The sequence below is a fragment of the Colias croceus genome, chromosome 5 (assembly GCF_905220415.1).
Source record: "Colias croceus chromosome 5, ilColCroc2.1".
Lineage (NCBI taxonomy): Eukaryota > Metazoa > Arthropoda > Insecta > Lepidoptera > Pieridae > Colias > Colias croceus.
The window spans coordinates 2,995,967-3,284,324 of record NC_059541.1 but is presented as its reverse complement, the minus strand read 5'-3'; the positions used below and the strand labels follow the sequence as shown (position 1 = coordinate 3,284,324).

General features: G+C 33.9%; 19 protein-coding genes, 2 long non-coding RNA genes and 1 other non-coding gene across 34 annotated transcripts in view; 12 read left to right on the top strand and 10 right to left on the bottom strand.

Moving 5' to 3' along the window:
* Window positions 1-113,680, top strand: part of LOC123691566 (CD151 antigen-like) — a 139,632-nt gene extending 25,952 nt beyond the window's left edge. Inside the window, exons 2-8 of one of the 3 annotated variants that reach the window (XM_045635999.1) lie at window positions 35,980-35,994; window positions 91,520-91,564; window positions 108,866-109,106; window positions 110,582-110,773; window positions 111,338-111,511; window positions 112,282-112,431; window positions 113,066-113,680. In XM_045635999.1, coding sequence (XP_045491955.1) covers window positions 108,969-109,106; window positions 110,582-110,773; window positions 111,338-111,511; window positions 112,282-112,431; window positions 113,066-113,209 — 798 coding nt within the window. In that variant the 5' untranslated portion in view covers window positions 35,980-35,994; window positions 91,520-91,564; window positions 108,866-108,968 and the 3' untranslated portion in view covers window positions 113,210-113,680. Of the gene's footprint in view, window positions 1-35,979; window positions 35,995-44,235; window positions 44,258-91,519; window positions 91,565-108,865; window positions 109,107-110,581; window positions 110,774-111,337; window positions 111,512-112,281; window positions 112,432-113,065 lie in introns of those variants that run through there. The other 2 variants (XM_045636001.1, XM_045635998.1) reach the window with 2 other exon arrangements.
* Window positions 105,898-108,718, top strand: LOC123691565 (sorting nexin lst-4). 2 transcript variants are annotated; one of them, XM_045635996.1, is made up of 2 exons: window positions 105,898-105,958; window positions 106,619-108,718. In XM_045635996.1, exon 2 carries the CDS (start codon window positions 106,633-106,635, stop codon window positions 108,301-108,303), a length of 1,671 nt encoding a protein of 556 aa, XP_045491952.1. In that variant the 5' UTR covers window positions 105,898-105,958; window positions 106,619-106,632; the 3' UTR covers window positions 108,304-108,718. The 2 variants fall into 2 exon arrangements, with proteins under 2 accessions (XP_045491952.1, XP_045491953.1); XM_045635997.1 differs by lacking the exon at window positions 105,898-105,958 and adding an exon at window positions 105,987-106,097.
* An 8,356-nt stretch (window positions 113,681-122,036) lies between the features above and the next one.
* On the top strand, window positions 122,037-125,021 carry LOC123692155 (GATA zinc finger domain-containing protein 14-like). The gene has a single exon (XM_045636844.1). The coding sequence runs from the start codon at window positions 122,277-122,279 to the stop codon at window positions 123,360-123,362; it is 1,086 nt and encodes a 361-aa protein (XP_045492800.1). The 5' UTR covers window positions 122,037-122,276; the 3' UTR covers window positions 123,363-125,021.
* Window positions 125,022-129,609: 4,588 nt separating this feature from the next.
* LOC123692154 (inosine-5'-monophosphate dehydrogenase) lies at window positions 129,610-131,775 on the top strand. Its single transcript, XM_045636843.1, has one exon. The coding sequence runs from the start codon at window positions 129,940-129,942 to the stop codon at window positions 131,473-131,475; it is 1,536 nt and encodes a 511-aa protein (XP_045492799.1). The 5' UTR covers window positions 129,610-129,939; the 3' UTR covers window positions 131,476-131,775.
* Window positions 131,776-133,231: 1,456 nt separating this feature from the next.
* LOC123692153 (rab proteins geranylgeranyltransferase component A 1) lies at window positions 133,232-156,530 on the bottom strand. Its single transcript, XM_045636842.1, has 10 exons — window positions 156,369-156,530; window positions 154,819-155,017; window positions 154,175-154,298; window positions 150,586-150,829; window positions 149,947-150,169; window positions 148,550-148,754; window positions 147,687-147,831; window positions 140,633-140,751; window positions 138,760-138,882; window positions 133,232-134,300 (listed from the first exon to the last, which is right to left on the bottom strand). Exons 1-10 carry the CDS (start codon window positions 156,415-156,417, stop codon window positions 134,142-134,144), a joined length of 1,590 nt encoding a protein of 529 aa, XP_045492798.1. The 5' UTR covers window positions 156,418-156,530; the 3' UTR covers window positions 133,232-134,141.
* LOC123692156 lies at window positions 145,981-146,397 on the top strand. The gene is made up of 2 exons (XR_006751496.1): window positions 145,981-146,133; window positions 146,244-146,397. It is a non-coding gene; the product is annotated as an uncharacterized LOC123692156 (long non-coding RNA).
* Window positions 156,531-162,686: 6,156 nt separating the features above from the next.
* On the bottom strand, window positions 162,687-167,861 carry LOC123691661. 2 transcript variants are annotated; one of them, XM_045636170.1, is made up of 2 exons: window positions 167,471-167,861; window positions 162,687-163,890 (listed from the first exon to the last, which is right to left on the bottom strand). In XM_045636170.1, the coding sequence occupies exon 2, from the start codon at window positions 163,866-163,868 to the stop codon at window positions 162,990-162,992; it is 879 nt and encodes a 292-aa protein (XP_045492126.1). In that variant the 5' UTR covers window positions 163,869-163,890; window positions 167,471-167,861; the 3' UTR covers window positions 162,687-162,989. The 2 variants fall into 2 exon arrangements, with proteins under 2 accessions (XP_045492126.1, XP_045492127.1); XM_045636171.1 differs by lacking the exon at window positions 167,471-167,861 and adding an exon at window positions 166,630-167,459.
* LOC123691660 (histone PARylation factor 1) lies at window positions 165,428-171,170 on the top strand. 3 transcript variants are annotated; one of them, XM_045636168.1, is made up of 6 exons: window positions 165,428-165,717; window positions 168,543-169,137; window positions 169,355-169,503; window positions 169,587-169,816; window positions 169,898-170,151; window positions 170,388-171,170. In XM_045636168.1, the coding sequence occupies exons 2-6, from the start codon at window positions 168,553-168,555 to the stop codon at window positions 170,445-170,447; spliced, it is 1,278 nt and encodes a 425-aa protein (XP_045492124.1). In that variant the 5' UTR covers window positions 165,428-165,717; window positions 168,543-168,552; the 3' UTR covers window positions 170,448-171,170. The 3 variants fall into 3 exon arrangements, with proteins under 3 accessions (XP_045492124.1, XP_045492125.1, XP_045492123.1); XM_045636169.1 differs by lacking the exon at window positions 165,428-165,717 and adding an exon at window positions 167,443-167,462; XM_045636167.1 differs by lacking the exon at window positions 165,428-165,717 and adding an exon at window positions 168,302-168,458.
* A 2,037-nt stretch (window positions 171,171-173,207) lies between these two features.
* On the bottom strand, window positions 173,208-178,605 carry LOC123691816 (DNA-(apurinic or apyrimidinic site) endonuclease-like). Its single transcript, XM_045636385.1, has 6 exons — window positions 178,454-178,605; window positions 177,094-177,955; window positions 176,654-176,818; window positions 175,496-176,059; window positions 175,167-175,347; window positions 173,208-173,633 (listed from the first exon to the last, which is right to left on the bottom strand). The coding sequence occupies exons 1-6, from the start codon at window positions 178,478-178,480 to the stop codon at window positions 173,492-173,494; spliced, it is 1,941 nt and encodes a 646-aa protein (XP_045492341.1). The 5' UTR covers window positions 178,481-178,605; the 3' UTR covers window positions 173,208-173,491.
* Window positions 173,850-173,921, top strand: Trnap-agg. The gene has a single exon. It is a non-coding gene; the product is annotated as a tRNA-Pro (tRNA).
* Window positions 178,606-181,889: 3,284 nt separating the features above from the next.
* Window positions 181,890-190,963, top strand: LOC123691740 (leucine--tRNA ligase, cytoplasmic). 3 transcript variants are annotated; one of them, XM_045636278.1, is made up of 14 exons: window positions 181,890-182,029; window positions 183,391-183,597; window positions 183,730-184,098; window positions 184,336-184,580; window positions 184,815-185,713; window positions 185,813-186,071; window positions 186,151-186,515; window positions 186,599-186,743; window positions 187,559-187,682; window positions 188,259-188,513; window positions 188,745-188,874; window positions 189,000-189,079; window positions 189,752-189,986; window positions 190,723-190,963. In XM_045636278.1, exons 1-14 carry the CDS (start codon window positions 182,027-182,029, stop codon window positions 190,926-190,928), a joined length of 3,522 nt encoding a protein of 1,173 aa, XP_045492234.1. In that variant the 5' UTR covers window positions 181,890-182,026; the 3' UTR covers window positions 190,929-190,963. The 3 variants fall into 3 exon arrangements, with proteins under 3 accessions (XP_045492234.1, XP_045492236.1, XP_045492233.1); XM_045636280.1 differs by having other exon boundaries at window positions 188,745-188,906; window positions 189,032-189,079; XM_045636277.1 differs by lacking the exon at window positions 189,000-189,079 and having other exon boundaries at window positions 188,745-188,954.
* Window positions 190,964-192,139: 1,176 nt separating this feature from the next.
* On the bottom strand, window positions 192,140-211,681 carry LOC123692183 (exportin-5). 2 transcript variants are annotated; one of them, XM_045636897.1, is made up of 21 exons: window positions 211,608-211,681; window positions 211,327-211,394; window positions 211,015-211,169; window positions 210,709-210,868; window positions 210,407-210,625; window positions 210,012-210,182; window positions 209,643-209,807; window positions 209,433-209,561; window positions 208,984-209,226; window positions 208,516-208,646; window positions 208,150-208,291; window positions 201,956-202,139; window positions 199,855-200,018; window positions 199,216-199,383; window positions 198,046-198,561; window positions 197,409-197,637; window positions 196,911-197,059; window positions 196,463-196,639; window positions 195,818-196,021; window positions 194,800-194,973; window positions 192,140-194,423 (listed from the first exon to the last, which is right to left on the bottom strand). In XM_045636897.1, the coding sequence occupies exons 3-21, from the start codon at window positions 211,152-211,154 to the stop codon at window positions 194,280-194,282; spliced, it is 3,609 nt and encodes a 1,202-aa protein (XP_045492853.1). In that variant the 5' UTR covers window positions 211,155-211,169; window positions 211,327-211,394; window positions 211,608-211,681; the 3' UTR covers window positions 192,140-194,279. The 2 variants fall into 2 exon arrangements, with proteins under 2 accessions (XP_045492853.1, XP_045492852.1); XM_045636896.1 differs by lacking the exons at window positions 192,140-194,423; window positions 194,800-194,973 and having other exon boundaries at window positions 195,325-196,021; window positions 211,498-211,614.
* Window positions 202,299-207,775, bottom strand: LOC123692186. Its single transcript, XR_006751500.1, has 2 exons — window positions 207,635-207,775; window positions 202,299-202,426 (listed from the first exon to the last, which is right to left on the bottom strand). It is a non-coding gene; the product is annotated as an uncharacterized LOC123692186 (long non-coding RNA).
* Window positions 211,682-211,788: 107 nt separating the features above from the next.
* LOC123692185 (POC1 centriolar protein homolog A) lies at window positions 211,789-214,646 on the top strand. The gene is made up of 6 exons (XM_045636900.1): window positions 211,789-212,292; window positions 212,365-212,586; window positions 212,743-213,068; window positions 213,203-213,287; window positions 213,371-213,490; window positions 213,937-214,646. The coding sequence occupies exons 1-6, from the start codon at window positions 212,155-212,157 to the stop codon at window positions 214,606-214,608; spliced, it is 1,563 nt and encodes a 520-aa protein (XP_045492856.1). The 5' UTR covers window positions 211,789-212,154; the 3' UTR covers window positions 214,609-214,646.
* On the bottom strand, window positions 214,641-215,534 carry LOC123692184 (copper transport protein ATOX1). The gene is made up of 2 exons (XM_045636898.1): window positions 215,272-215,534; window positions 214,641-215,179 (listed from the first exon to the last, which is right to left on the bottom strand). Exons 1-2 carry the CDS (start codon window positions 215,278-215,280, stop codon window positions 214,970-214,972), a joined length of 219 nt encoding a protein of 72 aa, XP_045492854.1. The 5' UTR covers window positions 215,281-215,534; the 3' UTR covers window positions 214,641-214,969.
* A 3,354-nt stretch (window positions 215,535-218,888) lies between these two features.
* Window positions 218,889-224,767, top strand: LOC123691702 (tudor domain-containing protein 3). The gene is made up of 7 exons (XM_045636226.1): window positions 218,889-219,231; window positions 219,314-219,398; window positions 219,487-219,877; window positions 219,963-220,138; window positions 220,228-221,454; window positions 221,548-221,662; window positions 222,142-224,767. Exons 1-7 carry the CDS (start codon window positions 219,197-219,199, stop codon window positions 222,192-222,194), a joined length of 2,082 nt encoding a protein of 693 aa, XP_045492182.1. The 5' UTR covers window positions 218,889-219,196; the 3' UTR covers window positions 222,195-224,767.
* A 489-nt stretch (window positions 224,768-225,256) lies between these two features.
* Window positions 225,257-234,353, top strand: LOC123691658 (leukocyte surface antigen CD53-like). 3 transcript variants are annotated; one of them, XM_045636166.1, is made up of 6 exons: window positions 225,257-225,425; window positions 227,316-227,400; window positions 232,742-232,933; window positions 233,266-233,520; window positions 233,835-233,966; window positions 234,163-234,353. In XM_045636166.1, exons 2-6 carry the CDS (start codon window positions 227,323-227,325, stop codon window positions 234,208-234,210), a joined length of 705 nt encoding a protein of 234 aa, XP_045492122.1. In that variant the 5' UTR covers window positions 225,257-225,425; window positions 227,316-227,322; the 3' UTR covers window positions 234,211-234,353. The 3 variants fall into 3 exon arrangements, with proteins under 3 accessions (XP_045492122.1, XP_045492119.1, XP_045492121.1); XM_045636163.1 differs by lacking the exon at window positions 225,257-225,425 and adding an exon at window positions 226,740-226,949; XM_045636165.1 differs by lacking the exon at window positions 225,257-225,425 and adding an exon at window positions 226,957-227,079.
* Window positions 234,354-234,409: 56 nt separating this feature from the next.
* On the bottom strand, window positions 234,410-237,206 carry LOC123691814. Its single transcript, XM_045636381.1, has 10 exons — window positions 236,975-237,206; window positions 236,523-236,585; window positions 236,201-236,362; window positions 235,982-236,113; window positions 235,813-235,889; window positions 235,642-235,731; window positions 235,401-235,556; window positions 235,026-235,153; window positions 234,712-234,818; window positions 234,410-234,634 (listed from the first exon to the last, which is right to left on the bottom strand). Exons 1-10 carry the CDS (start codon window positions 237,095-237,097, stop codon window positions 234,458-234,460), a joined length of 1,215 nt encoding a protein of 404 aa, XP_045492337.1. The 5' UTR covers window positions 237,098-237,206; the 3' UTR covers window positions 234,410-234,457.
* Window positions 237,207-237,844: 638 nt separating this feature from the next.
* On the bottom strand, window positions 237,845-238,952 carry LOC123691823. The gene is made up of 3 exons (XM_045636396.1): window positions 238,751-238,952; window positions 238,316-238,395; window positions 237,845-238,045 (listed from the first exon to the last, which is right to left on the bottom strand). Exons 1-3 carry the CDS (start codon window positions 238,836-238,838, stop codon window positions 237,848-237,850), a joined length of 366 nt encoding a protein of 121 aa, XP_045492352.1. The 5' UTR covers window positions 238,839-238,952; the 3' UTR covers window positions 237,845-237,847.
* Window positions 238,953-239,437: 485 nt separating this feature from the next.
* On the bottom strand, window positions 239,438-241,410 carry LOC123691960. The gene is made up of 3 exons (XM_045636556.1): window positions 241,288-241,410; window positions 240,419-240,498; window positions 239,438-239,755 (listed from the first exon to the last, which is right to left on the bottom strand). Exons 1-3 carry the CDS (start codon window positions 241,376-241,378, stop codon window positions 239,567-239,569), a joined length of 360 nt encoding a protein of 119 aa, XP_045492512.1. The 5' UTR covers window positions 241,379-241,410; the 3' UTR covers window positions 239,438-239,566.
* Window positions 241,411-242,644: 1,234 nt separating this feature from the next.
* LOC123691798 (tetraspanin-9-like) lies at window positions 242,645-244,964 on the top strand. Its single transcript, XM_045636357.1, has 6 exons — window positions 242,645-242,789; window positions 242,941-243,135; window positions 243,364-243,540; window positions 243,833-243,925; window positions 244,089-244,208; window positions 244,582-244,964. The coding sequence occupies exons 1-6, from the start codon at window positions 242,742-242,744 to the stop codon at window positions 244,810-244,812; spliced, it is 864 nt and encodes a 287-aa protein (XP_045492313.1). The 5' UTR covers window positions 242,645-242,741; the 3' UTR covers window positions 244,813-244,964.
* Window positions 244,965-245,286: 322 nt separating this feature from the next.
* Window positions 245,287-284,061, bottom strand: LOC123691821 (protein kinase C-binding protein NELL1-like). Of its 2 annotated transcripts, none has more exons than XM_045636390.1 (18): window positions 283,949-284,061; window positions 265,944-266,051; window positions 258,034-258,184; window positions 256,678-256,954; window positions 256,445-256,600; window positions 256,239-256,367; window positions 256,062-256,155; window positions 255,080-255,271; window positions 254,433-254,552; window positions 253,793-253,932; window positions 253,322-253,442; window positions 252,747-252,980; window positions 252,105-252,212; window positions 251,471-251,613; window positions 249,356-249,505; window positions 248,941-249,111; window positions 247,489-247,538; window positions 245,287-245,777 (listed from the first exon to the last, which is right to left on the bottom strand). In XM_045636390.1, exons 1-18 carry the CDS (start codon window positions 284,010-284,012, stop codon window positions 245,681-245,683), a joined length of 2,505 nt encoding a protein of 834 aa, XP_045492346.1. In that variant the 5' UTR covers window positions 284,013-284,061; the 3' UTR covers window positions 245,287-245,680. The 2 variants fall into 2 exon arrangements, with proteins under 2 accessions (XP_045492346.1, XP_045492347.1); XM_045636391.1 differs by having other exon boundaries at window positions 247,518-247,538.
* Window positions 284,062-288,358: the final 4,297 nt, after the last annotated feature.

Here is a 288,358-nt window from a genome sequence, read left to right as displayed (position 1 = left end):
CCAATTTGAATTACCGAAACTTCATTTGCAGAAGTATTTAAACCGGCGATACAATCAGTTTGAAATTGCTTATAGCACGTGTTGCCAGTAATGGCATATTATTTACTGGTAAGTTTTGTCCACAATTGGCTACAAATTGTCTCTACGGTTCCGTACTTGCCAGTTGCCAGTTGCCTAATAATCCGTTACTTGCCAGTTGCCTAATTATTTGCGCCTGGCCCCTTAATGATTTTGAAATACAGTTAATATTTTCCATTTCACTCTTATACTTTATCATTTATTAATATACTTATTCATTATAAGTTAATTATTATAAATACTACTCTATCGTACTAAGATTAGAACTTAATAATATGTTGTAATATCCCTTTAAAAACTTCAGCAACGCTTATTCGCGAAACAATCTTCGACACTTAATTTTTTTATCGCTCTTTTAAATCGTAGGTACCATTCTTTTGTAACAAAATAAAAGATTGTCGAGCCTACTTTTAACAAGCTGTTAAATATGATTTACGTAAAGTTAGAAATGTAAGCGACGGAAAGACTTAAAGTATTTATTTCCGCGTTTCGTTAAAATTATTTCGCGCCGTGTAATTTCACCAAAGTGCCGAGCTCTACTTTAAAATGGGCCATTTTGAAAAATTAAATAAGTTTCCCGTATTATAGCTTTATGAAAATGTTACGTGATTTATGAAAAGTGTGAATTATTCGCGATATCTGATTTTTGTTCGCGTTTCAATTATTCGTCCGTGCGGTTATGATCGCTCGTAGTGTGACGATTAAACCCTCTCGTTTTATGTTTATTAATGCATAATGATCTTTATTTCCTTTCATAAAATGCTGTGTGAGGTTTTTTAATTTGCTATAAAATTCAGAGTTCAATTTTTATGGATTACTTAATTGTGGGCAGAATACGTCGAGCTTATAAAGCCTGAAAAAATATTGTGGGGTAAACAAATAATTTATTTTTTGTCTCCGATATATCGTTAACTTATAAAGATTTTTTTACACAACATAGAGACCGAATTGAAAACCGAAACGAATTGAATAATGACATTTAAAAAAAATTCATCGCGTGATTCTTCTTTTTTTTCCATTCCTCATACTACAATACACTCAAAACGTTCACTAAGCGAAAACGATATAACGATTGAGACAAAACAAAGTTGGCAGTGTTGACACGTTTTCTCAGTTAATTAGAACTAATTAATTAAGCTGGAGGTCGCAGATTCTTGTTACAACTCTCACGAGGATTCCGATTCTCTCTAATGATCTCGCACCATTTGTCTCAGTTTTCCTACAAGCCGATTAACACAAATGTAGGCAATTATGGCCAGACTACTTGTACTTTTTGCTATCACAATAGTAACTAGATAGTTGGATACGTTGCTTTGTTCGCCACATGTCCTTTCAGATTACGAAAGGCGGCAAAGCTTTATTACATTTATGTATTTTGCTTGAAACGATCTTCTTATAACAAATGTTTATAACGCAGGTCACTTTATGTGGTGTTTAATCGTTTTGGTCGCTGGAGTATTTTCAAATACAAATCGAATATCATCAATATTTAAAATGCAATATAACTTACTATCCCTACTGTAATTGAAATATTTTCACGGTCAAGTTTACGTCGTGCGTTTACTAGCCTTGCGGTAAGTCTGATAGACAGACAGAACATAACAATGTCATTGCGATGCCTGCCTTGGAACCGCGATAACCGCAAGCGTGTTAGCTAATTAGCGAATTGTAATAGGTAATCCATTACATGCTATTTTACTATTGCTTACAATAAAATAAATATCTTTTAAGTACGTGTAATATTCTTTTTGTATTATATTTAATAAAAATAGCACAAGATGTTATGACTTATGAAACCTTATTAAATTTTTCGGACATCAATTTATAGTAGATGCTGCGTAGGATGTTAGTTTCAAAAAAGATTCTTATGAATGTGAGTCTGTATTTGAAATAGCATTACATTATCTGTAGTTTAAGTAAACACAAGCTGAAATCTGTATTAATATTATAAAGCTGAAGAGTTTCTTTGTTTGTTTGTTTGAACGCGCTAATCTCAAGTACTTAATTCGCACCGTTTAATATTAGAAGCTATCATTTCTGATTAGAACCAGAAATTATTCTAATCATAAATGATAGAATCGGATCTAATGAGTTTCCGATTTGAAAAATTCTTTCGGTGTTGGATAGCCCATTTATCAAGGAAGGCTATATACGTATATATATCATCACGCTGAGACCTACAGAAGCGGAGCCACGCGGGTGAAACTGCGGAACGCAGCTAGTTTATGATATACGTCAACGTTTTGAGTTGTACTTTGGTCGTACGTGATCGTACGCCGTAGTTTCGTTCCATAATCAAGTAACATATTCATGTTGAATACTTCTGAATTACTGTATTTGTTAATAATTTGTCGTCTTTATCTTATGCAAAACTTATAACGTTTATCATAGCTATATCGACCTCGACATCCTCAATTTAACTCCGTAAAATATACGTGAATTCGTTACAAAATTGTACACAGTAATTTACTACAAATTTCCCGACAAAGGATATATTTCACGGGAACAGTTTTCAGATCCTTCTTATCTTCGTCTAAAAGCGGTTAATGCTCGAAGAAAACTTAAAGCGGTTTCTATTTGCTGTTTGTCGAACTTACTGAAGTCTAAAATTGCATTTGGAGTGTACATTTTGTGATGAATTAATTTTATTTTGCTTGTACTGCGAATGTAATGAATTTAAACTATGTTCATCTGGTTGAAATAAATATTATCGTAACATGAAAGGTTTGTTTGGATTGCCGCTGACAAAAAGAAACAGGTTTCCTTTATTCTGTATGTAGGTAAAGTTATAAACTAAAATTGGTTTTTGCCAATTAACTATTTTAATGTTCTGTTGTAGTATATAGATATTGTCTATTGATTGCTTTTATATTACGTTTTATACCATTCAAATCTATACTCTATACATATAATAAAATCGTAGGAAAGTCAAAACTGTACATTGAATATTTTTTTAAAAGAATACATAATCCATGATCTATAATCGATATAGAAGCCAAAAACATAGTTTTTAGAATTTTTGTCTGTTTGTCTGTTTGTCGGTTTGTCTGTTTGTCTGTTTGTCTGTATATTTGTCCGAGCTAATCTCGAAAAGTACCGCATAGATTGACTTCAAATTTTGCATGAATATTACTAACAGGTCGGGTGAGGCTTTTTTATACACATTATCATGCTATCACCTCCGGGGGAGGAGCTGTGAACCTTTATTTTTCTAACGTATTCCGTGTATTACACAGCGTACAATCTAAAGACTCATGTTTAAATGTTGTTTTTGGGTAAGCCACGCTATTATCTAGCTTTACACTATAAAAACTACGTCATTTACGTAATTTTGGCAGAGAAACAGTTTAATGAATCTTAGTAGTATAAAGACAAATTTGAAACAGCGCCATCTATGAGACTTCATTAAAATCAAATCAATTTACATGTTTAACGCTTCTTGCAAATTTATAATTAAAAATTAAATAATATGACGTTGGTGGGGTTTTTAATTGTACTTATTTATTTAACTTTTTAACCCATGTCTTCCCAGAGTCCACTTCAGGTGCTTATATTTTATGTGAATATACTAAATAAAATTTTACAAGTGAGGGTAGATGTTTATTATATTTTGATGTCAAACAAGACACTATTAACAGTTAATTGTGACATTTTAAAAAATCCTTCTTGCGTTCCCACAAAAGGTAAGTTGTCGCTTTTATATTTATTCCTTATTAATTAATTATATAGTTAGACTCATGTTTTTAATTAGAATTGAAGTTACAACAAAATAAGAAAATGATGAAATTTTATTTTTATGTATAACTTTTACAAGACTATATTAAACGCCCAAAGAAGGTCACTTTAGTTCTTGATAGAATATTATTTGTTAGTAGCTTTTTAATAAAATTAGGTAAAGTAATCTTTTCATTTTTTTTATTTACAGATTCAATGTTCATAAAAATTAACGATTTGCATGAGGATGTAGTAGAAATAAGTATCCTGGCGCGTGATCAATTGTTGACTAAAGTTAACTTCCAACGTATGGTACAATCATTGGAAGAATCTTGGGTAATTTTAGAGGATATTTTTCGGGAATGAGAAAATGGGCAGCCAACCACGTATCAGCGTGCGTGCGTGAGAATCTACCTACGTTTTAGTACCAAAAAAATGTTATTTTGAAACGTAAATATTGCACTCACAACTACTGTACAAGTATGATTTTTAATCGTGCTTTACTGTCATCTGATTGTTTTATTATCATTATGGCTATCGCGGTACAGATCGTACTGGGATCAGAGTACATATTATTTATCAATTGGTGTGGTAATATACGTACCACACCAAGTAAAATATATACAATCATACCAAATGGATTAACACGGTATGTACATAAGGCGGTCTTATCGCTTACTAGCGATCTCTTCCAGACTGCCCAAGGTAAGAGATAAAGAATTATACTCATGATCCAGCAATTTTCAACCGAAAAAGAAGTTTTTCTGTAATGAATATCCCATAAACATTTAATATGAAAGATTTTAGCTTTCTTTTTCTTTTTTTGGTTGTCTGCTTTAATTACTTCGCAAATTTGAAGTGGCATTTTCCACGCTTTTTCCGGACATTTTCACGCATTTTCCGGATATTTTCCGGGCATTTTCCGGGCAATTCCTCACGCATTTTCCGGGGATTTTCCAGGCATTTTCCACGCCTTTTCCGGACCATTTCACGCATTTTCCGGATATTTTCCAGATATTTTCCAGGCATTTCCCAGGAATTTTCCTGACATTTCCCTGACATTTTCCGGAGATTATCCAGGCATTTTCCACGCGTTTCCGGACATTTTCACGCGTTTTCCAGATATTTTCCGGGAATTTTCTGGGTAATTCCCAGGAAATTTCCGGGGATTTTCCAGGCATTTTCCACGCTTTTTCCGGATATTTTCCAGATATTTCCCAGGCATTTTCCAGGCATTTCCCAAGCATTTTCTGGACATTCCCTGACATTTTTCCGGGGATTTCCAGGCATTTTCCACGCTTTTTCCGGACATTTTCACGCATTTTCCGGATATTTTCTAGATATTTTCCTGGCATTTTCTGAACATTTCCCTGACATTTTCCGGAGATTTTCCAGGCATTTTCCACGCTTTTCCCGGATATTTTCCAGACATTTCCCTGGCATTTTCCGGAGATTTTTCAAGCATTTTCCACGCTTTTCCCGAACACGCATTTTCCGGATATTTTCCGGGTATTTCCCGGACATTTTCACACATTTTTCCGGGGGATTTTCCAGATATTTTACAGCATTTTCCGGATATCCCCGGAAAATGCCCCGGATTTCCGGAAAGTACGTAAGTTTTTTAGCTTAGATTAGTCATAAATTCTATTAACAATTCTATGAATTGTTTATGGTAGTACGTGTTTACTAAATAATTGTATGTAAAGTAGTAACTACTATGCAGTCGCTATTCCACGCGGACGAAGTCGCGGGCACAGCTAGTGCTTTATAAATGATAAATATTTATAGAATAGACCTTTGCTTAAACTTTGTTTAAAACTAAACTTTCTATGAAATGGTCGGAAAAATATTTATATTTAATCCCCACTATTATATGTAAAAATGAATATTTTGTAAGAGAGATGCTCTGATTAATGGTTAGCATGCTTTAGCACGATGTGCGTCACGTCGAGGTTACCTTTACAAAATACCAACGTTAACTTTAATAAACGTGTATTAACATGATGCAAATAACTTTGAAAACCTCATAATATTAATTCTATATCGTGTGAATGTTGCTTTCGCTGGTGAACTGATGAAGTGATTTTGATGACATTCGACATAGAGATAATTGTAGAGTGTGATAAAATGTGTCTCCTTCAAATTAGATCTATTGACATCTATCTTTTATTTTCCAGAATATAGTTTTATGTGAAAAATATCTATGAGAAATATCTATGTATGTGTATTGCGCGTAAATGTGCAAGGAGACGAGACGAGGGAGAGATAAATTACTACATGGTTTAAAACATAGTCACTTTCTCTGTCCCTATGTCCCTTTGTATGCTTAAATCTTTCAAAGTACGCAACGGATTTTGATGCGGTTTTTTTAATAGATAGAGTGATTCAAGAGGAAGGTTTTAGTATATAATTTATTAGGTTTAAGTCAAAGCGGGCGAAGCCGCGGACGGTAAGCTAAAGCTACTTATTAAATACTAGCTGTGCCCGCGACTTCGTCCGCGTGGAATAGCGACTGCATAGTAGTTACTACTTTACATACAATTATTTAGTGAACACGTACTACCATAAACAATTCATAGAATTGTTAATAGAATTTATGACTAATCTAAGCTAAAAAACTTACGTACTTTCCGGAAATCCGGGGCATTTTCCGGGGATATCCGGAAAATGCTGTAAAATATCTGGAAAATCCCCCGGAAAAATGTGTGAAAATGTCCGGGAAATACCCGGAAAATATCCGGAAAATGCGTGTTCGGGAAAAGCGTGGAAAATGCTTGAAAAATCTCCGGAAAATGCCAGGGAAATGTCTGGAAAATATCCGGGAAAAGCGTGGAAAATGCCTGGAAAATCTCCGGAAAATGTCAGGGAAATGTCAGGGAAATGTTCAGAAAATGCCAGGAAAATATCTAGAAAATATCCGGAAAATGCGTGAAAATGTCCGGAAAAAGCGTGGAAAATGCCTGGAAATCCCCGGAAAAATGTCAGGGAATGTCCAGAAAATGCTTGGGAAATGCCTGGAAAATGCCTGGGAAATATCTGGAAAATATCCGGAAAAAGCGTGGAAAATGCCTGGAAAATCCCCGGAAATTTCCTGGGAATTACCCAGAAAATTCCCGGAAAATATCTGGAAAACGCGTGAAAATGTCCGGAAACGCGTGGAAAATGCCTGGATAATCTCCGGAAAATGTCAGGGAAATGTCAGGAAAATTCCTGGGAAATGCCTGGAAAATATCTGGAAAATATCCGGAAAATGCGTGAAATGGTCCGGAAAAGGCGTGGAAAATGCCTGGAAAATCCCCGGAAAATGCGTGAGGAATTGCCCGGAAAATGCCCGGAAAATATCCGGAAAATGCGTGAAAATGTCCGGAAAAAGCGTGGAAAATGCCACTTCAAATTTGCGAAGTAATTAAAGCAGACAACCAAAAAAAGAAAAAGAAAGCTAAAATCTTTCATATTAAATGTTTATGGGATATTCATTACAGAAAAACTTCTTTTTCGGTTGAAAATTGCTGGATCATGAGTATAATTCTTTATCTCTTACCTTGGGCAGTCTGGAAGAGATCGCTAGTAAGCGATAAGACCGCCTTATGTACATACCGTGTTAATCCATTTGGTATGATTGTATATATTTTACTTGGTGTGGTACGTATATTACCACACCAATTGATAAATAATATGTACTCTGATCCCAGTACGATCTGTACCGCGATAGCCATAATGATAATAAAACAATCAGATGACAGTAAAGCACGATTAAAAATCATACTTGTACAGTAGTTGTGAGTGCAATATTTACGTTTCAAAATAACATTTTTTTGGTACTAAAACGTAGGTAGATTCTCACGCACGCACGCTGATACGTGGTTGGCTGCCCATTTTCTCATTCCCGAAAAATATCCTCTAAAATTACCCAAGATTCTTCCAATGATTGTACCATACGTTGGAAGTTAACTTTAGTCAACAATTGATCACGCGCCAGGATACTTATTTCTACTACATCCTCATGCAAATCGTTAATTTTTATGAACATTGAATCTGTAAATAAAAAAAATGAAAAGATTACTTTACCTAATTTTATTAAAAAGCTACTAACAAATAATATTCTATCAAGAACTAAAGTGACCTTCTTTGGGCGTTTAATATAGTCTTGTAAAAGTTATACATAAAAATAAAATTTCATCATTTTCTTATTTTGTTGTAACTTCAATTCTAATTAAAAACATGAGTCTAACTATATAATTAATTAATAAGGAATAAATATAAAAGCGACAACTTACCTTTTGTGGGAACGCAAGAAGGATTTTTTAAAATGTCACAATTAACTGTTAATAGTGTCTTGTTTGACATCAAAATATAATAAACATCTACCCTCACTTGTAAAATTTTATTTAGTATATTCACATAAAATATAAGCACCTGAAGTGGACTCTGGGAAGACATGGGTTAAAAAGTTAAATAAATAAGTACAATTAAAAACCCCACCAACGTCATATTATTTAATTTTTAATTATAAATTTGCAAGAAGCGTTAAACATGTAAATTGATTTGATTTTAATGAAGTCTCATAGATGGCGCTGTTTCAAATTTGTCTTTATACTACTAAGATTCATTAAACTGTTTCTCTGCCAAAATTACGTAAATGACGTAGTTTTTATAGTGTAAAGCTAGATAATAGCGTGGCTTACCCAAAAACAACATTTAAACATGAGTCTTTAGATTGTACGCTGTGTAATACACGGAATACGTTAGAAAAATAAAGGTTCACAGCTCCTCCCCCGGAGGTGATAGCATGATAATGTGTATAAAAAAGCCTCACCCGACCTGTTAGTAATATTCATGCAAAATTTGAAGTCAATCTATGCGGTACTTTTCGAGATTAGCTCGGACAAATATACAGACAAACAGACAAACAGACAAACCGACAAACAGACAAACAGACAAAAATTCTAAAAACTATGTTTTTGGCTTCTATATCGATTATAGATCATGGATTATGTATTCTTTTAAAAAAATATTCAATGTACAGTTTTGACTTTCCTACGATTTTATTATATGTATAGATGAACTACTTACAGCGATGTGTAAATTAGTCTCCGTTTTAATTATTCGCGCGTACATAAACTTTTATTCGTAATGTATATTTTGCTTGTATCAATTTCATTTTACAGTATGGATTATTTTTCTTCATACTCTATCATTTCATTACGCCTTTCGCCTCATTGATAATATAAGGGATTTAGTATCAAAAATTATATATTGCAAAAATGTAATACATATTCATAACAAATCTTTATTTATTCACTTGTTTTTAGCACAAATTAAATAATAAATTAAAGCACAAATTAAATCCCTTTATGTTTATCTCAAAAAACTACCTAATTGTAATAGTTCAAACGTTTTATCGATATATTTCATTTTATTGCTTTGTGGATATTTATGAAGACTAATTAACGAAAATAATTGATAGCGTTGTTTACAATGATCGCAGTATGTAGTAATGAGAACGTTTGTTACAATATCAACGTATCATATAATTGTAGGTAATTTCTCCAGTTTTTCCTCATCCTTAATAATAAAGGAACACAACGTCCAGAATCAACCTTTTATATAAAAATATGTAACATTGATATTAAGCACATAAATAACGAATATTATGTTTAGTAGTATTCTGTGTTAGTTATGGTTGTACACGTGTAATAAATATATAATTAAGTGATGAACATTATCCATACTTATATTATAAATGCGAAAGTAACTCTGTCTGTCTGTCTGTTACTCAATCACGCCTTAACTACTGAACCAATTTGCATGAAATTTATACCAAATTATGAGAATTTTCAAATTTTGAATTAGAGATATTTTGATACCCGAGAAAGGACATAGGATAGGTTTTATACCCGAAATCCTACGGAAACTGGTTTTTCTTTGAAAACGCGGGCGAAGCCGTGGGCGGAAAACTAGTATCAAATAAATGTACGCAGAAATTTCAGTTGTAATTAGCGACATACATATCACATCATAATAAGGCACTATACCTTCTGACTCCTATCTCTACTTCTTACTTCATGTTTCAAATCCTTCTTCAATCTAGTCGTTTTTAGTCATATCTGCATATTCCAATTTTCTTCGTTCGGTTTCTAATAAAACCTTAGTGACCTTATGTAACAGATTCATGTCATAGCTTCGCAATACTGTCAACTTGACTAACGACTCTTTAATCCGGTGCCACATATGGCACGCATTATGAAACACTAGCATTTTGCCCCACTATAGTGATTAAGTGTTTGTTCTTGTAGTGATATTGTTTATTTTGCGTTGCCTAAAATGTAGGTATGTAATGTAATGTATGATGTCTCTTGGTAGATTCCATAAATTGTGTGATAAGAAAAGTTTGGATGGAGGAAAGAGAACATTTGTTATTTCAATTGTTTACTATAGTAAATACGACTATTCACTAATACAAGGAACTTTTTAGGCTGTTAGAAATATGTAGCGCATAATACATCGCTGATTAATAAATGAAATGGTGTTAAAATAATAAAAACAGTATTTTTTATTAAATACTTTATAAATCACACGTTATTATTTTTTGTTTCTCGTCGTTTAAACCTTCATTAGGAATGATTTTTAAATGTTTACTATGGTCTGGACCATGGACCCAAAAATTAAGTAAATATAGTATAGATGATAAATGATAACCATCAATGCAAATAATATATAATTATCACAACACACAAATCAAATAAACAATTTTTTAGCTTAATAAACAATGGGCTCGAGTACAAGACAAAATAATTCCGTCGACATTTGGTCAGGAGGTCTTAATTATTTCCTTTGTTCAAACTATCTCTTGAGACGGTGCTGTTAATGAACTTTCTACAGACATACACACCCACGAGCTATTTCCTTATGCTTTTATTTTATATGAATATTTCCTTTTACAAATAAAATAATATACGTCTTAATAATTATATATATAAAATAAGGAAACTTGACGTGTTTTTATTAAATGGCTTTATTCAATTCCTACGTAACCATTAATATAACTATTCAGAAAGGTGCGACGATATTGAAGTCATAATATTTTTACGCAATAATTATTTAGATATAGGTATTTTTTGCCATTCTTGGAAAATATCATCCGTTTCGTCACGTCACACTGATTTCGATATGACGCCCTTCAGAGAGCCTAATTTCAAACTTTTTGCGCAAATTCTTTATAGTCGCTTTTTAGGCATTTGGCCTTATTTATCTTGTCATCTATTATAACACAATGAGGCATTAACATTCCGAACTTGCGAATATAAAGCTCTCATAAATCAAAGTGTCGTGTCTGCCCTTGTTTTTCATAATTTCAGCTAGATAGCCGCAAATTTTCTTTGTAAGTTATACCGAAATAGTTTTGGAAGCTTTGTGGATTATTTTAAGATATGCATAGGTAATATCTATAGACAGATTTATACTTTCATAGTTTATTTAAAGCCGTAGACCAATTTACGTGAACTTTTCTTTGGTGCCAACATTGCCGAGAAATAGCCATCGCCACCACCACAAAACTATAAGGGCACAAATTCAAACTTATTGCTAAGAATTTATCAACACAAGGCAACACAACATACCGAACCCAATCTGAACATCACACTACCATATTACATATATTTGTGACGATACAATTTCTATAATAATTGTTATAATAATCAAATTATTTCTAACAATCAATTTCGAAGCATACGTCTTTCGGGACTGGATTGCTCTCAAATTATGCAAGAGTTTAGGAAATGCGATGTGGAATTTTTCGATTAAGCTCGCCACTTCAGCCATCTTCAATCTATCTCGATGACTCAACACATCTCAGATATTTACGTTCTTATTCGGATATATTCGATTGTATATTGGAGAAATTTATTTTATTTTTCTTATTAATAAAGTTTTTTTTTCGTTTAATTTAGGAGCTGTGGTTTACTTGATATTTCGACGACATTCGGCCCTCAAAAAAAGAGCTTATTAATTGTCCATAAAAGGCCGGCAAAGTGTTACTAGTGTTTATGGGCGGTGGTGACCACTTAACATTAGGTGGCCCATCTGCCCCTTTGCTTGCTGTGACATAAAAAAAAAATTCTTTAAGACGTCAAATATGTAACGTTCAATACGATAAACATGGTAACATTTATATTTTTTGGTTTTTATGGCATTCAAATGCTTTATAAATATAAATTTATAAAGAATAGAAAAAATTCGATCACGAGGCGGGACTTGAACCCGCATCCTTCGCGCCATTCCGGGGCGGATGCCTAACCAACTCAGCCACTCGTGACCCGCCTGAGCAATCGAATTTATTCTATCCTTTCAGTTTTATGTGTCATAAGCACGTCTTAAGGGACACACCGCGCGCCATCTATTGAGATGATTTAACAACCATTTCAACCAATATGAAGCACTTTTCAGTGAATACAATATTGTAACGATGGAACACGACCTTTTCTTGAATTTATATTTTTTGGTTTTTATGGCATTCAAATGCTTTATAAATATAAATTTATAAAGAATAGAAAAAGTGCAGAAAAAGAATAGATTAAGTGCTTCATATTGGTTGAAATGGTTGTTAAATCATCTCAATAGATGGCGCGCGGTGTGTCCCTTAAGACGTGCTTATGACACATAAAACTGAAAGGATAGAATAAATTCGATTGCTCAGGCGGGTCACGAGTGGCTGAGTTGGTTAGGCATCCGCCCCGGAATGGCGCGAAGGATGCGGGTTCAAGTCCCGCCTCGTGATCGAATTTTTTCTATTCTTTATAAATTTATATGGTAACATTTCTTAAAGATTCACTCAATTTTATAAGCTCATAGGCACATACAGCCTACAGGTATTGATATTAAAATTGTCAGACTGGAAAGATATCTTTTTATTCCGTGAGTAATACAAAATAGTAAGCGTTCCCGTAGTAAGCCCTTTATCTGCCTTTAGGTTGGCTGCATGCCAAACAAATGCTTTTTTATGTTGGTACACCAGTAGTTGGTTAAAAGCTGCGTGTTCGGCAAAAAAAGATTAAAACACTTTTATACAAATTCGAGGTTTTCGTGCGAACATCACTGATTAAAAGTTGAGAATGTTTTACTGTCATAGCTCTGTATGTTTATTATATTGTAAAAATATATATTTTTATAGACCGAAAATTATGAGGCACATTTTTAATGCATTTTTAAGATTGATTTGTTATAACGAATGTTAACATTTAACAACATAGGTATCTTTTGATATTTTCTTTCATTAGAATATTAATTGCTCTTTACCATCTTTACTAAGTTACGTAGTTCTATAGTTAAATTTTAAAACGAGTACCTACGTCATTATAAACGATATTTCTGTATCGTAAATATTGGAGAGAAACTACCAAATATTTAGGTATTGAATTTTACTAACAAAGACTAATCTTATAAGCTTACTCATACAACGTATAGTATAATCCTATTATTGTTAGAGTAAAATTAATTTGTTATGGTTATAATAAAGATCAACAACTCTCGATAGTTTGTCACCAAACTGGCTATGCTCCGCGGTTTTACCCGCAGTGCTCCGTTCCTGTTGTTCTTAGCGAGATTATATAATTATAGCCTATAGCCTTCCTCGATAAATGGGCTATCTAATTTTTCAAATCGAAGTAGTTGTTCCCGAGATTAGTGCGTTCAAACAAACAAACTCTTCAGCTTTATAATATTAGTATTAATAGACTTAATAGTATACCTACTTCCATATAAATTAATAGAAATGTCTACTTCAAAATAATAATTATCGTATAGGTAAGTAACCTACTAAATTTTATGTTTGTTTTTCCAGGTACTTACCACAAATGCCATACAATCAGGTTTGATGAAAAGACTTATTTTGAAAAACATCTGAAAGGCCCGTAACATTAAAATGCAATTTATACTCTAATAATAGCCTTTTCTTTTGTTATTTATATATATTTAACATTTCTCTGTATATCTGAGACCAGATAGTATTGTAGGAGACTCATTAGTAAAATATGAAACTGCTTCAAAATAGCTACATGAGTGCCGCTAATGAGTTTCAGTTTATTCAATGAAAAATTAACAAACGAGTCGAGCGACTGAAAGAGCGATGAGAGAAAGTTTGGTGACTATTACGGTAATGCCTAGAAACCTTCAGAACGACTCTGAATGAAGAAATATTGCTCTAAAGCTCTGAAGAGTAATGTATTGTTTTACAAAATATAGAGCACTAATGTGTCAAATTTCGTTTGAGTTGAAAAGTGGGTATAAACGATGAACAATGGGGTCATGAAAAAAACGATTAAATAAAATTATTATATTTTACTTATAAAGATATTCTTTTGAACAAATTTAATGTTTTACCTTCGACTTATCTTTAATAGTGACTCTTAAAATAATTAAGTCTAAAAATATAAATACATAAATTGTGACTTGAATTTTAAACATTCGATGTGAAATCTTCCTGAATAAGTTACCAAGATAAGGAACAACACGGAGCAATAAAGGCTTATATATTTTTAGAACTTCCAAAGTCACGTCTTATCATTGAATTCTCAAAGTATTTTAATAATAATTTCTGAAATTTCCACTTCCTTTTAATTAAAGTAAACAAAAACATTAATGATCATTTGATTGCCTTTAAACTTTCATCACGATCGATCTTATATTACAAACTAAACAATTTGTTTCATTAGACACGCACATTTATTTCCAGTTTTCTTCTTTATATGGAAAACATAGGCAAGAGTGAAAAGCCTTATCCGTTGAACTTGTTCGCAATGTATTCCCTTTTTCGCAAATCGGTCTGGTGTGAAATCGGAGTCCGCTTTCTACATGATTTCATTAACAAAATGAAACACGCATCTCTAGTGAATACGTCAGAAAAGTACGGAATGATAGTGGAATGATGTTGATTTTTTAAATTACGTTTTTATCCTGAGCCATCGCGTCATGCTATGGTTAACATTCTTCTGATTATTATTATCGTGCTAAAAGTTTCATCATATAGAAAGACCATAGACATAATTTCTTGGGACCCAGCCAAAATTCAGCATTTTTCTGTTCTTTTAATTTTATTTAGTTTACAAATAGTATCATATTATTATAACGCCGTTAGTACACCGAAGCATTCGCGTGCGGCAGCACTTTCATACTCGCCATTTCTTCAGACTTTCTCGGGTTACGCTGTGAAAAAAAACAATCAAGCCTATCCTACTGCGATTTAAATCAAATCTTTAAAACAGATTTGGATATTAGTTAAGATTTAGGACGAAATACATCAGTTTCTTACCATTCTTTTAATAATATTCCACATAATATACTGCGATATTGTATCTATAAGTTATTACTTACAACTACACCCTTGACTCTACAGCAACAAGGAATTTACGATCTCCATTCCATTTTGAATAGCCATAAATGAAGCGTTCATCTTAAAAGCCAATCTTGCGGTGTAACGATGAAACTCAAGTTTGGTATAGAAAAGGGTTAGTCATATATTTTAATGGTTTCAATCTAGTGAAAAATATTCTGGGAAAAATAAGTGTACTCATAAATATCTCGGAGAAAATACTTCCGTAAAGATAGTGTTCAGAATTAGTAGCTATTGAAAAATGAATAAAACTTTCTGTTAAATTAGAGGCCATTGGTTTATTTAACTGTATTTATTTTAAATACCTAATATTAAGATATAGAAACGTCGGTTAATAATGTCGGTATAATATTCTCTAGATTTTATAGATCACGTATCTTATTTCTTATTCTTAAAATCTGATAATTGGTATAAAAGTAAATAAATCATGTTATTGTCATCAAATATATTGCCGAATTTAGAGTGTTATATAACGACCCCAGGTGGCACAAAGAACATTTCCTAGAAGTGTAAAAGGTCTCGTTGCTTTGGGAAAATGAAAAAACAGTGTTCATGAAAATTGAAACATTTTTTGCGTACTTTAATTTAAATCAAGGTAGAAATGTTTAAAATTTATCCAAATAAAGGTACAGAGTCAAATATTTCACACAAATTTTGAATAGAATCTAATATCAAAGAGAATATAACTAGTAACGTATTATTATGGACAATGTTCGCCGCCCACGATATCAGTAACCATAATTTTAGGCATACAAAGGTCTAACTGAACATTGTTCATAACATGACCTAATTAAATATTGATATATATACGTTTAAAATTATACGTATACTAGCTTTTCGCCCCGGCTTCGCCCGTGGTACCTACATGTTTACGTTTTTTTCATAAAAACTATCCTATCTCTCAAGTTGGATCGAACTGCACATGGTGTGCGAATTTTATTATAATCGGTTAAGTGGTTTAGGAGTCCATTGAGGACAAACATTGTGACACGAGATTTATATATATTAAAGAATAGAAAGAAAGTAAATTATAAATCGAAAATAATTACAAAGTGAAATACACACAATATAACGATGAATATGCAATTATAATAATAATTGGAAAATATTGAAAATGTTAAATGCACCTGCTTGCCATGAGGAAATGACTACGTGGAACGGAGTTAATTTAGCGACTTAATTCTCATGGACTCCCATTGCAATTAAAATATGGAAAATTCAATTTACTCTCCTTATTACTTCATATATACATATTCACAAAAATATGAAGGAACATGCCAACTCCAATAATATATTTTGTTCATTTGCGGTTTTTATTTAATAAATATAAGCCTATACTAATAATGGTGAAGAGTTGTTTGAGTGCACGCGCTAATCTCAGTAACTACTGGTTCGTATGTAAAAAAAAAACCATTTTACTTCCTACTGCGCTACGACCAATATCAGTGGAGAAGCAATGAAAAATGATGCAATAACGGAAAAATATCCCTTTTTACGCATGGGTCAGCTAGTCATTATAAATAAACTTTTATAAGAAACTAGCGGTCCCCCCCGGCTTCGGCCGTGGTACATTTTTACGTTTTCTCTCCATAAGAACCATCCTCGTACTTCAAGAAATGTAATAAAAAAAGAATTAACGAAATCGGTTCAGTTGTTCTCGAGTAATATGCGCTTACCAACACATTTTGCGATTCATTTTTATATTATAGATTACACGCGAGGTTGGTTTAAATAATAGTTTGAATTTAATAAGATTGTACTGCGATTCTACACAGCTACCTAATTGATGTAGGTAGTTGATAACAAATCGCAGCAAGTCAACGACTTCGACAACGAGCAAAGTGAGGGTAGTTGGGTCGAACGTCGTATAAACAATGTCCGAGCCCCTAGGCACGATTCGTACGAATGCGCCACGAGTCAAAGGAAAGCGGCAATTTATAGTATAGACAGTGACAGCTACATTGACAACTATTCATCCACAAAAATATTAAATCAAAAGTTACGTCTACTATAATATTAACTTTCATGCAATATCCCATCTAAGTTCGTAGTATGGAAACTCTAATCTGCTGCAAACTGAGCCCGAAAGGCGAAATGTATACTAACCACAGATTATCACAGTTATTACTTTGCCGTTATTATGAGCAAAGATTAAGACATGTAATTAGGTTTGGCGTTCATGTTATAATAAATGTTTTTATTCTAAAAGTGTGATTAGGATAATATTATGTAGATGGAAAAAATCTATAAATATTATTAATGACTAAGTAAATCTATTATTATAATATTTTTGTAGCGAAACTTCTTGCTTTTCGAGCCGCCAACGAAATGCATACTTGATGTATGTATCTCATTAATTTTGGAATATGAATACTTACCTTAATAAGTCGACCGCCTACTGTAATATGCATTATAAAATATTCAAAAATGATTCCAGATTTCCAAAGAAAATTGTAACTTATATGCATTAGCACTAGGTTGAAAACAGGTGCATGAAACAAACACATAAATATTTATCACGAATATATTTCTTATTAATGAGGAAGGCCCGTCTTGTATAAAAGAAAAATGTTATGGTCACAAAACACCGCAAGGCTTTATTCATAAAGAAAATATATTATGCCTCGGGAAAATGTTTCCGTACCGAATATGTTACATTTCCGTGTATTATTTTCATAAGTTTCTACGATTAAAATATACAAATACGCAGAGGATCATAATATGTACATTAGGTACAAAAAAGCTTCAATATTAAACTCAGTTTTTTTGCTATGTACCTATTAGTTTCTTAATTAATATACCCATGTTAGAAATAAGAGCGTGAGCATAAACCTCGAAAAGGAATAGAATAGCATTACAAGAACAAAATAATATCAAAACAAGAAATCGCTATAATCACCTGTTTTATTTATAGCAATCTTAATTTCATACTCACATTGATTTGTCAATCAACGTTTGTCTCACTTATAAATTACTATGTTTTCGTCCGCGGCTTCGCCCGCGCAGCCGAAGAAAAACCCGCATAGTTCCCGTTCCCGTGGGATTTCCGGGATTGCATCATTTTCCCGGGATAAAAAATAGCCTATGTCCTTTCTCGGGTATCAAAATATCTCCATACTAATTTTCATGAAAATTGGTTCAGTAGTTTAGGCGTGATTGAGTAACAGACAGACAGAGTTACTTTCGCATTTATAATATAAGTATGGATAGTATGGATAATTATTGTACAGTAATCATTGTACGCAAGTTCAATGATTTTATAGTATGTATTAGATCATAACCTAGTATATGTATTACTCTAACAGAGAATAGTCGTGTACTTAGTAATAAATGTATCGAATAAGTTTGTGTGTGTTTTGATTTTTAAATAGGATCGTGAATTTTTTATGAAAGTGCTTGATGATAGTTTAATATTGGAATTGACTACCTATATGACGTAAGTAAATCAAGTTCCTTATGTAGAATATTTCAATTGAATACTACTTTATTAATCTGATAATTATGAATCTTCCTCACCAAACTCCGTTTATTATTGTTTAAATCTCAAATTAAAGACTTTTAAAACAAATCTTGTGTTTATAAATTAACGCGGTGTAGCGGCATTACCGATAACACACATCTGCGAAAACTAACCATTAGCAATTACCATAGAGTAGAAATTTAACTAATCCTCGAAGGAACATGTGCCTTGTGCAGTAAGCCGATAGTGCCAATAGTTATAAACATTGACCTTGTTTATACTATGGTATAATATGCGTGTGATAATCGACACTATTGGTTTATGTGTGTAAAATTATACTTTAGATATCGACTACTTGGTTATGAAATATTATTGTATAAATATAATTATATTTGTTCGTGAAAATACGCTCAGCATCTTAATATCACGTTTTACACGACTGGAGAAAGATTATTCGGTACTTTTTTAATAATGGATGTAGAGTCCCTTAGAAATGGCCTATAATTTCTGTGTTTCTGCGGAGCAAAAATATTAGGGTCCAAGGTAGGGTCCAGCTCATAATTCATGCAATTAAATTTAATGTTCGCAGGCATTTTTCGCGAGTTGCGTACTTGGTATAAAGTATGAAAAATAAATTGGAGAGGCGGTGAACGGTGTAGTCCTTAATTTCTTAACTTTGGTAGAGACTTGAGTTATGTCATACAATTGGTACTTAAGAAATTATTTTCATGACGTGCCTTCTTTGAATAAATTTCTGTCGTGACTTTTATTCTATCTGCTATGAATTTTGTGTTTTTTATAGGTACTAACATGTTTTTCTTTAATTTAAAATAATTAAAAAGAACTATTTGACCATTATGTAGAGACCTCAATAACCTTAGAATAAGGGCAGCCGAGCATTATCTCGTGAATGCGAAGGAATTCCACACAAACCCTTGAGGTCCCCATGTCCCCAACATACCTTAGCTTTGAATTAATTAAGGTCTCAACTTTACCTACACTTCACCATTATGTGTATGACTGGCTTTTGTAACTTCAACGATGGATTGAAGTGAAGTTTTAACTTTATACTTACTTAGATTTTGTACCAAGTACTAATTTTAAGAATTATTTTGAGTCTGTTACATCGTTCAGTAGGTATGTCAATTGAGTTTCTCTATAAAAGGTATTTTTTTTTTAAACAGAACTATGGTGTATATTTAACTAGCTTACCGCCCGCGACTTCGCCAGCTTTGTCTAAAACCTAATAAATTATAAACTAAAACCTTCCTCTTGATATCTATCTATTAAAAAAACCGCATCAAAATCCGTTCCGTAGTTTTAAAGATTTAAGCATACAAAGGGACATAGGGACAGAGAAAGCGACTTTGTTTTATACTATGTAGTGACGAATGTATTGGTCATTAAAATGAGTGGCTTTCGTAAAGGGAAAGGATACACCAATCGCTTAAATTCAACTTAAATTTATCTGAAGATTTATGCTAAAAATCGCTTTTCAAATTTTTTAACAAAGCATAAATCATCATAAAATCCAGATTCAGGATTTTTAACAGTTGAAAGTTTGAAACGGAAAGCTGCCGGAAAAGTCTTTTGTGCATAAAAGAACAAGCCTTCAAAAACTAACCTAAAGGATTTATCCAACGCTATGATTCATTTTAAAATAACACAAATCCGTTTATGAACAATCATTTAATTGCATCTGGCTGAACACGTGTGTTCCTGAAATAGCTGATCAAGGCGGAACTATATTTGACGTTACTTTAAATAATTATGTTTGAATCGGATTAATTCTTTAATGTACCATGACGGTTTAGACATGGTTTAGACGTATTATTGTTTATTCAATTGCTATAACGCTTGCCTAGTAACAAATATGAATTCATGTGGGTATTCATATCTAGCAAAATTGGGAGTAAAACTTTATAACTTCTTATTATGAAAATAACAAAGGCAGAAATAAAAATCGCTCGTTAAAATTTCTTTGATCTGACTCCTGCTAGCGAGCCTATTCAATTTCACGCACAATTGAAATTACGCATATTTACCAATTCATTAATAACATGTCTTGCACAACGGTTTAATTATCATCATTAAGAGCCAATTTCGTGCTATAAATAAAGCTCCTGTTCCAAATAATGAATCGAAACAGAACACTCGTTTATTACCGTATTTTCATTTCGACGCTGTCTCACGAATTATGTGCATTGCTCACTCAAAACGCGGATAGTCATTACGTTGGCTATACGAACTCGACATGAATGCTTCGTAATTTAAAAATACATCAGACATGATAAATGGCATTTGATATTTGCTGTCTTTTTGCTGTATATCTGCTCTTGTTATTTTACAATGTCCAGCGCGCCGTAAAATTTGGTAAACTTGTTTTATTTATGTGGGAAAAATTACTATGAATATAATGCTTCAAAAAAGAGGCGATCACAAAAACCGGATTTGTTTGTATATTTATTTTGTATTATTAGTATAACATCTAAAAATTATAACAGACTAAATATTTCTAACGAGTCAAATCTTGAGATTCATTGGACACAAAACATATTTATGTAATTTAACAATACTTTATTTATTTTATAAACAATAACCAATTATGATACTGTATGTATTTCATAGATATTAATCTGACCTTCCAGGTGAACGAATTTACTGCTAGGAGGCTGGTATAATTCGGCTAACAATATTACGTCGCCGGAGCAGCATGTAATGACATTGAATGTCTATTACAATGTCAATTCAAGCCCATCACGTACCTACATGAGAATTATAAGCACTGTACATTATAACGTTTTGATCTCGTAAACTTTGTACTATCATAATTACTTAGATATCGAGAAAAGCTCGAGATTTTACCCCCTTTTAGTGGTTTTCACAATTTTTCTTATGTTGAAGACTGTTTTACATTGATATTTTACTACGTTACATTTTGTGTCGAAATTCACGCAAAAGCCTTCTTAGCCTCTTCATTAAAACTGATGTATCAACTTAAAATTTCTTGTCTATATAATTTTAACATATGAAATAGTTCTTTCTGTATTTAAATTGCAAAAAATAATAATAGGAGAGGTAGGTAGAATAGGTAGTATCTAGGTAGGAATAAAATTATATTTGCTAAACATAACCAGATCACTCATCACATGCATCACATTTCTTACATGAATGAGTACCAGTTGAAAAAGAATATCATCTACAAATCACGACACAAAGATACCTTGATTATTTAAAAATACACATTTAATCAGAACATTAAAAATATTCTATTTTGGGAAATTCCGTAAATTGGCAGCACTCAACACCCGGAAAGTTGCGTGTATTTCACTTCATTCATTACATTCCGTGATTCGAGCTCGCCTCTTTGAGCAATCTACATCGGCCTTAATTTCCGGAGAAAAAATCTTCGAGAATCTTCTTTGAAAATTAGGTGAGATATTTTGCAGAGTAAAAGTTCCTAAGGCAGAACAATGGGAGATAAATACCTATATTGCGATGAAAAGTTCTTGAATTGATTTTAATTTTATTATAAGTTCAAGATTTTAACATAGATTGTGGGGAAAAAAACAAATAAATTAGAAAAAAATACTAAGAAAATGTTTAGGTATAATGGCTTGAAACCTTTACTTGAAACAACTGTAGTATTAGGATTATTATAGTATATTAACATTATGTATAGGTACGTTATAGCCGAGTGTGTTTTATTCTATATTCATGGTTATAGGCGCATAATAGCAGCATAGAAGCAATCGCTTTGAGAAGCTGCTCGCTCTATGGGGACCAACTTATGGCATTTTATTATGAACAGTGTGCAAAGAGAAACGCCCATATTAAACAGACATAAAAAAAAATCATTTAATAAAGCTAAAAATATTATTTTACAAAATTAGACGGTCAAAGAAAAATATCGACATTCAAATAAAATTTACAACTTCGTATAAAATACATAGAAAATTGTGTTTCCATTGTTATTTGAACACTTAAAGGCCGTCTATCTAGCCCATTATTTTCAAGATAACACTTTTGCGTTGCAAAAACACTTAAAATAATTGCAGCGTGGAATATTTTATTTCTGAATGCGTTCGCTGTTTTTAATATTATTTTTATTTTCACTTTTATCATGTTCATAAATTTCAATAAACAACATCAGACTTTTAAGTGTAATCGCATAGATTTTAATGAGCTCTTACTTTATGGTACCCAATTGGGTAAACGAGCTTTAATATTTTTGATTTATTTTCTTATACGTCGAAGTCATAAACAAGTTGACACTAAATTATGTGAACACGGGTCTCAATTTTCCAAGTGCCTCTCAAGGATCTATCGCTCGATTCAGTTATTATTGTAATAAAAGTATTCGTAAATAAATTTACTATGTTTACGAAGTCTCCAAGAGTACAGTAGGAGACGCTCGTAAATTGTTATTTTATTAGACATGTTTACTTTATATTGTGTATTCGCTTGATAAAGCGTTGTCCAGGGTATTTCCAAGGTCTACATGTTTATTGTTTACAATTGAAATAGAATAAGTATTACGTAAATACAGGGTGTCTCAAAAGAAAGTTTATATTTTGTGGATGAATAAAAAAAAGTAAGCGGTGTATTGAAAAAATGTTTATTAATTATTAAAGTGTATAAACGCAATGTAAATTATTAAAGTGAACGCAATGGACTGCATTTGGACGATATTATTTTTAAGAAATAAATTCCCATATTATGCACTTTAATAATTAATAAACATTTTTTCAATACACCGCTTACTTTTTTTTTATTCATCCACAAAATATAAACTTTCTTTTGAGACACCCTGTATAATGTGCGACCGCCCCTTTGGAACAGTGGTTTACGCGTGATCGTAGAACCGAGAGGTCTTGGGTTTGATACCCGGTGGAGAACAAGAAGGCTGATCACCTACTTGTCCCTAAAGAAAATCGATCAGTGAAACAGATGTATGCATAATGCATCTGCTCCCTACCCCACTAGGCGACATGGGACTGCACTAATATAATTTTATATTTTCTCTCCTATAGTAAATACTGTTCTCTACATGGATAGGTACTTATTATGATCGAAATGATTCACAAGCAATAATCAACAACTGAAAATTAGTGGTGTCAAATATTCATTGAATATTGCGAATTTAATGAATCATTGGAATATTTATCGTATCCATTTCAATAGGAAAATACGAGGAAATATTAATGGAAAATATAATTCGAGGATCAGTTTGATATATTATATACCTAGTACATACAGTACCTACTCGCAAAAGATATGATGTTCTTTATATGTTGCTTTGATGAAATCGATCATCCACACCTCTTGAACAGCAGATGTTCTAACAAAATCGTTTGATATTTATATATCACGCTACATCATACGAGTATAAAGAAGTCAATACAAAATGTACATGAAATAGAAAATTACGATGATACATCGCCCCCGCTAAGCTCATAAGAACGTCTTCCAAAGAATAAATCACATCCAAGGGTTACAATAAATAGTCTTAATAAGCCAAACTCTGAATTCGGGGAAGGCTATAAAAAGGTCATAGCTTCTTCACACTGCCTTGAGTTCATCAAATCTCCCGGATAAAGGTTCAACTAATATATATCTCGAAAGGGATTGGTTAATGTCGTGTATGACAAAGTTTATGGTTAAGCCCGTGTTTATAGGCATCACTAGATAAACGAACAAGGAATTTTCGTGTGCTAAATGGATCTTAAATTTGTGGATGACGTCCATGAAATCTCTGGCGTCTATCTTTACCGAAAATGGTTTGAACAAATTTAAAAAGAAAGACATTATATACGTAATTTAAACAAAAAAAAAACATTTTTAGAACTGTATAGGTATATTTTATAGCGGTATCTGTTATAAATTGGATTCCAAAACAGTCAAGATATAAGATTAAAAAGGATATCATTCAATTGAAAAACGGAAACTTTTTAAATTAAAAATATATTACGAAAAAAGCAAGAAAGGTTCAGCGTACATTGTAATATTTAATAAAATCCAGAGGGTGGAAATCAAATAATGTTTCATATTTGATTGCCAAATATTTACAATGTCATTTTATTAAATAGGGATAGGTATTACGGGTTCTGAAAGCTAAAATTCATCGGACTGTAAAACATCGAGTTAACTATAATATCCATTATTGTATACCTTGAAATGTGTATTCAAAATACGCCAAAATCCATCTTACACCAACGCCACGTTAACAATTCGAAAAACTTTCATTAAAAACTACTTTACTCGAACTGTCCAAAATACTTGGAGTGTGAATTGAAAACGAGATTTATAGAAGACTAGTATTTCTTTCGGCTTACTTTGTAACATACTATGAAATTGCAATGTGAGTGATTTAGTACCACTTTGTTTTAAAATAGAATCTTCTCTCTTTGGTCAGATTTTATTATAATTGGCTGGACAAGGGCTGGACAGATTTTATTATGAACTTTAATATTATTTTCAGGAGTGGATAAACCTTGATAAATTTTAATATTATATTTGCTAGAATATATCTGGTATTTAGAGGTGCCTCAGGAATTTTTAATGTGTAGTGAGATATCCAAAATAATCACACTTTAATAAACTTTAATAATTCACTATAGCTGCTAAATCTTAGATGTAAGTTTTATTCCATTTATGCTTCAATAGCTTTGGATACTTTCTATCTCTGCTTATACAGCTCCCAAAGTTATAGGAAGGATTTGGATTTCCAGTCTCCAACTTTCACCTTCAAACAAAACGCTGCTTTCACAAAACTATTTCAAATTATACGGTTCTTGATTCTCATTTAATAATTGTACAATCTAATGTATTGAATCTAATATATATTATAAAGGCGAAAGTTTGTAAGTATGGATGTATGGATGTATGGATGTTTGTTACTCTTTCACGTAAAAACTACTGAACCGATTATAATGAAATTTAGCACACATATAGAGGGTAACTTGGATTAACACATAGGATAGTTTTTATCCCGGAAATCCCACGGGAACGGGAACTATGCGGGTTTTCCTTTGCAAACGCGGGCGAAGCCGCGGACGGAAATCTAGTACTATATAACTTTGTAACGGAACATGTAGTTTATATAATTTATTAAATGATATACCTATATTAAAAACAGTTAACAATTAATTGTGTGAATAAATAGTAATAATTGGACTCATTTGATGGTATTAAAATGAAACATTACAATAGATCTAACAAAAAACAATTTAAAAATAAACAAATATGTACATAATTCGAAAACATGAATTACAACGAGTTCAATTGATGCTTGAATGGATATCAATAATTGACTGACTACTGTCACTACTGTGAACTGAAATTGGAATGATTTGAATAATTATTAAACGAAACTGAGAACTAAATAACACAGTTGACAGACATATACGTACCGTTCTAAACCCTTTTAGAACAAAATTGGTTGTCATTTGAGTTGATCCAAGCTTATAAAATAAGTATTAAAAAAAGATTAGTATATAATTTTCAAAGTATCCGGGAACATGAAATCCTACAGTGAAAACTATTCTCTCTCTTGAACATAGTTGAGTCCATGTTGAGTCAATGGGAAATTCTCCACAAAGAATGATTTTCGTTTATAACAAAGATTATTTCCAAGAAAGTTCTTCAAACGCTCGCAACATAGTTTTTCAACTGTAAAACCAACTATCAGGTGTTTCCTTCAGCAAGATCTCTTAAAACTAATTGAGACTGCAGCTTGAGAGTTCTTGCACTAAACTAACTGACCCAGATGTATATCTTTATAATGGGAAACATTTATCAACTGTTTTATAATTGGGTATGAAAAACAAACGATAAGTGACTTTTACTTTAAACATTTACATTCTTATATACGTATACTAGCTTACTGCCTGCGGCTTCGCCCGCTTTGTCTAAAACCTAATAAATTATATACTTAAACCTTTCTCTTGAATCACTCTATCTATTAAAAAAAACCGCATCAAAATCCGTTCCGTAGTTTTAAAGATTTAAGCATACAAAGGGACATAGGGACAGAGAAAGCGACTTTGTTTTATATTATGTAGTGATATTCTTTTGAGAAGCTCCTAGCAGTACCTACATACGAATTACAATACGAATGATACGTCCTTTTAGTTTTTTTATTTAATCTCAACAAAAACATTTTAATTGCTAGCAATTGAACCCAACTATGTCTACAGTGCAATTATTCCATCTCTCATAAACCCTAACCATTTACGAGGTCCTTCTGATTAATATACAACATACGTATAGGCTAAAGCACTTCCGTCCGCCATTAACGGAAGTCGAACATTAATTGAGGGTGTAACGAGGTTCCGCTCAAATGAGACCAAATTTAATTAAAATGACCAGAAGCACATGTTGCTTGAAATATCATGTTTAAGTGTACCGCTTTCTAATTAGTATAGAGTAGAGTGTTTCGCTCTTTGTAGGCTGTTTACAGTTTCAAAACGGCGTAATTCATTATCCAGGGTTTGTTATTGGTTAAATTAATGTAAATACTTCATTTTACAGGAATGGTATAAACAATAGTAATAAAAAGATTGCAGGAAATGTAATTTATCTTTTTCCTACTTTTTTAGACACGTTATCGTTACACATTAAATTGTTATTTTGAAGTCGGTTAAAAACACGCTAGTTAATGATTAAAACATCGCAAATACGTGCGTATGATTTTTATTATATTTTTGGTTTATATTTGAAAGTTATACAACATTATATACACGCAACATCAAGTTTTACTTACACAGCAAAATAAAATTATGAAACAGTAACTTCATTTAGAAGAGATTCGCTATACTCCCAATCTGATATCGTCTGTAAGATCTCAAAAGTTGTATGACAAACGCAGTTAAGGTAAAAGCATACATTAGCGGGTAACCGTTTCCAAACTGCTCGGAATATGGAAAAGTTTGTTGCCAAAGTACGTACCATTTGAACAGCATTCACCTGCAAATGCTATTGCTTTGCGCTAATGTAAATTTCGTTGGAAAATTTCATCTATTTACTCGCACAACTCCGGTCTAACTGTAGTCTGTGTAAGTAAATTATGAATATGATATGAAAGTATTTTAAACTAGCTTTTACTTGCAGATAGAGATGTCTATGTATCCAATAGAATGTTTTTTTTTTTTTAATTCTAGATAGGGAAGCGCTTGACCACAATCTCGCCTGATGGAAAGCTAAGATGTGGTCTAAGATGGTACGCGCTTCTCTAGCAGGTACCGGTTCACTCTTCACTCGAAGACCCCCATATTGTACTCGTTGGGGAACACAGATTCAGGAAGCGCGTTCCAGTCCCTTGCGGTTCGAATGAAAAATTTGGAATCGAACTGCTTAGTCCGGGTACATGGTTCGTCCACCATATGCGATGCCTAGAATCTGTTCACCTCGACGATCGATGGAAGAACGGGGATGGCGGAACAAGTTCGTGTAGTTCCGCTGCGCACGAGTTTGAGTTGCATTTGAACTCTACATAATAACAAATATAAGTTTATCGTAAGCATACATAATGCTCGGAAGAAATTCAACATCACATCGCCCATAAACATACAATATATAACACATAGTACTAGCTTTTATTTTATTACAACCATAGGCGAATGCAGATATTTGACACAGGCAACTAATTAAATTAAACCATTAAACATTTTCTGTATTATATAGTAGAGATCGTTTTGTATTGCATATTTGCTGTTTAGTTATCTTAATAATAAACGAATTGTACAAGGTACCAAACACAACAGAAAATAAAGAAAAAATATCGACTAAAGACTGAGAATTGATTACAATTAGGGCATATAACAGACGTCTGTGCCGCCGCAGCGAACAGTGAAGAGCGGTCAACTGCACCAATGCTAATTGCTTGCACTTGCGTTAAACTAAATCTTATTAAGTTGCGAAGATCTTCGTAAATGCAATTAAATTATAGTATAAACGTTGTATGAAATATATATTTGATAAGTATTAAGAAGTGATATTGTTCTAGTCATTATAAAGAGATATTTTGGTTTCTACGCGAATTTAGTATCATGTTATACGATGAAATTTAAGATATCATAGTTTAGTTAAATTTTTCCTTTAGGTATTATTTTATTATTCAGAATGTGATAAATCCAATAAATTAGTAATATACTAAAAATTTATTAGTATTCCGATTATAGAGTTATAAACACATCGAGCGTTGTTTATGTTCAGAGTACTACTATTTTATCGCACCAATTTGTAAACTAGAATAACGGTTCCAGTGATTATTTTCCTAAAAAAAAAAAACAAAAATATCTACATGTCTTTAAAAACGTAGGTAAAAGCCCTAATTTTTTATTTAGTAGGAGATGCATCCGTTTTTCCACCCGAAGATATTAAAATTAAAGAGATAAATAAAAAAATACGATACCTACTGATGTTCGAACTAAATGCTTGCGTTTAAATATTATGGAAAAATTTCCGAGACTGAAATACTGGATACTGGATAATATCATAACTCGGCATTTCTCGGTACCTAAAGTATAAACTGGTTGGATTTAAATTCTAGATCTTATGCTTGACATTTACATTCCTCCAATTATAGGATGTAGATTTTTAATAAACATTTGAACCAATTTTTGTATCTAGTGTATTTAGTAAAGAAGAATGTCAAAGATTCGCACTAATATCCACTGAGAGGATAGGGAATTTACAAAATAAAAATATTTTATAGTTAGCTCATATAAATATAAAATTTTAAGTCACTTTCCATTATTAATGCGATGCTATGAAATTCAAATGATAATTTTCGAAATTATGCCCCGCCTCGTACTTGTACCCCACATACAATTTAAATTACACGTGCTTTAAGTATCATCCACCACGGAAATTAATTTAAATAAATTGTCTAACCGGAGATTCCACAAATATTTGTGTTTAACCTAACCCTAATTGCAAATTTACTCGCGGTTCAACCTATAAGCGTGTCCACACAAAGCGAAAAGCCTCGCGAAGCATTTTCCGCGTGAAGCAGTTCAGTCCAAATATTATATTATACTAGCTGTTTCCCGCGGTTTCACCCGCGTTGCTCCGCTCCTGTTGGTCTTAGCGTGATGATATTATAGCCTATAGCCTTCCTCAATAAATGGGCTATCTAACATCGAAATAATTTTTAAATCGGACCCGTAGTTTCTGAGATTAGCTGTTCAAACAAACAAACAAACTCTTCAGCTTTATAGTATTAGTATAGATTAGTCTACCTATGATGCAGTCTGTGTGGACGTGCCTTCACAGCACACGCGTTTTCATCGCCGAGTCACGGCACGCGAACAATTTCTTCGCGAGGCTGCTCGCTTTATGTGGACCCGCTTATTTCAGATTAATTTTGTAACATAGCACATTACGCTCTCAACTCGCATTTGTTTCGGGAAACAAAATTGTATTTAATCATGAATATTTCTACTGACAGGTTTAAGGCTAAAGGCGCGTCAAACCAAATTATCCCCTAAATAAATTTGCCAGCTAGCTCCGGGCTACCAATTTGTCATGGAATAAGAAAATTAATTTTGTTTATTCTCTTTTTGAATATAATTCAAACAATAGCTTATTTTAGCAATCAGTGCCTATATGTTACATTTTCCTATACCTAAAGAAAATAATGTTAAAACGTAAACGCATTCTCGTCTCCATAGTTTGCTTCAGGAATTTTGGCTTGGTGAAATACAAAACGTAATATCCAAGTACCAAAGCGCTCTCAATTAGATACATACTAGTAGTTGAAATTATCCATTTTAAATAGATATCCATTACATTCGAATCAGTGATAGCGTAAGTGGAAATTAGTGTTCAAAATCCAATACTATTTAATCGTTACGTAACATTTGATTACATTTGTTATTAGGATATTCTGTGGTTTTAAACATATTTATTTAAATAGTGTAATACAAAATAATAAAAACTGATTCTTAATAGAATTTGCTGACGTTACAATGTGCGTAATTTGACTCCGTCTTTCATTTTATCTCACTGATTATCATAATACATTATTAAAGGAAAGATCGTAGTACCTAGAGATATTAGGCTTGCGGCAAACTCGCCAAACTTCTGTGAAATTTCTTATCATCAATTTTCTTGTCTTATTGTTCTTTTAAAGTATCGTAACTTTTTGAATAACTCCAGCGCAAAAAGAACTTTTATCATTAATATTAAGAATGGAAATCAATATTATGCATTCGGACGAGAATTTTAATAAGTTTGCTTCAAGAATTTGTGCATTCAGTTCAGTTCTCGAGTTATTAGGGATTGTTTCAGTTCATTGAATTTACAGAAAATAGTTCTTGTTGGACTGAGCAATTTGTACAGTTTATTGGATTTCATAATTTGTTAATTTCGTTAGTTAGCTTTGAAAATTTAATGGAAAGTTACAGTACAGTCTAGATTGTACAACATCAACTTCAATGTTATATTTTGAAAATTCTAGAAGTGTTATTTCATTTTCAGTTAAAGGTTGCTAGTTTAAAACTTATTTCCTTTCGAATATAAGATTTAGTTTCGAATTGATTTAAAGTTTATGTTATGAATAAACGAATAAAATCAACCATAGCGTGTGTTGTATGCGTTCAAAAGAACAATATATCACATAAATTAAGTAAACTTAAACTTGGGAACCTCATCATACCGAGCAATTGAATCGATAATTGTATTTACTATTAACTTTGATGAACTTCCGAGAATTTCTTCATTTTAGATATTGAGCCATTTCGGCTTAACTTAAAATTAGCAATTTATTGGCGGTACGAAACGTGTACACAAGAATTTCGCGTATCGTTTTAGTGATAACTAGCTGCGCCCCACGGTTTTACCCGCATTGCTCCGCTCCTGTTGGTCTTAGCGTGATGATATTATATAGCCTGTTGCCTTCCTCGATAAATGGGCTATATAACACCGAAATAATTTTTCAAATCGGACCTGTCGTTCCTGAGCTTAGCGCGTTCAAACAAACAAACAAACAAACAAACTCTTCAGCTTTATAATATTATATAATATAAAAATAATAGTATATAGTATCCCACCAAAAACATTTTCATGTAAAATGTTGCCAAGACGAGCCCATATGACTCGCACTGTCAAAAAGTTATCAGATCTCATGTAGAGCCAAGCTTCTAAACACTACACGCCCTAACTCTACAAGGCCTAACTTCACAAACTCTACACCTTAGTCAAAATATGTGGCTTATGACGCGCACGGGCGCTTCGCTTGGCTCGTCTTGGCGGCACGTCTTGTTGCTCGTGCGAATACTGGATTCAAAATAAAAATTCACGTCGATAATAAAGAATAAGTAGTCAATGGACAATTTACCATATAGATCTTGTGCGATTGTTACTTTAACCCTACATAGAAATCCACCTTTTAATGTAACCGTAATATTATATGTTTATAAATATTTCATTAAAGTAAAAAAAAAATATGTAGTACTTATTAGAATGGTATATTTTTTAAACAATTATATAAATATTAAATATACATTTCTCATTTTATGAAATACAGTTTTATTCTCAGTACGCCACCGAGTTTTTGTATTAAATTTCTACAAAAACATCGTATAAACCAACAAATACCTTATGCAAATGTATTCAAACTCAAAATTCAAAAAACTTAAATCAGTACGTAGCAATATTTAATATTCTTTGCCCGATTCCCGCTCCAGTTTTATAGAAATTTATTTTTCAGAATCGTAAATCGGATGAAAAAACAAAGCTACGAAGCGAAAACATGAACCAATAATAGTTTGATATGAAGAGATAATTTAAAATCACATCCATTTAACATTATCCGATTTGGTCCGAACATGAAAACTCTTTTAAAAGCTCAAGCTTTTAATGTGATGAATTCGTTTTACGAAAAGCCTTTTACGAATTTATCCCAAAGTCAGAGCATTAGGAATTTGAAATCGAACCGAAGCGTGTTAAGTGCTAAAACCACAATTCAAGAACATTAAAATAATTAATATCTTTATTCAAAGAAACATATTTTGCCTTAAAAAGTTTCCGCCGAAAACGAATACCTTCGTTCTTAGCGATAGTAAATATGTCCGAAGTTGGGAAGGAATCTAATTTAAATCGTCCCTTATTTTACAAAGGAAACTAATTAAAGTCCAACCTTTGTGGAAATTTGAAGTAAGAGGGAGATGCCTGAATGGTATTCAGAACGAGTACTCAAGGGATCGGGAAAGGTTAAAAATATTATTTTCGAAAGATGTTTAAAGGGTTAACTTAGAAATAAATTTATTCTGTAATATTATAATTTTAAAATTAATGTTAATACTGAAAATCAGAGTTTATTTATTATTTTGTCCTGAGTATTTACCAATTTAAGGTTAGATAATGTTATTTTCCTGGTAATAATTATATTATAAATCTCATAGAACAGTCCCTTAGTCATCTATTAGATGACTTCGAGCTGTGCCTCGAGTGATTCATAATTTTAATTCTTAGAAATCGACACATAGTTTATTATACGAAATAGATTTTTATCTATTTCCTCGTAGTGTAATACATATAAATATCTATTTAATCGTCTTTAACCTATTTATGTAGTCGTTAATTTAGATGGATCGTTAGCTTTACATATAACTTTGACTAGGTACTCAAAAACTCATTCCACAACTTAAATTTTTTTTTAATACGTAGCAAAAAGTATTGTAGTCAATTTTATTTGATTTATCTAATATCCCTATTTATTTTTTCCTATTTCGCAAATACAAAGACGACTTGATCAAAACGTTTCGATTGGCGATTGATCAATTATATCTCTATCAATCAGAAGCCTAACGAACAGAGGAAAACCGATATAATACGTCGAGAAAACGTTCATACATTCGTTTTCCAACTAAACGTTTATCGTGCCATTGACACGTGCATTACCCAAACAAATGAGGCCTTAAAGCCGACGCCGTCGATCGTAAACCACATGTTGAATGCCAATACTATAATAAATAGCCTCCGTATCGGACGCAAAAGCCGAATTGCGTCTCGCTAATCCATATATGGGTTCACTGCGGTATAATTGTATACTTGGTTTGCATGTTAATTATTTGGCAATCATAGATCGAACTTTAACAATAATGGTCTTACCACGAAACAATTAAAACACAGTTTAACTTTAAACCAGGGATCTGTCACTTTAATAGTTGTGTATGCAAAATACGCCCAAGAGAACCCGCGCTTAAAATTAAACCCTGTAAATCTAAAGTTTTTTGTGGTAAGACAGTAAAACTTCCTACAAAAATAACTGCTTATTTACGTAGAAATTGCCTTTGGAAGCAAAACATCTAAAAATTTATCCGTTTTATGCCCAGTAAAAGTGAACGCACTGACCCAGCAAGTTTTTCCATAAAACTAGGCATTATTGAAGTCATTTAAGACGAAAGTTGTATAATCGTATAAGGCAAGTAGTTTGTGAACTTTCGATGCGAGTTTGTTTGTAAATAGTCGCTTTCGGTGGCTGGTCCAGTATTATCCACCGCCATCATACATATAAGTGTACTTTCTTTGATTTTCTCCGAGTTTTATTATCATATAAACTTTTTTATTTGCAAACTCTTAAAAGGTTTTGCAGAATATATTGCGGACGCAACACTTATGCTGAGTTTAACTATAATACATATTCAATACCTACATGATATACTTCCATATTTTTTTTGCTATTTTTCCTGTTATCCCTTGTCACTCTTTCGTTATAGGTAGTAGGTAACAAAGGTAATAAATAATCTGTATACTTTTATATCCATATCAGATTGTCCATATTATGTCATCATTATCAGCCAAGTTTTGTCGCCACTAAAGGGTAAATAATTTTACTCTACATATTATAATTTAGTTACTTTTCTGAAAATGTTATTTAAATCACTACATACCTAGTATAAAACAAAGTCGCTTTCTCTGTCCCTATCTATGTCCCTTTGTACGCTTAAATCTTTAAAACTACGCATCGGATTTTGATGTGGTTTTTTTTAATCGATAGAGTGATTCAAGAGAAAAGTTTTAGTATATTGTTTATTAGGTTTTAGACAAAGCGGGTGAAGCCGCGGGTGGTAAGCTAGTATTACATAAAATAAATAAAATATTGTGCTATTCTTATATCGTAAAGACAAAGCAAAAAATACAATCTAAATCTAAATTTATTCGAAAATAAATGAAAATTTAAAAGGCGATAGCGAGTACTGATAATTTAAATTAAACTCAGTAAAGATAATAAAGAGTTTCATTTATTCGCTCGTCATCGTTTCCTTTTGGTTTATTGAAAAATAAAAAGTTTTGTCAAACATAAATGAAAGTGTATACTTAAATCTTACTTAAATATACATTTACTTATTTGATTGTAAATTTTAAACTCTGTAGTCAAGAACGTTTTTTTTATATTTCTAATAAACAAAGAAGTATTTATATGCCCCAGAATTTGAATTAAGTATCCTAAGTACTTACTATAAAAAAAAATGTTTCTAACATAAACAAACATTTGTAGAGAGATCGTGAAAGCTGATAGCGTCGATTCGATTCAGAAAAGAAAATTAAAACACTCCATTTACAAAGCTCGAAAAACAAAATTCATTGCCCTTTCGACATTTAACCTACAAAAACGATTGTTCCGCTCGAAACTCGGACAGAAATCAATCTGAGGTCGAATTTCTATATATCTGTATATTTTTGTTGACAAACACCAATTTATTTAAAAATTTAAAAGTATGTTTATAGAATATCAAGAGTAGTTTAGAAACTTAATACGTATTTATATTTGTTTCCTAAGAACTAAAACAATGTTATATAAATATAAACGTAATTATATTCCTTTCTAATATGTTATAATTTATTTACATAACACGTTATCAACTGTTATTTAATGAACATGTGACGCCAGGATCAACCGTTAAAATCAGCCCGCCGAAAAGCGGTTCATTACCCGCTTTCCAATACACAAAGCCATAAAAACATAATTAACAAAAGAATTCAAAAACAACAAAGGCGCATAAATTATTAACGTACGTAATCTACAAAGCGTACGCGAACAGACTGCGGAAGGTTTTACCTACAAATGTGCAGGATTTCCCCTTTGATAGAGCGTTGTTCCGCGAGGCTGCCGCGTTTTAACAGCACTCGAATTTCTGTTGTTTTGGGCCTCGAATATTTGCTGCACAACTATTTAGTACACGCGTGGGGAATGAGAAAAATCGAACTGGTTACAGTGTTTTTTGCGGGGAATGCATAGACTTCCTAAAGCGACCATTTAAATGTTGAAATGTAGAAAAAATTATAATGTAAGAAAAAAACTATATTAAATACTTGTTTTTTTTGGTTCCAGATTAACGACGAATAGGTACGTTTATTTTATATACATGTATATGTATCATAAATATAAAATGTAAATATTTTGATGAATAATAGTTGGTTAGTGGTTACATATCTTGTAAACTAATAAGTAAGTCAAATCTTTATGACTTCTACTTCACAATTGTAAACACAGCTCTCAATAAACTTGCAATAAACACAAAAATTATACTAATTGTAAGTAGGAAGCTTCTACAAATTTACAACGTTACTACAGTTCTGTAGAACCTAATTGTTAATGCTTCGAAACAAGTCTTTAACGAATAAATGTTTGAGTTTGAGCTTTAATAAAGTATGTAAGTGTAGGTGTATTTCGGAGCGTTATTACCTACAAGTATTGTATTAAATTATATGTGGTTATATGTAACAACAAGTTCATCTTTAAACATTGTACAACGAATGTTCGAAATAACCACTACCATTTAGTTTTATGATAAGCTTAGTTTCTTAAGAGCCCGGCTTTAAAACTATCTGCTTTAACAAACATTTCTACAGCTTGCTTAAAATGTAACTTTAATGCTTTACATTATTTTATCACATTTAATTTGTTTGTAATGAAATGTTAAAATTATGATATCTATAGTTTTATTTTACTCTCCTGTTCAGTGTTGTCTCTATTAAGACGAAATTTCTGCTTCATATTAATCATCAAACAAAATTTTGCACAAATAATTTTGAAGCAAATTTTGAAACATGATATTGCCGAAAATTTCATAAAAATGAAAATATGTTTACGGAAATACAGCCGGCTCACGGGCAATATTTATTATTAACTTACAAATAGAAACAGGAATAATATTGTCAACAGAGACGGCTATTGAAATTTTATTAAAAATCAGATAAAATAATGATTTTCTTATATTTATTGAAAACAACTTTATTAATTTGCTGGAGTGATAGCACATTTAATTTCGAGTGTGAACGTACCTATATGAGAATGAAAGAGACTAAAAACCGCAGCTTTCCTCCCGCGGCTTCGCTGTCGTAATCAAAGGAAAACTTTCTAAGAAATTTCCGAAACAACCTATCCTCAGTCCTTTCAGTTCTTAAATTATCTTTGTTTCATCCGATTAGGTTCGGTTGCTGGTATTAAGAAGAGTCAGAAAGACAGACAGATGGACCGACAAATATACAAACATTTCGCATCTACAATATAAGTATTGTATTACATTTTTCAATTACCACGTAAAATGTACGCCGAAACATCATACAAAATTAAACATTAAATGCGATACAATCGTCTCTCAGACGTTGCAGATTACATGCAATAATCCTATGCGGTGAATATTTTAGTTTCGCCTGTACGTTAACCTCACATAAAGAATCTGTTTTTACAGAAATGATTAACGAGCTCACTTTGTGGTACCTTTGTAGCAATGAAATTTCAAATTATGTCCTTTTTCTGATTTCAGTGTTTAACTCATTTATTCTATTATAAAGTATAGAATATTAAAATGCTCTCTCTATTATTTGCATGTTCTATGTTAATTTTACATTATACTATCGTATTTAAGGTCTTTTGGAGAACCTATCAAAACATTTACGTAGGAGCAAAAATAAATATGTAGATATCTACCTATATCATATTCATGAAACGTTTAATTAAATAGAGAAGACGTTTTTGTTGTAGGTTTTCGTGATATTATTGTATTTGATATGCATAGAGTTTATTAATTAGTACGAAAACTGTTCTAGAAAGCTTTTTATACATAGTATTTTTATATATATACATGTATAACACCTTCGATATAATATTATATTCAATAACCCATTGATGTTTATTTCTCAACAAAATAACAATCATTTTATTGGTTCCAATTGACTATCTGTAACAATAATAATGTTAATGACTGATGTTTGAACGTTTACTCAGGTGATATTGAGTACATGAGAATAATAATGACTGTTAGTACAAAGCCAGAAATAATTTAAGCTTTTGCATAGCAAATTGAAGCCACATCAAATATTCTAGTATATTTTTAACGGCTCTATCATATTAAAAAAAAAATCACATAATAAATCAGTGCACTTATTTCCCTCTATACATAAGTATTAAATAGGTAATTTTATCAATCTTGAAACTTGAAAATCGTTGTTCTGAAATTCATTAATTTTATCAAAGAGACCTATTCGTACACAGGCCGAAAATATATTTATTATACATTTTATTACACAAATTTTACAAAATTGAGATTTTTTTTTGTTTTAAAACAATTATTTTGGAAATCATAAAATCTGACTACCTACTTCGGTAGAAACACGGTTTTACCCTTCCAAAAAATTAAACGAGGTGCTAAAGATGTTGCTAAGCAACGATCAGGTCCTCAGGTTCCGTAAACCACACCGTAAACAAATCCCAAGTTTGCATATAAACAGATTTACAAAGGTACACAATAAAGTTGAAGACCTATGCATCCTTAAAAGACCCTTTTAAAAGTAAATAAAGCCTGAAAGAAATTCGCTCGGAAGTTTATTCGTGAAAGAGCCTTTGCAAATAGTTAAGCTACTTAGATGGTCTTAACAGAACGCTGATTTACCTTTTTTCTTGCGAAGTTGGAGGTTAAAAACAAGTTCCATAAACCGTATAAGTAGGACATACACTTCGTAAAGTAGATTGTTTATTTATATGTTATGTGCTATCTATTGATTGTATGATGATATCTAATAAATATATAATTAAAAAGAACTTTACAGTAAAAGTGTATTTATTCGGATGGTATTAAAATTCATATAAGGAGAAGGCTTATAAATTGTTGTTGAATGTTGTTTTTTTTTGTATATTTATATTAAAATTGTTTAAATATTGGTTTCATTATAAATGTAAATAACATAGACAAAAAAACTTATGTAAAAAAAATAACGAAAAACATTTCAAAAAAAAATAAAAGCACAAAAATTTTATTCAACGCTACAGAATGTACAAAGGGTAGTAATTAATGAGAGAAAGCATACAATAATTTCATTTATAATATCATGCACTGCGGTGTATTCGCGAATTTGACGATCAAGCAACCAAAAATAATAGTTCAAATAGATACTAACAAAATATTGTACTATATTCAACTAATGACTTGTCGCTGACTTGTGGCTGCCATTAGTAAGCCAAGATAATATTTTTAAGGAACGATTCTGAATGTATTTATAACAACGAAATGTTTAATCTTCATAAATAAGGACGTATGATATTATTCTTTAATATTAACGGTACAAGAAAAGCAAATAAAACAACATGAATTAAAAAAAATAAATAAAGTATTTGAATTCATATTTATGTTAGCAACGCTATTTTCTGAACTTTAGTTGATTACCCAAGTCTTGAGATAGACATTTATTAGTATTCCCTGCTTCATCTTCGATATTTTTTCCTAGGTTTAATTCAATATTACGGTTCCTTTCTATAACATAATGAAATTATACTGATAATAAACAATTTCAAAGCAGCGGAGAAAAGTTTTCTTTAAGATAACGCTGCTAGCCCTCTATCTTGACAAACAATCTGTTTTTCCTTCCTTACTTTAAAGAAATAACCTTCCTTATTTAACACTTTTAAATATAGGAATGAATTCAATTAAAATATAAAACATATTTGAATGTTTTAAATTGAGAATAAGTTGAAATTAAACCTTCAGGAACAAGGCTATTTATTAATATTATCTATGAAAATCTAATCTTAAAAACATGGGATATCAATAATGTTTTATTAGTTCCATTATTATAATATATCATTGCGACTTAGAACAGATGTTGATAAAATTGATTATAAAAAAAATATAATTTAATCACATTTTGTCTGTGTGCTGATTCATCTTTTCATACGTAATGCTGATTAATGATGTTTGTCTAGCTAAGTACAATACCCAATTTGACCTAAACCGTAACGACGCAGCCTAAACCCTACTAAAAAGAAGAGATTATCTACACCTCACTTTTTCTAGATATTCTCGCTCCAAGAACAGCTAATATTTGTTACGGGAAAGGGGTAAAATTTGTTTGGGCATCACTTTTTCACTCAAAGGTTTAATGAGTGTGACCCAGGCCCTTTCCCGGCTTCAACAAAAGCTTCAGTGACAAATAACGACGTTCGTAAAAGGCGGTAAACTAGCGACCCTGTCCACAAAGAATGTGCGGAAATATATTAAAATATAAGGTTGAGGTAATCGATTTAAGTTGGTTTTGTTATTATAATGTAGGACTGTGCAACGGAGAGTTAAAATCACATCCTTTATGAAGTAGGTATGCCATTCGTTTAAATATCCGATTTGTATTGTGTTTATTTAAACCTTATAGAATTGTGGAAAGTTTAAAGTTCACTGCAAGTAGTGGTTTCAATTGCAATTACAATAAATATTGACGGTTCGAGTAGAGAAACTGCAGAGTACCCGTCCCCTTACAGAAATAGATTCACTTGAAAAAAGATAAAGTTCATTTGACTATTTCCTCAATTGTACTAGAAACTAAAGCATACCTTTCTATTGAATTCTTTATTAAGATAATTTGGATTAGTTATTCCTTGAACACTGCTTTCCTTTGTCTGAATAAAATTTGCTGCTTCGGAAAAAATGGAATCGATCGTGGATAAAATTTACAAGTTCGATAATAGTTGAAGACTAATTATTGAATTTGTTTCTTTTTAAGATCATCATTATCAATACAATCGTAGTTTTTAAACCCTGTTTGCAGAAGAGTAGAAATTGCAATCTTATTTCCAACCCAACTTGGCAGTTTGGTTTGGAAACAAGGCAGAACTCTACGAATAACTTAACAACTATTTGCTTCGTCTCTCCGTACCTCCGGAATAAACGTAAACTTTAATCATAATTAATTTCGATTGACACTGCACGTTTCCAATAAAGTGAAGTGCCGACAAGAAACTAGCTTTCAACTGTATCCCCTATGTGGCTCCTACACTCACGGTTTGTGCACTAAGTTCGATCCACATTCGAGCCGTTGACTGTAAACAGCGTTGCATTTTATTGGACGGTCTCAATACTGCACTTGGAATCTCCTTTGAACAGTTCGTGTTGAGTGGAATTCAATTTTGACGTAAGGCGCTACATGCTAGCGGATTACGATAAAACACGAGTGTGAACTTAGCATTTGTTGTAAGTAATAAATTTAGAGACATATCACAAAGTATAAGAAGGAATAAATCACAGGAATAAATAAAACTACAAAATATCTACACTTAATAATATTATAAAGAGGAAAACTTTGTTTGTTTGATTGTAATGAATTGGCTCATAAACTACTGGACCGATTTTAAAAATTCTTTCACCATTCGAAAGCTACATTATCCACGAGTAATATAGGATAGGTTTTATCCCGAAAATTCCACGGGAACGGGAACTATGCGAGTTTTTCTTTGAAACCGCGGGCGGAGCCGCCGGCGGAAAGCTAGCAGTTTATGAGCCTATTCATTGCAATCAAACAAACAAACAAAGTTTTCCTCTTTATAATATTAGTGTAGATTTAGTAGGTACCAAACGAAACAAAACACACATCGTACTTCATAGAGCATTTAATCAAAAAAAAAAATACCAAGATGGTTTACTCATAACTATTTATTGATACCAAACTGAATACATAGGTTTCTCCTGAAAAGAACATTTACTTCAATATATCAAGATAGTTGTACAACTGATGAGTGATGCTATGTGACGTGACGTGATGCACCCTTGGCAGCCAGCCGTCATCTGTAAATTAAAAAAAATATGAGTAAGTTGTTCATTTGTAAACATTATACTGGACAACAAAGAGAAATAAAACACGAAATTCTAAGCTACATTATAAAATCGATCAAAACTTAATAATATCTGGCATGTACCTATATTAATATAATATAAAACATAAGAGATTTCTTAAATATCAACATTTTTTTTTTATATGACAATAAATAAAACCCAAAAAGATATACTCAACGTTTTTCATCTTTTCACGATAAAAAATGCTGCCTCCCCGGTATGGATAGTAAAAATTTATCCAAAGACAAATAACATATCTTAATATATTCTGACAAAAATAAATTTCAGCTGAGTCGCAAGACAGTCTGTACCCGTGAGTTCTTTTATGGGTAAAGACAAATTCAGATTACATAATTTATCTTTTACGCAAATGGCTATGATATATAAAAGTGAGCGAAATTGTTAGGTCGATGCCAAGGTAAAGATAACTTAGGAAACGTTACAATTTTTCTCTATTTTCAACATATTATGAATTAATGTTAGTATAATATTCGGTTTGCTAAATTCGAAGTCCTGATTCTGTTAAATAGGTTAGCGAAAGTAACTCTGTCTGTCTGTCTGTTACTCAATCACGCCTTAACTACTGAACCATTTTGCATGAAATTTGGTATAGAGATATTTTGATACCTGAGAAAGGACATAGGATAGGTTTTATCCCGGAAATCCCAGGAGAGCGGGAACTATGCGGGTTTTTCTTTGACTGCACGGGCCATGCCGCGGGTGGAAAGCTAGTTCATAATAATTATTTAGTCTATGTAATAAAAGTTCGACCATTATAAAATAGAGCGTTGAATCGATCGCAGTCAATTATCCTAAAACCGTTATTATCGTATTAAAACACAATAAAGACAGCAAGTGTGTTAAAACTTTGTAAAAATTAATTCAACAAGTTTAAAATATAGATACTGTGCAATATTACTACATCTGTTTCATTTCTATGTTACATTTGGAATAAAAACATGAAGTGTTGAATGTATGTTTAAAGTACAGGGCCATGCGGTTTATTTAAAATTTCGAATAAAACTAACCATTTAATGGAAAAAGAAATAGATTAGTTTTTTTTTCTAAACTATAAGAGCTTTCTGTAACGATATAGAACGTAAATATTTTATAAGATCTTGAGTAATGATGAAAACTTTTTATAAATAGTTACAATATAAATTCGCCTACATATTGGTTTTGGACCTGTCGTCATCGCTCAATTAAATTTTGTTAGAAGTAGACAATAATATGTTACTACTTAAATTGTATCTTGTATCCCATCACAAGGCACACAGTTCAAATACGTTACATAAAATAAATTAAGACGACGGTTCTTTACTCCCACTGTTTGAAAAAAGTGTAAGATCCACAATCTTAATAAAAAATATATATCGAAATATTCCACAAAAAAAATATATCAAAATATTCTTCATCAACTGCTTGACTATCGTGAAGTTAGTGAAAAGCAATAAGAACGAATTTCAGGTCACGCGTCCGTTGTACCTATCGTACAAATATAAATTACCTGTACTCCTCGAGGACTCAAATTTAATATATCTTTCACGGTACCAAAATAGAAGATTATTTGCAGAAAAGCTTAATATCTGTACTCGAAGTTTTTTTTCTATTTACGTGTTGTAAATATAAAGAAATTAAGCTAATAGTAAATGATCCATTGTTTTCATAATCTTGTTTTTATACATCATTTAGGCCATCTATCAATTGAGAATCCTTTTACAAGCTATCAGAAATCGAACTCTTCGTTCTGGAATCATAAATCCGTTTTTTTATCACTTGCGCATCCGGTTATAAAAATTCACGTTTTAATTTTTATTTTCAGGTAGATAACATAATTTCAATGACGAACGCCAGAAATTAAAGCCATATTTTTAATTTCATAATATTGTATAGTATATATATATACAACATCTTACATATTCAATGAATATTAGTAAAAAATACAAATACATTTACGTCCTATTCACTTGGAAGGCTTACCTACATGAACTTTTAAACATTTATCCCACGTCGCGATGATACATTTTCTGAGAAAAAACAAAGGACGAAATAAACATTTTTGCGTTCTAATAATGACAATGTCAAATACAGCAATATGCTGTGGCAATATGTTAACAAAACAAATAAAGCCTCTTCGAACGTGTACTAAAAGCCTTGTACATAATGCCTCGGAGTCTCGCGTATTATTTCAGAAAATTTGGAAATAAACGTAATATAATGACGAGATTGTCTTACGTTACTTTGTTGTTTTACAAAACTTTGTAATTATTATACGTATTTGGCATGAATTCAATTAGGAAATTTCTGCGAGATTTAAATTATATTACTTTGAATTTCTAAAGACGCAATTTTTAATAATGAGTGAAGTGATAACAGGTGGTTTTTGAAACCAAGGTGTTGTTTATGTCCCAAAGAGCTTAACTGAAGTAACATATTGAAGTGATTTAAAATATGTTTTTTTTTTGTATTTTCAGGTACTTTCACAAATCATACTACTAGCACAAGAAAAAGGTTTGTAAAATGGGTACTTAATGACTACATGAAGCGTCTTCTCGGCAGCTCTTCTGTCTAATAACTTTATCACTCAACACCTAAAAAATGAATGAACCTTTGAAGACCAAAGAACTGTAAATTTATCCATTATTATAGAAATGTGTAAATGATCATATAACTTTTATCACGGTCACCCATAGCCCATAGACAGCAGATGCTGAATCCATAAAGTATAGTCCGAGACACCAGAATATAGATTAAGTAGCCGTTCCGAATTCCGGAAAGCATAACTCATCTTTATGGCCTACCAATCTGCTGCTTCTAAACGCATAGTGACATCGTTAGCTGAATACGATAGGTTATCATACGACTCACTATTTTTGAAGGGACATTTATCATGAAGCTCTCGTGGATTTGGATTACGTAGGGAAATTTGATACACTCTCTAAGGTTGCGTAGTAAATGTTTGGTATGTATAATGCTTATGATAAAATATACTTTATTTCATGAATGAACTTAAAATGAAAACGTTTTAAATAACCAATTTGATAATCACATTTTATCAAGCTCTACATTTTTAGATACAGTTTTTCAAAATATATTCTTTCAAGTCACTATAATAAAACTTTTAATATACAATTTCTGAACAACGCTCTTCTAATTGCACACACAACAAGAAATAATAATAAAACACATTCTAAGATAAAGAGCATATTTTTAATCATAACGTTATACCTTCGGGGCATGAGCACGCCACGATTAAAATACAGAATACCTGACTGTTTCTTTTTATCAATTAAATTGCGTCTCTTCTTTAATTACCTGCAATAATCATACTTTGAAAATATATAGTCGCACGTTGTATATTTTTGTCTGTAATGTTAAATGAATTTGAAATTTACTAATATAAATCTACCATTACCAAGAGAGACTATCTGCGAAATCAAAATTTACGAAACAATACTACGCAGTTAATTGTTAAGCCAATTCAAAAATTTTATAAACGAGGCTTAACTATACTGAAACAGACGCAGTCGTTTCGATCACGTCAAATTCTTCCATTATATAAATACACAATTAATAATAATTAAAGGCGGTAATAACTGCCCATAACAGGTTAAAGGCGGCAATAACTGCCCATTACAGGTGTTGCCCTATAACAAAGAAAATACGGTAATATCATTACCTTTATGAGATCGTAAAGTTCAAACCAAGCGGGCTTACTTTTGATGGATGCTAGCTGTACGCGATATTATCTCATTTCAGACGTACATGGCAGCGAGCCAACTGAAACTTGAAAAATAACCGAACCCTTACCGTTGTAAGTTTTGAAACACATTAGTGTTGCTATCCTTGAAAATCTTGTAGAAATGTTTATGAAATATGGCCTAATTTATAGAGTGAAAGCTCTGTGCGAATCAGACAATCTAATTTAAATAAATGATGAAGTGATAATTTTATTAAGAAGTCTAGAACAAGCGAATACTCATTGTATTTCATATCACTTAAAGCAACTATTTTCCATAAACCTAAATCTTCTCTAATAATGTAAGTTCAAATATAGCTCTACTGATAACAACGACAGCTTAGTAGAAGTATGTATAATATACATTAGGTATAGAAGGAACCCCCAGAAAGAAGGAAAATTTACATTGCACTAACATGAGAAATATCATATACAATGATTATTTTAAAAAGTGTACTAAAACCGTAATTACACACAAATTAAACATAATTTATTATATTGATAAAACCAGCATGTTCATACATTGAAATAAATTGATATAACGAGGCGTGGGAAATCCTTTTAAGGTCACGAAAGTCTCTGCGGGAAATACAAGATCTGTTACTGTCGTCGCGATGTTTACTATTTTATAGTGATACAAGGCTTCAGAGATTTTCTTTTTAATGTTTATTAGGCGTAGAATTGTGTGATAAGATTTACTTTATTATAAAAATGATGTGAATTGAAACAAAGCACACAAATATTACTGAATTTCGTTATTATTTATATATAACATAAATAAAAGCTTAATAAATTTAAATCTTTTTTTTCTTTAAAACGATTTTCTAAGGTCTTGATAAGTAACGGACGTTACAGGAGGACGTTCCTGATTTTATCATTATTGTTATTATGCCATTTTACGGAAGAAAATCTAGGTGTGTAACAGCTGCGGAATGCATTCTCTCGATATCCAGAAAGGAACGGGACTTTACAAAAGATTTTCTTGATGAACACTGACTACGAGTTAATATTATTGTTATTATGGAGTGATGGAGACTTTACATTCTCCGTTACTTTATTTGTTATAAACGGTATCAAAATTGTCCACAATAAAACAACTTTGTATGAGTTTAATTAAACATTACACGTTGTATGTGTTTTTTTTCTTGTTTTTTTAAGGATATAATGTGGTGCAGTGGTTACTTCCATTATTACATAATCTATATTATATTCTCACGTATTGTCTTTTAATTCGAGGAATTAAAAACATTGCACAAATCAGTTTACGAACATTCCAACAGTGAATGAACCGAATTAGTTACGTCAAGTTCTTTCTATTGAGTTAGGATTGAAAGCTGGCAAAATAAATAACGCTCGCTGAGTTTTATTCGCTGGAAGTTTCACCAAAGAGGTTCGAAACTCGGAACTCACTCGATGTGGAATAAAAAATTAAGTTGGACCCCTTGGGCGAACGTGTATAAATTGCTTAAACGCTGGACGAACTTTACGGCGCATTGATGTAATGATATATTATTGAATTTTTTATACTTTCACACGACCTGCCCTGAAATTAAACACTGTTGCACTTCAAACTAAATATTACTAAATATCACCTGCATTGGAAAATATTTTGATGAAACACATTCCTTTGAAAGAAAACACACACACAAATCTACAAGAAAACCTTTGGAAACAATTGCAATATTTTTTGAATTAAATTACACTTCTACAAAATAAAAATTTAATGCTAAAAATAAGCAATGACCTACATAAACTTTATTCCATTTAACCCTTGGCCAATTAAAAATTTAATTAAAACTTCCTAAACGCGAATAAAAAAGGTCTAAATCACAAAAAGTTTTATCCCAAAGGGTACTAAAATTTTACATTTCCTTATCCTTAAACGACTATTAATTTATTATATTTACGAGTTTCATTATTAGGTACGAAGTTTCATATAATATTTGGAAAATACAAACAAATACTTAAAAGTGAAATCCCATGTCCTCTAGTGGGGTAAGGGGCAGATGCATTATACATCTGTTTCACTGATCGATTTTCTTTAGGGACAAGTAGGTGATCAGCCTTCTGTGTCCTGCCAGACCGAGACTTTTTTTTTCTTTGTCTCCACCGGGAATCGAACCCAGGACTCCTCGGTTCTAAGCTCACGCGCCAACCACTGTACAAAGGAGGCGGTCCATGACAAACAAATACATGAACTAATACAATATAATATAAATTTTATCTTAAACAGGATTTCCCGTGTTATTGAGACATATTACTTATCGAAACTGACCAATATAATAGCTATTTCCTGACCAACGACCCACCTGTGTCCGTAAATCTCGTACAAACTGCTAATAATTTATAGCTCACAATAATAGCCTGGCTTAATTGTGATATCGAAGCTTGATACGCATAATAACATTCATATTTAATACACTGTAATGAATATTTGCCTGTTTTACGATTGTGTGAGTCCCACAATATTGTAACGATATGAATTTGGAAACAGTGTTCAGAATTAATTATTAATTTTATTTTCTAGATTTTCGCCCGCGGCTTCGCCACTTTGTCTAAAACCTAATAAATTATATACCTACTCAAACCTTCCTCTAGAATCACGAAATCTCTTAAAATAACCGCATCATTTTTATTTGGATAGGGACAGAGAAAGCGACTTTGTTTTATGCTATGTAGTATGTAGTGATTGTGTAACGGTAAGGGCAATTCGTTCATTATCATGTTAGATATACCTAGGTTAAAGTAGTGTTGGTTAGATAAATAACGTGCGAATTTTTTTTTTTTTACTTCAAATGAGGATCATATTTGTCTTACTTTTTTTACGTAAATTATTACAAATCGCTGGCCATGTTTTGCCTCGGCTTGGACGATGATAAAAAAATAAAGTAAAGCTTATCTCACTGGAAACTAATGTAACAGGTAAAATACCAATTAAAAATTAAATGTGTCCTCGTATAGGTAATATTAATGTTAGAATGACTCTTTTCTTAGAATGACTGTCATTATAGAAAGATAGTTCGGTATAAATAAAAATCCTTTTCCAAGAAAATATTTACCTACAACGCTCACTCGACGTCAACCAATATCTCCGGAACTTCTGATAAAAGTTACGGTCATATAGTATGTCCAGATTTAGAAATGTCCCATAAAACGAGCGTCATGAATAATAAGTTCGATTTATCATCTATACCTAAATGACTATAAAGCACTGGCTATATTAAAGCATTGGATATAATAAAGCAGTGGGCGTTTATCGAATTTCATATCGTGTTCAATAGATAGAGTTTGTTTTAGAACTCAATTAACCTCTTGGCCTTTACGCCTACTATTTGACATGATACTTATCTATGAATAAATCAGTATTGTTTTAATTGCTGACGTGACCTTTGATTTGTAAGAATTTGACTTATGAGAACACATCTTTATTTTCATATTGCTCTTGTGAACGTTGATTTAAGCATACTCGTTCATATTTTAGTCTTTTTAAAAGCCAGTTTTAACATAATTGATTATTTATTAAATAAGAATGCAATGTTCATTGCGATAAACATAAATAGCCAACATACATAATATCCCTCATCATCTAGTTTTTCATATACCTAATAGATATTGTGCAAAATATTTCTTCTATCTCATTTTAATATACCGTTGTTTTTCCACATTGCTTACATAAAAGTAGGTACTGCTGGCGACCAAATTTTCATCAATACTTTCACACATCTTTGAAATAATAAAAATTTCATTAATTCTTATATGTACAAATAATAATCAGTCCATGCAGAGAAACTCATCATACTGAATCACTCAATGAAAAATAACTATTTGGTGAGAAAACATTTCAAAGTTTTGTAGAACTAACAAACAATTAATTCGAAGAAATGATGGACTTTTCAGACGTCAAAAAACAAAAATTCTATTGAAAAAAGTACCTATTGTTTCAAGAATATTCTAGAACTCGGTCAACTTTTTCCATTAACAAAAAAGCCGATTCGGCCTTGTCCTATCTATTACTACCAAAAGACTTTATTTTAAAGCCTTCTAATGATATATTAAAAGACGTAATTAAGGGGCCATCTTAGCTTGTTTGCACCTGGGACTTGATCTGGCACATAATTAAAATAAAGTGGTATTAAATTTAGTATTTTCTTGTTTGATTTTACGCTAATATTAAATATCGATTTATTCATTAACTAGCTTTCCACCCGCAGCTTCGCCTTCTTTGTCTCCAACCTAATAAAATATATAATAAAACCACTCTATTAAAAAAACCTCCTCAAGTAATTTTAAAGAAAGCATATAGACAGACAGCGTAAAGCGACTTTGTATTATACTCTGTAGTGATATTACCCCATGTTATAAATTCAATTATTATCATACATTTCTCTAACATAGCCCTAAAGTAAGGAATGTGAGTACAACTCAACTACGTTATCATAATCAGACGCGAACTTTGTTTTACTTTGCTCCTTCCGGGACTGCGAGAAGATAGATAGTGCGAAACTAGAAAGGTAAATAATATCTTGTAAGAACGTCACATAATCACGTTCCTATATTATTTAGTTGCTAAGAATACGATGAGAGAAATTTTACTTTAATTTGTAATTTTAATTCGAACATTATTTAATGTATTTTTTTTCAAAAAAAAGTGTAAAGAAAATATAGTTTCAGGTTAATATTAGACGGTTTGGAATTTCACGTCACCTTTATATAGTGTTACTGAGACACAATTATGTATGATACAAAACTTTAATAAACTACATCATATGAAAAGTAATTCAAAATTTCATCTTTACCAACAAAAACGATTGGCAAAGGCGAACAATCAACCTTTTATCATTCACTTAGTCGAAATGTAATTGGGACTGAAAGGAGAATGCCCATTTTTGGTACTGGTTTTTCTCATGCATCAAGACAACAATATATTAAAAAAAATCTCGGCAATTTAGAGGCCTTCTTACCATCGGAAAATATATTTTGAACAGGGAATGTTTTGTAAAATCTAATAAGACATGTAATTGTTTAGATCCGTTATTAAAGATTTAGTGTCCATTACCGTTTACATTTTTTCTTCAGGTTTTTTCTCATGCATCAAGATAAAAATACTATTAAAAAAAATCTCGGCAATTTAGAGGCCTTCTTACTATCGGAAAATTTATTTTGACCAGGGAATGTTTTGTAAAATCTAATAAGACATGTAATTGTTTAGATCCGTTACCATAGATTTAGTATCCATTACAAGCGGTAACTATTATGACATTTACTATGGTAAATAGCTAATATTATTTTCATTGAATTACAAAAAATCAATTAACATAAAATCACTCTGTAAGGTATTGTTTTAAATACACTGTAGGTTGTTTTAACATAATATATAGTGAAGTAAAATAATATAAATATATATAAGAAAATATTATTATGACATAGCTTGTAAGATAGCTTGGAAGGTAACCAGTTATTTATTATTTGTTTCTTTCTTCGAATAATGATTCAAACAACAACAACAATATGCAAACCGAATAAAAACTCTATTGGCATATTTTAAATATATATTTAGGTTTTCTTGAAATCCGTCCCGGAAGATTTCTGGTGCCTACCTACACTAGCCGATGAACAGATATACTTTGTCTGAAAGCATAAGCTCTACGCATAGATTAAATATTATGTTAAACGAAAAATAGCTTTCAGACAATAAAATTCTACCTAAATCACACATAAACCTAACTAAATCGGGTTTATTTAAGTTTTGTGGTTAATTCACATTTTTCTCAATATCTTGAAAACCCCTGTTTTTATCACAAAAAAATGTATTGGTAAAAATCTTTTGAATATCGAAGAACCCCCCAAAACCACTCTGGCATTGACGCAACACTATACTGTGGTCCATACTTTCATGGGCATTCTCCTTTGATCGCATCAATTATCAGTTAATTAATTATTGACTTCATCGTCGCATTTTCAGTAATGAAATACGCTATTAATGGTAATTAATTGATGGTTTGTAATGCGATGCTTCTTATCGCGCCTTCGCACTGGTCAATTATCATGCCATGATGAAATAAACTATAGAACAATATACTGAAGGCATTATATTAATGTTGCTATAAAAATTAATTTGTAATATTAGAATATTTTTTGGAATATTATATGAATGCATTAGGAATACCGTTACTAAGTTTGGTATTTTTCTTTACTTTACTAAAATAGCGTTTGTTATAGGATTTTGAAAGCGATGGGAAATACCCGCACGTCCACGTACTTAGAATATCCACCATAACAGGGAAAACCTGTATATGTGGTGACATAAATATGTATACGTACGTTAATGTCCCAAAATGCTTTACTAAATGCCTACATAAATCTTCCTCTCGACAATCTTCAAAAGCCCAATGTTTCATTTTTGTGTTAGTTTTCGTAACTTCATTAAAACTCTGCAAATCTTGTTATCTCCAAGTAACAACTATTCGGACGAAGTTTTAGTGGACAGACGAAGTTTGCTAATTGCTGCCAACTGAGAATAAACCACTTGTATGTCCGACAGAATCTTGGCCGCCCATTAAATATTATGCAGAACAAAACCCTTAAAAATAAATTGCATGCAAAACTTTCTGCTTCCTACGCCTCTGTTTGTTAACTTTTTCTCGTCCCGCTCTACGTTCTTCAGGTAATGTGAGTTGTTATGCGGAACTATAGATATTCAGTGGAAATTTAAATTAATGTATTGAATCGTTTAATTTGAGTATATTGGAAAGATTAATGATTATCAATACATTGGTATGACATTAATAACCACAAATACGACGGATATAAATTCATTCATTTAAATGATACTTAGGTACTTTAATTAAGTAGATCAAAATCTTGTAAATCTTTTTAATTTGAATATAAGCAATACCTCATACCGACATGCCAACAGTTAAACGTTTGTATCGACGAACTGTAAATAAATATGTACAGTTCGTTGATACAAACTAAAATAAAAATCTAAATCACATTCGACACAAATCATTGCATTTGAGTAAAATCAGCTTATTCTGAAAGAAATAATTTTGCAATTAAAACGAACGGCACTCAACACAAGTCAACGAATTTATTGGAGAGTACCTGAATTCGGTTCATGCTATTTTCAATCAACAATTTCATACCACAGTTTCATTAAATTGACACCGCAAAACCGAATTTCCTCCATGAATGAAATAATGTGTTTCTATGTGTAAATTGTACATTGATATTGGAACGAGCTATCACCTCATCTCATATCGTATACTAAAATTGTGAATCAAATTTTAAATCGGTACATATGAGCAAACAACTAAAAATATAAATATGCTTTTAAATAAATATATCACGAAAGAATTAATCAAATCCACTAAAAGTTCGTCAGTGGAAGTAAATTATCCGGCGTCCTAATGATTTTTCAAAGTATAATTCCTTTATTTTTCATCGTTATAAATTATTATATTCCGTTATTTTAAGCGTCTCGCTTTGACTATGAAGATCATATATATATTTTAATAATTGTGAATACGTAAACAATACCTTTACTTTGGAATTACATTGTTTGTATTTTACTCCTCTACTAAAATCAGCCACGGAAAAAGCTCTATCATAATTATTATGTTGCTCAATTGAGTAAGATTTAAAATATGCATATTTTTAATAACATTTTCTATACACAAAACAATTATACAGGAATAAAGCGTGTTCCGTATAAATCAAAGTGTTAAATTAACATTATACAATAGAGAAGCCATAGTGCTAATTGGAACTTAATTCTTGATTAACGCAGTTTGCTCTTTAGGATCATTTATACTTGCTGTTAGCAATACATTTTTAATTATGCGCCGGAATCTGCGTAATTTTAATGACTTTTTATTTAAGATAAGACACCTACAAAGCTTAGCATTCATAGGAATCTTTTTAAAAATCTTTTATAATTATAGAATATGGTTCTAGAAAAAATCAACTGTCATAATAAATACAACAACTAGACGTGACAAAAAGGTTTTTCAAATAAAAATAATATATAAAACTTAAGGATATAAAATTATTAATCCTGAAATGGCAATTCATTCTGCCAGATCTAATCACAATTCGTGTTATTGGATTGCTCGTTCAATAGCAAAGGCCTTTAATCTTAATAAAGCATTAATGCATATTCCAAAGTCATTCTTTTCTTTGGTACGTATATTGTATACGTATATTGAACGGCTCCACTAACGAGATCTTCCGCAGAAGTTATTAATAAAATATCCATATTTATAAAACAAATAGGTAGCTTTGTAGAGATTTCTGCGTAATTTATTTCATAAAATGCCTATTAAGCGGGCGAACGTGCATCCCATACTCAATGCCTTTGATGTAAATCTGATTAACTCGAGCAGGTAGACTCGAATGCTGCTTACTTAAATGGCTGGTGCAAATTGACTTAAAATTCTAAGTGAATGTGAATAAGTGGCATGAATTATAATCAATGTAGGTACTTGTCTGGAAATTCAACACTGAATTTATCATAAAACTTCCGCATATTTTTGATTCAAGAAATTCAAAAAATTCAGTTCCACACAGAGATTTAATTATGACACCCACGCTTTTGCCGCCTGAAGGCACTTTAAACGAATGATGGTGAATAATGACTTATCATTTCTTCCTTATAGATATTCTTCGCTTACATATTATGTGGTAATCATTGTGATGGATACATTATTTAAGAAGTTCTTAATTTAATACCAGGTGTGCAAAATCTGTATCGAGTGGAAGCCGAACAAAAAAGCAAAAGGCCATAAGCAAAATAGACATAAAATAAATCAGCCCCAAACCTCTCAAGGGACAAAAGACCTTCCTTTTTACTAAGTGTGATTAATTCCTACCAAAAATCAATGAAGATTAATTAGTCTCCGTTAAAAGCATTGCTTTCAGGAGGGCTGATGCAATCTAAAACGATGCACGCGTGCTCGGCACAGCCTATTCACTCCTCTCTCGATAATTGGCCCTGCATTAGAACCGTGAATGCTAGTTGTAATCGGAACGATCGATTTAGATTTTAACCAAGTTGTGAGTCTATTCAGTTAACGAAATTTCGAGAAACTCAATAGATGAACGCGACGTTTGGGTTACCAAACTAGTCACAAGCGGTCCATTTTGCCTACAACTTTTCGCAGTATAGACCGTTGTTATAAAGTTTTACAGATTGTCGTAGTTCGGTAGACCGACACTTTCGTAGATCGATACACGTCTGAATACAAAGTTATGTGCCTTATAAATATACCTCATGCTTTTAGTAAATCTCGATGGTAATTTGGAACAAAAATGTGTTCACTTTATAGCGATTAATGTGTTAATCTTGCCTTACCTGGCATTTCTTCATACTTCACATTCTAAACTGCACTAATCTGTAAGCTTTACAACCGCTCATGTTTGCCGATATCACACCCTAATTGCTCTCAATGGGTTTTATCTCGGCGCGTCTACGCAAATGACTCTCATCGCGGAATAATGGATTCATGAGCGTCTTAACTGATTTCTCTGAACGACTTTAATACATCCGTACCTATGTTAATATATCCGAATAATATAAAATGATATTAACATTTCAATTTATGTGTCTATATTTCAGTCTTGGTTCATTAGAACCAACTCCTATTAACTTTTATGACGTCATTTCATTTTAATATTCGTATTCTTTAGAAGTATAATTACAACTGTCTATGTATCTTTTATTTTATAACGTGCACCCTAAACAGTTTGCATTCTCCAATTTATTTGAATGCGCTATTGTTTCATAGAAATATCTTCTCTCGTAATTTCTTAAGTTTATGTCTCAAAATCAGATAATATTTACGACTGAAAGTTTTCCCACTCCGTTATCGCTATCAAGTATTAAAGTTGGAAACTAAATTACAAAAGAGACGCGTTTTGTGTATCAAAGAACCCTTTGAAATTATTTAAATGCTCTTCGTGCAGACGCCATAAATATGATTTTAAACAAAATAAACATAAAATTATAAGACTCTATTCGAATATATTATTACGTTATTCAAGATATTTTGAAGCAAGACTTTTTAAATTTTATTGAATAGAATTATCTGGAAGGAAAGTCGATATTAAGTGAAACCGCCATTTACGCCAACGATATAAAAAAGCCATTCAGGCAGCATTTCGACGATTATAATATATTAGCTTCCGCCCACGACTTTGTACGTGCATCTCCGTTTTTCCCCGTTCCCGCAAGAATTTCGGGAAATCCTTTCTTAGCGGATGCCTACGTCCTAACATCTACCTGCATGCCAAATTTCAGCCCGATACGTCCAGTGGTTTGGGCTGTGCGTTGATAGATCACTATATCAGTTACCTTTGAGTTTTATATATATATAGATTGTATAGTCAATTGAAGATTCATATCGTTAATAATATAATGTTCTATACAGGTAAATTATCTAAAACAGTGCAGGCGATGGCTGCACATTTATACCACTAACTTCACTCACAACACCGGTGACCGTAGCAATTATTTTAGCGTTGCCGTGGTTACGTGGAAGACAGACCGATACATTGTCAAATATAACGTTGAATACGACTATAATAATGCTATAATCTGGGGGCACGGTAGTGCCCCCGCCAAGACGAGCCAAGCGAACAAGCGAAGCGCACGGGCACTACCTACCTTTTCTCGAAGCGCTTCGACGTTTTTTTGAACCCTCATAACTTGGGTTTGGATTATGCTAGATCAACAAAATTTTCGGGATATATTGTCAATAGCGGACTTATTGAAAATATTAAGTTTTAATTACATTAGCTTTTATACTTCAGATTTTATTTATATCTAAAAATCGCTAATTTCGTCACTGACTCACTGATGATCATCAAAATTCTTAAGGTATTTCCTAATGTCCTAGAGAGCTGAAATTTTGTATGTAAGCTAGTATTAGCACACAAACAACAAAAAAATTATAAAACTTGTAACTTTCATCCCCCAACCCCTTAAACTAGGAGATGGGAGTTTGTATGAGACCTGTAATTTTAAATTAAATTTTGATGACGCTAGAGGTCTAAATTCTAATCTAATAATCTAAAACTTGGTTCTCTTAGATATATATATGTATATTATGTACTCCTTGTTAAAAAAAAATCGACATATAAAATTTTGTTACAAACAACTTACAAAAAGAAATGAAATCCCACCAAAAACATTTTCATGTAAAATTGTTGCCAAGACGAGCCCATATGACTCGCACTGTCAAAAAGTTATCAGATCTCGTGTAGAGCCAAGCTTCTAACACTACACGCCCTAACTCTACAAGGTCTAACTTCACAAACTGTACACCTTAGTCAAAATATGTGGCTTGGCCATTCGTTACTACAAGAACTATTGTATAACACAAAAGTAATGAACAGTGAATTAATTTTTCACCTTACGCCGATGTGAATGTAGCGAAATGGCCAAGCCACATATTTTGCTTAAGGTGTAGAGTTTGTGAAGTTAGGCCTTGTAGAGTTAGGGCGTGTAGTGTTAGAAGCTTGGCTCTACACGAGATCTGATAACTTTTTGACAGTGCGAGTCATATGGGCTCGTCTTGGCAACAATTTTACATGAAAATGTTTTTGGTGGGATATTCTTTTATTGAGCCCCTTTTGAGCCCAAATATATATTATTTAATCGATATTTTAGGTGTTACTGTGTTACTGTTAAAAAATAAGAAAACTTTATTGAGTTTACAACAGATTTGTTTTCTTGTACATAATATCTAAGCTTGGTGTTATTAGTATATAAATATAGTCACTATTAATGAAATCGTCATTAATTACGTAATACTAATATTTTAGTATGCTAGTATATCTCTGATCCATTGTATCCACAATTATTGTTGTTTACCATTAATATATTAAGATTATCTTATTTCCAATCAAATTTATATAACGTAATTAAACCTATTTAATTTCCAACTTCAATTGATATTGGAACGGTGATAGGAAATTCATTAAGCATAATTTAATTTGAACAGAATCAATTAGGATTTGATTTAAATGAAAACCAAAATCTCAATATCTATTTTAAAGCGGGCTGTTATTTTTACTGCTCATTGCTAATTAGGTACCTATACTGTTTTTGTTTCGAATGATAATGTAAGAATTTTTAAATATAAGGGTTTTGAGTGACTTTTAATATTTATCTATACAGAAAACGAACAAATTAAATTTTCAAACTTAAACAAATTATTATTATTATTGCATATAGGTAGGTAACTCTTACTACGTAGATTTACTTAAATTTCAAAACATAATAAAATGATTAATTCCCCATTAACATTACGTTCATTTGAAGGAAGTAGAGCCTTTGGAATTAATCGAGCATGTTTTTATTCAGCTTAATCCCTATAAAACGACTAATTGATCTGGCCACAAGTTTCATCTCATTGCAATTTGGAAACGAGCCAAATAATAATGCCTACTTAAATCGCCAACTTACTTTATTGGACTAAAGTATCGTAGATAAACTATTTGACTACAAAAATATATATAAAATAAAACCAATATCGCAGAAAAATGTATCCCTACTAATTTACTAAATGTGAAAATAACTCTGTCTCTTCTTCACGACTAAATAATTGAATTGATTAAGATGCAATTTGGTAAAAAGGAATGAAGGATGATATAGGATTTTATATTATGATAGGTTTCATCCTGGAAATGCTGAAATTTCCACGAATTCTTCTGTGACTACGCCGGCGAAGCCACGGGCGGAAAGCTAGTTTTGTATAAATGGTTCTGATGAAAGGGTTACTAAAAGTTTTCTATTATTTTAAGCTTGTGACTAATACCCAACATTTGTGAACTTCTTCAGTCGTTATTTAATTCTGTTTTGCAAGAGTTAATTTGCGACGAAATTTCTACTTGAATTTCCTACAAATATAAGACAGGAAATGAAGGAATTAGAGAAATGTTTGTCAAACTTGATAACAATGAGACTGTAAAATAACATTTAAGAAAGTATCGCTTTGACTAATTAAAAAGTTGATGAAATATTGAACTTTCCACTCCACTTGTTCTCAACTGGTTCAATTAAGTCAATTTTCGTAATCGTTTTCTAATAAGTTATAATATTATAATATCTGTAACCACAATATAACGGCTATTAAAATAATTTTCTATTTAACTTCATGTTACACCTACTCAATGCAATGTACACTGTACAGTGCAATAACAAATTCGAAACTGTAGTTCAATTCAAACAAATTCGACTGTTCCATAAATGTAACAAACACCAAAATAACCCTAAAAACTTTATAGATATACATTATAAGCAGTATATTTCATCGTTAAACATGAATCGTGTAATTATGAATAAGTGAAAGTACTAACTGAAACACGAAACAGTTAGCGGAGTTTTATAAATAAAGTGCTTTGGACATAAAATTTCAGTGCAGTTTCGGATTTCACGAAACTTTCTCCGTTTCATAAACTGCGACAACGATTTTGCACTTTGCGCTTGTTTAAACCTGAACTTATTAAATTGTAGGTTGTTGACTAAGAACAAATATAATGTTAAGGTCTAATAGGTGTTTAAGGCCATAACAGTTAGAGAAGTTAAATAAGAAACAAAATAATAGGTATCTAAAGTTTCACGGCTATTATAACTATTGATAGTTGATAATAAAGAAAACTGATTCAGAATGTTCAAAGTAAAAAAAAAATATCAGTAGAAAAACATCGATTTTTTTTTCATTTATAAATTTAATATCATGTGTATGTACCACATTCCCCTACAACATAGAACCTACCATAACACTCGTAGTCACTACAAAATAAATACGCACAGTATAAAATCTTACAGTTACATAAAATTCAATAAAAAGCGTGCTATGCTAATGCCCACTGAGTGATAGCACTCATAAGTACAAGTCGAGCGGCCAATAAATTGCACTTTTTCCGAGACTCATCTTGTAGAACTTAAAGTCTGAGTGTTACATTTAGTTGGAGTAAGTACTCTGGCTACACTTGCTTTAATTTAAATGGAAAATCTTAGGTATTCGTAAGGTTTATGCTTCATAAAATTGTTCAGGTTCACGGAGAAATCTACCGTGTTCAAATTTCAAATTACATTAAAGTAACGGATAATAGATATTTGAAATTATGTAAATTCAAATAAACAAATACATAATAAAAAATCGGAAACAATAGAACAAAACGTTTATAAAATTATACTTTGTGATAATGGCGTTATTTAATCCTTTATGGGTATAAATTAAATCCATGAAAACCAAAACAAAACGTGTTAATGTTCATCTGTTGTTTATGTATTCTGTGGTATAATTTTTGGCGGCTGGACAGGGTGATACAGATAAAATGCGTGTGGAATACAGATTAATAATTTTATAAAAATAATTTAAAATAATAAACATATTATTTTTATTTGACAGATACATTAGTTAAAATAAGTAAAGTCAGAAATAATGAAATATTTTTCAAAATCTGTAAAACGAACGTTTTTGCTGAAAATAAATTGCTTCTTCTACATAGTTTCTTCAATAGATAGATTCGAAAATAACATTTTTAAACAGCAGTTCTTCTCAATATTTTACTCATCACTTTCAGTATTATAATATCGCCAAGAATATCGCATTTGAAGTGTCAAAAATTTCCAATCAATTGCGTCGATTCATTCCGATTCACGGTTAACTCCCCAAGAAATTAAATCAGCTCTTGAGATTATTTTACCTTTAAATATAGTATTTTTCAGTAAAATCCAAGTATTGTATTTATTTAAAGTATTATAAATTACATAAATTGTAGAATTGAAACGTATTTCAAAGAATAATAATAACATTGCCAATAGTTAAGCGCAGACTTTAGCTTAAGAGGATTCCATTGTCATACCAAGGCTTGTTCGTCTAAGCGAAAAGCATTACTGGATCCCACTAAAATTATACGCCAGTTGCAGAAAGATTACGTTTCGCTTTTATGGCCTTCTTCACAGACATAAAAGGTTTCATTGGCGTGAACCCAGTGTATAAATCTATAAACTAGATGACTTTTGTGTGTGATTCGTCGATATTATGTAAGACTTAATCAAGTCTATCAAAAACTTTTAAAATACGGCTTACATCGTAATAATATTCATACTTAGGGCGTAGGGATGTGACGACCCCATCGCCCACGGTTGGAATATCTATTGTCTATGTGACAATAGATATTCCACCCGTGCAGTCAGTCAACCCGCAGGACACCTTGTGGCGGGGTGTCGGGGAGTAGCGACCCCGCGGGAACCGAGTGCTCCCGGGGGAGACCCCTGTCTTCATCTCCGGCTTGCCTTCACCGGCCGGTCGGAGTGAAGCCTGACGAGGACAGGACCCCCACCTCTGGCTTGCCTTAACCGGCCGGCCAGAGTGGAGTCGCGAGAGCTTTTAGCTCGAAGGGTGGATGCGAAGCGTAAGTGGCGAGTGGGCACGTGATGCTGGACCCTCAGGGAGCGCGTGATCGGAGTTTAAAGTCCAGGGACGCCTCTCCACCCTTAGCTGCTCACGACATGTTGCCCTCTTGTTGCTAAGTTACAGCGACTTTTTAGAGGGCCCATCTGTGAGAGGGCGAGTCACCGTCTGCCAATATATTTTTACAAACTTTGTTGTAGAAAGGCAGACGCCATAGTTCCTATAGATCCAGTAACCTGTCCACATAGCACCCCTTCCATAGTCCAGTCATTTATTTCCATTTTCTGTAATAGTCCTACATCGGCCGCGGACTGCCCAGGGCTGTATCTCTATATAGTGCAGTCATGGGCAGGCTGCGGCTGGTGTCCCATAACACATTAAAACTCTCAAAAGGGCCTCTGCGTGTTGGATCCGTGTCCCCACGTAAGCCTTCCAAAAGACCGGGTACCGTCCTTCTGGTGGTACCCGAGTATTATGGAGATGAGATTCATACTTAAACTTTATAACCCAAAATGGTACATTTAATTTGTACCGAAATTCACATAAGTAAATGAAGTAAAAAAGGTAAAGTAAGGTACGGGTTTCTTACCCTACACATAAACATCATTTTTAAAAACAAAATAAAATTCAATACCAAACACTATCCACTTAACAAACCATGACCACGAGACAGCGCCAACAAAAACTTGGATATTCAAAAAGCCATCCTTTCTGCCGGCTTTAAAAAGGGCGCGTAAAATATTCGCCAAACCATAACCCTATAATGCTCTCCTTCTTTATTTACGCCAACACATGGTCCCGTCGCGTCGTGTCACGTACATCTGTGTGACTTAAGAGACATTGTCCTCGGTCACGTATATGCCAGAATCGCCACGAAAATACTATAAATTCAAAGTTACGGGCAATAAATTAACGTAAAAAGCGTTGAGGGTTAGCATTCGAGGCAGAACGGTATTTGTATTTGATAATGTTACGCGAAAATGACGGTATATCATAGGCTTTTTTCGATCGTTTACGGTCTTTGGGTCGAATGTTTTCTTATTAATATTTCTTTCATATGGCATCGTAGATTCGTATTTTAATATTTTCTCGAATCTCGTAAATTCTTCCCTCTTAGCATACTGTTATGTATGATTTCTGAATAACTTATAACAGTAATTGTTGAATTTATTATTTTTAATTATTTGACGTTAACACGTGTATCAACAAGCGACGCAATTATAAAACTCGGGGTAAAGGTAAATATGCCATGTACCTTAATAATGTTTAAACCTCTTTCATATATGTTTCTTTTTGTATAATATTATATCGTAATATGAAGCTTAGTACTTATCGTAGTCTTTATTAATTTGATTTAACTGATATGGGTATCTATGAATACGCTTTCATTAATAAAAAAATGACTATTCCTAGACAACCATAAAATTAAACATATTTTTTAATACGGTTATTCAGAGACTCTCTGGAAATGTAACAGCACATTTTATATCATCAAGTATATTCATAATTAATTTAATATATCTGAAACGCCAACAAGTGTAACTTTAAAAGTAGGCCAACATCTGACCGTGCCTGACTTCAAGTGTGACACGATCTTGAAGCACCCTTGTTTTAAAGAAGCCTACTCACTGTTATTCGACTCACATAGAAATAATTTAGCTCTGTATTTGATAAATGACTACTTGTCCCTACTTAATTTTCTCAAGAATGTGCTATATTTTGCCCTATTGAAATGACAAAGATATTTAAATTATTATTTGTTTTACCGGTATATAGGTAGTAAATTACTTCTTTTATTTTTTAAAACACACAAAAATTGTACTTTCCAAAATATTTTCAATTAAGCTGATGAGCCCCCGATTTTGTTTTGTTGCATATTTTATCCAAAATTAATATTTTACCCAAAACCACCGCAAAGGCGAATCCTAATGGATTTTTAAAATTCGTTAGCGTTTATTATAACATTATGGGTTTAACATCGAAAATCTGAATTTAATTTCCTTTCCATTTTTAGTAGACAAGTATTTGTAATATTTAATATTGACATTACTTTGCAGTGGTTTGTTCGGTGGAATTTACAATATAAGTTCCCGATTCAAAATAGTCTACAACTATTCAAGTCACCAATGGAACTCGGATGCCTTGGCTACCGATTTCAATTACGAATTTTCAGACAGAAAATGTATAATTTGACCTGCTTCTTAATGGAAGTAAAAATGGAGATGTAAATTGGATCAAGGGACCAGGGTGCAGTACAAAAACCCATCTGAAAATTCAGCTATTCAGCGTTTATTATAGTACCTACATCAAGCTATGCAATGAACTGAAAATTTAATCCTGGGAAAACAAAGCAAGATTTCTGAATCAAGATGAAACATCTGATATAAAAGTTGGCATTCACAAAAACTACAAACCTACACAAAAGTTAGATGCCTGTCGAAAGGTTTGCTCCGAAAAGCATGATATTTTGTGCGTTTATTTTTCGGATTCACTTTTATCTTTGCGCATCTGAAATGTCCTAAAAGCTTTGGTATATCGTAAGTTCTCTCGGAAAATGGACCTTTGTAAACGTTTACTAACAATATCGTAAAGCGTTATTGACAATTCAACGTATTGGTTTATTGTGCTTTTACCCATAAAATAGTATAAACGTCATTCGTCAAACGGTGTATAAATGTCAAACGGTACGAAATAGGGCATTATGACTATTGTACTTCTACATTAATCGTCTAGAACTCTAGAAACATTGGTACAGATAAGGGTCCGAATATTCGAATATTTCAGGTTACAGGAACGAAAGTGAAATGATGCATGAAGTAATGTTATACGAATAACATTCAGTATTTATACTTTGAAAATATGAATACTATAAGTTCATTTATAATAGGTGTAAAGTGAATAACCAGGTCATTTCACCAACAAGACCTGGTATATTCGGCCGTTGCCTGATACTTTTTACCACAAATTAAAGACGTTTACACCAGCAATTAGAAGATTAATTCAGTTGGAGGTCGCACAGATTCTTGTTAACATTCTCCCGGGGATTCCAATTGCCTCTAACGAGCTTGCACAATTTGTCTCAGTTTTCCTACGAGACTATTAACGGAAATGTAAGCAATTTAACCCCTAAGAATGTGCAAATAGCAAAAGTGCTAGTAGAACGATGTCGTTACTTCTGTACAAAACTTTTAGTTTTAACTGCTTATAATAAGAATCATACAGTCAGTTAAGCGCAAATTTATCCATTTGCACATACGTATAATTGTAGTCGTATATACTAACTATAGCTGAAGCAAATCTTGACGGAGATAACATTCCTAACTGCGCAAGAGATATTATAATACAAGCGAACACGGGTGTATTCCCCATTCAATCATTTTCATTGTCCGGTCCGATGGAAGATCCGAGTTCGACACAACGGTGGGGTCATCGGACGGAGAGCCGACAACTTTACATGCCCTGAAATCTCTGTCTCAACGTTTATAATATAGTACATAGGAGTTGACATAAGTTACAATAAGGTAGTTATTTAATACAAGCCGCTCGTCCCGGCTTTGCTCAGGTTGACCTGGTATAAAAAAAATATAGCCTATGAGATAACGAGGATAAAATAATTTTTGAAATCGGCTCTGTTAATCCAGAGATTATCCCCTACAACGTCACCGTATCACAAACTCTATCCTTATATTATATTACTACAATGGGTACTATTAATTCCACTGGTTTAATTTACATGTTTGTCTCTTAAAAGTTGTTCGAATCTGATCGTGCGTAAAATAGATTTTACAATAAAGGGACGGAACATAAAGCACTATTTAACCAATTCTCATCAAGCTTGTTTACCATGAACAAATAGGCCCTTAAACTTTATATTAGATTGGGTGAATAGGGGTTGATAACTGCTTCATATAAGTCTGCGATTAAATTAATAGCTCATAACTTTCTTTTTATATCGACATTAATTTGGCGATTCCCGAGAAATATTGTTGACGGCGTATAGTTGTGTGTTTTGTTATGTGATATTGTAATTGGTTTGACTATCAGATACCAGAGAAATTGATATTGACTTTGTGACATATGTAAAGGATAAAATACGCTGAAAAAAATATATTTTGTTTGAAATAAATCTGTTTTTATATCCATGGCACGCTTTTGCCTAGTTACTACCAAAAATGTGAATACAATGTTGATAAAACAATAGTATTCATAAAATATACATCAATATGAGAAGTTAATTTAAAATAACAAATACGAAGCGATATCTTTAATATCTTATTTTAAGATTGAAAGGCAATTTTCTATACTTACCTCTGTCAAATAAAGATATCTCTAATATGAAATGTTTGAACATTGAAATGAAAACCAAATAATAATCTCGTACTCGTTGTTCAAGCCAACGCTCATACGAATGGGGATTTTAACTTGTAGATCGTTCATTTCTATATGAAAATATAATAATAATTACTTTTGTATTAAAAACCTTGAAATAAATTACATTTTTCTCCCCAACATTCTCTTTGTGATTTATCTCAACTTATACATACAGAATAATATTACCGGATGGACCAATATTACAAACTTCTTTTTAAACAGGCGCCGTATGTTCAATATCCTGCAAGATTCAGTAGGTTTTTTATGTTGCTTTTACTCCATTCTAGCACATTCTAGTGAATTCTGTCTTTCGCCACTGTTTCTCGTTGTGATAGCAGATGAAAATCTTTGCATTGTGTATGTAAAATGCAAATTAATGTAGGCGTAACGGTTGGTATAGACCTTTATCGGGTTGTTAGCCTGGCAGCTTGCCAAATATATTCCGCCTTTATGCGGTTGTATTGGGAATAAAATCCTGTTAAATTGAAACTTTAAATATTGGAAATAAATAGAGTACGGACGTGTGTTTTAGGAGTATATTTACATGAATTAATTTCACTAAATGCCTTGAAAATAGAATATTTTATTGAAATAGTGTGACAAAAACGATGACATGTTTAGTTAAGTTTTCCAAAATATGTTTTCACTAATTAATATTCCTTTAATTCAAATAAACGAGTATAAAGAACGTGTAATTAATTCTAAATGAGGACTAGGTGGCTCAGTGGTGAGACCTCGGACTTTGAATCGATAAGTCCGTGGTTCGAGACCAGGCGAGCGCGCAGGAAATAAATTGATTTTTCAATTTATCTGCGCATGTTGTAACATCACCACTGCTCGAACGGTGAAGGAAAACATCGTGAGGAAACCGACATGTCGAAGAATTAAAAAGTTCGACGACATGTGTCATCCGCCAACCCGCACTTGGCCAGCGTGGTGGATTATGGCCTGTACCCTCATAGGAGGCCCGTGTCCCAGCAGTGGGAACGTATATGGGCTGATGATGATGATGATGATGATGAGGACTAACCAATTCAAAAAAATATCAGCGGAGAATGAATACCATCATTTCTCAGAAGATTACAATCTAAAGAAGCATTTCATGTTTCATCATTCACCTCATAGCGTATGAAAAGAAGAAAAGGATGCCTGATAAAGCACGTTCTAATAATGAACAAATGTTACTTGGATATTATAAGCTATCAGTAAATAGAAGATGTGTGTACTACGAGTGTTATTTGGATTTAACGCGCTACTATACCTAAAACAATGTTTTATACACAAAAGTGAAAAATTGTAACTATAAATAATATTTAAATTTAAAACAATAGTTACATAATATATACACAGCAACATCTCGAAGGTATACATACAATATCTTATTGAACTCTTTGATTCTTTTCCAATTTCGTTCAGACAAATATCACAGATTATGCTCTGCTATACGAAACTCTGTTCAAGTTGCTTCTGACAGCTTTGAGCAAGATTTCCGTTGAACCAAGACTAACCCGATCCTCAGACAATACCTATTTCCTCAATAATATTGAATCCCTTTACAATATGGGTTAGTGCATTATGCAGGATCCTCTTTTGCATTGACATAATTATAAGATAATGCCTTCTATTGTTAACGGATTATTCTATCGACAGTGTATATTTAAGTTAATATTTTTTCATCCCACACTTTCTCTTTTCTTATCGAGCTCGACATGATTCTTTTGATAGGGAAATGATATGGTGATAGTGTTTCTTAATAAATAGAAGATAAAACATTACTTTTGCATATATTGGGGAATTATTATGGTTTTTAGTTACACAACCTTTTCGTCGTCGACATAAATTCTTGTAATAAATACGGACACTTAGGTATTTGTGGCCATCTTGCTACAAATCAATCATTATAGGTAGCTAAAAACCATTTTAACTTCATAGAAATTAACATATTCGTATAACGCGGTTAGTAAGTGCATCAAGGCCAAATCATGCAGAATATCGATGAGAGAGTGTTGGTTTGATGAATATTGTATTAAGCATACTTATTGGTTCTTGTTCATGCATACTAAACCGCTGAATAAATGAGCTGACAATCTGAAATTATATAAAGGATTTTATTTATCACATTATGAAATAAAATGCGTTAAATTAACATAGGAATAAACACATTATGTTACTGTGTTTTTTTTTTGTATATTTGTACTCTGAGATAAAACTTTAAAAGTTCCTTCCTTTGCCAAGTCTACTTAAATTCGCGTACTTAATTAAGGTGGCTTGTGTAAATAAGTCATAGTAAAAGTTACATGAATTTGATTTTTACTTCCAAAACTAAGACAACTATAAGTGTATGTTACGAGAATCGATAAATCATTAATGCGGCACACGTTCTGAAAATATAATTTTGAAGAATGCCTCTTTCTTTATTTTTCATTTAGCTTTATACATAAAAGAAACACCAAAAACATCTTAATGTAGCTCGATTTCTAGGAAGAGACTTAATTCTCAAAAATAAAATAAGCTCCTAAGATATTTTTATGCCAAAGGTTGATTTTAGCTTGATTTTAGCATTTCCTTCGAAGTCTGCCGTTGACACGGATGTCTGTAGGTGTAGTTGACAATTCTTATCACCATGTTTGACCCTTGTCATTTTGTCTTTGAGGTAAATCGTTTCTGTAATTGTATGCTTAGATTATCTTGTTATAATTGTTAAATTAATGCGTATTTCTTAGAATAGTATTCAGGCTTACATTTACCATCTTCTTCTTCAAATATCCTCCTCCTGCCAGCTTACAATGTGTATATTCAATCGATTTATTCAAGATACTAGCTTCCGCCCGCGACTCCGTCCGCGCGGATGTCGGTATTTGCGTGGATGGTTTATTTCTCCATTTTGAGTAACTCGGACAATGACATCTTATAAATATCTATTGGACCCAAATACGGCTAGGTCTATAATAATACGCAACGTGTGTTCGCGGTACCTACTACAGAACAACGTCTATGGATAACTGAAAAATTGAGATTAATTTTTTTTCTACGTATTTTTCCAGGATAAAAAGTATCCTATTTTACGCCCAGGATAATAAGGTATAATTATACCAAGTTTCATCGAAATTGAACCGGTAGTTTTCACGTGATGTCTTCACATACAGACAGACAGACAGACAGACAGACAGACAGACAGACAGACAAAATTTTTTTTAATCACATATTTGGGTTTGGTATCGATCCAATAACACCCCCTGCTAGTTATTTTTTCAATATTTTCAATGTACAGAATCGACCCTTCTACAGATTTATTATGTGTATAGATAATATGTATCTTGTAATATAAGGAGTCTCTTATAAAAAGATATCTATAGATAAAGAAATAACTTTTTAATAAGCAGAACCACTTCCTTTCAAAGACTTCAACAGTTCAACACAATCTACAAACGATGAATATGTTTCATTCCTATATTTTTGTTATTCGCTTCCTTGCCATTTTTATTAACTCTCTATTTACAAAAATAGCATCATTTTGTTTATTGTTTACGCGTTGAATGAAAGCCCGGAAGTATTTATTTATGTTATTTCTAAGTTTGTTATGATCGCAAAAAAAATATTCGACATTATTTCTCCAAACTTCGGCAATGTTAATGCCAAAGGAAAAAACTTTCTATTTCGTCTCAATGTTTGTAAATTGGCAACACTCAAAGCCCACAGGACGTCGTGTTTCCAAACTTTGCGTGTATTTCCAACTTGATTCATTTCATTTCGCGATTTCACTTGGTTCTTTGAGCAATCTACATCGACCCTAATTTCCTTTAAAATATCCTTCTGTGGGAATTTTATTTTTTGTACTTTTACTAGCGGCTTGTCCTTTTCGAATAGAGATGATGAATTTCGTATCATCACCAAACTTTTTTTACCTTTTACGGGTGGGTGTATTTAGAGAGATTAATACGGTATAAAAAAATTAAGTAACAATATTACAAAATATTGATTATATATAGTATTTTAATTAATCAATATAGATACATTAAACATTCATTTGATAATACTGTACTAATTTCTGAACTGTGTCAGCTTGGTAATCAGCAATATAGCTGTGTTTTACCTGAAATAAAACACATATTAAATACTTACCTATATTTGAAGCTTACTTATTGGAGAAGGTACCTAGCTTTTTCCGCCTATTTTCCCTCTCTTTCTCGTTGTATATATGCTATCTCTCTCGCACACGGCACACCTCTCACCAGGTGGCGCGGCCGGCGCACGATAATGTGCAGGCGCTAGATCTTCTTCATTGAGTCGAAATACTCAACAGGTGGACGTTAAGTGTAAGCTTCAAATATAGGTAAGTATTTAATATGTGTTTTATTTCAGGTAAAACACAGCTATTAAACACTTGACCGTAATTTGAAGCTTACTTATTGAGACCTGTTTGTTACCCACCTGGTGTACAATATATGGACGCCAATGTGAATTTGAATAGGTACATAAGTAATTACTTATTTCTTTATTTGAAAGAGTAAGGTGTGCAGATAGTATACCAATAAATCACACAAATTTTTAAATTTTTATATTATTTATATTAACAATAAAAAGTTAATCAAATAAGAACCAAAAAGTAAATCATAATGATTAAAAGTATTAGAACTTATGAGATTGGTTCAAGCGTACCTTAGTTAACCTTTTGGGCTTGAAAAGTTAAAGTTACTACAATTTCCACTATCTTTAGCGTAAATCTGCGAAAGAGCAAGTAACGACTTTTAATTACGCATTTAGATGTTACTTACAAAATTAAGCAACAGCTCATCACCGACGAGGCAAGAATACCTCAAACTCAAACCTTTATTTATTCAATTAGACTTCTGTAGAAGCACCATTGAATCCTCATAACATAGATTTACCAGCTGTCTCAACTCACACAGTTCTAACCCAACCTGCTACTAGCGGACAAGTAGAGACCTTGGTCTTTACTTTTAGGGTCAAATAAATTAAAAGGTCATCCCTTGGATAAGGTAATAAAATAAACCAGGTAAGCGGTTTAAATTATAATACAGATAATATGTAACATCCAACCAAAGCGTGTGGTGTCTATTAATGTTTAGAGCCAACGCCACCGATCATAATATAAACATGGCTGGTACTTTCAGTGCAATGCATGAATTATTTATTTAAAACTGATAGGTTTTAAACTCTGTACTGGAAACATATAATGAACTCAAGAAGTTAGAGACTAAAATGATAAGAGCTTATCTGTGTCCCAAACCTGCAATTACTACAGCTAAGTACGTTAAGTTTTAATCAAATTAATTTTAAGGTATAGTTATGGTTTACATCAGAACTTATATACCAAAAGTCTCGGGACTACATAACGTGACTTAAATGAAAGTGTTTGTGCATAACATCTAGGCCATCAACAGCTATATGAACGTCAGATAGGAAATGAGCCAAATTTATCCAGTAAGTAACAAAGGTTTTTAATTATACTTATTCTAATTCAACCAACTTCTACTAGCTACTCCGTATGTCTTTTGGGTAGACGGAGGCAAATAGGATTTTTCTTCCGACTATAACATTTGATATTTGGAAAATGTATACATTTCTGTATACCTTCAGAGTCAGATTCTAGTGGTGCAGCACTAAACACTGTCTATTAGGTGAATGGTGCTGCTGACCGGGCCTTCAGTTCTGCTTTCCAGAATACCTTCGCCCTTCTCGGTGCTACTACTACTGAAATAGCAGTACTCTTACACGTCGTTCAGGCCTCGAACTGACTAGGATTTCTCATATTATCGTTACAACCCTCGCTCGCTCTAACGAGAACAAATTATCGCTAAGGAATTCTGCTGCAGGACAATGGCAACAGATTAATATGCATTATTATGTTCAGGAATATGGTGCGTTCTGAATACTATCGTCGTCTGAAGGTATCTCCTTTCGATTAACTGCATTAAGGGTGCAGATCTGATCCCATTTTTGTTCCGTAGGAATGCTACGACTGCCTAAACGTTAAACTGGACAAAGAAAGTTGCCCTGAATATGGTCGGTTGTTCCAACATCCCTAATATGGCTAGCTTACCTTAGTTACCCCTTGATTGTAACTGCTACCAATGGAGGCACTGCTCGTGGGTTGTCCACAGTTTTTCGAGTGCAAAAATGAAGAACTGAACTCGTGGGGATCTATGTCGAATGAATCTGTTTTATTTACTTATTATGAAAGGACAGTTGGTTGTGGATGCGAAGACAGGACGTTACTTTAGTCATCTGTAACCACCACGAGAGGCAGCCACGGACAGTGATATAGTAAGAACTAAACTAGCAAAGTTTAGTTGGCTTACTAGACTTTGTCATGTTTAAAATGCAGTATATCATCTGTATAGAATTGCATTTATGACCATTGATAAACTTAATTCAACCGCAACCACGAGAAGCAGGCACGGATATCGATATAGCAAGAACTAAACCAGAAAGGTTTAGTTCGCTTATCTGGTATATTTATAATGTTTCAAAAGCCGTATAGTCTGTATTGCATTGCATTTATTGCCCTCCCCCCCTTCAAATCAAAGAAATCTGAAGTCATCTGGCAGAGCTTTATCGTGAAGGGTAGGGGTTCCAAGTAATATCTAATAATACGAGGCTTTTGTTTGGAAGGATTGACCTTCCGTTATTAATTATCCTCTATCCTAAGTAACTCAATAGTCAGAATTCACAGCACTCGTTGAGTCCTTAAACGTTTTACGTTAATAGTTGCATATAAGTTTATTATATAATATAATAATCCTGGTGGGATGACAAGAAACTTGTCTAAGCAAATGATTATCCTAATCCCTCAGCGATTTATTGTTTGAGCCCTGAAGAAAAACTCATGGGTGCCATAATGAGGCCAAACGGGTTGATAAACGAGTCGAATAAATTGCCTACAAGATCGGGCAACTAAAGTAGGCCTATGAGAGGTCAACTATACATAACCAATCGTAATTTGTTACATTCAATCGCTTTGCGATTAAAAAATCTCTTCAGGTGATTTTATGTGAAAATTGGTCGGCTAGTGCCATGGAATTACGATAACAAATATACCATTGACACAAGGCTTGGTGACAATCCTGGAAACCACCGCCACAAATCATCTGCGAGATGATATTTGATCCGACTCGCCTCCCTTTGTTGTGATTCTCTGCATTGTGAGGCTCTGCATTGGTAAATACAATTTGTTCAAGTCGCAATTTCCATAATTGATAAACCAATGGTGGTTTCCTGATTAAATAAGCGTAAGCTAACCTTTTAGGATACAAAGTATTCATTTCATGCGTCCATTATTTAACGTCTCTTACCTATTTTATTGTATTTATTAGGTTATATTACTATACTTATATTGTATAGATGGCCCACTGTGAATTAGATTTCAAAACCTTTTTCTACCTACCTTAGAAGAGTGAAGATCCGTTACTGTCATCTCTAACATTTTCGTGGGTCCTCGTTGACGAAAGCAAATATCTATGATCATTTTAATGATCAATCCTTTGTATATTTGCACCAACCGCAATCAAAGCCCCGCGAGGGCCGATATATATTTGCACCATTTCCCCGTGAGGGACGGTCGTAATCAAAGCCCCGCGAGGGCTGATATATATTTCCACCATTTCTCCTTGAGGGCGGTTGTAATCAAAGCCCCGCGAGGGCTGATATATTTGCACCTATTTCCCTGCGAGCGACAGCTGCGCGAGGGATGTTTGTAATTTGAAATAAGTAGGGCCTTCCCAAAAATACTTAATAGTCACCCTGCGAGGGTGGGTTTAACCTGGCTAACGAACCTAACCTGCGAGGAGTAGCGGTTAAACCTAGCGGCCACATTTATGTAATCTGCTTCGAGCAAGATTTAAGGTGCTCATATAAAATTAGAAGTTAATAATCATTTAAAATAATAATATAGTAACAAGGTACTTTAACTTATTTTCCAATGCTAGCAACAGCTGTCCAGGATGAAATAAGAATTGATTTGACAATGGTAATTAATTGTTATGTATATGTATATGTATATAAAAAGAAGGCTTTAACTATTTAATAAAGTCAAAATTCAAATCATTTACACAAAATTTTAAAATGAACTTCGATTCATATTTAATTTAGTTCATACAATCGATGTCACATTCAGTTGCTTTATATCCGTTAACATTCCTTACGAACGCAGCCATACGTGGCCATACCATCGTAGGACGGTTTTATTGCACAAAATAATCTCCGCTCACCCGCAATTTTTTACTTTTTGTCAAGGTGTACAAGTTTATAATATTATTCTAAAACGTTAGAATATGTGAATAGTAAATCCTTTGAAATGTCTCTAAATTTAATTTCTAATTAAGGTATCTCTATAACTATACGATAACGTCTCTTTCCAAACTAGAAAATTTAAATGTAAAATTTTGGCACTTACTCGTTTTAACCAAAAAGTTGCATCATTTGAAACATAGGAAACGTAATATAAATAAAAGTAATTTTCAAACCAAAATTGCTGTGTGTAATACCTATGTCTATTTTCGCTTATATACGGATCAGATTAATACTCATAAAAGGACACGTATAGACTACGGATACTTTTGAATGTGTGGTACGTTCATGGTACCTACTGAACATGTGCATTGTGCGTATTTCATCATTATTCAGATGAGCGGCTAACTCCCGGACGATTTATAACATATCTCGACATGTTCGGACACGTTGTGATTCGTGCAATTACGCTAACATCAATTTGTTCCTGTTATAGGTAATACCTATATAATTTGTTCTTTGAGCTGACTCATCTCGTTCGATAATTTTTAGTTATAAACTATACTCCGAACCGTTCCTAGTGATAACGACAATGTAATAAAGTCGTAGCAATGGATTGCATGCCTGTTAAGCTTTGAGTTGGCTCATAGGATTAGCCTTGGATTTATCCATACATACTATTAATATTCACTTGTAACCTTGTAATAAAAACACATTAAAAATGAAATAAAATAAAAATATCTATATAAAAGAGAGGGTATTTGATATATTTAGTCAATATCAAATAATCAGAAAAGTAATATTAACGATACGAGTAAAGCCGAACGGTAAATCCGTTAAAATCTGCTTTACTCACAGTATTAGAAATTCAAATATTCATTAGTATATATTGCATTACTTATAAAATATTTCAAAAGAAAAGTTACTATTTCACGTAAAATGTAACGGTTGTATCGTTAATTTTAAATATCTAACATGCTATTAAGTATTTAAAGCATATTGAAAAATAAACTATTGCTGAAGGATTCACTAAAAGACCTCAGCATTTTAAATAAAGTCCAACGGATATACCGTCGATTTAAAAGATTTTTGCTCATTTTTAAGTAAAATGTCATTACAATAGATGTAAAAATAACTCACTGTACCGATCCGACGGGATACACTTTTTCACACTTTTAGCACTTGCAATATGCAATACTTAATACTTAATAGCACCAAGGTTGTAGTCTTGTAGACAACCTTCTCGCGGCGGAAGCTAGACGCCAATGAAGAAGATCTAGCGCCTGCACATTATCGTGCGCCGGCCGCGCCACCTGGTGAGAGGTGTACCGTGTGCGAGAGAGATAGCATATATACAACGAGAAAGAGAGGGAAAATAGGCGGAAAAAGCTAGGTACCTTCTCCAATAAGTAAGCTTCAAATTACGGTCAAGTGTTTAATGCATAAATAACCAATTACGATAATTCAGACAATACAACTTTAGATAACCAATGAATTGTTAATGTGATCCGATTGAGCACCTAATATTGGAATAATTAAATTGGTTATTATTTGTCTATATTGATAGTTGATCATAGACAGTTTATACGTTTATGCGTGATTGTGATATCGTATTCATAATTATTGGAACAAAATTATAGCCCTTGTAATAATGATCGAAAGCGTTTTGTTAGTTAATTTTTAAATTAACTATGATAATGAATACAAAAGTGAATGCAAAAATGAACTGTATCGAAAGAAATAAATTAAATTAAATTCAATATAAGTATAAAAACAAAACATGGCAAAAAAATTATAAGCCTGCGTAGAAAGTATATTTTTCTAAAACTGCTATTTCCGACAAACTTATGTCGTTTGATCGATAAGTGATTAACGTATGTTAAGAATTCATAGACATACCTACTCATAAATAGTTTAAATATTATAGATAGACCTATTATAGATAGACCCATACGCAACTTTTGTTGTAAATCAAGATTCAAAACTGTCTATCGAGACCACCTTCTAGGAATACAAAAATCAGTTCCATATTATTTTGATATAATATTTATTTATTTTTCTTTGTTTATTTTTATTCCTTTGCACAGTCTTGTTTCTGCCGTAAGGCGTAAACCTATAGGGTTATCTACATCTTTTGTGGAATGCTTGTTGGTTCCTGAAGTTTATTATTATTTCTTATATTGTTATTGCCCTTTCATCTGTGTACATATGTTTATTGATATTATATACTATAATTTTATAAATATCTAACCTTTATCTCCGTTGCATTATCTATTTATTTAAGTTTATTTTAATTTTCTGCCCTCAAGAGGCATTGGCAGAATATCAGCGTCGGGGTTTCTTTAAAAACTCTGACATTTATGCTGAGCCAAGGCCTGTTCGTAGGACGCAGTGCACTCTGTGTGTATTCTGTATTGTCTTACTGTTTTTATCTTTTGTGTTTTACTTGTAAGTGTGATTGTGTTCTATGAATAAACGTTTTATCTATTCTATCTATCTATCTATCTATCTACCTACTCATAAATAGTTTAAATATTATAAGACTTTCTCACGAAAACTTGTAGCGACACCTCGCTCTGAATCGCGCAAGCGAAATGTTTCGCTACAGAGCTGTATATACAACTTTCCGACATCATCCATCGGGGCCTTCACGGCCGGCCAGTCGAGTTGACTGGTCGAGGATCCTCCCTTTTTCGATGGAGGAATTCCACCTTCCTTCCTCCACAAACTTACGATAACATGCTTTGATAGGACGTAGAAAAAACTCTTATAAGTACACAAGCAAACCCACACATGCAAAGCACTCACACCTACATCAAGCGTGAAAACATTACACCCCTTTTAAGGGCAAGTAAAAATACTCTATTATGTACCTAGTCTTTTATGTATCCGTTTATCCTCAATAAATCCTTTAGAACGCTTCAAGATCCACGCTTTATCTTCCTGAAAGTATAGAGGTCTTGAAGATTCTTGAAGCAAGTATGGCTTCTGATGCCATTTTTAGACAATTCCATGAAAGAAAAAAGAATTCTTGTGGTATCATGACTTGGAATAAATTTGTAAAATTATTTTACTGGATTTTTATATATGTACTAACAAACAAAACTTATATAATATGTACTAACAAACAAAACAATTATTGTAGGGTTATAACAGTGTTCAATTGAATAGGTAGAATTTGACTCATAAATATAATGTAATAATGTCCTATAATATTTACCTGTTTATTTAATATTTATTTATTAAATATAATGTACATTTCTAGAAATATATTATATTCAAATACAAAGCACTTTTTTGACTTTCAAATTTGATTTTAAAATGCTACAAACAGTATCCCGTTTCATAAACTGTAAATAAACTTTTTACATCACCCGTAGGCCATATATGTGTTAACGAACTAGATATTTGATATATTTAATCGCAATTTTTCATGATTTATAAAAAATATTACAGCTATCAAAAAATTTGGTTCGCGTCTAGTTCAAACTTTGAAACAAACTTTGTTATTAAATTTTTGTTTCATAAATTAATATGTAAGTTATTTATTATTTACATTAAATGTATTTGTTATTTACATTAAATGTCAAAATAATGCTCAGATAATACATTAGTTAATTAAGGCCCGTAGACAATCATGGCTGGCAGTTTGTGTAGAATAAAAAATAAGTACCTACGTATGTACTTACATAAATTAAATAAGTAGTAAATAAGTCACAATATTTTTTATCTAATCGAGCAATTTCTTATTATTTTATAACCGAAAGAAAGTCAAGTAACCTATTAAAATAATTAATGAAGGCAAAATATTCTGAAAACACAAGTTTCGGCATACAATTATCCCAAGTTAAGTTATGATAATTCTATAGCCTGTTTTGAGCCTCTATAATAAAGTATTTGATATCTTCATTATCTAAGATACCTACAATAACTCACAGTACCAAACAAAAAATGTGGATCCTACCTAATATAATAAATAAAAAATTTCAAACCCTACAATCAAAATAACAAAATCGTAATTCTGCTGTAAACCATCAAAGCTACTGAAAAGTTAATTGACTATAATAAATTCAGTAACATTTTTGTTCTATTAAAATGCAAATGTTCCAAACGAATCACATTTAGAATCGAACTCTTTTAGGTTCACTTACAGGCACCGCTATTCAGATTACTTCGAGTGCGAATTGAATCAAATCTCATTCAATAGAAGAGTTATATTTCAATCCTTTCAGTTTTATCCATAGCGTGGAAACACGCGAAAATGGTTCACTGTAAATGAACAATTTCTAGATATAGTTTCGGGAAAATATTCGAAATTGATTACGATATCTATACTTTCAAATTGATTGTATTTAGTCTCACAAATTCACGTTGGTTTGTATCAATTAAGGTTTAACTACTTCATATTAATTAATTCTTCTTTCTACGAAAATAACAGCTAACAATGATACAAAGATCAAATATTAACTATATAAGCTTCAGCTTACACGTATCCAAACCAGCAAAAAATACTCAACAAAACAAGTGATAACTGCGTTAAAAACAACCGACTTCAAACTTGCACTTGCAAAATTTACAAATACCTACAGACAAAAATGCTCATAAAATAAAAACTACTGGGCCTATCCGAATAAAATTTTTATGGGACCAATTCGACACCATCCCGCATCGAACAAAAAAAGAATCACGTAAATCGGTTCAGAAACCTCGGAGTAATCGGTGTACATACATAAAAAAAAAAAAATATACCGGCCGAATTGATAACCTCCTCCTTTTTTTGAAGTCGGTTAATTACAGCGCTTTCAATAAAACATCAGAATAAGCTGCGCGTACAAGAATTTTTAAAATCACTTAAAAATGTTGAGATTACGGGCTTTATTCGGTAGTATTTAAAGTCGTGGAGTAAACCCTTGTTAGCTACATCCGCAGCGCTAATACAGCTTTGCATACTTTCGACAATCTCCGCTTAAACAGCTGACTCGCCGAACTCATAAAGCGAGGATTTGCTGACTTGCACAATATTGCGGCCATTGTCGGGCTACGTGTTACTTAATTTATATTGTTTTGAGTGCCTTCTGTATACAATTTTTGACACGCTTTTCGTTAGAGTGGATTGATACACGGGTTTTTAATTATAGTGAAATATGAGTGCCTTCCTAATACCTATGTATGATTCTCAATAGGTGATGATAACTGTAGAATATAAATATATAAAAAGTTCGATCATAACATATACATATAGTTGCTCTACATATTATAAACACATAATTAAAGTAACATTAATTGATAAGCAAAAGCTAAGCTAATAGTTAAGCTCGCGTATAGGTATTTAACTGTTGCTTGTATCATCATCATCATCATCATCATCAGCCTTTCGATGTCAACTGCTGGACGTAGGCCTCTCCTAATGCACGCCACTGAGCCCGGTCGTTGGCTCTTTGCCGCCAGTTATGGCCAGCAACCTTGCGGACGTCGTCACACCACCGTGTAGCAGGACGTCCTACGCTACGTTTGCCGAGTCGCGGTCTCCACTCTAAGACATGTGTGCCCCAGCGGTTGTCCGTTCTGCGGCACATATGACCGGCCCACTGCCACTTCAGCTTGCTAATTCGTTGAGCTATGTCGGTTACTTTAGTTCTCTGGCGAATTACTTCGTTGCTTGTATAAAAAGTTTAATATAAAAACAAAACAATTTACTAAATAAATTGTAAGACTAACCAATTCATTTAATTTTAGAGGGTCCTTTCTATCCCAGATGTCAACGCGACGTAGATAGGACTTGAGGGTTAAAATAATACACACTACACTTCAAACTTGAAAAGACAAAAATGCTCATAAAATAAAAACTACTGGGCCTATCCGAATAATCGAATGGGTGTCGAATTGGTCCCATAAAAATTTTATGGGACCAATTCGACACCATTCCGCATCGAACAAAAAAAGAATTACGTAAATCGGTTCAGAAACCTCGGAGTAATCGGTGTACATACATAAAAAAAAAAAACATACCGGCCGAATTGATAACCTCCTCCTTTTTTTTGAAGTCGGTTAAAAATAGCAATTCCATATCCTTATTTATAAATTGTAAGTATTAGGTATATAACTATTATAAATATATCTGTTTAAAACTGATTAAAAGTATTTACTGAAAAAAAGTATTAAATATGTAATACTAGCGGTCCGCCCCGGCTTCGCCCGTGGTACATATTAACGTTTTCTCTACATAAGAACCATCCTCGTACTTCAAGGAATATAATAAAAAAAGAATTATCGAAATCGGTTCAGCCGTTCTCGAGTTATGGAATTACAACGAAAAGTGGCATTGATTTTTATATATTAGATTGTATGTGTAATATTTTGTATCTGCGAATGATTTCGTGAAAATTACAATTATAATTACATACTATGAACTAAAGTTTATTTAAGGTTCTTGAATGTAATAACACGCGTAATACCCTACAGAGCCCACAAATATGTGGTATGTTTAGATTCATACATTAGTAAAGAGCTATTAGCAAATATTAACGTACACGTGTAGAGGGTCTGTTCCAAAATTTGCGAAATCATAATTCAACTAACATTTCATGAATATATGTGAATACTTGTCTGAACCACCAATAAATAATAACCTGTTACTATTCATACACATGTAAATTGAGGTACTCTTAATATGTTATTCAGGATTATAATTCAAGATAAGTAAATTAATCTAGAATTCACCTTCAAATTCATTTAATTCTACTAATATTATGAATGCGAAAGTTTGTGAGGATGTGTGTGTGTGTGTTACTCTTTCACGCAAATACTACTGAACCGATTACAATGAAATTTAGCTTACATATAGAGGGTAACTTGGATTACCCACGAATCCCACGGGAACGGGAACTATGCGGGTTTTTCTTTCAAAACGGGGGCGAAGCCGCGGGCGGAAAGCTAGTCTTTCTTATAAGGGTATATTATACAGAATACCAAATGAAAACTTGGATCTTTTTTATATATTCTAAGGACACTTTATACTAGATATTTTATTGTTTTGTTGTACGAAAGTTTTACGTTACAACGGGAAATGTTATTTATTACAGGGTATACAGCTCTACTCATATACCAATATTTCATTCAATTCTTTTACCTATAGTTATATTGTAATACTAGTGGTCCGCCCCGGCTTCGCCCGTGGTACATATTTCGCAATAAAAGGTAGCCTATGTCCTTTCTCGGGTATCAAAATATCTCTATACAGAATTTTATGCAAATTGGTTCAGTAGTTTAGGCGTGATTGAGTAACAGACAGACAGACAAGAGTTACTTTCGCATTTATAATATTAGTATGGATATTCGAATGTTATATGCTCATACTTCTAAATTAAAATAAATAGAACTTACTGATGGAAATTTTATCTGATACAAATGAAAATTGCCTCAAAGAAATCATATTAGAAAATAATAAATGAGGCAGCGGGACGAAATTCTATTTTTTTAGGACATTCTGTTTACTTTGAAGCAATTTTTTGAAATGTAATAAACTTCTAAGGACCACAATAATGTCAATCTCTATGACTCTGAAAGGGGACGTGAAAGCCTTTAATAAATGATCACAGCTTAAAAGAGTTTCAGTGTAAGTACCAAATGCAATAAAATATTTACTCACATAGAACCAAATATATTTTGTATGTTTGTTTATCTTGCTTATGTTATAAATGCGAAAGTTTGTGGGATGGATGTATGTGTATATGTTTGTATGTTTGCTACTCTTTCACGCAAATACTTCTAAACCGATTACAATGAAATTTAGCATTTATATAGAGGGTAACTTTGATTAACATATAGGATAGGTTTTATTCCGGAAATCCCACGGGAACGGGAATTATGCGGGCTTTTCTTTTAAAACGCGGGCGAAGCCGCGGGCGGAAAGCTAGTTATATATTAATACATTTTCGCCATATTTATAACTGTCAATTCCACTCGTAGCAGTTTTTGGAGAATGATAATCTTTTCAATATATTGACAATGTTAAAAATGTACCTAATATATTAACTTATGGTATGGAAAATAGCATCAAGTATTTTTAAAGCATGTATTTAAATATACACACACAAATATATAAAAACACTGACAAAACCTACATGAATACAAAAAGATAACGTAATAAATTATATACAAAGATATGGCCGTAAAGCCTAAAGCACGCGTAACTTCATTAAAATATGTTGAATATGGAAAAGTTTTTGCATGGATATGAAACTGTGCCTCATTTTAGCTGAAATTGTAATTCTCCTTTAAAATATTACTTTCGTGACTAAAAGCGTTTTCCTACTAAATATTCATTTATGCCAAAGTTAAGGTATATTTCTTTATAACATAGTATAGCACCAGTATTAGTTAGATAACTAAACCAAACTTTATTTAAAAAATCACTCCTATTCATATTAATTTATAGTTTAACTAGCGGTCCGCCCCGGCTTCGCCCGTGGTACATATTTCGCAATAAAAGGTAGCCTATGTTCTTTCTCATGGTCTAAAGATTGTCTGTGACAAATTTCATCAAAATCGGTCCAGTAGTTTATGAGCCTATTCATTACAATCAAACAAACATTTCCTCTTTATAATATTATTAGCGGTCCGCCCCGGCTTCGCCCGTGGTACATATTCACGTTTTCTCTATATAAGAACCATCCTCGTACTTCAAGGAATATAATAAAAAAAGGAATTAACGAAATCGGTTCAGCTGTTCTAAAGTTATGCGCTTACCAACACATTTTGGGATTCATTTTAATAATATTATAGAATGGTGATAATGAGGATTTTTCGTATTAACATATTTACGATCAGCATAATTTGCTTTATAGTTCAGGATACATCGCCCATTTTTGCAAGTGACTACTATCAAGCTAATTTTCCGTTTGTAGCTTTATTTTGATGAGACGCCCAATAATTTCGTGTACGAAAGTCTCGATTGTGGTAGCTAACAGAGATAACAAGGATAAAAATTTTTGATTTGATCGGAACAAGTATATCTTCAAATCTCAATTATTACTTTAATGCAGCATATTGATACAAAGGATGAGCCCCTGATAACAGAAAAGTTTCGCGTAAAATCTGGGTCAAAACTGTTTATAATTCATAAATATTTTCTTTACTGACAGACAAGGGTGAGGGCGCGTCGGGACAAATTATTCTCTTAATAAGTCTTCCTGAACACTTAAAGCGGACCATTTATCAAAGTTAAGAAGTGAAAAAATGAAAATCTTAATACTTATTCTTTATTTCGTATAAAAGTTAATCAACAAATGAACAAGTTTTTTATGGAATTTTACCATAAAATTAAGCAACGTGTAATAAACATCGAGTTTATAATATTTTATGCATAACAATTATTGTAATTCATTTGATACGATATTTTAACCGTTGTACAAATTACCACAGAAATTACACTGAACGCGTAGGTATACCGTGAAAGCTATTGGCTACATAATATTATAAGTACATACTTGTACCAAATATAATTAATTATAAGGATATAAAATTATAACTGATTCGTTAGATCTGGTTATAATATAAATATAGAGTACTAGGTTTCCGCCCGCGGCCGCGGCTTCGCCCGCGCAGTCAAAGAATAAATAACCCGCATAGTTCCTGTTCCCAGGATAAAAAGTAGCCTATGTCCTTTCTCGGGTATTATGATATTATCTCCATACCAAATTTCATGAAAATTGGTTCAGTAGTTTAGGCGTGATTGAGTAACAGACAGACAGACAGAGTTACTTTCGCATTTATTATATTATAGTATGGATATTGATATAAATAAAACTAAACATATGAATAATTTTAAGCTTTATCCAATAACAATATTCTGAAACTACAAAAACGACAATATCGAATAGAAAACTTCTTATTTTAAAGTTACGAAAAGGCTGGACTTGAATTAGTTTCCTTTGTGATGAAGAGAATCAAATTAGATTCCTGTAAAAGTTTCACCGTATTTTCTATGGAAGTTCGCAAATCGTAAGCGAAAAGTTTTTGATTGTTTTATCGCATTGGGAGTATTTATTGCTTTTGGCTTTCAATAACCAGATGGTTTTGAGTTTTATTTACTCTTTAAAAAACAATTAACTAACGCTACGTAACTCCATTATTCAATAGCTTTTGTGATTTACTTTTGAAATTAAGTAGATAAATTCAAAGCGATTTCTTGTTTATATTGAATATGAAAATATTGAGGTGACATAATCAGTGATTCATGGCGACCGTTATATGCTTTTTTTCGTAATGTATTAAAGGCAGATACCGTGATCATTTCTCATTAATACAGCGATAAGTGGCCGCTTTGATTAAGTTCCTACACGCCTAAAAAGCAAAATTATGTGCCTCCACATATTATGTACCTACTTTATAATTATCCAACTTCTTAAAAGGGGAATATAGGTACTATGTTCGTCATTGTGTTTTATTACATAACTGTATCGCTTTTAATAATGTCACTCGTTCTAAAGTGTCCTAAATTACATTGCTTATAACACTTGTCAAATAACAAATAAGACAGGCGTATAGTTAGCGGGTACCTATATTACACGAAAAGGAATAGGTATGTAATATGTAACAGACATGTAGAAAAGTGCAGCTGACGCTACGTTATGAACGTCTTATTGTATGCCTTAAATCTTCGCAAGTTATTCTCAAGAGAAAGGAACATTTGCGATGAAGTTTGGTTATTGCCTCTCAAAACTTTAAACTGTAAAAATATTATACTTTCAACGATACCAATTTTCTTAGGCTATCAATCAAAACTTCGTAACTAAAAGGCTTATATTGACTAAAAACTTCTAGAATTTTTTCATAAAAATGTTTCGCTAGCCATGAGTAATTATGGTAAACATAAGCTGTCCTTCAGTAAATATTGTGGAATATAATTTTTGATGAATTTTCATTATTTTTCATTCTTTGATTTAGATGATTGATTTAGAAATAGGTAGATTTTTTAACGTGCCTTCCGAAGCACTCAACTAAAATAACGCTAACAACTTAGTGGCCATCCATCAAAATGTTGACCGCGCCTTAAATTGCTTAACCAGCTGGCAACTCACCATACGCAAGTAAATTGTTTAAACTATCGAGAGGTTTCAGTGTTTTGTACGAGAAAAAGGCAATGAACATTATTTTTAGAAAATATACTACGAAATTCATATAAATATATCTAATGTTTATTCAATAGCTTGTTATATTGAAGTAAAAATATATTCTATAGAATTGATATAAAATATTTTCGAGTAAATTTCGACATTTGAGGGAATATGCACAATTCGTAATGGCTCATGACTGAAATACACTAACGAGCCCACTTTGCACAAAATGTTACTTCTGTGCCAAAAAATAGTCTGCGAATTTAAAACTAAAGTCAACATTTACCTTTGTTCGGTAAGTAATCAGCTAACATTTGCTGTGCAAGAATTTTAAGATTTGGGATTTCAACACGATTCCTTTTTATAAAAAATTCAACCGCACAAATTCTAACGAAATTAGTTCTTTCTTTAAATAATTGTATAAAAATCTGATGAATTTTAAAAAAGAAAGCCAAGTTAATGTGTATTTTATACGTATTTTTACAGCATACGAAATATATTTTATAATGAAATATATATACGTCGTAATACCTAGAGAAAGAGCATCCTCTGTCACGTTTCAAACTTAATTAGCGTTGTGAAAATACCGCCCTTGGTCTTTTGTGTTATTATTTATTATACCTCAATTTTAATTTTATATACCTCCCTATATTTTATTACATGAAAATTAATTACTTACTTTATAACCTTGTTTAAAAATATTATATATCAATGAATGATTTAATTCTTTTTGAGTAAAATTATTATTGAACGATAGCTTAAACTGTTTTAAAATAGGTATATGCTAAATATAGCACATATTACAAAATCATTCAAACTCAAACTCAAAACTCAAACTCAAATATTTATTTATTCAATTAGACTTCTTCAAGAAGCACTTTTGAAACGTCAATACATATTTTTATTATTTTATTTTATTTTTTTTATTTTACGCCCGCGACTCCGTCCGCGCGGAAAAATTAAGATTAATTTTTTTTCTACGTATTTTTTCCGGGATAAAAAGTATCCTACTTTATGCCCAGGATAATAAGGTATAATTATACCAAGTTTCATCGAAATCGAACCGTTAGTTTTCACGTGATGCCTTCACATACAGACAGACAGACAGACAGACAGACGGACAGACAGACAGACAGACAAAAAAATTTTTAATCAAATATTTGGGTTTGGTATCGATCAAGTAACACCCCCTGCTATTTATTTTTTCAATATTTTCAATGTACAGAATTGACCCTTCTACAGATTTATTATATGTATATAGATTTACCACACCATTATAGCATTAACATTTTCTATACAAATGATTATACATACCGTAATCCAAGTCTCGTCATAGAATAATAATTGAAGCTCAGGCAAGTTGCATACTGCGGTTATATCCTACTTTACATCCTAAAGTTTGGCACCAACTTATCGGTGGAGTACTACTTTAGGTATACAGAATATCTAAAACTACCAAGTTTTCGGTATAATTAAAACGCGAAATATATTTACCTACTAATAACAAAATTTTTAATAATATAAGGTGTTACTGCATACATTAATTGTTTTATTTCATATTATGTTTAAGGGTTTTAGTAAATATTGATAAGATATTGAATGAAATGTTAGGTATAATTTCGAGGTGTCATCGACAAACCTGAATTTAAGGATGTTTGTGTTGCAAGTGCAATGTGCAAGTTTTAAATCCTGATTCAGCACATATTTTAAGCTACTGCAGGCCTTCTATGAACTTTTTGCCTTAATCCACCTCATCTACCAAGTGAAGGTTGGTAGATTTTATCTTCCAACTGCGTGAAACTGTAAATATTTGTATGATGAATAAAAATAACAAATACTATGTACGTTATTTACCCTTTACAAACCTCGTATCTTATTATCGTAATAACGTTGAATTAGTCACATAGGTTGGTTGTTCAGAAGCTTTGGCGTAGTTGCTACGAATGCTACAGTAACGCTACGTTTCGTAGCGTTTGTATACGACGTTTGTATTGCAATTTTTTCACAATTATAATATATCTTATATTATAATTTAATAATTATATACCCATGACTACTATCACTCGGAATTTGATAAGATGATTTTATTTCTCGTTATTCTTTAATCATATTTTTAACAAAAACGTAGTATTGCGCTTTATTATCGTGTAAATAACCGTCACTAGAAAATATACAAATTTATTATAGTGTTATCCCAGACAGTTTACCTTTAATTATATCTACAGCTATATAGATTCGCTGACTCCAAATATTAAAAACATCTATAAAAGTAAAGTAATATTTTTCGTCGTCCATTGTTAAGAAAAAAATTCTGAAATAAAAAAGGAAAAAATTCAAACCTAAGTATTCATACTTTTCAAAAAGTGTTTAAGCGTTCTCAATTTAAGAGATTGTTTTTTCGTGAACATTCGCACTCAATAATTCAATAAATAGTGGTTGTGAACTTTGCGAAAATTTAAAAAAATATATATTAGCAACGTGATGATAACTTTACTCGACAATCCGGAAATATTATTGTAAGCCTTTCATTTTTACAAATCGAACATCTTATTCAAATTCACATCTGACATACAAATAAGGAACTTCATCCCAACAAAGAGAAAAAGCTTGCAGAGAAACACGTCTTATAAAATCTGGGGGCACGGTAGTGCCCCCGCCAAGACTAGCCAAAGAAGAAAGCGAAGCGCACGGGCACTAAATATCTTTTCTCGAAGCGCTTCGACGTTTTTTTGAACCCTCATAACTTGGGTTTGGATTATGCTAGATCAACAAAATTTTCGGGATATATTGTCAATAGCGGACTTATTGAACATATTAAGTTTTAATTACATTAGCTTTTATATTTCAGATTTTAAAAACGCTAATTTCGTCACTGACTCACTGATGATCATCAAAATTCTTAAGGTATTTCCTAATGTCCTAGAAAGCTGAAATTTTGTATGTAAGCTAGTATTAGCACACAAACAACAAAAAAATTATAAAACTTGTAACTTTCATCCCCCAACCCCTTAAACTAGGGGATGGGAGTTTGTATGAGACCTGTAATTTTAAATTAAATTTTGATGACGCTAGAGGTCTAATCTAATAATCTAAAACTTGGTTCCCCAAGATATATATATGTATAGGTACTCCTTGTTAAAAAAAAATATTTAAAAATTTAATCGACATATATCGAGACATATACTTCAGATCAGATCATATAAATATGAATAGAAGTGTTGCGAACGTCTCCTGCCTCTTCTTCTCTTCTTCTTCTGCCTCAGACACAGACACAGACACAGACACAGACACAGACACAGACACAGACACAGACACAGACACAGACACGGACACAGACACAGACACAGACACAGACACAGACACAGACACAGACACAGACACAGACACAGACACAGACACAGACACAGACACAGACACAGACACAGACACAGACACAGACACAGACACAGACACAGACACAGACACCGACACAGACACCGACACCGACACCGACACAGACACAGACACAGACACAGACACAGACACTGACACTGACACTGACACTGACACTGACACTGACACTGACACTGACACTGACACTGACACTGACACTGACACTGACACTGACACTGACACTGACACTGACACTGACACTGACACTGACACTGACACAGACACAGACACAGACACCGACACAGACACAGACACCGACACAGACACAGACACCGACACAGACACCGACACCGACACAGACACCGACACAGACACCGACACAGACACAGACACAGACACCGACACAGACACCAACACAGATACAGAGAGAGACACAGACACAGACACAGACACAGACACAGACACTGACAACGACACCGACACAGACACAGACACCGACACCGACACAGACACAGACACAGACACAGACACAGACACCGACACAGACACCAACACAGACCCAGTCACCGACACAGACACAGACACAGACACAGACACAGACACAGACACAGACACCGACACAGACACCAACACAGACACAGACACCGACACAGACACCAACACAGACACAGACACAGACACAGACGCAGACACCGACACCGACACAGACACCGACACAGACACCGACACCGACACAGACACAGACACAGACACCGACACCGACACAGGCGCAGACACCGACACAGACACAGACACAGACACAGTCACAGACACAGACACAGACACAGACACAGACACAGACACCTACACAGACACAGACACAGACACAGGCGCAGACACCGACACAGACACCGACACAGACACAGACACAGACACAGACACCGACACAGACACAGACACAGACACAGACACTGACACTGACACTGACACTGACACTGACACTGACACTGACACTGACACTGACACTGACACTGACACTGACACTGACACTGACACTGACACCGACACAGACACCGACACAACCACAGACACCGACACAGACACAGACACCGACACCGACACCGACACCGACACCGACACCGACACAGACACAGACACCGACACAGACACCGACACAGACACAGACACCGACACAGACACCGACACAGACACCGACACAGACACAGACACAGACACAGACACAGACACACACACACACAGACACAGACACAGACACAGACACAGACACCGACACAGACACCAACACAGACACAGACAACGACATCGACGTTTTTTTGAACCCTCATAACTTGGGTTTGGTCATTTTCGGGATATATTGTCAATAGCGGACTTATTGAACATATTAAGTTTTAATTACATTAGCTTTTATACTTCAGATTTTATTTATATCTAAAAAACGCTAATTTCGTCACTGACTCACTGATGATCATCAAAATTCTTAAGGTATTTCCTAATGTCCTAGAAAGCTGAAATTTTGTATGTAAGCTAGTATTAGCACACAAACAACAAAAAAATTATAAAACTTGTAACTTTCATCCCCCAACCCCTTAAACTAGGGGATGGGAGTTTGTATGAGACCTGTAATTTTAAATTAAATTTTGATGACGCTAGAGGTCTAATCTAATAATCTAAAACTTGGTTCCCCTAGATATATACATATATGTATAGGTACTCCTTGTTAAAAAAAATTAAAACTTTAATCGACATACTTATAAAATTTTGTTGCAAACAACTTACAAAAAGAAATGAAATCCCACCAAAAACATTTTCATGTTAAATGTTGCCAAGACGAGCCCATATGACTCGCACTGTCAAAAAGTTATCAGATCTCATGTAGAGCGAAGCTTCTAACACTATACGCCCTAACTCTACAAGGCCTAACTTCACAAACTCTACACCTTAGTCAAAATATGTGGCTTGGCCGTTCGTTACTACAAGAACTATTGTATAACACAAAAGTAATGCACAGTGAATTAATTTTTCACCTTACGCCGAAGTGAATGTAGCGAAATGGCCAAGCCACATATTATTTTGACTAAGGTGTAGAGTTTGTGAAGTTAGGCCTTGTAGAGTTAGGGCGTGTAGTGTTAGAAGCTTCGCTCTACATGAGATCTGATAACTTTTTGACAGCTTGGCAACATTTTACATGAAAATGTTTTTGGTGGGATTTCTTTTTTCCCCTTATATGAAGCAATTTTTGTTTTATATAAGGAACATGCTCAGTAGAAAATGAACTGCATTTACAAATAATGACGGAGAACTAAGGTATCGTAGACAAAGGAATATCATCTATACTTTACTAATAGTTTTCCTTGTCTTTCAAAAAGAAATAGGGAAAGAAAAATCGTTGCAGGATCAAGGAATAAAGAGAATCTATACGTAATGCAATGTTTATCACAAATACAGAAACAGAAGTCTATTCTGTAAGAATTTGGTTCTCATAAATTCCAGGAATTGATTAATTTCGATACTCCACTCAATATTAGCAATGTTTGGTTTGTCTTGTTGCGGTATTTAATGTGGCGAGCTTTGCAGGATATTGCTGTTCTGTATTGGGGTAACTGAACTAACTGTATCACCTGGTTTGAAGCTGTATCATAGATACAGCAATTAGTTAGATACAGAGTTGTTGCTGACATACGACAATCTACAAAGCAATAATAATAGAAACAATGCAATTCTCTACTAAACATTTTTTTTTATTGGTAGTCTTTAATCAGAGAAAATTGAATTTATTTCAATTAAATAGTCACTGCATTAAATAAAACAAACTTCCCGCTGTCTGTCTACCTAGATGTTTACCTAGATCATTAAATTTACGCAACGGATATTGTTGCAGTTTATATTAACAGATAGAGTGATTTAACAGGAAGATTTTAGTGCAGTATTTGTAAAGTTTTAGACAACGCGTATAGGAAGCAAGTATAAAATAAAATAATGATTAATTATAAAATACAATACATACTGAAGCCTAAATAAGAATAATAAAGAAAATTTACTCTAAAAGTGTTGTGCCCGTTGCGAACGTGACCCATTTCAAAGCATGCACAACTCCCATGTGATGAAAACAATATCGTTGGACATTTCCTGGACATTCCTTATTTTAAGACATGTTAACCGTCACTTTGATACAATTGTCACTTTTAACAACGGGCTACCCTCTGTAAACTTCCCGGCCCTTGTTTTGGGTTGTCAAAGCTATGTCGGATACTCCACTCAAATTATAAATTTATAAACGTATAAGTTAAAATATTATTATTTTATGGTGGTATTGGATCATTTAGGATGTTAGATTAATAAACTACACTACAATAACTTAACTAGTTTCGTTTGTTAATAAATAACTAACTGTCAGATGATAAATACCCAAGAAATATGAAATAACCACAAATCTTTAATTTGTACTAAAAATTTAAATGTTATATTTTATTATGTTCTAATGGAAATCCTTTATTTACAGATTCCTTGCAGATATTCGAATCAGGCACCATTCATACACCTTTATGTAAGTAGGCATATATACCATATTATATATATTAATGTTAACGCATATTATATTTTAAGTACAGATATACCTATAAGTAATGTTATTTATACAGGTCTTCTCTGGTCAAATTAATAAAACCGTACAAAATGTTTACATTTCAAAAGAATAAAAACCTCGGCGCACAAAAAACATACGCTTTTAATTCTTTAATTGTATAGAATATGGCGCTCAGATTTGCATCACAATTGCAGTATAAGCCAAATGTGTATGAGAATAATAAGTAGTTAAAATAAAACACAATTTATACTGTTGTATGAAAAAGAGGGTTCACCGTCCGCATGCAAGTTTCATGCTATAATCCTTACACCGTCAATATTTTAGCCCGTCTCGTCTACGTTTAAACCTCGCTGGATGCTTTTTATAATTCTGCACGTTGATTTAATGTAAGTACATATGTACCAATGTTAATAAATAATAGTAATACAGAAAAGTAAAAATAGCCTTTATTCTATACTAGCGGTCCGCCCCGGCTTCGCCCGTGGTACATATTTCGCAATAAAAGGTAGCCTATGTCCTTTTTCGGGTATCACTTATTCATATTTTACAAACAATTTCTGAGTTGAATCCAATTTCCCTACCTCTGAACTTTATAAAAATCGCACGCGAAACTAGAAAAAACTGGTTCACATTTTAATTGAATGTCCATCAAAAAGTGGAATCCATCAACTTGCTGCACCAACAATTATTTATGATAGTACATAAATAAATAAGGAAGGAAAACTATCGTCTATCATCGTGTTAAATACATTTCATGTCTTTTTTAATAATCCTATTTTTACAAAATAAATATCGATGCACTTCATTTAATATTTTGAAATTTATACGTATAATGAAACAGATATACAGACGTTTATTTTTTTTTTCATGGCTCATCTCTTAGTGGACACAGTGTGTATTGAAAGTACCTTTTAACTTATATAAAAGTACATGTTAGGATTAATTACGTGTGTTGTTTCAAGCCCTAATAAAGGCGTAATTAATTCTTAATGTTCCAACTGTAGCTATAAATCATCTTCTAACATAACGAATTACTTCTAACCGGGGCCTATGTAATTAATAACCAAATAAGAGGAAAATATAAAAGGGATATAGGCTCAGATCTATTGCATACTAAATACGGATGGTTCGTTATGAAAACAAAAACCAAATTTATGCGATAGATAAAAATATCTAGAGTAAAAACTCTCATAGCTTTTTTCCATTATTTAAATGCAAAATTACAATGAACGTCCTATTTTATTTAAAGATGGCTGTGTCAGGGTATAATGAATTAATTTTACATATATATAAGTATGAACTCTATCCTATTTGTGATTTTTATTATTTAACTAGCAGACCGCCCCGGCTTCGCCCGTGGTACATGTTTACGTTTTCTCTCCATAAGAACTATCCTCGTACTTCAAGTAATATTATCTATAAAAAAAAATTACGCTTACGAACACAGTATTGCGATTCATTTTTATTTATTAAATAATTCCACTCAGTAAAATGAATCTACAAAATATAATTAAAATTCCCAAACAGTTACTCGTTCACTTGTCTTAATACTAACAAATCTTTTAGAGTTCATAAGATTAAAATAACAATTAAACGAAGCTCAGTTTTATCTTGTGCTAAATAACACTCGTGAGAGCTTTTGGTGTCAAGAGAAATAAATAGTTCACACAATTTAGTACCTACTTACTACACTAGTAGTATCTATGGTAACAATTTATGGTACGTTGTTAGACAATCTAGCTTCAAGGAATAAATTTAATTAAACGTTAAATAGATAATACACCACAGTTAATAACTGTTCCTACTAGTAATATCAAACCTTTATAAAATATTCAATAATCCAACTATACTGAACTCTCACATTGTAACAATGTGTCATTTACAAAAAAAGTGTGATTTACAAAACATTGCACGAATTTTGGTGTTTGTCGTTGCTCACAATAAGAAATATTTCAATGTTTTACGAAAGCCATACACTGATTTACCTAGAAAAATAAAACCGCAAAAGTAGGCTAAGATCGGGCTCGTGTCGAAGTTTTCAAGGCCGTTTCGCTTTGTTTTACATCTATCGCCAAAAGCTATATCAAAACAAAAGAGAATGCGGGTCACTTAAAGAGGCGACATAGACCTTTTGTAGAACATTATACAGTATCTTTGTGCGTCTAGGACTATGATCTCGGAAAGTTCTTTCTGTTTTTACAATGTATTCAGCGTCTGTAAACTATGCTCTTTGTTGTTTGCCTTTTTCAGTACCGTACGTAACAATAATTATAATATGACTTTCTTGCTATTTAAATACAAAAATAATTGTGGGACAAATTACTGTTTGAATAGAGTATAAAATCATATTTAAATGAATTCGTTCTCTTCACCGAATTCATAAAGATTACCATCAACTCCTTTCTAATTATTTTCGAAACGTTACCCATCTTTAGCCGCATTGTTAAACACCATAAAATTAAACACTGCTCTTTTGTAATAAAACCCCTTCATTGATCCCAAATCAAAAGGGTATCAAAATCAGAAACAAAGTTTTCATCGAACCGAATGAAAGGATTCCGTTACATTCTCAGTTCAAATTGTCAAACTTTATCAATAAGGTTTTACAATAATTAATGCTAAGATTAATTTTGTGTACAGTACACGAAGATTGTTAAGAACAATGGGTTATATCTATAAAATAAAGGTTCTTCCTTTTATCCTAAATGTTTCCTTTTTAAATACACAGTTAACAAAGGTATTGTTATCTTTATAAACCTTTATAAATTTGCAGTTAGGTCTTATAAAATAGAGAATCAATGATAATCACTAATCAGTTTGTAATTTAGTTGGTATTAAAGGAAACAAAGAGCTGTAATTACTTACTGCAAAACGCTTCACGCAACTCGCCTCACTATAACGTAAATAATTTCTACTTTTAGATATATCAAGCAGCTTACAATATTCTATTACCACCAAGTGGACTAACCATTACCGTTTGGCGTATCCATAATCGAATTTAGAAATTGAATTCAGTTGAAAAATACGCAGAATATAAAGCAGCTATACAAAATAAAATTCTAAAAGGTTGCGAATATAAATTTATCAATATTACTTACCTTTTATTATAGATTACGGTTTTTTTAGTTAGAAAAGGGATTTATTAAAGAAGAATAATAATAAACACACGAAATATGTAAATTTAATTAATTACTAACAAATTAACAACCGCGTTGAGACACGACCTATTTTCTCGACTCGTATTAGGCAGGAGATATTACATGTCACACACTCGCATCTCAATAAGACTGTGTAATCTAACAAGATCAGTGAGAGTTCGAGCTGAAAAAAGCAAATTATTCAACCAAAACATTCGTAACCGTAACACGTTTCTAAAAGATGTTTTCAAGTTTCATTTAAATACTCCCATCATTGCCGATGATTAGGGACGACGTATGTCTAACGTACTTACCCAAACATAGTTTACGGCCCCATTAACTTCTGCCTCCTAAATCGTATTATATAAATTATACCCTGAATAGTGGTCGAAGCACTGGGCGTTAGTAATCAAATGTAGGTACCATTGTTCTGAACACGCTTGATCCGAATCCCTTTTAGTGAACATAGTGTGGGAGGTACTTACATTGCATTGCAAATAGGGGATTATTTAAATTGCTACAGCACTCTACTCTGAAATCATGAAGTCCTATAAGCACTAAAAATGTTAGTGTACCTACCTTTATAAGAGGATTTTCAGTAAGCGGATGTTTTAATATAAATTGCTTTGATGTTTCTTTAGGATTTGTATATTAGTATTCAACTATTGCACTATAACACAGAGACTAGTAACACTTTCATACTTTTAAAAAAAGATAAAAATAATTATAAATATTTATAATTGAAAGCAATCTGTAGTTAATTATCATGCGTCTTTTTTTAGATAAAGAACGTGTAGATTCCGTGATTATGATTCATCCAAAAGCATAAAGTACGAACATAATCACTACATAGTATAAAACATAGTCACTTTCTCTGTCCCTATGTCCATATCTATCCCTTGTGTACCTATGCTTAAATCTTTAAAACTACGCAACGGATTTTTATGCGGCTTTTTTTAATAGTGATTCAAGAGGAAGGTTTTAGTATATAATGTATTAGGTTTTAGACAATGCGGGCGAAGCCGCGGGCGGTAAGCTAGAAGTAATACGTAAATATTAATTCGAAACTAAGTTATTAAAACATTAAACGCATATTTCATGTTAACATAAACGTCAACGTAATTATGCAGATACTGCTTGAACAAAATTCGTTTCATGTTTCGCTTTGCCAACCATATTAACAAATGATGTCTGCTCAGTAAAGAGACACATTTGAGCAGCATTTTCCGTAAAATTCCTTCAACGAAAGGGCTTGCCATCTCTCATAAAAGCTGCTTTGAGAACAAGTCGCTTTGAAATCCCAACTAACAAAACTCTCACATCACTTTCACGAATTCGTATATTACTATATAGATATAAGCATACACATGGACAGATAGACAGACTTTGTTTTATAACATGTTAAATGAAGGATTAACAATTCTTTTATTTTATAATTAATGAACTAAGTAAAAATTTTCAAGCGAATTAACTCGACAAGATTTGTAAATAATAAATACCATAATTCTTGCTTCTTCAGATTACGGTCGACTCAAACTTAATTACCTTAGCGAGAGAAAGAATTACCCTAATTATTAATTAACCACGAAGTAGGTACTTAAATATCTTACCTAAATAGCATAATTTATTGCTTTCAGGATATTTTTATAAACAAAATATAGATTTTAAGAGTTTCGTCTCCGCTCTAGATCAATTTTTTTTTATTATTATGACATTGGCATTTGGCCATAAGCTAAAAGTTCCTCTTCCTTATTTGAACATTGAATGAACTTTATAAAATAAATGAGCCGAATAATTAGATATTATTTATTAAATATAGGTATTATATGTATAAGATTACATAGGCAACTAAATACATTAAATATTTTTTGCAGGAATCGGTTCAAGAAAAACTAAAATGACTTATTGCTAAACATTGCCGGAGAAAGTGAACAATACAACAATATTAACATACAAACAATTGGTACAATAGATTTCCTAGCCCAAAAGTGTTGTAACAAATGGCTGGTTATTTTCCGAGCGGTTTCAATTGCGTTGCGATCTCAATAAATATTGGTTCGGAGTCGGTGCAGGTGTTACACTGCCCCCTGGTGGGAGATTTGAGAAATTCCTCTTCGCTTTGTTTGCTCGCAAATTGGAGAATAAATTGTGTATGCGCGTGTTTTGCTAAATCATAAAGGTATTACAGTTAAATGTTACTGAATTTACTTTTGAGGAATTCGTTGAAATCATGCTTTATATTTTATATTTTACTAGCTGCTCCGCGCGGTTTCACCCCCGTGGTCCCACCCCTGTTTGTCGTAGCGTGATGACACATAGCCTATAACCTTCCTCGATAAATGGGCTATATAACAGCGAAAGAATTTTTCAAATCGGACCAGTAGTTACCGAGATTAGCGCGTTCAAACAAACAAACAAACTCTTCAGCTTTATAATATTAGTATAGATACGAACAATTCTAATGTGGTAAAATTTCTAACTTTGCATGTGTGTAGGGATGATCTTTGTATGTAATGATGTGGTACTAAGCCGCGGCTTCGACCGCGCAGTCAAAGAAAAACCCGCATAGTTGCCGTCCCCGTGGAATTTCCGGGATAAAACCTATCCTATGTCCCGGGGTAAAATGTAGCCTATGCTAATGTATCAAAATATCTCTATACCAAATTTCATGCAAATTGGTTCAGTAGTTACGGTGTGATTGAGCAACAGACAGACAGACAGAGTTACTTTCGCATTAATAATATTACTAGCTTACCGCCCGCGGCTTCGCCCGCTTAGTCTAAAACATAATAAATTATATATTAAAACCTTCCTCTTAAATCACTCTATCTATTAAAAAAACCGCATCAAAATCCGTTGCGTAGTTTTAAAGATTTAAGCATACAAAGGGACATAGGGACAGAGAAAGCGACTTTGTTTTATAATATGTAGTGATGAAGTATGGATTAGAACGCTACTACTACTTGACTTGAAAAATAGCCTATGTCATTTCCCTATTCGAAATACCTAGGCTATTTTCAAGTCAAGCAGCTTGTGTAAATTCATATGACTGTATGAAACTATATTCGTAATTTATGTAGATAAATACTACAAAAATACCTACTTTCTTTTAAAAACTAAAATCTGTAACCAAACAACCTACTTTCTTTTAAAAACTAAAATCTGTATCGTAAAACCCTTTCTACTTAATCTAAGAGCTACAATCAAGAATAGTTCGAATGTAATATTGAAATATGGAATGTAAGTAATATTATTCCGCCTTACCCATGATTATAATTCAGTTCAAATATCCTCGGATCAGTAAATTCCAAAAAATATTATGATTTGTTCAATTGATATTCATGAACGAACGGACCGTAAAAAGTAATATCGAATTATCCCTAAAATGACAATTTTCATCTCATATTCGTTGAAAAGTATACTCATTTCATACAAGTATAAATGGAGAGAGGCTGGAGTAATATTGAAATAAGTATTCATTGTTACTTTGTAAGGAACAACTTGATAAGGGTAGTCGACTAGCTGATAGTACAGGCATCGCTGATATGAGCCTGGTTAACTAAACTGAATAAGCTTTGAATATATTTGAGTTGATGTTACAGTTATAGAATACCTATAAAATTTACAACTTTGCTTTTAAATCTTTGTTATTTTTTTCTCATATCATTAATTAATTATCTGTAGTATAATTTTATTTCTTAGACGTCATGTATAAGTATAACGAATTTGATGATTTTTGATTGTTTTCATTTACTTACACAAAAAAGTCGGATATTGAATATACTTTTAACTGTAATGAAGACATCTAATAAATTTTTGAACGAATAATTATAACCTATTCATTATAAGCAAATAGGTATATTAATTATAATTTATGATATTAACTTTCGTGGAATATGATCGTCCATCATATTCCACGAAAATTTACTTTCGTATATACCAATAAATAATAACCAATGTCCCACCAATATCTATACTCCAACCAAGTTCTAATAACAGCATAATATACCAATAAACTGCAATCAACACGGATTTTGTTAGAAGCTATGAAGCAGAACTATGCCCTTCAACATACGAGTGTACCAAGGGGAATTCAATTTCGAGCTAAGGCTCACAGCATCGAATGCCACCGCATTACGAGCTACTGACGAGAATATCTACTTACAGATTGGTACAAAAGGCTTTTACTGTGGTACCGGAATGTTCTAGCACGTTCTAGGCTCTAGCAAAATATATCTGAGATTACCATTTATAAAAAGCTTACAATGCTTGTTACTAAATTATGTTTACTGTACCTACAGCGCAGTCATTTCGTCTTCATAATTTTGATGAAAAGTATTGTTTTTCAAGACAATATCCAAATTTTAATTATCACACAAACGACCCAATCTGACGTTTTAATATTACCAATTTTACTATTAATAAAGTTCTAATATTCGTTTGTAATATTTCCATTGCTTCGAAGGTTAACCCTTTAAAATGCATTATTAATTGCGTCTACTTATTGATTAAAGCGACATATCATTCATATACGAACAACTGCTCCATTTAATTGTGAGGATTATAACCCTTTAAAATGCATTTTAATTGCGTCTACTTATTGATTAAAGCGACATATTATTCTAACTGCTCCATTTAATTGCATACAACAGACCTGTTTCCAATATCCAAGTAAACTATCTCAATATATGAAGCGTTATGTAAGGCACTCGAGTTTAATGGAGCATAGTGTACGTCGTGCACGCTGCATCACAATGTCTATGCGTTTGTCACAAAGCTTTGCTTCGAGAGACACTCGATTTCCTTACATGGAAGCCGCAGTGTTGAATAAAATGGCTCGTAGATTAATAGGACATTGTTGGGGATATAGGGATATAGGTAGGTACTACCTTGGTACTACACTAATATTGTGGCTTTGTTGGAACAAAATCTAATAAGTAAAATTCAGGCCTGGATATAGGAATAAAGGTACTTATTAATATTGTGACACTTTGTTAAAACAAAATCTAATAAGTAAAATTCAGCCCATAATGAATAATGTGGTTAAAGTGAATGAAACGATAGTAATAAAAACTGCAGTTCTATTATATCAACGAAAATCTAATTAATTTAAAAAGTATCTATTTCAGATTTCAATATTCATAATGTGTTGGTTGCCCAAAAAAATTTCAATAGCAAAATTGATAAGTGCCAATTAAGATAACAAGATTAAAATCATGAGAATGTTTAAATATCTACGCGTTCTTGTTATAAGTTTGCATTGTTCTATATTTTCACTTTCAGCGTTAATATTTCACAACTGTAGCTTCCGCCCATACAATAGCCCGCATTGTAAAGCATCGTTTATTATTCATCCACTAAATTTTCAGTACGATTATACATTTCAACAGTTGTTCCGCGAATTTTTTAACTGTACTGAAGAATATTTCACTGACAATACCTAGCAGACGAAGATTTTTTTCTAATGACATTTAAAATTTTTATTTTAATAAGTTTGCACATTGCGGTATTGTGTGCAGTTTTAAAAATGTTAACTATACATGAAAATTAAATCATATTTAGAAAAAAAACATTTCTTCGATAGAAAACCAGTTATCATTTTGCTAAGTATTGTATTTAGATTGACATATTTCAAATGAGATGCGAGATATTACTATTCTATGTTAGATAAACTTCAGTCTTCCATAATGCCAATAAATTCCCTTCCCAAACTGTGCCATCAACGCTTATAGCAGGAAGGCTTACTGGAGCCTAAAACAATCCTTGCGTAGGCAAAGGATTAATGTGTGGACTCCGGACAAATAGACAAAATGGATAGGGCAGTATTTTAAACTGGCAATTCTGAATATCAAGTTGAATTTGGAATAACGAATAGAGCAAAAGCATTGTTTAACTAAAAAGTTGGCGAAGAGAAAAGGATAGATTCAAAGTTGTCTTTATTTAGGTATAACTAAGGCTTAGAACTAAGGGTATAACTAGTAACCTAAGCTAGTAACCATGCCGGTAACATAAAAAATATTGTAGGTTTATGGCAGACATATTCTACGAGTATTTTTTATAACCGTTAAAATATTCAGAATTAATGATGGATAGCCAAACATTGTTCGGATATTTTACACAATATTTCTTGAATATTTCCCTCGGCATTTCTATGTACTAATTTGTCATTGTCACCGAAAATCGTTCGAGAATAGAATGGAACAATGAATACGCCATTTTGAGTTTCGGGCACGCAATTAAACAACTGCTCACATTGTTGATCAAATATATTGAAAACATTGTCTGCCGAGTTTGGAAGATTTTGTATAAAATATAATGTCTACACAAATTAAGCACCTGGGTACATCGAAACATTGTGGATAAACAATAAGGTCTTGTTCCTATTTGTTTACTTTTTCTGTAGTACTTTATTTGTAAAAAATAACGAAAAAAATTAGCCATTAAATTCTCTAATAATAATAATATTATACCTATGTTCATGTGATTGGGAAATACCAACCATAATCTGGTAAAAAGTTACATTAAATAGAAATTCAAAAATGTGTTGAAAGATTTTGAAGTACGATTTTGTAGCTTTCTAACTCCTCCAGCATTCAGCTGTTTTCACCTTACATTTTTATCAGATCGTCCACCCCTCCCGCTCGAGATAAGAGAAAATCCTTAACACTAGAAAATACAAAAATATACTTTCACTTACTAAGATTATGATGATTTTCTTAAGTAGATTGCTGTTGCGCTCAAAATATATTTTAAGAAATAATTTACCCTAAGTTAATGATAATGATTTTGTCAATGATGAAAATATGTTAATTGAAATTATTTATTGTTACATATTAAAATACATTGCCATTAATATTATGGAATTAAGGAAATTTCCAGATTAAGTAAATAGGTAGCTTTCGTAAAATTTTGTAAATTACACATTCGTTCTCAATTCCTTACGCAAATTTTATTTTACATTTAAACTTTTATCGTATTTGCTCAGTAAATTTCCTAATTTGTCTTTGCTTTGGTTTCCGGCTATGAAGATTAAATCTTGGCCCTCGAGGTAATTAAATTAAACATAAAAAAAATCTGAAATGTAAATGGTTGTTGTAATCTGTTGTTGTCATAACTAAATGCTTCATTTTTATACTTGTTTTACATTTCACTTTACAGTACCTACTGAGTCTCCTATTTAGTGTACCTACTTATATTTTGAAAGTAGCTTTTTTGATTAGGTAATTAATTATCAAGACAGCTTAAGTTTTCCGATATTTAAACAAAATAAAAAGGTACAAATCAAAGACATCATTTCACTAACCATAAACAAGGAAACGTATCTTTCCAAAATAGTAATATAATCTGTGTACCCCGGAAATGGGAGAAAGGAAAATCCTTCACATCTCATCGAAAAGCACGTTTGTAGAGATAGTGTAGTTGTTTACAAAAAACACGGAACGAGGAAAACAGTAATATTCAGGCTAATTTATTATGGAAGTACCTATCTGTAATTTTTTTCAAGGAGAGAAATCATACGTAGACAGACCTATCAATTTTGATCCTTTTATTAGGTTTTCATGTAAACTGGTTGACTCCATAAAGTGTAGATACTTATCCTATTCTAATATTGTGCGACAAGAGAATAAAATTGGGTATCTACTCTCTATATTTCAGTCTTAACCATTTTGGACATGAAAATAAGACAATTTAATTAGGTTAAGTAAACATAAGCTACCGTAGATAGTTAAAATAAACAAGAGTTGAAAATTTCGTGGATATCAAAATAAATAGCTCGACTACCGACTCCATTTGATAATTGGGTACCCAGGCTCTTCTCTCTAGATAATTACGACGATTTAATCACATTAACAATTTAACATGTTTACATGAAAACTATTATAATTATATTAGGTACATATTTTAAAAGTAGATTTTCTGATTAATTAGTTATTAAGAAGCGCTTAAGTTTTCCGATATTTAAACATAAAACTAAAAAGGTACTTACTTCGCTAACAATCTTAATTAATTTTGGAAAGATAATTCGTCTTAACTCGCCAAAAATCCGCCTGAGTGGTTAAGTAATTTCTTCTAGTTAATTTTTGCAATATATAATAGATAATTCAACGCTACGTGCACATAAATAATAAAAATAAAAATGTGCTCTTATCGAGGGAACCAATGTGTCATCGTCATTGTTCAGAATATGAGCGTAAAACAATAGGGGTAATTGAGATCGCTGCCTACGACTCAGCGAAACTTGTGCACTGCCTGCGCAATATACTTATCACCCATTGCTGACAGTGTGAAAAGACCAAGTGCATAATATTTATTATATTAAAAAAACTTCTCTTGTTCTCTTACCAGCCTTTTGACGCCTTACTTACATAGATAATAATTAATTAATTGCTATTTCTAATTTATTTTTACCAATAAATAAATAGCCAAATATATCTTATGTCCTGCTTTTGTAAAACTATATTAAGTATACTTATTATGTGTGCGATAAAGAAGATAGTTATTATATACTATTGTTGTACATAAATGCAATTTCATAAAAAAAATAAATGAATTAAGTAGTTGGTTGTTTAAAGATACCTAAACTAGAGTAGCGTTTAGCTACTATTATGTATTCTGTGACAAAATCAGAGCTAGAGATCACCATTTTCTAAACTTGTAACTTTGATTACTCCAATTTGGCTTAAAATTGATGAAAGCTAGAGATCAAAGCTAGAGATCACCATTTTCTAAACTTGTAACTTTGATTACTCCAATTTGGCTTAAAATTTCAAGACAAACTAAAACGATGTTGTTAAATGTTAACAGATCCGATAACATCAAAGACTGTCCCAAGTCCCAGCTCATAACAAAGTTAAACTGCACTTAAGATGGACTCAAATCGTCGTCTTACTTCGACCTTAACTATACAAGATAAAAGATTTGAAATAAAAAGTTATACAAGATCGTCTATATCTATAATGAACAGTATGAGTGAATCAGTAAAAGCGCCTTTGTAGGTATGTATATTTATTAATTCTTATATTGCAAAATAATAATTACAGAGCTACGCAGTGAGTTAGACGAATAAAAAGAATACCAATTTTATTCATATCGGATATTTTATTTACATACCTACTTACATTTTACTTGTAGGTACCTTATCTTTCATTGTTCCTAATTGAATAAACTGTCAGTACAAATTTCAAAGGGACTTCCTTAGGGACATGGGGACGTCTTACAATATTTTTTCATGCAATTTGACGGTTTTTTTTTTACAAGTAGACCGTTATTGAATGTTCTTTCTAGAAATCTCGAGAAGTTATTTAGATATTAACCTGAACACTAAGCCTGAGCATATTATAAACAGAATCGAAAATGATTTATTGCCTTACAAAAAATCACAAAGTAGCTACCTACGTAAGAGCCTCAATAAATAAACGGAAGTCATTATAACTTGTGAATAAAACGGGAATTTAAATACCAGATATTAAATAAATATCTCGACTGGCTTCGAATTAGTAATTAACTGACTAATGAGAATGAACTCAGTCTGTGGAATGATAAAAATTAATCCGGACGGAGTATTAAAATGGGAATTAAAACGCCGAGGGTTGAATTATTTTGTACCTACGCGATCGGCTAATAAAAGAGAAAATATTTTTCTCATATAATTTTAATATCTATAGGTCTACCAGAATCTGATGGCATATTTATATTTGAGAAATAAAAGATTTTCATGTGGCAACTTATTTGACAACTATCAAATTGGTTGTCAAATTATTTGTCTTTTTTGTAGTTGATGAATAATTTTTAGGATTTTGTCTAAAAAATCTTCGAAAATGTCGAAAAAGCCGCTGCGTTCACAAGCAAGATGTGTTGTTTATAATGTGTATAGAAAAACATTCGATGAAGAAGGGTCAAACACATCACAATTTTCAATTTTGAAGATTTTATTGGTAAATTGGATTTACCCGTTTTGATACTTTAAATTAAAAAATATTGTATGTAGGTAACTATAATATTGTTCGTTGATTAGAATATAATTTTGTGAAAACTTATTACAGGAGTTTCCAATACGGCTATTCTTCAAGTCCAAGCTGTCCAAGTCAATTTTATAATGTGTGTATCTGTTAATACTTACGAAAATAAACATAGTTTTATTTTATTTTATAAAAAATTATAAGCAGTTTTGATCTACATTATCATTATATCGATATTTTCACATGGCATACTGGTAATGAATATACAAATATAGGTATGTGTAAATAATAATATATAATAACTGTATAAAAGTAATATGTATAATTATTGTATATTATACATGTAAGTATGTACCTACATAATATTAAATGGATATCTCATTATTAAGTACAGTATTGTCCACTTATGTAATGTGACTATATATATTGAGGACAAAATAAAAAATAAGCAGTATCAAGATCGTTCAGTCCATTTTCCCTAGGGTTGCACACTCAAAATTTTGATTTCCCTAATTGCCATCAGATTCTGGTTTACCTATATCCTTTAAAAATGTTTGAGTCATAGAAATTATGAGCATTTATTTTATAAAATGTGCAGGTGAATTATTTAACTTCTAATAAATATCTATACTTACTACATAACAATAGGTATAAAGCCAAAGAATTTATGAGGTCTAGACGAGCTTATCTCAAGAAATGATAAAGGACAGACCAAAAAAAACGATCAGCGTCGGATGAGTTGGTGATAGGCTATATTATGTATAATATTCATATAAATTCAACGGGGAAAGCTGGGGGCGTACCGCTAACACATATAACACTTAATATATAAAGTCCTGTTTGTTCTTACTGTTCTGTGTGTATAAAGTATTCAATAAAAAAAATTAAAAATAACTCAAAAATTATGTGTAAATAGGTGTAAATGCATTGTTTGGTATCAGCGCCATCTGTTTTTTGTCTTTAGTACTAAAACAGTTTCCTTGTGCCAACACGTCGATTAAAAGTCGCAGCTATGTGTCATTCTTGACTTCTTGTAATTCGCTGTTTGTTCTATCATTGATCCATTTACGACGCGGCCATTGGTTAATAGCTGTTTGTTTTATATTACAAAATCTTTTAACCAATTAAAAATCGCCATTGCTTTTACTGCTGCCACGTTAAGTAGACTTCTGGTGTAAATGAAAACAAATTCTTTAGCTGTCATTCAAATGACTGTGTGAGGAGTGTATCCGCCTTTTGATTGTGTTTTTGTGAACAAAGTAAGTAAAAATGTACTCATATTATTTATTTATAACTCTCTTTATGCCTTAATAATAGACATATATGCGCTTTATGTTTTAATGATTTAAACTTATACTCAACCCAAGTTGACGTCATTGATTTCCATCACAAAACAAGGTTCGCCAGAGCTATATTTTCCTATATTCAAAAATAATGGACACATATTTCCTTTATTTTGCAAGAAAATATTTAACTTCCAATGTAATATAATCATTTTGTAGTGTATCAATAAAATCACTGTATAAATTATCATTAAATAATTTCCAATTTTATCCCGAATATCATATCATATAACATTTGCGTTTCATTAACAAGGTTCTATGAAAAACCAGCTTTATGATAAATTTTACCTATAAACCTGAAAGTCTGTGTAAGATCCGCTGTACCTACATCCATCCAATTTTGTCAATTACCACACATGCTTAATTGGTTTGATTACGAAAATGTGTCAGCTTCTTACAATGAATAACGCCCTAAATGATGTAAAACTTCTTGCAATTCAAGTATTCACACAAATATTATATTTATCGTGTTATGTGCATAGTTCTTACTTTTCTAGATAACACTGATAAGATAGTGCTTGATGTATCTCTAATACATTTCTACAAAATTAATAATCTGTTTTAATATTGTTGTAGGTAAAGGGTCCACCATGACGGCCCAAGTGCAAGCTTTGTATGACTTCACAGGTGAGCCTGGCACCACCGAAATGTCAATAACATGCGGAGAAATCTTAACATTAATAAATACAGAAATAGGTGAAGGATGGTGGGAGGGAAGGAATTCCAAAGGTGAAACAGGCCTGTTTCCTGCTGCTTATGTAAGGAAATTAACCCAGGAGGAGTCTGCACCAACAAAAATGGCTCCAGCTGCACCAAGATATGACCAAGCTGCAGATGAATGGGGTGAACAACAGTATAGTGCTGGTGATAACAACTACCAGAGAGGTACATCCCAAGATGACGGCTGGGATGATGATTGGGATGACGACACCTACTCAGAAATTGGGCCAGCATCGCAGCAGAAAACACAATACAATCAGCAGCCATTAGCACCATTACCAGGCATGCCCATTAATGATTATAACCAACACATTGATGATACTGCATCTACATTTGGGTCGTCTGTTGGAACAGTTAGGAAAAATAAATTTGCACCATCTTCTAAAGTTAGTGGAGAGAGCTACCTATTGGGTACACTGAATGTTGAGGTCTCTGACTCAGAGAAAGTTTATATTGTTCAAGATGAAGATGGTTACATCTGGTCTCCCATCACACAGCCATACAATGTTACCGTAGCTTCACCCAAGAAAGAATCAAAATTCAAGGGGATCAAGAGTTTTATTGCATATCAATTGACACCATCCTTCAATAACATTCAAGTCTCTAGAAGGTACAAGCACTTTGACTGGTTGCATGAGAGGTTACAAGAAAAGTTTACACTCATACCTATACCACCTCTACCTGATAAACAGATATCTGGCCGTTATGATGAGCAATTGATCGAGCGCAGGCGGGTGCAACTGCAGGAATTTGTTGATTGGATGTGTAAGCATCCTGTCCTGTCCAAATGTGAGGTATGGCAGCATTTTCTCACTTGTACTGATGAGAAACGCTGGAAAGCTGGTAAAAGACAAGCTGAAAGAGACAACCTGCTCGGCTTAAATTATTGTGTATCTCTAGTTGTACCTGAAAAAGCTTTACTTCAATCACAAGTAGATCACATCACAGAGCAATGCCACACTTTCATTGGTAGCATGGATTCATCAGTCAAATCAGTTACCAATATGTGTCTCGCACAAACAAAGAGATTCCAAGGCCCATACAAAATTGACTGTCAAAAGACAGGTGAAGCATTTTATAGTTTAGGGAATGCATTAAGTTTGGATGAAGGTACAATAGTTTCTACATCCAAGCTGACATCAGCTATCAAAATGACAGGAGGAGCTTATATTGAAATAGGAAGAATGTATGAGGAGCAGCCTAAATATGATTGGGAGCCATTAGGGGACAAATTTCATTTATACAAAGGTATTGTTGGGTCCTTCCCCGATTGCCTTGGGAACCACAAAGCTGCAGTTCAGAAGAAAAAGGAGTGCGAGAGATTAACAGCTGAGCACAAAATGGAAGTTGCACAATTAAATGAAGTTTTACGACGAACCGACGTCATATCGTATGCCCTTCTTGCCGAAATTAACCATTTTAAGAGTGAGAGAACTGTAGATTTGAAGGCCACTATGCAGAAATTTTTAAGGCAACAAATCACTTTTTATAAAAAAATTGTTGAGAAGCTAGAAATAACACTTCAACAATATGATGAATAGATTGTATTGAGTAAACAAATGTGCTATATTCAAGCTATGAGTACATTGAAAAGTATTCAAAATGGACTTTATGAAATTTAATTTTTATATGTGTAACAAAATTAGGCATTTGAATAATCCAAAGGATTTGTAGAAGATATATAATCAATACAATGTAGGTATATGTGATGGATATTGACTGAATGTCATTATAAAATACACAATTATAATTTTTTATACGCTGATAAAATCTGTACATATACAAATTTGCGCTTTTCGCCATTTCTACAACATATTTTTATTTTTTGTTATGGATAGTTTTAAAGTTGTACTAATTTTCAAATATTTTGAGACATTGTATGTTTATAGGTTAATTATAATTGTTGTAATATTCCATTTTATAAATAAGGTTGCTATAATAAATGATGAATATGTTCCTGAGTGTTTTTAATACAATTTTATACACAATAAACCTGTATTATTTATGTGAAGACCTTGACCTTATGAAATTGTAAGTATGATGAAATAAACTTTACAACCATCCACTTGTTCAAAGTCTAATTCAATTCTCTTTTTTTTTCAGGATCTGCGTCAGCATCAGACTGTGCAAGATGAGATAGCCAATAACACCAATTACTAGTTTAAGGCAAACATAAGGCTAAGAAATAATAATAGTATAAAAAATAATGGCAACTGAAAAGAAAGATGGTAATGCACTCTTAGCAAAGAAAAAGAAAGTGAAACCACGAAAATCAAGGGATGCCGATTGTTGCAGTGTCAACTTCCTCAAATGTGTTCTACATATTTTTAATGTGATATTTCTGGTGAGTAATTTTACATTTTTTTTTTACTAAACCTTAATATTTTAGATATCTCGATCGACAAAACGGGCAAAAATAGAATTTCTTGACTTACATTCACGTCCGTAATTGGTAAAATTTGCTCAAACCTACCCAGTCCATATCCTCCATTTATATTCAAAAACAGATTGTCGTCTTTGCCTATCAAGAAGCTAGACCATCGTTGGTATTGGTTAAGACAGAATTTATTTGTCTGGTCTTATTTAAATTTTTGCCTGGTTAAAAATGGGCGTATGCCCGTTTAGGGAAAACATAAATGAATGTATTTAACAAAAAAGAAAATATGAAAAGACGCAATACATATTATTAAAAATACACTTAAAAAAATGGTTGTATCCAGTAGTACCTAAACTTCTTAAATAAAATGTTTATTATGGTTGTATGACAAATAATAAGCTTTCCTTTTAAAATGTATGTTTTTATTAAATATTAGACCAATAAAGTAATCCATTCACGTATAAGATTAGAGAGGATTATGAGTTTTACCGCAAGGTCACTATGTAGAGTGTACTTTACCTACTCTCGATCAAAAATTAATTTTCAAGTTTTGTATTATTTTACACAATAGTCATGTATGATAATTTGTAATAATTAGCAGGTAGTAAGCGTGTAATAATAATGCTCATTAGACTAATTATTAAGAAGAATTATTTAGTAGACTCGCGCTGATAAACAACTGCATCATTTTAAAAACATTGCTTTTCCCGTAATAATATACCGTAATTAGCTTTCATGACCATGTTTAATTAAATAATTTGAACACACAATAAAGTATTTAGCTAATCAAAATTAATTGCCATATTATGAGTCCCGCTCATATTATAAAATTACGTATGAAAAAACATATACATAATATAAACGATAGTATCTCACGATATGACAAAAATATATCAGATCCTACAATTACAAAACTAAAAAATCATTCAATCTATCTTCGTTCGTATTGTGATATATCTAAAAACACTATAAAACAATCACAGCATATGAATGCTTTATTTTCATCGAAGCATCCGTCCGTCTGCACTCTACAATAATATAATAAGTTGTCTTGACCCCTCGTCGACACTGCACTATTCTAAACAGGCCTACTCCAGATCTTACTTGCTCAGTTTCATCCTTTACTAATATTATAAATACGAAAGTGTATGTGTGTTTGTCTTTCTTTATCGTCGAAACGGAGCAATTCTATGATATGATTTCTGTGTCTGGAAATAGTAGTCCAGACATAACATAGGCTACTTTTTACCGGGGTGAAATATTTTTATTTTATTAATTTTTTAAATATCTCAGTGCTCCCTCTTTTTCCCGCGAAAGTATCGATTCCCTAGCAACGAGTCAAATAGTCTAGAATATTACTATGAAGTAGCAGTAGAGGAAGAATAGACGCAGGATCTCATTTTTTTTTTTTGTATTCCAATTAGTTAGAAATATATCTTCAGTTTGCAGGTGCCGGAGTGTTCATAGTAGGAGCTTGGACGATCGCAACTAGACACCGATTCGTTCCACTTCTGCCAACATTTACTTACCCAGCCATTTCATACTTATTATGTATTGCTGGGGCTTTGGGCTTACCCCTCTGCGGTCTCGGCTGCTGTGGACTGAAGACTGAAAACAGGACTAGCTTGTTGTGTGTAAGTACTCTTTAAATTATGAAAAAAATGTCCGTAATTCATAATAAAATGTGCCCGCGATATTATACATGCTTAATTTCCTTCTAAAATTAACCATTTTACATAAAAAACGCGCTCAATATTTTTGTATCGCGAATAAACACTTCCATTTTAAAATATTTTTAATACTTTCTGTAGATATTGTAGATTTAAGATGGCTCGAGACACGTTTTTATATCATAAAAATGTTAGACCGCTAAATAAGTGACCTTGAAAACACGTTATAATTAGATTAGCTAATTGACTAGCTACAGAAAGTAACATAATTTCGCATGACAACGACCCATAGTTATATTAAAAAAATGTTAATTTTTTATGTAATATTTATAATATATTAGTTTTTTCAAGCAAAATAATAATAATAAAAAAATATAAAAATATAGACATAAAACGTAATTTGTTACCAATCACCATACCTAGAGTCATAATATCGTAAAGAACTCACATTTTTTTTCATTTTCAAAATATTTACGATAATACCTAGTCTGTGAAACTCTTTCCTAATCTAATGATATACCTTTCCAGTACACATATTTCCTACTCATAACTTTCATCCTGGAGGTGGGTGCCGGTGGTCTAGCGTATTACTATGAAGTAGCAATAGAGGAGGAACTACGCAATGAGCTCAATTCCACATTTATCACAAACTATGCGCTGGACACCGTTGTTACTGATGCAGTTGATACTATGCAAGAAGAGGTAAGAATTTCATTATTTTAGTAAATTTGTAAAAAAACAATTTTCTTTGTAAATCCAGTCTTTTAACTAAAGATTAATAACTAAAAAAAAATTGTTTTCCCAAATTTACTAAAATAATGACTAAAGATGAAAAGAGCAAAAAAGGCAACATTCTCTATATTGAATTATTTTTTTTTTTTGTTACACCGGAATCATTTAAGACTGTAATAATAGTGGTGTCATTCTATTTTCTATAAATATATTATCGTTTAAGCATTTTTATTAAAGTAAACATGTTTGTAGACCTTTCACGCTTGTAGTGAAATACATGATTTATATTTACTTCCTATTTAATTTAGATAACAGTATTTCAGAATATTTTTTCTCAATCTTGATATACAAATATTGCTAGCCCAATATTGACTATTCTCCTGTTTGTCTTTCCGCCAGCAACTTGTCACCGACTTGTTTCATTTAATATTTAACTGGACGTTTTAAATAGGCTCTCGAAGCAAAAATATAATATTCGTAAAGTCACCATCATTATCTAGCATTATAATAATTGCTCTTGAATCATCTATCTAAATTAAGGCTATCGATTGATTCACAAGTCGTTTATACAATATCTTTGGGATAGAAATAAAACTCTCAGATAAACTTTTCCAGTCAACTTTATTTTTCCTGAATTGAGTTATATCGCTGCTATATGAAGGGAAACATTAAAAAAATATTATTGTCATATAAAAAGTTAAACATAGCTATTTTTAAACATAGCAACTCCATATTTACAGTTCAAATGCTGTGGAGCGGGTCGGTATTCAGATTGGCGTAAAAGCGCCTGGCATGAACACGACCCCCGACTGCTGGTGCCGGACTCATGCTGCAAGACTGTTACACCTCGATGTGGCATGAGAGACCATCCCTCTAATATATACTATCATGTAAGTAAATAAAATAAACGACTAGTTTCACATCTTTTGTAAGCTGTCACTTAAGCGGTACGAAAATTTACGTCAAAGAGTATCAAATAGGCTACAGTTCGATTCAAACTTATGGCGTATGTATACTAATGGCGGTTCGGAAGTTGCAGGTGCGAGTGCGGGTGCGCACAGGTCCCATAACGTCCCGCTGATATCTAAAATTGTATTCTACACATCGGATCGGACGATGTTCCGAGCCGCCATTAAGTTTGAATCGTGCTGTATCAGGGATTATGATGGTTATGATATACATATATTAAGTTGTGAAAATAGTCCAAAATGCAATATTTTGAAAGCTACTTAGTATAATCATTAATAGATTTCCTGCTGCTTTTGATGATACCTGTAGTAATAAGAACTATTGTGGTTTTTTGTGCACACTATAGTAAAAATAAGAATATGATTTTTTTATGTATGTTCAGTGCGATTTGTATAATATTACATATAATCATTATGATAATCCAACAAGTTAAGACTAAATAATTTTCAAGATATACAGTATCTTTAGAAATTTACTAAGCAGTTCTATCCTTTTTTCAAATACAATATTTGTGTATATATATACTTCGTATAATGATGACATTTTTAATTACAGGGTTGCGTCCACGAGTTCACAAAGCACATCCGAGACCATCTCGTCATACTGGCGGCCGTGGGGGTCGGAATGTCGGTCATACCAATATTCGGTTTCTTCTTCTCATGCGTTTTGTACGTTAAAATAAAACATGTGATTGACTGACCCCGGCCTAAGGCTGCCGCCGCAAAAAATCGCAAGGTTTTCGACAAATCGGCGTCCGCCGGGGACCTGTCAAAACCGACCAATCGGAGCTCGTACCGCGCGAAGTTTCAAGAAAGTTCTCGAACCAAACGAACTGTCAGACGCACGCCATGCCCGCTACACTCAAATTCAGAAAAAAGTAACATACCCATATCGACTATTAGCGATAATGTTAGTATATAAAATACAAACCAAAAAACAGTTTTATACGTTCGGTTCGCGTTTAAACTGTTAGCACAACGTTCTTTTTGTATCTATATTTTTCTATTGTAAAAAATTTGTTACTATACTAAACTTAGCATGCGGTAATCCTATTTAAAATTGAATGTTTAATGCTTGCAAAGTTATAATAACGTACGTGTAGATGTTAGGAACAATGCAATCGAAATCATAATAGATTTAGGTGTAAGAGATGACGGGAATCTCATGAAATATCATTAATTCATACCTTGTGTTCAATGAATGTTATAATGTCATAGATATAAAGTTGTTTGTGGTGTAGTGAACTAAAGAGTAAGTAGTAACTGTGAACGAATTTATATTTTAATATATAAGCATGAGATGTTACACTGAAAATGTCATATAAATGTAAATGCAAAGGCATAACTTTTTATTAAGGGCTGATTTTTCAATCCTTGGTTAAAACTTATTCATCGAATAACATAATATTAAACTACCATTTCAAAAATGTATTCTAATCACAATTCTAATTGTCCGTATTTGACAGTTTACAAGTGACATTTTAAAATGTTCGTGTAAAACTTTATTGGACGGATAACTTATTTTATTACCCAAGAATTGAAAAATCGGCCCTAAAACGAATAAATAACAGGTCTATTTTAATTAAAAATAAATGAGCGGTGAATCAAAAACATGACCACGAAAATAAACAACAAAACGTAGAGAAAGAATAAAATTTAAATTTTGGAAAAAAACTTGTTTATTCAGATGAGTATACAAGTTTTTTTCCAAAATTTTAATAATATAACATACATAATAATATGTGTAAGGGCGGCCGTACACGGACCGCTTCAAGCAGTTGAGACCGACCGCTTGAAGCCGCAACCGCGCGGTGAACTATAGACATTCATTCACCGCCGTACACATGACCGCTCGAGCCGTCGCGACCGCTTCAAGCCGTCAACTGCATGACGAAATTCCACCGTGCCGTTGACGGCTCGCGAGCGGTCGTGAGGCATACACTGACTGCTCGAGCCGTTGACTGCGCTAGAGCCGTCGACGGCTCCCTATCCTCCTGAAAATCAATGACTTGACTAGTCAAAAAAATCAACCGCTCGAGCCGTTGGTAGCGACGGCTCGAGCGGTCAACAACCGACGGCTCGAGCAGTTGACGCCGACCGCTCGAGCCGTCCGTGTACGTCGCTCAGCCGTTAACTGCTCGAGCGGTCCGTGTACGGCCGCCCTAACACGTACAATAAATTATGTTGAAGCCAATTAATGTTAATCATACCATATTATCTTATTTATTTGAATGTGATTACATCTATATGACATTGAATATATACAAAGGTGCTATATTGTTATCAATACCGTTTAATTGTGTACTTAAGTCTAGATTGTATTTGATAAGACTTTGGTGATAGTCAATGTATTATGTTTTATACAGGTATTCGTTAGTAGCTACGAATAATAAAATATGCTTTTAAAAATAACTATTTTTTCGAGATTATAGTTTTTATTTCATTTTCATAACACTTCAATATATTCATATTTTATCTTTAAATTAACATACTAATTACTATGACGCGATTTTGAATCGTCTTTAACCTAAAACTCAATTCCACTGAATTTAGTTTTTAAAATTCGGACATTCACATGCTAAACCAAAGATTAAAAAATACAAATTGATTGTGTAAATTTATTCAAAAGCCCCATTATTTGTGACCTCTAACATTTACTTTTTTATAATCCTAACACGTATGCTAATTCGAACATCTGTATAAAAAGTCCACGGAACCATCACACTGTTATTGTTACCAAAGCTAATGTGCCTTACATTAAATTAAGAAACGTAATCGGTTATAATTAATTAATTATTATTATTTGTATGTCATTTAAAATGTTTATAATCTCGTTAAAGATCTGTTCTTACTGTGTTAGTCATTTTTATTTATTGTGAATTTGTATAGTCAAGTCGTACAACACTATTTTGCATTGTAACTTTGTTGTTTTACTGAATATTGTAATAAATGCAAAGGCAATATGTTTCAGCCAAATATATTTATAATTTTAGTTTTACGGGTATCTGTACTTATTAAAAAATAATTGTCACAAGATATAATATATTGGTTCTATTTGTTGTTTAATATAATTTTTAACTAAATACTTGTTTTTATTTCTACATATTATATTCTTATAAGATTCTTCTGGTATGAGTGAATTCCATATAGTGCACAAAAAAATATACTCAGTATTCAGGATTTCCCCAAAAGGTAAAAAGGTTTTAACCTTATTCGGGTAAATAATTGTGTATTTTTTACATTTATAGTCGAGTTTTATTTTACAAATTTATATTTAACATGAATTAAAAGGTAAATGACTATTTGAAGGCTATTCTAAGAATCAGCATTATTGCTTGATTTATTCAGAGCGGAAAAAAAAGTCCTTAACGATTATTCATGTATTCGAAAAACGCATCATAATATCTTTTTGCGTCGTAAGGTTTGTTGTAAAAAAATATCTATTATTCTGCCTTTAGAAAGTAATACACCGAGTAAGTAAAATGTATTATTTATTATTTACACATATAAGCATTATACAATATGGAAAAATATGACCTTTTTACTGTAATAATTGTTCTTAGTTTCGATTCTTGTGAAGGCTAATGTGCGGTGGTGATCGCTCGTTGCCGGGCGACCCACCAGTTCGTTTGCTCGCTTTTATAAAAATCTGTATTTCACACATCGAAAGAACCTTCCTAAGTCTTTCTCCCTTATTGACTGATTTTATCGGATAAAATCAGTTAATAAGGTTATTAACCCACACCCTCAGTCATTAACCGAATACGTGCCCCAAAATATTTTTGAAGGTGGCAGTTGTGTTTTTATAAAAACAGTTTTGACTGGGTACCTTAGTCAAAACCTATATGGACAATGATTAATTTAAAGAGCAGACTCTTTAAATTATTCAATAAGGTTATTGACTGGTTTAGGGTTTTGACTGTAAAAATTGTAACATATTATATACATAATATACAAGTTCTTTTGAACTTAGCCTAAAACGGGTGCTACTTGTAAAAGAAACAAACATTAACTTAATTTCTTTTTTTTTTCACTCATCGTCTTTTTTGGTTTGTACAAAGCGATTGAATACGAATCTAATAATTATAATGCCAATTAAGTAATGATCTTGAACATGAGATCATCGCAGAAGATTCTACATACAATAACATTTTACGACGTAAATTAACTACTGCGCTTGAGTCATTAATTAAAAACGTAGGTAAATAATTATCGTTCTTTACGATTGCATATTTCATAATATTTTCCCTATATTTTATCCATTGAATTTCAATAGTAATAACTCATAGAGATCTAGTAAAACTACATACATTTATATTTTATACTAATTATACTAGATTTAACCCCGCGGCTTCGCCCGCGTTTTCAAAGGAAAACCCGCATAGTTTCCGTTCCCGTGGGATTTCCGGGATAAAACCTATCCTGTGTTAATCCAAGTTACCCTTTATATGTGTGCTATATTTCATTATAATCGGTTCAGTAGTATTTGCGTGAAAGAGTAACAAACACGCAAACTTTCGCATTTATAATATTACTAGGTAGGAAGTTTTCATAACAGATGTAACAAAGCTTGTTTTTATGTGAGGATATGTATGTAACTATTTCCGCGGAAAATTTTGCATTTCGCGCACGTGCAGTCCCGTCTAAGTAGCGTGACGGATCATGGTGCAGTGGGGCATAAGAAAGATTTCCAATTTTCTATTGACTAAAACATTTGGTTACAAAGCATTGCTATCAACCAAACACAATATAACGGTGTACATTTGTAGGTCTACTACTAAAAGTACACTACACACTACACCACACTACACAGTACACTACTAAAAGTAGGTAATTAGGTGGTGTATGCTTGTACAAGTTTACCGAGATTTTAGATGTTCTATATCTATACACATTTGTTATAATTGGACATCGTAACAGGTGATATGAGATATCTACTATTAAGTGGGAGTCGAGCATTGCTTCGGCACGAAATGGGTCAAGCTCGCACCGGGGAAGTTACCACACCCTCACAGAAAACCGGCGTGAAATGGTGGCATATTAACAGTATGCTACCGTGTTTCGTACGGTGAGTGAGGGGTCCGGAGACCTAAAAACAACCCCCAAATATGAACGCGGTATTATCAGGCAGAATACCCCAGGAGGGTACCGGCACCTACGGTGCAGGAGAATCCCTCCCGCAGCGCCTGCGCTGCGGCAGCCCGTCGTATTCTGGGGCGGGCATAATTCCGCTCGGTCATGTGCCAAGGGGTTCGCAGAGCAAGCGAAGAAAATCACCCCCCTCCACTCTCACGGTGGACTTTTGTAACATCCGGGGGCTGCACACTAATTTAAACGCCGTCCACTACCATCTTGAGACGGCTAAGCCGGCCTTGCTCTTCCTGACTGAGACTCAGATATCAACTCCGGCCGACGTATCTTATCTCACATACCCTGGCTTTAAGCTGGAGCATACTTTTGCACCGCGTGCCGGGGTATGCGCATACGTTAGGGAAGATATCTGTTGTCGACGTCTTGGCACCCTTGAAGGTGAGGATCTGTCCATTATCTGGCTGCATATTGACTGCGGCGACCACCCTCGCGTCTATGCTTGCCTGTACAGATCCCACAGCGGGAATACTGGTACCGACCGTTTATTTGAGCACATCCAAGAGATGATCGACACTTTGCTTGTACAGTTCCCTTCTGCGGAGCTTGTGGTTTTAGGCGATTTCAATGCCCACCACGTTGAATGGCTTGGGTCGCGTACAACTGACCACGCGGGACGAACTGTGCACGATTTCGCTCTAGCCTATGGCCTAACACAGCTGGTCTCATCGCCTACGCGAATACCGGATGTGGAGGGCCATACTCCCTCTCTTCTGGATCTTCTGCTGACCACACATCCCGAGAACTATCAGGTCTCCGTCGTGGCCCCACTGGGGTCATCAGACCATTGCCTGATACGGAGTATGGTGCCACTTACGGGTTCGAAACAGCAGACACCTGCAGCTCGACGCCGTGTGTGGCACTACAAGTCGGCAGACTGGGACGGAATGCGTGGTTTTTTCGCTTCCTACCCATGGGGGCCTGTTTGCTTCTCCTCGGAGGATCCCAACGCTTGTGCTGAGTCTATCACTGACGTGGTACTGCAGGGTATGGAACTATTTGTGCCATACTCTGTTGTGCCCGTCGGTGGCAAATCCAAGCCTTGGTTTGGACGTTCCTGTAACATGGCGTCTCGCCAGAAACAGGAACTTTTTCAAGCCTGGGTTGCAGCAACGGCGTGTCGCGATCCAAGCGTTGGTCTCATCAGGAAGAAGTACAACTTTGCCTCCAGATCCTACAAAAGAGAAATCGCTAGGGCTAAATCTAGTTATATTGGTGCACTTGGCGATAGACTAACGCGACTTCCTTCGGGAACAAGGGCGTTTTGGTCCCTCGCCAAGGCCATCCAAGGTAACTTCTGTCGTTCATCCTTTCCACCTTTGCACAAGGACGAAGACTCTCTGGCCCATTCCGCTAAAGAGAAAGCCGAACTCTTGGGCGCTCTCTTTGCTAGGAACTCGACGCTTGATGACAGGGGAAAGACACCGCCGACCATCCCGCGGTGCAACCATTCAATGGCGGATATACGTTTCACACAACGTGCCGTTCGAAACGCTCTCTTTTCCCTTGACATCCATAAGTCGACAGGGCCGGATGGAGTCTCCCCTATTGTGCTTAGGACATGTGCTCCTGAGTTGGCACCGGTTGTAACGCGTCTTTTTCGGCTCTCTTACGCCAAAGGCATTGTTCCGAATTCGTGGAAGACTGCTCTTGTCCACCCAATCCCTAAAAAAGGCGATCGCTCAAATCCGTCTAACTACAGACCGATCGCCATCACTTCCTTACTCTCCAAAATAATGGAATCCATTATTAACAGCCAGCTCATGAGGTATCTGGAGGAGAACCAGTTGTTAAGCGACCGGCAATACGGTTTCCGTAGTGGTCGCTCGACTGGTGATCTTTTGGTGTACCTCACTCACAGATGGGCGGAGGCGGTTGAGAGTAAAGGGGAGGCATTGGCTGTAAGTTTGGATGTAGCGAAAGCCTTCGATCGGGTCTGGCACAAGGCACTTCTAGCGAAATTACCATCTTTCGGACTTCCTGCGAGGTTATGCGATTGGGTTGCCAGCTTCCTGGAAGAGAGGAGCATTAAGGTCGTTATCGACGGTTCTTGCTCTAAGCCTCTTCATGTGAACGCTGGTGTCCCACAAGGCTGCGTGCTATCTCCTACACTGTTTCTTCTGCATATCAATGATTTGTTACAAATCAGTAACATTCATTGCTATGCAGACGACAGTACGGGGGATGCTCTTTATCCCGGCCGTGCAAACACCTCAAAGGAAAGCCTCAATGAGAGTCGAAACAAACTTGTGTCTGAAGTCGAGTCTTCTCTCCAAGAAGTCTCGGATTGGGGCGAACTTAATCTTGTCGAGTTCAATCCCGTAAAGACACAGGTTTGCGCGTTCACCGCTAAAAAGACCCCATTTGTCGTAGAACCTCGGTTTAAGAGTACTCCCCTTAGTATATCGCCGAAAATCGGAATCCTCGGAGTTGAAATCTCGAGTGACGTTCAATTCCGCAGTCATTTGGAAGCGAAGGCTAAATTAGCCTCGAAAAAACTTGGTGTGCTCAGTAGATCGAGACAGTACTTCAAGCCGGCCCACCGACTTCAGCTGTACAAGGCTCAGGTGCGACCGCATATGGAGTACTGTTCTCATCTCTGGGCCGGAGCCCCACAGTATCAACTCCTTCCTCTTGACCGCATCCAACGTCGAGCAGCTCGAATTGTCGATGACCGTAGGCTTTCCGATAGGCTCGATCCACTGTCAGTGCGGAGAGACGTTGCGTCTCTCTGTATACTGTACAGAATCTACTATGGGGAGTGCTCTGAGGAATTGTTCCACCTTTTACCAGTCGCACAGTTCCACCACCGGACCTCACGCCGTAAAAACCAGTTCCATCCGCACCATCTGGATGGTTGGCGCTCCACCACTGTCCGCTTCACCCGCAACTTCCTTCCGCGTACGGTGAAACTGTGGAACGATCTGCCACCTGCGGTGTTCCCGAACAACTACGACATTGGGGCCTTCAAGAAAAGAGCGTATTTGTCCATTAAAGGCCGGCAAAGCACCTGTAACACTACTTGTGTTACAAGTGTTTATGGGCGGTGGTGACCACTTAACATCAGGTGGCCCACCTGCTCCTTTGCTTGCTCTGACATAAAAAAAAAAAAAAAAAAAAAAAAAAATCTACAAAGTTCGTTGCTTGGTAGAAATACCTGGTATAGCTATAAACCCGCCAATTGTATGCGTAATATCATCACTTACTTTGATGCTTGTGCAAAAAGGGATTAATACAAAAGTAAATAAAGTAAGTAATTAAATATCAATGAAATTTATTTCGAGTTAAACGATTTTTTATGAAGTACCTAATTAAATAGTTATTTGCCTATATTAACTAACCTTATTTTATAATTACCTATGCTAACAATATATTCACTAATTACTTAATTAGGTAATTTTTGTTAATATTTGTTAAATATAAGTGGATGGTAAAGAACCATTATCCCAGTGTAAAGAAAACTATGTAGTGAAGTGATCTGTAAACGTTCGTTATATTTTGTCACATAGCGAAATAATGGCGAAAATATTTTACTTTTTTATTTTCTTCATCATTTTTATCAATACTGTGCAATCTAAAGAAACTATCGTTGTTTTCCGTCGTGGGCCCGTGCAGCAAAGATATTGTCTTGAAAACAGAAATTACAACAAGTTAAATAATGTAAGATTGAGAATACCAATAACATCAAGTTACACAGCGAACATTGTTAGAGATTCCATACCGCGACACCAAAACATTTTATTATTACCTCATTCGAATCGTATCAGTGAAATTACGGTCATGCGACATGAGCAAGCTTCTGTTAAAAATGTCATGAGGCTAGTGCCAATGCAAAAACGAGTTAGACAACCTCCAATTTTCACGACATATTCTGTTCGGTCAACGAATCGCCCTCGATATGACAGCCTAGGTCAAGTTTCCAGAAAAATCCTACCTAGTACTGCGACATACACTAGGATGTCAACGAATCGTCCCGAATATGACAGACTAGAGCAAGTTTCAAGCCAAACCCTATCCAGTACTACTACATATTCTGGTTTATCAACGAATCAGCCTCATTATACCAGCCCGGGTCAAATTTTAAGCAAAACCCTACCTAATACATATTCTAGTCTGTCAACGAATCCGCCTCAAGACAGACAAGTTTCAAATAATAGTCCGCAAAGTTCTAATAACCCTGGACTTGGCAACATTGACACGACTACAATGCCACACTATTCACCGGCATCAACTGTAGAACCAGTTAGAAGCGATGACCCCAACGACAAAGATTATGGTGAATATAAAATAGACATCCGCGGTGATTTAATATATTGATATTTGAAATGTAATTAAATCGTGTCTTTTTAAGGACATTCAACTAACTAGTAAAATTATATTATGTTTTAATATAAATCTGTTTCACAAATATTCTTGGTGTTATTTGTTTTTTATATTTTCGATATAGTGAAATTGTGGTTACGTGCATTATCCTCTTCACTTTATTTAAGCAAAATAATGAATAATAGAACAGGTTTGTTCAAATACGAATCTGCTTGGACCGCGTCAGTCGACCGGGAGTCACTTTGCTTCGCAGAACGTGTCGGTCTTTACATAAATAGTGCTTGAAAATATTCATAATGAAAATTAAATCGACAATATTTATTTTTTTAATTGCTGTTTGGAGTTGCAACTGCCATCTGCGGCTCCTTGGTGATATCTTGACAGGTGCGCATGACAGAATACATTCTAGTATTCAAAATGTGGCGGGTGCAGTATTAGGGAATGTACATCATGGACTGGATTTTAACATTGGAGGCCATGTTGGCGCAAATGGTCAAAGACGACCGGATAACCAGGGTAATACAAACGGGCCAGGAGATACGGTGGTAGTGGTAATAAAAGAAGAAGATAATAATAATGACAACTATAGACCTCCGGATAATAACTTTCAACGCCCCAATGGACCTCCACATAATAATCATCACCATGGGCCCCCACATAATAATCATCACCATGGCCCCCCACATAATCAAAATAACCAGTTTGGACAAAATAACCAGAGACCTAATTACAATAATCCAAATAACTTTATAAACAGACCACCGAATAGACCCAACTATGGAAATGACTATCCTGATAATGATTATCAAAATCAAGGAAATGGAAACTTCAATAACCGCCCAAACAGTCAACAACATGGTTATGGACAGAATAACTACCCAAATAATCAACAGCAAGGTAATGGCTATGGACAGAATAACTACCCAAATAATCAACAACAAGGTAATGGACAGAATAACTACCCAAATAATCAACAACAAGGCAATGACTATGGACAAAATAATAATGGATATCCTAACAATCAAAACAATAACTATAATCGCCCTAATTTTAACAATGACAGACCCGATATTACTGGAAACCCGCAACCATCCGACAACAACCCGCAACAAGTTGGTCTAACGATCCCATTCGATAAAACAACACAAAACCCTGAGAGGCCGTCGACGGAGGTTATTTCGAAACCAGACTATCAGCATAAAGAGGAGTCGACAAAAAAACCAGTTGACAACGATGCACCCTTCTTCGTTCCCCTAAATCCTAATGAGTACTCGTATGGTGGAAATAAAATCAACATAACAGACCCGAAAAGGGATACAAATAATAAAGCAGATTCCGAAGATGAAGATTTTAATATTGACATAAGAATTAAAGATGAATAAACTATAAGTTCTATATTATGTATATGTAAGTATTCAAATGGCATTTGTATTTTGAACACAAATAAATATATTTTTTTTATAAAAACCAGTTGATTTTAATGTGTTTTACTAATTAGCTCGATCATGTAAAATATAGAGATCATTCGTATTAATGATATACACTGAGATAGTCTCATTAAACATGACAATGTGCTCTGTTAATTTTTAAAAATTAAAAGATTCAAAAGTCAATTTCAAGGAGCCATTTCTAAAAAAAATCTTACTTTGCTTTATAATATTATGTACCTACAATATAATCAAAGGAAAAATACACACACTGTAAAAAAGTACCAAATAAATTAAATATCAGAACTTAGTTACCTAGGTACTAATAATCCACAAAAGAATATATTGTATCGTCTCGAGTGCAAGTTTTTATAATACATATTTGTAATAACATTAACAAACAAAAGAATTACGTACTCAAGTACTTGATTCAATTAAACATGACGTGTAAGGTATTTTTTCCATCTTACGTCGGAACTAAAAAGATGAGTAATAAAAATATCCAAGGAATGTCCGCAATATATAAACTACATTCGTCAGTATAACAATGATAATAATAGAAATAAGTAGTTGATACCCATACTCTACTAACTACTTGATCCTTCTAAGCCTTAAAAATCAGTGTCGATAAAAGTAATGTTCATTCAATATTTCGGATGACTAATCTAATTAGAATATCCCAATATTTATAGTAGTATGACATTTACGAAACAAAAAACTGATGTGTATGTGTATTGTGTTTACGTACAAGGTCAATGTTTTATGTACCTCATAAGACTTCCTTTTTTATTGTACCAATTCACGAAGTAAATTATGAACGTTAGTTCTCGTGGCCTTAAGAGCAAAAAGTGTAAAACAAGTAAACCTAGCGTAACTACTTATTACGCGATTGACAGTCCCTCGATGTACACATTTTGTTGCTTATTTATAGAAGACATTACTTAGTTCATACCATGAACGTCCTTGCCAACTATACACATAATTAATTTATGAAGTGTACAGGAAAACCGACAGTCATGTTGAATCTAGTTATTTTCCTGTGGTCACTGTTAGTGAACTATATTAATACCCAGGATATCGTTGTTACTCACGTTATAAGGACAGAAACATTGTACGTCCTACAACCGTCTCAAGGTAGCGGTGCAGTGCTCCGTGACGATCCTGACCAGAACGTTTACAATCGCAATATATCTAATACTGAGCAGCCGATAATATCCAGTGCTGATCATACAATACAGCGTGAACATAACGCGAATAATCATCGCTCCAATACAACGGAAAACAACAATAAAACAATGGCATCAAAGCAAACTGAGACGACACAAGATAAAGCAAAAGATACCGTTTTAGTTAAAAATCCATTTAAAGTACCCCATGAAACATCTACAAAGAAGCCCACCACTGCAAGTGACGGAATTGACGAAAAAAAGAAAGCTAAGATACCTTCGCATCCTAATAATATCACTGATGTTGACGACATATCTTTCGAAGACAGATCAGTATTCAGTGGTGATCCGTGCCCTACAGGATATACACGAGTGAATGACAAATGTGTGAAAATTGATACCTAACAAAATTTATTTATGTGTGAATTAAATATAACAAACAAAAGCATTTAGTGGTATTAATTAGATATCGTATTTATTAAAAGAAGATTTCTTTAACTAGTACCTTTATTGGTTTTATTCCTAAACGGGCCAAGTTATTAAAAAAACACATCTTGTTTAGATAGGTAGGTATGCGTACAGGATATAAATAACGAGCTGAACGCCTGGGTTTTTACCAGATTGCATAAGATATTATTTGATAGAAGTTTATGATGTGCATGATATAACACCACGTCAAATAGGCAAAACACACACACTCACAAACTAAAATTTTTAAAGTTTGCATTAGAGTAAGTACCTAATACCTACTTGATACTAACTAGCCACTAGAACTAAGCAAAAAATAATGCACAATTATTTCTACAAAATGCTAAACCGCCTTCAAATTGTCAAAACTAGACAAAATCTCAATTGGGAACAACCGGAAGCTTTTCAATAAAAAAAATAATCATTAAAATCCGTTCATCTGATAAAAACCTATATAGTAACATATTAGGTATAATATATGCATTTTAAATAACACCAAATTATAGTCGATCCAGTGTGCTGTAGTCAGCTCAAAAAGTGGCTCGAATTAAAATCATCAATAGGAAAAAATAAATAATGTTTCAATCAGTAATTTTTTCGGATTCATTCGTTAGTACCCATTATTTGTTGTTAGTATATTACAAAACAAGAGTTGCTCCTAGGCATTAAGTAAATATTAGCCATGGAGACGGTGGGACCTCCATCATTTTTATAATCACGTAGATAAATGACACTGTAGATTTAAGTACCTAGTTACCTACCGTCATAATATCATATCTTAGAAAGCTTAGAAATATCATACGCATCTTAACATTTCCAGAAATCTGAAATTCGGCTATAAAAATAATAAAGGGTAAGTAGAAGCAATGGGACCGCCCGCGCCGAACTACATCTCTGCTGGTTTAATCTATACTAGCTTTCCGCCTGCGGCTTCGCCCGCGTTTTCAAAGAAAAACCCGCATAGTTCCCGTTCCCGTGGGATTTCCGGGATAAAACCTAGCCTATGTTACCCGTGAATAATGTAGCTTTCGAATGGTGAAAGAATTTTTAAAATCGGTCCAGTAGTTTATGAGCCTATTCATTACAATCAAACAAACAAACAAAGTTTTCCTCTTTATAATATTAGTGTAGATAAAGGCATAAAATATTTATGAATACATAATATATTTAATTAAGTAGGTTTAAAATTAATATTAAGATTAACTACTGATTTATTCAAATACAGATAATGCCTCAAGACCAAAACCGCTACTTCCCACTTCCGGTTCATACCGACCAGTTGACAAAATTATTTTCCGTTCGTACATGAAAGCGATTACAGCATTAGAATAATCAAACTAAATAAATAAAAATATGATCTGTTAATTAATAATTTACGGAGTATGAAATATTATAAACGATATAATAAACCTTTTCTAAGTACATATTACCACAAAATAGATAGATTATTTTTTGGAATAACCGACGACGCTGACCGACCTTGGCCAAAGATTGGGGGTTTGAACTATTTTTTATAATAAAGATTATGATATTCTTTAGGTGCTTTGTGTAAGCACTTTTATATACCTACATACCTAATATAATATAGGTAGTTAATATTATAAAGTTTATGTTAATTAATATTTATTATTATTGTTAGTCGGTAATTAGTACATAGCAAAGATAGGTGCTAGTTACTATCTACCTAAAGTTGCGGTTAACCATATAGATTATAGAGAATACGAGTAAATAAAATTAATTATGTTTAATAAGTCAATTATGTACACGACAAACAGGATATCATATAATATAACATTACAACAGTCATCATATTCATAATAATTATGAAAAGTATGAAAAATCAATGTTAAACAATTACCTTGTATGTACCTACATTGTTTTAGTTATTTGTTTAGAATAAATAGAAGCGATTATAAATTCCATAGATAGGTACCTCTACATAAACACACATAAAGCATGGAGTTCCACGAGATCCTCGCAGCATTTACCTGATACCTTGCCTGATAGGTACCTCGCCAATTTATGCAACTTGTTTTTTAATTCATATAATAAATAAATAAGCAGGTAACTGTACTTGTGAATACAAATTTAACTTATAATAATAAACTCGTAGCTAAGACACGTACTTAGGTACTATAATATTATATTATAATATTTCAAGATTTGGATATCTTGATAGACATGAAAATGTAGTTGGTATGTCTACCTATTTAGTTTTAGCTGTGATTAAAGTGTTTTATATCAACAGTAATTGAGTTAACTGTAAAATTCAATTCATGTTTTCACGACATGGACAGCCGCCACGATCTAAGAAAGTGAAAACTGAAAATCCTCAATCCACACAAATTATAAATATTAAGCTCCTTAATAAAATTAATGTTACCAGTTACAGGTACATAACAGGATTTCGTGTCGTGGTCGGTGTCTTTACTCTTTACGGCTTTACCTTCTTTTTTGCACAGGAACACACAACAATTAAGTCTTCAATCAAACCTGATGAATAATTAATTATCCTGTACATAGCTTGAGTCTTGTATTTCACGTTTTTTTACGTTTACCAACGTCCGTACTAGGTATGGTTGGAAAGTGTGTTTGCGTGATACAAACTGTACGCCATTTGTTACACACATTACTTTTACAAATTAATTTGTAAGTAGGTAGGTATAGTAAAGTTATTTAGATTTAACAATAACTTTTAGGAACCATAATATTATTAATACTAAGTATTATTTATTTCTTTCGTTATTGTCGAATCAAATGATATTAAAATTACGTTCTCCTAAATATATAGTTTAAGCAAAATATGCTAGAGAAAACAAAGTTTTGTGTTTATAGGCAGGTAAGTTTATAAAACTACTAAGTACATAATATTATATGTATTTGCATTTGAACAACTAAAATTTCAATTAAAATATTGTAGCAACAAAATAAATACAACTAAAATTAGTAACAACATAAAATAATACAATAGTGTTTCGACTCGGTTTCAACCAAGTTTCAAACTTCCTGCGTTTTATGAATGAACATAAGCAAAAATTTCGTGGAAAATCAAGAAAAAAACCATTTACGCCGTTCGTACACCGACGCATTCGCGTGCGGCAGGCGGCAGCGAATCTCTGCGAAACTACTGCGTATCGAAATATCTGCGGAACGTTATAGTACCTACACAGCAATGTTTTCGCAACTTTTTCGCAATGCGTCTGTGTTATTACGTTATACTTCAAAATAACAAATAAATAACAATGTGACACATTCCAAGTTTCCATTAATAATTCATGCTTCCTACTTCCTATAATTAAATACCTCATATCACGCTGGACCGATTTTAATGATTTAATATTTAATATGATATTTCGAAATCATTTTTTTTAATGATGGAAACAATAACTTAATACAAAGGAATATTTTTATTTTAATTGGATTATTATCACAATTCATTCATTCAATCAAGAAGCTCATTATCACAATTTTTGTATGCATTTTCTGAGTAAATTTACTATGGTAATGTACATTATATTTTACACCATCACAAAGTAAATATTTCAGCGAACAAAAAGCCCCCAAAATTTTTGAAAAAAGCTGATATTTTGACGTCAGAATTTTCGATTGAAAATTAGGTTGTTTTTTTGGTATTAAGTTGAAATAAGGCGAAAAAATAAATATTTTCAATCAAATAAATTATGTACAGTGTATTTGGGACATATTAAAGTAAGTTTTCACCAAATTTTGTAGAAAAAAATTTTTTTTTTGAAAAAGATATAAATAAAAAACCAAAAACTTGGTTTTTTGAATTTTTCACCTAAATTTTGAATTTTTCACCGAAATTGTGAATATAAAAGTTTTAGAACTTTGTATTACCTACAACTTTGCCATTGATTTTTTTTCCATAGGACTTGTAGTTTTGTCGGAAATCAAGAGAAACCATTTTTTAGCCTTAAAATCTCCCCCCCTCCCACGACGAAGTTTATGAATTCGTTTCGGACGCGCAACGATTTCGCTGCGAATAGATTATAGTATCTTCACCGTGTGTGACGCGCTTAATGCTTAACGTTGAATTTTTCATTACAGTAACGCTCGCACAATCGAGCACTCTTAAAAGTAATGCGCGTGATGCGTGCAATCTAAGCGTGCAATCGATGCCAACTCAGTGACAGAATTTTAATTTTTCCCCTTTAAATTCGGCATTGTGCGCCACTGAGTCGCATTATGCTCTATTAAGCTCTGTAATTGGAAAACTACCAAAGTGTACTTTTTTATACCCAAAATTAAAAAAAAATAATATAAAAAAACTAAAGGGGACCTAATAAAGAGATTGTAGGACCTTAAAGGACCTAACGGGGATCTATCGATTAAGGTCGTTTTCGACCCAAAATTAAATTGATGGGGTGCTAAATTTGCATTGGTAACTAGTAGCCTCAGCTAGTAGCCCTAAATTGAAGCTGCCAACACCGACGAACAATAAAATGACATGAATCATATATTGCGACTGAAAGACTTGTATCCATGGTTATGAATAAATTATTAAAAAAAAAATGAAATGACATCTGGCATTTCATTGCCGGAATGCCGGCTGACATTTGTAGTTTCTCTGTCATGCAGGGAAGCCGCAAATCAAGTTTATCACATGTTAGAACGTGTTTTATAAAAAAATATTTTTTAAATAATTAAGAATCCTTAAACTTTATGAAAATCTTACTCTAAGGATATAAAAATATCTTCCATACGCATTCCATTAAGGATATCGGAACATTTAACCGGACCACGTGTACGGATGGAATAAGTGATTTTTAATAAAATTTTCCACTTATAACTCAAAAATAGAAGTCGCAAGAAACACATTAAGGGTTTCAGTACATCAGGTGCTCATAGTGAAACCGAAACACGTGGTAAAAGTAAAAATGGCACACGCTGAAGGCGACCTTCGTGATGGGTTATCGGCGCGAGAAATCTTCGCAAACAGCGAAGGACTCACCTACAACGATTTCCTTTTACTTCCCGGATACATAGATTTTACTGCTGAAGAAGTTGACTTGACATCACCACTTACGAAAAAGATAAATCTAAAAGCTCCATTGGTATCGACCCCCATGGACACCGTGACTGAGGCTGACATGGCCATCGCAATGGCTTTATGCGGTGGAATCGGTATCATTCATCACAACTGCACCCCAGATTATCAAGCCAACGAGGTCCATAAAGTGAAGAAATATAAACATGGTTTTATCAGAGATCCAGTCTGTATGGGCCCTGAAAATACTGTTGCCGATGTGTTAGAAGCCAAAAAGAAAAATGGTTTTACTGGCTACCCTATAACCGAAAATGGAAAGTTAGGAGGTCGACTGATTGGTATTGTTACTTCGCGGGATATAGACTTCAGGGAAGGTGACCCACAACTAAGCCTTAAAGAGGTTATGACACCTATTGATGAAATGATCACAGCTCAATCCGGTGTAACTCTCCAAGATGCCAATTATATTCTGGAAAAGAGCAAGAAAGGGAAACTGCCAATTATAAATGGAGCTGGTGAGCTTGTTGCTCTAATAGCTCGCACAGATTTGAAGAAAGCTCGTAGCTACCCCAATGCTTCTAAAGATTCTAACAAACAGTTACTGGTTGGGGCTGCAATTGGAACTAGAGAATCTGACCGTGAGCGCCTCAAACTTCTCGTTAACAATGGTGTAGATGTCATAGTGCTTGATTCCTCACAGGGTAACTCTATTTACCAGATTGAAATGATCAAATTCATCAAAAACACTTACCCTGACATACAAGTCATTGGAGGTAATGTGGTGACCAGAATGCAGGCAAAGAATCTCATCGAAGCCGGTGTGGATGCTCTAAGAGTCGGAATGGGAAGTGGTTCTATTTGCATCACTCAAGAGGTAATGGCTTGTGGATGCCCTCAGGCCACCGCCGTACATCAAGTCTCATCCTATGCCCGGCAGTTTAATGTTCCAGTTATTGCAGATGGAGGCATTCAATCCGTAGGTCATATTGTAAAATCCCTCGCTTTAGGAGCTTCTACAGTAATGATGGGTTCACTGTTAGCTGGTACATCTGAAGCCCCAGGTGAATACTTCTTCTCCGATGGCGTCAGGCTCAAGAAGTACCGAGGTATGGGAAGTCTTGAAGCCATGGAGAACAAGGACGGCAAAGGGTCTGCTATGAGCCGTTACTTCCACAAAGAGTCAGATAAGCACAGGGTTGCCCAAGGGGTGAGCGGTAGCATTGTAGACAAAGGCTCAGTGCTGAGATTCCTGCCATATTTGCAAACTGGAATGCAACACAGCTGCCAAGATCTGGGCGCGAAATCCGTCGCTAAACTACGTGAAATGAGTTACTCTGGAGATCTGAGATTCATGAAGAGAACTTATTCTGCACAGTTAGAAGGCAATGTGCATGGTTTGTTCTCTTACGAAAAAAGATTATTCTAAATAGTCATATTATAATCCTGCTTTAAACATTTCTTAAGATTGTGATATCAATATTATATTTGTGCATTTCAGAAAGGTATATTGTGTATGAAATAAGCAAAATATGCATAATAAGAGCATAATTATTGTTTTCTAGTATTTGTATATGGAGAAAATTTTTAATGAGTTGTTGACTGGTATATTTTTTGCTAAACAGAAGTATTTCATATTATTGTAAATTTTTAACAAATATCACAATGTTCTTATATTATGTAATGTAAGATAATTTTCTTAAATAAAGTATGAACTTTAACTTGGAAATGGTTTTTTTATTTATTTAAAAATAAGATTTTATATAAAAACCTGAATTAAGCTAAATAATGTTAGTTTAAATTATTAATTAAAGTAGTTCAGAATTGTCGCCTAAAATGAGCACAAAATTACCTATATTATGACCATATATCATTAGGCATCGATATTATAAATATAAAAAATTCATACAATCAATAATGATAAAAATTCATAACTAATAACATTTAGGTATAAGGTATACACCACAGTATACACTATACAGGTTGTAATAAAAAATCAGGTTATCAATAACTTATTGTATTCTATGTTTACTGGTTACTAAATTTCTTCTAATAATAATTGGATAAAGTAAATCTCATTACTTGATTTATTGAAGTGCTTCGTGACCTGTCCTAAATCCCTAATCCCCTGAGTGAGTTCATATACATACTAGCTTTCCGCCTGCGGCTTCGCCCGCGCAGTCATCAAAGAAAAACCCGCATAGTTCCCCTTCTCGTGGGATTTCCGGAATAAATCCTATCCTAGGTATGTCCTTTCTCGGGTATAAAAATATCTCTATACCAATTTTCATGCAAATTGGGTCAGTAATTAAGGCGTGATTGAGTAACAGACAGACAGAGTTACTTTCGCATTTATAATATTAGTATGGATTATGTTAAAATCGCTTAGACCCGAACGATCTAAAAATAAATTATAATTTCCACGATATCCTACTAATATGGTTATAAATGTGAAAGTTTGTGTTTGTTACTTAGTCAAGCAAATACAAATTGATGGACGTCGTGAAGTTCTGTTTGTCTTAGCTCCGCTCCTGTTGGTCTTAGCGTAACGATATAATTATAGCCTTCCTTGATAAATTGGCTATCTAACACCTAAAGAATTTTCAAATCGGACCAGTAGTTCCTGAGATTAGCGCGTTCAAACAAACTCTTCAGCTTTACAATATAATATGTAGGTATAGATTATCACATCAGCAGTGGATTCTCGTACAAAATAAAGTAGGTATGTTAGAATTTATTCTCTTGAATACTAAAGGGAAAATAATAAAACACAAATTATTTCTAATAATCACATTTTAATGGAATTATAATATGCACAAGCTGCAATTGCACGATCATGCATTTAATACAATAAATATCGAGTGCTAAATAACTTAAAAATACAAAAAAAAAATTAAATGTGCTACAAACTATGTTTTAAGACTGGTGCGTCCACTTTCCTTACATTAATAATAATTGCACGCATGTTAGCCTTCAAGTTCAGTCCACATCCGATAAATACTGATAAATTTCGTCAATCATTTCAACTAATGCGCGATGAACACTGCTATGTAAAATAACTATAATAATGTGAGTGATCTGTGTTCAAGAGTAACATTAGAACACATTCGGTTTACAAAAAACTTAACTTTAACGTAAGTAAGAAAAAACTTTAACGTAAGTACTTAATTTTAAAACGAATGTGAATGCAAAAAACACAATTAGTAACCAATTGCAGGATTTAGGCCTATAGACTTATTTTACCAAAAAAAAGTCAAAAACATGATAAAGCAGATCATCGCATTCGATTTTTTGTAATTACGACACAAGCTATAGAGAGCTCATTTTATTAAATAAAATAATAAATATCATAGAACTTTAACTCATTAACCTAATAGACGTGAAGATTCAAAACATAGCTATAAGTTTATCTTGCTTATGACATATCAAGACAACCTAGCGATAATATTAAAACAATATAAAAATCGTCACTTTATCTCCCGGTCAAGTGTACTAATGATATTTAAATTAGTTGTGTCAGCCGATAAAACGGATATATACATATTATTATATAAAACAATATTCTATAATGAGCACGTTTCTTTAAAAAAATCTTGCTAGGTAACCGTAACAAAGTAAAAAATATTTCCGCAAAATATTTAACTTCCACATTCCACACGCACCAGTCGGAATGCACAAAGTCAAGCGACCAAAGCGTATTAAATGTTGCTAGAGATTACCCTAGGTATAAAAGATGCACTTTCTCGCGTGTTCACATATTCTTCAACTTATTTTTTTTTTCTAGTTTTTTCATGAGCTACGCTACAAAACTATAGTGCTAATGAATGTCTATGGTAAAAAGCTATAGAGTATATATGAGAGTTAATTACCAAAAAATGTCTACATTCCATTATTTGTCTAATTCGTAAATTGGCTGCTTATTCTAAATTTAAAATGCTGGCTGAATATTAATGATTAAAACCTACGCAAAACCGGTTCTATTCGATGATTAAAAATTGTAATTCGTATGTCAAGTTCTTAATTCAAAACTACCACTATTTTGTAACACGCAAGAATGTGCCCTGTATTAAATGTCAATAGGGTCGCGTTTTGCGATTACTCCTTGTCGCCTTCGACTTCTTCGGCTGGTTCTTCGAGCTCCCGCTGGAAGTCGGGGCCGGGCGTGGAGTCGTCTTCGAAGATGATTTCCTCGGGATCGGGAGCGCGCGGCAAGAACTCCTCGCCCGGGCAGATCTTCTTGAATACTTGCTCAGCCTGAATTGGTGAAGAAATTTGCAAAGATTAATACTATAACTAAGTAATACAATAACTAAATATTTCAAGTAATGACCTCAATCGGAATATATTTTTATGTAAAAAATAAACTAGAACATAAGTAAGTCCTCATTCGGAATACCTCATACATTTTTATGTTAAAAATAAACTATAAGAACATAACAAATAAAAAAACAACGTCAAGTAATTATGATAGCGAAGTTAATAATTAAATACGTATCGAAATGAATCAAATTTTAATATGACATCAATGATAACACATTTAAAAATAGAGACGATCTGAGAAATTCTTTCACATCTAATAATTATTTCTAACTTCATATTCGATTACCATTACCCAGATAATATTACAACTTTTATGAGCTTGTCGATTTTGTTTACTTTTCTAACGGATTACGATATGAGTAGAGTAGAGTATTTTATAAATATTAAATTTACAATGATATGCTTAAATCAAAATTATTAGAAGTTAATGTTATATAATGAACAAAAAAAATCAGAGATAAAATCTTTAAAAACATTTATATCACTGTAGGGTCAAGTGATTTTCGGTAGTTAGAGCGAAATCAAAGGAAATAATCAGTAGAATTAACATGTGTTGCGTTTTAAATAATACGGGTTCCGTAACATTACTGAAAAATTAATAGATATCAACAAACAATTTTACGACCATCAAAAAATTATATTTTTTTGGGCTTCATATTTCAGGCTTCTCTTTCAAACGTTACCTAATTCATTTTTGGTATTCGCTTTGAGTTGCTTTACATGTTAGGCTGTAAAGTGCAACAGTATTTATTACACGTGTATTTAAAAAAAATACATAATTATTTTATTATATCCTCATAAAAAAGAGAATAAAGTTATGGATTTGCAACTGATTGGTGACCATTAAATTGTTTAACCCTAAATATAAATATTTACGTTGACTAGATAATATCAAAGTACAATGTTAAAGGTTGACTTTGGTAGTTTAGCTATTTCTCACCTAATACATGTCACAATAGAAGAAAATATGATGAAACAATTGGCTTTATCTAATTTTTAAGTCTCTAGTTTCTCGACAACTGTTTACTCGATTCATTTATAAAATACTCCCATATTTTTGCACAATATTACCAAGAGCATACTTTGTAATTCAAATTGGAATCTATCTACATATAAAAGAAAGTCTTATAAGTTACAGCAATTACAATTATTAACTGAAGATCGGCTGAACAGATTTTCAATATTTTAGGATCTTGGATTTGCCTTCATTTGGATGTGGGTAATTGTTTTGAAAAATGGCAAAAATAACATAATATAGATAGTAATTACTAATTAGGGCAAGCAGCTAACAACTTCGAAATTGTTATCATATTCCAATTAATTTTTAATACATTCCCCTATCGATAATAAGAATTCAAATAACTATTTCAAATAACTATTTTCAATAAAAAACTTCCTAATTTTGATTGGTTAAAGTACGTAACAGATAATAAAGTTATTTTAAAACAAAAACGTCATCGGATATAATTTTAATAATGAGATCTTATATATAAAATTAGTAGTTTTCCACCCGCAGCTTCGCCCGCGCAGTCAAAGAAAAACCCGCATAAGTAGTTACCCTTCCCGTGGGATTTCTGGGATAAAACCTATCCTATTTCCAGGGGTACCCTAATACCCTACAAAAGTACCCTATGTCCTTTCTCGGGTAACAAAATATCGCTATACCAAATTTCAAGCAAATTGGTTCAGTAGTTAAGGCGTGATTGAGTAACAGACAGACAGACAGAGCTACTTTCGCATTTATAATATTAGTATGGATTATTAAAATATATAACATTACATTCAACTCTGAGGTGTTAACCCCGTAATTGATATCTAAACCACGAGTTAGACCTCAATTCTGAAATAACATGACTTTTAGCGCAATATATCTCGCCTATTAGAATGTTATAATGTGTTATGAAATATATACCGTTCATATTAGATAATATTCATGTTCGTTGACTTTTCCATTGAGGAATAAATATCTATTCTGAACACAACATTTTTATCAATTGTGGGTAATTTATCCAATACATATTGATTATTTTATTTTATACCTTTTCAATATATACACAGTATTGTAAAGTATTGTGCTATGTTAACATTCGTTTTTCATAACACATTTTTCAATGTTTTGTTTGTTAATTACATTTTTCAATGTACTATGATATTATGTAACCTTAACACAATGAAAGTAATAGAAAAACCGAATAACGAATATTGTTATACCGAGACAACTAAACAAAGATTTCTCTGAAACATTGTAATTATCATAATATTCTACACGAAACACGCTAATGCAAATTGCATTGTACTACATAATTGATTCGTTTATGGATAACTAGCTTTCCACCCGCGGCATCGCCCGCGCAGTCAAAGAAAAACCCGCATAGTTCCCGTTCCCGTGGGATTTCCGGGAAAAAACCTATCCTATGTCCTTTCTCGGGTATCAAAATATCTCTATGCCAAATTTCATGCAAATTGGTTCAGTTGTTAAGGCGTGATTGAGTAACAGACAGACAGACAGAGTTACTTTCGCATTTATAATATTAGTATGGATGTCGTAAAAGTCAAACAAACTCATGTTAAGAGCGTTATCTCATAGTTCACTGCCTCCGATTGACACACATTGCAAAAATACATAAAACAACATTGTAAACACATCATAAACATATAAACATAATGTTATAAATAAGTAATTACAATAATATTTTCTCTCAGTGCAATCAACTTATTTTATCGTATACTCAGATGACATACATTTACAGACAGTTTTTACTTTAGATATTCTCGGCATAAGTAAGAAAAAGTAAGGGTAAATAATATTTCATGGCCTTTCCTTTAAATAACGTATTACTATTGATTGAGCTAATTTTCCACAAAATGGAGGTAATTAATTTAAAAAGTACTATGTACTATTCATATTAAAACAGGTTAGTCAATAAAGTTTTATTATATTATATATATATAATATTATTTTATGATTACTTGTGTTAAGAAACGCAAACTGATCTCTGGTACCTTTGCGTCTACACAAACAAACAATTAAACAGGTTATTTATTTATACTATTTTTAGTATAAATTTTACTATTATATTTCGCAAAATACTACAGTAAATAATTATGTTCTTTGTCTTATTACTCATTATGTTAAATGAAACGATATAATAAAAACATATTCATGGTCACATATGTTTTTTGTATAATACAATAGCTATGCATTCAAGTTTGTTTCAAATTTTAATATAGGGCGAAAAGCGGCGTTACATGTATAATTATTTTTAGTTAAACGCGTTGGTACAACTTTTTCGCATATCTTTCATTATTTTTATGTCATTCAAAAACAAACTGCAATCTTTTTGTCTACCTCTGAACGTTTATTATAGTAGTCTTTAATTTACTATAATAAAATTAGATGATACTTATACCAGTATTTTTTATAAATAGAAAATTGATTCTTTGCAGGTACGAAAAAATGCACGTGATATAGGAGGGAAGGGGGAGGGGTAGTCTTAAACCTCACCACGTATCACCAAGGGGGAGGGGGGGTCAAAAATACCAAAAAAAACATCACGTGATTAATGGATGTTCCCATAACTAGAAATATAATCCTACGATGTATTATTTCATGTCCTGAATCCTGATCGTATTATAATTTAAATTTTTATAGAAAAACGAAAAAGGAACGTAGATAAAATTAAAATATCAGCACATTGCAAAACAACAGTCATCACAATTTTAATTGCGTTACTCAGATTTACAAAATACATAATAGTAAACTTAAAAAGTAGGTAACAGATAAATGAATATTAAAAATATAGAGCTCAATATTGCATTACATTCTGTAATTATACTACCTATAGATGTATGTATGTATCTATGCGTGTGTGTCGAGCACACGTGTCCGAAGTGAAACTTCTTTGGTAAGATTCAAATATACCAAAATAGTCGCCTCACTCCATGACATGACGGTATTGCCATGACGCGACCTTGAAATTTTACTCTCAACAAGCGGTGCCCCTAAAGTAGTCACTTCAAAAATGTTTTACGATAATAAACATAATATAAATGCGAAAGCGAATTTATTCAACATCAGCCCTTGTAATATGGACCCAGCAGGATCCCACTGCTGGGTCCATAATCTACTATGCAGCAAGTGCTTATTGGTCAAGTGCCTACAAGCACTTGGTCAGTATATCTATGTATATCTAAATAAATAAAAAAGACGTGTGGCACTCACTTGGGGACTGCCGCGGTAAAGCTATTACATAGCATGCCTTCAAGCCACACCTCCGCCCGTCGGAGTGGGGAGCGTGAGGTTTTTTCGTTACGGAATTTCTCGATTCGGTCCGCGCGCTCAAGGCCCGCGATAGAAGCTATGCAATAGTTTAATAAGACAAAAACATCTCACCTGTTCCACAGCGCGGTCAAAGTCCAGTCCCGCATCGGGGCCGGAGCACACGTGCACGTTGTCCACCGTGCTCGCCACCGGCGCGCTCGTGTCGCGCACGTTGTAGAACAGCGACCATAGACACTGGACGGAACAAAATAGAATTTGAATTTCGAACTGTTATGGAATTGTGGTGTATTCGAAATTGGAACAATTTAAAAGTGAATGTAGATAGTACACAGGATGTCATAAAAATAATCCTGTCGATCTTACACAGAAAAAATAAATAAATAAAAGGTTCTAGGAACAGTGATCATACCTAATTTAGATATTATTTTTGTAAAAAAATTTCGTTAGGGGAAAAATTGCTTGATGAATTGCTTGGTTGTAAATAGAATTAAATAATCATGTTTGAAAAATTAATATAGTTTAAAAAACACGTTTTAATACGATAAACTCATGAATTAACATGATGATTGAATTGTCACCGATGCCAATAAATATTAAATCTATCTGTTTAAGGTGGGTCAAAATCAAGTCTCAATGTCCGACAAACAAACGGTGAAACTAATAAAAGTGTGTTAAAAAGAATTTAAAATTATAACTGTTGTGGAATATGGATAGATTCGAAATTGAAACATTTTACACAAGAACATAGGTTATGGATGAAGATAACATAATTACAAATAACATAGTGTGTAATGAATGCTGTCCCTAAAAAGAAAATGTTGGAATCGAATGTTGTACAGAGTGATCATGGAAAATTTCATTAATTACTAATTGCAAGTAAATGAAATTAATCGTTAAAAAAAACCTATTAAAATCGTATTAACATTCCGCATTCTGATTGTTAATTAATATTCTGTATATATGTTGCTAAATTCGACAATAGTTCAACAAACAATCAGGTAATTATGTAAAACTCATTTCCTTTGCCTGATGAAACAATCCGGCCTATTAGATATTAAACGAAATTGATTGATACTTATAATTATCTGTCAAGATTTCAATTTAAATTAAACTTCCATTTATTTTCGCTTACTCAGGTAATAAAGCTGAAGAGTAAGGTTGTTTCGTTGCTTAGTTAAACGCCCTAATTTCAGCAACTTGAAACATACAATATACTGGGAAATGCTTTTTGCATTTCAATAATGATTTATTTTATTAAATTTCAATAGAAATATTATTTCTTGGGCCTTAGACAAAGTAACAATTACAAAACGATAACGAAGTTAGAAATCGCAAAAATGTATGGGATTGACATTAGATAGACCACGTGATCTAACGCGGCGTATGTCAATCCCATACATTTTTGCGATTTCTAACTTCGTTATCGTTTTGTAATTGTTACTTTGTCTACGGCCCCTTAACTTTGATTAATTCGTTTAAATTAACGACTATCCCGTCAAAAAATGGCGCAGATTCAATCCTATTTTTTGTTACATCGCATAGCCTTAATACAAATCTTATAAACGTGAAAGTTTGTGAGGATATGTACGTATCCTCTTTTATTTGAAAACCACTGATGGACTTGGCAGTTATGTAGCTTATGTACCAGAATAACATATAATCTAATAGGTTTCCGCCCGCAGCTTCGCCCGCGCAGTCAAAGTAAAACCCGCATAGGGTTTCCCGAGGGATTTCCGGGATTGCATCATTTTTCCGGGATAAAAAGTAGCCTATGTCCTTTCTCGGGTATCAAAATATCTCCATACCAAATTTCATGGAAATTGGTTTATAGTAGTTTAGACGTGATTGAGTAACAATACAGACAGACGGAGTTTCGCATTTATAATATTATTATGGATAGAAATATTTGTTTCGTCCGTATATAACACAATAACACAAGCTAGAGAGAAATATAAACTAGGTTTAATTCATAAGAATACAATACCTTAGGTTTCCCAGTATCAGCGGTCTGGTCACCACCACTCATGTCGAAGATCCGCTCAGCGTACGGCATCAGGTCGCTCTCAGCGTCCTTGGTCTTGTTCGTTATGAAGTACACCACGACTGTGGAAGGTATGTGCGGTTAGTTTTTATTCTATTTAATGGTGATTAAATAAAATTAAAAACTACATAATATTAATTGTTTATATATATAAATCTCGTGTCACAATCTTTGTCCTCAATGGACTCCTAAACCACTTAACCGATTATAATAAAATTCGCACACCATGTGCAGTTCGATCCAACTTGAGAGATAGGATAGTGTTTTAGAGAAAGCGGGCAAAGCCGCGGGCGGTAAGCTAGTTGTTTATATAATTTTATTTTGTAAGTATTTTGGTAGTTTTAGTTGATCTGAAACAGCAACTACAATGTCGGTTCTTTTTCTATCTAGTGCTTCTAAAATAAGTAAAAACCCCAAGACCGCAGCTTCGTCCGCACTTTCAAAGAAAAACCCGCATAGATCCCGTTCTTGTGGGATTTGCGGGATAAAATCTGTCTATGTGTTAATCCCAGTTACCCTCTATGTGTGTACCAAATTTCACGAAAATCGGTTCAGCAATTTTTACGTGTACTTAAAATTAATCTGAATATTTGAGTTAATTTCTAGGTTCATTTGTTTAGTTCAATTATTTTTTTTTAAATCTACTAACACGTAACACATTTTTCTTTCCTCGCGCATATCTACGTAGTGACTCAAACATCACGCATCACAAAAACCTACATAAGTACAACAATTTTGAGCTATTTCAAAGCAACATAAAAAACGTTTACAAAAAAGCTCGAACAATACACAACCCGACCAAAATGAGGTCTCGCATACAACCTATTTCAATTTAATTACAACATTTCGTTTCGAGAATGTTGAAACTATTAGATTATATTACTATCTATACATATTATAATTAAATCATTTGAAATAAATTTATTAAAAAAAAATATTGTAAGATTCAACATCAATATTATACGATGTCGAATTAGATATTACAATATGCTGTCCTATCCTAATTTAAACACTAATAAGCGGAGGGGAGAGCCATTAGACTCTTCTTCCAGTAGGCTCTATAATTTCAGGCTTTATAATTTGGAAGCACTTTCGAACATCGGGCGCCTCGGCAATAATGAGGAAATTAGCATACAATATTTCAAAATCTCGATCAAGTTAAGGTTTTAAACATAAAATGAATTTCGTTTTTACTTTTTTTATTAAATTGTGAGAAACATAACATTAAAAAAAATAATTAAGTACAGGTACTTAATTATTATTTTTTTTTATTAATATTTGGAAATTAGAGACTCAACGGATTTTAAACGCGATTGAACTTAAAAACCTAACCTAACGATATACAGGGTGTCCCACTATTGGTATACTAAGCGCGAAGGGACTTGTAGTTTTGCATATACTTATCACGTAAAAAATACAACAACAAAATAACGTCAAAAAATTTTTGCTAAATTTTTCCTTAAATCCATGTTTTCTTCTCTAGCTTCGTGGAGCCGGCATATAACGCTTCGTTAATCTGAGCATTCTGACTATGAAAACATAATCTTAAACAATAGCTCACGTGCGGGTGGCAAAATTGGGCGGAATGCTTATTAGGGGTGTACACTGTACACATACAGCTTTACTTATAAACGTCTCTCAATTTTAAGAGCCCCTCTTAGCTGTTGATCAACGTTTTTTTCACTTATAAACCCAATTCAGTGTTGAGAGGTGTTTAAGTAACAGTTAAATAATGTCAAAATTTAAGTAACGTCCGATCCTGTTTTAAATCTATTTGAGAGACATCATGGCGGATATATTGTCAAACATTTGACGTTTTGTAGTTGCCAAGAGTATATTATTTGTGTTTTTATTCACTTCGCAGTAAAATAACTCTGGTAAAATGGATATTGATAGTTTGAGTAAAGATTTTACGAATGATGTGCAGGTGCTTCGTGATTTTAGAATTCGTAGGCGTCAAAAAAAAATTTATAAACAGAGCGTGAATTCTCTGGACCTGAAAGAAGAAGAATTCCGGTCGTAGTTTTGGGAAGCATATTGTACACAGAACAGTAAGAACATAATAGAAGTGCGATGTGGGCGTGGCCCACGTGTCACTAGTAAGGTAAGATCACTTAACTCGCTCTCAGTTGTGCGCAGAAAAATATTCGAGTCGGTTGTCAACTGTCAAACCTTATTTCCATATTTATTCATTATTTAGAGCGTGTTGTTCGGTATTAGAGTGGAAAAATGATAGCAGACGAAATAATATCAGCAATCGAGGCATTTCATACCATCGGTAAGTCTTATTTTAATTTATTTTAAATATATTTTATGTAACAACTTCGCTTGTCGTAATTTGTCAAAAATTTATAAAAATATTAAGTCAAAATGAACCTTAATCCATAAGAAATAAGTACTAATATAGATTGAACAGCAAACAAGACTTTCTGGAATATTATTGCAATAAACAAACGAATGTCGGATTAGTGATGCATGTGGCGCAATATATCGACAGTATCGATACTTTAGAAAAGACAAACATTATAAATATTAAATTTTATTCTATTTTTCCTTAGCTTTCATTTGTCCTATTTATTTATAGATTTTCGAAAGAGCCTAATTTAAAAGAGAAATGGATAATAAATGCAACGTGACGAGTTAACTGGATGCCTGACAGCAATGAGCAGTCTAACAAAGGCCACCGATACATCAAACCTACGGCAGTTCCAAGATTTAAAATAATGCATATTTTCTGTTTGTTTTGTAAATATAGATTTATACTACTTATTCTATTCCGTTTTTTATTTAAATATAATAATATGAAAAGAAGTACTTAGTAGTAATAAACAAACTCCAAAATGTGACACATTATCCTATACTTATATAATAGAAAGAAAAAAAAATGCACAAAAATATATTTATTTGTGAATTATCGATAACAAGGCTGACATCCCTTAGAGCATAGCATCAGATTAATGTCAAGTTATTGTCATTAATTTAGAGTGACACAAATTTCAACCTTATCTTTATGTGTTGAGGTTCAAAGTTATATGTATTGAAAACCAACGCCCTCTGTTGTGGAATAGCTGAATGTTTTCGAATTTGGAATTTCTGAGCAAAGAGAAACAAAACAGCTAATATACCTAGGGATGTTATACTAAAATAAACCGTAACTTGGTTCGTAAGGGTACATATTGAAATGCTGAATTTATAACCTTAGTCAGTTTTTACTCAAATTAAGCTGTCCAATCAAAGGCATAGTTTACTTGTAGTGTACTGTATAACTATCGGTTTAAATGTGTGGGTTTGGCGACACTGGTTTTCATATAAGTATATTAAGAAGAGCTGGAACGTCAACACATTAACACATTGCACATGTTAGGCCGGGAGATACTGACACAAAATTTCGGGTCATTTGTAACAGGATGGCGGTCTAGAGGGGTCTTACTTATCCGACGAGTGTGACTTACGCCCACGCGACTAGTCCGCCGGTACCAGCGTTCTGACCATCATTTTTCTTTTTGTCATTGCGTAATAAGACCTCTGTAGAACCGCCATTCTGTTACAAATGACCCGAAATTTTGTGTCAGTATCTCCCGGCCTATGTATGTGTCATATTTTGCAATTGTTTATAAATACAGGGTGATGTTATTGGTGTAGTACGAATATCTAAAAATCTATGAAGAATTTTGTGATACAGTAAATGGAAGAATTATAGACTATTTTACAGTATTTAATAAAATCATTTAATTTTTTGTTCATTTTCATTAGAAATGTCAATTTTTCTCACCACTGTGGAAATTTGGATGATAAGGATCTTGTTAGAAAAATATAAATTTTGACTAAAATCGGCATTTTTTTTTTTCAAAAATCAAATTACTAATTAATAATCAGAGTTATCACCATTTACATTAATTTACAAACGATATCGGTTGTTCTTACTTAAAATTGAATACCAATGTCTTATTGCGGTATGTGTTCTTTGGAAGTGTTCGTAAAGTTGTTGATCCGTAATTAAATTTTGCGGAAAATCTTTTAGAGCGCTTAGTTGTGACATATCCTAAGCATATTTAATAAAATTAAAAGACGAGCGAATATCCGGAATAAAACACAATAGCTATTCTTTATGACATTATTTAAAAAAATACGCCAAACTATACACAATTTTTACTTGATGCAATCCTCAAAGATCATGGACATAGTGTATTGCGCCTTCCACCATACCATCCAGAACTCAACCCAATAGAGTTACTATGGGGCATAATTAAAGGGAAAGTAGCATCACAAAATGTGAACTTTAACTTGAAAACTGTGGAAGAATTATTTAGAAAGGAAGCAAATGCTATTAGTCTGGATATGTTTAGTGACGTTTGGAGAAAGACGCGAAAACATGAGGAAAAATATATTCAATTAGAACCAAAAGTAGATAATTACACTGACTCATTTATAATAACATTAAGAAATTCCGACGGCGAAACATCGAGTTCTTCGAGCGATGAAAGTTTCAGTGAAGTAGAAGATTACGATTATGATTAAATAGATTCTTCTTCTTCTCTATAGATACTGCTTTCTGAATTGGTGGTAAATGTTAAAACTGTTAAACTGTTATGACGATTCAAAAGTGCTTCTAGAAGAAGTCTAATTGTATAAATGTTTGAGTTTGAGTTTAAAACCAATAGTGTGAAAATTATACAATAAACATGTAACACGTATTTGTTAGCGCGTATTGGTAGGTATTACGTACTTACTACAAATATAATATTTCTTAGATATTTTTACTCGACCAAAGTCAGGACAAGACTGCTCCGCAACAGCTGCAGAAGGCGTCCGTCATTTAAATCATTATCAAAACAACCATCCGTGTGTTGGGACTTGGGAGTGAGCGCACGTGTTATTTGTATTGTTTTTATGACCTGAAATTTAATTATTATTTGATAATTGAATGATTATTAATACTTTTATCCAATTGATTATTTTTAGAATAAATAATTAAGTTCATCAATTGATTTACTTTTAAATTATAATTTTACAGGGAAATTATGAGAGCTTTCATAATTATATTTGCATATATTTATCTACAACGCACCCATTTTACAATTCAAGTCCAAAATGAAACTAGAGTCGCATTTATTTTTGAACATACTGTAAGTGAAATTGCATAAGTGTGAGTACTGTGAACATGCCAGCTTTCCATAATTGACCGATACTAATTATGACATTATAGCACTTCTATTATGTTCTTACTGTTCTGTGATATTGTACGATCTGAGTCACATGCGAACGAGGAATAATTACTATAATTACTGTCGAGCGTTGCTTCGGGGTGTGGAAGCAAAGATTCCGCATTCTCAATGAAACGTTGTGAGGATTCCTCCACGTGATCAAGATCACGATTATTGCTGGTGCAGTTTTGCACAATTTAACAATACTAATAATAATTAATGAGTCTATTTTAAATCAAGGTAGGTATTTACGCAAACTACTTTCATATGCAAACAAAGTATATTTAATAATGCCAATACATAAATGCTACCTATCCATATTTTAATTCTTTTTTTTTGTTTCTTTCTAGATCCTACAGGCATTGAAAATCAATTAACAAATCCAACTGTCCCTAATAATGTAGAAGAATAAGAAGATGAATGCGAAAAACAAGGGAAAACATCAACACAGCCATATTGAAACTTATTTTTATAATTAAATAAATATTTTCATATATTTGTAAATTTATTATTGTTTTCTTATAATATTCCTCTTCCAAAGTAAGTATTTAGAGCCTTTTTTCATGAGTCTCCCTTTCCTGTTGGATTGCAATTTCATGCAACTCATGTTGTTGCTTCATAAGTTCTTCCCTGCTTTTTTGCAAGGAGGATTAATAATAATTGATGCTCATTTTCAGTTATTTGATTTTTCACTGTACAAATATGATAAACATTAAACATAATTTTACATAAATCACAGCTGTACAACAATTGCAAAATAATAATTTAAATAACAAAGAAATGACCTAAGGAAATGACATATTTATATTTTGAAAGTTTATTCGCAGTTAAATGTCATACAAAATAAAGTCTACCATTCATATTTGTCAAAAAGTACATTTTTAGTCAAGTTTTTCGTGAATAGCGGGTTTTATTTCGATAATGTTACTAGAAAAAAATATATTGACGTTACTTAGTTGAGAGACTGCTGAGAGAGGTTTATAAGTAAGATTATTTTAATCATTGTTTAAGGAGTTGAGAGTTGTTTAACTGAGAGGTGTTTAAGCAACAGATCAGTCAGTTTTTATAAGTAAGGCTGATAGAGTTTTAAGAATTCATCTTTTTGAAAAAAAATGCGTCTGGAACGTTATAAGTATTTTTTACGTCCTCAGCGTTTGTAAAACTATAACCCCATTTGAGCTTAGTATACCGACGCGACGGTGGGACACCCGGTATATTACTAACCCGACGTATGGCATTTTGTACGGCGTACGGCGCGCGACGTGTATGATACAGTAGTAAGGCGTGTATGTGCGTTTGAATGACATTTAGGGCGGCCGTACACGGACCGCTTCAAGCAGTTGAGACCGACCGCTTGAAGCCGCGACCGCGCGGTGAACTATAGGCATTCATTCACCGCCGTACACGTGACGGCTCGAGCCGTCGCGACCGCTTCAAGCCGTCAACTGCATGACGAAATTCCACCGTGCCGTTGACGGCTCGCGAGCGGTCGTGAGGCATACACTGACTGCTCGAGCCGTTGACTGCGCTAGAGCCGTCGACGGCCTCCTCTCCCCCTGAAAATCAATGACGCGACTAGTCAAAAAATCAACGACTCGAGCGGTTGGTAGCGACGGCTCGAGCGGTCAACAACCGACGGCTCGAGCAGTTGACGCCGACCGCTCGAGCCGTCCGTGTACGTCGCTCAGCTGTTAACTGCTCGAGCGGTCCGTGTACGGCCGCCCTTATACCTTTCGGTGTGTCGTGTGTTTTATGGCTTGATGTTTTATGTATGTATGTATGTATGCACTCACACAGGCCCTTGGGGCAGGAGCCGGTGGCGGAGCCGACCTCGAGCGCGGTGACGGCGTGCGGCGCGGCGCCGAGCGGCGGGAACCGCACCAGCGTCAGCGGCTCGCGCTCGCTCGGCATCATCGTGCCGTTCGTTATGAACACCGCCTGTGCAATGCATCGTTTCAAATTAAACGTTTTTGTGCTATTATGATGACGATTTATTTTTGACGTGACAACGTCTTATAATTCGATATAGCCGGCTGCACGCACGAAAAAACATGACTCATGCGGCGTTACCTCGCTCTGAGGCGTTCCGTGTAGGCACAATCGGTCTTAAGACGTTGTCACGTTCAACTATCGTCAGTAAACCGACTTTACAGACGACCAAATTTTTTAATTTTATCGATGGTAGTTAAAAAAGAAGTCCTATTCATCATCATCATTATAAGCCTACATTTGTTCACTGCTGGACATAGGACTCAGTCATGGCATTAACCGACTTCAAAAAAAAGGAAGAGGTTATCAATTCGGCCAGTATAATTTACATGAATAAATTCGTTTGAGTCAGTGTTTTTTTATGTACCTACTGAAATAGAACCTTATCGTAATATTTAAAACAGAGCAGTTTGATAAGTAACAACACTATTAAAATTCTCAAAAGAGTTATTCAGTAGATGGCACACTCGTCTGAATTTTAAGTTACCCTCTACATCAAAAATCCAATCCTATAAAAGCGAAAGTTTGTAAGTATAGATGGATGGAAGTTCGTTATTCTTTCACATATTAACTACTGAACCGATTATAATAAGATTTGGTATATACCTGATGACCCAGAAAGAGATATAGGCTATTTTTTAATCCGGAAATCCACTTAAATACACACCTTCGAGATATCAGTGCACTCAGCGGGCTCCGGCGAGATGAGATCCTTGGGGCATTCATTGATCCCAATCACGAGGTGATCACAATTGAGCGTCTTGGACTTGCTGTCGATGACCACCACGGAACGGCCCTCGTCCAGCACCTTGTGCTCCACCTTGTCGATCGGCCGGTTCAGGCAGTACACGCCGCCGAACACCGCGCACAATCTGTGGAAATAGATTTTCGTTAGGAGAAGCACATCATCATTTATTTATCTTATTAACCGACTTCAAAAAAAAGGAGGAGATTATCAATTCGGTCGGTATGTTTTTTTTTTGTATATACACCGATTACTCCGAGGTTTCTGAACCGATTTACGTGATTCTTTTTTTGTTCGATGCGGGATGGTGTCGAATTGGTCCCATAAAAATTTTATTCGGATAGGCCCAGTAGCTTTTATTTTATGAGCATTTTTGTCTGAATTTGTAAATGTTGCAAGTGCAAGTTTGAAGTCGGTTGTTTTTAACGCAGTTATCACTTGTTAATTCTTTTTTGCTCCGAGAATGTTACAATAAACTTAAATTAGAGATATAGTACAGAATTAAAAAAAATAAAAAGTCATTCTCATTGTTTAATTTAATAAAATGTTTCAAATTATAAATATTTTTTTTTTATAACATAACATAATTATAATAAAATGTAAATACAAAACAACACAAAAAGCCGTTTAAAAATATAATATCTATAAAGGAGCCGAAACGGTGCCGCATGCAACTGCAATAGAAAGTGATAAATATTTTTGTGTCGAGACTGAACATCTGGGTCACTGAGCGGCGCAATACACTTTATTCCTTTTTCTGAACACTAGCGAGATATTTTATATTACTATACAGTTAATTGACGGACGAATCTAAACGGTAAAATATATTTTAATAGTAATTAATTTTAATTAGTCACATATGACAGCAAGCAATTATTTTTGCGCATTATTCACATTACAACATAAATCTGAGGTATGCTGATTTTGTTCATAAATTACTGCCGATTCTTGAATCGAGACTTCAACACTTAGTAAGTGAGATACATTCACTAAGGTGTAATTGTACGCTTTCCGATGTTAAAATGAGAGAAATAATTAAAAAACCGTTTAATACATAATTTTAAGTTTTTGTGTTTTCAGGAATTATTTTTTTAGTTCTTCAAAAACGAACTTAAGGGGCGTTGCCATAGCAACCGAGGCTGACAAGATCTCATTTGAAATTGAGTTACACGAACTCTCCTACGCGTATAACTTACCTGCAAAAACGCTGCGGCAGTTCTCCGCTCCCACATGGACCGAAGGGAGCGTTGATATAGCAATCGAGGCTCGAATTCATACTACATCCTATAAAACAATCAGGTTTAAACGCCCTAGCTTACCTGCAGAAGCACTGCGGCAGTTCCCCGCTTCCGTACATTGGCCACAGGAAGGGGGTGTTGCCATAGCGACCGAGGCTCATCAGGAACTTCTTCGACTCCTTGACCCCCTCGCGGCAGTTCATCTGGTCGGTGCCTCCAGCGATCGCGAACAGCACGTAGTGGATCAGGTTGGGGGTCAAACCCTTGTGGGTCAGGTAGTCCTTGAACGACTTGTCGTTCCAATCTGGTGATAGATATAATGTGTTGTAGCTATGAAAGTGGTATGTAACGATTTTATTAAATGTTTCAGTTTCGAGTTTATTGAAGTGAGAAGATTGATTGATCACAAGTGAAAATAATACTGAAATAAACACTGTAAAAAATAATACGTTTTACGGTCTCATAATTTACCTAACCATAGAAAATGCAGTAAGTATGATTTTAAAATTCATGGCAAATTATATTTTATTACATTTGTATTTTTCTGCGCATCAATCATTTTAACTTCAAATTAAATCAAAACACCAACAAAGGAACGTCATTGGCGGAACGTTTTTACAATTCGCAGTTCACTATCCGCGAAAGGTGCATGGCCGTTTAACTTTTTGCCGCGGTGACGTCACCATGGCAACCGTATACCTACCGGACCAAATTACGAACCTTTAAATTCGTTTTCCATCTCCTCCTCGGTGTTGCCGACTATGGCAGTGAGCATTTTCATGAGCATGCGCTTCTCTAGGATGCTGACGGTTTCGGTGGCGAACACGTCAGCCCGGGAGCAAGGGACCGGCATCAGTTGGTCATTGAGCCACGTGAGCACGCGGGTAACGCATCGGAACTCCGCGTAGCGAGCGATGTTCGATGAGATCAGTAGTTCGACAAGTGGTCCCCGGGAGAACAGCAGCTGCAGGTTGAATGGACTTTTTTTAGGATTATGTTACTCGTACTGTAGATTTTTTTAGAAGTCAGAACAAATTAATCTGACCGGAACCTAACTATAGATTTCCTCCTACTGTGCCACATTTGATTGCTTTAGTGATCCCGATACACCCGCAGATTCTATAATTGCTGAGGAATCACGTTTGTTGCCATCAGACATAAATACATAAAAAAGTCGATACTAAAATTCAGATCATGGGTTAACCAACAAAATCATTACGGGCCGTGTTTATTTTTATAGGCTGTTCAAATTACTATCAACCAAAATACATTTTTTACTGCAGGCGTAATTAAATGATAGGTAATTTGTAAGAATAAAGGTCTTCAGTGAACTGAATCTTAAAATTTAAAAAATACAACACAATTGAAAAGAACATTGAAGGTGAACCAAATGAGTAATGACATCATAATCGTCGAGTCACATCTTTTGATCATTTTAGCAGACACAACATTCTGGTTACTTATGTAGGATATGATATATTTCTTTGACTCTTATCTAACGAAATGTAGAGTTACCTATTTATTATTTTAATGAAGCAAGACCGAATAATGAACATAAATCTACTTCACTCACAAATTCCTATAATGCAAACCTAAATAAACCGTTAACCATACATCAATTTTACATCGCATGCCATTAACTAAATCATAAATTCGTCACAAGATAGAAATAATAATTGTGATAATATATTAAGTTAGACTTGGTTTGATGTTGTACGTTGCTGTAATAAAACAAATTATCGTTAAATCTATGCGAGGTAATATCATGACATTAATCAAAGAAAACTTAAATATATTTTTAAAATTTAATGGAGCAATAAAGAGCGGGGCAGTCAGGCGCCTAATTCAATTTCAACGGAGACGTGAACACGAAAACGTTGTACATAGTACTATTAATATCATAGAGAATTAGTTCTCCGTGTTTATTTTGTATAAGACGGGATCGATTAAATGATTTATTTGATTTATTTCGCAAACAATCTGATGCGTCATCGCTTTTTGCTTCATTTGGATGAACCTTTCTAAACTCATTCAAGCTGATCAAGTTGAATTCTATCAATGATAGAACTGGTCCTCAATGCTACCAGTAATTTAAAATGTATTGTAAAAATTAATTCCCGAGAAATAATTATGTATATTTGGTACAGGAAGCGGTCGAGTGCGCTATTACGTTTAATAGAAGTGGACATTTTACGCCAGACTCAAGGTGAAATGCAAAAGTGAACTACGATTGTAAACAGAATTTTTATTGTTCCAAAGCGTAGCTCATAAAATAAGAAATGTTTCACATTCAACAATGTTATCACAAATTTAGACAACACTGCTACATATTGTATTACAACCTTCATTCAAAAGAGATATTATAGAATTTCCATCAAAATCATACACGGTACACCCCTAAACTGAAATACTAATGTTGAAGATGTACATTGTACAATTAATCCTATTTACGAAACTGCCTTACTACCTTCAGGCAAAACTAATGAGCCAGTATCTACAATCGATTATAGTAATTATCCTGAAAATACTTTATACCTACCTACGAATAAGAGTTGTCCTCAACATAAATGATAAAAAGCTAGAAGCCATTGTTCTTGTAAATTATGCATATTCGACTAAAACATTTTTGTATGCCGTAAACTTTTCAGCGTCTATTTATTTTTAACTTTTTTCTGCTCTAATATTATTACTATGTGTACTATGAAACGTTTCGGTAATCTCTCTATCACGTAAAAAGCTTGATAAACGGTCATTGAAATATTATGAGCGTGAATCATCCGAACCGAGGCGCGAATTCGCATTTAAAGCAATTTGGTCCAATGCCTGAATTGAAACATTTTGGAACTTTCTGGCACACAATGTACGGGCTTTTGCCTTTTGGGTTAAACTCCAAGTTATCCATTAGTATGTACATTGTATTGTAAAGTCTGAGTACAACAATATTCCCTTAGCTAATGTTTTCGTTATGAAATATACATCGGCTATCAGTATTCCGTTATTTTCGCTGTTCGTTGATAAGTAAAGAGGTCAAAGAAAATATATATGAATATACAAAAAATATTACAGCTAAAATGAAGTTTCAAGTAGGTAGTATTTAGCAGGGTATTTTATCTCGAGGTAGTATTTTCTGAATGCGATATTGATCCAGTATTCCTAATTTATTTTGGCACAAATAGAGCAAAACTGCGCGGCATTCTGGGAAACTCGATGCAGAATGCAGATATATTGCACCGTCCTCGAACGGGATGTAGATTAAATTTTAAAATAGAAAAGGAAGTAATATTTACTATTTATGGAGATTTTTTTAAGATAATTCATAATTTTGTGTATCATTAAAATTGTGTAAATTGTGAGTCTATGTTGCCTCAATAAATAAATTGATGAATTATTACATAAAACAGGTTGTTTCAATAATGAATTAATGTTCTAATTACCCGTTTTCATTGTTCTGTAATAATTTATCTATCTCTCTCTGGTTTTTTCGAAAGTATTTTAGAATCTTATTATACGGTTTAAGTTATAATTTTTGTACGGTTTAACTTTTTTGTACTAAAATATATTTTCAATTAAAAAAGAAAATTATTAATATGTATCATAGACATACACAGAAAAAGAAAGGATCACAAAATCAAATAAAAAGCTATATTTAATTACATATTTGTTACTTCATTTAATTTATAGAAATTATTTCGCCTTTCACAGAGAAAGCAGCACACTTGTGCACTAATTATCTTTTCTATCAAGTCTCTCAAATATGTTATATGCAATAGATTTGATCTCATCTGACATAAAGTAAAATAATATAAATTTAAAAGCTTTTAGATTTAGACAGTACATTTAGTAAAGTGTGAATAACATGTATGTTTCAAGTTCTAGAACATGCAATGTTTTTGATGATAGTTTTTCTATTTGTGTTCAGAGATTGGAGATATGACTAATTCAAATTCCTGTTTATTTTTTTTTTTTTTTAATAACCAATATTGTAAATAAGCAGTCTACTTATACTAGGAAGATGTATATCTCATCACTCTTTAATTCCTAGACAATTCTATCTTGCTTCCAGTTTTAATTGGATTGGCAATACATCTTCAACTAATTATAGAAAGTACTGTATAGTTAATTGCATCTGCTTAATTTTCTCATCATATGAAAAAAATAACAAATCCAATAAGTTGCATTTACACTATAATCTTATATTTAGGAATTTTTTTCTTTAATTTAGTTTTCAATTACTGATTGCATAAAACCAAACACAAAAAGAGACAACTATTAATTCAAACTAAAGAGTACAGGAAAAACAAAAATTTACCTTGGGGGTCATGTCAATGTTGAATTTTCTATATTCCGCAGCAAATCTCGCTTGACTCCATATTTTCTTGGGTGGATCAGCTTTGTCGTCAGTCTTTTCTTCCCCCTCCGCTCCAGGGACTTCCCTGTGTATAAAAATAATAAATCACTACATAATATAAAACAAAGTCGCTTTCTCTGTCCCTATGTACCTTTGTATGCTTAAATCTTTAAAACTACGCAACGGATTTTGATGCGTTTTTTTTTTTTAATAGATAGTGATTCAAGAGGAAGGTTTTAGTATATAATTTATTAGGTTTTAGACAAAGCGGGCGAAGCCGCGAACGGTAAGCTAATTGTTTTAATAAAACTAGAACTCATTATCTAGTCAATTGTGTTAACAAGGTAATTATTTGTTTAATCATTGTTATAGCTTAATCTTTTATTGAACATAGGATGGAGAAGGATTTTTTAATACATTTACTTTAACATGCATTAAAAATAATATTGGCAACTAATGTAGTTTTGTATACATAGTTAGTTAGTATTGTTTATCAAAGTCAGGAGAGCAATGTAAAATTTTATAAATTAGTTTATACAAAGCCATCCAAGATACTATTTTGAACAAAGAGTAACCAATTTAAATAATGTACATTTTACACTCACTTTTCAATATACCATTTCTCGATAAGATTGTAAACCTGTTCCTGCCTCTTAGGGTCGGAACTGACTTCCTTGATGAACTTTTGAAGTCCATCAAAGTTGTAGGAGGCCCACAAACCCCCGTAGTGGTCGCTGGAGTCCAGGTGCAGCACATTCTTACCAATTCGACTACATGCTGCAGCTACTATCGACTCCACCATACCTATATGAAGGTAATTATTGTCAAATTGCCGCATATTATATACTTCATACTACATTTTTGAAGTAAGATATAATCTGAGTATGAAATTGTTCTTTAAAAGTTATTTTCTGGGTCCATCATAAATTATTTAAATCTGTTTAGCTGTTCTCATATTAATGTCGTGTAATATGTAATATTAATGTTGTGTAATATGTATAAAAGTAAGATAATGAGAACATTATCTTACTTTTATACATATATAATAGAAAACTAAAGTGTTTTCTTAGTTTAATTGAAATTGTAAGTTTTTTGAGATTCATTTAGTTATTTAAGTTCTCGGAAATATAAAATTATTGCTACCAGATAAATTGAGGAGCTTCAGAACAAGAACCGATAAATGACATTCATTAATTTTTTTTATGATGCCTATTGATTGGTCTCGTACATATTTTGGTCTATAGTTAATGTAACCTGGTCAAAAAGTGATAAATCCACTCTAAATCCATCCACGAAATACCTGGATCTCAACATAAACCGATAATTCCGTAAAAAAATCGTACTAAACCAGCGATCAGAGCGTACAGCGAACTAAAACTGATAAATCCCTAACATTAATTAGTGTTGACTCTATCAAAAACCGATAAATCTGTTTGATTTGGTCAAAAACCGATATATCCATTTTTATTTTTTTTATAACTCGATAGGTACCACAGCTACTAATGCCGAATTTAGGATTCCAAACAGTGATCCTAACACCAATAAATTGATAGATTTTGTTTAACTCTAAATTAGAAAACCATGAAATTTGACATATTTTTACATTTTCTGACAAAAAACACAAATGTGATTTATCGCTTTTTCTTCCGACGCTCCTCAATTAAGAAAAAAGGCCCAGATTTTGATCTATCATTGATACATAAAAATAACCACTTTAAAGAAATAAGCTATATTTTCTTATAAAATAAAAATATTTCATTAGTAGTAAAAAATATGTACTCAATTAAAATAGATTAATTTTATTCTTATTAACTTAACATGAATAAAAAAAAACAAATGCATATGTTATCTAAATAAATTAAAGGGCAAACATAACGAATTGAACATCATTACTGAAAATATTGACCGAATGTGTAATCTGAAAACTAGGGCGGCGCGACGTTTTGAAAATTACCAATAAGAATATAAAATATGAAGGATCTCAATATTTACAAGGGGAACCTTTTCAAAAACTTTATTAAACTATAATGAATATGCTTCATTGCACTTTTGCGAAAATACCATAGACGGGTTAAGAAAAAATAAGATCGATACATAAGTAGGCTACCTATCGCCATTACGCCCGGTATTAAGTTTTAGAGAACATATGGCATACCTGTCCCAACAACGATGACTTGAAAATCGGTCGGTAAGTCGTCATCCATTTTTGATTCCTAATTTCTTGTACAGTGATTAAAAAAATTAATATTGATAAAAAATTATTTAACTCCTTTGCTGTACAAAGGATTTTACTTTCTCTGACACTACTGACTTGACAGTTCATTGACTTTGACAACCAAGCAGTTTTCGTTCAAAAATGTAATGGTCCATGGTCCCTATTGAAGCCGACATTTTTTTAAGTTTCTGGTATATATATTCTAATTTGGAAAAATTTCATGTTATACTTATTCATGTCATCATATTATGTAACTCTCTAATGTAAAAATAATACATTTATGAAGCATCTAAGCGATTTCTTGGATAGCAATATTGTGGCTGTACTTATATAGTTTTATAAAAATATTTTTTACTGGCTGAGCCGCGCGGTTAACTATTTCATGCTGTGATTTCATATGTTATTCTGATTTATAACCTATACTAGCTTTCCACCCGCAGCTTCGCCCGCGCAGTTAAAGAAAAATCCGCATAGCTCCCGCTCCCGTGGGTTTTCCGGGATAAAACCTATCCTTTTTCCCGGGGTAAAAAGTAGCCTATGTCCTTTCTCGGGTATCGAAAATATATCTCTATACCAAATTTCATGCAAATTGGTTCAGTAGATAAGGCGTGATTGAGTAACAGACAGACAGACAGAGTTACTTTCGCATTTATAATATTAGTATGGATAGTATGGATTAACTACCTCTAAGTTAACTACTTTCACACCAATTTCACACAAACAATTTCATCCAAATCCATCCAGAAGTTTTATCGTTAAGGAGTACCAAACATCCATACATTCTTCCAAATTTCTCATTTATAATATTACTGGCTATGCCCCGCTATTTTACCTGCGTTGCTTCTACAGGAACATTTTTTTGGGATATAATAATCTTAACTAAGTGTCACCCAATTACCCTCTGTGTGTGCCAACATGAAATAATCGGTTCAGCAGTTTTTGTGTGAAGGAGTAACAAACAAATAAATAAACATTAGAATTTATTATATTAGTAGGAATTAGTAGGGTTTTGAAAAAGCCGCAATTTGGTAAATGGCTTTCGATGAAGAATCGTGAGATTCTTCGTGGAAAGCCTTATCAAAGATAGATCTTCCCGGATTGACCAATTTAACATGGCATACGTAGGTCACTCACGATGTGTATTCGTTCGGCATTCAGAATGTGTAAATGCACAAAATAATAACTAGTAGCTGTAAAAGGAGGGTATTTTTAATCGGATTAGTAGGTTAAAGGTTTTAAATTCAACTTTATACTTATGTGTTTTTATAAAGTATGATTCATAAATATAGATCGGCCTTTTCATCTTCATTGGTAAAAAAAGAAAATTTTCAAATAAAATAAATATAGCGTGAAACAAGCACTCTATCCCACACATACCTATTGTTTCCAATAGATTTTTAAAAATTCAAAAATGATAATACCTAATTATGACGCAGGGAAATTCTAGCTATGTATATCGCTGTTAGCCATGCCGTTTATCAAGGCATTTTGTATTATACCGAGAATTTACTTTTTCCAAACGTCTACTAAGGAACCGGTGAACCGATGACCTATTGCTATTCAGTTTAAAAATCCCCCCCTCCCACTTCCCGAACTCGGATTGTCTGTAATTTATTTTTCCTTTAATTTTTATCACATTCCTCTCCTTTTCTAATGGGTTTCAGCCTACTACTATTTTTTTTGTTTCAGAAATTATCGACCCTGGTCTAATAGGTATCGTTTCTATTGTTTCATAGATACCTAAGCTACGTTGATTTTAAACTCGTAGGTTTAAACATAGGTAGGTACTTACTAGGTACTATTTTGTAGCGTTTTTTTGCTAATCGTTTTTTTTTCAATAGCTTTTACTTGTCATAATACCTCATAGATAGGGAGGCGAGGTAGCTAAATGGCGTAATTATACGGCGCCGTCGAGACTTATCAAAATCGATAGATAAAATAATTTCGAAAAGAAAAGCTTCTATGGTAAAAACCATTTTAGCGGTGGGTTTGGCGTGTACGGATTTTCAAAAATGTAAAAAAAAATAGTTACTTGGGCATTCTCGAGCGCGTCAGATATTCATACTACGTATGCCCCAAGTGCCTCTGATAACAACGGTATACTAATCTGCCGGTTTGCGTGGTGGGGCTAGGCATATTAATTCGTCAAAAATGCACAAAAAAAAAATTTACTCGAGCGCGTCAGATTTTCGGAAGGGGTGTTAAGTAGGCCCCAAGGAAGCTCCTCTTAAAAAAACTGACGATTTCGGCGTGACGATAAGTTACGATGAATTTTTGAAAATGCAGAAAAAAAAGTCCTTTTGAAATACTCGAGCGCGTCAGATTTTCATAGGGGAGGTTTATCTCGGTCTCCTGAAAGCATATTTTCTTAATCTGACAAAAATGTTGGTGGGTTCTCTTAATCTGACCGAAAAAGGTTTGAGAGTTTCTTTTTTTTTAATTATCGTTATTTCATATCAATTTTTCTTAACACCCTCAGTTTTCGAGATATACTCAAAAAACCGGGAGTTTGAGTTTTTATGATGCTTCAAGTCAAAAAGTTTTAACTTTGGACAAAAATGTAAAGAGACCTTTTTTGTGTAAAATAAAATTACCTTTTTTGTTTATTCAAACTTTTTTTTTTGTAAAATGTATCGTTCGCGACATATATACTGCAACGCGTTTTTCGGAAGACGAAATGGCTCCTCCAGACTTCCGGTCACGCGGAAACCGGCAGATTTTGTATTTTTAGTAAGTTTTAGATTATATTCTTCAAAATAAAAATAAAAACAATCGCGCTCGAGAATGCCGGATTAACGTTTTTTTTTACAAGTTCGCGACCCTATAACTTGGCGGCGTCAAGGACTTATCGTCAGATTAGTTAATTTTAGTTAACACTAAAATCAACCCCCAATATCTTAATCTGACGCGCTCGAGTAGTTCAGACTATCGATTTTTTTTTACTAATCTGATCGTGCGTCACTACTTAAAGAGCTAAATAGTTAACAAGGTTGTTCTATTAGGTCTAAGGTATCTCTCATATCTTAAACTGCCACGCTCGAGTATTGCAGAAAATTCCCCTCTTCGCCTCCCTATCTATCATCTAAGCAAATAAAAACTCGATAATATATTAATTCCAAAATGTGTCATCTTTTCCATTGATTGATCTTCATCTTGATCTTCATAAAGTCTGTGTAATATCAAATTACACATGAGAATTAATTAAAATATACATAAGCTGCTGTTATATCTTTCTTATATTCCGTCTGTTTTCATGACTCCCTTCCTATTTTTGATAGGTACCTACTAAAATATTTATGAGATATTTTAATCGAAAAAATCCATAAAATGTTTCCGCATCTATAAAACAGCCACAAGCCACAACATAACGGACGTGATTCACGTCATTCCCTATTTACTCTCGAATCTCGATGAGGCAAAATTTATTGAGTCATATTATTTATCTTTATTATACTTTTATGTTCAACCGTACCGCAAGCTTTGTGTACAGAAAAAAACCGAAAATTCTATAGTAAAAATAAAACAACAAATGACTCGTATTTACAATATTTTTTACATTCATTTCAACATTTTACAGACTACTGGGAGCTCTTTTTTATTCGAGCAACGAACAGTTACATAAACTAACACGTAAATCTAAATCGTAATAAAAACGACCTGTGTTAGTTAATCTACTGGACCCGCTCTACACGGGAATGGCACACTAGAATCAATAAAATCCTGGTGTCCACAACATTGATACAAAGAAAATTGGTGGCAGTATCTGAAAGTGATATTCGTAGACAAGTACAAGCAACATTTTAGGCCGCTTCTTGATTTTATTATTGTTCAAAGGACGAATCGATCTTGTATGCCCTTTATAGCGGGTGAGAGTCTATAAATAAAGTTAGGTACAATATTCTGAAATTGACATTGCCCTGTTTTCTACTGCTATGCGTTAGTACTACCTAAATTTTTTACAATAACCGTAACGTCAGGCAAGGCTCATTAGGATGTTAAGGCTTAGGACTTAGGATAGAAATGTTTAGATATATCAATAAACAAAACATTAAAATTGTCGTTAATTTGACTGTATTCAAATAAAATATTGACCTTGCCTATTATGACCGGAATCATAATTGTACTCTTTACAAACAACAAATCGTGTGATAGTTATATTTATATTCTACAAATGTATAATTAGTTAGGTATAACAAAATTTTTCAAATTTCTCTCTTCTTTCATTTTTGTTACAAAAAAAAACCTCTTATAACATAATATGTATTTACCTATATATTGAAGGACTCTTCTGTAAGTCCTCAAAATATTTAGATACTTGTATATGAGCGCAAAATCAAAATCAAAAATTTTGATTATTTAATGATGTATTATACCTATTTTAATTACAAATGAAATTCGTGTAGTGTCGGAAAGTGTACAGTTAACTAATGATGAAATTCATGTAGTTTCTTGGCTTTAGGTACTCATATATCTCAATTACAAACTACTAAAATATCATGTTATTTCATTACTTTCACAGGAAATATATTTATATTTTATAGGACCTTTAAAGGACTTTTGTAGGATACAAAATTTGCAAATGTACAGAGACTTCGTCGCACTACGCTCAAGGCCTACTAATACTGAAATAAGCTATGAACTGTGTACAAGACAATATTATTACACAGATTGCAAATTCATACCAGTAAAGCAATACTATTTCAATGGTGTCTATTAGCAATTAAAAATTCCCAAACTATGTTACTTTGAGGCCGTTGTGCGTGTAACGTTATACAAAATTGAAAATAATAAAAAGTACAAATGTAGGGAAACCTTAACTATTTACATTAGGTACTACAAAAGATTAATTCGGTACATTCTTCATTTCAAAATTTACAAAGAACACTAAGCGGCGTTTAACTACTCCAGCAACACCTGATAAATCTACATAATATTATGTAGCTTAAAAAATAATATTCATAATAAACTAATACAACAATACACCCCGGTGATATAGGCAAGGGACTTGTTTATTATTAATTGGTAAGTATTCGTTATAATTGATTTATCTAAATCCAATCTTAAAAATTCCAACGAACCCATGCAGATATCTATTGCCGGCACTACACATAGGCCAACGCATTGGCAAGCGCGTTGGCACATGCACTTGTCTATGTGTAGAACGGGCGAAATGTGCACTGGCGGTAGGTATTTGAACATTGGCCGGCGCGCTTGCGAGCTTGCCGTGCGGTGTCGGCAACTTCAAAGGACACTTGTCGCAAGCTTGGCGCACCATCCACACATTGGCCGCGCGATCAGTTTGACTGTAGCAGCTATCAGGAGTGCACGTTTTTTCCTTGCGGCGAATTAACACCTAACTTGACAAAATGGCGAACAATATGAGTAACGAGGAAACATTTAAATTTCATAAGCGCGTTTGCAAGCGCACCGCCAGCGCGCTGGCGAATGCGCTGGCCTATGTGTAGAGGCGACATATGGTACAGTTCTTTCCTATCGAAAATATACATGCTGAACATTTTATAACTAAATCCACAATTTCTTAATCTATAAACTAATAATAAGCTCAGCTTTAATTATGCTCCATTATAATCCGCAGGGGTTCTGTAGACTAACAGAAATTATTCTATCTGTGCGTTCACATATGTAACTATATGTATTGTATATATAATAATTAATATAAATATATAACAAATCATAATATTTTATAACATATATAATACATATTAAATAATTTATCTAGTTCCAATGGTGAATCAACTTAATTTAAAGAGTTCACATTGAAACGGCCATTATTACGATACCACACATTTTCATCGCCTAAGAACATCAACATCGCAATACATCAATTCATTTATAACAAAAACAAACTATTTACACTATCATAAATACAGCTTAAAATATCAACAAATCAGATAAAGCTAGCACAAAAAGAAATGCCAAAGATGTTCGGAAAATAAATTTATACCTATACCACACCCCGGACACTCCATACAAAATTATCGTTTTGACAGTCACACTGTAGTGACTGCAAATCTGTGTGTTAACGCTTTATGGTTGGCACATTTGTGACTAGCGTAAAAAAAATTCGCGTTTTTCTGATGAAATACATCCATAAACAGCACAATATCTAACGAAATTTTCTACGAAAAACGATAATCACAAATCCAAAATAATAAAATTACTTTAAGTCAATTTGATTAATATTGTCAAACTTCGTTGCGTATCGTCCTTGCAGACAAATACGGACCATTTTCAGGCTGATCGTGCGGGGTGAGGTAAGTGTTTAATTTTTTCGGAAGGTGGAGAGTCTCCGTTCTGTAGCGTTTAGCTACTATTATGTATTCTGTGCCTATACCTAACACTCGTTAGACACAAAACAAAGTTAATTCAATTGTTTAAATTTTTCATTGAAAGTTAAATGATATGTCAAACTTTTTGATTAATGATATGTGATGTGACAATAATATTGAATTAATAAATGTAGTTTTATCTGAATTGTAGATATTTTAAAAAGTAACGCTATATAACATTTAGGTAACATTCAACGAAGAACTTTGGGAACTAGAACAACGTTTCACGAGAATGTGAGGCGCGGTCAAAACTGGGGGGATATATTGGCCGGCTTGTGAGTTCTGTGCATTCGGATACGCCGACCTCTGTCCCACCACCACTATCCGTTGAAAACTGTTCAACTTCATCATCAGTGGAATCTGCGTCGTCCTCCGCAAACACAGAATCCGCTCCCACTGACACAAGATCACTTTCTATTGCGAACGACGGTCCAACACTACCGACTGAAGCAAGGGGAGCAAGTCTCTCGCTTGGACAGGGCGAGAGACGTCGCTCCTGAAGCGCGCACACTACAGAAGATCCACGCCTTTCTAAATAGGAACTCCCTGAACTAGAACAAGTAGCTGAACTAAGTCGGCGATCGCGATGTCCTCCGGAAAAGCGCCTTTCACCGAACCTTAACGCAGATCCAGGTAATGAATCTCCCCGTAATGTAGATAGACGACGTGGTGGTGCCAGTAAACTACCATAACCTCCACCATATGATGAAAATCGCGCAGTCCGGGGCCACGATGGATCGTCACCTATGGAAGGCCGGGACCGAGCTCTTTCTGACAGCGCTTCTTCAATCGCCGCGTTGAGTTGCCTTTCTTCTTCAACGGCCTGTTCCTCTGCAACAACTGCTTCAGCTAACTCAACTAACTTCGGATCATTTAATGCCTTTACTGATTTACTACGACTTTTGTAAACTATAAGAAAGACCATTAGTGCGAAAAAGCCGCCTAACGTAGCGGCTATTCGCACGCCCGTCATGACGTCGTAAGTGGCATAAAACTCGATGCGCACTCGATCCCGTTCAGCTTGGGAACTGTCAGTGGAATTCTCCGCAGCACCTGTCTCTCCTCCAGCCCATCCATCTCGATTCTCCATCGTGTGGTCAAGTGTTCATTGCCTGCAAAAATGGAAATGTACATATAAGTCCACTTATATCTCACCCGCAATTGTCTAATGGTCAAAAACATGAAGCTTTTAGATAATAAAAATTATACAGATAAGAGCTACGCACTAACTACGGGCACTCATGAAACGACATTATAAGTATGTTACAATATTGGCTCTAATTTTTCAGGACTGGCATTGTGTATTATTTTCCATTAAATGTATTTTTACTATACTAACGACGCGAAGGAGATCGCACAACAATGTTGTCTCTAGACGATTTCCGTTTTCCAGTTACCACATAGCTCCGACCAACCGACGTATCTAGGACGCAGAATATCTCATAATATTTTGCTTTGGTTGTAATGATAGCTTTAGGAATATGTATTTAATACTAAATTCGAATCATTTCATAATAGTCTCAAAACTGAGGCGACTTACATTTTTTTTATACTTAAGTAACAATAACGCAAAACATAAATCTTGGCCAGTTCAATGTAACTTATAATTTTGAAAAGTTGAGATTATGCATATTTATATTGTAGTCGTCATTAACATTCATGTTTCAGGGAAACTTATAAATAGACAAGAGACAAGAGTCATTTACATCGTATTCCGGAAAATGTTAAGGAATTTTTAAATAATTTCTGTTTCAGGGGCAAAACAGAAATTACATTTTGCTTAGATAATGGAAACGTTTTGGCTCAGTTCACAGGATTATCGATTTATTATTGCGATCATAATAATCGAACATTAATGCGTATGTGCTATTTTTGAACATAGTCCTAAATGTTTTATTGATACGGATTTAACTTATTTATACGTATGAGGCATTGTTCGAGGTTGATAAAGAAAATTTATTGAAATATTTTATATAAATAGAGTAACAAAGTTTATATATGTTATGCTACTGGTAGGTATTATTACTACGTTGATATAGCGCGTCTGCAGAACGTCGCGTCGTGTTGGTCATCACGTCATTATTATTCACGTTTGACTTAAAAGTATTTTTAACCCCTGTATTGTTCAAATAAGTACCTGGGTAGGTAATTACGGAGATTTGAGCTTTAAGATATACATGTGTTATATACTCGGTGAAGATAAGTTCGTTTACCGCCAACAAATAGTTAAGTAAGTAGGCATTTCAAAAAGGCGTTTAAAATACACGACCAAAAAAGGTCTTAGGTTTATTCTAAAGATTTACAACAACAACTCGTTAACTGAAAGAACAAGATTACATGTATCGTATCTTTCTGTTCAAACATCCTGTAATATTGTGATATTATGCTTTTACTTATACGGTGTGCCAGGGTGTGCCGTATACCGATTTTGAAAGAACTCGAAACTGTCTGTATCCTTCGCTACTTGACGTGCGCTACCAAAACGATTCATATGACATACATAAAGTAGGTACATTAAATCGATAATACATTTTAGATAATATCCCACATAGGGGCTACAATTATAAAACTGGATCAGGGTAATAATGAGGAAAATTTTTGTAGAGCATAGACGAGGTGAGCTGTGAGCAGTTTAACTTAACATTACATAGCTTCCTACATAGTGATTATAAATCAACGTAACAAATGGTGGATTCAGTTATTACGACTTGTGGCAGAGTTAATTAGGACGCCGTTGTGTGCACGATTTGGCTGTATTCTATACCTACATTATACACAAATATTAATTCCTGCAATTTGAGAGACGATTAATGCTCTATTTTGTGATTTTGGGAGATATGTAATTTTTGGATTGAATGTAAAATAATGCAATTTGTCGATATTGGAATTTAAAAAAAGGACCTGGCGCTATTTTTTTTTAAGTGCCTACTACCTAATAGGTATGTAACTTAAATGTTAAAACCAATTGATCATTATGGCCAAAATTTTAAATTTCGTCCGTCAAGAGCAAAAAATAAAATATTTATCAGTTGTTCCGCTTTTATATAAAACCACAGCCAGCTGGTTAGAAAACAACGAACTTTTCTCGCAGTTATTTGAATTCATCCTAGCGTATATATACCACCAAATACCTACTATTAGCTTTGATTGTTCGACGTACCTATATTGAGAAAAAATTGTTGCAAAACGAACGATGTATTTAACATTTAATACAATTTAGAAATTTACCTTGTAAATATTATTACATAAATTACTAATGAAACACTCAAAAGTTATCATCATAGAGTCGTCAGGGTATTTTAGTCTCTTCAATTAACAACAATCTTTCCATCTTTTACCATTATTTTCACAATATAAAAAACCATGGCGTGTTAATATTTTGGCTTCTCCAGTCATAACTGACGAAATATATTTATATATGGGATGCCCTATTTCTTGTTATAGGTAAATTTGAGTCAAAAAATTCGAAGTTTCATGACCTGAATTTTGATCAACCGGGCTCGCGTGGTTTGCTAACGTACACCGATAACTTATGTATCGGTATCTAAATTTTATAAATTTTGCGCGTATACCAACTAGGTATACTACATTGCTACTAAATATTTTTATTATAATTCCCTATTTCGCTATATACCTAATCAGAACGGATTACTTTTAGTTAATGCGACTTCCAAATTCGAGCAACGTTTACACGTAAAATTGCATTAGAAATAAACACTGAAATACGTTATTTTCCCATATAAGGGTTTTCTTCAATAGGTACTTATGTTTTATGTAAATAACATACCAACGCTATTAATAATAATAATAGTTACACTAGTTAAACTAAAAAAATACATGAAAGTACATACCTTTTAAGCAAAAAATACATTCAAACAATTTCATGCGCGATGTACTGAGCGGAAATTTTTATCTTCGTAAAAACATCAATCAAAACAAAAACAATCATATGTTTAATGGTTTTTAAGTACATTTATAAATCAAACAACATTGCTTTGGTGGAGAGACTATAAACAGCATGCTCTGGGCACAAACATGTGAAGAACACAATGCAACTAAATATAGAATGCAGATAAAGTGAACTGTTGATGAAGGACTTGCAGGGTATTTCGGCATCTTGAAATAACTGTAAAAGCATCATGTCCTAGATAACAAAAAAAAAAATTTTTCAATTTAGTTAGGTAGGTACTTATATCGTCGCTAAAAATCATGATATTGAAAAATGTCGCTAGAAATAATACTTCGGACATATTTTATAGATATTTTTTAATTTATAGGTACCTAGATAAAAGTTAAACAAATTAGAAGTTAACTATTTTTTTTTTTGATCCTTTGATAGAATCGCGTAGTAGGTAGTCGTAGCAAGTAGGTAGGTACTTAGTTAGGTAGTTATTCTCTTGGGAACATTCAATCGAAATTACCAGATTATAGGTAATATTAATTTAATTTTTAAATAATATAAAAAAAACATAAAATAATGAAATAAGCTTCTTTATATACTTACACAGTTGATAAATAAAAAAAAAGTATAAGCAACAAGCTACAAAATCATTCTTCATTCAAAGTTCAAACTACACAATCATTCATAATCATGACAAAGCAAGAAAACAAGCGAGTTAATTGTTAGCAGAAATAACAAACATAAATATACAAATAGAAAAGCAGATGAAGAATCCACGCAAAGGTATTTACCACTTGAAAAGCATAATCCGTACACCGCAACAATTGACAAATGCTCTAAATGACGACGATTTATTATGTTCATGTCCTTGGTATTTTTATATAGTATTTTCGACACTTACACATTTGTATTTTAACACAAGATATTTTTTTAAATTATTTGACCGCGCGCTATTAATTCTTACATTATATGTAATGAATATTTCGTAGCCACAAGAAAAGGTGTTCATTGAAGTAATACATATTGGAAAAAGCTATTCATTTTAGTCTTTATTATTACAATATCGAATACTTTAACATTTCTAAATTATATAAAATATGGTTTTAAGAACGAATCACCAATAAAAATTATTTTCACATCGTATTGTTGAACCACCACCTTACATCCATTGAAAATTTGACACTGATCCACATTATTATTTTTTAACTGTGCCAATGTAATTTTTATGTCAAATATTGACAAATTTATTTTCGTTTCGGGCAATTGAATATTATTTTCTTTGTAATGTAAATTCTTCTTTTAAATTTACCTATTTCATTTCATTTCAATGTAAAGATCTGAAATGTAATTTATATGTTTTAGAGGATGAATAAGGTTTTTTTATTATATTTTAGTGTCTGTATATACTAATTACCAGATGAAATCTTTTTTTCCATCAATAATAGTTTTCGATGCCATGCTCATTCTATAATTACTACAAACATATTTATTAGTTATATTACTACAAATATATATTGTCTCTGTTATAATAATGGAAATAGATTTCAAATCGCACTTATAAAATAACAAAGCTTTATTTCAGATTCTGCTGACTTCGACATCTGTTCTGAATTGACATTTGACACAATATTTTGATTTTTCTTGACAAATGACAATTGACATATTTATTTGACCAATAGGATAGTTATTTTTCGTTAAAAAATTATTTCTGTGATTATTTTTGATTTATTTAGTATAATTCGATTATAAAGAAGTTTACCTATTTTATAATATAGTAAGGTAATTCTATGGCAATCTTGAGAATGAGATTGACTAAGATAAACATGTTTTAGGTATTTGAAATTGGTAATTTTTCATTTACAGTAACCTAAGAATGTCCGAAGAATGGAAAAAATTTGTAAAAGATCCGCGAATAATATGCAAGTACGGCGAAAAATGCTATCAGAAAAACCCAGACCATCATAAGACGTATAAGCACCCTCCTCAGCTCAAAGCAAAAGGCAACAAAGATAAACGAACACAAAATCGCTTTAAACCCTACAATAAGAAAAAAAATACATGTAATCAAACAACGGATAGCAAAAATACAAATTCAGTTGTAAATACTCCACATAATGAAGAAAGTGATGATGATGTTCCAGAAACAACAATAACAGTTCATAAACCTGATGATATTATTGAGAATTTAATTGAAATAGATGCAAGTGTTGGGTATTTTAATAAAGAAACTGATAATGCAGTTTACAAAGAATGTTTCAAAGTGGAAATGCCAGCAGATTTCTTCAAATTTTTTGAATGTTTGAATGAAGAATCATCTTCTGTTGAGCACTTAATGGCTAGTGTAAATTTAGAAATGATAGGACCTTTTGATTTGTTGTTAGGAAAGTTGCCTAAGCTTGACAATAAAGATCTATATTTGGTGCATTGGCGGTTTTTCTATGATGTTCCTGAATTTCAGGTATAAATTAATATTTGTAAATAAATATTTGGCTTCAATATTATCTCAGTAAATTTTGCTACAACTGACGCTGTTGAAAATGCATAAATAATAAACATGAATCAATTTCATTAGCCCCTGTTTATTTTGAACGTAATAATAATAATTCCACATACCTACTTACTACCCACCAAAATAATTAGATTAAATGAAGAACACATTTTTATTTCATTCACAGGCTGTCCTTAAAAAGAAAGGAAAAAGTGAATTACATATTGGTTATTACAGGGATGACCCAAAGGAAAAACCTGTTTTTTTAGCAAAAAATGATAGTTCTAAAGATTATACTATAACTCCAGTTGCTGAAAACATTTTCAGTGCTGTTTAGTAAGTAAGATGATTATTGAAAAATCAGGTAAATTCTTAAGCAAAAAAGTTTTATAATGAACACATTTAAAATTTAATTACAGTTGGTTTTTACAAAATGAAAAGAAGTCTTCACCCTTCATATCAGTGGCATGTCAAAAATTATCTGAAAAAGTGAAAAAATGGGCTGAGAGCAACAATTATTCCATAGGAGAGTATGACAAAAAGAAAAGACTAAAAGAAATAGTTTGTAAAACATTTCATGGAGCTGGTATTGTTGTGCCTTATGAAAAGAAAACTCAACTCGGTTATAGGAAATTAGTTGAAACTGATGGTAAAATATTATTTTAATATAATAACTTAATGTATCCTATCCACATACTTAACCATAGTTAACACTCATTTTTTATTTTAGTGAACATAAAGAAACTGTTTAAAAAACTTGAAGATGCATCAACAGAATCTGAGAGAAGTCAAATTTTATCTGACCTTCAGCCCGTAATAACATATTCCAGTATAGCTGTTGATGAATGTGACTTTGGAACAGGCCTTGAAGCGGGAATAGCCTTGTTTTGTTCAGGACATAAAGAGTTTAATAATAGTGCCCTAACTCTGCTAAATACTACATACTCATTGTTGAAAAGGGATGAATTTGGGGAAATAATTCAGGTAGGTCTCTTACTATGATTTACTAAGTCATCTGAGGGACACAGTTGAATTCTGATTGTTGTTCTACTATATTATATTCTTTGATCTGACAAAATTTTATAGTTATTTGCATGTTAATGTACAGGCAAAGACGCGGGCAGAAAGCTAGTGTTGTCTATATTATGTTTCTGTTAAAGTACATTATCACCTTTTTTACACAATGATGTGATATTGCCTTGATATTCCCTTTTTTTCAGATGCATATGAAGTATCGACGTAAGGGCCCTCATATGGCCTTATGGGGGCAAAAAATGTAAAAATTGTATTATTTTAGTTTATTCAATTATATTTAATTTAAAAAGGAAACTCAAGAACATTTAATGCTTAAAGAGAATAGGACAAGTTTTAATCACTCAAAGAGATTAAAAGCAGAATTTTAATAATAATTTTGTATGAATGGAAATGTAATAGTTTGACTGTGTTACATATGGACAGGTATTTATTTCTATCTAATATTTAAAGGGTTGTGACAGTCTACAAATTCATGTTTATGGCCTGCGCAGACGAGGGATTTTAGTCCGCGGATTTTTTTGTCCGCTAAAATAGATCACTTACAACTGTATCATAAAACACAAAAGAGGCATTAAAAGTATCGCTTACAAAAAGACCCCCGAATAAGCGCGGACAGGCGACAGCGGAACGGACTAAAGTATGGAGTCCCCGAAAACAATAGAACACGTGTGACTAGTCACTAGGCGAAGCAACGCACACGGCGGACATAAGTCCGCATTGTAACCTGTCAATATTCGCTTCCATAGCGTGCTTTTCTGTACACGCCGTGTGCGTTGAGTTCGCGGTAAATCCGCGGCGGAGTTATTGTTCGCGTAGTGTACTTTTTTATCCGCAATGAAGAAAATACCGTCGTCTGCGCAGGCCATTAATTAACCGACTTCAAAAAAAAGGAGGAGGTTATCAATTCGGCCGGTATGTTTTTTTTTATGTATACAGGGTTACTTGTAAAACACCAGCAACCTCGCAGGACAAGATAGCTAACATCATAAGTAACAACATTTGTTCTACGACTTTTGATAATTTGTTAGATTTTATTTTCATACAAAAATAAATATTCATTTAATTTTCCATTTGAATATTATAAACTCTACGCTTCCCAAAAATTACGTAAACAAAAAGCGAACGAGAGGGGGAAGGGGGCGTCGCGTCGTCCATCCGATAATGAATAGAACATAGACTTACAAATGTTATAGTTCAGGATACATCGCCCATTTTTGCAAGTGACTACTATCAAGCTAATTTTCCGTTTGTAGCTTTATTTTGATGAGACGCCCAATAATTCCGTGTACGAAAGTCTCGATTGTGGTAGCTAACAGAGATAACAAGGATAAAAATTTTTGATTTGATGGTTCTCAAATATTTATTACTAACTGAATTTTTTTTTGTTCAATCTCAAGATAATTACTTAAATTATTCGAAAAAATATTTGTCCTACAAAATCTATGGTTGGTTCAAAGAGTCCCCCTTTCCAAAGTGTATCGATAACGAGGTCATCATAAATGATTACTAACAAGCTGATTTTTTTGTTTTCACTTAGTTAATGTTTATATAATTCAACAGACATATTGTCCTACAAATTGCGTAATAAATATTTGAGAACCATAAAATCAAAATTTTTTATCCTTGTTATCTCTGTTAGCTACCACAATCGAGAGTTTCGTACACGAAATTATTCGGTGTCTCATCAAAATAAAGCTACAAACGGAAAATCAGCTTGATAGTAGTCACTTGCAAAAATGGGCGATGTATCCTGAACTATTAGGATAGTACAATAAAAGATTAAAAAATCATTTAAAAATAATTTACTGCGCTTTGCCAAAAGTCGTAGAACAAATGTTGTTACTTATGATGTTAGCTATCTTGTCCTGCGAGGTTGCTGGTGTTTTACAAGTAACCCTGTATATGTTACCGGAAATGTATGAAATCAAGGAATTGTATACAAATCCTAGGAAGATTATACATTTCCTAGGATATGCATGCATTAAGGCGCTGCCCTGAGCAAGCATTTCATTCCACTCACACACACACGCCGCGCCACAGTTTAGGAAATGTATAGATTTCCTAGGAAATGTGTATAAAATAATTTATTTCACACATTTCCGTACGATTTTAGGAATTATATACATTTCCTAGGAATTATATACAATGACGGATTACATACATTTCCGGTAACATATACACCGATTACTCCGAGATTTCTGAACCGATTTACGTGATTTCTTGACCGATTTACGAAATAAAAACTTATTCGGATAGGCCCAGTAGTTTTTATTTTATGAGCATTTTTGTCTGTGCAAGTTTGAAGTCGGTTGTTTTTAACGCAGTTGACTTGTTATGTTGCTTCATAATTTTGTTAGATACTAAGATCATTCATTATTGTTAGTTGTTACGAATGTAATGTAAAAGAGATAAATAAAATACTTTTTCTGAACAATGTCTATATTTACCTTCTTCAATAGTAAATGTGTTTAACAAAAATAATGTTCTCAAAACAAGACGTCTTATTAAATAGTTTTAACAAAACACTAACTGAGATTGTCAGTCAATTTGCATAAACATACAATTCTTAATTAGATAAAGCTGAAATGTTTCAATTATTATTAAATCCCAGTTTCCAAAAAAAAATACTTACAATACTTTTCAAATAAATGTTTTTCAAACTTAATTTTAACATACATCACACATTTTAACATTGAATCAACTTTATTTTTTAACTAGCTTCCGCCCGCGACTCCGTCCGCGCGGATGTCGGTTTCGCGTGGATGGTTTATTTCTCCATTTTGAGTAACTCTGACAATGACATCTTATAAAATATATCAATTGGACCCAAATACAATGGATAAAACTGAAATTTTTTTTCTACGTATTTTTCCAGGATAAAAAGTATCCTATTTTACGCCCAGGATAATAAGGTATAATTATACCAAGTTTCATCGAAATCGAACCGTTAGTTTTCACGTGATGTCTTCACATACAGACAGACAGACAAAAATTTATTTAATCACATATTTGGGTTTGGTGTCCAGTAACACCCCCTGCAATTTTTTTTCAATATTTTCAATGTACAGAATTGACCCTTCTACAGATTTATTATATGTATAGATATGTACTTAGTTGCTCAGTGCATAAGAAATATGGGGATCAACAAATCGTGCCTACTATACCTTTGTGATAATTCTTTAAACATTGTTTTTATTTTCATTACTTATATTGTTTTTTTTAAGACTTATAAATTACACATAATTACTATTAAGTTTGAAAAACACTTATAATTAATTTTACTAGTCAGTTATTCCTTGGGTTTGTCAGCAGTACTAAGATGAAGGAAGAGACTAATAGGACAATGGTCACTCCCATACACTTTGTCCCTGATGACACTGTCGCAGAGAGAGTGCAGAAGTCTTTCAGACATTATGAAGTAATCTAGACGCCTGAAAATTAAATAGTTTTATGAAAATCAGTATTGGAAATATTTTTTTAATATTCCATGCAAGATATTTCTGTATATTTTGGTATTTAAAAGGTAAATAATTATTTCAAATGACTTGTATTTTATTTGTTTTTAAGCATACCTAACCAGTTTAAGAACATTTTAGAAAGTAAAATTCAATCACACTTGACGCGTTATTTTAACATTCTACGCAAGCGGCTCGTTGGTCTAGGGGTATGATTTTCGCTTAGGGTGCGAGAGGTCCCGGGTTCAAATCCCGGACGAGCCCGCGTTTCTTTTATTTTTAGTTTCTTATCATGAAAATCATAAAATGATTTACATCCTTTATTCAGCAAGACCAGAAAAATAAATAAGATGATATCTCTAATCGTCTTTTTTTTCTATTATAGTACGAGATCCGGCTGCAGGATTAGTGCGTTCATCGGTTTTTTGCTGAAAACCGAATTTTTATAATTAGGAGAATATATATCGACTAGGTTGCCAGTCAAAATTTGGCCGCAAATAAGGGTTGCCGGCTGTTAAAAATTATACACCGACGCATTCGCGTGCGGCAGCGAAACAACGAGAAAAAGGGAGGATCGGCTGTTAATTATATTAAATCAATGTTAAAAATTATACACCGACGCATTCGCGTGCGGCAGCGAAACAACGAGAAAAAGGGAGGATCGGCTGTTAATTATATTAAATCAATATTACTTTTTAAATTTGTCATTTTGAAAAGGACGACATATTTTCTTTCACTCAACCTTAAATATTCAACATCTTTAACAGCCGGCAACCCTTATTTGCGGCCGGATTTAATTAGGCAACCGTATATGATAACAAATAGAAAAAAATTAGCTTTAATTTGATATATGATTCATAAATGTACGTTATGAACGTAAAAATGAATCGAAATCATACCTGTTTGCACCAGGCTGCCAAGATGTTGCGGCCAGGTGAAAAGCGGCAACCGTGATTTTTTAGAATCTTTATATCATTTGCCGTGATGTAGACTTCATTTTATTCAAAAAACAAGTGAACGAATTTTTTTCCCAAAAATCGATTAGAAAAATTTTAATTAAACATGCTTGCGGCCAAATTTTGACTGGCAACCTAGTCGATATATATTCTCCTAATTATAAATATACATAAAAAGAATGCGTCGGTGAACTAATAGGCGTAAATATTTATAATTTTTAACAGCCGGCAACCCTTATTTGCGGCCGGATTTAATTAGGCAACCATATATGATAATAAATAGAAAAAAATTAGCTTTAATTTGATATATGATTCATAAATGTACGTTAAGAACGTAAAAATGAATTGAAATCACACCTGTTTGCACCAGGCTGCCAAGATGTTGCGGCCAAATTTTGACTGGCAGCCTAGTCGATATATATTCTCCTAATTATAAATATACATAAAAATTCGGTTTTCAGCAAAAAACCGATGAACGCACTAATCCTGCAGCCGGATCTTAGACTATTAGCATGGAACAACTGAAACAATGTGAATATTTTTTTTCACTTACCATCCAACATTTTTTGATCGACTATTAAACATGTAGCTCCAAAAAGTGTAAGCACCAGTTTTATCTGGATTAAGGTGTCTGAAAGTGTCCACAAATCCGTCTTCAAGTAACTGGGTCATACCGGCACGCTCTTCTTCCGTGAATCCAGCATTCTTTTTATTTGTTTTTGGATTGGTTAAATCTGGATAAGTTATAAAATTATTACATTTATTTCAGAATCGTATTATCACGAAAATGTAGTGAGTGAAAAAAAGGTAACATTAAAGTAGCTAGAACCAATTAAAAGATAAAAATGCACATGTTAAATAATTTAGACTATATAAAGTTACCTATTTCATTATGTGATACATTCATATCGCCACATATAATTACAGGTTTCTTTTCATCCAGCGCCTTCACGTGTTTCCGAAATTCTTCATTCCACTTCAGTCTTTTAGGTAATGTAACCAATTTTCGACCAGCGTTTGGTACATATGTGCATATTAAATAAAATTGTTCATATTCTGCCGTTATTATTCGGCCTTCATCATCTAGCTCCTCATTTTGTAGACCATATTGCACATTCATTGCAAGCTTCGTTGTATATATTCCTACTCCAGCATAGCCCTCTTTGTCGCTGCATAACCAATAAGCATGATAACCAGGAATGTTCGTAACTTCATCTGGTAATTTATCACGCGCGCATTTGATTTCTTGCAGGCAAAGTATGTCCGGTTTCTCGTACTTTATATAATCTAAGCCCCCTTTCCCTAACCATGCTCTGATGCCATCCACATTCCAACAGGAAATTTTAAAATTCCATTCTTTATCCTGTGTGTTTTTGGACGTATTTGAAAAGTCTATAGACTCATAATCAGTTGCTGATTTGTTGACCTTCTTTTTAGTGTCCTCAACTGAAATGGAGAGATTTCTTTGAATTGGAGAAGTTTCTTAATCTTCAATGTCCAATATCAAGCAAATAATAATATTTTAGCAATACTTACTACTGTGTTAGTATTTATAGCTCTGTGAGTGTTAATTATGCCATCTATACTCAAAAAATATTTTGGGCACTTGGGAATAGTTAGCATAAATTTATTTTTTACCAATTGTTTTATAGATTTGTTATTATATATATCTTTACTCTTTTACAATCGTTTATATTAAATATAGTAACTTATAAAACAATTTTATTTTTCATTAATAATAAAATCAATATTCATGCAATTTATGATGTATATAAAATATCCACTTTATTACTAATCTAAGGAAAGCAGTCATTTATATCAAATTACTGAAGAAAGCAATTAGGCTGTATCAGGAATAATATTAAAGTCGCAAATTATAATGACTTTTATCAATAGAAGCAGATACTAGATAGAAGGTTTTGGAAAAATTGAAATAAAATAATAATTTTGGAAAACTGTTTATTTATAAATAATAAATGAATACACTTAATCATCATTAGGAAACATAAGTCAGATGCAATGTATGATAAAGTTAATTACCCTTGTCGTCAGCAGCTTTACGCCTGCGCTTGGAAGTTGGCTCCCCAGTATCGGGGACATCTTCAGGCTCAATGGGTTTCTCTACTGCCTTTTTTTGACCCCGTTTAGCTTTTGTTGGTTTAGCTACTGGCTCTACTTCCATTTCTTCATCATCTTTTGCATCTCCTAAAATTTAAAATGAAATATTTTCATAAATTAAATAAGCAGTCAAGATTTAAGATGTCAAAATGACTTACAATGACGTGTGGTAAATAAACCTTGTTTTATGAAAACAATTTATAAAATGTATAAAACATGTTTTTGTTTGCGAAATGAAATATGAATGAATTATTTTACTTCATAATAACTTTTATGAAAAAAAAACCCATATAATAATAATCCCAAATTAGTAATTTCACCTAGAATCATAAATAGCCAGAAAACATTAAACCTTAACCTACCATTCCGATTTTTCTTATCCTCTGGAGCATCATCAACTTGCTCTTCTTTGGCTTTAGCTTTCTTTCCACCTTTTTTACCCTTTTTGGGTTCATTATCAACTTTAGCATCACCTTCACCCTTCTCATCAGTCTTACTATCAATAGATTCAGTCTCAGCAATCTCTTCATTAGTTTCTGACTCCTTGTCTGCAGCTTCTTTGGCCAACTTTTCTGCCTCCAATGCTGCCTTCTCAGCTTTTGTTGGAGCCTTTTTCCTTCCTCTAGTTGCAGGTTTTTCAGCTGGCTCAGGTTTAGGCTCTTCTTCATTATCAGACTTTTCTTCAGATTCTGCTTTAGGTTGTACTTTGCGGCCTCTGCCCCTTCCTTTAGGCTTTTCCTCTGTTTCTTTCTTAGCTGGTTGACTTTCAGTACTTTCTTCTTTGGTCACTTTTTTAGCTCGGGTGTTCCCTTTAGGTTTTGATTCTGCAACTTCTTTTTTTACAGCCTTCTTGCGTCCCTTAGTGGCTGTGGGTGGGACCTCTTCTGCATGTCCATTAGTGTCTGCATCTTCATCATTATGTTCATTTTCTTCTGCAGGAGTACCAGCCTCTTCAGCAGAGTTATCAGCATTAATAATAGGTTTCTCTTCAACTGGTGTAGCATTTTTCTTCCCTCTTCCTTTCTTGGCAGGCGGTGCAGCCTCTTCATTCACACCATTAGCTTTCTCTTCATCGTTATTATCCAATTTCTTACCACGTTTTGACTTTTTTTCAATAATTTCAATTTTCTCATCTTCTTGTAGCTCAGGTTCTACTACTGTTTTTGCTTTACCTCTGCCTTTCTTAGGTGCTTCATTGTCTGTAGCTTTAACTTCAGCAGCTTTCTGGAAAATATTTATTTAAGTTAATGAGTAATGACAGTATGAGAATATAGATTGTATTTATGATAGTAACTTATTATAATGTATTACATTCTTATTATCCTACACTTATTCGAAATATCTTTATAATTTATTTCACAGAAACAAATAAAAACGCGCTAATGAATGTCGAAATAGATATCAAGTACGTCGTCTATAAAAGGAAACCATAACTATAGATTTAGCGCCAAATACATAATTCAGTGCCATAAAACGAAACACGCGGGTTTTTTTTTTTAATATGTAAGTACTAACGACGTACACAAAACGTGACAAATTTATGATGAAGATACATAAATTGATATAATGATTATTGAATCAGAAAGGATTGTAAGTTAAAAGCATAACGTATAATCCGCGGTTATTTATGCTACAATAGGTACAAAGCAAACCAGTTTATGGTGGTAAAATAACAAGATAGGAACAGTATGATATTACATAGCTTTATTAGTAATAAATTACCTTAGCCTTTACTGTTCGTGGTGCCATTTGCACTTATATTCTGAAAAATAAACACTACTACACAAATAATGAAAGTTAGAGATACCGGCGAACCCGGCAAACGCGTCTTCCAAAGGAGGTGTTGAACGAAGTTTCCGGTAATATGACAATGACATCAAAATTTGCAACTGCTGGCGCCAATTTTTGACATATTATTTTCTTTTCTTTTCATCTATCATCTATGATACGTGTAGTCAAAACAGACTCATTTCTCTTACATTAAGTATATTTTAATCACTTATATGAATAAGTAGGAACTAACTCTATGTACAAGCATCCAATTTAAATCTATCGTAAATAGTTTGTGTTTGAATAAATATCAATAGGTACTAATAATAACTAACAAAATTTTATAGAACAGCATAATGGTTAATAGCAAGTAGGTAGCTTATATCTAATACACTGGAGAGTGGAGATTTCGGTATGAACTAACAAGAAAATATTGCCCAGTTCATGTTTTTTATCACTTTCACACCTAACTTGGTATTGCCACTGTTAATACGAAGTTTTCCCAAGGCTACGTATAGGTAAACCAGAATCTGATAGCAAATATAGAAATCAAAATTTTGAGTGTGCAGCCCTAGGGAAAATGGACTGAACGATCTTGATACTGCTTACTTTTTATTTTGACCTCAATATCATTAGTCACGTTAAGTTTAAGTGGATAATACTGTACTTTATAATGAGATATCCACGAAATATTATGGAGGCACTTATTACATATGTATACATATTATTTATTTATACATACCTATATTTGTATACATCATTATGCCATGTGAAAATATGGATTTAATGATAATCCAGATCAAAACTCGATTGTTTATAAAATATATGATAATATGATAAGTACGATGTTTTATAAAATAAAACAAAAATAAAATAAAATCATGTTTATTTTCGTTTTTCGTATTTACACATTATAAAATTGAATTGGACTGCTTGGACTTGACAAATAGCCGTATTGTAAACGGCTGTAATAAGTTTCCATGAAATTATATTTTAATCAACAAACAATAGTACCTATAAGTATATATAATAATAAATATACCTATAGGTACTATTGTTTGTTGATTAAAATAAATATATAATAGTACCTATAAGTAGGAATTATAAGTACCTACTTATAATTCCTACTTATAAATCCAATTAAGCAAAAAAATCTTTCACGCGCTTTAAAATTGAAAATTGTGATGTTTTTGATCCTTCTTCATCGAATATTTTTCTAAAGACATTGTAAACAACATCTATTGCTTGTGATCGCAGCGGTTTTATTAGTTCAGGATACATCGCCCATTTTTGCAAGTGACTACTATCAAGCTGATTTTCCGTTTGTAGCTTTATTTTGATGAGACACCGAATAATTTCGTGTACGAAACTCTCGATTGTGGTAGCTAACAGAGATAACAAGGATAAAAAATTTTGATTTGATGGTTCTCAAATATTTATTACGCAATTTGTAGGACAATATGTCTGTTGAATTATATAAACATTAACTACGTGAAAACAAAAAAATCAGCTTGTTAGTAATCATTTATGATGACCTCGTTATCGATACACTTTGGAAAGGGGGACTCTTTGAACCAACCATAGATTTTGTAGGACAAATATTTTTTCGAATAATTTAGGTAATTATCTTGAGATTGAACAAAAAAAAAATTCAGTTAGTAATAAATATTTGAGAACCATCAAATCAAAAATTTTTATCCTTGTTATCTCTGTTAGCTACCACAATCGAGACTTTCGTACACGGAATTATTGGGCGTCTCATCAAAATAAAGCTACAAACGGAAAATTAGCTTGATAGTAGTCACTTGCAAAAATGGGTGATGTAACCTGAACTATATCGATATTTCGAAGATTTTGAAGACAAAATCAACACCACAACACAAATAATTTGACAACCAATTTGATAGTTGTCAAATAAAGTTGCCACATGAAAATCTTTTATTTTTGAAATTTATATATGCCATCAGATTCTGGTAGACCTATATGCTGTAATATTTTGTGCAAAAGGTTAGTTTTTGTACATGAGTTTGTTGATAAATTGCCAACAACGTCATTCAGAAGCATTGTTGAATGAGACAATTATTATTTATGCTAAATAAAATAAGTGTCTGAACCAATTATTAAAAAGCGATACTCCCTGATTATGGGTAGTCACCAATAAAATTGTAGCAACTCTCACTTTGTCAATATGGCATGTGTGTCAAAAAAATTGCGTCGCTTCGAATATTTAAGTTAATATTGTTGCTTATTTAATAAATATTTTCCGAATATAAAGAATGCATTGTATTGTGCAAAATTGCAGAAGTGTTTGGACACCAAATTCTGGCATAGAATTTCACAGGCAAGTGTATATTTACGTTATTTACAATATTCCTCAATACTCCTGCATTTACCTATTTAGAATCATTTCAATGTTGTTTTTATGGATAGCGAAGAGAATATATTGTAATAACAATATTATGATGAAAATTTAGAACACCATTTTAAAGATAGTAATGAAACAACACACGACATCGGTATTGCACTCACATGTAGTTATAAGCTTGTTCGTTTTTACATTGTATGACCAGTAATATTATAATATAAATACTGTTAAAAATATAAGTCGTTATTATTTATAGACCATGATTTTTAGTTTTTTCTATTTCGAAAAATCCTGAATTTACAAACCAGCGTGGTCACTCCACAGAAAGAGACAAAAAACATGACTGACGTCATTCAAGGTCATATTTTCTTGTTACAAGTTAATGGTCATAGTGCAATCTCCAATGTATTAGATATAAGCTTCTTGGTAGTAACCACAGTAGTAACTATTGCAGTCTGTAATATAATCAGGTACATTGAGATAATTAGATCTTGTAAAGGTGTGACGACTATTTTCGCAATTCATCTGTGCTATGTGGAATTAAGAAACTTAATGACATTTTTTACAAATCCGGGTTACTACGGTTAATATTTTACATTTTTTTTATTTAACATAAATGCAAAAGTAACTTTGTTAGTCTGTCTCTCATTCACACCTAAACTACTAATAATTGCATTTTTATTGTTTAAATTACAATTTTCATTTACACAAATAACTGTTCAAAAAAGTTACATTGCGCATGTGCTCTTTCTGTGGGGGTGACCAAGTTAGGTGTGATGGGTGTGAAAGGGATAAAAACATACAGGCGTCATTCAATGTCATATTTTCTTGTTACAAGTTAAATGTTCATACTGAAATCTCCAGTGTATTAGATATCTATCAGCTTCTTGTACCTACCCAATACCCATGTCTAGTGAAAAGGACTATAACATGAACATGACACTAGCTGTGACACTAGTCCATTTTGTGATGACAAAAATGGAAATGACCAAGAAATGACAATTGACATTTGACGATGACGAAGTGAGGATTGACGTTTCAAGTTCTACGACGGGTCTTTTGAAATTTCAAACAGCTGAGTGTAAAATCGCATGGCTTTCTGAAGATTTAAATAAGAATAAAACACAATTACATGTCTGTTTGAATTTAAAAAATTCAATATGGTGAGTAGGCGCTCCTGTTTTTAATTTCTTTGATTTCGAACACTGTACATGTTATGTTTAGGTTATGCGGTATTTAACAATTATAAAAAATTAAGATAATTGAATTAAAGTTAACTTTATAAAGTTATATTACAATTGAAGCATTGGGTGCAACAAGGGCGTATGTTGTAAAATAGAGTTTCGAGAAAAATGATAATGAAAGTTGTAATGCCTTACATTATTTTAATACTTATAATTTGACTTACATTTACTGTATAATTTCTTAGACCCATGATTTAGCAAAAAGATAAAGGTATTATGATTATTTTGAAAAAATCAGAAATATCATAAAATCAATTTTTTTTAACTTGTGTTATCCGCCCTTGTTAAACCCAACTGGTAAAACAGATAGGACGTTAATTTTGCTATTGATTTTGCGTTGAAAATAAAATAAGAAATGTAAGTTAATGTGTATTTATTACAACCACCGTTCAAATATTCAACTTAATCATTTTTTCTGACTTTCGTGGTTTTAATCAGATTCATCAAAATGGACTTTGGACTATTCTTAACCGTTTTTCCGAGATTTTTAGTAGCGACAGTAATTTACTTTCTGCAAATGTTTATCTTTAATCCGTCTACTGTTAAAAAGTATTTCCATTGAAAGTTTCAACTTATCAGGCCCAACATTTTCTCTCAACTTTAACACTTTTTCTAAAAACGACATTATGAGGGTATCTTGCTGCGCATTGTCACCTATGTTTCAAAAGTTACAAAAAAATCTTCTCTGTGCATTTTTTTGGAACAACACGTGGTAATATGTCTACAAACTTTTCTAGGTATCTTCCTTCCTTGAGCTGATGTATATTCTTCACCAAAAATTCTCTAACTTTCGGCACGTTTTTTTTCACATGTTTTCATTCTTCACCTTCTTTCTTCCCCTTTTTTTGAGGGGCTCATGTTCGCTTTGGTCAGCATCTGATCTTAAGTCACTTGAATCACTCGTTTCAATAATTTTTTACACAATAAGTTTTTACAAACTGCAGACAGGTCGTAAAGGGTTCGAATTTAAACGCACTTTTGATATCTATGCAATAAGGGCGTAGTGCCACCTTTGACATTATTGATTCTCACGCCATCAAAAAGCGGCTGATCTAAACAAGTTTTCGGGATACGAAACTAGATGGCTCTGTGCATGTTTTGATGTAATAACATCAAAACGGACTTTGGGTACCGAACGCCCTTGTTGCTCCCAATACTTCAATTTTAAAATAAACTGCGCTAGTCTCACTTGTATAACATTATTAAATTACATTAGATAGACCGTAACTGGGTCCAATATTTATTTTTGCTTCCATAATTTTTTTCTTTTACCATTTCAGGCAAATCTGGACAGAAAGGGTACTTTTAAAGTAGAATATTTACAAGAAATTGAGAGAAAGGTGCAAGAACAGTGGGAAAATGAGAAAATATTTGAAGTTGAAGTTCCAAAGGATGAAAGTCAAGAAAAATTTCTTTGTACTTTCCCATATCCCTACATGAATGGGCGACTACATCTTGGTCATACCTTTTCCTTATCTAAATGTGAGGTAAGCAAAAAGTGTTTTTGAAACATACAATAGGTTTAATTTAAAATTTCTGGCTGCACCAGTTGCTATAACACAAATCACCTACATTGTAAGTACAACGCTGCTTTATTAATTAACAATATTTTTTTTTAGTTTGCAGCGAGGTATTATCGCCTAAAAGGCAAAGCAGTATTATTCCCATTTGGATTCCATTGTACTGGTATGCCTATAAAAGCATGTGCTGACAAGTTAAAAAGAGAGATGGCTCTGTATGGATGCCCTCCAGAGTTCCCAGAAGATGAAGAAGTTGTGAAAGTAGAAGAGGATGTAGTGCCCAAGGATAAAAGTAAAGGCAAGAAAAGTAAGGCGGTTGCTAAGGCTGGCTCGGCTAAATACCAATGGCAGATTATGCAGAGCCTCGGCATCCCAGAGGAAGAGATTAAAGAGTTTGCTAATGAAGAACATTGGCTTGAATATTTCCCACCAAGAGCTGTTGCTGATTTGAAGAGAATGGGACTTCATGTATGTTTTTATTATTTATATTTTTAGAGATGATTAACTTAATTTTAAGACAAATATTTGATTTTTTTTTGCTTATATCTGAGATATTTAAAATTCTTCATAAGATATATTTAAATTGTGGATATTTTCCAAAATAAAATATACAAAAGGTTGTGTTAATATTATTGTTATATAAATTCAATTGTATTATTAATTCATTATATAAACCATTTTCCTTATTATTTATTTCCTATACAGGTTGACTGGCGGCGGAAGTTCATAACAACTGATATTAATCCGTTTTACGATTCCTTTGTAAGATGGCAATTTAATCATCTCAAAAATCGTAATAAAATCATGTTTGGTAAACGGTACACAATTTACTCACCGTTGGACAAACAGCCTTGTATGGACCACGATAGAAGCACTGGTGAGGGGGCTGGACCTCAGGAATATACTCTTATCATGATGAAAGTACTAGAACCCCTGCCGGAAGTTCTGAAGTACGTTATTTAGTAGTTTTAAAGTAAATTTCCTTTTCCTATATACTTATAAAAAAAGGATTGTTATTTCAAATAATAGAAAATAAGTTTATGTACTGAAGAATTTCAACTAATTGCAAGCTATGGTGGCAAACTTTCCCTTTCAAGTGTTTTTACATACATATCAACATTTTCCATTGTATTAATATAATATATGTTTTTATACTTTGATTTAACCATGGCTTAATTTAACAGATGTTTTGCCGGGAAGCCGGTAAGTTTCGTCACAGCAACTCTGCGACCTGAAACAATGTACGGTCAGACTAACTGCTGGATTCATCCGGATATTAAGTACATAGCTTTTGAGACTGTCAATAATGGTATTTTCATTTGCACCAAACGTGCCGCAAGAAATATGTCCTATCAAGGATTTACAAAGAATGATGGTGAATTTGTAATACTTAAAGAAATTGTAGGGCAAGATCTTTTAGGAGTAGCATTAAAAGCACCTTTTACAAGTTACCCAAAGATCTATTCTCTACCAATGTTGACCATTAAAGAAGATAAAGGGACTGGTATCGTTTCAAGTGTTCCTTCAGACTCGCCTGATGATTACGCAGCATTAGTTGACTTACAGAAAAAACCTGCATTTAGAGAAAAATACGGAATTAAAGATGAAATCGTTCTCTCTATCAAACCTATTCCTGTCCTAGAGGTGCCCGAATTTGGAAACCTATCAGCTGTACACTTATACGAGAAACTAAAGATTCAGAGTCAGAATGATAGAGAAAAGCTAACTCAAGCTAAAGATATGGTGTACTTGAAAGGATTTTACGACGGCGTTCTGATCGTGGGCGATTATAAGGGCAAGAAAATCCAGGAAGTCAAAAAAGCTATTCAGAATCAATTGGTTAAGGAAAATGGGGCTGTTATATATTACGAACCCGAGAAAAATATTATATCAAGGTCTGGTGATGAGTGTGTTGTTGCTCTTTGTAATCAGTGGTATCTTGATTATGGCGATGAGGGTTGGAAGGCACAAGCCGAGAAGGCGTTAGCTGCCATGAACACCTTCCATGAGGAGGTTAGAAGGAACTTATCCGGAACTATCAAGTGGCTTCATGAATACGCGTGCTCTAGAACTTATGGCCTAGGTGAGTTGCACCTCTACAGTATACTGCTACAAGTTATAATGAGTGAAAATTAGTCATTTAATTGCACTTTTACGTTTGTGAATCTACTTTTTTTTCCAGGTACAAAATTGCCCTGGGACACTCAGTGGGTGATAGAATCTCTGTCTGATTCAACAATATACAATGCATACTATACAGTTGCACATTTCCTGCAAGGAAACACTTTTAGAGGCAATGTAGAGAATGCTCTTAAAATCAAACCTGAACAAATGACACTCGAAGTTTGGGATTACATATTTTTCAAAGATGCGCCATTCCCGAAAGATACAAAGATTCCTAAAGCATCTTTAGACCTTATGAAGAAATCATTTAACTATTGGTAAAATATTTGTACAACGGAATTGTTAACTTTATTTCATTGAAGTGTACATTCGTTGTAACAATTTATTGTTTTAAAGGTATCCAGTCGACATGAGAACATCAGGGAAGGACTTAATCCAAAACCACTTATCGTACTTTATTTTCGTCCACTGCGCTATTTGGCCGAACGAAGAGGACAAGTGGCCACAGGGAATCCGTGCTAATGGACATCTGTTACTAAACTCCGCAAAAATGTCAAAATCCGATGGAAACTTCCTAACATTGTCGGAATCTTTGGACAAATTCAGTGCTGATGGGATGCGTTTGACGCTGGCTGATGCTGGAGATTCTATAGAGGATGCCAATTTCGTTGAAAGTACGGCAGATGCGGCTATCCTAAGGCTGTATACCTTTATCGAATGGGTTAAAGAAATGATGGCTACAGAGTCAACTTTAAGAACAGGTAAGAAATTTTACGGTCAAATAAAAATTTGTATATAATTTCTGTCCTAATAATATGATATGCTAAGTAAAATATAATTTCAGGTGAATACAACTTCCATGACAAAGTGTTCATAAGCGAAATGAACATGAAGATCAAACAGACAGACGAGAATTACAGCAAAGTGTTGTTCAAGGAAGCTCTGAAGACGGGATTCTTTGAACTACAAGCCGCACGTGATAAGTATAGGTATGTTACGTTTTTTTGATGTAAGTTATAAAGTACTAAAGTGTACTAAAGTGTATTAGAAAAAAATTCAATTATAATTGACCAACTAATGCCATTGGACTTGTTTATAATTTTTCTTCTTTCATCAATCTACTGATAGATTACGAAAAGATCATAACATTATCAACATAGCGAAATATTTAAAATTTTCTTATTTTCCATCCATCTTTTTTATTTCTTCCTACACTTAAAAACACAAAATGCGTAATTTCATGGCTAATAATATAAGTTTGAAGTCACGTGATTATAGTATAATTAAATATTTTTCTTTTATTCTATAATATGATACAATTATTTAACTGCAATGATAAAAGGGCGATAGTTTTCAATAAATTTTGTTTACAAAACGATAAAATTAATTTTGGAACGAAGTTCCTTATCGCGCGTTGTGAAAGGAGGCTAGACGGAAAAAATTCTTACGGAAAGTTGTCACGACACTTTTTGCTAGAGTTGTAAGCCGTGCGGCGTGCGCGTGCGCGTGCGACAGAGAGTGTCTGTCTCTCTCTAACAACACTTCGTTCCATCCGGATGCCCCTTGACATCGCTTAAGTTTTTTTTTATTTAAAATGTCATACAAATACGACATAATATTTTCGTTATCAAATCAAGGATTCATGAGTATTCAGTGGCCGAGAGGCTAGGCGTTGCCCCGGTATGGCCTCGTTATCGAATTATTCGTAAAAAAATTCTCTTTATTTTTTAAGGTATTTTTTGTGCACTACATGTATAAAAAAGTCTAATATATATTTTTCTAACACGTATATTTGTTTGATTAGGGAGTTATGCTGGGAGCGCGGCATGCACGCGGCGCTAGTGCGGCGCTACGTGGCGGTGCAGGCCGCGCTCGTGTCGCCCGTGTGCCCGCACGTCGCTGAGCACGTGTGGCAGCTGCTGGCCAATGTGAGTGCATTTGTGATTAGTTATTTATTTATTTAAACAGAATTATTTTTTGTACTTTTCAGTAATACATTGCGTTTGTCCACGCAGAGGGGTTTCACTCCAAAGTTTAGGTATGTTTCGCGCCGTTGCCGGCTGAGTTGGCAGTCGAGCGCGGGTTGCCTGCCACTCGCCGTTGGTCGCGTGACGTGTGTTCGCGAACCTATGAAAAATGGGCGACGAGTACCAACCCTGAGCTATTATAGCTGTAGAGCTAGCTATTATTTATGCCTAAAGTTGACTTGTTGGGGGATGAACCTTCTGTATGTAGTAACTATGCGTACGTAGTAGTCTATATTCTCTGCTCCAACTTATACAGGGTGACTTGCGTTAGGTTGCGTTGTTTGCGAGTGAACTAAATGAAATCGCATTCAAAAATTGAATTCAAGTTGACTTTGGTGTCGAAACAAGTAAACATTTATATGGAGTACCGACTTCGACATATTTCGAAAAAAATATTTGAATTACATATTAACATATGTAAGTTTCCTATTCAAGTAAGATTAAGTAAAAAAAATTTTTAAATGTATTTTTATACAGAAAACAAGTATTCTCCACGAGCGCTGGCCAGTGGCCGGTGAAATCGATGAAGTGGCGGTGAAAGCCAGCAACTACCTCATGGAAGCGGCTCACTCTTTCCGCATCTACCTCAAGAACCACTGCGCTGTGAAGAAACCCAAGAAGGGAGAAGCACCCAAACCTGAACCTAAACCCAATAAAGCTGTTATTTGGGTGGCTAAGGAGTATCCCAAGTGGCAGCATACTATTATTACTACGATGAAAGAGTTGAATGGGGTAAGTTTCTTTAAAAAAATGTTATAATTTAAATATTGCTCCTTAAAATAGTATATGTAATAATATAACAAAAAAAAAATGGCATCGTAAAAATTCTACTTCGATTTATTAAGAACATAAAAGCATGATTTTACCTTCATCTGTAATATTTACTCAATAGTAATATCTATGATCTTGAAGTATGTTGTTTGTTACTTATTTTTTGGATTAACTCATTTTTTTAATTCTCAGCCATCAGGTCTCCCGGACAACAAGGTGATATCCAGCAAGTTGTCCCAAATAACATCTCTCCAACGCTACATGAAGCGAGCTATGCCGTTCGCGCAAACCGTTCGAGACGCGTACGAGCGTATCGGCACAGATGCGTTCTCGCTAGCACTGCCGTTCGATGAGGCCGCGCTGCTGGAGGATAATAAGCACTATCTCATGAGCACTTTGGACGTGAGTCGCTTGCACTTGTTTTGTTTAGATATGTTAGCGGTACAGATGCGTTCTCGCTAGCACTGCCGTTCGATGAGGCCGCGCTGTTAGAGGAAAATAAGCACTATCTCATGAGCACTTTGGACGTAAGTCGCTTGCACTTTTTTGTATGTAGATCTTAGCGGTACAGATGCGTTCTCGCTAGCGCTGCCGTTTGATGAGGCGGCGCTGTTGCAGGATAATAAGCACTATCTCATGAGCACTTTGGACGTGAGTCGCTTGCACTTTTTTGTTTAGAAATGTTATAGCGATACAGATGCGTTCTCGCTAGCGCTGCCGTTCGATGAGGCCGCGCTGCTGCAGGATAATAAGCACTATCTCATGAGCACTTTGGATGTGAGTCGCTTGCACCTGTTTTGTTTATCGTGGTAATAATTAAGAGATGTGTAATATGGTACTGTAATGATGATCCGATTCGAGTTTAGTGTAAAATGGAATACAATAGTTTACGAGTATTTTCAGGAAAATTTTTGATGTTAGTTATTTTTATTTTTATTGCATTTGTTTTGCATTGTAAAATTTTTAATCTCTTACATTTTGTTGTTTCATGATTTTTGAACATAATAAATCAAAATTGACTAACTTTATTCCATAACAGAGATTCCCAAGAAAAAGTAAAATTAGTTGTTCACATGTTAGTCAATGAATAAAACATTACACAACCCTATTCGTATCAAAACCATATTCCTCATATATTCTTATGATTCTATAACCCCCAACACGGTACACAAATTAACCAGCTAATATTAAATTTACAGCTCGAGTCAATAGAAGTGAAGCACACAGACAGCACAGACGTGCCAGAGAAGACCCGCGAAGAGTGTGCTCCCGGAGCCGCACATGTGTCCTTCTCAAGAATTCCCGCAATACGCCTCACTGCAATCAGTCCGGCGGCGAAGTCGGGACTGTTTACAGCACACGTGGATATAATGCAGGGGGATAATGTGGAGAAGGTTAAGGCGAAGCTGGCCAAGGAAGTCAAGGCGGTTAAGGGTGAGTGTGTCTTCTTGTGATCTGTCATACAGCGCTTCATTGCAGTCTACCCGTTGGCGAAATCGGGCCTGTTTACTGCACACGTGGACGTGATGCAAGGGGATAATGTTGAGAAGGTTAAGGCGAAGCTGGCCAAGGAGGTGGAAGCTGTTAAGGGTGAGTGTTTTCTTGTGATCTACTATACAGCCCTTCGTTGTGATCAGCCCGGTGGCGAAATCGGGACTGTTTACTGCACACGTGGATGTGATGCAAGGGGACAATTTGGAGAAGGTTAAGGCGAAGGTCGCCAAGGAAGTCAAGGCGGTTAAGGGTGAGTGGTTAATAAGAAAACAATTGAATAAACATATCGCTCTCCAGCGCAGTGCAGTTAGCCCGGTGCGGGTGCCGATTTGCCGATTCACAACGCAAATAGAAAAAGAATAGATTTTGTGAACTAAATAACAGTTAATTTCATTTTCTTTTCATTTCATTTAATTTTCATTTTATCACTTTATTTTCACTTTCTTTCCATTTCATTATATAATATGTACTTTCTTATTGTAGGTACTAAAAGTAAAATTTTAATAGACATTTTGGAGTTTAACAAACTACAATATGATTGCTTGTGTATTACTATCAAATATAACTTAAAAAACGCATGCCTGAAAACTAGACACGTGCGAAGCACAGCAAATCTCAATAAATGAAATATCATTTGATCACATGATTTTTATTTGTAAAATTATTCCAATTTCAGATCTCAACTCCCTAAAGTTATGGCGTTACATCGACCCCATACTGGGCCCGCGTAAGATCCCAATTCCCGGCGACACAGAAACAAAATGCGTACCCATAGACAACGATGCAGTACTGCGGGTATTAGTGGACGATAAACGGATCGAACTCGTCGATAATGGCAAGAATATCGATGTAGGATTACAGATTGTGTACACTTATATGTGAAAATTGAAATATATTTATTTATTTTGCATTGAAAATGTGTTTTATTTCGATTTAATTGTGTATATTGGCCTAGCGTGTTTGTTTACGTAATAAAATATACGTATGGGTAATGGGTAATCAAACATAAAACATAAACATGTACATATTTGTATTTTAATTTACCCCATTTACCCAATGAGACTGGGTGGTCGAAATTTAGTCACAGTTTAAAATATGTTGTTTCAAAGTGTTTATACATTGTAAAAATATACGTAGAGATTCTACAAATCGTTCCTTCAATACCATTGAAATGTGATTGAAATGGTAAAAAACATAGATATATTCTTTACAGATAAATAATTTCAATAAATAATCTAACAAACATTACTATGCTTTCTATTAAGAACTGATCAAATAATGCTCTGGATGCACTTCGCTTACGATTAGGCGAGATCGTAGTGAAGCACCGACACTAAAAAATTGTACCTGGTGTTCAATTTTAGTTTGAAAAATGCATCTGTAAAATATTACGGAGATAAGTTAGATTAAAATTAAAAAACGCGTCGCAGTACGCGTAAATTTTCTATTCCATCAGACCGTATCATTTATTTGTAAGAACGGTGTGCTCGATCTTGATAATCCATTGAAATGTTATTTTTATTGACTAACTTTAAATTATTTTGAATGAACTAGGTATATCTTTAATTCTAACGAAATAGAGGATCGTGGCTACTGGCTATGTAAGTTTGTGCTATTGTTTCGTTAAATGTTACACTAAAACGCTCGTTGCCTTATGAAATTACGAAAGCATGTAGCGTAGGTAATGTTAAAATGCAGTTAAAATATGAAAACCACATGAAAACGGCGATTGCTCTAAAGTTTACGTTCTAGTAGTCCATACTGTATAACTACCATACCACTACACTATCATACTTATATGGATATTATAAAAAAAATGATTTCTAAACTTGATTCCTAGGATACGTAAAGGTGAGAATGTGTGGCTTTTGACTACGTACTGGTTCATTAAAAATTACCACTGATGGAAGTCATTATGAAAATAATTATTATAATAAATTATCATCAAAGTTACTGAAGTATATCGTCAAAGAAACTACACCTTATCACCATAGCTAATTTGGTACAATAAACGTGTATCGTTTAAGTCGTGTGTAAATTACAAAAAAATCATAGGAAATGGAAAAAAGGGTAATTAAAAAAAAAGACACTTGGCTGTTTAATAATATATTTAAATAACATATAAACGGTTATTCACATTAGAATGTTTAACATTGCGAGTACGATATGGCCGAAATCCCCGGGCTCCATGCGAACGCGACACACCTCTCTATTTACAACACATTCTGTACACAAAATTACATAAATTCCAAATTAATCCTTAACGCTGTGATGAGTAACAAATTCATATGGATTAAGCGCATTTAGGTCGTTAGTCAGTCTTTGTGTTTCTCACGATGCCATAAGAGACAATTTCTTAACGTCTGTACTATTGAAAAGGCACTATTGAAACGAACATCGTACTAAAAGCTGATTATATCATGTTTACAAAAAATATTCTTTCTGATTTTAACAAATCCCTTGAACAGTCCTCGGCCCATCATTTAGTTTTCAACATTCCTGGACCTCGGGCTGTTGTATTAAACCCCCTCTTAATGTACAAATGAAAAAATATAACACAAAAGTGTCTACATCGAAGTACGTTAGTAAATGTAGATCTGAGACCTTATTCAAGCTAATGGATACCATACAGTTACATACATAATAATTATGACTAAAATATTATTGTTTCTAAATAGGAACATTAAATTGATAAACAATCACGGATGGCTGATGCACAGCTTTACATGAACAATAAACTCAAGGGATTGATATAAAATTCAATAAATAAAATAATCTGTGATTAATTCCATGATACGAAACCATTTGTTCCTTTTTAATAAACAGAATAGATTCAATAAAACTTAAAACAAATCTAAAAATAATATCGCACTCGGTGTCAAAATAAAAGAAACATAATGAATCTATCGATAAAATAAAATTAAAAATATAACACAAAACACGTTCCTTATAACTCGCAAATAAAAACCCTTCAATTCCACAACAGCAATTCGTCATAATACAATACATTTACAAACTTTCAGACATCAATATAAACATTTTTGCCAACAAAATATACACGACCCTAATAAATAGTTGCGCTCTTTATCGTATTTAATACTTTACACAGTGATGCCTCTGACCCATGACGCATTTGGCTAAATGTATAAACTAAGCGCAATACACACTTTCTCATCTCAAGCCGCCGACTAGACCGCCGACAAAAAGTTGCCGACATAATATGTCGGCGGCCCGGCGAGCTCAATGTGTATTGCGCTTTATAATACATCCTACATTCGCTCTGACATTCTCAATCATTTCCTTAAATTATTGCATATAGGTCACATTGTGTGTTTATTGTTTTTATTTTTAAGTATACATTTGTATAACAAAATAAAAAATATTCGTAAGTACACTTGTACAATCTATACACAAACGCATCTCATAAATTTAGTGGACAACAGCTTAGTTCCAACTTGTTATTGATAACTAGACAATAATATGATAATTTATTGATGACTGATGTAAATGTTGATAAATTAAAATTTTACACAATTTCATGTTTAATTCCCGGTATTTCAACTATTCTATCCATATTTACATAATATGTCATTAACCATACATGACCATCGACGAAATATGCTAATTTGGTCCTAGATGTTATAATGCAAGATATTGTCATTCCATTTAAAAAATTAACCTTGCAACTCAACATCTCATTTATTTTATGTAATTATATGGCCATGGAGTAATTACGAATGAATAGCAATTGCTGACAAATGTGTTGGTTTAGCCCAAAGATGCATTTAATTGGAATTCAGCCCACTTATTTGTATAGTACTTGTCCTGAATTATTTATTTATTTATAAAACAGCCACATTATCATATGAATGAATTATATATTCTTTAATCATATCCAGGATATATTTAAAACCGCTGATTCCTGACTTCCACGGGAAGACGAATCAATTACACAACAATTTAGAACTTTATCACATAACGCGACATCGCAGACGCAGTATAGGTACAAATTAAATCACATCACGCAACTCCACAACGCATCTGTATAACACTAGCTGTCCCAGCAAACGTTGCTTACTCTTATCACTAATATCTACCCGATATTCACACACGAATTGAGAATCGGTCGAGCCAGAGATATACAGACGCGCATAGACTACAGAGCGCGTGAACCAATCACAAGCCAAATGCGTCAGTATCGGGCGAGCCGTCGTCGCGTTCGCACGTGCGCCGCTATGTGGGCGCGTTCGCGAACAACTGTTCCAACCCGCCTTCTGTACCGTCCACAGTGCGCTTCTCTTTGGGCGCGTGCATGGTCGGCAAGTCTAGAATGAACACCTCCTTCTTGAATAGTTGCCCCACGTTGCGGCCGATCACCTGCAATTCATGTTATTCTTAAAAAATGTTACTATTTTTTTGAATAAACAGCTAGACTCACTATTCACTAAAAAAAGTCACAGTACAACGCAAAACTCTGCATACGCGTCCACATGGAAGAGTTTTCTAATGAGCGTATACATTAGACTTTGAAATTTACTGCCACGAAATAAGGTGCTAATTTGAATGAATATTTAAAACAACACTGCTCGGACATTTTTTGACAACCTTTCAAAAGGCGATTGTGACTTCTCCGTCTAGTTATCCACTGAGTATTTTCCACATAATTTTAATTATGTACTTTACATTAAATCCAAGAAACAATAATTTAGTTTTGTTTTATGGCATGCGATTTTGCGCACTTGTGTGTACATACCCTTGAAGCGATCTTCTTAAACAGCTCCTTCTTGCTCTTATCGATCTTGGCGGGTCGTGCGGGGTGAGCAGTGAGCTTCTCGTCGAGCCGGCGCAGGTCGTGCGCGTCCACGTCCGGGATCGCGCCCAGCACGCTCGCCACGCCCGGGAAACGGGGCCGTAGCGTCTCGTACGCCTAGTTACGTTATAATATTATGTAGGTTGAGTTTTTAATTTGTGATAAATATCGAATTATTGAAGGACGAAACAGACTATGATGAAAACTAAATCTGCATCATCAGATTTTTGTAAAATCTCGCTGTTCGCGCCGAGTGCCGCGCGCAGTGCGGGCAGTGCTAGTGCACAGTGAGTGTACCTGCACGGCGAGGGTGAGCAGCGCCGCCTGGTTGGCCTCGTGCTGGCCGTGCAGGCGCAGCGCGTGCAGCACGGCCGCCAGCGCGCCGTTCGCCTCCGCCGCGCTCACGCTGTTCGCGCCGAGTGCCGCGCGCAGTGCGGGCAGTGCTAGTGCACAGTGAGTGTACCTGCACGGCGAGGGTGAGCAGCGCCGCCTGGTTGGCCTCGTGCTGGCCGTGCAGGCGCAGCGCGTGCAGCACGGCCGCCAGCGCGCCGTTCGCCTCCGCCGCGCTCACGCTGTTCGCGCCGAGTGCCGCGCGCAGTGCGGGCAGTGCTAGTGCACAGTGAGTGTACCTGCACGGCGAGGGTGAGCAGCGCCGCCTGGTTGGCCTCGTGCTGGCCGTGCAGGCGCAGCGCGTGCAGCACGGCCGCCAGCGCGCCGTTCGCCTCCGCCGCGCTCACGCTGTTCGCGCCGAGTGCCGCGCGCAGTGCGGGCAGTGCTAGTGCACAGTGAGTGTACCTGCACGGCGAGGGTGAGCAGCGCCGCCTGGTTGGCCTCGTGCTGGCCGTGCAGGCGCAGCGCGTGCAGCACGGCCGCCAGCGCGCCGTTCGCCTCCGCCGCGCTCACGCTGTTCGCGCCGAGTGCCGCGCGCAGTGCGGGCAGTGCTAGTGCACAGTGAGTGTACCTGCACGGCGAGGGTGAGCAGCGCCGCCTGGTTGGCCTCGTGCTGGCCGTGCAGGCGCAGCGCGTGCAGCACGGCCGCCAGCGCGCCGTTCGCCTCCGCCGCGCTCACGCTGTTCGCGCCGAGTGCCGCGCGCAGTGCGGGCAGTGCTAGTGCACACGCGCGCAGTGAGGACGTCGAGTCGTTCCATGTGAGCGCACGCAGGATCTGTCAATAAAATAACATCACACACAACACAACTATACAGGGTGTCCTAAGCTTAATGGGAGTTATAGTTTACAGGTACGTAAAAAAAAATTCTTAAGAGTATTTTAAAGAAATATAGCTTATTTACTGATGAATTTTTTCTATTGCATGAATTCTTAAAATTCTCATATACAGTGTACAGTCCTAGCTGGCAATCCGCCTTTGCCACACGCACGAACTAACGCTTAAAATTATATTTGTAAGAGGACACAATTTCCACATTACTAAAGCGATATTAATCGTCTCCCGAAACGATAGTTAAAACATTGAATTAAAAAGAAAAATTAAGCAAAGCAATGTGAACGTCGTTTTGTTGTTTAAGTAAACCGAGGGAAACCCTATGCTCTTTACCAATATTGGTCAGACATCTTTAGTTTACCCTACTCATCCTATCCTACCCACCGTGTGCAGCAGCGCCGGCCCCGCCACGGGATCAGCCAGCAGCAGCGCGCCCAGCTCGGACACGTGCTCGGGCGCGCGGGCCGCAGCTCCGCCCGTTGCCGTGCCGCCGCCGCCCATGCTGTCCTCGTCCATGTCCACGCTCGCTTCGCACGCCACCCCGCCCTCCACTAGCGACACCTGGTAGCAAAGACAATAAGAATAGAGTAAAAAATATGAAAAAATATTTGAGATTACTTATAATTTATTTTAATTATGACACTAACTACCCAAACATCCATAATATAAGATTGTAATTTTCAAATTAGTCAAATTTACAGACACGTTATTTTTATGAATTCCTGAATTCATATTTCGCAATATAAAAAATTTAATATATTTTTTATCAAACTGTATAATATACCCCCACGCAATAATTTTTTTTTTTTTTTGTAAATTGAGTCAGACATACTTTTAATACTTCTAAATATTCTCTAGTAAGATGGCGGACTAGCATATCTTCTAAAACTTCTTGCGATTCACTTCCACACTCCTCTTCCAGTTTACCAGACTCGTACAGCGACGTCACGTAGTCCCAACGTTGTGTTAAATGTACAACCACTGAAAATATAAATTAATTAAAAATATTTTCCATATTTTCTTACAATGTGTTTTTGTTTTTAGAATTATCAACAAGCAATGTCGATCACTATCTATTTAAAATTAACTTTATGTTTATTGACATCAAAATAAAATAATTTAAAGACATTTACGCGTACACGTAATACGTGTTGATATAATAATTTTAATATTTTTTTGTAAAATATAGCACGGTTGAATATTTAGGTAAATGCGTACTTGTGTATGATTGACTATGATGACTGCGTATATTAAATGTAATTTGCTAAAATTATTTAGTACTATAAGATCAAGGAATGGGGAAGCGAGTCAAGTATAAAGTGTAACTAACTGAGCGGCGCGGCGTGCTGCAGCAGCGGCAGCGCCACGTCGGCGTAGTGCGCGGGCGGGCAGTGCAGCAGCAGCGGGCGCAGCGCGGCGCGCAGCACGCGGCGCAGCCAGTGGTCGGGCAGGCGCGCGGGCGCCGCCAGCAGCGCGCCGCACACCGCGCGCGCCAGCCCGCCCGCGCCGTACAGCTCGCGGCCCAGCGACGCGGCCGCCGCGCCCACTAGCTGGCACACCTGTATACACAACGTAGTATGAAATATGTATTACGGACTCTTTTCTTGGTTTTACCTAGCCCTTTTTGGGTTACAGCAAAAGTAAAATTTAACAACAATATAAATCGTGGATATCAGAAACCACAAAAATAGTATCTTTATAATTCTTGTGAATCCTATCACAAGATGACGATTTTTTTCTTAAACAGAAAAATGTTCAGTTCAAACGAAATGAAACACAAATATCTTACTGGTACAGATAATAAAATGAAAACAAATATGTAAAGTTTTGTGACTTATAGATAATTAATTTGTTGTATAAAAATTATCAGTATTATTTATAAGTATGTATAGTAAAATCAAGCGTTACAAACAAGTATGTCGCTACCATTTAGATATAAGTTAAGCATGTATGAACATTAAACTTACATTATCGTGCAAAGTGTGCAAGAAGTTCTGCATTCTATCCTGCGGCGTTGTAGCTTGCGGCACTGAGAGCGGCGCTAGTGGAGTATCATCACGCATGCCCAGTAAGTTCCGCCTCTCAGCGGGCGGTGGTTGCAGTGCACGCGCATGCGCAGGGTGGCGCAGATTCACTGCATGTGGAGCGTGCAGTTCGTGCAGCGCGCGGCCCAGAGCTAGTGCGTGCGGGAACAGCGGCAATACATGTGCTGCGGCCGGGTTGCGCCAAACTGGGTTTCCGGATGGTGTGAGTCCGGCTCCGAACCCGCCACGGGCAGCTTTATCTGGATCAGCTGGCACGCAAGTACGTTTGACGACGCCGAGCGCGAGTGATAGCGCGTGGAGGAGTGTACGGCGAGCTCGACCGCGTTCCTCGTCCGCGTCCGTGGGCGGCGCGTCCAGGCCAATTAGCCGGGCTAGAGCTTCTGCGCTGGTGAGGTGCGCAGATAAGGCGGCCCAGCGTGCACTACAATCGCCCAACACCTGAAAGTAAAAATAATTGTGACAATTTTTGTCATGTCTCGTGATGTGTAGATATAAAAAATAAGATATGACATAAATTCGGCCATGTATCCATTCCATCTATTTTTAAAGGTCTTTTTTAGTAGAAACAATGATTATAAAAACAATTCATATGCAAAACAGTGGAATGTAGTAAAATGCATATAGCACAATATATGATTATTTTTATCCTACAGAACAATTATTTATCAGCTTATATCTACAGGCTGGAAATTTTCTATGGGCCCTGGAGGGAAAGTACTTAAAATACTGGAGTTAGCACTATTTCTTTTTAACACGCTTTTTTAAATATAAAGGAATGTTATCAGCAAAATTTGCTATCTCCTGTATTTTAAGCCCCATCCACACGTTTGACAAACAATGGCGAACAGCCAACAGTGAACAGCAAACACCGACGTGTGGATGGGTGTTTGTCGTTGTTTGCCTGTTTGTGTTGGGCAGTGTTCGGCATCGGTATCGGTTTTTTTTCCAGATCAAAGGATGCATGTTTGTTTGTGTTGGGTGATTGTGGTTGGTGTTTGGGACTTCGTTTGCTGTTTGCGGTGTTTGTGACAAACAGCCAGCGTGTGGATGTAGCATTAAGTATATCCACCCTGTATAATTATATATAAGTACCTGTGCGACAAGCGCGCTCTGCCGCTCGTAGCAGCACAGGTGGTTGGAGACGAGCAGCAGCGCCTCCTGCAGCGTGACGCTCTCCACAGCGCTGAGGTCGGGCCGCGCCAGCGCAGCACGGCACATCTCGTGCAGCCGCGGGAACACCGGCAGCAGCAGCAGCGGGTACTGCACCAACAGTCAACATGTTTAATTAATACACCACTTATTTTTTTACATTTTTGGCCATGATCTGATTTATATAATTTACTAGCTGCTTAGCATGATGATATATAGCCAATAGCCTTCCTCGATGAATGGGCTATCTAACACCAAAATAATTTTTCAAATGTAAACCAGTAGCTCCTAAGATTAGCGCGTTCAAACAAACAATTTCTTCAGCCTTATAATATTAGTATAGATATAGATTTATTATGACACTTTTCAACAAATATTAATTTAAAGTTATCAACATAATAAGACAGATAAATTATATAATTCAGAAGTGATACGAATTTTTCATTTTAAATCACGAACAATAAAAATATAATGATTGTTTGATTTTCATCAATTCATCTACAGAGTATAATTCAATTAAATCTTTTCCTGTCTCTCTGTTTTATGAATTTTTTTAAAACAGTTACCAATAATTTCAGTTACCTTAGAGCCGAGTTTTACGAGCAGACCGGCGGCGTGTCTGCGCACGTTCTTAACAACACGCGCACCGCGGCCCTCGGGCGGCGCGCCTTCGTACACCAACGCCGCGAAGATCTTATCCAGCACGCGTGGCAGCAACTCCGCACCCGCGCAACCCACACTTGGCCCTGGATATGATAAATTATATTGAATTACTAGTTTAACGCCCGCGGCTTCGCCCGCTTTGTCTAAAACCTAATAAAATATATACTTAAACCTTCCTCTTGAATCAATCTATTAAAAAAAACCGCATCAAAATCCGTTGCGTAGTTTTAAAGATTTAAGCATACAAAGGGACATATGACATAGGGACAGAAAAAGCGACTTTGTTTTATACTATGTAGTGATGTATCTCGTACTATGTTCGGTCATCACCATAGAAATCTAAATAACAAGACACTAGAAGTCGTAAGGCTAAGCGCGCACCACGATTTTAATTTTTGCGACACGATTTCAAAATCGCGCTGTAGAAAATCGCAGAGAGTACGGTGCGCGCACAGCGATAATTTAATAGTGATCCTTACTCACTTTCATCATGGATTTCGTACAAGTTGCTTGTCTTTATTTACTACTTCGGAGGATAAGAAGAAAAAAAAAAGAAAATTCGTCTATATTGGACTTATTCTTTTACAGCGGATAGAATTGTTTAGCAGATAGAGCTATTATACAATGAAAATTCCGCCAAAAGGCCGCCCTTTGTGCTTTTTTATTTTTTTTATTATTGTAACCTTTATGTATATTTTGTTTCTTGTACAATAGTGTTAAATAAATAAATAAATTCAAACCTTTGACAGATTACTGAATTTATGTTTACCAAACAGTACCTACCTATACCACTACGATGTTTACTGTTGGACAGACGAAGCACAAGTGAAGTGCCGGCCGGGCCCGAGTGTGCGATTTTATTATCGCAGTGCGCGCGGTACCATACAATTTCATATTCTGCATTTCATTTTCGCGACAATCGCGTCGCGAGCAGTCGCAGCAAAATGTGACAAATCACAATTTTAAAATCGCTGCGATTATTTAATCGCATGTGCGCGCATTGTCATAGTAACTCATACGTTGTATTTCTGCGATAAAATAATCACGCTGCATAAAGTCGTGGTGCGCGCTTAGCCTAAGCGCGCGTGACATTGTCGCCGCTCAGATGGTTACCATACCACAAGTGCGTTCGTCGCTGTTCAGTTGCTCTAGAGACGTGCGTGTGTAAACATGGTGTGTTTCAGCATTTCCCATTGCGGAAATACTTCCACAAGTTGTAATTATACTAATAAAGGAATAACATCTCATCGGTAAATATTTTTTTTTAGAAATAATGCCGTTTTTCCTTAAAATTAAAGAATATTTACAAGTATTACGAGTGTCACCATAGTAATCGAAATAACAATGAATGACACAGCCGACCATTCTTATTATCACGTTTAACACAAATTTCAACCTTATTTCTATGAGTTTATGTTCAAAGTTATATCTATTGAAAATTGACAACCTCTGGTGTAGAAAAGCCGAATTTTTTCGTATTGGAGCAAAAAGAAACAAAACGTCTCATATACTTAGGGATGTTATTCTAAAATAAACCGTAAATTCGTGCGTTAGGATACATATTAAAAAGCTTAATTTAATATTTAAGTTAGTTTTCACTAAAATCAAGCTGTCCAATAAAAGGCATAGTTTACTTGTGTGTATTGTTTAGCTATCGGTTTAAATGTGTTGATTTTGGCGACAGCGGTTTTCATACGAATTATGACATTATAGCACTTCTATGTGTCTTGTTATTTAGATTTCTATGGTCATCACATACACAATTTGAAAAAATGAACAGAGGAAGAAAAGTATGAAAAAAAAAATACTTTCTTTTTGCATATTTCTACGTTAATAACATGTGAAATACTTATCAAAAAATATATTCACAAATAGTCCCACTCATTTAAACATTTTTAACTACTAAATGAAATAAAAATTCACAAATAGTTCATAATAGCACAAACTTTTCACTACTAAATGATTGCATGTTACGATCGAACACATACATTTTGCTAGTACAATAAGCGGTGCCACTCACCGGCCAGCTGGCTGTACGCGCAGCTGAGGAACACGAAGAGCGCGGATATGAAGGAGAGCAGCAGCGACAGCAGCAGCGGCGCGCGCGGCTCGCTCGCCACGCAGCGCTGCAGCAGCCGCAGCCCCTCCGCCACGTTGGGCCGCGGCTCCGCTTGCAGCAGCCGGGACAGCACCACGTCCAGCACCTGAGTACATACAACAGATAAACATAGATAAAAGCGTTACCCTCATAGATAACTACAAACGCAGAAGAAAAAAGAGCGTGTGTGCCGAGCGCACATGTCAGAAGTGAACTTCTTTGACAAAATTCAAAGGTACCGAAATCGTCGTCATACTCAATTCAATTTCAATTCAATTTTATTTTATGAATGGCAGTGCTGCGTTGCCACAATTTTGCCAATGTCACGTTGTGGATAGTTTTACATTTCATAGATTTATAAGAAGCTCAAATGTATCAGTCAAGCGCAGATATCTACAACAAAAAACAAATGACACACACAATATATAAAAATTACCAACACCAAGTTAATTTAATTGTTATAAAGGACGAACAGTAAACTAATTGAATAAATTATAACATAAAATCTAAAATCTATAAACCATATTTGGACGCTTGATATTCATAGTTTTATTTTGTTAGTAATAATAAATTTAGACATAACATAAACAAATCGAGTACTAGTTAATGAGAGAAGGGATTTCATGTTAGTAGGACGAGGAACAGTAGGGGGAAGGTTATCATATAGGGAAGAGTTCTTTATACAGTTAAAAAAGATATGATCCGTCAGCTTCATTAATACCACATTCACAAATTGAGTTGTCCCTCACCCTGATTTTAGCTAGATGCACTGGAGTACTTGCGTGGCCTAGTCGAATACGACAGATCGTAGAGGTAACACATTTGGGGATGTCCTTATATTTAAAAAACCATGGTTTTGGAGGAATCTCTTTTTGTATAGAGCGGTAGAATTTGCCCTTACTTCTACTTGACGTAGACCAAAAATCCGTCCATGTTTCAAAGAGTCTAGGCCGCGCAAGAGCAACAATGTCGTGTGAGTAAGTAAGGTCATGAGTCTCTGATGATATATTAATGGCTGCTTTAGCGCACCAGTCGGCGGACTCATTACCTGTGATACCACTGTGTCCAGGAATCCAAGCCAAGGTAACATCTATGTCATTTACTTTACACTCTAACAGGACTTCTTTTAATTTAATAATTACAGGGTATTTCACCTTTGACCGAAATTGATTGGAAGTCAATGCCTGTAAACAACTTTTGGAGTCTGTGAAAATAATCGATTTAGTCAGCTTATGAGAAAGGACATAGAGTACCGCTTCTAACAGAGCTAAAGCCTCGCCCACAAAGGTAGAAGTAACTGGTGGGCATTTACGGCACAGCATGATAGCAAATATTGGCATCCAGACAGCTATACCCACGTTTTCACTATCAGATGTTTTTGAAGCATCAGTGAAAATTGGGGTCCATCCACTCCAATTCTCAGCTAAAATGCTGTTGAATTTATGATTGGCGTCGGGGGATTGTTTTAAAATATTAAAAAATTCAATATTCGGGCGAAAAAGAAGGGATTCAAAAGGAGAGCAAAAGATAGGATTGGAGGGGGATTTATACAAAGTATAGGGTAATGCTAAAATGAATGAGTAGGATTTTAAGAGGGGGAACGATGAATTATTGTCAACTAAACTGTGTAAAGTTTGTAATCTAGCAAGGAGGGGATGGGAAGAATTTTGAAAAAGTTTCCAAATAAATCTATCACACAAGTACTGTTTCCTAAAATGAAGAGGGGGGTCACCGGATTCTATTTGTAAGGCGTTAATTGCTGTGGATCTCATAGCACCCAGAATAATCCGTAAGCATTTAGATTGGATTTTGTCCCAAATTTGATTGCCGGACTTATTACATGGTTCCAATAAAAATGACGCATAATCAAAGTGGCTACGGATCACAGCATTATACAGAAGCTTCTGAGAGAAAGGGTGCGCGCCCCAGCTAACTCCAGACAGCGCACGCAAAACGTTAACTCCTTTCTCACATTTCCCAGCAATGTAATTTGAATGGACTAAACCAGTCATTCTGGAATCTAAATATACTCCTAAAAATTTTATATTATCATGAAAAGGGAAGGGATCATTTTTATAAAAAAGGTTTAAAGGAGGAACTAATCTTTTGCGGGTGAAAATTACACAGGAGCTTTTTGAGACGGATAAAGATAGGCCATGTGAATGTAACCACTCATGTAGGTAGTAAAGCGCACTATTTAGATTACATTCTATTTCAGATATAGAAGATGAACTGCAATATAACGCAATGTCATCGGCATATTGTAAGATGTTGCAAAAACTATTGACAGATGACTCCAAATCATAGGTGTACAAGCTATATAAAAGGGGACTTAACACAGATCCTTGCGGGAGACCTTTCCAGATGGATCTAGGAGAACTTAAAGATCCATCAACTCTCACTTGGATTGATCTGCCCATAAGGAGATTGCAAATGAACCTTGTTAACCTCTCGGGGATACTCAGCTGATGCAGTTTTTGCCTGAGTATTGGAAGAATAACGTTGTCATAAGCACCTTCAATATCCAGAAAGACTCCAGCAAGGAATTGCTTTTTTTTAAAGGAAATTTGGATGTCAGTAGTGAGGATAGCAATACTATCTAAAGTGCTAAAGCCCTTGCGGAACCCAAATTGAGATTTAGCAAGGATATTGTCATTTTCAACAAACCATTCTAGCCGATTTTTTAATAAAATTTCTGTTATTTTACATAAAGTGGAGGAAAGGGCGATTGGGCGGTAACTGTTTGGATCTGATGGGTTCTTGTTTGGTTTAAGGATAGGGATTACAATTTGGGTTTTCCAGGAAGGAGGAATGAAGCCGGTGGAGAGGAAATAATTTACTAAATTAAGAAAGAATACCTTAGTCTTTTCTGTTGATTGTACTAAAAATGAGTAGGGAATATCATCAATACCAGGAGATGAATCTTTGAGTCCATCAAGGGCACATAAGAGCTCATCCATGGAAAAAGGTGAATCAAGGTTATTTGTAGGAGGAAGGAAGGAAGGTGAGGAGGGAAATAGGTCAGAGGCAGGGACGGTGGAAGGAGCTAATTTATTTATGAACTCATCTAGCCAAACGGAATTATTGTTAGAGGTTAAGGAAATTGAGGAATATGACTTTCTAAACTTTTTAATTTGTCTCCAGACTAGAGAAGGAGGGGTTTTAGGGGAGAGGGATTCGCAAAAATTGAGCCATCCGGAACGCTTTTTGGAATTAAGAATTCTTTTCGCATTAGCTGAAATCTTTTTAAAGTTCAGGAAATTTTCTGGTGTCATACTAGAAATGTATACTTTTTCCGCATCAGACCTTGGCGAACAATATCTGTACATTCCTGATCCCACCAAGGAGTAGCGGGTTTATAATGAGATGGTTTTTTCTGAGGGATATTAGCATTGGCAGATGAAAGGATGGAGGATTCAAACTGGGAATAAACAAGCAATACATTATTAAATGAAATAGGGGGAATAAGATTAATTTTATTCTCTAATGAGTATGAATAATTAGACCAATTAGCTTTAGACAGGTGAAATTTTAGAGAAGGAACATAATGGGCTTCGGGGATGTTATGGTCAAAGGAGAGGAGGATAGGAAAATGATCACTCCCATGGGAATCAGGGAGAGTGGACCAATTACAGGAAAGAGATAAGGAGGGAGAAGACAAGGACAAATCAACAACACTTTTAGGATTTTGGTTAGGTAAAACAATATGAGTAGGGGAGCCATTGTTTAAAATGCATAAGTTGAGATCATCAAACACTTCTAATAGAGATACAGCAAATAGGTCGGATTTATGGGAGCCCCATGAGGTGTGATGGGCATTAAAATCCCCCAAAATTAAAATAGGACGGGGAAGAGAGGACAATATATAGTACAAATCGGGGATTAAAGAGGAACAAGGTTTCGAGATATATATAGATAAAACAGTAAAATCAAAAATTTTTGCTGCAACAGCATTGATATCCTCACTATGATTGGGAATAGGGATTTGGGAGAAAGGGAGAGATCTTTTAATGATCAGAGCAGCACCGGCATAACCGTCGGCTCTGTCATTGCGCAGGCACACATAATTAGGGATGGTAAAACGAGTCTTAGGAACTAACCACGACTCAGATATGGCAAATATCACAGGGTCATATTCGTTAATAAGGCTTATGATTGAATGTTTCTTTGGTCTTACGCTTCTAGCATTCCATTGTATCAAGCTCTTCGGAGCCATTATTTAATCTAATAGTGTCAAGAATTTTGAATAACATTTCCTTCACGTTGTGCGGTAAGTCGACATCACTACATGTTTTAATGATGTCATAAAAGAATGTCAGGCAGGAGATGAGGACGTTGCTCTCTCTTTGAGATCTGGTAATTGGAGTAGTGCCTGATAAGGCACACCCATTTTGCGATTCTAGTTGGGGATCTCGAACAATGTCATTATGGGTTGCTTTATCATAGCCTTTTCCAAGAGGAGCTCTGGGGCGAGGCATAAAGAAAACGGTTTTCTTATAAGAGGAGGAGGTAGGGGGAGAGGACGGATTTTGAGAAGAGTACGTAATTGGAGAGGAAGGGATTTGACGGGTTGCATCAGCAAAGGATTTGCGGGACATGGGGAAACGTAGGGAAGCTTCGGAATAGGAAATGCTTTCCTCAGACATAATATGTTTTATATTTTTTTGTCTTGAGTATTCAGGACAAACTGGGTCAGTAGCTAGATGAGAACCTGAACAACTGATGCATGTAGCGGAGGACTCAGAGACATTACAATTAATGCCCTCATGTTCCTTGGTGCAGCGGAAGCAGCGAGGTTTTGCTCGGCATTGAGATTTAATATGCCCGAACCTGCAGCACTTCCGGCATTGTATAGTTGGAAGTTGGTATGTCTCAATGATTAGAGAGGATTTATAAAGGAAAACTCTGTCGGGTAATTTTTGTCCTTGTAAAGTAAGAACAACAGTAGTCGTCGGAATCCATTCAGTGGTTTCGTCTGTTTTTTTTTTTTCCGGTTGAGCCTTCTGGCCTTTAAAACGATTCCAAAACCTTGGGGAATCTCCAGAGCTTCTACACATTCTTGCATGGAAATGTCAGTAGGAACTCCTCTGACTATTCCCATGCGAGAAAAATTATAAGTTGGAATGGAGGCAGTAAGATTGTTATTACTCAAAACTGGATTATGGCAAAACTTGTTGGCGTCATCAGCATTAGAGAATTCAACAGAAACTCGATTCCTACCTATCTTTTTAATGCCATCACGTTTAATATTCTTAATACCATTAGTAACTAAAAGTTGGCCTACCTTTACAGATCTCAAAGTTGAACCAGAAGCAGGATCAGTTTCATTTTTACTTATGTGGACAAGGAATGGGCCCGTGTCTGCTTCAGAATACCTTCTTTCACTTTCAGATAACATAGGGTGAGTATAAACTGTCTGGATAGATGCCGCTATGGGATTATTATCCACGGAAGTTTTTTTTAATTTTGTAAGGTTTGATATATTATCATCCAAATGCCTTTTCTGAGGAAGGCGAGCCTGCACATTTTGGGAAGAATCGTTAGGATCAGGAGGATCCGGCGGATCCGGAGGGATATCCATACTTAGACTAGTTTACTTACCACTAAATACGATACACTACAACCACCACCAACAAAAACAAAGAAAAATCGTAGCTTGAATGAAATATACGCCAAATAGAAAACTAAAATGAAAAAATTTTCAATAACACGTGCGTTCACTACCACAAACAAGCATCGAACCCTCGTCATACTCTATGTCGTGACGGTATTGCCATGACATTTTACTCTCGACACTCCTAAAAAAGATTCACTTCAAAAAACACAACATAATCTGTAAAAAAACACAACATCCACACATAAAGCGAAAATGTCGAAATATACGCAATCAAAGGACGTCGGGTGACGTGTTCACTGTTCATGTGCTTTTGTTACACCTCGCCCCCGGACTTTTATCTTTCATTTGGCATTGTTGAATGTGATTTATGCAGATGCTTCTATACAATTTATTTGCAGGAAATAAGTCATTAACATTATAAGCATTCTATGCAAAAGCAATTAAGTTTGTTAATATTTACGAAATTACTAATTCTTATATTTTTTGGTATAATCTTTACCTGTGCAAGTGCTTCCCACTCTACATGCAATGGATGTGTCACATCCATAGTCGGCGGAGCTGACTCCAATTTGTCCAGTGCCGTTTGTGTCCACTGTTCCACATATGACCATGTCACTAAAGGTGCTGCTACCATACAGTACCTAAAAACGTACAAATAACAAAACGATTATTTCAAGATAGCTCTCCCACATAAAAATGAGCGTGTGTGCCGAGCAAACGTTTCAGAATTGAAATTTTTCAGTAAGATTTCCTTTACAGTTTACTCATTGATGTGACATGGCTTTGAAATCTTACTCTTAACGCTCTTAAAGAAGTTTCACTTTAAGTTTAGTCAAGTAATTTATATACTTTTACGCATGCTCACCTAAAGCTCTCCAAAATTTCGGTACGACAACGACTGAAGAAGATGGCAAACTCTTGTTCACTGTCATAATCCATACAAGCATATGACACTGCATCGTTTGAACCACTCACACGCGATGATGGATATGTTACCTGGAAAATTGATTATTTTTAAAATTGCTGGACTACTTAATATTAACAGAATGATAAAATAGCAGCTTTTGAATCACATTAAATTATAAACTATTTAAAAAATTAACTTTAGTAAGTATTTGTCTGTTTTTTTTTATATTCACTATTATTGTTTAGTGATATTGTCCCATTTTTTTCATCCATATTTAAAAAAAAGAGCTAGAGCGAGTAACTTGAATAAAATATCATTAATCCCTCCTTCTCTCCATTCCACGAAAATGAGCACATTATAATATGAAATCTACAAAAACTTATCAGGCCACCACCCTGTTTAAAATATGTATGTATGTGGACATACCTTAAGAATTTTAGGCACAGCGGCGTGCAGCCACCGCGGCAACACTTGCAGCACGTGCGGCAGGCGCGAGATCTGCTCGTGCTTCAGGAACGCCAGCCACAGCGAGTTGGCCGTGTGCGCGAGTGTTAGCGACGCGTGCGATGTTAGTAACAACGCGCTTTCCAATAACACGGGCAGCCAGCGTTCAGAGTTGGACGCAAAGTTCCATAGCGAGGTCAGCTGCTGCGCGAGACCTGCTAACACCTGTTGATATAACATGAGTTATTGTGCGTGATTAGTTAATGTATTATTGTATTAATTAGTTAGATTTGAAAATGAAAATTACAATAAAAATTGAATATATGGAAAAATATTGTGACTAGTTTATAATTTTTTTTTGTATGTCAATAGTTTATGAATAATGAAGATACAAATTGAAATATTTGATGCAATAATTATGAGTAGAACACCTGTGAAAGTTTCTTCAAAAACAGGTAGTGGTTTTCATCCATTGCAGAAATACTCGACACGGCTGCACGATGAATGCATGAGATTGCATCTTCACTGAATAATATCATAAGTGGTTTGCGCTCTTTTGTCTGAAAAATCGTAATGAATCAATAATTTTTTTTTGTATATGGCTTTAAAACTTTATACAGCAGATACAATAATAAACTTACAGAGCCTTTCCTATTCACAATTTGTAGCAAGCATTCAGCAGCAGGCAACTGGAATACATCATCTTGCAGCAAAATGCATAGAATTTGTAGTAGGCGTCCATTGTTGGTCACTACATGATTTGTAGATACCCATTCCACAAATCCTGTCAAGGTTAACAGGACCACCTAAAAGTATTCAAATACATTAAAAACCTATTATAAAATGTTGATTAAATATATCATTAGTAATTAAATCTGTAAACTACTTTACTTGTTATAGATAACAACTTATGTAACAACAAATATTGCATAATCCAAGTCCTTGGTTATATATAAAATTTGTCTTTATACTATCAAAATATACACAAAAATCTTGAAATAAATATATACCTGCACAACTCTACCATTGCTTGCGGCAGCATTATAATCCCCTGCTGCTGTCTTCTCTCTAAACTCCTGCACATGCAACTCTATGAGACGCATGAAAAAGGCAAATATCTCTGCCATATTGCTTGTGAGGGCCTGGTAGATGTCTTTCCGTCGTTGGTGCTGCTCCAGTGTCTGTAATTCATAAAATATAAACAATGGAAACTTTTAAACATTTAAAGAAACCTTAAAAAATGACTACATACAATAAAACTCTAATATGTATAAGAAAAATATATTAGTATTCATATTTTTAATTGTAACAAGTCATTACAATGGCATTTGCCGGACTTGTTTAATTATTTGCATAACAATACTACAGTTAAAAACAGTACATAGTTTCATATCTAATAACTTACTTGTAAAGTAGCAACATCTTCAACAAGTCTCAGAAACACATGCAGCACAATTTGAGTATGCAAATGCCCTCTAGAACAGGCATCACTGAGCTCAGATAACAATGTGGGCCATTGCTGAGGCCACTCTCGTTTAATCATTTCCACGATCACACGAGCTAAGGCATCATTCAAATGCCCCGTCTCCCAACCACCCATGTATAACAATTTCATGGCATTTTCCTACAATGAAGGAAAAAATATTTAGATAATTTTAATTTGTGTAAATTCTTATTCATCAAAGATAAATTAATAAATATAAAGACCTTGATAAACAACTTCTCAGCTTGAGTTATTTGGGTCCACCTATATTTAACTGTGTGTTCCATGAGCTGCAGACCAAAATGCTTGACCACAGGAGAGTAGTGGGCTGTGCTCGCCAACAGTAACCCAGCTTGTGCACACCATGGAGAGTTTTCTTTAAAACTGAAAAGTATAATCATTGTGAATTCAACTTTAAGTAACTTTTTTTTTTCTCAAATGCAACAAAATTTGATTGCATCTCTTGTAATAAAGGCCTGTATAACAATCTTAATATAATATATTTATACTAATATAATATTCGACCATACCTCTCACATGCATTATAAGCTTGATTTCTTGCTTCATGTGCAATAGTAGGGTTAAGAGTCAGCTCCACAGCACGGCTCAGTTCATCAGCTATGAGGGCCACCTCCCCAGCCACATCGGTTCCATTTGCTCCCATGTTCATTGTAGCTTGTCTTTGCTGTACATTAATTAAAACCTATGTTCAACGACAGCAATTAAGAATTTATGCAAAAGGCATAAAACAGCTGTTAAATGCATGATGACATATGAATGCAATTTATTGTTTTAGTCGATCATGAATAATTTATCTATAAGTAACATAATTATTGTCTTACCTACAGTTTCCAATAAAATCAACCCCATAGAATAATATTTCACTTCATATTTTTTTCGTATTTCAAAACTGCAAAAAAATTGCAAATATTTTAGCAAACAGAACAAAATAAAAGAACACTCAATGGCATGCACCGGGTGTTGTTTAGGTGTGAAATAAACAGATAAATTACATTTTATGGTGTAATTAAGTAAAATGTGATTATTTTTTGTCATACTCTAAAATAACTTGCATTAATACGACAAAAAAAGAAATAAATTATGATCAAAACATTGAAATTACCTCGTGTTGAAAAGAATCAGAAAATATTTCCATAGACACGTTCAAATCAAATTCATTCAAAGTGTTGCCACATCTCAAAAAAGACAAGGTGGACCAGTGAGGTCACTGAGGTGGACAGAAAGAAATTTCAAATCGTGAAGATCTATTCGAGATATATTTTGTGTATCTATCCCAAGTACCTAAATAAGAAGTAAATAAGTTTGTGTATATATTATTTAAATGCTTGATATGGCTCAAAAAGTAGTGTATTGATTTATGATACATTTATCGTTTTACTTAGGGCGCTGGTTTTCATTTGAAATTGCCTGAGGAAATTGCACTCAGATGCTCAGAAGAAAAAAGATTAGTCTCTGTGGTCTATGGTTTTTGTTTTGAATTCAAATGTGATTCAAACTGGTGAAGATACAAATGTTTTCAATTTTCAAACGATTTAACTTACATTGTTTTCAGTTCTTCGATTTACACGACAATTTTATTGTATGTAGCGAATTGTTATTTTTGATAATATTATTGAGTGATTGAAATCTTGTAAGATATTTTTTTTATCATGGAATGTGATACATTCACTTGCCTGGATCCGTGTTTAGAAAAACATTTAAAGGGTCACCGTAATACTATCACAGCTTTATTTTATAGTCCTAATGAACAAAAAATAGCGAGTAGTTCAACAGACAACAGCGTTTTAGTAAGTGAAAAATAATATTTAAAAAATACTGCCATTTTTCTGAAATATTTAAGAAATATATATGTTTCTTAGCTATGGGATCTGTCTGGTAAAAGTGGCCGAAGTTATCGTTTCCTAGGACATGATGAAGCGGTGACGGATGTAACATTTTCTCCATCTGGAAAGTATATGGCCTCAGCATCTCGTGATAAAACTGTAAGGCTTTGGGTGCCTACAGTAACTGGGAGTACAGGAATGTTTAAGGCACACTCGCAAACTGTTCGCTCAGTTCAATATAGTCCTGATGGTAGTAAGGTAAATATATTTATACATACTTTACATATCTTATAATAAATTTGAAAATAGATGATATACATAGAAATGTGTAGTGCATTACATTGTGAATAAAATGTGGCACAGAATAGTTCCTATGGTAGAATAAAGAACATCATTTTTTCCTTGTATTTCTAGATAATAACAGCATCAGATGATAAAATAATAAAGCTCTGGTCCAGTGACAAGTACAAATTCCTAGCATCACTTGTTGGTCATACTAACTGGGTGAGACGAGCTATTATGTCTCAAGATGGATCTATCATTGCTTCATGTTCAGATGATAAAACGACAAAACTTTGGAATCCTGAGACTGGAGAATGTATTCATACTTATAAGGACCAAAAAGGCCATGGGATGTATTTAGCGTGGCATCCTTCTAGTTGCTATGTCACAGTTGGCACCACACAAGGCAATATTAAACTTTATGATGTAAGAACACATACTCTAGTGCAATATTATAGGTAAATATCAGTCTGTGTTATAAAAATGAAAAGAGGATTCTTCTTTTATGTATCAAAAATTTGTACACAAGACACTTGCTATGTGATTTTTTTTATTTAATTTCATTAAAACTAATAAGAATTTATAATTTCAGCATTCACAGTGATTCAGTCAATCAACTTTGTTTTCATCCTAGTGGCAGTTATATTTTAACTGCAAGCAAAGATGGAACAATGAAGGTAAACAAAAATATGTTAATCTTTATCTGTTTTTTAAGTCAAATCATCAAATGCCTTATGTGTTTGTTATATTTTCCTTTCAGATATTAGATCTCCTGGAGGGACATCCACTGTTTACTTTAAGTGGACACACCGGTTCAGTTAATGCTGTTAATTTTTCACCAAGTGGCAATGGATTTGCATCAGCAGGAGAGGATAAGCTAGTAAATATTTAAATTAATATTTTATGTATAAATATTCATTTATTTATGAGTCAATTCTTAATAACAATAATTAAAAACAATATTTTCAGGTGTTCCTCTGGAAAACCAACTTTACGCAATTGGCTAGTGATATTAAAGAAAATGTTGAACATAATTCTATGCTCACTCCAAAATCACAAAATTCTAAAATAACCACTACATCTAAAGGGAAAAGTCAGGTTATCAGTAAAAGATAACTAATATAGACTTAAGATATGTAATGTAGTGTAAAAATTATAGATTATTGTAAGTAGTTTTTCGAAATTTTAATTTATTATTATAATACAGGCATGTACACTCAGCACAGTGCAAACAAAGTACAACCTAGCATTCAAAAAACTTGAATTTCAAGACAGTTGTGATCTAATTAGAAAGTCTATATAAACATTTCTTAATATGTAAAGCAGGGAGCGAAGATATGGTATCAATGCTATCACAGCAATAAGTACCCTGTTACTACTTTTTCACATTTGGATGATTTTAATGACACTATGGAAACAGTGGTTAGTGATATACACGGACCTAATGCTCACAGTACTTTGGTAGAAAATCCTAGTCAAGCAGAATTATTGAATTCTCAAGATAACACTGGAAGACAGGATACAGGATCTCAAATAAAGGAATCAAATGAATGTTCAAACAATGTAGGACATGCCAGCCACATCCCACGATTACCACCTACTAGAACCACTTATACGATTCCATCAATTGTAAATAAGTCAGCTGATGCAATTAATGAAAATAGCATTTTTGGTATGATTAAATTAGGTGACAATGATGTTTGCTACACAAGTGGTACGATAGAGTGGGTGGGAAGAAAAAGAAGCTTTCCAATTAACAGTGGCTTTAAAGTACTTAATGAACACAATATAAAAAATACTGAGCCTTCATTGAAAAGAGTTAAGAAGCTCAACAGAACATACACTTGTGGGACAGACGAGTTCAAAGAATGTGACTGTGGAGATGTACTACCAACTGTAAATGCAATTGTTGATCATTTAAATGCACTTCATGAGGCAGTGGATCTTGTTGATTTGAGATTAAATACCATTGAGGGTGCTATTGGAAGAAGTGGATAGATAGATTTTGTTTCAATAAATAAAAATATATATTTGAACAAAATGTATATTATTTATATATGTATGTAGAAAATACTGTATAGACACTATGGTTATATAGTCTTTGAGACATCAATTTTATAAAATTTACATTTACACTTAAACTAAACATAATAATTGTTAAATATAACAACATAAAAAAACTTTATTGTGTAACTCTCCATGACTCATTAAAAACCGATAAGAATGCAAAACTCCTGCAAATATGATTAGCTATGCAATATTTACAACATAACATTAAAATAATAATAATATATTGACACATAATAACATCACATTTTTAACCTGCCTTAGTTTATTATGTAAAGAGACTAATTTTAAATTACTGTTTTCCAACATATTCTGTCTTCTTTCCAGTTTTCTTGATAACTTCGAGAAGTTGGTCTGCAGTTAGTGTAGAAGTAACCAATACTTTCTGCTCAGGTAAACTTATTGATATGTCCTCAACTCCTTGACCTTTTAATCTATTAAGAACTCTTTCAACTGCCCCAGAGCAACCCTCGCATGTCATTTCAACATTGAAAATGTGCACCTTAAAAAAGACCATTATTTAATTATTGTATGTATGAATTTATGCATGATTTTCATGATTAATAACTTAATTTCTTCTAATCATTTGCTTACCGACGACATGATGAGATAAATAGCAAAAGGATGTAGTATTTTCGTAAAATTTTATACAAGTTTATACAATTTTACCCCGGCTTTGCTCGGTTTCAATCATGAATTGCTTTCTCAAATTGAAGTATATCAAGAATATATTGATCCTCTTATCACACAAAAATCGTAATTTATGAAGGGTGTTGAACTTTATCGCAAGATAATACACGTTGACAAAAACTATACACAACAATATAACATTATCGGTTTATATTACATACTACATAGATCAACATAGATAATGTATCCACTATCCATAGCAAACGTAGACAGAGAAACTAAAAGGCCCTACTCACGGTTCAACACAACCCACAATCTGCTGACACAATTTGTTGAAGTCGCGATTGAGCGTTCTCTACTCACGATTCATCCAACCCTCAATCTGCTGATACAATTTCATTCCGCGATTGCTTGCCACAACGTGTGCACGTCACGTTGATGCCTGGCCTGATGCTAAACCTCAACGCAATAATACGCATTATTAGTGGATATACTAATTTATGAAATATAAGATAATTATCTTTGTAAAGCTTGTATTTTTTCCAATTTTATTGATAGATTTCAAGGGCTATAAAGTATAAACGGCTATAAAATATAAACATCTTCCTCAAATATGTAAAAATGTCTTTCCCGCGTTTATCTCAAAACCGCCATTTTGCGATTACTGCGCAGCGCGATTGAGCCGAGATTGGAGCAATCACAATACTCACGTTTCAACACGCACACAATCTGCTGAGACAATTTGTCGGGTTGCTTCCGCGCCGATCCAATACACAACATGTTGGGTTACGCCCCCAACGTGCCCTCAACTATACTATTCACGACACAATCTGTCAGCTCGCTGCAGATTGTGTCAACAGATTGTTACTGAAATTGAATCGTGAGTAGGCTACTTTATAACTATTTATCCATAGAGTCTAAACAGTTTAATTATTGCCATATAAATTTTCGAAATAAAAAGCCACATGTTCGCCAGACACTAGTTTTGTTGCAATTAGTTTACCTATTATGTTTTAAAAGCTCCCGCTATCAAATAAAGTAATATTATTTTGTGAACTCAACAAAACGTACCCATATTATGATTGTTATTTTAGCGGTAGGCCCCCTGTGGACATTTATAATACCTACCAATACCTATATACCCTATAATACCGATGTCAAATCAAGAAATCATAGTACCTAGTCCCGTCGCGTCGCTCGTAGCGTAGATAGAGAATATTATGGTGGGTACAGACAGGTGGAACATAACATGCAATGAAAGAATTCACCGTACTACACATTGCTGCAATGTATCATGAAAGTTTGGACGTCTTGTGCGCGCGAAATGTGCATTCCACGCGCATGCTACTAGCATTACAAGCCGCGCGCGGAGCGATCCGTGATTTGTCGGTTTTTCGAACGAACACAAAGGGGCAAGGAACACGAACGCGGGAGGTTCGTAGTGAATGCGCGTTAAGAGCGCGCTATGCGTCCACGCTTGCAGCGAACATACAATGAAAGGCAGAATTATACATTTCATGTTACGTTTCACCAGTCTGTACACACATTTACAAGCCGCGCGCGAAGCGATCCGTGATTTGTCGGTTTTTCGAACGAACACAAAGGGGCAAGGAACACGAACGCGGGAGGTTCGTGGTGAATGCGCGGTATGAGCGCGCTATGCGTCCACGCTTGCAGCGAACATGCAATGAAAGGCAGAATTTTAAATTTCATGTTACGTTTCACCAGTCTGTACCCACCTTTACAGTTTAAAAGTCCCGTTGATGTAATGTCTGTGAAATTCTTATTCCGAGAATTTTTAAATACATTTTCGTATTAACACTAAAATATAAATAATGACCATGATTAGAATATTCAAATATCTGATATTTGAATACCTATTTTTTTAATATAGTGTAGCTGTAGGTCATTGACCTATACAATGATGAATGATTCTGCTGTCTGCAGTACCCTCAGACATTTTTTCGGAAGTGTATATATTCAATTTATGATTTTTTTTATATAATTAATCTTATTTATGTGGAAAAATAAAAACATAATTTTTTTTTCAATAAACCTTTCTAATATTATGTTTTAGAAATATAATTGTTAATCTGTACTCAGAATTCAGATTAAAGTAGCCTACTCACGATTCAATTTCAGTAACAATCTGCTGACACAATCTGCAGTGAGCTGACAGATTGTGTCGTGAATAGTATAGTTGAGGGCACGTTGGGGGCGTAACCCAACATGTTGTGTATTGGATCGGCGCGGAAGCAACCCGACAACTTGTCTCAGCAGATTGTGTGCGTGTTGGAACGTGAGTATTGTGATTGCTCCAATCTCGCAGTGTTACCAACTCTCAAAAATATTTATCCCTAAAGTTTGTGTCAAAAACTCCTAAAAACGCCTAAATTATTCAGTTGTCCCCCTAAAAAAACATACAAATATAAATTCATGATGATTTAGAAATAATATGCTGTAATATGTTTCAAAAGTCTTTTTATTACAAGTTATTTAATACATAAAATATTTCGTCTTCATCTGAAGATTCAGCGTTTTTGAAATCATACATGTTGAATAAATTTAACATTTTATTGGATGGATTAAAATATGTTGTACAAGATCCACCATTTCGATTTAATGTAAATCGGACCATCATGATGCTTTGCAAAATTTTATTTAATTACGTACTGGATGTCGCTATGAGTCGCTAGGTCAAGAAATAAATATTAAAACTAGTTATGTAATTATCAATTTAAAAATATTAAACAGTCAAAAAAAAATCCCTAAAAATACCCCTAAAAATTTCAGACCCCTAAAAAATTCCTATCTCACTTATTTACCCCCTAAATCTGGGGGGAAAACCCCTAAGTTGGGAACCGTGCAATCTCGGCTCAATCGCGCAGCCGCGTTGCGGCTGGGAGTCACTTATGAAAAAGTGTAACGCTCGGTAACGTTACGATGAGTCACCGAAAGAGGCACGCGGGCATGGTTAGCCCGCCTAAGAGCGAGAGAGACAGACATAAAAAGTCGTTGTCACGTAAAACTTTCGCCCGTATACCGACTTTACAGGCAACCAATTATTTTTATTTTTGTTACATTTAAAGATCATCTAGAAAAATCTGCTTCTTCTAGAGTTTCAGTACCTATGTGAAGAATAAATTTCTGTGATAGAAATTTTGGTGTGCATTGTGGTTTGGGCATATTTAATGTAAAACCATATTACTTCACAAAATTAATTAAAATACGTCAAGCTAGAAGCTACCCGCCGCGGCCGCAGCGTAAAGCGTTGCCAATACGTAGGTACTGACAATTATTGTTTTTGTACACAAATACAGAATAAACATATAACCTTTTGAATCATCAAATCATACTTTATATCAATAGTAATAAAGTTTATAATCAAAAATATTCAAGAAATAGACAAACAACGGAGAATTCCCGAATGTTCGTTGAAACAACATGACACAAAATAAATCTTCCTAGTGGTTGAATGTCGTACCTTACCACTAATTGAACTCATCTAAACCACTAGGAAAATCCACCAGCCACTAAAACCAATATTTGTCCGCTAAATGGGGGTCAAGCTAATCAGCTAAACCACCCAGATCTAGTGGAAATTCCACTGAGTTGGCAACACTGGTCATCAGATTGAGGGTTGGATGAATCGTGAGTAGAGAACGCTCAATCGCGACTGCAACAAATTGTTTCAGCAGATTGTTGGTTGTGTTGAACCGTGAGTAGGGCCTTTAAGTTTGACAAATTGGTTAAATTGAGATCGACATCTGGAATCACTATTATGTGGATTCTAGTTAGCTGTGAAATACATTCCCTGGCTAGGTATCTGCAGCCGCTTTTTCAGTGATATCCAAAAATTTTATCATTAAATTTAAATGCAAATCTCAGTATGTCGCTCAAAGAAAGTCTCAAAGAGCTGGGCTGGTGAGTAGAATCTACCAATGAATGATACACCAATTGGACTTCACAATTTTAACATATACTAACAAATTCGTGATTCTTACAGGTACCTGAGTGACGAAGGTGTGGACACTATCAGTGAAAATGGAAAAATACAGGATGTACAGCTTCTAAGTAAAAAAGCATTAGATGTGAGTGTTTCGAGATTCATATTCATTTAAAAGAGCTGGAAATAAAGCCAGCTATAAGCTAATTTATTAATGTTTTTTTTATTTGCAGTACGATTTGAGGGATATAGGCGATGCAGCTTTCCCTGAAGATTTTTTAAAAGATCCATCCAAATTAGAGAGCCCTGTTGTAATTCAGATACAGAAAGTTAGGAATGTATCTGCTCCTAAAGCTAATGAGGAATCAACATCTGCTCCTCGCATGTTGAAGTTGATATTGCATGATGGCAAATCAACATGTGCTGCGTTAGAAATAAATCCTATTCCTAATTTAACAATAAATACTCCACCAGGCACTAAAATACTGTTGAAATGTGAAGGTCTAGAAATATACCATAATGTTATCTGGTTGTCTCCCAATGTGGTCACAGTCCTAGGAGGAAAGGTATCTCATATGATTGAAAAATGGGAATTAAATAGAAGCCTTGCTAAACATACTCGAGGTAAATATTGTTTATTAGTATTTTTGAGGTTAGCTCTGCAATGGTTTATAATACATATTTTTTTATCTCCTTCATTTTTTTGTAGGTGGTGTTGATGCCGGTCCTCCACCGTGGATTCCATTTGGTCAAAGGTTAGAAGCTAACCCATTGGAAAAACAATTTAAAAGCCTACAAGAAGCAGCTAAGCAAGACAACCCAGAGTTTGAGGCTCAAAGAAAAGGAGCTATAGCTGAAGCACAACGGTTATCTGGTGTAAAGAAGGTAAGTTTAGTTCAAATTTTTATTTCACACATTTTTCTACTCTGTTAAATATTTTTATTAATCGAAATTATTTTCGAATTATTTTTAAGGTATTCGGAGGTGGAACAAAACCATTACTTGATGCAAATGTACAGAAGATTGTTGATGCTGGATTTACTGAAGAACAGGCTGAAAATGCTTTAAAATACACTAAGAATAATGTAGATCGAGCACTTAGAATATTGCAAAAGCGAGACAATTCAGAAAATCGTAATAAAGAAAAGCCAAAAGAATCTGAACCACCAAAACGAAAAGGGCGAAATAAAGACAAAGATAATAACAATGATGAGGATGTTATACCAGTGAAACCCTCTGGAAAAGTGTCCCTCTTTGACTTTTTGGAGGACAAACTTCCTAATGTTCCAGATAGACAACGTGACAGAAACAACCGCAGTGAAAACAATGCTCCATATGAAGAAAACCGCGAAAGAAATTATGGGAGTAGAGACAGAAATAATACCCGCCAGAATCCTCGAAATCAAGGCACAAGGCATGACGGCTCTCGACATCGATCAGACAACAGAGGTCATTATAATGACAACCATCCATCGCACCGAGATGAACGGAAATATCAAACCCAAGTAGAGACTCCACCTAGATTCCAAAAGAAATTTGAGGAAATGAATAAACAACACTCAAACAACCAATATGGCTATAAAAATTCATATAACAATCAACCCCATAACCAATACAATAATAGGAGAAATGATAGAAATTATAATAATGATAGTAAAATGCAACAACAGAACCAGCAACCTTATCAAAATAATAACATCCAAGGGATAGACAATTTAGTAGAAGCAACAGCTAATATGAATCTTATAAATCAGCAACGTCCCAATGAAGAAACACCTTCTCCACACACTTACCAAACACAAGAGCAATCTTATCCTAAACAGCCTTATCATCACAACCAGAATGTACAAGATTCCCAACAATATAGGCGAAATAATGATGTGCCAAAGTATCAGGATCAGTCATATCAGCGTCGACAGCAACCCAATGGTTATGTGGATCAACCACCTCAAAATGCTATGTATCCAAATGTAAATTATATGGCGAATATGCAAGGAGGTTACAATGGTCGACAATACGGTTATGGTGGAAGGCCACAAGAGTATAATACATTGCGAACGGGAGGTCCGTTTTTACCAGGCTCATTGCTCGGGTTTCAAAATGCAGCTGTTAATGAACAAGCCCGTGCGATGTTAGGTGTAGCTGATATTAATTGGAAAGTTGGGGATCGCTGCTTGGCACTATATTGGGAAGATAATAATGTAAGTTATTTATTTACTTGTTATCTTTTTATAATATGCATAAGTTTTGTATTAGTGTGATACGTTTTTTATATTATCTGTTTCTATTTGCAGTTTTATGAAGCTGAGATAACTGGTATATCAGCCAATACTGTAGTAGTCAAATTTTGTGCATATGGTAATCACGAAGAAGTCCTCAAGTCCAACTGCTTGCCTTATCCAAACCAAGGTAAGTCTAAAAATTTATATATAAATAAAGTTACATAGAAACATTGGTAATAAACCAAATGTTTTTATATATTGAAATCAATTTTGAACTTACACAAAATAATTTAATATCAGGTCATTATTTCAAGTCATATTATATTGCAAGATTAACTTCTAGAACAGCAACAAATACATGTTAAAAATAAACTTAAAGTAACATTATTACAACAAATAATTCTCCAAGCCTCATTCGTACTTATTTGTGGTAGACATTTGTTTAACAAGAGATTTGAATTAACTCATTGAAGAGTTGGTGTCAACATGCTGCTATCAACACTGTACTTTGCACAGTTGAGGATGCACATTAAAATATTCTCTTCTATGGAGCATCAAAATTTTAACATTTGGAAGCAACATTTTTAAACTGCTGTTGTCCATCAATTGTTTACCATGAACACGAGGCTCACACATTATGTATAACAATAAACATTTGTGCATCAGCGACGTCGGGCGGCTACGCGTCGCGCGGCGTGTTCCCCGCGCGGCGGCCCTAGTGGCGCGGGGCGGCGCCGCGGGCCCGCGCCCCCGCCGCCCTCAACCCCCCGCGAGACCCCGCGCTCGCCACCAGCTGACCACCATGTCTCCCCCTCACCCCCCTACCGCCAGCAACCCCCCTCGCCCCCCTGCCCCCGCCGGCCCCCCTCGCGCCCCTCTACCCGCTGGCCCCGCTAGCGCTGCACATTGACCGGCACCAGATCGACTATTGGAACGATCCAGAACGCATCGCGATGTTCGTCGCGACGTGGAACTATGAACGTGACGTTTTGCTCGAGAACGACTCTTGGGATCTCAGCCATTTTTAGTTGAATATTTTTGTTTTTTTTTGTGATGTACTGCTGGCCGTGTAGAAATGACGCTTAGAATGATATGAATATTCAGTGACCAAAACGACTTTCAATCGGTGTTGTTTGGCAGCTTTCTATGCGGCTAGTCTTTTATGTACTAATTTACTCGAAAATGTGGCTATTTTTGAAAAAAAGCTTCCAAAACACTTCCGTTTCCGATTTTAAGTTACTTATTTCACAAAAGTCTTTCTAATAAATGCTCATACAAGTTGAACTAATGGGATTCCTTTGTGGAAGTATTCTATGTTGGATGTCTTCCAGTTTCATATAATGAAATAAAAATGAATATAATGCGTACCATTAAATGTTGGTCATTGTACATGAAAAGGTTCCCATTTACCTTTGAGGTACGGATCCTTACACAGTTAAAGAACAGAAAGCATCAGGATTTTAACTCAATATGTTATCAAAGGTATAGAGAGTCAGTTCTCGCAAAATACGAGATGTCCGTAGATAGATACAAGACTGGAACCTTAGTTCCGAGTTGGTTCATGTTCCTTTCCCCTTGATACCTTTGGTCGAATTTTCTTAATGTCAACGACACTAAAAACCCAGCAACAACTGACCCTACAATTAATACAAAAATAATAATGACCTTTCGTCCACGGTCCACATATTTATTTCCAATAAGATTTAATTTGATCGTTTGTGAAATTCCATCGAAGGTAGCAAGGTAATACAGACTAAACCAACGAAATAGTAACAATTTGTACGATAATAACTTCACTACTAGTCTAGTGGAATAATGCTGGGACGAATTAAAAACTAATATTAAATGAATCGAACTGCTTAAAATTTCAGGCGCGTCCATAATTTTGGCGCGATATTGACTTGTGAGTTGAAATAGAAGTTTGCTGTAGCATTTCTTCATTTGTTATGAATAAAAGAATTACTTAAATATCTATTTCAGTTTAACCTCGAATTAAAAACTTTAATGTTCGCCTCCAAAAATATTTTAAACTTTCTCTGCTATAGTTACGGCAAACTTCATTTTTCATACTCGAAACAAAATTGTAGGTATTGTGTAGCTTCCGTTAAAGCTTTTTATACGTGATGTCGATGTCAATTTAATATTAATGTTGTACCAGATAAACCATTGAATATGGCACTATAACATTTATGTGTGTTAAGTAAAGTATTAAGCGAATAATGTTTGTGTTACCTTTAATTTGGTTGAAAAATTTTGTAGGTATGTAATTATTGCTCATTAGGTGTTACTGGTGTTAGACGTTGAAAACTATGTAAATTGTTATGGTTTTGTGTAATGGTGATAATGGATAGATTTTTCTAGTTATCTCGTATTTATCCGTTTAGTAGAATAATAAAAGCGCTTCTAAAAGAAGTTGAATAAAGAAATATTAAATTTTTAAATTTCAGTTTATTTTGCTTCTGGTATGGTATTTTATTATGTTCCTGGAACATAATTAACGAGGGTCTCGGTCACAGTGCTTTTTGAATTAATGTATGTTTTTAATTTCAAATAGTTATATCAAAAATGGTCAAGTGTAAGTGTATAAACGAAATTAATGATTATCGGTAACACAAACATTGTTAAATTTGTAATACGACGTAGATTAACAATAATAATTAATGTGAAGAAAGCTGTAACATTTGAATGATTTGCATTTGATATGGAAGCTACACATTATAGGCTCACCTCGTGTGATGAATTTTAATCAGATAAGATCTAATTAGGTGTACTCCTACATTAATTAATTGATTCTATAACCAGTCGTCGTAGTTTTAGCTTATATAAGTGTATTTTGTTGTATTCTAGCGCAAAGTGTGTATATTAATTTTTCGATTAACTTCGGAATATAGTTTGAAGTGTTTTTTACTTTATTCAGTGTATAAATTATTATGTCGTACGCGAAATCACACGTACTGGATAAGTGTGTACGTGCGGGTTGTACGTTTATTACTCTAATGAATATATTTATTTATTGCTTCTAGCGATCTCTACTCGTACACCTTGGCATTTCTAATGCAAGTACATTTATACATAACGAGCCTCCTAAACGAGTAGTGAAAGCTAATAAATCTACTTATTTGTAAAGATTACTTTTAAAGTTTCTACTGTAAACCAAAGCTCAATTATTTTCCGATGTAAAGCAGAGCTCATTGTATGTGTAGGGTGAAATATGCTTTCTATACATTTGTACTAATTTTATGTTGGAGTAACAGTTTATTAACAAAAGCTAATAAAAAGAATTTCATCAATAGACTTTGTTTTATTAAACCATGTGGCAATTTGTAAGGAACTCTACCTAAATATTTCTTTAAACTTCTCCAGTATCTACTCTTTTCTTTAATCTATTAAAGGCAAGCATTGTCAATATTTACATTTTGCACGTTTTTTGTAATATGATGATTATATATTTATGCAAATAGAAAAAAAATGTGGTCGTAAAAACGTAAGTTCTTACGATCGTTAAATGGGCGTGATAGAGCCTATTTGACCATGGTCTATTTAATATTTTGGCCATTAAAATGCTTTTAGTATATAGTTACATTATGGATGCAATACTTCTCTACATTGTATCCTATACTAATTAGTGATTGCGATGCTATTTTCAGTACTAGTGCGTAACTGGTAAGGAGCCGCGCACAGCCCCAGGCAGACGGCAGTTCTATAAACAATTTAAAAGTATGTGTATCGCATTCGAAGGTTGTCCCATACAGGCTGGTGGGGCGTTGCGTGCCGAACTCGTAAAACAAACCAGTTGGATTGTTATCACCGACCACGGTTGACCTTTCTATGCCTTTTACACGTACTGAATGAACTCGCTTGTTTTGTGTTTACGCTATAGTATTCGTGTAAAGTGATGATTAAGTGAAATTGTGTATTGGATCATTATATTGTGGACGCTTTTTCTGACGGTGATTATTTGTTTATTGTATCGTTTATGCTAGCGTTTTTAAAGAATGTCGTTATCCGTAATAGATGTTAATATTTTGTGTTGAATGAAAGTGTTGAAGAAGTGTAACGCTACAAATTGTATGCAACTTTCACTTATCTAACGCGAGAGAAGGGAATCAGGTGGACCTTGTATAAACCCCTCACCTTGAGTGATGCGTCCGCGCAATACTGTACCTATACTTATATGCTTGTACTAAACCTACATACCACAATACATACTTACGTCACGGTATGCCTTATAAACACGATGACCAAAGGCATAACAACTTTTCAGCACACAGTAAACTTCTTCAAGTTCTGAGACTGTAGTATAGAGTTATTTAGGGAATATTTGATGAAGGTTTTTTGTGCAGAAATTGTTTATTGCACACAAAAAAAAAAATTCTACACCAAGCATTCACTAGGTAAAACAAATATTGGCGGTAAAAGCAGTAATTCCCGTTTCCCGCGCTTTCATTCAACAAAGTAACCGACAGATAATATTTATCTTTATCTCTAGGAGCTTCTGTTACGGAACAATAACTTCATCTGTGTTACGGAACTCCAATAAGAAATTATTTGTTTTGTAATCGTATCGGTAGCTTATGTGGGACTTCCATTTTGCGTTAGGTGCCTACTATAGGTACCTAATTATGTGCATGATGGTAAACATAGATAATATACCTAATCTCTTTTTTGGAGGCACATAATGTTAATGCTTAGCTGTAGCTGTATCTAGGCATTAATTGTTTTTAATTGTAACACGTGGGTGAGCTCGGTGATACGTGTTAAACAAAAGGTTAAGTTTCTCGGAGATGAGAGATGAGTCAAACTGCAACTATGCATACACTGGAATTATGTTGATACATGTTAATGTGATGTACTTACATTTGTCTATTTCTATTTGATTACTACCTATTACTGTTAGAGTAGGTCATGTAGGTATGTTATTTTCAGATTCGTTTGTTGTTCATGTTTACCGATTTGAATGAAAAATGGCACAAAGATAGTTTACTTATTATGAAAAATGATTTATCATCTATATTATATTTAAACATTAGCCAATTATTCACAATAGTAGTAGTAAAATCGGTTCATTAGATGGAAAAACTGAAAGGCAGACAATTTTTTACATATTGTTTAACGAGTATTTCGATATAATACAAACATATATTACATCTAAATCTAATACAGTTACTCTATGGTACTACAAAAACAAGAACATGTTACATGGTTATGTGGGTAGTTGCTAAATTTATTATATATTAAAAGTGGGTAAAGTTCTATATAAAATGACAGTAGTTTATAAATCGAAAGTGTGTGAAATGGAGTGTAGAAAGAAAGATGTTTTTTACACGAATCATTTTTGAAAATCAAAATTGATAAAATTGAATTATCTTCACTGCTAATTATTTTAGTGGGATGAAGAAGATTCTAAATATAAGACCTAGATTAACGCATAATCATGGTGCATCAAAAACGAAATATTCCGAAAGGCATTGGAGGTATACCACGGCTTACTAGATCAGTGTTTGTTTTTATTGGTTTATAGGATGTTCGTAATAATTTTGGTATCTTATATGCTTTAATATTTCATTTATAAATGGAAGATCAAATATCACCTCATGATGAACGGTAAATATTTTACTTTACATAATAAATGAAAAATTCTAAGCAATAAAAAATTGCTAGGTTAGGAAACAATTCAATGTTATACCATGGACCCAATATTCGTCCATGGTTATACTATGGGATTAGTTGTTGTATGAATTCGATACATTTGGTATAATTACTGCATAGTAATAATCGTTAGGATAATCTTTGTTGAATATATTTAATGCTGTGTGTACAATACAAATAATGCAATTTAGGGTGGCGATGGCGATGAGCGGCGCGATGGACAGCTGCGGCCGGTGTATGAAGGTTTCCCTGGTCGCCATTAATGTTGTCACATTTGTAAGTAAATCTTTTATTTTTTTTATAGTTACCTTATAAAGCAGTGGCTATGAACATGGATAAAATAAAATCAAAATCAAAGATGAAACTAGAAGAATCAAAAATATACCAGCCAGATTGAGAACTCCTTTTTTAAAAAAAAAAACGGTTCTTCTTCGGTAAAAAATACGTTTAATTAAGAAAACAAACCAATAAAGCTGTAGAGAATATTAAATAGGTTCTCAACTTGATGTCCAGAGTGAACTGAGACCCTTTCAAGTTTTTCCAAATCCTTTTGTAGAAACTAGTCTTTCCATCACTTTATGTTTAATAATTATACTTACCTATCTAGCATCTCAATTTTACGGCTTATTTTTTACATCAAATGCTACATACTTACATCCTACATGCTATTATTTTAAAACTTGCATTTCTGAAAATAGTTAATAGATACACAAACACTAAGCACAAACAATATTGTACTTTAATAGAAATATTGAGAAGATATTGAGAAGATAATAGATATTAGCAGCAGTTATTTATATACGTATTCTTAAGTTTCTATACCTACTAATTGCAACATTTCGTAAACTACTTGACCTATGAACGTGAATTTAGGTTCAAACAGAAAACTATTTTTAGGGATAAGTTGCGATTAGGGCAATTGTTGTTGTAATTAAAACACGGTTTTACAAGTTATTAGAAACTGTTTTAATTAAATCAGACACAATTAGGTACAGTTACAGTCACGGACGACGCGAAAGAAGAACAAGGAAGTCAACCACAGATTATAGCAATAAAATAAATGACATTGACAATGCATCACAGATCTAGTACAATGCACAATGTAAATGTAAGAAGGCTGCAATTTCAAATTTTAACACACCCACCAAATTAAAGCCTTCTTCAGTCTAAACTACAATTTACTTTACATATTCCTTTACATATAAACACAGATCAAAACAAAAAATTATCAAAAATGACATACATAGTCATACACACAGTTTGTAACAGTGTACTGATACATTAATATGTATTACAACAAAACAAAAATTACATCTTTAATTTTACACCTATTTTATCTCTTAAATATTGAAATCTCATTCGAGAAAGGGGTTTAGTAAATATATCTGCACACTGTTCATTAGTACATATATAGCTTAAATCTATTTCATTCTCTTGAAACTTCTCCTTTACAAATTTATACTTTACATCAATGTGCTTACACCTTTTATGAAAATCTACATTTTTAATTACTGAAATTGCACTTTGATTGTCTACATTTAAGCAAATTGAATCCTGATTATACGCACTAATATCACAAAGTAATCTTTTAATCCATAAAGCTTCTTTTGTGGCCGAACACGCAGCCATGAATTCTGCCTCTGTGGTGCTCAGTGCAATGCTCTGTTGCCGTTGACTCGACCAAGTGACAGCTGCACCATTTTTTATGAAAACATACCCAGAAGTAGATCTTCTAGAGTCGGTGTCTGTGGCATAGTCTGAATCACTATACCCTTCTACTATATTATTGTCTGTTGAAGAATAATTTATACCATATTCTTTAGTTTCTTTTAAATATTTAAGTATCTTTTTAACAACAACCCAGTGAGTGTCATCATAGCAATCAAGATACCTACTAACTAAGCTGACTCCAAACATGATGTCAGGCCTACTTACAATAGCTAAGTGCATAAGAGAACCTACAGCCTCTCTATATGGTATTCTCTCTTCAAGTGTCACCTTTTTCTTTATTAGGGAAGTATGAGGATCAATAGGTATACTACATCCATTAGCATTGCTCATGTTAAATTTTATCAATAATTTTTCAATATATTTTGTTTGATGAATGAATAAGTGTCCTTTAGACCTCTCTATTTGCAAACCAACAAAATTTCTTGGCTCCATAGTTTTAACTTCAAAATTTTCTTTTAGCTGACTTATAACTTTATCAATTACAGATTTATCCTTTGATATTATTAATCCATCGTCAACATATAACAACAAATAAACTTTAATACCATTTACATGACCTGTATAGACACATTGATCTGAGTGACTGTTATTAAAACCAAAATTGTTCAGAACAGTTTTGAACTTAGAGTTCCAACACCTTGGAGCTTGTTTTAATCCATAAAGAGATTTCTTTAATTTACAAATATAGTTTGATGGAACATCTAATCCTTCAGGTGGATACATATATATATTTTCTGTTATGTCTCCATACAGAAAAGCAGTTTTAATATCAAACTGTATCATTTCAAGATTGTGTTGACATACTTCAGTTAGTATAATTCGGACTGAGTCATATCTCACCGTTGGAGAAAATGTTTCTGTATAATCAATTTGATAGCTTTGTGAACATCCCTTGGCACATAATCTAGATTTATAAATCATACCTGTTGGCTCATCTTTGATACGAAAGACCCACTTGCATCCAATAGTCTTGACATTTGGAGGCTTCTCTACCAACGTCCAGGTTTCATTTTGTTTGTGTGCCTTAAGCTCCTCCTGAATTGATTGTTTCCATTTGTCTCCATCCCGGCATGACACAGCTTCAGAGTATGTCTGCGGCACATCAGGTAATGTAACTCCATCTATGCAGAGGTAAGTATTATTATCTTTTATTAACCTTTTTGATCTTGTTGTTATGTTACTATTCGGTATTAATTCAATTTTTCTTTCAGGTATGTACAGAGATATGTCATCGTCATTGGAATGAAAAGAATCATCGCTATCTGTTGCGGAGGTTATATCTTTAGATTGGGAATTATCCAGTGAATTTTCATTCAACTCAGAATTTACATTTGTAGGCTTAACATTACATGTTGATTCTATATTTTCACTACTAGAAATTGGTACTACAACATTATTTTGTTTTATTGAATTTTCCAAAAAGACAACATCTCTACTTACAATTCCTTTCTTTGTTTCAGAATCTATGAATTTGTAGCCTTTTGTACCGTCGCTATAACCAACAAATATCAATTTTCGTGACTTTACATCCAACTTACTTCTATTTTCTTTAGGAATATGTACCATCGCAGGACATCCGAATATTCTCATGTGACTCAAATTTGGCCTTTTTCCAGTCCATACTTCATATGGTGTTGCATCTGATAAACTGCGGGTGGGAGAGCGGTTCACTATGTAAGCTGCTGTAGTTACTGCTTCAGCCCAAAAATCTTTCTGTAAACCAGAGTTTAACAACATACATTTAGCACGCTCAATAAGTGTACGGTTCATTCGTTCGCTTAATCCATTTTGTTCAGGTGAGTATGGATTTGATGTCTGGTGCAAAATTCCATGCTTTTTCAGGTAAGTCTCAAAAATATTATTTTTATATTCAGTTCCATTGTCAGATCTAAGAATTTTTATTTTTTTATTCAATTCATTTTCCACTCTATTTTTATATTCAACAAATTTTTCAAATACTTCACTTTTGTTTTTTATAGGATATACGCATACTCGGCGAGAAAAGTCATCAATAAAGGTTACAAAATACCTTGCTCCTCCTATTGATGTCTGCTGCATCGGTCCACACACATCAGTGTGGATAAGTTCTAGCAAGCTGGTTGCTCGGGAACCTTCAGCAGGGAACGGTTTTCTCGTTTGCTTGCCTTCAAGACAGGTAACACAGATGGAATTTTCCATACCTGTTGACAAGTTGACTCCTTCTGTACAGAGAGGTACCTTATTAAGACTTGTGAAATTTAAATGACCCATCCTTTGGTGCCACAGATAAGTATCATCATCAGCCTTGGCCATCATGACTTGCATTTCTTGAAAAGTGTTTAAGAGATATGTTGCATTCATTAATCTAGCATGTGCTACTAATTTGTTACTAGCATTGTAAATTTTACAGCCAGATTCATTAAATATTACATTGCATCCACTTTGAATTATTTTGCTGACTGATAATAAATTAGTTTTCAATTCTGGTACAAATAAAACATTCCTCACCTGTATTGAATCGGTGCTGCCATCATGTGCCTTTACCTTAATACATACATTCCCGCAGCATTCAACTTTTAATTCTGTGTTGTTAGCAATCCTTATGCTCGGTACAGGTGATACGGTGATGTCAGTGAGCCAGTCCCGGTGCATAGTCATATGCATGGATGCTCCTGAGTCAACATGCCAAGAATTAGAGTCATTTGCTGTGGATGCTGTAAAAGCTGCAACATAACCTGTGTCTTTATCTGTTTTTTTACTGGTTGTCTTTTTATGCCAACAATTTTTGCTGAGATGTCCGTACTTATTACAATTAAAACATCTAGGGCCTTTCTTATCACTTTTGGGCAAGTATTTTTTTGTGTTTGTATAAAGTGCAGTAGTGTCTGACATTTTCACTTCCTGTAGTAATTTATTTTTTACTAAGTCAGCACTAATCTTCATACCGGAACTTTCTAAGCCCATAATCATAGGCTTATACATATCTGGCAGCCCTGCCAGCATTAATGTGCCCAACCACTCATCATCGACATGAAATTTTATATTCCTTAATTTGTGCGCGGCTGTCATAATTTTATTTACATAGTCTTCCACTGACAAGCTGCTTTCTAAATCAGTGTTAATCAATTCTTTTAATAAGCCAACTTTCCGTGTCAGTCCTTGGTCTTCAAACGCCTTTGTCAAATTGTCCCACACCTGTTTTGCATTTTGTGCATCCTGTATGTGCACATATAAAATTGGGTCGATCAACAATATAAGCTTTGATTTTGCTTTGGTGTCTTGCTTCATTGCGTTGGGATCGGAAGCATCTGGTGCTTTCAAAATACAGTTATGCAAATCTTCATGTTGGAGGTATGCCGTAACTGCAAAACTCCAATTTGCCCAATTGTCACGACCCCTCAACTTCTCGATCGACATTATAGAGTTAGTTCCAGCCATATTTGTAATTTTTATATAAATCTGAAAAAACTTAGTCGCGAGCCGGTAACTGTGAGGTTATGCACGCGGTAAGTTTGACGGACTAATAATTATTATTTATTATTCGACTGTAATCTGTACTACGGCAGGTTGTCCTGGGCCCATAACCTGTTGTTGTAATTAAAACACGGTTTTACAAGTTATTAGAAACTGTTTTAATTAAATCAGACACAATTAGGTACAGTTACAGTCACGGACGACGCGAAAGAAGAACAAGGAAGTCAACCACAGATTATAGCAATAAAATAAATGACATTGACAATGCATCACAGATCTAGTACAATGCACAATGTAAATGTAAGAAGGCTGCAATTTCAAATTTTAACAGCAATCCCTAATCTCGACCAAAATCTTTCAATGAAATTAACGATGTTATTAGCTTTATGAGCTAATAACATCAGCAGCAGCAGCATCAAGTATTATTTTCCAGTTAGGTGGTCTGCTAGCAGTAGCGATAGGAGCATGGATTTGGACGTCCCGGTCTTTCTCGAGCACGCTCATGAGCAATAACATGTTTATTGCTTCTGTGGTCGTGGTCGTGGCTATGGGCGCCGCCATCATGCTGCTGTCCTTCCTTGGCTGCTGCGGCGCCGCTAAAGAAGTCAAGTGCATGCTGTTGACGGTAATTATTTTTGTAATTTTAACATTAAGATACGAAATACATATTTAATAAGGTCTTATGGTTTAATCAATTTTAAATATATTTTCATGGGAATTATCTTCTAGTTTGATATTTAGTTTTATAGCATTCAAATGCTTATATATGATAAATTTTAAAGAATTTAAAAGAAATTCATCAACAGTCGGCGAGCGAGGCGGGCGTGAGACAAAAGATGCGGATGCGTAATCGACTTTTTTTTTCTATTTTTTTTAAATTTCTCATTTATGTACCTACTAGTTTTGTTGAAATTTTGATTGTGATCGGTAATATTAAATATCATTTTTCGCTTTCAGTATTATATCCTGGTATTCATAATCTTCGTCGCAATGCTAGTTGGCGGGATCCTTTTATTCGTGTTCCGGGAGAAGGTCCTCTCAACACTGGACCGGGAGATGCACGCGTCTATTCCTAACTATGGAGTGAAGCACGAATACACCAAGGCGTGGGACGACACACAGACGTATCTGCAGTGCTGTGGGGTTAAGAGTCATAACGACTGGAACGGCAATGTTCCTGAGAGCTGCTGTAAGGAGCTGTACCCGGGCAAGGTGGGTACTTGATTGTAAATTGTAATGTACATGTATTTTCAGGATTTTTAACCGTCATCTTTAATTACTGACTGGTGATAAATAATTTTGTTATCATCCTGGAAATGTAGTTCATTATGCCTTCTACCCAAAATCAAATGAATGTGTGCTGTTAAAATAAAATAAAATAAGCAATGCCCAACTGACTGGAATATATTTTTGTATGTCCTCAATATAAACTCTATTGTTTTTAACACAATGCAAGTAAAACTGCAAAACTATCATTACGCGAACCGAACTGGCTTAATCCTATAAAATAACATGTAATTTTCCAGCGACTGGACTGCAAATATTCGCCAAACCCGACCACGATGCACATGGACGGTTGTCTCAACAAGACCATCGACTTGCTTCGCGAAGACGCCGCGTATGTCGGCGCAGTAGCTATTATTGTAGCCTTGGTTATGGTATGTGATGTGTGATATGATTTTTCTTATGAATATCATCAGAAAAAACGTTAATTTTTTACTCTTAAAGTACTTACCCCCACTTAAAATCATTATTATTATGATAGATCAAATATGAATCTTGTGAACAATAGTCACCGAGTTACCTTCTGAATAGCTTTAAATTTAATCATCACATTATTAAATTTATTTTCAGGTATTGGCGTTAATCTTCTCTTGTGGATTATTCGTGAAAATAGAGTGACAGAAAAAGACTTTTTTGTTGATTAAGTATTTTGACTGTAATTAGGATAACTTCGGTTAATTGGATGTTTCGCGTTGAACGTGCGCAATACATTTTTAATTTATTTCTCAAATTAAGGAGCAAATAAAATAAAATGATTTGTTTTTTTTTTGTTTTATTCATAATATAAAACCTCCTCATACATAAATGTTAACCACATGTTAACACATCAAACATAAAAAAATAACAAATAAAAAATATAGTCGAATCAATTTTTAGCTTTTCGTCGTGGTGGGAATTTTATAGTATTTGGATTGCCTTCCTTATACTGATTAGTGCGAGTGTACCAGCCGCAGCTCTTAATGATGCAGTCAGATGTAGTAGTCCCCAATGGGAGACCTAAAGCACTGATTCTTTCTAGCGCTTGCGCTGGCCCTCCTATTATCTGAAATATGAATATTGTTTATTTTTTTATCTATACATAGAAAAATATAGAAATGTATGTATTTTAATTATCTTTACCCTGCCGAAGACAACATGCTTGCCATCAAATTGTGGCAGGGGTTTGAAAATTATATTGAACTGTCCGCACACTTCATTATCCGATGTTACCACCATAGATAAGACGCCTTTAAATATAATAAAACATTTTAAATTCTAAATAATGTAGTTATGTACTTAATATGTATGCCTATAAAAATCAGTAGATGCTTTTTTATTTAAAATACCAATATTACCTTACCTATTATATTACCAATCACTACACAAGTATGAATGAAAAATGGTTAGTTCGACTTAATAATATCTAGTGGCTAGTTTTATTTGTACGTAGTTACCTGGAACGGAATGTTTAAGCCGTAGACATTCAGGTTCCATAGGATCAGTCTGACCTTCCGGTAAGTAGCAACCGAATCCATTATCTTTGGTAACGTCGCCACCTCGACAGTACAAGTCTGGTACTACTCTAGAATTAAACGTAATATGCAAAACGCAAAAAAGCAATTATTGCAAAATTATACCCAATACATTTTTGCATATAAGTAGAGAAAGGTATAATAAAAACTAGTAAGTATTGCTTTTGTGCAGTTATTCAGTCTACTATAAGGCTAAATTGCCTTTCCTTCACGCTTATTCAAAAGTTACAACAATAATGTATGATAATTAGATCACACCACGTTCCTAGTGAATAGTTATTCAATAAGGAAATGTACCTGAATATTCTTGTACCCGTATAAGCGTGACCCCTTTTATCACCTTTCACAAGAGAGAGAAATAGTTGACAGGTTCGGGGTGCGATATCATTAAACAGTTCAATCGTGACTCGTCCGATTTTAGATCCTCCAACTACCCAAATATCCATTGAAACTCTAAAATAAGCAGATTAAATAAATTTATTAAAATATTATATAGGCTGTTATCAAATATACAGTGTACAATGTATCTAATGATTACTTTGTGCGATTTGCGTTTGGTGGTTTGTCAAAAGCGGGATCCCTTATATCACGATCAATCTTTTCAGTTTTGAATAAAATAAAGGGTAAACTGTAAATAAAACAACAACATAAAGTAATTTAATTTAAAAAAACATTAAATTTGTATTCCGGAATATTTTAAGTCTCTTACGATGCTCCTAATATTAATTTATGCTTTGTATCCTTCCAAAGTTCTTCTAGTTCTTTCGTAAGTGGTTGCTCGGATCTCTGGAATAAAATTTCATGTATCTTACTAGTTTTGTTTAGAATTTACATACATAGTTTAATATTTTGTGAAGGAGATGTTACGGATTACTTACAGCGATCAAGAGTCGGGAATAAAAATATAAGTTCTGTCTTCGAATTTCATCTAGCACTCGTTGTCTTTGCTTACACAAAAGTTTGTTGTATGTATCCGTAAGCTCCGGATACATCCAACAATCTACAAATCCCTGAAATTCGCCAGGGTATATATTAGATGAAAATATTATTTGCTTATTTGTTTTGAAATCATAATATTAAGTAATGTAAATTAGTACCCCGGTTCGTTGTATAAGATTGATGCGTTTTAGTAATTCCTTATTAACATTCATGTTTTCTTCAAGTTGTCGAGCGTAGTAGTCTAAGCGACGAGGCTTCAAATAAAGTTCGGGAAAAAGTTCTGGGGGGTGGTCGTCCACCTTATGTTTGGCCATTTGCAACTGGAGTTTTTGATATGTGAAAAAAATAAATACATACTAGACATTTTACAAACCACGTTATCTAAGGAAACATAGATAGGTACTACATGCGATTAAAAACGTACTTCTCATAAAATTCAAATGGATTGTGAGAATATATTCAGAGAAAATATTTTTTTACCTCCTTTTGGTGATTGCACCATGTTGCATAGAAATCTTTTGATAGAAGAGGGAATCTTGGTGGCTGTTAAAAACACAAAAATATAAGCTTATTAATAAATGTTAATTGTACTGTGAAGCTGTACCAAAATAATCAGTTAAATATTTATAAAAAAACGTGTGGCACTCGGGGACTGCCGCGGTAAAGCTATTGCATGCTATGCCTTCAAGCCACACCTCCACCCGTCGGAGTGGGGAGCGTGAGGTTTTTTCGTTACGGAATTTCTCAATTCGGTCCCCGCGCTCAAGGCCCGCGATAGAAGCTATGCAATAGCTTAATACATATTAGAATAACAAGAATCGGTTGGGTCATTGGGTGACTGAAAATATTAGCCATTCAAGGATACAGGAACAGGTAGCATAGAAGAACATTGTGTGTTCAAACGGTTTTATATTTTATAAGAAGTGACTTACTAATTTGAACTCCCTCGGTTTACGAACACGAGGTGGGCGAGGGCGCTCAGGCTCCGGTGGCGGGGTTCGCAGTAACGGGTTTTCAAGCAATTCATCACACGCACGTTCGCGGTATGGCAACATTTTGTAAAACTACTTCCAAAACTTCTTTCGGTTTTTATCATTCAAGCACTACTTTAGATAGGTATGATACTAAACATGAAAATTGGATTTGATAAAGTATATTTTTATATCAACACAGTTAAAATATACTTGCCGATGAGATACCAAACGTAGGATAGGATAGGATAGGACTTTCCTTTTGATAGGATATTCCTTTATATGGGAGGTAGTCACCAAGTATACATCTGAATTTTCATTTAATTTATAAAACTTTAAATCAAACTCAACATTGAAGAGATTTTATAAAAAATATTTTAGAATAAACAATGCGATATGAAGTGACTTGAATTTGACAGAAAGAAGAATACACTTGCTCTGTGGAAGAATAAATATTATTTATATATGTATATGTGCACAGAATACATAATAGTAGCTAAACCACCTAAACGCTAATGTAAAGTCATAAAGAAGGTGTAAAAGGTGGTAAAACAATGGTAAAAGAATTAAGTACCGTATCCTCTAGTGGGGTATGGGGCAGATCACAAGATGAATTATGCACTTAAATTAGGTTAATGAATGTAAAAAATAAAAATAAAAACACAATAAGTAGACTACTATAGGACGGAGCTGGACGAGGAGCTGGTACCACAATAATATAGCTTGAATATCAGGTAATTTTTAACTTATATAGTGTTATAATATGGCATAGAATTGTAAATGAATAATTAAAATCGGTATGAAATCAAAGAGCTATATATATTTTGTCTTCAATTATTTAGAATATTGTTTTTTCACGCAATTTTTAACAGGAATACCCTTAGCAATGACTGTATAGGAAGACTTGCTGTACTGTAGTCTTCTGTACTTTATGTTGACAGTATTGATTTCGGGGTCAAAGTCTACTTTTGGTGGGGCTCGCCAATTATCCACTTCCACTCGAACGTAGGTAAGATCCATACAATATGGTACCTGTAAACATGCAGTAGGTATATATGTTACAATTAAAATTTTGATGATTTTAAGCAAGTTTTATGTAAGTAGGTATCTATGTAAGGACTTATTAGTTATAACTAGCATATTGGATATAGACATGGCTGGATTCAACAGAAGCTGTAGAAATCTTGACGGATAAAAACATGTTATAGGTATTGATCACATAGCAATAATTGTGAATAATAAGTATTACATATTTCTATAATAAATAGTTTTATTATTTTCTTAACCATTTAACAAACTTACTTTTAGTGGTACTTTCACATTTTTCTTCAATAATCCAATATTACCGGATGTTGAAAATACCACGCGTCCTTCATGTGTTCCTAATGTAAACGATAAAAAAGATTTAAAACTTTGTGAAAATTGTAAATTAATTTAATGCTTTTAAGTACATAAGTACTCTGTTATTAATTTTCTGTTCAGTATTATTTCGTTTGATTTTAGTTGGTTCATTTATTTAATTTTACATTTTTATTTCTTGTATATTTAATTAATATTTACTTATAAATAAAATCTTCGAATAGCTAAGACTGTTATGTGCATTTTTTAATTATACTTTCTACTTCTATTTAATATATCTTCCTATTTATCACAGAACAGATTAAAAAAGATTTGTATTGAAATTAAACAAAAAGCAAACAAAAAGTATTAATTAGCTAATTAGTGTAGATAACATACCGAATTCGAATACATCTACTGTGTCGCTTTTACATTCTAATTTGTTCAAGAATGCACATAAAAAAGTAAATACAATAAGTGTCCTCATTGTGCTGCATAAAACAGAACTTGGTAAATGTTAAAATTTCCTCAATTTATAATAGCGTTGTTCGCAAATTGAGCATGACATTAAAGTTGATAAAAGAACTAACGGCAGTCAATGCAAATGCTCATTAAGTCAGCCTCAGTATTTGGGACTTGCACAGTAAAGATGTAGTAAAGATGTTGCAGAAGTAAAGATTTCCTAAAGAACCAGTTAGCCACTAACTGATCGACTCAACATTCAGTTCGAGGCCGCTCTACATAGAGCCGCGAAATTGGTTCCACTTCTCCACGCGTTAAAAACTAATATTTATGAAAAGTAATAATATTTGTCTGTTATTTTTCTTTACGATTAACTCCAATATCCATCGTCTCCAGGTTCATCACCGGTCACTACATTAAATGCTAATGTTTTTCTGGAAGATTGTCTCAAGGATTAAAATATTGGCAATTGTTTTTAAATAAAGAAATAAAGCCAATAAAGAAGCACAAGAGTCAGACTAGGCTATAAATTTTGGGATAAAAATAAAACAAAAATTAAAATATTCACTTCATATAATCATTATTTTATAAATATTACATTTATAAATATAGTAAGATGGCCCGTCCCATAGTTATTTATAAGAAGAATATATATTCCTGATTTAACATAACTATGAAGTCAAATATATATTTTTTAATATTAGTTATTTCTTATTATCCTTTATCCTTTTGTACTACGGAGAGTGAATTTCACTAATACGGTTGGCCGCAAATACTCGATTGCACAGCTTTGGCAGTCACTGTATAGCTGGAAATACTGAACTGTCCTCGCCGGTATCTAATGCGGACCGTGTTCACGTCTGCGTCGAAATCCACCTTTGGAGGCCCGATAGCGTTATCTACGTCTACCCGCACATATCTCAACTCCATGCAGTATGGTAACTGAAATCGAAAAAGATCTTACAGGTCATGACAAGATGCTGAAAATTATGCCTAGTTTTCGGGTATTATGTTTCATTAAGTAAAATTTTTACCACTTGTAGGCAGGACTGGATTATTATCAGACTTAGTGAATACGTCCGACTCTTGACTCACTATTAACACATCTATTATCTAATAAAATGGATGTTACATATCTAGACAGAGTAAGGGTTTGGACGAGCTCATCTCAATGCCAATATTCTTCGTTTTATGTTTTTTTATTGATAAAAGCATAAAACGAATCGATATGATACGATCTTTCAATTGTTAAATGCTAAAGAAATTGTTGAAAATTCTTTTCAAATAGAGAATGATGTGCTATGTGTGTCGTATGGTAACTTTTATGCAGACCGTATAACAGTTTAAAGAGAATTTATTCAATTCGTACTCAGTTCCTAGAAAATATAAATTTATAAAATACTAGCTTACCGCCCGCGGCTTCGCTTTGTCTAAAACCTAATAAATTATATATACTAAAACCTTCCTCTTGAATCGCTCTATCTATTAAAAAAAACCGCATCAAAATCCGTTGCGTAGTATTAAAGATTTAAGCATACAAGGGGACATAGGGACATAGGGACAGAGAAAGCGACTTTGTTTTATACTATGTAGTGAAGTACTTACAATAATAGGTACGTCGACGTTTTTTTCCAGTACACCAATTTTACCAGATTTTGTAAATGCAACATGTCCTTCATTATTACCTGGGGATGGTAAAAGGTGTCAGTAGGTAGTAGGTAAATAGTACGCTTATTTAATCTGGTTCTAAACAAAACGTAGCTACCTAATTATTTTATGATGCGCAGCGGTGACTAATCAGTTCCAAAGTCATAATATTCATATATTTAGTAGGTGTGTGCAATGTATATCCAAATCCAACTCTACACTTTTTAACACTGCACATGAGAATTTAAAATATAACATGATTTTAGAAAAATAAGAATGAACAGGGTAAAGCTTGCTCATTGCTCCTCATCAAATGAATTCAATGATTACTTGAGAGAGTAAAAATACGGGTATTATAATTATATTCAGATTATATTTCTATATAATGTACCTTACTACGTGTGTGTCCTGCGGTTTTACCCGCAGTGCTCCACTCCTGTTGGTTTTAGCGTGATGATATAATATAGCCTTATAGCCTTCCTCGATAAATGGGCTATCTAACACCGAAATAATTTTTCAAATCGGACCAGTAGTTCCTGAGATTAGCGCTTTCCAACAAACAATCAAACAAACTCTTCAGCTTTATAATATTAGTATAGATAATACCACAGACTAATAATAATATACTAGATAATACGATGAAACTCTATCCAATCATGTAAAAAGCGTGTAAAACGAATGGTTTGGGAAAGGGAAATTTGTAAGCGCTGTAACTCTAACGAAATGAAAATGGAAAGCACCAAGTAACTATATGAATTTTAATTCGAAAATATTTTATTTGTATAGCTGGCACGAATCCTTGGCTTGGCTGCATAGATTTAACTTACCGAACTCAAAAACATCCACAGTACTACTGTCTGCACAACAGCATGAATTATGAGCCAAAACAAATAAAACGCCAAATATAAACGACTTCATAGTTTATACAAAATAGTAAAAAACACTTGCATCTTAACATATATAGATCTTTAAACCTTGAACTCAGGGCCGCTGTTTGTTGTTTTTAGGCTGCCCCGGTATAATTGCAAGTAGGCTAGGTTGTAGGCTAGGTTTTAAGTTACACAATTCATTCACTTGAATTTAATTTTCACATTAAAACTGTCAAGTCTTTTTCTCTTTTAATTAATTTTCTAGGAATACCTAGGATGTCAATAAAATGTACCTACTTAATCATTAAATTATTTGAATTATGATCTTTTGATTTGCCGCTTTCAGGACGTGCTGCCCGCCCATGCGATGTGCTATGAACATTTACATAAAATTATAAACACCCGCCTTGCGGCGGCCCTGTATACTGTAAAGATTAACAAATCAATAAGTAAATTACTGTTGAGAGTATTTTAAACTTGTAGTGTAACGCTAAAGGGGTTATTTTACAATAGCAAGTGCTCATATGTGCCGTTTGCATTCCGTGGCTAATTGTTAGAGGATCATTTTAATTACCTATTATCGCGATTTAAGGTTCATTAGTAGAACATTATTTTTCATCTTTTGTAACAATTGCTTAATTTGTTCCGGATTACCAAACGTTTTATCATGGTTCCATGTAATAATGAATGAAATTATTTGAAAAGTAAACTTGAAATGTCAAATAGTTATACAAATTTATAACAAAAAATATGAATCTGAAAGCAAACTTTCATTCTTCCTATGTATTAGTATTAACGTACTTACGTAGTTTTAATATAAGTTTGTTGTTTTACTTGGCTAATTTACTGCGCTCGTAGCGTTTATCTCAATACTCATATAATATCTTTAGTTCCTAATTCCTGAAGATTCCAGGCTTAGATTACAAAATAATCTGGTTAAATAAGACCATTGTCGGATATTGTCCTTCTCACCACCATCAGGCCTGAGGGAGGGCAAAGTGACTTAAAGACCTAAGAACCTTCGGGGACCTCATGCCACATATTTTTATTTAAGGAATACGAGAGACATAGTAGAGAAACCTGCGGCTGCTTAGATAGGTGATAGAGTTCGAACGGTGGCCACTCGTAGCAATGAATACATCAATTAAGCCCGTCATTACAAAATCTTCGCACTCAAAATGTTAACATACTTACAATTTTATTTCTCTAGCTTACAGGGAGATTTTATTCTTACTGCTACTTATGGGAATAAAAAATAAACCAATGCGTTGTTTTTGGTACCTTTGGCATTGGCTGTCACACATAATTTGTTTCAAACGATATTTAAATTGATTTCAAATCCATATATGTGACCCTCGTCACGAAAAAAAATAATCTCATTAATTATTATTTATTTATTGAAGAAAATCGATATGCGAAGTAGCGCTCTAGTTTTGTTTGTTTGTGCTGGCTTACTACTTGTGAGTACTAAGATATTTAGGTATAATCCAATCGTTTTAGTTAGCATGTTTTTGAGCAGGTAGCCTAATTTGTGTAGGTATATTGGTGAATTGATAAAGAATATTTATGATTATCTATATTAAACATAGTATTTTTAATTTTTTTTTTCAGAGTGGAGGCGCGATCCTCGGTGTATCGACGTCATGGAACCTCTTCCGCATGTCCTACTACTTCTGGACCACAGACCTTGGTGTGGAGCTCGGCGCTAGCATACTCTTCATTGCTGGAGCGCTCCTCTGCTTGCCGGCTTGTTGGCTTGCCACCCTAGTGCCGTATTACCCTAAATCTATTTCAATCTTGTCTACAGTTCGTACCTATACATTTTCTTTAAATAAAATACAAAAAATGGTAGAAGTATAAATTCAAAATATAACGTAACTGAATGTTGCATAACTCTATATTTAATCTGAGTGGGGTAATCGAAACAGTACGCAGTTCAGATGTTGGGTCGTATTTTACAAATATCTGAGTAAATTATCTGAAAAAATTATAATTGTTCATAACGATTTCAAAAGTAATTATCTAATTTCATAGTTAATGGTGCTGGTAACTGCGGCGATGGTGCTGCTGTCCACTGGCTTGACTTCCATTACGGCCTTGTCGAAAGCTACACGGGACCCATTGATGTTAAAGACGAGCATGTTACGCGCTTTGTCGGTCGAATCGCAAGATCTCGCTGTCAAAAATGCTTTCGCTGCTATGCAAATTGAGGTTTGTTTCGAAAATTGAGAGTATATCGCAAAGCTTAAATATTTCTTTTCTAATGTCAGACTCGGTTAAATCGCATTCGCAATAGCAAAACTCGTGAAAATCGTATGAAAAAACAATAGATAAAAGCTCTGCGAACGCCACCAACTAAGACTTAGATTAAATCGTAGGTTTTCATATCTAGTTACGTTGAGCTTATTGAACGTCAATTAAGCATAAATTGTTTATACAATATGTACATTGTACACACTAAAACAATGGTTAGTTAATGTAATGTCTTTAATATAAATTTCAGCTGAAATGCTGCGGTGTTAATTCTTATTCTGACTGGAGCATGTATCGTCGTGGTCTGCCTCCCGCCTGCTGTGGTCGTGTTATGAATGTGAAGGTAAAAGAGCTTAATTTCTCATTAATTTATTAATCTATATTGTGATCTATTTGTAGGTCCTACAGATATTTTATTTGAATTCATAATATTTTGAATAAAAACAAAAATAATGTAGGTATCTAGTCAACCTATCAAACTTACTTATTATTATAAATGTTTTCAGTCTGGTGACCGTTGCGAATTACCGTTGTACAACGTGGGCTGCCTTCGTCCTGCTGTAAATGAACTGCGCTTGTTCGTCAACTCGCTCTCTGTGCTTGCGTGTTCTATTATTACTGTTATGGTGAGAATTTAGAATGTGTTCCTACTTATTGCTCATAAAATATATGGATTAATGATTAGTGCTCTAGACATAGTTTTAACAAAGAGAAAGAGGACGATGATTATTTTTTACTTTCTTTTCCTTCTCTTCTTAATATTTTGGTTACATTGTTATTTAATTCTAATAAGATAACCAGCCATCGTGTAAATTGTGAATCAGAACAGGTGATTTTATATTAAAAAAAAAAAAACATTGTTCAAATGCAAGTGGTTTGTTTTTGTATATTTAATAGTCACAAATTCACACTTCACTGCTTTAACCTATTCCTTTTAAATCCCTATGTCGTACCACTAACCGTAACCCTGTATATACTTTTGATTTGTGATTATTTCAGGCTGTGACTCTATTCGCTACGGCTTATACTCTGGTGACGGGCGTAGCGGATCGAACCAAAACCCTACAGCCGCTACGAGTTGCTTGCTTCGCTAACACATTCATGCCCTCTAACTTAACCCCTCAAGCTAATAATCCACAACATAATGCTCAACCCAATAATTTTGGAATAACCCACATTAGTCCACCTAATCTTTACCCGTCTCTTTTGCCCCCGGCTAACACAGTGTAAACCTTTTTCTCTTTAAATACGCTGTATGCTCTATGGGACTTTAGCTTTAATTTATTTCATGAATAGGTACTTAATGACTCATTTGATTGGAAAATTGTATAAAGGAAATGTTATTTTCAAATTGTAATACGGAATTATAAAATTAAAATGTATCTTTTGTGTTTCACTTTATAATTTACATTTTAATTGTTGTAACTGAAAAACTGTTATCATATATATCTTAGGACATTGCACACTGTTGAAAATTGTGATCCGTGACGTTAGTTTACAATTTACCGCAATCATCTATCGAACAAATTGTAAGTAAACAATATGTAAAGGATAATTTTTCGACAGGTTACAATCTTATGAAATACTGAATAGATTATAATCTAACCAGTGTTTACAATTATATGGTTAATAATATATTCTGTGTAGTAAGTCAATTGTTTTTGGGAAAATATTGGAAGGGACACGAGAAAGTAATACAGCATATTATGTGGATATCTTTTTAATTGTAATTTTTTGAACACAATACAACATGCAAGCATCAGAATGCTTTATGAAATTAAGAAACCGTCATTATATATTTTCTATATTTGGTACCTATTTTTGGTTACTTTTAAATCATTCACGAAAACGATCATCTTTATACAGAGACAAACATAAACTATAATATATTACGAAAATTTGTTACAACACGGGCGGCGGCGACGCGGGCGACGGGCGGTCTCTGTGCGATATTTATTTACAGGGTTTACAGTTAGCGGCCGCGGGCGCCCGCGCCGGCCGCCCGACGCGTCGGCGCTCGGCTCACTCGGCGCGACAATTGGTTAACATTAGAGCTATCTAGAATAAATAAGGTGTGCGTGGCGCGGTCAGGGCGGCTCTAGCGCCGCGCGCCGCGGTGCTTGCGGTGCGGCCGCGGCGCCCGGCCCAGCCACAGCGCCGCCAGCGCCAGCGCCGCCGTCAGCGACCGCCGCGCGCTGCACAGGGACAACACGCGTCAGCACCAGTCGGGCCCAGCTCGGAGCGGGCTAAGCGTTCTTACAGACGAGCGGCAACTTGTGAACGGCAGCCGTCCGCGTCGACGCGTGGCGACCGCGGTTGAAGTAGCCTCTGCCGTTCACAAATTGCCGTTCGTCTGTAAGAACTCTAAGCTTCACGGACACTTGGAAGCTATAATATCACTATACACTATTTGCTCCGATTATTTTATGTGTTAGATTCACATAGCTGCTCCTTCAGTAACTGACCGAGAGATTAGCAATGTAAGAAACGTGAATTATTTAAATATCCGCTCCAAACTGGTACCAACGATTAGACACAAAAATCTTACCGAAAATTACGGCGCTGATAAAATATACTATATGCATGACAAAGTAATATTTACAGTAAATACTTATATAAAAAAATTGTCTACGATGTACCTCTAGGCTCTAGTAATTTGTATTAGATCTAATTAAAAAGTAATTATCACAGTTTTTTCATACAGTGAGAGAAAGCAAATAAAAAAGTAAATTTTCAAATACGTTGCCATACAATAAAATATTATACCAGCAAATAATTTAAGAAATAAATAAAACTTCTGCTCTAAAACTTTGATACTATTCATTTACTGTAACTATAATTGCATTTATTAAAGTGAAACTTTTATTACATCGTCTCAAACTTTTTGGTCTGTGTAGCGCATGTCGCGTGACGCACGATACGTACGATAATTATCGTACAAATACGATAATTTTTAGTTAAATGTCTATAGTGTGAAAAAAAGTTTCACTTTTACCGTGGTTTCATAAAACCACAACATTTTTTTTTAAATATTCATTATTGCACTTGCTTCATTGATGCCTTAAATACAATCAAAAGATACTAAAATATTATGACACAATTGGAAAACATCGAGGGAATCGAACAAAAAATGAATGAAAAGGTCGTAAAGCATTTCAGTTTTATGAATAATGCACCATGCTATTAACTGAACGATGATTAGAGGCAATGGCAAATGCAACAAATCATGCGATGAATGAAAAGTATAATAATAATAATTAATCATGCAACATAACTTCTTTAAGATGTCTTCGTTTCTTTATTACGGCTTGTCACAATAAATTAGATGATTACTTTAATTAGGTTTCATCATCAACTTTTCTTTTCGGGAAATATTCATTTTTGGTCCTTCGAGGCTCTTCTATAGTATCAGAGGTTCTTAGGTACCCCACACAAATCACAATAAAAGATTTAGAATTGCCCAAATTTTAAAAATAACTTCTCTAAAATATTTTCAATAGATGTTAATGTTCAATAGATAATAATTACTTATTTTCAAAAATTAACAGCAGATAAATATGCTAAGATATAACGAGATAAATAGTATTAAATTATGACATATAAATAATAATATTATGTAACATCTTTAAATCTTCCACATTTCTTGCAAAATAAATCATTTCATTTCATTTCATAATTTTTCTTTAGTTTACAATAAACTCAACCAAATACGCGACTTTTCTTTTATTTTATTACTCTCAATAAAATAAACCATTAATTTAAAATAATTGTTAAATTTATTTCCAATTTACTTTCAACCATCCATAACAACGCGAAATTTTACAAAGCCGTAATAAAAAACCGCCAACACAAAAGATAACACAAGATAGCAATGTATGAATGAATAAGAAGAGTGGGGATGGTTACCGATGCACACAACACGCGAGATTGCTCACCAAAGTAGCGCACTGCCCGCCCTGCAACAAGCGAACCCGCCGTCACTCACTTCAATACGGTTGTTTTATTGATTGATTGATTGGTTGGTTGGTTGTTTGTTCGGTTGGTTGATTGATTGATTACAATACAAGTACAGTGGCGTAATGGGAGACGAAATAAACTTAGGAGAAGGATTGTTTTGGACAAAATGGGCAATTTACGATACGGGAGGGTAAGGGGTTAGGTTAGACAATATCGCATCGTTATGGAGGAGAGATAATTCGATTCGCAGAAACTAAACTAAATAATAAAAAAGAGTTTATTTCTCACATTGGTTACATTAAATAAGTACACATTTCGATTACATATAAATAAGTGTGAGACTGGTGCCTAAACTAGGTAATAAAAGTTACCTGTATTTTAGGTCACCAGGTTTTAGGTACTATAGAGCGGGAGGACATATAATGCTCAATCTTCATAGAGAATAGATACATTCCATGAAATTTGTATTCGAAAAAGAACAATAAATAAATAAAAAAACAGTCTAAATTGGTAAGGGTGAAAACTTTCAATACACGTTATCCAGGGCCTTCTACTTTGATACCCTTGGTTTGGATTGTATTTGCTATTGCTACGCCACTGATGAAATATAACATAAAAAAATAACGAACAATAAAATAACCGTATTCAAGTCAAACATTTAGCTTAATTTTAAATTTAGCTAAAAAATCTTCAGCTTCAGTTAGTCACACAATGTTGTATGAATTGATCGTGATAATGATTGGGTTAATGAGTTTATTACAGTTGTTAAATACAGCGTCTTGTTATAAGTGATGTTTGTTTATTTTTATTTTGTGTAACCATAATTTTTCTGTGTCTAAAGTTATTTTTGTAATATATTATGTAGATCTACTTTTATTTTAAAAGAGTCTAAAATATTTTAGCCATTAATAACATCCAAGGATTAATATCTAAAGTATCGGTGATGAAGTTAGCATACAGTGCTTCTAGAAAACGTCAGCCTTTAAGAAATCGTCTGATAAAAGGCAAACTAATTGATTTTCTTAATGATAATTTGAAAATACATTAATTATACAACAACAACAAAGTTATTCATGAATAACTTTGTTGAATTTTTGTCATGTTTTCTGTTGCTGTCTGTGCGTGGCAGTATCATTGTGTGTTGCCAATCCGTGGCGCTGTGCGTGTGTGACTGGGGATGTGTATGTGTTTGTATGACTGTGTGTGTGCGTGTCCATGTTACTGCGCGTTACGAGTCTGTGTCGCTGCGGGTGTTTGCGTGTCCGTCTTATTGCGTATTACGAGTCTTTCGCTGCGGGTGTGTGCGTGTCCATGTTACCGTGTGTTACGATTACGAGTCTGTGTTACTGCGCGTGTGTGGGTGTCCGCCGTGCGCTAGGTGTATGTGTGCTCGGTACGTACAGTGCAGGCGGGGCAGTGCGGGGGCGCGCAGCCGGCGAGCTGCAGGCGGTGCGGCGCGCGCCAGTCGCGGGCGGCCCCCCCCGCGCCCCCCGCGCCCACCGCCCCCGCGCCCCCCGCGCAGCACCCCGCGCCCTCCTCGCACTCCGGCTCCCAGCAGTCCACCTCGCCCAACTGGAACGTGTTCATGTTATGTTACTTCGCGAATATTATTTATACACAGTTATCATTTTGAAGGTCAATTCATTTGTTATTTCGCATTTGTGATCAAATTGTGGGCGTAACTCGCGTTATTTTATGCGATAGATTGACCGTGAATTTAACCTTTATATTTACGATTTTTGAAAAACTTGATTTTACTACAATGTAGGACTGCATTTTTTTCTAATTGTGTCCTGTATCACAATGTCGCACTCACAAGGCACTCGCAGATCTGGCACTGGTAGAGCCAGCGCTCGCCGCTGCGGAAGGTGACGTGGTGCATCTCCTGGTGGCGGCAGTGGAAGCGCGCCTCGCAGTGCGGGCAGCACGCCGCCGGCGCAGCCCTAATTGACTCTGTACTCTCCAGCTGGAATGATAACGTTCATTTTCGTATGACACTGGATTTTTTCTAAAAAATAAAAAAATTTAATATTAAAAAAAAATAAAACTGCATTCTTTTACTTTCTTATTAATTGGCCATAGCCAATGTTTTAAACAAATATGAAATAATTATTAATTTTTTTCTAACTATTATACTCAAAATGTTGTTTTGATAAAAAAAAACAATTAGGGTAAACGCAGCTATCAACGACCCATCGAAAATCTGAAGGTATTACCGACCTATAAAAGTAATTCGAAATTTAAACGTTTCCAGAACTATTCTAGTTATAGGTAGGCAAAGTTATACACGAATGTATTACTTGAGCATCGTATACTTTAACGTTAGAGTGAGTAACTGAGCAAAAAAGAGTTAAAATGCGTAAGTTGCTGCGGAGTAGCGTGGAAGCAGGACGTGTCGTACTGTTCCGTTGTTCCTTCGGGTAAGTACTGTGAGTATCTTTTTAAGACATTTACAAACAAATGACATCTATACTTTAATTTATATTACTAAATGTCAATGCATTTAAGTGTCAACTTTTCGTTTCTTACAACATTTTATTAATAAAAAGTAATTTGAAACGATAAAACTTAAAATTAAAATGGGACGGTGTTAGCTTCACCAGTTTAAGCCGCGGCAGGTATCAACGACCCGTAAGTCGGCAATGGCAGCAATGTAACTTTTTGTTTTATTTTCTTTTATGTTATTATATCACACTAACACAAGTGGTTTTATGGACCAGTATAAATCTAACCTATGAGTCTTCATAAAAATCTATTAGCGACTAAACTTTTTTGTCTAGTGTTGTGTCTTTTAGCGTTGTCAATTTATACAAAGTTATGATATTTTCGAGGATCCCTATCGAATAGTTACAGAAGTAAATCATTGTTTTTTTTTTTTTGTTTAAACAATATGCATTTGTTCATATTTTGTATGACATTAATCAATTATAATCTATTTTATAGTCTGATGATCAAATGAATTAAAATAACCATTTTTTTATGGGTCGGTAATACAATTTAGGTTTATACTTACATACTTTAATACCGACCCATGTGGGTCGGCAATAGCAACTATAGGAAGCTATTACCGATCGAATATAGATTGTTTAGTTTCTCATCTACAAATTCAAATTCAAATTGCAGAATGTAGAATAAAGATGTTTGTATATACAGATAATATTGATCCTTAAACATTCTGCTCGTAATTGAGCGTGCAAATATATTTTTATTACTTTTATGACATAATAGGTGCCTATTAAAAATTATATTTTTAGGTTTTTAGGTTAAACTAACATAAAACATATAATTAGGTATATTTTTTCCAGAAATATGGAGCCACGAAAGCGGCGAAAAGTATTCAGTAAAACACAACTCGCCGAAGCAATCAATCAAATAGCATAACGAAATATCCTAGAGTTTGAAATCCTTAATTTAATATATGTACATATATTAATAGTATTATGTTGATTAATTTAAAAGTTTATAATTATTTAGTTCATTACTAAAAAGTACTCATTTGTTTTATTAAAAATAACTACAATTAAAAAATACGAATATATTTGCATTTTTATTTCATTTTATTAAGATCGGTAATCATCATCATCACTAGCTTCTATACATTCCATTGCTGGAAAAAGGCTTCCTCTCACATACGATCGGGAATAGCTGCATAAAAATCGTTAATAGCTTCACAGCCGTTTTTATGGGTCGGTAATAGCAACAATCGACTAAGTCACATTGTAAATTATTTTTTACAAGAAAATCCTTTATTAGAATGTATTTGCTTCAATAAATACATTTTTTATACATAACACTAGCATATAAAATGAAATTATAAATCTTTAGAAGAACCAGTATACTTAAAAAATATGGTTGATTTTGAAATTGCCTTAGAGGGGTCGTTAATACCTGCGTTTACCTTAAATAAAAAAAAGCAAAATGATAATCATACGGATATAGTAGTGTTATCCACATCGCAGGCGCAGGGTGCCCGCTCACAAGTCGCCACACCGGCCCGGCAGCGGCACGCGCGGCAGCCGCCCGCCTCCGCCCAGCGCGCGCCGTCCGCCACCAGCGCGCCCTGCCACGAGCAGCCTGCACACATACATACAATATACATTTACATACACAATTTGACGTACCAATACATTTACACACACACAATATGGCGTATACTTTTACACACACGCAATGGTACCACTGTATAAGTGTAATATAATAAGTCTGTAATGTAAATAATAATGTTAAGTTTGAAATTTTATATTTAGTCATCATTATTAGTGTGTAAGTTTTAATAAAGGGTAATGGAAAGGATTTTTTAATAATTAAAATGCGTGTGAGTGACAAAAAAGTACTACAACAAATCTTATTTCAATTAAAAAAAACAGACATCCGTAAGGTCGTAAGTACAATAATAAAAATGTAACTTAATAAAATAAAGTAAACAAAAACAAAAGTAATCAACAACAACGGCTTTGTTTTCAATTAAGTAGGTATTCAAATAGATTGTTATCCATTACACTTACAATTATTTTACTTATCTATCTAGTAAAAATTGGAATAACACAAATAGGTACATTACGCACTTAAATCACAGGGTTCTGTTTCACATTCACATTTAAATCCACCGTCAGTGTTCACGCAACGCGCCCGAGGGTGGCACGTGTGGAAGCCTTCTGTGCATTCGTCAACATCTGAAATTAACAATTTTCGTCATTACATATATTTTGTGACATGAGAGTTGAACTATTTTTTATCAAGTACAAAAAATTTCGACAATATAATATGGTAAATACTGTAAATCACTTTTTGTCACTTTATAGTATAATGTAGCTCGTGTAGCGAGATAGGATCTTTAACACGAGTATAGATCAAAGATCGTTGAATGAAAGAAGCAATAAAATGCAGAGTATAGAGCATTTTAATAAGAGCGAGTAATGTAGAACTTTAGAGCACCTTCTCAGTGGTCACCATATTATGGCATATAAATAAAAGAAAATAATGTAGAGCGATAGAGCACCTTCACAATGGTCAAGCCATCTAACTTAATAAGAGCAAACAATGTAGAGCTCTATAGCAGATAGAGGATAGTTGTCAAGTGAGAGCAAGTAATGTAGAGCAATAGAGCAGATCTAGTGAGAAGTAATGTAGAGTGATAGAGCAGAAAAAGTGGTGTCGTTAAGTAGAAATCGACAAGTGAGAGCAAATAATGTAGAGCGATAGAGTACCTTCACAGTGGTCGCGGTGCGGGTCTCGCCGGTAGCCGTCTCTACACACGCAGTAGTACGAGCCGGGCGTGTTCACACACGCGGCGCGCGGCACACACGCGCGTACTGCGGGGTGCGCTAGTGAGCACTCGTCGACGTCTCGCTCGCAGCGCGCGCCGGTAAAGCCGCGTGCACAGGCGCACCGCTCGGGGGATGCACAGGAACCGCCGTTCAGGCAACCGCCTGTGCATACCGCTGGAAGTGGACCATTAGTGTGTGTTATAACATTATTGATATTTGTATTAAACGCATAATGAGTCATTTAGTGCGGTAGCGAGTCATTTAGAAAGAAAAAAGAAAGAGATTTAGAGTAATATGATCCAATTCTTAAGAACAATCTTTAAATTATAAGCTTAAAATAGTTGGTTTGAGATTATGACTGTGAATTTTATTTATTTAAATTATTCAAATTTTTTAACAATGAAAATTGTACACTTTGGGAATCTTTTTATTGTAAAGAACATAAACAACCCCCAATTTATGTTACTAAAATTTACAATCAATTGAAAAAATAAGTAAAAATGAAATATACTTACGGGTACAAGTATAACCGTCCCCTGTGTACCCCTCCTTGCACTGGCACGTGTAGGAGCCGGGCGTGTTGGCGCACACGGCGTCCGCGTGGCAGCCGTGCGTCTCACTTGCACACTCATCCACCTATAATTACAAGTTTTTTTTATAGATAATCCCGATAATTTGATAATGAGATAAAATCTATTTGTAAATAATTATTTTGTGCATAACAAAGAAATAATTTTTCGTAACATCAAATTTTTTTTTCGCCATAATTACATTTGCTGCACATTATATATTACATTTTTAACTTTAAAACCTTTTTTGCTGACCAAACCATTTACAATTAAACGCATTATTTTTCAATACATAGTTTACATTCTAGCAAGATACATTAAATACTACGACAAAGGGAAAATCATTTAAAATAAATTCCAATATACAAGAAAAATCTATAATTATACTGCACAATTTTTCTAATTATAATTACAAACCTCGACACAATTAAACTTGTCCCGTCTAGTATAACCAGGTAAGCACTGGCACACATAGCTCCCGAGCACGTTAACGCAGCGCGTGTTCGAGTGGCAGTGGTGCCCGTACAGACCGCCCGCTTGCTGGCACTCGTCGACGTCTGGGAATTGATATTTCTCAATAAATATAAGTATTTTTGAAGTGAAACTTCTTTATCGGGGTTGGAAAAAAATTTAGTGTAACATTTTTCCGTTACGCGCCATCTTTTTCTTATCCCTACCACGCGTGATTCGACGTATTTCTGTAAAGTTGCATATAGTCAATTATTTTTTAAAAAATAAGGTCATAAAGAAGATTCACTTCTTATGTGTGTACACTGGTATATTTTTTTTGCCTTGATTTTATGTAAACCTAGATGAATATTTTATTGGAAAATTTTATAGTCTCTGTTAGATTACAATTTCATTTTTGGATCATTAAAAAGTTTTTTTGTCAATGTCTCATACTATGTTTTAATTGAAATTAACATATTTTTATAATGGCTAACTACAATTTAAATGTAAGTAGCTAAGCTACTACTAGCTTTAAGCGGCAAATTAACTACCTAAAAGGGTTCATTCACTTATCAAGAAAATTTTATATACATAATTTGAAACTCACCTTCGCAAGAAAGTCCATCGCCTTGAAAGCCTTGATTGCACTTGCAAGTATATTTCGTATTGAGATTCATACATGTTGCGTTTTCATCACACGAATGGCCCATACTACAATAGTCCACACCTAGAATATAGTAAAGCTTGTAAAGCAAGGATAAAATACACTTTTAATTTAATCGATTACTGTAATAAAATATTCTAAAGCCATGGCCATTAATTTATATGTAAAATGTTTAATGCCATGGCCATATTGAAATACAAAAATATTTTTATTAACTACGAGTAGTTTATGCTCAAACTGAATGGCAAGTTGCAAGCCTTTTGCTGTAAACAATCTTCATTTTTTAACGCCGCCTATATAAATAGCTGCATTTTTAGCGAGTTACTAGTTACTATTTATTATTTGTAATGACAAGTAAAAGTTTAACTTTTTTATATTTTTTGGTGCTAATAATAATATGTAAATACTATTACAATCAGCACAAATGTGTTCCATCTTACATTATACACATATTTTGATAAAACGATCGAAGTGAAAACTTGCAGTAGGCCCCAGGCACAGTGAACAGGTCGGGCCGGTCACTCCGCGCACTCTTTGGGAGCGAATTGTTCCCCGCGCTAATAGAGATTCATAGATACAAATTGACCCACCTGGACAGAACTTGCAGCACTCGCCCGGCACGGTGAACTGGTCGGGCGGGTCGCAGGGCAGCGGCGGGCACGCGGTGTCCGGGTCCACGCGCGTGCACTGCATGTTGCCGTCGTGGCACACGCACTCCGCGCACTCTTTGGGCGCGAAACGTTCCCCGTGCTCGTAAAGGGTACCTTTGAGGAGGCATTGCCCTGGAAACGTGGGATGGAGTTTGTTTGTTAAGTTTTGTTTTGTTTGCTGCAATATTCGATGGTATGGAAAACAGTTAACAATAAGTTGAACTATCGAGAAAAGCTCGTGCTCGTATAATATGCCTTTCAAGAGGCATTGCCCTGGAACGGCAGATACGTGGGATAGAATTCAATGTTTTAAGGATTTTTTTACGACGTTCGATGGTATGGAACCGACACTATATTTTCAAGTTTTGTTTTGGTTGCTGCAATATTCGATATCCACGTCAATAAAGTAAAGTTAAACTGTAGAGATGGGAAATCAAGTTAGGGTGAGGTACTTGCACAATTATTTCGCGTGAATCGCTCGCCGTATTAATTTTTTTCTTTTAAGTTTCTTCTTGATTGCTCCTATATTCGATAAAATCTAAAAATTGCCATGATATAAAATAATGACTCAATTTCGTAAATATTTTCTATTTCATTGGTTTAATTCGAATAAATGGATAAGTTGCATTCATGCCTTTTGCTTTGGCAAAATGAACTTGGCAGCGGTCTACAATAATAGCGAATTCACAATAATTGCAAATGCATTCGGCATTGCGACCATATAGTGCCAAAATTTAAAATTACGTATTATATCCTTGTAGAACACTAAAAATGGTAGTAATATATTTTTACGTGATATTTAACATTTATTTAACAACATTCAACAAACACATTTATATATCGAAAAATCATAAGATACTGTAACTAAAAACATAAATATACGTATAATATTAATAAGATTATACTCGTAAGTTGTACTTACTTAAACATGTCGGGCAGCATTCGCCCGGGTGTAATACTGGGTTTTTACATTCTGCTCTATCGCACTCCACTGGCCTGCACGTTATTTCTCCGTGCTAGAAAGAAAGAACAGCTTATTGAAAATTTTAACAAACTCTACTTAAAACATTTTTCACAACAATTCTAGAATTCTACTTACCACGCAAGAGCACCGATTGCAATCTTTTTGCCAAGTGGCTCCGTCTGCATGTACGGTGCCATTGGAATAACATGATTTTTGACAATCACATTGCTCCAATCGCGCCAAACGTGCTTCGGTACCAACAAGCTAAAATAAACATGTTTTCGTTTTAATAAATAGTTTTTTTTAGTAATAGGTTTAAATTTTGCCGCTAAATAAAATACCTTTAATGAAAGATCATGAATATGCGAAGTTAATTCTTGAACTGTAGCCTGTAGCAATGCGAATTGTCCGCACGTCGGACATTCTGAATCTAAGCCTGGACACTGGACTAAATAACCATGAGGTCCACTAACTAATCTTACATCTTGAAGCGTGCCCTGTGAATAAATAAATTATGTTTCAGTGGTTTTTGAGCAAAGGTAAAAATTCAAAGCTGCAATCGTTTAACGCTCACCTTGAACAAGGAATGCTTGCTATTCCTCTGTCCGAGCCAGAGCGCGAGCTGCGGCTGCGAGAAGTTGCGGTCGGGCGGCGGGATGAGGCGGCGGTAGAGCGGGTGGCAGTCGACGTAGAGCGTGGCCTGCGCGCCCGACACGGCCAGCGCCACGCGGTGCCAGGCGCCGTCCGCCAGGCGGAACGGGAACGTCTCCACGCGCGCCGCGCTGCCGCCCGCCGCCACGTAGTGCAGCCGCACCTCGTCGCGCCGCCCGCTCGACTGCAGCTCCAGGTACCTGCGCACCGCCCGCCCGAGCCGCTCAGTCATACGCGTCGTAGCGCGCGCTCGGAACCCCCCTCCGAGCGAACCGTTCCGAGGTACACGTTGACGAGGCGAACGACACATATACTCGGAAAGCGGAAGGGGCCGACCGCGAGCGGCGCGCGGCTCGCTCTACATCTCAATATCGCTCGGCCGGGAGAGGGGCCCATGTACCTCGGAACGTCGCGTCCGGTGTCGACGGAGCCGCTCGGTGTCTGATGGAAATGGTGAGGAGGACGCGCCTGGCGATACCGAAAGCGAAAGATCACCGGAGGGAGGCCGTTCGCCGCCCGCGACGGCCGAACGTCGCGAGATGTGCGCCGAACCGATTCCCATGTCGCTTGGAATGCAAGTGCGCGGCCGGCGGAGTCCCCTCGGGCGGGCGCGGGCCCGCGGCGGCGCGGCAAACATCAAAGTGAACACATAGAGGCGGGGCGGCGGGGGACGGATGGACAGATACGGAACACAACACGTCAAGACACAGAACACAAACGGACGGCGGCTGAGGAGCGCGGGGTCGCATGCAAGTCGGCCCACCCGTCCACACATACGGCCATGCAGAGACAATGAGCGCAATGAGTCAACGGATGGATCGAGGAGGACATTCCGAGGCACAGGACATTCCAAGATACATGATACTCCCCTATGCGCGCGCACGCATGTGAGTGGCGCCATGCGTGCGCGCGCAGCGATGTTGAGATCTAGAACTCACCGTTAGCTGCCGCCGAACGCCGCCAACTGGCCATTTGCGTTGCTCCTCTCGTTACACCGCGGGCCATGCTTCCGACCTTCAAGACGGCACTATTCGACATTAAATTACAGTTACTAAAGTGTTCTCTATATCAATAAATTTATGGAAACAATAAACGATACGCGTATTGATACCATATATCATGCAACACTCAAAAAAATAACATAGATAAACATTTACTGTTACGCTTAAATACTTCATCCGATTAAACTTTTTTTAATAGACCGAAAATATTTATGTTTAATATTATAATTATGAGGTTTATTGATGAAGTATCAAGGCAACACAAGCGGGAATCGTACCTGTTAAAGCCATGTGAAAACGATAGTATAGTGCCCGAGTTGGCAGGCTCTTGCCGCAGCGCTGCAAGCAGTGTGAACTCGGGCGAGCGCCGCAGGAGTTCGGCGGCGCGCTCGAACGGGGCTCCCTCAACCTGAAGCGACCTTGTATCTCCTGGAACATTCAGGGATTTTATAGAAAATTACATCAAATAATAAAATATTTAATAAAACATTTTTAATTAAAACATTAAAATCTTGCAGTGACCATATTTGCGAACCGTTGTCTTTTCTTGTAAATTTATCGATGGAACAGGGAACTTTTCCACACGCGCTAAAAACATCAGTGATAAAACCATTATTTAAAAAAGACGATCCAAAAGATATTAAAAATTACAGACCGATAGCGTTAATACCAGTGATATCTAAAATATTTGAAAAAGTAATCTTAGAAAGAATTAGAAATTATATTGATAGAAACAAGATCTTATGTAAAGAACAGTTTGGATTTAGGAAAAATAGTTCCACTTCATTAGCATGCTTTGATATGGTGAAAGAAATAATTCAAGCCTTCATCGAAAAAAAACCCGTAAGCGCTATATTTTTAGATATGAGCAAGGCATTTGATTTTGTAGACCATGAATTACTCTTGCTTAAGTTAGATAAATATGGTATAAGAGGAATTGCCAAAGAATGGATTGCTAGTTATTTAAAGGATAGAGATCAGTATGTGGAAGTACAACAAATAGTAAATCAATCAAGAAACGTATATAGATCAGTAAAAAAAAACTAATAGATCAGGTGTACCACAAGGAAGTGTGCTCGGCCCGTTTTTATTTCTCTTGTATATTAATGACCTACCGAAATCAGTGAAACACAAATCAGTTTTATTCGCAGACGACACTACCCTAATTGTTAAATGTACTGAAAAGGAAACGTACGAGAGAGATATAAATGAAGCAGTTAAAAATATTGTAAAATGGTTAGAAGACAACAATCTTAAAATTAACTTATTAAAAACAAAAATAATTCAATTTTATACTAAGAATTGCTCCAAAATAAACCTAAATATAAAGTGTGATAACCAAGTAATAGAATAAGTAGATCATCATAAATTCTTGGGTGTTTTGTTGGATGAAGGTCTAAAATGGAACAAACACATTGATTACGTTTGTGACAGAATTAATCGTTTCGTTTACGTATTACGGCGTCTAAGAGATACTGTTTCTATGAATGCAGCAATAAATGCTTATCATGCCTACGTTTCCTCTGTACTTTCATATGGAATCATTCTTTGGGGACAATCTTGTGATGTGCGGAAGGTATTTGTCTCACAAAAAAAATGTATCAGAGCTCTGTGCGGTTTGAACCAAAGAGACAGTTGTAGACCTCTGTTTAGTAAATTACGGATCCTTACTTTAACTTGCATGTACATAAGAGAAGTATGTTTATTTGTAAAATATCACCCGGAATACTTTAAGAAGAAAGGAGAAGTAAATTCGCATATGTTGACAAGATACCAAAACAAATTACATTTCCCAACGTGTAGAATCAACAAAGCTAAAAACAGTGTAACATTTATGGCTATTAAAATATATAATAAAATACCGGACAATTTCAAGGAACTACCAGTAAATCTTTTCAAAAATAAACTGACGAACTGGTTAATGGTAAAACAATTTTATGACATTGAAGAATTTATGACTTTGAAGTAATGTAAACTGAATTGTGTGTGATAGTGAAGTGTGTAGTGATATAATCGTGTAAATCGTAGTGCGTTCGCGTAATTGTGAAAATTGAATTGTGTGTACATTTAAATAATTAAACTAATCAACTTTCTTTTTTAATATTTGCACACCCAATAAATGGGTAGAATGTATTAGCCACATAATAATTGTAATGAAAACATCTATAATTTGTAACTACATTCTTGCAAATAAATATAATTTGAATTTGAATTTGAATTTGAATTTGAATTTGAATTTGAATTTGTTAGAATAACATCAAATGTGTGACCAAATATTTCAACTATTCGCTTACGTCATCGTGACCGGCGAGTAATCTTAACAATTCAACAAAATTTAATATTGGCCTCATTATACATGGTGTACGGTGCAATAAATTTCGATAAAAATCAGTAGGTTTCGTAGAAGCAGCGTAGTATCGTAGCGCGAGGCCGCCTAACGATCGTATTTTGGTAGACGGCTGGCGTCGTGCCAACTAACTTGATCCGCTGAGATTTATTTCATTGCATGTATATTTTAATGAAATATTATATGCATTGTGTATAAAAATTTATCTTTTTAATCATGATAGAACGCAGAATTATAAATAATTTATGTTTTCCTTATTAAATAATAAAATCTGCAGATTGGATAGTAATAAAGGCTACAATATATCTATGGCATCTAACCTTAACAATAAATAAATTACAGGGATTTTTTTTTGTATTATACATTTAAAAAATAATTACACCGTTTATAACTCAAGAGAGGCTGAACTGAATTTGATGTTTGTTGACCTGTCGAATATTTGCCCCCATTTGAATATTTACACTTAACAAGTGAAACAAATCAGCAGTTTTATTTCAATTCTATTTCTATCTAGTTCAGGATACATCGCCCATTTTTGCAAGTGACTACTATCAAGCTAATTTTCCGTTTGTAGCTTTATTTTGATGAGACGCCCAATAATTTCGTGTACGAAAGTCTCGATTGTGGTAGCTAACAGAGATAACAAGGATAAAAATTTTTGATTTGATGGTTCTCAAATATTTATTACTAACTGAATTTTTTTTTGTTCAATCTCAAGATAATTACCTAAATTATTCGAAAAAATATTTGTCCTACAAAATCTATGGTTGGTTCAAAGAGTCCCCCTTTCCAAAGTGTATCGATAACGAGGTCATCATAAATGATTACTAACAAGCTGATTTTTTTGTTTTCACTTAGTTAATGTTTATATAATTCAACAGACATATTGTCCTACAAATTGCGTAATAAATATTTGAGAACCATCAAATCAAAAAATTTTATCCTTGTTATCTCTGTTAGCTACCACAATCGAGAGTTTCGTACACGAAATTATTCGGTGTCTCATCAAAATAAAGCTACAAACGGAAAATCAGCTTGATAGTAGTCACTTGCAAAAATGGGCGATGTATCCTGAACTATAAGACTTTTTACATTAGAATGAGAAAACATCCACTTTTCAATATAATACATTATACATATATAATAGATTAAGAAACAAAATATAAAGTAAACATAAATGAGTAAGATTCTTTCTAGACTTTCCTATACAAATAAAAGACAATACCTCTTGTAGAATGGTTGCCAAAACAATATCGTTTTCATTTCTTTAAAACATAATATATTTCAGTATTGAAGTGTGTCATTGTTTTTTCAAAATAATAACTTATTATTTTAAAAAACAATGACCCACTTCAATACTGAAATATATTATGAAATATATACTTCTTAACGAAGGTATTGTAATTCTTTCAATTTCTTAATGGAACAAATCTATATATAACGACAAGTTATTTTTCTGTGCTTCTATTATTAAAGAGTCATCGCTCAATAGCAAATAGATAGGAAAAGCGCAATAAGTTTTGAATTAAAAAAGGGGAAGGGAGGGTGGTGAAATAAAATAGCATGTGAAGGCGATGGGCCCCTTGAAGGGTAAATTGTGCAGAAGAATTTATAGGGAAGCCTATAACGGACACGAAAATTGATTTATAGTTAAACTGATGGTATAGAGTTACTTCCGTATGCAGTTCCTTTATTTTGTTTACAACAATGACCATTATGATTTCAAGCACATATCCACAATTTACATGGTGAAAATTTTATGAAGTGGAACTAATCAACCGTTTATTTGTGATAATATATAAATTACAAAGTATATTAAGATACACTGAATAAATGAATGAACATTGTTCGAAACACTGTCTCTACCATTTCTCTATCATTTCAATATTTCGATTAGCAAATATATATAGTGCAACGAATAATATACTTTTATTTAAAAATCCAATGAATACAAAGTTGTGAAATAACTGCACTTCTCCGATTAAAGTCATCCAATGCAAAGTTTGAAAAACGGTTATCGAAATGGTTTTAGTTTACATAAATATTTTGTTCACAAACTACAGGAGGGGTAAGACGTAACCCTCACTCTAAGTTCGTTCACCTTTTCAATACACTTGTAATTATTCATAGTTTATCAAGAAAGCGTATAAGATGTATCGATTTTACGGTAAGGCAATAACTATTTATCTACACTAATATTATAAAGAGGAAAACTTTGTTTGTTTGTTTGATTGTAATGAATAGGCTCATAAACTACTGGACCGATTTTAAAAATTCTTTCACCATTCGAAAGCTACATTATCCACGAGTAATATAGGCTACCAACAGGAGCGGAGCCACACGGGTGAAACCGCGCGGCACAGCTAGTAATACATATACCTGAATAACAATAAATATGAACAGCTCTAGGCTATTGCAAATTACGATGTTAGCGAAGAAACTAAATTACATATGATTATTGTATGTATACATAATATGATTATTATTATGGCATTACTCATCAGTAATTATAGGAAACCAAAGAAGCTAATTGAATAGCTGAATGATAAATAAATCATGACACTTTGAGGCTTATCTCCCCTCGGGAGGTTCCTATAATTTCAATTAAGCACTCAGACCCTTTTCGGGTTGGGTGAGGTTACAAAGGTAAAAATGTTTGTGATGATTAAAATGTACAACGTTAATTTTATCCATGAATATAAGGGTAAGCAAATCTTATTCAGAAATAATGAACAATTTTAATTAAAATTTTAGCTTTTGCATATTGCATAGGTGTGTATAAAATATTGTTTTAATTTGTAATTTGTTGAATGGTACCGTAAAATTTATAACATTTCAAAGAACAACCATTACCTTTAATAATATGGTGCAGTTTAACTTAATACAGTACTATTTTAAAACTCTATCTTATTTAGGCTACTAAATAATTTCTGAAATAAATACACTAGATCCAAATATATTATCAGTCAAATAGTGATAAAAATAAATATTGTTCCCTATAAAATAAATTTATTGCACCGAAATGATACCGGAATTAGAATGATTGTTAACAATAAATATGCACCCCAATAATGTTTTGGTTTCATTAAATCACCCCATAAGCAAAATTTAGCGAGATACAAATATTAGCATGGCTTTGTAAACATTACAGAATGGCACCCCGCTATGAATGTAGTTATTGGCTCTCGTTATTACGTGTGAGGATTATAAATCTTACACTAAGCTGCCCTGATCGCATTAATTTTAGGTAAAGTAAGTAAGGTAGTAAATATATAGTACGATATGGTATTGAAAATACGTGTGTTTATTTATCTATCTCTATTTTTGTATGATTGTCTTTTATTAATTAGAATAAGTCAACTTAATTAATCAAACGGACATGTAAATCACGGTGCAATATTGAAGTAGATTTTGTACACGATATTTAAGAAAAACCATACAGTATGAAAGACAAGTAATAACTGCGTTAAAAACAACCGACTTCAAACTTGCACTTGCAAAAAATTCGACACCATCCCGCATCGAACAAAAAAAGAATCACGTAAATCGGTTCAGAAACCTCGGAGTAATCGGTGTACATACATAAAAAAAAAAAACATACCGGCCGAATTGATAACCTCCTCCTTTTTTTTTGAAGTCGGTTAAAAAGGTGAAGCTAATGTCTAATAATAAAAATTTTGAACAAAAATCTTTAAAAATGTGCCGACACACTATGCGCCAAAAGATAAATTAGTTCTATTATAAACGATCCCCAAATGAAATTAATAAAAAAGTAATTCCATGAAGTTTTGGTGTCATTATCACACTTTAGTCATTAAATATCAGCTTTTGTGAAGCATCGAGCCGTCGAGAGCAGAAACGAGTGGTGTGAAGAGCCACTGCCACTGGCATTGACAAAAGAAACGCGATACGTATTCAATTTTGTTTACACTGTTGTGACAGGCGCGACGTACACTTGTCAATACATTTTTGAATATGAATCGAGAACCAATTTTATAACTGACATTCAATTATTAAAGCCTACTTCATACCTCCCTTGAAGAGCCAAAAAAGTGTTCACATGAAAAAACGAACAAACGTGCATTTCATGTTGAAAAATACAAACTTATATCAAAGCACTTTTTCATTAAGACTGCTGAGGACAGCAAAAATTGGAACACAGCACCACAATACAAATCTTAATCACAGCATTCTGCTTTGCGAGATTAATCTCTCCGACCCAGATGTCGCAATCGACCTGTCAATGTAGTGCCGTGTATACAATGGAGCAACGTTTGACACCCCGAGATAATGCGGATCCCCGCTAACTAGAGGTGCACCCTTCGACAATTATGACAATGTGTGTGCTGCCTAATGGTGCGATTTGTGGAGTGTGACATTGGAAATCTGGACCACGACGGCACCCAGGCGCAAAATTAATTAATTTTAATTTTTTATCCCAGAAACAGCAATTACGAATGATATATTATTCAATTTGTGGTCAATGAATGTGTACTTTAACCAAATCAATATTCATGGGCTCCCAGACTTTCATTTTTTTGTATATTTTCTTAAATTGTACTTTAATTGTATAATCGTAAAAATTATTATAAGACTTATTTATGTTTTAAGAAACTTTATATGTCTACACTATAAAAAGTAGGTATTACTCTGTAACGTTGATGCAACAAATGATTTCCATACCCTACATAGTCTTGCAGCTTAGCAATAAATTAATGGTCGAGAAAATTGAAATGAGAGCAATTGTAACGTTTCATCTTCCCCGTTGTCCATTGCAGGAATATAGGGCGGGGATTGGGAATATTTGCCGGTGGGATTACTGTCGCTTTGTGGCTAATGGCTTGTCCCGACCGGACCGCTAAGGGATTACGATCTATTCATTTGTGTGGTAAGTCCGGCGTGCCAAAAATGATTAACAACTGGTGTTCTCATAGTTGTGTATTGAATGTTGAATTACGACATTCAAATTTTGGTGTCGATAGAACTTATTATGATTGCGTTAGATTAATTCAGGCAAACTTTATTTACTATCTACTGTAAATTGTAATACTTAGTTACTTTGATTTTGATTTAATTTGATAGTAATGATTATGGTATCTACCTATTACAATATGTGAGAATAAAATTTGTTAACAATGAAATATTTTATTATTGCCAACATTCATTCAATTAAGTTAAACAGGAATTTGATGACTTAGAAACGTTGAAGGTATTTGTGATAATGTAATTAAGATACATTAATAAAGCCTAAATCCTATCTTTTTTGTAAAAATGACAACGTAAAAAAGTTGATAAAAGTTTTAATGTAAGTACTCATCGCATTAAAACGGCATCGTATTTGATAACAGACATTAAAGCCCAGGCGCGCCCGACACTATTAACTAGGTATGTGAAATGCACCTGAAATGGATTGCACCTCCACCACCAATGTTTACGATTCTATTAACGACGAGACAGATATTAACGGACGGCACCCTTTAAGTCGTGCTGAATATAACATTATCATTCTTCATTTTTTCTTCCTGGTTGTAATGAAATGGACGTACCTACTTAAATAAATGATTTTGCAACTTTCTGCTTAAAAGATTTTTAGATGTAGTTTTTCGTTAGTTTCGTATTTTCAGTAAACATAAACACTGATCATACGAAACACAGTAAACAAATAAATAAATTACGTAAAGAAGATTAAATAGGTGACTATAATTGTTTATAGTTGTGGACTATTCGAATTCCGCTTGAACTACACATACATAAAAATCACTTGATAAATTCTAAATCGGTTTCAATACTACTATGGTGTATTATGTTATTGAAACTAATCTACAATAGCATCTAGGTTACCTTGTAGGGTGTAAGCGGTACGCGGTGGTTGCATTCCAGGGACGACTGTGACGCCAGCTCGCGACGTGTTGTGCAGCGACAGCGCGGCCAACAGGTCTAGCTCGGTGGCTGTAACAAATAATTATTATTTATTTTCTTATATTGTAACAGGCAAACATAACCTAACCTGAACCTTTAGGTTCAGGTTAGGTTATGTTTAGGTCAGGTTTACCTGACAAACTTTCAAAACGCAAGCATTTCTCTTACTGCTCAAATTGGGATGGTATTAAATATGAGCTTCATAATCTACACAAGACGAAAAATAAATGTGTATTAGGACCTGAGGCCAAATTGCGCAAACACACACAATGAAAATATGTTAATAACTCTATAAAATTATAATCAAAGAATACAGAAGACCATGATTGGAACCGAAGATATATTAAGTGTTCATAAAAACCACTGTTTTCGTGACGATAAAACCAAAGAGTCATAAAATAACAATTAAAGTAGAAAAAGATAGAGATGAGCTATCTGTACAATTATTAGATTATGCCTTATTATTCCACTGAATATTTATTATCAATAAACGTTGGCCTACATTCAGATGATCGATATGCGTAGAAGGTCCCCGAAAATGTGAATCGATTCGAGAAAACTTTCCACCATCAATCATTGACGAATAAAGACTTTTATAGATGTAGTATTTGCAAAGAAGAATCTTTATAGCTTTTAATGAATTAGTGATTTTACGCGAATAAATACGTACCGGCTTATTCTAAACTTCTGCATTTTCAAATAAACAAACCATATAATTAATTAGAATATAATTAATTAGAATATAATTAATTAATGAAATGAATACATATTAATGTAAACATAGTATTGTAAAGTTCAAGCAACTGCTGTGATAAATAACATCCATTTTCCCGCTGTAAGCTTGTTTGTAGATGTCATCTATCACTTTGTAATACCCTTCTGCCGTAAAACAAATCCAACATTGTATATTGTAAAGAACGACAAGATTTGTGATATTGCTTTAAATGTAATTTTATTATCTGATACAAAGACAAAATGTTTTAATATATTTGTATCATAGTTTTTAACTTATTATAATAGATACCTAAGAAAAACATTAAATTATTTAAGCGTATCACGTACGTAAATTAATGCTAATTCTGACACATTTATCCTACAATGTTAATTGAAATGGGTAAAACATTATTAAGTCGTTCTATTCTCATTTTAATAACTAAGAAATAATTAAAATTTCTTAGCTAGACCTGTTCGCATCTTCTTATTAAATTCATTTTATTTTACTGGAGAGAAGGAATGAAACATGTAATGAATACCAAAAAGAAATATAAAACTTCTCTTCAAAATAAACGCAGTTCTATTTGTTGTAAATATAAATTCAATGCGAAAACTTATTTTTTTTATAATATCAAACCTATGTCTGGATCGTTTTTATTCATAAACAACAATTATATTACATTATACATCTAATATATAAAAATCAATGCCACTTTTCGTTGTAATTCCATAACTCGAGAACGGCTGAACCGATTTCGATAATTCTTTTTTTATTATATTCCTTGAAGTACGAGGATGGTTCTTATGTAGAGAAAACGTTAATATGTACCACGGGCGAAGCCGGGGCGGACCGCTAGTTATACATATACATTAAATACATATTGTAATAATGATTACGTCACGCTAACCCAGTCACGTAGCTACGTAGCGCTCGTAGAATTGCTACGAGACAGCCTGTCTCTATTTAATGAATTTATTTCAAGAAATGTGACCACATAGCGAATATATTGATAAATGAACTACACTATCAAATTTATTATCAACGGTGAATTAAATTAAAATCGCAGTGAGTGATTTAAATTTATGAATTAGACCCTTGGTTTTGCATATGAATTTTAAATGACAGTAATAGGACTTTAGGGCGTGTTGTAAATACCTTGTATCGTTAATTAAAAAAACGTTTTTCATTCAATTTTCCACTCACTTTTCACACTTTTAATTACAAAATGAATGAATATCATGAAAACCTTTTCAACGAGTTACACGAAAGATAGATGTTAATAACACGCTAAACGTTATTTATAGAGAAAGGCAAAACGTTTAGTGTGAAGTGTGCTAGTGCTAATTGACTGAGGGGCGCAGGCTCGCAGCAACTTCAATTAAATAGCGTCACGGCTCCGACGAGACCTCTTGTCTCCCTTCACCTCCAATTTGTGACGCCCATAACAGAATCCTTTAGGGCTAACACGATTGCGTAATGTATTTTTATTCGCCTTTTATTGTGAATAACGTGTAAGTACCAATTCTGGTAGGGAGAAAATTAAGTCAATTTGATGAAAAATTACCGCTATTACCATATTTTTAGTTACTTCAAGAATATATACCATTTTTAAGATAGAGTAACGATTGCACATTGTAATTATTATACTTCATATTTAATAAAGCTTGCGTGTAGAACTAGTCGTGTTAAATATTAATAAGGAAGGTTATTTTCTAATTTAATAGAAGGTACTGTGATTTGACCGATGATGTAACAATTTCTTTTAAGATATTAAAAGAGATGATGTCTCGTGTGCGTCGATGAATATATAAATATAATAACTAAAATTTTAATTATTACCTTTATGATAAAGTAGTAAATGTATGTTTTACTACATAAAGGAACATATAATATTTCTCAGAATATATATAGTCAATCACTTCTGCTATTACCTTTTTTATATATGTATTATAGGAAACTACGAATACATTATCATAATCACAGCTGAGTTATTGAATCATTTCTTAAGTATATAATTTCGTAAACGAAGATGAGCATTATCTAAATGTGAAACTTTGTCGCCTATCACATCGTCGATTATGGCCTAATTTACGAGTAGAGTTTGAGTCAGCCCTGCCGCCGGCGCCGCTGCGTCGCCGGCTCGTCTGGTCTGTCTCCAACCGAACTGATACAATGCGACGCTCCAGATTGCCTCGTAAACTGCCGACTACCTACTGAGCATTGTCTTTAAACTTTGTATTATACTCCACTGCATATCCGCAGGGTGGGAAATAAAGCCGGTTTTGTGATAAGAGTTTTAGTTATCTCGGTTGGAAATAGACCACCATTTAGATCATAAATTTGTTATAAATATATTTAGTACCTATGTCATACCTACAAAAAATTTTAACATTCGTTTACGTTCCAAATAAATGTTTTTAAAGACGTCTTATCGTGTTATCCCTGAGTAACATTTATAGCAGCCATATAGCCTACAGCGTGGACGTAAAAAACTCTCAGTAATAAAAACTGCTACAGTTCCAAGAAACTGCACCAGAATTGCATGAAGTTTCAGAATTTACTACTTGAACTAACTATGTTAGTTGTAACCGGGAGATTTAAAATCTATAAAAGTAGTGAGTAATTTACGCAACCTATGCGCTATAAGTATAGCGTAACTGTGTTGCATTCGCTACTGCAATTTTATGGTGCGGAAACATACGAATATCGCGATATGCATTAGTCTGGCAGCGATAAAATTCCAATCAGCTGCTTTTCGAGAGCAATTAATTTGTAGTAACCTTTCATCGAAACGGATTTTATTAGAGACGGAATAATTTATATTACAGATGCAATAACAATATTATCAACGGGACCACGATAATAAACATGAATTGATTGCTATTTCATTCCTTTTACATAAGACAAGAAAAAGTAATTTTCGTACAAAATTTTAGATTTCTCTATTAGTAAGACTTTTTGGTTGCGAAATAATGAACTCGCAAACGAACATTTCAAACTATCGTATTACAAATGTATAAGAAAGACATATTGATTCAATTCTTAATCACGATTATAAAATTATTACAAAACTGAAAAAACTAAAAAAATATTTCTGCAATACATTTTTGATTTTACAAGTAACAATTAAAAAAATAGCTTGTATCCCAACCAAAAAAAAAGCCAAAATGATATTTGAAAAATACTAACAGGGTTTTAGCACGATACGGTCTATAATTACAAAAGCTATTCATCAAAATTGGAAAGGCAATTAACACTTCGCTATTTTCATGCCTTTAGTCTTAACGAGACGGAACAATTTGGTTAGCCAACCCTTGTCATAGACAATTAATTACTTTAATTACAAATTTTATTCGCGACATTTACTCTTCACTGTGTGTTATTTTATACCGATGATTAATTACACTTAGTCCATTTCTTTAAAAGAACGTTGTAACAGGTTGTAACATACGTTGCTACGTTACGTACGTTTTGCATAGAATCCACAAAAATGTCAATACATTTTTTATAATATAGTGCATTATAAACAAGAAATAATATCGATATAGATATTTAAACTATCAGATACCTCTAAAAGCACAAACCTTTTTGGCAATAAAACTGTGAAGAGAAACAATATTTCAAGTCACTTTGAGACGTACACGAAAACGCTTTATGCGAACATCGTATAATATTACTCACCGACACTCCACTCCATGTATTTGTTATTACTTTATACGAATGGTGATATATTTCGCATGAACTAACATTCCCTTTTTTCCGTCTACATATTTTGATTTGGTTCAGATTGATAACGTTTGAATTAAATCTTGTACTTTCATTGCTATGTTTATTTCGTATTTATTTAACCATTTAATGCAGTGCTACATACTTGATACATTATTTTTCTACTCGATTTGACTATAAGTCCCTTCGTAATCCGAGACAAAGTGTAATCGACTATGGTATTAGCATACTCTATGCAGTTCAGTGAATTATGCAAGGGTTAATAACAATTAAGGGAAGTCCTTGGAGGCGGTGAAACCTGTCCGGAACTAAATTGACCATATGGCAAGTTAATTATAATATTTATCGGTAACCAGAGACGGAATTGTGTTCACACGTTACTTGTTACATAATAGAAAAAAAATATATGTATAAGTCGCGTGCCTGTAGTGTAATTGGACGCGAACATTGTATATTTGTTCTATTCATTCCATTGATTTAAAAATAATCTGTCTGTAAGTGTACTACAAATTTGTTGAACAGACATTTACGTAGTAGTATTGACTCAGTACACAATCAATCCTATACTTAATGCTAATCTCATTTAAAATAAGGAATATTATAGTTGTTTGAATTTCAAATCATACAGTGACGGCATTGGGCCTTAAGGCCTAACCTAACCTAACTGGAATTTTCAAAACATAAAATATATGTAACATTTCTTTCGCTATTAATTTCTAGTTTCTACCTTTATATATAGGTATAAAATTACTTTTACTGACAAATATGAAGTAGGTATCACTTAGGAAATAATATTGCAAGAGTTTTTATCGAAAAAAAAAATACATAGGTATTTTTTTTATGTTACTTTTGATAAATTATTCTTTACATTATAAAAATCATAATTGAAAACCTAGACATCAATTCTAAGATAAAAATCCTATGCAATAAATAATATTGAATCGCGCTCTACATATTTTTCTCTTAGCTTATCATTAATCAGGAATACATACATATATCTCGTCCGAAATCATTACTCAAATCTGGCTTTTGACTCGGTATAGCATATTTAGCTCATTATAATATGTATTATTATATGTATGTATATTATTTCTCTAATGACTCCTTGTTCTTTGTCTTTTATTATTTTATATGTATTATTGTATATGTATTTATAATATGTATGTACATATATATATATTTTACATATGATATGTTTATTTTTTTTTTTATGTATGTTTTTATTTTATAGTATTTAGTTTATAATCTTTATTAAATAATATTTTTATTATCTTTGTATAACATTATTATTTATTTATCTTTGCGTATACTTTCTACCAACCTACCTCCTATTTCTAGTTTATTATTTATCCTTCTATCAGTTGGTTGCCTGGAAGAGATCACTCTTGAGTGATAAGGCCGCCTTCTGTGCTGTTTTTCTTTTAGAATAAGTTTTGTTTGTATTGTATGTATTTTGGCAGCACAATAAAGAGTATAAATAAATAAATAAATATATCTTCTTATCCTACATGTGAAAAGAATATTTCCATTCATAAAGTTCTATTCAGCATATTTTATATTAAAAAGCAAGTAAAGCCACACGTCTTTTATGAGCAAAGTAAAGTACAAAGGGGAGGGACGCTTTGAGTCGGCGGCATATGTCACGCGCGTGCCAGTTCGCCGTCTCTACTTACATTTGTTTTTTGTGAAGATTGTATGCTCCCTCAGTTTACTAGTTACACCCTTGTACCTTATTCGCTATTTTCTCATTTATTGGAAATAAAAAAATGAATTACAAGACAGACAGACAGTATCAGAACAGAACTATTTTTTAACAAATTTATTCTCTATATTAATCTAAGACGTTAACAGAATTGATTAACCAAATTATTATAAAATATTAAAATTAGGAAATATTGCTTCAAAATAAGATATTTTCTTATACCTACTTAAAGAACATTCAATATAATTGGCCGGCATAATGCGCTCTACATTTTCATAATTATGTCACACAAATAAACATATCTAATCAACAATCGGCCCATTGACCTTCCTATAGCAATATTTCGTATCGAATGACGATCAGGTGATATGTTAAAAAGTGTTTACTCGATTTCTAAGCATTGCGGTGGTCTGCCTCGTTGCTTCTTAATTGCTGACGCAATAAATACACAACAATCGAATGTGAACAATGAGATTACATCAGATGCAATGTATTCACTGTTTGGATCGTTATTAATACACACAGATTGGAAATATAAAAAGTTAATCTTGTTACACGTATCTCGAACAAAAATATCGTGAACGTATCCCGAACAAAAACAACTTTAATAAAATTCAGGATTGAAGGCATACAAAATATGTACATAATACTATTAACTAGTTTAGTATTGCTAGTTTGGTAGGTTTGCTATTGGATGGAAAAATATCTAATCTATCAAATCTGATTTGGATTATGATAGATACGTACAATTTTGTATCTTACCCAAGACTGTGATAGCCTTAAGATATTTACAAAAAAATCAAAAAGGGTACCTATCATAACTAAAAAATGTTGTTATGTTTTAACAAAACAAAAAAGACTAGTCGCTTATGAATTTACATAAAAAATATCAGGTTAGAAATTAGAATGAACGCGGGATTTTGGAATATTTTGTCCGTTAATAAGGCTACTGGGGTGAGCCGGCGACCCGGTGTTCGACAGGTGGCGGACACGCGCCGCTGCGCCCCCCGTGCCATATCGGGCCCTAGACCATACCGCAACTGGACTTTGATGCTTTTTATTTCAAGCTATGAGATAGCTACGATATAGCTTCTTAATTTTTTTGTAGAAATGCGACTCAATACAGTATTTTTACCAAACATTATACTATAGGACCAAGGGTATATAAGTACAACTAGCCTAGAAATATTTGTTATTTATTTCAAGTACCTACCTAATTTTGTTCTAACCTAAAATACTACGTCTATAAACTAATACACTATGAGGTATCATAGTTACTAAATATTCATTTTATTTGACGCAATACGCGATGGAACCGTTGTTTTACCATAGCATAGAGCAATAAATCTGATACATGAGGATATAATTCAATGTTGCTATTTGAAATTCCGATATCGGCCGTCCTTCAAGCACCCTTGCCGACACTTGCAAATAGCATCCGGTGACTTAGATTATGTTAATATTTAAAATGTTAGGCGATAGACTACGTCAGAGCTGAAATCACCTGTAAAATCACGCCATTCCTATTTACTTTATTTTACTTTGTACGTTCTCTAATGCGAATGCGAGATTTGTATATTTTTTAATAAATTAAAAATTGACATATTATGAGTTACAGAAACAAATGAAGTTGATGAATGAACATACTATATGAAATAATGTACCTATGTAAAATACATTCATCATCATCATCATCAGCTCATATTCCCACTGCTGGGACACGGGTCAGGGTTAAAGTACATTAATAATAGATTACTATAGAGGCAAACCAGTCTTGTATTACCACGCAGTCCTAGTCGGTAAAGTCTTTGACACTTTAAACTTGACAGTGGGGCACGCGTCCGCCGGGTAATCCTGCGCAAACATCACGGCTGATAGCGCTTATCGCACGTGCTATTGTTACCGGGATGTATTACTTCCTCGAACACTATTTCTAACACTAATATCCAGCACTGTTTAATTTTAAGGATTGCGTAGGTTCTTGTTGTATCGATCACTGATTTCACCAATGACTTCTATCTAGACTCTAGAGTGTATTTTTTTAAAGATTAAAAACACAAATTTTATACTTATTGATATTTACAACTTAATATCATATTTTCTCTAAGCATTGTGTGATTGTATCATTCATCGTATACTTTAAAAACTATAAGAAATAATCGTTCTCTACATTCATAAATTTTCTTTAATAACAATAATATGTAGTGACAGCATTTTAGGCCCCCGCAATGACGCAGCATAAAGCATTAAACAACCGAAACGAAATGTAGCCTATATCGTTTATTGGCTCTTGAACATGTGCTGTAACTAGCTAATGTTGGTAGAGGGACGATCAACCTGTTATTACGTCACACTCCACCCCGCTTCTACCCTGCTATCAATAGTCAATACTTGAACTTAATTTTTGACATTTTTCTATTTACACGACACGACCTTCACCTAAAATATTAAAAAGGACTACATATAACAACATTTTATTATTTATAAAAAAAGATCTGTATTATGTAAACGACGGTTGACCTATACATACTAACATTTCACAAATTCTCGAATAAATATAGTCTCAGCTAAATAAATAGCTGGAAGCATAGCACAATTCTAGCTTTTCTAACATTTTCCATGTACAAAGATATAAAAGAACGACCATGAAAGAAAAACTATTAATTTTAAATAGATGATAATGAACGGATCATGTTATTTGAATTTTTCTGTAACAATCAGCTCCAAGAAGGCTCCAACTTTTTAAATAAATTCCTTAGATAAATTCCATCTAGAAAAGAAGTTGTATCATAATAATCAAAATTCAATATCGAATCGAAATATGTAAAAAGGAGGCACTTTTACGTTACCACATAACCATGGATATCGAATTATTTATGTATTTTTTAATTATTTTACATAGGACCATTGTGTCCCATAATCGAACGATAAAATATACAATCTAACTTTTCGGTCATTTAATTTGAAGGACGCATAAACTCTAATAAAAAGTATTTATATCACATGAGTAAAATTAGCGTTTGTTATAATTTATATAAAAATAACTTTATAATAAAATATAATAATATAATAAAAATCGAATCAATTTATAAATTACTCATAAAAATAAATCAATAATTGAATACACAGATAAAATAAGAATGGCAATATAAACGAGACAAATGTTGAATAAACTGACGAAGCTAAATGAAATTCATTTGTCCCGAAGCACCCTTGAACCCGAGGGTAAAATTCGTTTCACTTGCGAATAGACGTGATTCAATTTGTCCAAACGTTGATTAGATAAATAACAGCTGGGCCACGATCCCTTATAATGAAGTCGTGTGCCGGAATTAACTAATTCCTTTGTATAAATTAGTCTATTTCAAAATCTTATTCAAATACTAGCTTCCGCCCGCGACTCCGTCCGCGCGGATGTCGGTCTTTGCGTGGATGGTTTATTTCTCCATTTTGAGTAATTCGACAATGACATCTTATAAATATCTATTGGACCCAAATACGGCTAGGTCTATAATAATACGCAACGTGTGTTCGCGGTACCTACTACAGAACAACGTCTATGGATAACTGGAAAATTGAGATTAATTTTTTTTCTACGTATTTTTCCAGGATAAAAAGTATCCTATTTTACGCCCAGGATAATAAGGTATAATTATACCAAGTTTCATCGAAATCGAACCGGTAGTTTTCACGTGATGTCTTCACATACAGACAGACAGACAGACAGACAGACAGACAGACAGACAGACAGACAAAAATTTTTTTAATCACATATTTGGGTTTGGTATCGATCCAGTAACACCCCCTGCTGGTTATTTTTTCAATATTTTCAATGTACAGAATTGACCCTTCTACAGATTTATTATATATGTATAGATTTCCCTAAATAGCTTCCTTACGCAATTAAATATTCATTGGGACAACTAGGAAAATATTTTAACGCATTTAATGAAAATTTAGGGAAATACCACAAATAGTACAAATATTAGAAAATAAATGGCTCCCTTGACATTAAGTCCCAAGGCGTCGCCGTCGACTTCACGAATTATTTACGCAATGTAAATTCGACCCAATTGCCTCGTAGGCGTTCATAATTTAGTGTGTGTGGAATCACTCACATATTAAATACGTAAAAGATCGATAGTATTTGGACAGTACGAGGCGCGTTGCCCCGCAACACGGTAGACGATGCACGGGGTGGCTTACAGGCTTGCATTGCGTGCAAGAGCCTCGGCCCACCAGTAACTACACATTAGTCTTCCATGATTAGCCAATCCCTTAGCCCAGCCTATTTACGTCTAGACACCCTTACAGGTTATAACTTCGCTCAAATGTCTACTAATGTGACTCTGAAAATGGTAAGGTTTACATAAAAATATTCATTTTTCTCTTTTTGATCACGCTGAGTTTCATTATGTTTCAGAGTGAAAAGTGATGTCTATGCAGCGTGCGGAGGGAGGAATTGACTCTTAAAGACGCAAAGAGAATAAGTTGCTTCAAGTTGAACTTAATGTTCGAAGTATTTCGATGGCCGTGAACGTTGTACGAGGTCAAAATAGATTCGAAGCACCGCATTGCGCTCTATGCGACACCTGCAACGCAACATATTGTATCTTATTGCAATTTAATATATTTTCATGTACATCAAAAGACTTCCTCGAATTCTCGAGAAAGAAATTTATTATTTCATAAAACGACTATCAAAGTCCTTTTATAGATTTAGAACTACAGAAAAAAAGAACATAATAAGTTAAATATATATTAATTCATATTTTCTCTGGTACGTACTTAATCGTTGAATAATAATATTGAGTAAGTTTCGCTTGCCACGCAAATAGAACTAACCTAACTTCTATTCCTACAAATATTTAACTATCAGTGATCACGAACTAACTCCGCAAACCGAAGAACTAATCACGTCATCGGTTCTACGTACGAATAATGAGACAGACATAATATTATTCCTGGTATTTTTTCATGGAAATTAGGTGGAAAAACGCGGGTAACATGTTTTATTTATTGAGTTCGCTGCTGTAATGGCGCCAATGCCAAGGTGTGGATCAAATTATATCGGATTTACTGATTTCATTTTAATAATATCTTCGGTTACTATGTGCATGCTTGGGCTACAGGTTAATTTATTGCATTATTATTCAAATTTCAAGTCTACACGTCAATTTCTAAAGTAAGATTATAACCACAACTTTCATTCATAAATGCAATGAAAAAGAATTTTAGTGTGATGAATTATATTTTAAATACTTAATTGAAGGAAAACGATGTGGTAATAAAGTATTAAGCTAAAAGCACGCACGCATGACCCATAAATTGTAAGTCATATATGATTCGTGTAAAGTGTAAACCAAAATGAGAAAAGTTTTCGACGCACTAAACTATTCATAGAACCATGAATTCGATATGAATAGGACGAGTTATGTGTGTCGCATTTAAGGACGGCAAAATTAACCTAATAACAACCACGAAAACTTTGTCATAAATTTCAAAGACCTACCAGTTACCTATTACCTATAGCTATTATAGAGCTTCAATCAGAACTTATATTTTTACCCCAAATTTCTATTAAAATAGTCCAATAAGATTCAAGCATTAATACAGTATTAATAATATTCCTTCTTTTTCAAAGTATTGAATACTTATAACTTCAAATCTAACATAGGTACGTAAAGCCATTCCAGATAAACTTCTTTTCAACTTTGTCTCTCTCGAACAACTAACTACAAAGTAATTTAACAGCACATGTGAGAGCCATTTTCTTTGAGTACTACTTTTATTAAGCAACACTACACAAAGTTATGTATAAAGTTACATATGAATGAAGTTACTTTAATATAATATGAACTGTGCATACTCGTAATAAAAAACTGTTCTGAAGAGAAGATAACTTAAGGAGGCCAAACACTAACTCTGCGCGGAAGTAAATTATAGGTAGCTTTTAAGTAAATCAATTTATAATATTTATCCTCCTAAATTGTATTTATACTAAATAATATTAAAATAAGTTATCCCTATAACAACCGCTAAGATTTATTTCCGTTTCATATTGCAGAATACAAACCAAAGCAATAAAATATAATCGTCAAATATAGTTTGTATATCATACCAACTAAACTAAATATCAATTTGAAAACGTTTCACCCGGGGGACGGAAGCTAGGGGCAGTGTATCGGACTTGGGGGAAAATGAAAGATAGAGGGTGCAATATGCAATTTCAGATCTGATTTTTCTTATACACTCTTTGCAATGATAGAGATGATTAATTTTATTTGAAAATGATATGGATAGTGTAGATTCAGTAGATTTATGTTTGTATCCTTTACCATGATTATAATGTACAATGCGAAGAAAATAGAGATATTTTCTTAGTTCCAAACAACTAAGAAAACCTCTGACATTTTTGTAAATAGGAATACGAGTGTGTAAAATTTTAAAGTTATTCAACTCTAGCATGACTCTAGCATTTCGGTGCTGCTATTAATTATTATTATTGTTGTTTGTTTAGCGTTATCAAAAATTTAAATTTCCATTCAGAACATGTCATTATGACGCTTTCTTTCAGTAATAAACTTGGTAATAAATAAAGGAGATTGAAGTTTCGTGTACTGTTTAAAGCATACTATAGCTTGTAGACATTCCCCACGGGGGGTTAATCCACACGCGAATATTACCTACTACTCCTACGTACCTTAGCTTACGTGCAACCCTGTGTTATGCATTGGGCCGACGAACCCTAACAATCTTACTTTCTCTGTTTTTAAAATGACAAATTCGTTTTTAATGTCCATCAATGTAGACAAGCTTTATCTAACATTTCGCGTGTTTTTATTTTCACTATTTATCATATTATATTAAAGTAACTTCATTCATATGTAACTTTATACATAACTTTGTGTAGTGTTGCTTAATAAAAGTAGTACTCAAAGAAAATGGCTCTCACATGTGCTGTTAAATTACTTTGTAGTTAGTTGTTCGAGAGAGACAAAGTTGAAAAGAAGTTTATCTGGAATGGCTTTACGTACCTATGTTAGATTTGAAGTTATAAGTATTCAATACTTTGAAAAAGAAGGAATATTATTAATACTGTATTAATGCTTGAATCTTATTGGACTATTTTAATAGAAATTTGGGGTAAAAATATAAGTTCTGATTGAAGCTCTATAATAGCTATAGGTAATAGGTAACTGGTAGGTCTTTGAAATTTATGACAAAGTTTTCGTGGTTGTTATTAGGTTAATTTTGCCGTCCTTAAATGCGACACACATAACTCGTCCTATTCATATCGAATTCATGGTTCTATGAATAGTTTAGTGCGTCGAAAACTTTTCTCATTTTGGTTTACACTTTACACGAATCATATATGACTTACAATTTATGGGTCATGCGTGCGTGCTTTTAGCTTAATACTTTATTACCACATCGTTTCCCTTCAATTAAGTATTTAAAATATAATTCATCACACTAAAATTCTTTTTCATTGCATTTATGAATGAAAGTTGTGGTTATAATCTTACTTTAGAAATTGACGTGTAGACTTGAAATTTGAATAATAATGCAATAAATTAACCTGTAGCCCAAGCATGCACATAGTAACCGAAGATATTATTAAAATGAAATCAGTAAATCCGATATAATTTGATCCACAACATGTCATTATGACGCTTTCTTTCAGTAATAAACTTGGTAATAAATAAAGGAGATTGAAGTTTCGTGTACTGTTTAAAGCATACTATAGCTTGTAGACATTCCCCACGGGGGGTTAATCCACACGCGAATATTACCTATTACTCCTACGTACCTTAGCTTACGTGCAACCCTGTGTTATGCATTGGGCCGACGAACCCTAACAATCTTACTTTCTCTGTTTTTAAAATGACAAATTCGTTTTTAATGTCCATCAATGTAGACAAGCTTTATCTAACATTTCGCGTGTTTTTATTTTCACTATTTACCCAAGAAATAATTTTTATTAGTGCTATAAAACAATAATTCGGTTTGGATTAACAGCCGGCAATGCTTTCGTCGCGATTACGCCCGTTTTACTATCGCTATTAAGGTGGTTTATTTTCAAAGTTTTTATAGCACGATACAATAATATTTTACGTAATACGAGATCCATATTCATGCATCAGAACTACAGCAAATAACGCTTATTATTATACGTATACTACAGTGGAAGCATATGCAGCAATTGATCAGATTTATTTATTATTTTAGGAAGTATGCATTTTTTACAAGAAGCACGTGTCATATGGAACTATTTCAATAGCGGACATCACACAGGTTATTGCATTTGTATTTATTTTGTTCCGTCAACAGTTCCCACGCCTAAGTTCTCGGAAAATGAATCATAAGTTATAACAGCGTACTTCATAAAACCAAAACAACAAATATTTATAAAGATTATTTGAAATAAATTTACTTTAATGTGTATTTCGTGCTGATTAATGTCGGATTGCCGATAGCTGTATATTTTAATGTATGTAAACTATGTATTTAAACTGAAACATATTTTAATAACTACATTAGCATTTAATAGTCAACGTACCTGAATTGTATTGTTATAGTAGAATTACCGCTATCAGACTCGGATTATTCTCTTTAAACAAATTTGCACGATAAGATAATCGACGGTATGTAGAAAACCCGGCGCGAAATCCACACAAGGTAATTGTAGCATGAATCTGAAAAACTATGCTATTAGAGAATTAAAAAATATAAACATAAAATAATGATTTATAAAAATGTAGTAATCATGTTATTGAACATTGTCCCTTCATCAATAAAGATTATACAATAAATGTAAATCACTTTTTTACTCGATAATACATATTCTTTTAGGTTATATTTTAACTCTGAGGAAAAAATTTGACGGCTTAATGACATTTTATGTGGGTACCTTGAAGTAATATTCGATACCCAAATGAACAGGCAACAGTATGAATATCTTACATAGCTCTACGTCACGCTATAATTCAACTTCATTACCGAAAAATGTTCTTTTCCCCGAAATACTTTGAGCTACAGAATTATTCCGATAAAACGGCAATAGAATATAAATTTTGAATGCGACGGAGAGCGGGGCTGACGATAAAAATTCAATGCGGTAAAGTAGCTTACGTAAGGCGGGCGATGTAGGCGCCTACGAGGCAAGCTCATTCACGTACCTTATTAAATAGAATTGTTCCCATCTGTTCCCGAACCTTAATGAAACTGTACAATATGCAATCTTTCAGTAAGCTTATGTATGCTTATTCCTTATATGTTTAGATGTATATATATTCAATTCAATTTACATACATCTCAGCGAACTTATTGTATAAAATTCAAGCCTTAATTTCTAATCAAAGAGATATGATAACAATTCAATTGTATGTGCATTCTATTTCTAAGACATTGAACATATTTAATTGTAAGTGTTCCATATATTCATGGTGACTGTTCATGAAAGTTGCAGGTAGATCTGGCTCACAGCCAAACCTAAATGACTATGTTTGGCTCTGGCTTATCATTCCATTGGCCTATTAAACGTGCAAGAAGTAGAGCAGTCGATTGTAAATGAGTTTCGATGGATCATTGCAGTGCCAGTTCAGAAGGATTAACGTGCTGAAAATTCCTTGAGCTTAGTGGCATCTTGCTAGAACTTGTACTTGAGAACGATAAGAACAATTAAGGGATATAGTTTTTCGTCATTTTATTTTGTAAGTCTTAACATATTAGTAACAACTTATATATTACGAACACAAAACAATCGTTACACTATGTAATTTCAATGTCATTGCAGCAAACGTAAATAAATTTTGTATTACATAAAATGAAGGTTTTTGTTGATTCATGTAAAAATCATCTGGTTGTGGTAACACAATGTTCATAAAAAGCAATATGTGAAAACGGAAAAAGTGATGACAATGTTAATTTGTTTGTTATAGACAAAAGCTTTGCGAATGGAAATAAAGTTTAATCATACTAATTTGAATGAATTTCAACAAAAACTTCCATGCAGATTTGTCCCGTATTCTCATAAAATTTTACCAAATATATGACGTATTTATCTACTGACCTCATAGGAAACCTCCACAATCTTTATAGCGTGTACGTAAAGATGGTTAGACAAAGAATCGCAGGTCATAAACGTAGGTTTGCCCTAAATGTATTCGGGTCGTTGGCCGGCTTGACAAATGTAAGGAAATGACAGCCCTTTCCGCCACTACCTACCACGGACCAGATGTTCCACTTTGATTCGGAAAAGCTTAACCCGACGTGTAACAGAGAATATTGCAACAATTTTCACTACTTATGCTCTTTCCTATCCTCTGATGAGTTTCGACTCTACGGTAGGTATTTTGCAATATTTAAAACTCACTCGAAATACGTTTTTAACATTATATCTACTATTTATAGGTTGTGTTTCATTGCTTTTTAATTAACTTATCACACTTTATTCTTATTATGTGTAAGCTTTGAAATAAAGACCTCTGATTTCAAAATGCTGCGCGTTGAAGTCTTTTCAATGCAATTGAAATTTATATAACATATTATATTTAAAATTCGTGTTTTAAGTTACCACTTTTCTTGCTGTTTATATCTACTACAGAGAAGTATAAAAATGCTAAATACTATGTAATAGATAATTGCTATAAATATTTACATAAATTATCATCAAATCTGACTCACTCAATTGGTCGGTAGCACATCGGTGTGAAATCGCGCGATATTACTGATAAGATATCAACAAATCATCATTTTATCACCGGCAAAATTATTTTACGTTTTCATTCACTCTTTCATTCTTTCCATGTGCTAGTAAATATACGCGAGCGTGTACTGTCTAAATAATCGCTGTCGTCATACATGATAATTTATTAAATTGACTAACAACAATAAATTTCAAATTTAAAATATACCACATACTTTTTTATAGACATGGTTACAGTGTTATATGTTTTTTGTATATCATTTATGAAAAAATAACCCATTATGCAAATTGGATGCGGTATGCGAGGCGTCAAAATGACAGATAACATATTCGGGCAGGTGTCGAAAGATGCGCATGCACTTCAGCGACTGGCTATCGGCTAGTGGCGTGATTAGGATCAATATTTACTCAGATGTGTATTATCATATGACGTAAGGACTAAGGTAGTGTTTGGTGGCGGCGGACTCGCAAGGACGGCACTACTCTACAACCCAGCGTGTCCCGGCATGCGCTACTCGTCAAACTTAAGTTTTCGTTTTCAGTTATGTAAGCCGCAAAGTTTAGATAGATTCTTATGTAATGGTCAAAATATACGTTTACTTCTTACTTAACTTACTTCACTAATTTACGAAGTACTGTTTTCGCAAAACGATACGCATAAGTATTTTTACACTTTAAATTAATCATGGTAAGTGAATTAAGCGATTTATAAACAAACGGTGGTGTGAGAAAATTAATACGATAAGAAATATAAGTTAATACGTGAAAACGTATTCAATGAGAGCGAACTTGAACCCTCTAAAGTCATTACTCGGGAGGGTTGATCGCGATAGAGCACACACTGCGGTCGTTTTCCTCAAAACCTCAAGAAAACGTGAACATAGACGAAAATTCGACTAAGGGTCGAATCAGCTGATCGGCACACCCAAAACTACCGCAAATCTTGTAAAAGCTATGAAACGTGCGAAAAACGTGTTATATTGACGGAACGTAAATCAGCTGATCGCTAGATTTGTAGTCGTAAAATTGATTGTATGTGCATTTTGAGCATGAGTATTGAAACTGGTACTCACCGGCCGCGTTCGTCAGCCACCACCAGCAGAACCAGGCGGCCACGAGCGGCCGAGTGCCGGCCATGTCAGCGGCAGCGCATCACACGCGCGCTCTTGCCGGCCGCCCCGGCGTACTGAACCATACTGATTACTGAGCGAGCGCGATCGATGCGCGGCCACGAGCGCCGCACGCACCCTCGCGAGCCGCCCGCCCCTCCCGCAACCCCACGCGCCCGCACCCTCCGACCATTTTCTCGAGTTTCCACCGAGAGCGCGCGCGCTGCCCTCTTTCCCGTCGGATCGCTGACCGCCCCTAATTGATTGGACCCGTTCATTTGCCGAATACGTTTTAGGTCAGCACCGCCGCAGAGCCTCTGCGCAATGTTTATTTAGTTAACTTCGTGGGAAACTTGGCTGGAACGGGACCATTAAGACAAACGGTCTGCTCCTACTTGACGTTTCGTCATAATTGCTGTTATAAATAACTTTTAGTGGTTATATTACGAAGGCAAAACTTTAAAAGCTAAATTTTATGTATAGTAGTGACATTTAACAGATTGCATTGTTAGATAAAAATACACATATTTACAAGTTATATTTGAAGTTTTATAAACTTTCCTATTGTCTCATATTAACATATTTTAAACAGATTTTAATTACTTCTTGTCAATATTACCTACAACTAATTAAAAACAGAAAACTTTACAAAATTAACCAATTAAACGAATATACCAATTAAATTGTTAATTACAAAACCTACCTTCGGAAAGTAATTTCAAACGAGTAGAGTTACTTAGGTTCCGTAAAGAAAGATAAGTCAAGCAGTTGTAAAATTAATATCTACTGCTAATTACTAAAAAGCATTAAGTTTTAATTGAATAAGAAAAATATTCCCAGCCCGGTTTGGCAAGAAAGAATGCGGGTTCTTATCCCGCCTCCTGATCGAATTTTTTCTATTCTTTATAAATGTATAAGAAAAATATAATACAAACAGCTTTCAAGTAATATTATAGAGTCAATTAAAATGTGCAGTTTAATTGAGAACCACCTCTTATTTTGAAGTCGGTTAATAGAAACGATATTATATTTTAGTAATGCTAGAAGAAATTAGAAACAATGTAGAATAAGGTACTGAGGCCTTAATAAGTTAGCTGTGTGCCCCGTGCTTGTACCCGCATTGCTCCGCTCCTATTGGTCTTACGTGATGATATTATATCACTTACATAAAGCCTCTCTCGATAAACCTACATCTGACCATTGAGATAATATTAATATGGAGCAGACACCACGAACAAAATCTGTGCGCCAAGCGCGGCGGCGCGGGGCGCGCGAATGACGGCTAGACAGTCATAGATTATGCGATGTCACTGACTCACCGCTATAGAGGCGACACTTTGTTTTATTCTGTCTATTTTATTGGGTGCCACTCCTTACATGCACGTTGACTTGAAATTTTCTTTGTACCTACTTACTTAATATTTATTTTAGGTATAAACTGACTTTACTACGCGGGGCTAACAATATCTGGCATATAATATAGGATGATGTAAATAGTGACGTTTTAGGTTCAGTCAGGGCTATGGGAAGTTTTATTCCTTACAAATTGAGCCTTTTTTAGAAAAAAAATAATTTTTCCCTTTCTTCACGGCCCAGACATGGAAACCTTGAATAGAAAAAATATTAATTACTTATCTCTGAACTAGCGGTCCGCCCCAGCTTCGCCCGTGGCACATATTTTGCAATAAAAAGTAGCCTATGTTCTTTCTCAGGGTCTTAAGATTGTCTGTGCCAAAGAAGAATGCCCATGAAAGTATGGACCACAGTACAGTGTTGCGTCAATGCCAGAGTGGTTTTGGAGGGTTCTTCGATATTCAAAAGATTTTTACCAATTGATTTTTTTGTGATAAAAACAGGGGTTTTCAAGATATTGAGAAAAATGTGAAATAACCTCAAAACTTAAATAACCCCGATTTAGTTAGGTTTATGTGTGATTTAGGTAACATTTTATCGTCCAAAGGTTATTTTTCGATTAACATATATTTTAATCTATGCGTAGAGCTTATGCTTTCAGACAAAGTCTATCTGTTCATCGGCTAGTGTAGGTAGGCACCAGAAATCTTCCGGGACGGATTTCAAGAAAACCTAAATATATACTTAAAAAATGCCAATTGAGTTTTTATTCGGTTTACATGTTGTTGTTGTTGTTTGAATCATTTTTTCACTACATATTCGAAGAAAGAAACAAATAAGAAATAACTGGTTACCTACCAAGCTATGTCATAATAATATTTTTTTTAATATATACATATTTATATTATTTTACTTCACTATCTTTGTTAAAACAACCTACAGTGTATAAACAATACCTTAAAGAGTGATTTTATGTTAATTGATTTTTTTTGTAATTCAATGAAAACAATAATCGATATTAATACATTTAGCTATTTACCATAGTAAATGTAATAAGTTACCGCTTGGTTACCGTGGTAACCGGTAATGGACACTAAATCTATAATAACGGATCTAAACAATTACATGTCTTATTAGATTTTACAAAACATTCCCTGTTCAAAATATATTTTCCGATGGTAAGAAGGCCTCTAAATTGCCGAGATTTTTTTTAATAGTATTGTTGTCTTGATGCATGAGAAAAACCAGTACCAAAAATGGGCATTCTCCTTTCATCAAAATCGGTCCAGTAGTTTATGAGCCCATTAATTACAATCAAACAAACAAACAAAGTTTTCCTCTTTATAATATTAGTGCAGATAAATAAATAATAATTCAATTATACGTTCAAGTCAGTAGCTTATACAATATCAATTAAAAACTTGATTAAAATCAATTAACAAAAAAAAATTGGTGATTGAGTAATTGATTTTCATATTTCATGATTTCACCTTTTTTCAATTAACAACCAGTCTATGCTTTTCTAAATATGTAAAATTATTATTTTATACTATAAAAATATACGCCAGCAATTATTACTAACAACACTTATTTCATGCCCAATGTCATATCTTAAATTTTTAATCTATGACAAAATGTCGCCCGCCAAAAATTTTGCTCTAACTAAGTTTTAAAAATTATTATCTAGTTACTAAACTGATGAAAAGTTATTCCTTTGCACTTTTCCGTATTCTTTGTATTATTTGTGCAATATCGTAACACACACGTAGGCATATTTGATGCGTTTCACTTTAAAACAAATAAAAAATGAGCGTGACGTTCGCGCCAATGAGCGAGCAAGCGACTGAGTGCAGTTACGCCACATGACGTATGTTGAGTGGAACATAAGTGATGTAGGCGGTATCGTCTCCATATTAATATTATCTCAATGCATCTGACAGCGAAATATTTTTCAAATCGAAATCGTTGTTCTTGTGTTTAGCGCGTTCAAGCAAACAAACATATTTGTATAGGTATACATATTATATCAAACATAAATTTGTATCATAAAAAATTTTAATTGTGAAAATGTATCAGCATGACGAAAACTGTAATTTTATATAGGTACCTAGTTAACAATAAAATGACTTGATTTCAGTTTATTTTTTATAATTGAATAGACTTCATTTTATTCTATGGTTAATATCAGAAATATGAACAAATGCGAAAGTAAAACAATTATAGATTATCATTATGCTACTTATAAGTTTGAGATATTAATTTTCGTATTTCAGATTTTTACCATAGAATAAATTAATTGTATTCCATTATCCAAATAGATTTAAACAATATACATAATTCTCAGTCAACGTAATATCACTAAAAAAACATTGCACGAACACACACATCATAGGTACCTATGCAAAATTAAGACAATTGTTTTTAACAATAAACTTAACCGTCTACAAATTGTCAGAAATAGAACAAATTAAAACGGGACTCACGGGCAGGTCTCAGCTTTCAAATAAAAATGTCTCATCAAAATCGGTTAATTCAATATGAGATAGATAACACAAAAGATACGGTTGTATTAATTAGAAGTTAGAACCGCCTCCTTTTTTGGGATTGGTCGCAAAGCTGGATCGTTTGAAGAACTAGTTTCAAATGAATAAAATATATTTTGTATTAGAAAGGCCAGGCAATTAAATCAATAAAAATCGCACAAAATGAGAAAAATATTTATTTTAGGAGCCGATCAATGTCTGAGTTAATTTAATGTGTTATTAGCGTTTATTTTTTAGTCTCTATGCAGTTTAAAATTTAAGTCTTACTTTCGACGTTATGTAATCAAAATGACAATGTTTCAAGGCTTTATAAATATAAATTTATAAAGAATAGAAAAAATTCGATCATGAGGCGGGACTCGAACCCGCATCCTTTCGCGCCATTCCGGGGCGGATGCCTCACCAACTCAGCCACTCGTGACCCGCCCGAGCGATCGAATTTATTATATTGTTTCAGTTTTAAGTGTCTGAAGGGACA

Coding starts and splice junctions, on each gene's coding strand:
- LOC123691565 (XM_045635996.1), top strand. CDS start 106,633: ATGACGGCCCAAGTGCAAGCTTTGTATGACTTCACAGGTGAGCCTGGC.
- LOC123692155 (XM_045636844.1), top strand. CDS start 122,277: ATGAAAATTAAATCGACAATATTTATTTTTTTAATTGCTGTTTGGAGT.
- LOC123692154 (XM_045636843.1), top strand. CDS start 129,940: ATGGCACACGCTGAAGGCGACCTTCGTGATGGGTTATCGGCGCGAGAA.
- LOC123692153 (XM_045636842.1), bottom strand. CDS start 156,417: ATGGATGACGACTTACCGACCGATTTTCAAGTCATCGTTGTTGGGACA. Junction 140,752..147,686: donor CTCCTGCCCCAAGGGCCTGT/GTGAGTGCATAC, acceptor TACCTTCCACAG/TCGTGGTGTACTTCATAACG. Junction 138,883..140,632: donor CTGATACTGGGAAACCTAAG/GTATTGTATTCT, acceptor TGTTCCGTCCAG/TGTCTATGGTCGCTGTTCTA.
- LOC123691661 (XM_045636170.1), bottom strand. CDS start 163,868: ATGGAGAATCGAGATGGATGGGCTGGAGGAGAGACAGGTGCTGCGGAG.
- LOC123691660 (XM_045636168.1), top strand. CDS start 168,553: ATGTCCGAAGAATGGAAAAAATTTGTAAAAGATCCGCGAATAATATGC. Junction 169,138..169,354: donor ATGATGTTCCTGAATTTCAG/GTATAAATTAAT, acceptor TTTCATTCACAG/GCTGTCCTTAAAAAGAAAGG. Junction 169,504..169,586: donor AACATTTTCAGTGCTGTTTA/GTAAGTAAGATG, acceptor ATTTAATTACAG/TTGGTTTTTACAAAATGAAA.
- LOC123691816 (XM_045636385.1), bottom strand. CDS start 178,480: ATGGCACCACGAACAGTAAAGGCTAAG. Junction 177,956..178,453: donor CACGAACAGTAAAGGCTAAG/GTAATTTATTAC, acceptor AATATTTTCCAG/AAAGCTGCTGAAGTTAAAGC. Junction 175,348..175,495: donor TGTATCACATAATGAAATAG/GTAACTTTATAT, acceptor TAACTTATCCAG/ATTTAACCAATCCAAAAACA.
- LOC123691740 (XM_045636278.1), top strand. Junction 184,581..184,814: donor CCCCTGCCGGAAGTTCTGAA/GTACGTTATTTA, acceptor TTAATTTAACAG/ATGTTTTGCCGGGAAGCCGG. Junction 189,080..189,751: donor ATCTCATGAGCACTTTGGAC/GTAAGTCGCTTG, acceptor TTAAATTTACAG/CTCGAGTCAATAGAAGTGAA.
- LOC123692183 (XM_045636897.1), bottom strand. CDS start 211,154: ATGAACATGGGAGCAAATGGAACCGATGTGGCTGGGGAGGTGGCCCTC. Junction 209,562..209,642: donor TTGTGAATAGGAAAGGCTCT/GTAAGTTTATTA, acceptor ACGATTTTTCAG/ACAAAAGAGCGCAAACCACT. Junction 194,424..194,799: donor TTAAGAAGATCGCTTCAAGG/GTATGTACACAC, acceptor CATGAATTGCAG/GTGATCGGCCGCAACGTGGG.
- LOC123692185 (XM_045636900.1), top strand. CDS start 212,155: ATGGAATGTGATACATTCACTTGCCTGGATCCGTGTTTAGAAAAACAT. Junction 213,069..213,202: donor ACTCTAGTGCAATATTATAG/GTAAATATCAGT, acceptor TTATAATTTCAG/CATTCACAGTGATTCAGTCA. Junction 213,491..213,936: donor CAGCAGGAGAGGATAAGCTA/GTAAATATTTAA, acceptor TATGTAAAGCAG/GGAGCGAAGATATGGTATCA.
- LOC123691702 (XM_045636226.1), top strand. CDS start 219,197: ATGTCGCTCAAAGAAAGTCTCAAAGAGCTGGGCTG. Junction 219,878..219,962: donor CCTTGCTAAACATACTCGAG/GTAAATATTGTT, acceptor ATTTTTTTGTAG/GTGGTGTTGATGCCGGTCCT. Junction 220,139..220,227: donor GGTTATCTGGTGTAAAGAAG/GTAAGTTTAGTT, acceptor ATTATTTTTAAG/GTATTCGGAGGTGGAACAAA.
- LOC123691658 (XM_045636163.1), top strand. CDS start 226,867: ATGAAGAAGATTCTAAATATAAGACCTAGATTAACGCATAATCATGGT. Junction 227,401..232,741: donor CCATTAATGTTGTCACATTT/GTAAGTAAATCT, acceptor ATTATTTTCCAG/TTAGGTGGTCTGCTAGCAGT. Junction 233,521..233,834: donor AGGAGCTGTACCCGGGCAAG/GTGGGTACTTGA, acceptor GTAATTTTCCAG/CGACTGGACTGCAAATATTC.
- LOC123691814 (XM_045636381.1), bottom strand. CDS start 237,097: ATGTTGCCATACCGCGAACGTGCGTGTGATGAATTGCTTGAAAACCCG. Junction 236,586..236,974: donor AACCGAGGGAGTTCAAATTA/GTAAGTCACTTC, acceptor TGTTTTTAACAG/CCACCAAGATTCCCTCTTCT. Junction 236,114..236,200: donor ATCTTATACAACGAACCGGG/GTACTAATTTAC, acceptor GGCGAATTTCAG/GGATTTGTAGATTGTTGGAT.
- LOC123691823 (XM_045636396.1), bottom strand. CDS start 238,838: ATGAGGACACTTATTGTATTTACTTTTTTATGTGCATTCTTGAACAAA. Junction 238,396..238,750: donor AGTAGATGTATTCGAATTCG/GTATGTTATCTA, acceptor CGTTTACATTAG/GAACACATGAAGGACGCGTG. Junction 238,046..238,315: donor ATGTGAAAGTACCACTAAAA/GTAAGTTTGTTA, acceptor GCATGTTTACAG/GTACCATATTGTATGGATCT.
- LOC123691960 (XM_045636556.1), bottom strand. CDS start 241,378: ATGAAGTCGTTTATATTTGGCGTTTTATTTGTTTTGGCTCATAATTCA. Junction 240,499..241,287: donor TGTGGATGTTTTTGAGTTCG/GTAAGTTAAATC, acceptor TACCATCCCCAG/GTAATAATGAAGGACATGTT. Junction 239,756..240,418: donor ACGTCGACGTACCTATTATT/GTAAGTACTTCA, acceptor TTTCGATTTCAG/TTACCATACTGCATGGAGTT.
- LOC123691798 (XM_045636357.1), top strand. CDS start 242,742: ATGCGAAGTAGCGCTCTAGTTTTGTTTGTTTGTGCTGGCTTACTACTT. Junction 243,541..243,832: donor TCGCTGCTATGCAAATTGAG/GTTTGTTTCGAA, acceptor TATAAATTTCAG/CTGAAATGCTGCGGTGTTAA. Junction 243,926..244,088: donor GTCGTGTTATGAATGTGAAG/GTAAAAGAGCTT, acceptor AAATGTTTTCAG/TCTGGTGACCGTTGCGAATT.
- LOC123691821 (XM_045636390.1), bottom strand. CDS start 284,012: ATGGCCGGCACTCGGCCGCTCGTGGCCGCCTGGTTCTGCTGGTGGTGG. Junction 258,185..265,943: donor TACCGCTTACACCCTACAAG/GTAACCTAGATG, acceptor TGAATGTTCCAG/GAGATACAAGGTCGCTTCAG. Junction 252,981..253,321: donor GGACGGTTATACTTGTACCC/GTAAGTATATTT, acceptor GTCCACTTCCAG/CGGTATGCACAGGCGGTTGC.